This window comes from Leptidea sinapis, chromosome 9 (genome assembly GCF_905404315.1).
Source record: "Leptidea sinapis chromosome 9, ilLepSina1.1, whole genome shotgun sequence".
Classification (NCBI taxonomy): domain Eukaryota; kingdom Metazoa; phylum Arthropoda; class Insecta; order Lepidoptera; family Pieridae; genus Leptidea; species Leptidea sinapis.
The window spans coordinates 6,001,609-6,289,966 of NC_066273.1; the positions used below are offsets into that span (position 1 = coordinate 6,001,609).

General features: G+C 34.8%; 4 protein-coding genes across 10 annotated transcripts; 1 reads left to right on the plus strand and 3 right to left on the minus strand.

Annotated features, from left to right (window-relative positions):
* Window positions 1-5,639: 5,639 nt before the first annotated feature.
* LOC126966030 (protein drumstick) lies at window positions 5,640-54,031 on the minus strand. 4 transcript variants are annotated; one of them, XM_050809906.1, is made up of 4 exons: window positions 53,747-54,031; window positions 23,934-24,194; window positions 10,927-11,000; window positions 5,640-7,895 (listed from the first exon to the last, which is right to left on the minus strand). In XM_050809906.1, the coding sequence occupies exons 2-3, from the start codon at window positions 24,149-24,151 to the stop codon at window positions 10,976-10,978; spliced, it is 243 nt and encodes an 80-aa protein (XP_050665863.1). In that variant the 5' UTR covers window positions 24,152-24,194; window positions 53,747-54,031; the 3' UTR covers window positions 5,640-7,895; window positions 10,927-10,975. The 4 variants fall into 4 exon arrangements, with proteins under 4 accessions (XP_050665863.1, XP_050665866.1, XP_050665864.1 ...); XM_050809909.1 differs by lacking the exon at window positions 53,747-54,031 and adding an exon at window positions 50,784-50,908; XM_050809907.1 differs by lacking the exon at window positions 53,747-54,031 and adding an exon at window positions 50,475-50,684.
* A 44,642-nt stretch (window positions 54,032-98,673) lies between these two features.
* Window positions 98,674-125,280, minus strand: LOC126965937 (piwi-like protein Ago3). The gene is made up of 17 exons (XM_050809745.1): window positions 125,192-125,280; window positions 124,710-124,975; window positions 124,439-124,535; window positions 122,923-123,010; window positions 121,616-121,739; window positions 119,643-119,814; window positions 118,304-118,431; window positions 114,262-114,425; window positions 113,064-113,261; window positions 111,223-111,372; window positions 109,766-109,943; window positions 108,278-108,535; window positions 106,748-106,975; window positions 105,471-105,654; window positions 104,434-104,599; window positions 102,653-102,874; window positions 98,674-102,163 (listed from the first exon to the last, which is right to left on the minus strand). Exons 2-17 carry the CDS (start codon window positions 124,965-124,967, stop codon window positions 101,899-101,901), a joined length of 2,880 nt encoding a protein of 959 aa, XP_050665702.1. The 5' UTR covers window positions 124,968-124,975; window positions 125,192-125,280; the 3' UTR covers window positions 98,674-101,898.
* A 3,343-nt stretch (window positions 125,281-128,623) lies between these two features.
* LOC126966008 (NFU1 iron-sulfur cluster scaffold homolog, mitochondrial-like) lies at window positions 128,624-137,193 on the plus strand. Of its 4 annotated transcripts, none has more exons than XM_050809882.1 (6): window positions 128,858-128,876; window positions 129,032-129,082; window positions 129,166-129,389; window positions 132,799-132,984; window positions 134,707-134,894; window positions 136,209-137,193. In XM_050809882.1, exons 3-6 carry the CDS (start codon window positions 129,263-129,265, stop codon window positions 136,347-136,349), a joined length of 642 nt encoding a protein of 213 aa, XP_050665839.1. In that variant the 5' UTR covers window positions 128,858-128,876; window positions 129,032-129,082; window positions 129,166-129,262; the 3' UTR covers window positions 136,350-137,193. The 4 variants fall into 4 exon arrangements, with proteins under 4 accessions (XP_050665838.1, XP_050665837.1, XP_050665839.1 ...); XM_050809879.1 differs by lacking the exon at window positions 128,858-128,876 and having other exon boundaries at window positions 136,209-136,351; window positions 136,441-137,193; XM_050809881.1 differs by lacking the exons at window positions 128,858-128,876; window positions 129,032-129,082 and adding an exon at window positions 128,624-128,750.
* A 2,511-nt stretch (window positions 137,194-139,704) lies between these two features.
* On the minus strand, window positions 139,705-223,038 carry LOC126966077 (protein spaetzle 3). The gene is made up of 7 exons (XM_050809953.1): window positions 223,035-223,038; window positions 222,582-222,593; window positions 166,048-166,169; window positions 146,759-146,883; window positions 145,581-145,796; window positions 142,984-143,109; window positions 139,705-141,719 (listed from the first exon to the last, which is right to left on the minus strand). The coding sequence occupies exons 1-7, from the start codon at window positions 223,036-223,038 to the stop codon at window positions 141,563-141,565; spliced, it is 762 nt and encodes a 253-aa protein (XP_050665910.1). The 3' UTR covers window positions 139,705-141,562.
* Between the last annotated feature and the right edge of the window lie 65,320 nt (window positions 223,039-288,358).

Below are 288,358 nucleotides of genomic sequence, written 5' to 3' on the forward strand. Positions count from 1 at the left end.
TAGAGTGCAATGATAGAAATTAACTTCCGTGAATGCCCAAAGCGTAATCGCGCAAGTCGTGCCAATGTTTGTTTTATTCGATACAATCGACTTGGGAAGTCCTTTTATTGTATTGTGAACACATTGATATATGTGATTGCAATGCTTATAATATTTATGTATCCGTATTGAATTATTTAAAGGATTTAAACTTTTAAGGATGAATGACTTTTAAGGACCAACATGGAGAAGAACAACTTACGACAGGAAAATGTGGAAAGATCTGGAGGAGGCCTATGTGGACAAGCGAGCAATGATTAACATAAGATATAGTACATATAAGGTTTAATATAATTATAATCATTTAGTATATTAAGTTGTAACATAAGTTAAAAATGTACCTTTTTAGTTTTCTTGCAATAAAGGCTTCATTCAAACAATAGAATTGTATATTTTAAGCCTCTGAAGCTTAATACAAAGAGCGCAAAAAAAAGAATGCTGGGAGATTTTCTTGCGCCGCTTCTTCTCTCTCAGAGCGCCATTTGTTTCCGAAGTGTGTCTAGTATATTAGAAATGACATCAAACAGTAATGGAATCAATTTTGTGAAAATAAATGCCTTTGAAAATTTTTCTTATAATTCGTTATTTTGTTGATTTATAATAAAATTTATTGAATTAGGCGTTACTTTGCGGAAATCCATAATTATACAAATGATTTAAGTTTTCTTTAGTGTTAATTCCGCCAATATTTGATTTTAAAACAATTCGACACGTGTTTCGCCTCTCCAGGAGACCTCAGGACGTGTTGTCTCGCCAAAATCTCGTGCCAGATTTTGGCGAAACCCGTGTCGAATTGTTTTAAAAACAAATATTGGCGGAATTAACACTAAAGAAAACTTAAATCATTTGTTTGATTCATAATATTAAACATTTACCATTGTATTCGTAAACCTAACTGCTGTGCAACTATAAATGATGTACACTTACACACACACAGTTTCCAGACTTGTTTTCATTGTGCGATAATTGTAAAATTTGCTTTTTAACCATTTCTGTTTATTTCTATATTGTTTATTAAATGTTGTATCTACTAAGAAAGTTGCGAGATATTCCCAATACAAGTGTCCTAAGACAACTTACTGGGAAGTCACTGGGAAAATGTAGATGTAATCTTGGAAATTAACGAAATTTATTTATCATTATTTATTAATTAAGATACGTATTTTTCTAAATTTGTCCATGACTTTATAATATTACTATCTTTTACTCGCGATTTCGTGCGCGTGTAATACTTACTTTGGGTAGCATTTTTTATATACCTACTTTGTAAATAATACACTACAAACTGCTGTGGTTCATTTTTATAAGCTACTAACTATAGAACTTTGATCTCCCATTTTTCATCCCACACAGGTCTAAATTCTAAAAACGCTATAACACATATATATATATATATATATATATATATATATATATATATATATATATTTATTTCATATCAAGTACCTAAATACAAAGTTTCATGGTGTTATCTTCGATAATTATGAGATTTTATACAAATTTCCACCCCCTATTTCAACCCCCCGCTAAGCCTTTTATTCGCAATATGTCGCCCTATGTCCTTTCCCAAGCTCTTGTCTATCTCTGTACTAAATTTCATGTAAATCGGTTCAGTGATCTAAATCCATGCCTAAGCATGAAAGCGTAACAAACAAACTTACATTCACATTAATAATATTAGTAAGGATGTTAACTTCTGATAGGTTAAATGTCAAAACAGGGCATTCAACAAAAATGAATACTAACACTTTTCTCTTAATATCTTTGCATGAATTATAATTACGTGAAAGAGCAGTATTGTCAATATTGTGCGCTCACTCACACTTCTGGGCTTTTTTGAGGGAACTGTGATTTTTTTTAGATAACTAAAATAAAACAAATGACATGAGCTTTCTCTCGTCTTTGAAAGATGATTCAGCTGCAATTTATATAACATATTCGAATCGTCCGTAATCATGGTAATAATTAGGTAAGTTATTTTATTTTAACAACTAAAACTGTATTGATCGTAAAAAATTTCATTGAAGGTTATTTTGAATTGATTGTATTACAAATCTTTAAGTTTTTTTATGACAGTAAGGCATGAGACGAGCAGAACGTTCAGCTGATGGTAATTGATACGTCTTGCCTTGAAGAATCAAAAAGTTCTGAGCGTCACTACAATTGCGCTCGTCACCTTGAAACATAAGATGTTAAGTCTAATTTGCCCAGTAATTTCACTAGTTACGGCGCCCTTCAGACCGAAACACAATAATTCTTACACATAACTGCTTCACGGCAGAAATAGGCGCCGTTGTGGTACCCATAATCTAGCCTAGCCTAGCTATTAATCAAACTTTTGTTGGAATATTTAGATGGTTTAATGAGTAATCATACATTAATGATTATACAGAAATTTATATCCGCGTAATATCGTGAGAAACAGGAACATAAGTATGACTTACTCGCTAACAATTTGGCTTTCTACACACAGTTTCCGTCCGCAACGTAATAAGATGTTATCTCAGATGCAGAATGATATGAAAGTATTACAAAACCAAATATTCGGTAGAATAGTTACGAATATCCAAAGAAATAAATTTAGACGTGAAAGTATTTTGGCTTCAAGATAATGAGACGAATGTGAAATTTCGATTTTGGGAAGAGGATAATTGTAGGTTTTAGCAATGATCACAGTTATACAAAGTTTGATAATCATTTTAAATTTAATTCGTATATATTATATAGATTTATTCAGACTCAGAACTTACATTTTCGATAAATGATTCAAAAGGCTTATGGTAACTAAAGTATGATATACTTTGGTCTTAATATAGTCTATTTATGTTTGGAATATTGTTTAATAATAACGTTTTTGATGTTGTTATTGATACAGTGCGACTGCTTCAAATTTTCATATTAAATTTGGCGTCCAAAAACTCAATCATCAGAATCGCTGTATTCGATGCAAAATTTACAATAAGCCTCTAAACTGTATACTGTACTACTACTACTGTACCTATATGAAGCTCTGGTACATGTTGCTAGAATGGATACATGATTTCAACCACTATAAAAGACACTACTATCAAGTATCAACCATATTAATGTCCTCCTCTCTCTTACTCGCGTCATATATTAGACAATCTCTTCTTTAACTATGATCTCCTGGTACCAAAACACTGTATAATGCTCCCTATCTCATTCTCTCGCCGGCTGAAGAAACCTGTTTGTTTCTCTATCATTTCGCTTTTTCGTTTCATCGTGTTTCAAATCACAACGATTCTAAAGAAGTTTCACTTCAATAACAATAATATAATTTGAAGTGATGCTGGAAGATATAAGTTGACTCTTGGCCAAGAACGACTAGATATTTGTAGGTTTTCAAGGCTTAGTACCTTGGCGGACCGAAATTCATTTATTAACTTGTCTACATGCTGTAATTAAATATATGGTACTTACCAGCTGACCCGACAGAATTTATTCTGTACATAATAAATAAAATACTGTTTTTTTATGAATTTGTCAATAACATTTCATAACATCAAGAAGTATTTCGTAAAATATGCTCCCTTTTGTTATAATGAAATTGTTTCACAGCAGAACAGAATTGGACTAAACTGCACTCCGTTAAGTAATTAATTCCCATTAAAATCGGTTCATTAGTTTAGAAGTCCACTGCAAACAAACATCAGGACACTGGACCTTTGACCAACATAGATTTTTTTTAAATAGCTTGTGCTTTTTAATTGCTATAAATTTGCGCTTGGACGTAGTCAGTTAACGTCGCTTTTGCGATGTCACCTTGATGGATATAGTGCATCGGGCATTTGCAATCAGCAACGTGTTAGCTATTCTAGAGCCGAACGATTTCACATGACGTTGGCAATATGCGGAAATCACTGATGTCGGATGAGACCTTAAAAACACATCAAGGACGACAGGTTCCGCTGTGCAGGCACAAAAATGGGGGGAGGCGATGGCCTGGTCCATGCGTCATGCTCGTGAACTACTTTTATCGACAACATGTAGCTAAATTTTAAATTATCTCACATATTTATACGTACGTATCTTCATAATTGATTATATTATAATTATCGTATTATTTTTTTTTAAAGATTTAAACGTTCAAATGATGTTTTCTTTCTCCATAAATTAAGATACTTAACAAAAATTAAAATAAAGATCAATAATACACGCTTCCTTTTAAGAAAACAAAATAAAAGTAGAAAATAATTTTAATATTAAGTAAAAGTGAGTGAGATAAACAATAAAAGTTTTTTTCAGTGTGCATTTTTGATTTTTTTTTTATTTTTTTTTTTAAGTATCTCCATTTATGGAGAAAGAAAACATCAATTGAACGTATAAATCTTAAAAAAAAAATAAATATTAAAATGCTTAACTACAAAATTTTATAAAATGACTGGTAAGATTAATCAGTTTCAATTGTTTTATTCGGCCACAGAGTAAACAATAAACACATTAATATCAATTGAAGTACTGGTATCGGTCGGTTCCGCGAGGTTATGTTGAAACTGGTTCCGCGCGTAACACGGCAGCGCGGCGGTCCGGTGCTAGTCATCGCCTGTCGTAATCTAGATCGGTCATATCACCGACAATACTGCGGTGTATCGTTGGCTTACTACTACAATAAACAGGTATAGCACTGATATTTTTATGTTTGCATCAATAATAATAATAATATTATTATAATATTTCTGAATACCAGTGGGAGGCTCCTTTGCACAGGATGCCGGTTAGATTATGAGTACCTCAACGGCGCCTATTTCTGCCGTGAAGTAGTAATGTGTAAACATTGCTGCTTAACTAAACTTACTTAAAATAAGACTTACCATATTATGTCTCAAGGTGACTAGGTGACAATATTTTATATAATGGTTTGAAAGTGAAAGTACAGGGTATATTATTTAAAAAAAAATGACTCAATATAATACGCAAATGCATTGCCAAGCAGAATTTTGGGTTTTCAAGAATCCGTATATCAATAGTACATTATAATGAACTAATTATCTACTTTTAAGCTTTCAGATTCAGAAAAGTCCTCCAATGGCGACCAAGTTCCGGAAGACGCGGTGTTGGTAGGAAAGATGTTGTCTATGTCTACCTATGTCTTGAATGTCCCCCACAAGATGGATCGACGATTTGGTCAAAATCGTCTGCGTCCGGGCTGCGCAGGACCGATCTTCGTGGAGATCTTTGGGTGAGGCGTTTGTCCAGCAGTGGACGTCTTCCGGTTGATGATTATTACACTTTCAAAATGGCTCCCTCTAAACAACTAAGGATCTTTTATGAAATTTTTTTAGTTCTAGACCTATTTTGTAATGAGTTATCTTAACCTTTTAAGTGTTTGTGTGCCACTTGTCCGCTGCGATATATTTTGAAGACTTGCTTGTGACATCAATCTAGTTCCCGACTATACCGTGGATGCTTCCTGATTGCTGTTTTATCCGCTCTTCTGCGATAACGACAAGCCAGGGATGCGAGTATTCATCCTTAGGAAACTCTAGATTCAATACAGTTTAAGTATAAATTCCGAACGTCTCATTCGAAGAGTCTCGTTTCTTGGTTTTTATTTCTGGGTTGGTAAAGAAAAAAACAAATGAGTTTACAATTATTTATTGTTATAAATCTACAAGAAATACATATAAGTAAATAGTAACATTTGAAATATTATTTTTATACAGCTTAGCCTAGTTATATAAAATATGGCTGGTTGACAACTTCGTCAAATATTGGCACGTTGATTTATACGCCTAACTTAAGGCCCTGTCTGCTAAAGCATAGAAGCAACTACGTACAAAGAGCCCGGATCAAGAGAGTCATAAGCAAAAAAATATAGTAGAATTATGCGTAAGTACATACATTGCGCACGCGTTATGAACGCCGGTTGTACGATAGGTGCGTTCTGCGCATGCTCCCCCCGCGCTTTCCACCAATGAGACCCTGTTTACTATATCTGCGCATAGCGACATCGCTTGCGTACTGAGCATATACTAATAAACATAACCATATTATAATACAGTTAGGCCGGGTTGCATTAACTAACTTTAGCACAAATAAACATTTTAAAATACCGGTTAAGCAAAAAATGAGTTGCACCATTTGACAATTTTTAGATGACGTCATAGCTTTTACTGTTAACCATAACCTTTCAATCTTCGCTAAAGCTTTTGTTAATGTTAAATAGCGACCTGTCAATAGTTTCAAATAAATATTCGATATTGATTTGATATTTCACTTTTTAACTTTAACTATGTCAAGGAATACGATGGTGCAACACAATCCGCAGACTGTGTTAAAGTCAGCGTTACTGCTGATGTTAAATTTGTCTTAAATCTTAACTATAACAGCTAATACGATGCAAGCCAGCCTTAAAGTTTATAAAAATTGTAAAGGTTAATCAAATAATTAGTCTGCAGTTTACAAAGGATGTTTCATACAATATTAAAAAATATTTCATACACAACAAGTTCGCAATGTTAAAACTCTATGTTACTATAAATATGTATATAAAAACATTTGTTCACTGATGTTTTACAAAGAAAAAAAAATATGTTGTTAAAAATATGTAATACAACGTTATTTAGTGATATCTATTATTTAAACACATGCTATATTTACGTACGTAATATTTTAATAAGAATACTGAGGATTGATTTAAAGACTGTTAAAAATAGGTGGTATGATGAATATATGATTGATAATTTATCTACAAAAAAATCCTGTTAATTAATTGTTACTTCATATCAAACGTGGGTTAAAAGCTACTGCTATATTTAGGTAGATAAAACCGGGTCAAAACTAGCAGGCGAGCTTAATAGCAGCTTTATATAATATAATATAAACGATATTTATATATTTATTAAAAACAGCTCTGAACATATCTACTCTGTACTTCGTAAGCGGTACGAAGTATGGTAGCGTTAAATCATAATATTACTATATAAATGATTTAAAAAAAAAGTATCTTTACACTTAGCTCTAATTGCCGTGCAAGTATCATAAAAACTTATTATTTTATTGGATAAATTAACGTAATAACACAAGTTAAAAAAATCTGTGTCATTTAAACCATGAAAAACGTAAAGAATTAATTTTACGTTCATTGAACAAAATGCTAAATACTTAAATTCTGTAGGATTGTTATACTCAAACAGTAAACTTTTCAACTACATTGTATTTTCTTGTAGCAATACATTTAGGAACAACATATATATTTCTGAAGCAAATTTGTTATCGGCTACCATCATAAATATTTTAATATTCCTAACTCCTTCCCGCTCGCTTGATTAGGAACGTTATCCCCAATACCTTTTATAAGATTAAATTCTTAACTCCGTACGTTCTACGTATTAGAGGCTACAAATAACAAAATTAAATATAACATAAATATTATTTTACATAAACATATAGCTAAGCATTTAAGCCGTTTATACGCTACCGTCATTAATCCTAATAAATACTATTTACAAATCACCAAAATACATTTTTTCACTGAATTACAAATCCACAGACGACAGTATGATTTTTTTTTATTAAAAATTAAGTCGATCTTTAAAATATAATAATCATTTGTATGTATTTAATGATTTAGGAAGACTCGTTGTTATGTTAATGTTAAAACTTGATCTAGTCAACGTTAAAAGACAGCTTAAGTCACGGAATGTAAAACTGTTCCCCATAATTTTATCAATGGCGAATAATTTTAAAGGCCGCGTAGAGATGTCTGAAAATTAGTTTATGGTGACGTTTGAATACTGATTCATTCTAATGATAGTTATGATGTCAGTGCACTTCTTTATTTACATCACCACCGTAAAAATGAGGTCTCTTTCTTGTGATTGTAGTGGATTTCTCTGAAACAAAAACAAGATATTAGAACATCAAAATTGTTTCATGAAAACAGCTAAAATTTTACATTTAATCTTTTTATGACATAAGGGACGAGACGAGCAAGACGTTCAGCTGATGGTAATTGTTACGTCCTGCCCCATTACGGTGCACTGCCACTCAGGATTCTTGAAAACCCAACAACTCTTGAGCGGCACTACAACTGCGCTCGTCACGTTGAGACAGCTACGATGTTAAGCCTCATTTTCTCAGTAATTTCACTAGCTACGGCTGCCTTCAGACCGAAACACAATAATGTTTACACATTACTGCTTCATACAGAACGATGTGGTACCCATAATCTAGCCGGCATCCTGTGCAAAGGAGCCTCCCACTGGTGAAATTATGTTACAGCAAGCCTTCCTAAATTTCCGAGCGGAAATACAATTGCGCTATTACTGGGCAAATGAGACTTGACAACTTTTATCTCAAGGTGACTAACGCACCTGTAGTGCCGCTCAGAATTTTTGGGTTTTTCAATCATCTTGAGCGGCACTGCATTGTAATGGGCAGGGCGTTTAAATTACCATCAGCTGAAGGTCCTGCTCGTCGTCCCTGATTTTCATAAAAAAAATGATGTGGTGTCGTGGGACACCAGTTGGGAACGAAGTTCCTTCGGCTAATGTAGAATCGACACAAATTGCAAAAAAAATCGTTCTAATATTGCTATAATCGTTATCATATATTAATATAATAATATTGATAATATATACACTACTCGCTTGTGTATGCGACTGTCGCGCCTGCGCACGTCTCATTTAACGGTTTTATTCCACGCACTTTTTTCCACGGATTTTTTCTTACGGTTTTACTATCACATTTTTTTCAGTTCGATCGCGCAGCAAAATCCCTATCCCCTCCAAGCCTGCCGTAAGGAACTTCGTTCCAAAAATATGAATTATTAGTTTAGTTAATAAGTTCAAAAAAGTGAGCATCTCATATTATAATAGCTTATTCGATTTCATGTTACGTCTAGAAAAATATAAGGAGGTATTCTGACAGTATTCATAGAATTATCCACGGACTAGTAAAAAAAGAAGGACTCCGCGCCGTGATATTAGCAAGTGAAGCACCGTTATGCTAGTGTGTGTGCGGTTACGGGGTATACCAGTGACACAATTTTTTCTCCCTTAAATAATCATATATCCACAAATACTTTTATATTATTGTTTTTACAGTTTTTTACAACGCACGACGGCATTTTTAAAATATTTTATTGAGACGCAAACTGATCTGTCACAGACGATCACAATAATTATCATAGTGGCCGCCTATCGGCCTGTAGTAGTGTAAGTGTGTGCGCGGGGCTACGTATTTACACGTTAATCGGCTTGTTTTGGTGCTACACTGTTATGTAAGGTGACACGGAGTTCTTATTTTTTTACTAGTCCGTGATAATTATCATCCTTTCATGTTAAATAAGTTTCATATATTTTTATAGATTATTCGATTCGGTGTGACGTCTAGAAAAAATTAACTCGAGGATATCTTTTGACGATATATCTATTATATTCATATAATAGATTATCATTATATTTTGATTCAGACCGTCAAAAGAAATTTTCAAACTTTTACCACAAAGTAAATGACAGGGTTGAATTCTCCGAGTATTTATATGATGATCATTCTAACGTCAACAATTAACATTATTTGGCACGGCCAAGACTTTTCTCATAAAAATCTTTATTTTTCAAGTACCTCACAGGAGTATGAATCTCATATAATATATTATTTGAACCTTAGATTAAGGATTGGTATCCGCTGTGCTCCAACTAGATACAGAACTACCTAAGATTAATAGTTTTTTACTACGGTAACTATTAGATGCTTGTGTGCACTTGACACTCAATGACATTTTTCAAATGTTGTAACACACATGTTACTTTACATTGAAATTAATATAATACAAAATACTTACTGATGATATGCGGTTTCAGTGTTTTTCTTATTTTTTGTACTATTATTTTTACAAAGTTTCACCGCAACCCGGCAATTTAGTTTCGATTATTAGCAAAGTTTAACTCATTTATTTAATTCAGATTCATAATTCAAGCATCGTTGAAATTATACTACTATTTGCACCAGTGTGTATTGTTTGTGTATCAACACACCCGTTCTCAACATCACGTACAAATTAAAACCAAAAAAATACCTACACAAAAGTGTGGATATGGTGATGAAAATTTACATTATCATTAAGTGGGAGGCTACTTTGCACAGGATGCCGACCAGATTATGGGTACCACAACGAAGCCTATTTCTGCCGTGAAACAGTAATGAGTAAACATTATTGTGTTTCGGTCTGAAGGGCGCCGTAATGTAAAATAACACGAAGCGTATGTTACAAAATTTGAAAGATGTCATTGAGTGTCAAGATATCACGCACACAAGCAACTAATAGTTGCCGTAATAAAAATGCTATTGTTCTTAGGTAGTGCGGTATCTAGTTGGAGATTAATCCTTAATCTATGATCTGAATATTCTCTTCGAAGCGTTCAACTTTGATGGATTGAAAAGACCTTTTATACCACAATATAAATAGATTGCATTTAAATTGTTCACAGATTGTTGAAAATAAATTTCGATACTATAACTATTTTCAATCATGCGGTCTCTATAAGTTACATCTAATATATAAAATTCTCGTGTCATGGTGTTAAACTTTGAACTCCTCCGAAACGGCTTGATCATGAAATTTTAAGTGCATATTGGGTAGGTCTGAGAATCGGACAACATCTATTTTTCATCCCCCTAAATGTTGAGGGTGGTCCACACGAAGTTTTTTTTTTTAATTTTTTTGACATTTTTTTTAATTTGTTTGATTATGAGTCAGCATTAAAAAATACATACAACTTCACCCATCTACGATCAACAGTTACTTTTGTATCGCGATTTTAATACCGGCAATACAACGTTTGCTGAGTCAGCTAGAATTATGTAAATTTCGCATATGGTGCATAAATCTGAAAGTAAATTTATTAGTATCATGAAGCTTACTCTATTCTGTAAGAGACCGCTGTAGTTGGATCGTGCTACCTCCTCACCTTCACCGCCACAAGCATTGACTACATCTACAACAATCGAGAAAAATATTTTTTAAAACATTATTAAATGTTAAAAATAATTTCGTTCTCTGCTGCATCCAAGTGTTATAGTGAAAACAATAAAAAGTGCAGAAAAGTTGTTAATTGTATTAGAAGACACAAACCAGTTAATTATTTAAGTCGAAACAACCGTTATTGTGTTAAAAAATAAACAGTTAAATCTTAAAATAAGATTTCGTTGATCTCTGAAACAAACTAAGGGAGTGTCCCACACCATCTTAATCTTCTAAACCACAACAATGAAACATTTTAAAAGGATTAGTCCTCAATACATCAAGAATGTGTAAAGAAAGTTGGGGTAATTTTTTTACTTAAAATATTAACAATTAGCTTAAAATATTGAATACAACATAACCAGATTTAAGAGTATCACAACAATGTCTTTCTTTGATTTAACATTTCATTGAGTTATATGAATTTGAAGATAATTTACTAAAATATTATATAATAACAAAATACTAGTAAAATAGGGAAGTAAATATGATAATGTTATTATATCTGTGTAAGGGTCATCATATACAAAAAGATATCAGTGGGAGGCTCCTTTGCACAGGACAGATTATGGGTACCAAAATGGCACCTATTTCTATCGTGAAGCAATGATAATATGTAAACATTATTGTGTTTCTGTCTGAAGGGTGCCGTAGCTAGTGAAATTACAGGGCAAATAAGACTCAACATCTTATGTCTCAAGATGACGAACGCAATTGTAGTGCCGCTTAGAAGTTTTGGGTTTTTCAAGAATCCTGAGCGGCAATGCATTATAATGTGCAGGGCCTATCAAATGCAATCAAAAGCAGAACGTTTAGAAATATTATTTTAAAATCACATCAATGTAACAGATATATATAAGAAAAAGCGATACTGTTTGTAATTAAGCTAGTTATATGACCACAAATCTAACAACGTTAAAATTCGTCATCATATTTTCTCCAAATGATTTCTTTAGAATAATAGTCTTTTTGACTGAATGGCAGCCTAGCTCTAAAGAAAAAGCGAATCAAACGATTGTATGAAACGTGCAGTCATTCATAGATTTACAAATGACAGATATAATCCTGTTAAAAACGGAGATAGGTGAAAACCGCTACGTTTTAATCAACTGTTCGCTTTCAAACTTAGCCGGATTATGCTTCGTCGCCAAACGCCATCCAAACTAAACTAAATTTAAATTTTTACATAGGCAGTACCGCCTCATTACATAGTATTCACATTCTCATTGCTGAATTGCTTTACTTGTGTGCAAATAAAAACTAACGAATTAAAAACAAGTACCCAACAATCGTGGAGCAAAGACAATAGACTTGCTCTTTAAGCAATAGATCGCGATGGCTTTACGTAATCAGTGCAGAAATCGCTTACAATAGGAATCTCGACACGGCGAGTAAAGGGCGCGGGTGACAGCGTTTATACTTCCGCGCGATACAACATCGGGTTACTTCGTGAACACCCTGTATGTGCGACTGTGGGAATCTAATGGTTCGCCGGTCTACAGGCTGCTACAAAATGTACTTACCTAGTGATAATAATAAAATAAATACTTTTTTTCAACATATTTTCCTTGTATCTTACTCACACACAAAATATTCAAATCTGTGTATTTTTTATACATTTTACGGAATAAAAGAAGAATTTAAAGGAATATAATCTTGTTGATAAATTAAGTAAGTTTAATGTTATATTTTATACATGAAAAACTATGAGAAAACACCAATTATGAAAAAGTGGACAGTTTTAGCAGCACTCATATAAAAATGAAATAAGAATTAAACAAATTAAATATGAAATAATAATTATTTTTTATGACAATAAGGGACGAGACGGGCAGGACGTTCAGCTGATGGTAATTGATACGCCCTGCCATTACAATGTAGTGCCGCTCAGAATTCTTGAAAAACCCAAAAATTCTGAGCGGCACTAAGTGTAAGTCTCATTTGCCCAATAATTTCACTAGCTACGGCGCCCTTCAGACTGAAACACAAATAATAAATTAACCAGTCTTACGGAAAGAAGTATAATTTGTAGTCAATGTTGTAATAAGAAAAAAAGGAACATCCTGTATAAGCACTAGATTTCTAAAAGTCAACTAATTAACCGCATTTGCCACCTATGTCGAGAACGATTGTGTACCAACACCCATTGTGTCCTGAACCACTTCTAAATACCCAATTAACAGCATTTACAAGGAAATACATTTACGGCGAATATTATCGTATCGATTAAATTGAACTCGATTGTTTTTCTTATTAGATAATTAGTTACTAAATTAGTATGGTTTCCAAAATTCTTAATACTTAATCGCTAATGCATCGATTTAATAAATGCGTTTGATATCATATCAAAATATTTTTGTCTTAGATAAAGGACTGGTCTCCGCTGCGTTTCAACTAGATACCGCACTACCTAAGAACAATAGCTTTTTTATTACGGCAACTATTAGATGCTTGTGTGCGTGACATCTTGACACTCAATGGCATCTTTCATATTCATACACTTCGTATTAATTTTACATTGAAACTAATAAAATACAAAATACTTACTGAAGATATGTTCTATGATATCCTAATGTCTTTCTTATTTACTGTAGTATTATTTTCACACTTTTACAACGCAACCTGGCATTTTAGTTTCAATTATTAGCAAAATTTAACAGAACATATTGTGGCACGTCAACGTCACACATTGTTCAAGACTGGCTCGAGTACGCTCACTAGTAGTATTAGCTGCCGCACTTGCGACTATGACTGCGGTAACGAGTTGGAGCGCAGCTGAGACCAATACTTAATCAAAGTTTTTTGTCTGGTTTTTTAGAATTTTCGATAGAAGCTAATGTCATATTTATTTAAAAAAAAGAACCCATGTAAAGCTATTTCCATAATCAGATTCAATTTAATAGAAAATAGTGAGTAAAGATAATTTAGTGAACGTATAAATTATTATCGATAGTTCGATCCGTGAACTGTCGCAGTATCGAGACATCGATGACCCACTGCACTAACTTAGTGGACCATCGCTCGATAATTAAGGCAGGCCCTATGTTATATCGATACGTCAGATTTCTATTAGATAATAAATAACTCAATTATTCAAAAATTCTAAGTAGTAAATCACTAATGCATCGATTTAATAAATGCGTTTTAAATCATATCGATTTTTTTTGTTTTTTATAATTTTCGACAGACTTAATTGTCATATTTATTTAAAAAAGATGTAAAGCTATCGTGGTCCATAATCAGACTCAATATGAATAATATAACAGAAAATAGTGAGTAAAGATATACTCAATCTTATTTCAATTTTAGTTAGATAGTTCGATTCGTGAACTCTCGTAGTATCGAGACATCGATGACCCACTGCACTAACTTAGTGGACCATCGCTCGATAATTAAGGCAGGCCCTATGTTATATCGATACGTCAGATTTCTATTAGATAATAAATAACTCAATTATTCAAAAATTCTAAGTAGTAAATCACTAATGCATCGATTTAATAAATGCGTTTTAAATCATATCGATTTTTTTTGTTTTTTATAATTTTCGACAGACTTAATTGTCATATTTATTTAAAAAAGATGTAAAGCTATCGTGGTCCATAATCAGACTCAATATGAATAATATAACAGAAAATAGTGAGTAAAGATATACTCAATCTTATTTCAATTTTAGTTAGATAGTTCGATTCGTGAACTCTCGTAGTATCGAGACATCGATGACCCACTGCACTAACTTAGTGGACCATCGCTCGATAATTAAGGCAGGCCCTATGTTATATCGATACGTCAGATTTCTATTAGATAATAAATAACTCAATTATTCAAAAATTCTAAGTAGTAAATCACTAATGCATCGATTTAATAAATGCGTTTTAAATCATATCGATTTTTTTTGTTTTTTATAATTTTCGACAGACTTAATTGTCATATTTATTTAAAAAAGATGTAAAGCTATCGTGGTCCATAATCAGACTCAATATGAATAATATAACAGAAAATAGTGAGTAAAGATATACTCAATCTTATTTCAATTTTAGTTAGATAGTTCGATTCGTGAACTCTCGTAGTATCGAGACATCGATGACCCACTGCACTAACTTAGTGGACCATCGCTCGATAATTAAGGCAGGCCCTATGTTATATCGATACGTCAGATTTCTATTAGATAATAAATAACTCAATTATTCAAAAATTCTAAGTAGTAAATCACTTATGCATCGATTTAATAAATGCGTTTTAAATCATATCGATTTTTTTTTTGTTTTTTATAATTTTCGACAGACTTAATTGTCATATTTATTTAAAAAAGAACCCATGTAAAGCTATCGTGGTCCATAATCAGACTCAATATGAATAATATAACAGAAAATAGAGAGTAAAGATATACTCAATCTTATTTCAATTTTAGTTAGATAGTTCGATTCGTGAACTCTCGTAGTATCGAGACATCGATGACCCACTGCACTAACTTAGTGGACCATCGCTCGATAATTAAGGCAGGCCCTATGTTATCGATACGTCAGAGGCTAGGCTTAATTACGATATCTGCGGTACAGCCATGTTTAATTAAGTTCGTATAAATGTCAATTTAAGTTCACACACTATTGGAAATATCCCATTGTTATGTTGTTATGCATATATAGCTTTGAAGCTATTGAATATTTAATTAATATTTTTTTTCATTCAGGTTTTTTACACATAGCTTAATTATTAATACTTAAAATTCTTTACATAAAAATTTAATTAATTACAAATATATAGGTATTATATTATATATATTGGGTCTCTAATGTCTTGCTGCTATACAAGCGATTAAAACAGGCCAGGTTTATTACTTTAGTGTGTTTGACAAGCTACGTCTTACGCACGCGATTTGTATGTAACTTTGTGTTAGTTTCCGTGCATTTGTCAAAATAGAGGTTAACTGTCAACCTCAGTTTTAAAACTACAGCTTTCACAGTCTATCTAGACGTATTAATTATTGTATGACTTATCTGTTGTCAAATTAAAACATAATTACAACCGTAACGAACCGATCGAAGAAAATTTATTGAATTAGGCGTTACTTTGCGGAAATCTATAATTATACAAATGATGTAAGTTTTCTTTAGTGTTAATTCCGCCAATATTTGTTTTTAAAACAATTCGGACACGTGTTTCGCCTCTACACGAGGCATCCTCAGGACGTGTTGTCTCACCAAAATCGCAGTCTCGTGCCATATTTTGGCACTATACTATACACAAATATTGGCGGAATTAACACTAAAGAAAACTTAAATCATTTGTATAATAACCGATCGGTTTATTTTAACTTCAAGCGAATAATAATTGAACTTCACTCTCAATATTAAAATAAAGTATTTCACGTTTAAAGCTAGTTATTTTCACGCCACGATCTCGTTTATGAAAATTGAATAATTGTTTGCTAAACGTTATAACTATTTCCGCGTAAACGTTCAGTGCAGGCCACTTGAGTTTATCAGTAGCGGTACTGATCCGCCGCCGGCGTTCACGTATGGGAAGTTCACACGACGCCTCGCTACCTTTGCCTGCGACTCTGTTCGGCTTAACATCAAAACCATAAAAAAATGGCAGCTGTAGAGACTGTGTGACAGAAGTGAAAATTTAAGTAGCCCTATTCAGGCGAGAAGATAGTACTTTGTACATTCTCCGCGCCTCTGGGCCCCACGGGCCAAGTGTCTCGACACCGAACGGCGCAAAAATTAATGACAATTAATTATTAGTATTAAAATTTAAAATTTCATGTTTCAATATATTTTTAAAGTTTATTTTCAATAATATATGAAGCAAACAGAAACACTATTTAAACAATGCACAATTTACACACATTGAACTTTTCATATCTTATACACAGCACTAATGTTGCACAATACGGCAGCTTTACCCCATCCAAAAAGTATTTAAGTATATAGATATATTTTTTGAGATATATTTTTTTTATTATTTATTTATCGCATACGCCAGTCAAGAGCATGTCGTTGACGCGAACCCATAAGATTTTCTCCTTACAAAAAGTGCCCAACACGGCTTAACACGTTTTCAATTCAAAAATCGGTTAAGAGAACGCATTAAATAGTTTTTCAATAACACAATTTGCACACAAATAAGGATTTGAATTGAATATATTCTGATTGTAATATTTGTGTTTGGTCCATTTCGATTTGTAAATAAAATCCATATTGTAAACGAAATCAATGCCACCGTTTACCAGATTCGAGATAGTATTAAAAGTAGGTATTTCTTTTACAGTACTTTTTTTATAACAAATACATCAGTGAAATTTTAATTAGTTTAGCTATTATTGAGATTTTATGTGTAAAAACAGAGACAATTTTTTTGGAAAACTTAAGTACCTAGAATGCGAATCGATAGTTTTTTTTAAATATATTACGGTCGCGTCGTTTTACGATTATTACACTATGAAATACCGAAATTTTGTTCACTTAAGTTGAGTATGCAAAAGGAGTTTCCAAGAAATATGAATGAATGCATATTAAGAAGTTAACGTAAATTAATTTATTTTTTTCAATTTAATTAAAAAAAGTCAGGATGAAGTACAAAAGTTAAAATAACATTCAAATAAATTTAGAAACATTAATCCCAACTATCTTTATCATTCAAATAATCTTTCACATTAGGCTGTAGATGTTAATTTATTTTTTACGATACATTTAAATAAATTTTTGCTAATATTTTAATATCATTTGGGAGTTTATTATAAAAATATCCGGACGACCGAGCCTTGCTCAGATTTTTAAGAATGGACAAAACTTGAACGAAAAAAAACTGATAGGACATCTGGATTCCAACCCGCATCTTCTGTTTTCCGGATGTCCCATCTGAGCTATTATAGTCTCGTATATAGTGGCGAAATTAACCTTTCTATGTTATTGTAGCAGTTTCTCATTCAAACACGGATAATACTACATTTATTTAAATCTAGTAAGATCGATTTCTCGCCCCCGAAACTACCTGTTTACGAAATTTCATTAAAATCGTTGGATCCGTTTCCGAGATTCAGATTTTATATATACAAGAATTGCTCGTTTAACGATATAAGATGTAACACAATCCACTTTAAAAATTTAGCAATTTTGCGGAGCCTAGCAAATCCTATATGTTAAAGAATATTCCTTATAAGTCGTGATAAAGCATCGGCAAGCGATTACCCTGGTTACCGTTAACGTCTAAATACACGATCAGAACCGCATCAGATAGGGTTACCCACTCGTGTAGGGTCAGGGTAAATTGCTGGAGGATGTGTGGTGAGGTGGGCTACCGCGTTCGCACAGTTTCGGAAGCATTAGGGGCTATTAAGAACCGTTAACAGCAGTCGCGTCACGAGCAATGCTCACGACTTCACTACTATCCACAATCTCGCCGTATGCTTCACATGGCCTTATTTCACGCATATTCAGTGCTTTGTCGTAAATTATCTTCTTTTTTTTTAAATAAGGGACGAGACGAGCAGGACGTTCAGCTGATGGTTATTAATACGCCCTGCCCATTACAATGCAGGGCCACTCAAGATTATTGAAAATCCCAAAAATTCTGAGCGGCACTACAAATGTGCTCGTCACCTTGAGACATAGTCAATGTCAAGTCTCATTTACCCAGTAATTTCACTAGCTACGGCGCCCTTCAGACCGAAACACAGTAATGCTTACACATTGCTGCTTCACGGCAGAATAGGCGCCGTTATGGTACCCATAATCTAGCCGGCATCCGGTCCAAAGGAGCCTCCCACTGGTATCTGTCCAAATAGCATATAGAGGTAAATTTATCAGGTTGTAAGGGGGTAATATTTGGATCTACTGGACTGATTTTGGAAATTCTGTTACCAATATAAAGCCACATTATTTGTTATTGTCATTTGCCATTTATTTAACCGAAAATTGTCAGATTTTCAAAGTAAGTCAGAGAAAAAAATACGGGTTACAATCAGGAAGTGCCGGTAGAAGTGAAAACTTGAACATAAACGTTGTGCATATTTAAATATTTTGTAATGTCAAAATGTTTTGCACGAGACCTAAGTCTCGTGCCAGATTTTGACGAGTTAGTATGTCCTGAGGATGCCTCGTGTAGAGGCGAAACACGAGACAAATATTGGCGGAATTAACACTAAAGAAAACTCAAACCATTTGGATAATTATGGATTTCCGCAAACTTCTCTAAAATCTACTTCAATAAAATTTGTTTTGGAATGGTTAGGGAATAATTTCGCACGAATTGCTTTATTCATCAGTATAAAAGCACTATCATTTATAAACTAGGCTTCATGCAACATATGCTTCCCTACCAACAGAGCAAATTGGAACTCTGACTGCCATGGAGGCGATTGATTGGAGATGTAGGCTATATTTATAACTAGCTGACCCGGCAAACGTTGTTTTGCCATATAAAGTATAATTCACGCGATAGTTTTATAAGTAATAAAATATTGCCTATATTATAGCCTGTACATCATTTTGTTCTATTGTCAATAGTTTTTGCAGCGCACGCAAAAATAGGTTTTCGATTTTACACCTTGTGTTACAAAATAGCAATTTTATTACGGATCCCTAATTTTGAAAAAAAACATAGCCTATAGCCTTCCTCGATAAATGGACTACCCAACACTGAAAGAATCATTCAAATCGGACCAGTAGTACCAGAGAAAATTTTATGAACGATGCGGGATTCGAACCCACGACCTCCGGCGTTCCGTGCCGGTGCTCTAACCAATTGAGCTAACCGTTCGAGTACCGCCGCGTTATAAAATTCTGTTTGCTTTGTTCAACTCTCAGGTTGTGGCTTCATCTACAGGATCTACTTTACAGTTGATAACTTTAAAAACATAACATATTGTTTAGTTTTACAAGAGCGACATCTCAAGTCAATTTCCTAATATGCAAATATTGGGGTTGAGCAGGTTATCAACTCACTTCTAGGATTATTTTTAATTTGAAAACAAAATTTTATGAACGATGCGGTACTCCAACCCACGACCTCTGGCGTTTTGAGCCAGCGCTCTGCCAACTGAGCTAACCGTACGAGTAACGTATCGTTATAAAATCTTGTATGCTTTGTTCAAATCTCAGTTTGAGAACAACCTAATAACAACTAATTTCTCCAACAGGACTTTCTCTTATGATTCTGTCAAGTCGCTAATAAGGTGTAATTTATGTGCCACATTGAGCTGGTGACATTCCAGCTTGAGTTTAATTACCATACAATGCGCTGGTAGCAACAGTTTGACATGACGGCGACTCTAAGCGAATCCGTTGTCAACTGTCTAAATGCTCGTATCTCACTGAACGACTAGTAAAGTTGTCACCTTTTGTTAATTACGTACGCCTCCCTTAGGTAGTCTTCATAATATTTTTAGCTGTTTATGATTTTATTTTTGAAGTGAATTGAATGAGACTAGTGTGTTACGCTCGGTTATAACCACATCCATATTTATCAGAGTAATTCCATTTTATTAATTTCAATGTAAAATAACACGAAGCGTATGTTTTAAAATTTATTGAAAGATGCCACGCACACAAGCATCTAATAGTTGTCGTAATAAAATTGTTCCTAGATAGTGTAGTATCTAGTTGGAGTGCAGCGGAGACCAATCCTTAATCTAAGATTATATATTATATTTTAGTCATTATATTGAAGTGACATTGTAAATTGTAATTATTTGTGAAATTAATTTATCTTTTTATATTGTTTTGGCATTTTGCCGTTTCAACTTCAATTTACTTGTATATAATTATGAACTAAATTGTTTGTATGCCTAGATAATTTATACATCTAGATAGACAGATAGATGACAGCTGTGAAAATGTCGAAAAAAATTGAGCTCGGAACTAACCTCTATTTTGAGCAATTCACGCACACTTACACAAAGAGTCATACAAATCGCGAGTGTAAGACGTAGCTTGTCACGCACACTAAACTAATATTCCTGGCCTGTTTTTATAGTTTGAATAACAGCAAGAGACTCTATCTAGACATATAAATTATCTAGTGAAATTTCTGGGCAAATGAGACTTGACATCTTATGACTCAAGGTGACGAGCGCAGTTGTAGTGCCGCTCAGAATTTTTCGGTTTTTCAATGGTCTTGAGCGGCACAGCATTGTAACGGGTATCAATTACCATCAGCTGAACGTCCTACTCGTCTCGGCCCTTCGTCCCTTATTTTCATTAAAAAAAATCTAAGTTTGTATGTTTGTGTGCATGATGTAATCACCTGTTATTGCAGGAACACGATTTTTCGACTAAGTGATATAATTTTATGAATTGACCTTAAATAAATAAATAGAATTAAAAGGAAGTCATTTTAGATTACTTGAGTTCAACGACCTCGCGTTACAGTAAGTTCCATTACAATTAAACATCATTTAAATGATTAATTTTATAACAGACCCATTAATATATATTTTAATAGCCCACTTACAATTAATCGAAAGCAAATATTTCTTATAAGCGAATATGTCCTTAATTGCCCTTATTCATAAACGAGGTTTAGTTATCTTAAGGTTGTACGGACGACAAATTTATGATTTAATATTGATTTATTACAGCTTTTAATGACTTGTTACCAATGTTTCGATTAGTTTCATCTGATGTGGGTTTGATAAAACAATAAAATCTTTTAGAAAAGATTTAAAAAGGTTTTATCTTATTTTTGAAATTACAGTGGGTAAATAGAGTTCTCGTTGCTAATTCTTTCAATACACAACCCTAAATGCAAAAACATTTTAACCAAAACACAACCGACTTCAAAAAACACTATTCCAAAACATTAGATATAATATGCACTAAAAAGTATGAAAATAATGGCGTATTTTTATACAATCTAACTAATAAATCTAATTCTAGTAACGGTCATTGTTATTTTTGGAATCGGTGTCCTTCCGCCGCGGCCCCGCTCACGCCTCTCGTCTTCTCACGTCGTGCGTGCGACTCAAGCACATCTCACCTATGCATGTAGTTACAAAACTACCTTGGCTGACACCGACAATAAAAAATATTTGGCCGAGTATCGAATCAAGAGTAATCGGAGTAATGGATCCCATAATCAAACCCTAACCAAACTCTTACCAAACTATCTTTGAAGTATATCCTTTCCAATATAATAATCCTCGAAATTGGTTGGCGCGATATTCAGTTATTCGGAAATTTTGTCGCGCAAATACTTTTAGCAAATTTACAAAGACTTTGTAGTGGAACCAAATGGGAAGCACCAGCTTTCAAATAAAAAAAGAATTATCGAAATCGGTTAACCCAGTAGAAAGTTCAGAGGTAACAAACATAAAAAAACAGACGAATTGAGAACCTCTCTTTCTTGAAGTCGGTTAAAAATCGATTCACAATTAGAAACGGAGTAATCGTGTAAAAGAGACAATATTTAAGAGCCTATTATGAATGTAGTTAGTAATGGAGATAGGTAAGTAGTGAATTAGTACATAAATTCCTTGGCGCGTGCGATGTATTGTTTTGTAACAGTAGTCGAAGGAACGGCATTCCACTTGGCTTGATCTCTGATGCACTAAACCCTAATATAAATGGAGACGGCAAGCCACGGCCTTGTGTACCGTATCATTGGTAACCGCTAACATGCCCGGGAAACTAGGCCAGTCTGTGTTACATAAAATATGTGATGATGTTTTTTTTTTATTTCTAAGCAGGCAAACGGCAAGATCTCGACATCTACAATACTAAAAGTATTAAAATGTATTATTGCCATCAGCGTTTAATTTTTTTTTTTTAAATAATGAATGAGATTAGGAGGGCATTATAGTGCAGTGCCGCTCAGGATTTTAAAAAACCCCAAAAATTCTGAGCGACACTACAATTGCTCTCGTTACCTTGAGACATAAGATGTTGTGTCATTTGCCGAGTAATTTCACTAGCTATGGCGCCCTACAAACACAATAATGCCTACAGTTTACACTTTACTGCTTCACGGCAGAAATACTCGCCGTTGTGGTACCCGTAATCCTGTGCAAATAGCCTCCCACTGGTGATATAAGTATAGGTACTCTAAGTTCGAAGGTCTTCAAGTGCTATCGTAAATGTACTGGACAAGAAGCGAACAGTTGTCAAACAAACTTATGTACTTTTTTTCCAATGTCATGGAGGTATCTAATACGTATTACCGAAAGCAGTTTTTGATAAAAGCGTAAATAGTTAATTAATAAGACAGGCCTTAGGGGCCCACCAACTAACGGTCTGCCTCTGGCGCTTGTGAAATTCACATTTGAAGTGTCCGTTAGTAAAATTTGACTAATAAAACTTCCCGAGGTATATATTATGTGGTGACAGCTCTAGGTACATGTGCCTATTCTAGTGTTAAAAGAGACTTTTAGAGAGAGTTTGTTATTTTCAATTCTAAATATCACTTTATATATCATCAACAAAATTGGCAAAGTTTTATACAGTAGTTTTCAACAGAATTTAATTATTACATTAAATATTATTAGTCATTCCCACCCGCGGAATATTGACAATCGCGGGTGGCAATATCCTTCTTTCTTACGTGGTGCGTATACGATTTTTTTCCCACCTTGATGACAAGCTCGCTTTTAGTCCCTGGTACGAAGTCAAACATTGTCTTGCCGGGAGAGAACCGGCCACTTTTCTCCCTCGTACCAGTGACTTAAAGTGAACTTTTCATCGAGGTGGAAAAAACAAGAATGTACGTCCCTATCTAAAATATAAATTTAATAGAAAACCATAACTATCCATATGTTTGTAACTTTTGCAACTGTAAATTCGATATTTTGTTGTAATACAAACTACGCTATATTGCCTTTATTGACTGATAATTTGAATTTAAAACAATTGTTGTGATACTTTTAATATAACAGAAATTTATATCTAATATAAACAGTAATAAATTCACTCACCTGTGCTGACGAAGGTTGTCCTGCCTTTTGAAACTCTTCCCGCAGACCTCGCAGCTGAAGGACAGCTCCGGACTCTTGTGGGTTCTCTCGTGTATCATCAGGTTGTAGGACTTAGTGAACCGACGTTGGCAATACTTGCAGACGAACTCGCATTTTGGGCGCAGTTTACGCCTGAAATCTCTGGTGTGATCTTCGTCGATTTGCATCACGGCGAACATTTTGTCTGTGCTATGGTGCTTGTAACGGGCGGGGCTTGGGCGCCTGTTGACAATGATAACTTATCAGTAACAAATGTCTGTGCAATTGTAAACCTTACACAACATTAATAGAAAATATACTCCACTGTCGCATGTATTTATAGCTTTAATACCTATTTGTTTAAACGCTACGCTTATACAAGTGTTATGAGGTCGTATGTTTTGTTTAATACGAGTAACATTCCATTTATGCGTCTAATTACGACATAAGTCAACACATTTGAAGGTAATTATCCTGTCTTGCTAGTTTTTTATACTAAAACATCAAAAAACAAAATGTTTATAAGTCGTAAATCTTCAAATATATACGCACCTTAACGGCTATAGATCGTAATATAACCTATTAACACTTTCACTGAATGATAAACACTAAGAAAGCGTGATTTTAATCGAGCGATTGTACCAGGGTCGTATAAGTACAAGGAGTTAAGTTAATAGAAGGGACACTTTAGACGTGCGATGGTTAGCCGATGCGTTTGGCAACTGCGCTGGCGAGAGGGTGCTGAAACTACTGATAACGTTACGCGGAAGACGCATAGCCCCCACCACGTGATCAACTCAATGAACAGGTAGCGGGTCGGTAGGCTGATGGCTCATACAGGCGAAATGACGGACCGATCGATCGGCACGCGACTTTGCACTTAGTGAGCAAGACTTCTTAGAAACCCATTCATAACAAAATAGTACAGGCACCGACGATTCAAAGTAAATTGATGATTTATTAATGCTTATTATTTCTTTGATCAAAATCCGCCATTAAGTAACAGACACAAAAATCAATCGACAAATATTTTTTGTTACGCAATATTAATGACATTTAGTAGTACTAATTAAAAAAATACTAAATTATCTAGTACACATTTATTCTTGTGAATATCTTCTTGAATAAAAAAAAAGTGTGTGTGGACTTTATGTATGCACGCAAGAAGTTGTACTTCTTTGGCGTAACAAAGCAAAAAAAACAATATTGTAAAAATCTTGCAAAGATGGCTTTGCCAATGGATTATTAAATAACGAATACGGCTGTATGGGCTTGAACTCTGTGCCTGTCCTAATAATGGACGAAGAAACCAAAAAAAAAAACGAATATCGCAAACGTCAGAAAATTTTAGGAACTTCACCCTGTTACTTTTGTAATACAGTGACACGCGCGCATCTTAAAATTTCACTCTCATAATTTTTAGAAGTATAACTTCAAAAATGTTTAGTCAAAACTACCTATTATTTTTAGAGACAGTAAAAGTCACATAAAGAAAATAGCTGCTTGCAGACTAATAGTAGAATGAATAACATGAAAGGTACCAGGGAAACATGATGATTTAAGAAAATTACAAAGCGATAAGACAGTGATTACTTATGACAGTCACTGTGGGAAAACTGTGCATCGCTCGAGGCGCTACCGGGCGTGCTCACTGATCACGATACACACTTGTTTTGGTACAGATTATTAATAGTTATTAACATTGTATTTATATGACAGTCTCTCAAGGAACAATTTAAAGAAATAAATATTATGACGGTTCATTGTCAGTACATTTATAAAAAAATTATAAACGTTCAGAAAAATCGTCACCTTTTTGCTGTTGATAGTGATTTTCATTATTATAACACTAAAAATAAGGGATTGCTTGTAACTTAGTCTAGTAAACTTCATAAGTAAATGTATACACTTTTATAATAAAGTCCCGGCCACTTTTCAGGCATTATCTATATAATGCCTGAAATAAATTTAAATGTTATTATGTTATTATAAAATGGCTCTGTCGTAAATCCTACAACACCACAACTGAGTATCTAAGTGATCGGACAGCCTGGGACTAGATTATGATTTATTTATAGCAATAGCAATAATAATACAATTTTGTATATTTAATTAAAAAGAGCGCAAAAAAAGAATGCTGGGAGAGTTTCTTGCGCCGTTGCTTCTCTCTCAGAGCGCCATTTGTTTCCGAAGCGTTAGTAGTATCTAGTATATTAGAAATGACATCAAAAAGAAATCTAAAGCAATCAATTTTGAGAAATAAATGCCTTTTATCCAATACTATGTCTAGTTATTTTTGTCTGGGTTATTTAATTACCCTGGTGGTTACTGATACATGATAAGCACTTATTTTGACAAAGATTATTAATAGTTATAAACATTGTATTTATATGCAATAACCTGTCTAGTTATTTCTGTCTGTGTTATTTTATTACCCTGGTAGTTACGATCATGATCCGCACTTATTTTGACACAGATTATTAATATGTAGTTATAAACATTGTAGGTATTTATATTCAATACTCTGTCTAGTTATTTTTGTCTGTATATTTGTGTATTTAATTACCCTGGTGGTTATTAATCATGATACGCACTTATTTTGACACAGATTATTAATATGTAGTTATAAACATTATGGTAATAGTTATTCTGATTTATTAAATTTGAACATTGTTAACTACAGTACTTAGATATATCGTACAGACATAAAGATAAACAAATGCCTGAGCAATTATATGCCATATCTTAAAATCATGTTTCACGCTTTGACGCCGCCTCACAATTAGTAAGCTGTTAAAGCTATAACCAACGTTTTAACAGACACATCGTTAAGCCATTGAAAGCATAACTATTAGATAGTAATGATAACTAAATAAATATTAAAATTCTACTTATTATATGACGACCCATATAGCCGAATGGATAGTGACCCAGACTACTAGAGGCTAAGCTAGAGGTCCCGGGTTCGAATCCCGGTAGGTGCAATCATTTATATGATGAATATGGATGTTTGTTTCCGAGTCATGGATGTTTATATCTATTTATGTATGTTTAAGTAAGTATATTGTATTAAATATATCGTTGTCTTGTACCCATAGTACAGGCTATGCCTAGTATGGGGCAAGATAATTTGTGTAAAAGTGTGTCAATATTAATATTATTATTAAATATAGTTATACTAATGTAGTTATGTAGGTACCTAATGCATAAATTATTCTATTGCGTGAAATTCCTAATCATAAAAATAACGCCACTGATGTTAATTAAATTTGTAAACAAAATTTAAGAACGATGCAGGACTTGAACCCGCGACCTCTCGCGTTTCGTCCGAGCGCTCTTCCACTGAGTCAAACGGTTGGCTATTAGGTGGTTGGTTAATTAATCCCAGAAGTTAGGGATATCCACTTTAAAAAAAAAACATTTTTTTTATGGTTTTAAGACTTAAAAAAAAACTATTCAAGAAGCAAAATAGCTGTTTCCGAAATAGCCATCATGCAGATTTGAATTTTTTTTTATTTAATAAATTATATGAGTTGCGGTCTTTTCGTATGTGTGATAGACTCGCAATTTACCCAGAGTTTTATTCTCAAAACAACAAAAGAAGATCGTATGTGTATTGGTACAATGTATTATTCCATTGATGATCGCGACGCGAATTATCCTCATGATGCAGGTAAGGATAAAAGGCAAAAGTTATATTGTATTTTCATTGGTCCTTCACATATATACAAATTATGAAACGTCCATTGTCTTGAAGGCTGTAAGAATCAAGATCAAAGATTTCGTACAGAGAAATAAATCAAATGAATATAGAGCGTATAAAAATAAGGAAGATTATTGAAATGATCTCAGAGAACAACAAAAATGAAAGTTTAGCATACGCAAATAAAATTTGGGCTTCATATACCAGAATTAGCCTAGCACGGTGTCAGAAACCGGAAGCTGCTGCAGAATGTCAAACGAAGTAAACTAGCATAATATCTGAGTCATGTCTTACAACAAGAGGGATACGACCTTTTACAACTCCTGATGATTAGCAAAATAGAAGCGTTTCGTTAAGGATCCAGGAATGGAGAACCATCAATAAAGTAAAAGGATTTTTTGAACGGTGAGAGGCCAATGGAGAGGGCTATGCTCGAAGTTTCCCTGTGAGATCGAATCAACAATGAGGAGATCCGTAGGAGAATCAAAGTTACCGACATAGTCCAACGATTGCGAAACTGAACTAGCAGTGGGCAGGGCACATATTTCGACGGACAGATGGCCGTTGGGGCAATAAAGTCGTCGAATGGCGACCACGTACCGAAAGACGCAGTGTTGGTAGGCCCCCCACAAGATGGACCGACGATCTAGTCAAGATCACTGGAATACTTTGGATGAGGGCAGCGCAGGACCGATTGTCATGGAAATCCTTGAGGTAGGCCTTTGTCCAGCAGTGGACGTCTTCCGGCTGATGATGATGAAAAGAATTGTTTGACATCACACAAAAAAGAATGGAATTTACTCAGCTAAAGCCTATCCTTTTATAGTGTATTGGAGCATGGTGCGAAAGCGGCCCGCAGACACGTCATGTAAATTATATTCTCGCATGGGAACAAAAATCAGCAATCTTATTTTATCTAAGTTTCGACAGACAAAGCTTCCATGTACGGAGGATGTCTCCCGTGCGCCTTTAGATAATTATCTCGCAGTCACGATGTGCTCGTTTTAGTAGCAATATCATCTGTTATGGTATTAAAGATGCTTCGTGATTTATCTCGCGTTTTCTTTTCATCTAACGGTAAATCAAACTGAGGACTGGCTGGTATGTTGGCTTCAGGTTGGTTCAAATTTCAATTTCAAATATTTTTATTCAAAATAGGATGTGACATCACTTATTGAAATTCAAAAACTACTACCAATTCCAAAAAGTGTGCCTCAGACCTGAGAAGAACGGGTGCAACAAATTCTTCTTTTTTTTTCATAAAAAATATGGTTACAAAATAAGATCGTACAGTTAAACTAATTATCTAATAGCCTAAGGCGGTCGCTTCATTCCCAATCTATGGTATCATTATGAAACTCATTTATGTTATATTAACTTTCAGCTCACAAACGTTTTTTAACAATTCTTTTGAATTTCGTAATACATTTTTTTTTTTAATTTTTCTGGAATATTGTCGTAAAACATATACAACGCCCCACAAATGCTCCGATGTTCGAAGACATTTGTACTAAAATATTACAATCCAAAAAGAATGAATAAGTAATTGAGACAATCTAGAAGTGCCAGGTCACTCCCGCTCATAAAATCTTGATATAACAAAGTTGCTATGAAATTATTCGTTATACCCTTCTCATTTGTATTTTTATGTATCAATTTTTGTCAATAAATATATTTTCTTTCTTTCTTTTCTTTCACCCTGTAAGTTTCATTATTACCTATTCGTTTAAGCAATCTGAAAAACATTGCACATCTAGTAATATCGTTACTATATCATTGATAAGTTTAAATTCTTGGATTGGTTTACGAAATAATATGTATTAAATATCCAAAGATTTAAGATTGACATTAGCAAATTGAAAAATTGTTCAAAAGATATTTTCACAAAAGTTATTCGTAATGTTGATGTACATTTTATAGTAACTTTAAATTACATAGCTGTATTAAGATTTTTTGAACTAAGCTTTTCACTATAATGCGTAGCCGATTGAAATAAATTTCTGTTTTTAGGAATTTATACACAAACGAAAGGGGTTAAGCAGCAAGAATATGCACTACAGCCATAAATTTGTGATCTGTAGTTCATTTCCCGGTCTGAATTTTTCAATAGAATTTTACTACCACCCGTAATGTATATGAATATAGCCACATCCACTCAGATGTGGAAAAGTATGCAAAATTCCAAACTCAAGTCAAACCCGATTACTTACCACTAAATAGTTGATCAAAGCGAAGTTTAACAAAACCTAATAAAACAAATCCTCAAAGTTTCAAATTACATAATAATGACTTTACTCAATAACAATTTATTAGCCCGCAGCAAAAAAATATGAAATCCCGCAGTGAGTCATCGCCTTAATGCTTATGTCAAAATTAAAGTGATTCACGCGCTTTGAACTGTTGACCCGCTGACTTAGTGAGTTTACTCTGTGGTATGTTACTTCGGAAACATACTTCGCAATAAGCTGTTGACATGCTTAATAATTATACAACTATCACACATGTCTCCGGTGATTGACTTCCATTTGTCACGGTCCTACACGCTCTGTGATTTGACGATGAGCTTGTTAATAATATAAATATTTAGAAGTACTTAGTATTGGTATGTAAATATAATATTATGTCTTTCATTATTATGTTTAAATCTGCATACGCTTTAAGTTTTTTTTTATGATAATAAGGGACGAGACGAGCAGGACGTTCAGCTGATAGTAATTGATCCCTGCCCATTACAATTCAGTGAGAGAGTTAAGTCATAATTTGCCCAGTAATTTCACTAGCTACGGCGCCCTTCAGACCGAAACATAGTAATGGTTAGTCATTACTGCTTCACGGCAGAAATAGGTGCCGTTATGGTACCCATAATCTAGCCGGCATCCTGTGCAAAGGAGCTTCCCACAGGTAATAATCTTATTATTATCTATTATTTATATACAATCATAAAATGTACATATTATTAATAAATAGATATAAAATTTGAGTATCTTATTGAAATATATATTTTAATAACATCCAAAAACTTGTAAATTTCTTTTGCAGACTAACTGAAAAATCTTGTCGATGGTTCTTTAAAGTTAAGTGGATAGGTAGAATTGCCAGATTATATAAAAGCGCAACTTACATTAAGAAGGATTAACACGGGTGATTAAAGCATAATTTTTACCGTCCGGAGAAAGACAAAAGCTATTTAAGAGCTTGAACGAGTCTACTTCTCAAACCAACAACTGTATTCTATCAATACAGACGATTTCATTTTTGTTTATGGAATAGGAGGACAAACGAGTGTACGGGTCATCTGGTGTTAAGTGATCTCAAGTGATGACAATCTCTTGCAACACCAGAGGGACCATAGGAGCGCTGCCGGCCCTTAAGGAAGTAATAATTTAGTGATAAAATATTATCAAATTTTCTTTCATAATCTTGAATTCAACAGTTTTTTCTTCTAAAATCCTAATAGTTAATAAGTCAAACTTTTAATTGACCTCCAGTGGCTAACTATGTCATTTATTTTAGTTATTCGTTTATAGTATTGTTAAGGTGTTCAAAAATGACTTTCCAAATATATAAATTGTAAATTTTTATACATTTCATAACTTTATTATTATTTTACTAACATGTCAATAAAAATTTTGTTAAAAATAACACATTGCTGAAATGGAAGAGCGGAGACATCTGGTACTGGTATTATTTGCTTAAAAGGTGACTCCGGCCACTGGCTGCTTTTAACCTTTGTTTTTAAGAGAAATAACTTATTATATTATATTCCATGTGATCACTTGCCGCACGCTCTCAGTGAATTGACACTAACGGCCGTTCCCAATATACTATCAACAGATAGAGGTAAATTACTACCTTCTATCAGTTATTAGCTGTCAATAATCTGATGCTGTCCCAATATACCCGATAAGTCATTCTTATCGCCTTATATTGACTTCCATCGATGGTAAGCTATACGTAGTCCCATTGACATACAGCGTGTACGGCTAAGCTGAGTTACCGTCGATAAGTTTATTGGGACAGAAAAGTCAACGATAATTACGATTTTTATCTCAAGTAAGAGATAGACTGAATATTGGGAACGGCCGTTAGACATTCGATATTTGCCGTGCGACGATTATCGTGCGGCATACGTCGTCTGTGTATGTGCCTCCTTATTATGGTATGGTTTATAAACTCTCGAGCGATCATAATTAATTACACACATAGTGAAAGGGAATCTCTGTTGCGTTATGTGTCTATTACATAAAATTATGTTTTGCCTCGATAATTTCGTGATTGCCATTTCGTTGTTCACTGAATAGTTCAAATTGGCTTAATGTGTTAGTACCTGGAGTTCAGCTTAAATTATTTTTTCTTCGGCTTTTTTCATAGACAAATTCCTGAATCTATTTTTCTGGCTTAGATAACAAACAATTGTTCTCGAAAGTACTTAAAACATCATAAAGTGCTGGTGATTGCATACTTCAAGCATTTTTTATATCATTTAGACTATGACAGCTGTGAATACTTCGAAAAAATAGAGTTTAGAACTAACCTGTATTTTAAGCAATTCACGCACTCCCACACAAAGTGTCATACAAATCGCTAGTGTAAAAAATATTCCTGGCCTGTTTTTATCGGTTGTCTAACAGCAAGAGACTGTATCTAGAAGTGTATATTATCTAAGATTGCATACATAATTGCGTAGATGCTTGAATAATAAAAGATTTATCGTATTTTTGCCAAAACACTCTTACAATAAAACCGCCAATAAAAAAATACTTCCTGAATTACATACAATGGACTATAAAAACCATACCAGCTGATATCTTGCAAATGCAGACTGGAAAATGAATGAGAGACTCTTTGCTTAAAAGTTACAATCCTTAGCAAGTACCAGGAAAAGTTGCAATAATTTTCTTCCAATAAATAAACAATAACACTCCAACAGCAACTAATGATGCACGCAAACTGGTACTTAACATATAATTACGCTAAATTCCACATATAAATAAAAATGCATTTAAATCTTGAAACGATTCTGCTATTGTATGCAACATAGTTAACGCTGTTAAGTATTAACGTTCCCTCAAACATAACTACTAAACGTTTTGCATTATAAATTAATGTAATGATTCACGGACGAGAAAAAAATAAGGACTCCGTGGCACCTTACATAACAGTGAGGCACCAAAACAAGCCGTTAAACGTGTAAATACATAGCATACACTTACAATAATACAAGCCGATCGGCCGCCATTAGGAGATTTGCCATCGTCTGTGACAGATCAGAAAATGCCGTCGTGCGTTGTGAAAAAGTGTAAAAACAATAATATAAAAGTATTTGTGGATATATGATTATTTAAGGGAGAAAAAATTGTGTAACTGGTATACCCCGTAACCGCACACACACTAGCATAAACGTGCTTCACTTGGTAATATCACGGCGCGAATTCCTTCCTTTTTTTTACTAGTCCGTGGATTATTATAATTAGAAACTGGCAATATATTATATTACCTATAGCCTAAGGATATATTATATATTATAGTAAATTACTGTGAATTTTGAAGAAGATATGTGGATGGGTGATGGTCTTTCAAGTTATGGCTGAGGTTAAGGATAAAAAAGAAGACATATAGGCCCCATTGAAAGAATTCAGAAATACCAAATCAACACTTGGAAGACTTAAACGACGAGGTGTTGTTTCTTTTCATGATTTCCTGATTCGGGAGCTTCATGTTGGTTACCTACTGGTGGAACGGAACATCACATTAATTTCCTGATCACAACAGCCTAGCGAAACTCTGTTAAAAAGAAGTGATTCACTCGATTGTATGAAACGTGCAGTCATTGATAGATTGACAGATGACGGCTACAATCTTGTCAAAAAAACAGATAAAGCCGAAATCCACTACGTTTTTAGCAACTGTTCGCTTTCAAACCGGAATACAATTCGTCGCGAAATTGTAATTCAAACTTATGTCAAATCTCACTGCACGTTTCATACTAAACTAATTTCAATATTTACTTAGACAGTCCCGCATGTTGTTACGTAGTATTTACATTCTCTTTTGATCAACTATATGACATGTGAAAGCCCGAAAATCAAAAACAAGTCAGTAGTTTTTCAAAATTAATTCCTTGATAATTCTTTTTAGGGTGAATTAAATCTGTACCATCCTTTTGCGCTTAAATAATTGGAAAATTGGTCTTTTAAAAAGAACACTGTTAATATTATGCAGTACATAAGTTTTTGCAAAAGAGAGACACAATTTAGTACCAGATTTCTCGATCATTTAATCACAAACGTTCGCGTGACACCCATTTGTAAATTAGTCTTAAATCGTGATCTTTCCAACATTTATGTTTATCATTCTACTTGACATTTATAACAATGAACTACACTCGTCTCTTTCTATCTCTACGATATTGATCTGCTAGAGGGGGATGGAATCCAATTGTTGGGCTGTTGTTAAATTTTTAGTAGAAGGTCAAGTATTGAGCTGAATCACGCTTTCAGCATTTCTTTATCCTATACTTTTAAACAAGCAATATTTGATTGTCTTTTGTGGGAGGCAGTGAGAGGCTCCTTTGCACAGGATGCTTGCTAGATTATGGGTACCACAACGGCGCCTATTTCTGCCGTGAAGCAGTAATGTGTAAGCATTATTGTGTTTCAGTCCGAAAAGCGCCGTAGTTAGTGAAATTACTGGGCAAATGCGACAACATATAATGTGTGAAGGTGCCGAGCGCAATTGTAATGCTTAGAAATTGTGGGTTTTTCAAAAATCCTTAGCGGCACTGCACTGTTATGCGCAGGGCGTATCAATTACCATCAACTGAACGTCCTGCTCGTCTCATCCCTTATTTTCATTTATAAAACACTTCACAGCTCTAGCGATAAGTCTAGTCAAGACATGAAAAGTAGGTATTTATATTTTCAAAATAGATTCCTTTCGAATACTTATTGATGTTAGTTGAAGCACTACCTTCGCTAAAGAAACAAATCGCGAGAGAGTACAAAGGGTATTAAAATCTAATCTCATATTCGGTTGCCGAAAGGGAATCAACAAATTTAAACTTTTGATTATTACTGTCACAATGTTTTTATGGAAAAGGAGGACAGCCGAGCTTGATGTTAAGTGATCACCTCACTCTCTTGCAACACCAGAGTGCTTTCTAATTAATATAATGACAAATAAAAAAAACTCATAGATTTATTCTTAACATACAAAAAAAATCTTATATGAAACATTGCCATTAACATTTTATTTTATTTTGAAGTTTAAACAGCCGTCTTATAAATACGATGGTATTATAATAATAGGATTAATTCCTCGCCAAATATAAAAGTTATGAGAAAAAGATAATGAGTATATTATTTAAAGTTAAAGCACTAAGCCGGGACCAAAATATAATTATATACAAATGAGCGAGTCAGCAAAATAACGAACGGTTTGTCCCGCGAGTTCTCACAGGAACGGTATGCAGTTACCGTGAACAGAGAAACCTGTGCAGTCGGTCTACCCTTTAATTATAACACATTATATTTTGTATAAAAAGCAAAAGAGATTTAACTGATCGAAGATCAATGATATGATTACTACATGATAGATCAGGTAAGAAGGGTAAGAATAACATTATTATCCATATAATCCTATCCTATTTAAAGCTTTAAGTTGTATTTTTATAGTTATCTTTTTCGATAAAAATCTATATTACTAATTAAAATAAAAAAGTTTATTATTTATATTTGTAATTAAATAGTAGACACATAAAAATGTTTAATAACTATTAATTTTATTTTTATAACACAATCATGGTTAACTTAAATCAAGGAAACTTGATGGTATTATGACCAAATAACTGATATTTTATTTCCGTTATAATAATACTCAAATATTTTAAACTTTAAAATAAATCTATTCGAAAAATTATTCCTCAGAGCTGAAAAGATAGTCTTAATCTTTTAAGATACATTTTATTTATACATGGTTATAATTAACGTTGTTGTTATTACAAAAGATTAATATTTACTTTTTTAATATAAATTAAAATTGGTACTGCAAGAAGACAAATATTCATAATGTAAAATAATATGTAATGGCGACTCTATTCATGGCCCTGTCGTCTGATCAACGTATCTGTCTGATATATTGGCCGCTCGGATACCCTCGGGCGACGCGCCCTCCCTGCACTCCTGCTTGTAATCTTCGGATTTAACACTTGGATATATGGAAGCATACTGTGTATGTACGAACAACGAAGGCATGTAATAAAACTATAAATTACACAGCTTTAATTTGTTTGAGTAGTTTAAAAGCTTTAAAAGTAAATTGGAAAAACCTTCATTTCTCTAATCACTATGTAGTTTTACGTCAAAGTAGGTATCTGATCTTTTAAATAATCACTAAATAATTAGAAAGTCGTGATTTTATGCGTTAAAAAAGAAAAAAAGAAAAAGTTAAGAATGATTGAATGTGATATTGTAAGGTTTTTTGTATTGCTTCAGAAAACTTTAAAGTTTATGCAAAAATTGCACAGAATAAGTTTCTATAAAAAAAAATATGATAATAAGGGCCGAGACGAGCAGGACGTTCAGCTAGTAATATGCAGCAGATAGTAATTGCCCTGCCCATTACAATGCAGTGCCGCTCAGGACTCTCGAAAAAACCAAAAATTCTGAGCGGCACTACAATTGCGCTCGTCACCTTGAGACATACGATGTTAAGTCTCATTTTTCACTAGCTACGGCGCCCTTCATACCGAAACAGTAATGTTAATAATATTCCCGAACTAAAATTATTCATTGTAAAATACTTTATTATAAAAATATAATCAGTGTGTAAAACTGATTTATAATTTGCAAACCCTTGGAAATTTTATTTTATTCCGATACCTAAGTCGTATACCTAATGACTTAACAAAAAAAAAATATTTTTGGTATAATCTACAATCAATGGCTAAGCCAGGGTTTCGTTTTATGGATTCTCAATTGAATTATGTAACTATTTATTATTAACAGTAGCTTGCCATTATATCTAAATACTCTAATATCTCTATACTTATATTTACAATGTACAGGCGGGAATCGTATCTGTTACTCCATAAGAGTTGCCCGTGCAACCACTGGGCTTGTCATAAGTAATAACTCGATTTTAATAAGTATTTTTATGAAACTTAAAATGCTTAGTTTAACTGTTGTAGGACGTATTTGTTAGTGCCAAGCTACATAATTTTAATACTAATAATCACTATCTAGTCAAATATCGAACTAATAAAATCTTATGATCATTAAAAATAATGCTAACTATAAGTTTTAACTGTATAAAATTCTAACTACAGTAAAATCAAAATGTAACAATAAATTCCATCGAATATCGTAACCAGACGAAAATTTGTTTCAAAAAATGTATTTTTCCGAAACAATCATTCACATGCAACTCTCCTTATATGCTTCACAGTACGGTAGCAACATACATAAGAACTCACACTGACGTAAGTAGATTGCTACTGGCCTACGCCGCGGCCAATCAAAGCCGCGATCACTTTATACCGACCACTTATTGAATTACGTTAATCACAATACCATTAAACCAATGCCAATGTTACTGACGTTGAAAATTATCGCTTTTTCCAGCTGTCAAAATATTTAACATGTTGTTCGAAGTAAATCCATCGAACAGCATTATATTACAAATATTGCTAAGTAGATAAAATAAATTGTAATAAAACCATGTGTTGCCTTTAGTAAGGCATTACGCGGGTAACCATTGGGCCGGTCCTAGTTACCATTAACCATTACAGGACCGTCCCGAGTAACCATTATTATTTATTACCAATGCATAGTAGAGATGCAGTACCCGAGTAACCATTGATCGGTCCGGTCCTAGTTACCATTAACCATTTGCCTATAACCATTACAGGACTGGTCCGAGTAACCATTTTAACCAATTAATAGTAGAGATCCGCGTACTCACAAGTAGAACCAATAATTATAGTTAATATCCGGACGACCGAGCCTTGCTCGGATTTTCAAGAATGTACAAAACTTGAACAAAATAAAAACTAATATGACTTCTGGATTCGAACCGGGGTCTTCTGCTTTCCGGATCACCCAATGTCCCATCTGAGCTATAATAGTCTTGTATATAGTGGCGAAATTTACCTTTGTATTCTAATGTTATTGTAGCTGTTTCTCATTCAAACATGGATAAAACCATTTTTTTTAAATTGAAACCTAGCTAGATCGATTTATCACCCCCGAAATCCCCTGCATACTTAATTTTATGAAAATCGTTGGAGCCGTTTCCGAGATTCAGATTATATATATATATATATATATATATATATATATATATATATATATATATATATATATATATATATATATATATATATATATATATATATACAAGAATTGCTCGTTTAAAGATATAAGATTTAGCAAGTGTCATAGATTAATTTAGTATCTTAAGTAAATAAATACTTTTACCATAAAACCAATATATATATCTACACCTAAGTGGACTCCTTTGTGGTAGTGCTCAAAAGCCAGCCGGGGTATGACCCCCTAAGTGCACTTAAGTGTACCTTTTCACATGTGAAAGCGATTTTATTTGTACATAAACAATAAATCCTTAGATTAAGTACATTAATTGCATTGCAATTTTGCATTGCTTAATAATTGCTACATTGCATTGACTATTTAACGTTTGATATATCACTTTACATATTATATTGTAAATCGATGAAAATGTAAGTCTTGATAATATAAAAGAGTGGTAATGAGTTTCTTGCTACTTCTTCTCATTAGCTCAACCCTTTCGAAGTAGCGGTAAATTCAATAAGAAAAATAAGTGTCATTTCCGTGACCTACATGAATAAAGTGATTTTGATTTGATTTGATTTTGGTTTTAACATTTTCAGTATATTAATCTACACATATTTATAAATAATGTGAATTTTCTTTAAGTTAAGAAGATTCTTAGGGCAAAACTTAAAAGCAATTTCGTTTCATTTAGATCGCACAGAACTGAGCAATGGAGTGCAGTCATATGGCGAATTTTTATAGTTCTTGTTTGTTTAAATATTATTAGTTGTTTTTTTTTTGTTACACAATGACGTAAATATTAATTGCATAAAAATTATCTATTATTTTTAATATAGGTATCTATTATTACTAGCCGTTCCCGCCCGCTTTGTTGGGCGAATTTTAAAAAGAAATAAACTAAATTTTATTCGTCTTATTACAAATATAATAAAAAATAGGTAGCAAAAAACCATCTAGGATTAATTTCACTTCTAACTGTGGTAGTTTATTGTGGGTACGATCAGTTGGAAATTGAGAATCTAAACCAATCTCATTTTCACTGGAACACACAAAAAAAGCCGTTTAGGAGGTAGTCCAATTGTGAATCTAAACCATTCTCAAATCCACCTGAAGACATACAGAAAGTTTAATTAAAATCGGTCTAGCCGTTAGGAGGAGTTCACTTACAACAGACGCACAAAAGATTTTTTTTATGGAATAGGAGGACAAACGAGCGTACGGGTCACCTGTTGTTAAGTGATCACCGCCGCCCACAATCTCTTGCAACACCAGAGGAATCACAGGAGCGTTGCCGGCCTTTAAAGAAGGTGTACGCGCTTTTTTTGAAGGTACCCATGCCGTATCGTACCGGGAACACCGCACAAGGAAGTTCATTGCACAGCTTTGTAGTACGTGGAAGAAAGCTCCTTGAAACGCACTGTGGAAGACCGCCACACATCCAGATGGTGGGGATGATATCCTAACTATCAAAAGAAATATATATATGTTATGATAGATATAGTTGGAATACTAACTATAAGAATGTCCAACAAGTAAAAGTGCAATAAAACACAACATGCAAACCAGACTAAATAACTTTCACAGTCGTGATCCAGAACAAATCGTAATATAATTGCTGATCACGAAAAGGCCTGAAGTCTCAATCAAATAAGACTCAATAAAATAAATAATATGTTAGTTACTGTTGTGCATTCATTCATTTAATAGTTCATTTAGTTGTTTATCTATTGCGAGAGGTTTTAATTCAGTTCTCTGTTTTAGTAACGAATAGTAACCTTTAAGGGTAAATGTATACACCTCTATAATAAAGTCCCAGCCAATGTTAAGGCATTATCTATAAATAAATTTAAATGTTTCATAAAAAAATGGCTCTGTCGTAAATCCTATTACTCCACTGCTGAATATCTAAATGATCGGACAGCCTGGGACTAGATTGTTATTATTATATAGCGATAGAAATGACTGTACAATATTGTATATTTTTATTGAAAAGAGCGCAAAAAAAGAATGCTGGGAGAGTTTCTTGCGCCGCTTCTTATGTCTCAGAGCGCCATTTGTTTCCGAAGCGGTAGTAGTATCTAGTAGTTATTAGAAATGACATCAAAAAGAATTCTAAAGAAATCAATTTTGAGAAAATAAATGCCTTTTATGCCTTTTAATAATGGTATGTAAATAAATAAATATAAATGAATACCTGAATAGCCGAGTGGTTAGCGATCCTACCTACTAAGCTAAAGTCCCGGGTTTGAATACCGGTAGGTGCAAGCATTTATATGATGAATACGGATGTTTGTTTCCGAGTCATGGATGTTTTAATGTATTTATGTATGTTTAAGTAAGTATATTGTATTAAATATATCGTTGTCTTGCAACCCATAACACAGGCTATATATGCTTAATTTGGCGCAAGATAATTTGTGTAAAAAGTGTGTCAATGATGTATTATAGGGATCATATAAATTTATAAGAAAGCTTAAAATTACATTGATTCAAGTCAAAAAATTAGTCCATAGTCATTTAAAAATTTGTTAAAGGCTACCTACGCGGATATTTTAAACGCCTGCCGCTTTGGTGCACTTGGATGCTGTGTACTATGACGTCATTGACATAAACAATTATACGTTGAGAGGTTACGTGGGAAAGAGACTCTGAACTATGGCGTTGCTTTTTAAGCGTTTGAATTTAAACTTAATTGCACTATGTTTAAAACGTTTTTTATATAATATTTCGCTCTTATTTAAATTATATTATTATGGATAACACTAGTATATATCAAATATAGCCTTAATATCAGATTTTTAGGAAAAAGAAGCTTGAATATCACATGATTCATATCATGATCTCTAGCAAACAAATTACTAGACAGCATTTGGGGACACGCTGTTTTACCAATTTCAAAAAGAGGAGATTATCATGTCGCGTTATTTCTGCTCTAAGTTGTGACAATGGAAACTATGAGTATTTAGTTGAGGGAACTTTATATTTTTTTTTAATACCTATATTTTATACTGATATAACCGATGAAAACAGGCCAGGTTTATTAAGGCTGCGTAACAAGCTACGTCTTTTACTCGCGATTTGTATGTCATTTTGATTGAATTGCATTGATCAAAATAGAGGTTAACAGTCAACCTCAATTTTTTCGACATTGCACAGCTACGTTTTACAGCTGTCACAGTCTGTCTAGACGTATAAATGATGTAATATCTTATAAATATATTTTTAAAAAATAACATTAATTTGTTAGATATAAAGAATTATTTTAGAAAGTGAAACTTGAATAGATAATTTTACCTAAAAACCTTATTGAAATTATTATATATTCGTAACTAAAGTCATATTATTTTAATAATATTTTTTTTTAATATCAACTTCTAACATATATCTGTACAATCATATGAAGTTGGTGCCAATTTAAATATAAAGATTACAACGATCATCTCACCGAACAATTACAGTGTTAATGTTCATTTATCCCTTTTTTCGTCTTATAAAATGCGAATACCCCAAATGAAATGAAGCTACTGTTCACCAATGAAACAGTAGGGGCGTGGTGCGTACGTAACACGGCAGTCAAGGATTTGAATTTAAAAAAGGAATTTATACTTTTTAAACAGTTTGGGGGCGTGGGATTATCTTTGTGCCCGCAGGATGTTTCTCGTGGGACGCTGAGCATATGGAGTATACGACTATAGAGGTTTTATGTAAATATTAAACTATGTTTTATGTTATTTTATAAGTTATGTGTTTATACAATATATAGATTCATCATGATATCTCTGGGACTTTATTCCTCCTGCAATATTGTAATTAATAATATATTAAATATAACCAATGAAATTATTATGATACCGCATAATTTTGTTAGATAATTATTTATCAATGAATTATTTTTATGCAATGAGATAGGTAGGGGAGCGGGGGGCACGTTGTCACAATTTTTGTTAACATAACAAAAGCTATCAAAAAAATTTTAGATTTGATTACTTGTAATGTTAGTATGTCTATTTAGCTATTAAAATATGACTGAAAAATTATTAAAATTTATGTAATTTTTTCACAATGGAGAATTTAACTAAACAAGTAGATTGTAACATCTTACCCCGGAATTGGGGCTAGTTGTTACATCATCGGGGCACGATGTTACGGTAAATAAATAAACAAAATCATTAGTGATACTTACCTACATCTTTTTTTATTAGTATTTCAAAACGATATAAACAATAGAGATCACTTTTTACAGTCTTCTAGCATTTATGAGTAATTATAATATCTATTATGGTAATTATTTCAGTTTTTATTTTGTAGAAAATCACTTTGGCAGGAGCATTTTTAAATCTAATATACCTACCTACAATTTTTTATTTTTATTTAACAACTTATACTACTTATTAAAATTTATTTAAACCTCGTCCATTGGTTGTGGTTCAGTAGACAAATGAGTTACGAGATACTTATGGTAAGTACCATTGATACAAATGGTCTAGTTGACCAAAATATAGGGTGTCGAATTTCGGTATCGGTTCGCGCGCATCGTAAAAAAAATTACCCTGATTTTGATCCTATTTTTCCCTTACGCGCCAAAAGAAGTACAGCTTCAAAAAAGTTAAGTTGATCATTGTTTAAAAATCCTCAAGATATATTTTATACAGCGGATAAAAAATGGTATTATGCATTTTAAACATTTGAATGCAAGATTTAATAATAACTTCAAAAGTAAAGTAATAAACAAACATGGCTTAGATCTCCCAAAATCAAGTAAATCTCATTAGATCTCAAGTGTTAAACACTTTATCGCGATAACTAACATCAAATAGAAAAAATTATGAATTCCCAAACACATATTTGACCGCAAAGCAGCAAAAAAAAGCAGGTATATATCACCTGTGGCGCTTCTCAAACATTATTTGGTCGAAATAGCGCCGGTGTGAACTGGACTTGATAAACATTGGACAATGGTTACTCAATGGACGGAAATGAATGAACGTGCTAAGTACGTCCGTATAATAAACTGAATTATGTTTGACTAAATTGTTGCAGGTGTGGTCAATATTTTTAATGATAATTCATACGACAAGTTTTATAACGTTTATATATAAAATAACTGTTTCCAAATTGATAAAAAACTGCATGATAACAAAGTAGAAAAGCATGAAAAGATAATCTAAAATGAAAGAAATTCTGACGACTAACGACCCCTTCAGAACATACGTCCATACGCCGTATAGGTCTTTGTTTTTAAAATATCAATAGTTTTTTTTTTTTAAGAAAATAAGGGACGAGACAAGCAGGACGTTCATCTGATGGTAATTGATACGCTCTGCCCATTACAATGCAGTGCCGATCAGGATTCTTCTTCTTCTTCCCATAAATTCTGAGCAACACTACAATTGCGCTCTTCACCTTGAGACATAAGATGTTATGTCTCATTTGCCCAGTAATTTCCCTAGCTACGGCGCCCTTCAGACCAAAACACAGTAATGCTTACACATTACTGCTTCACGGCAGGAATAGGCTTAACTAAGTTAAAATAGTTTACAAATAAAATAACTAACCAACTTGTTTCCCAATTGATAAAAAACTACATGAAAACCTAGTAGAAAAACATTAAAAGATTATGTCAAATGAAAGAAATTCTGACTACTAACGACCACCTTAGTACCTACATACGCCGTTTAGGTCATTGTTTTTAAAATATCAACAGTAGATACTGTTACCTCCTCTAAATTAATATTGTAATTTAAAAATAATACTCATGAATGAAGTGATCTTATAGATGACCTAAAATCAATTGAATTGGTATCTGAACTAAATAAACAAGGAGCTAAAATTTTAGAAGCAAGCATTCGATTTTCAATTTTGCTACTACCTATAAAATAATCGGCTTTCCAAACCAACAATTCCATCTTATAAGAACTGAAGATATAACAAAGGCTATTGTCGACTGTGCAACTACGAATTCTGAAGATCTTTCGTCACATCTCCAGGAATGAGGGATCGATTAAGTGGTTGATTGTGCAGGGCCAGGTGGAGAGGAAACGAATGAGAGGACGCTCACCCACGCGATGGATGGCTCTTATAATAATAATATAAAAAGCAGTGACCCAGAAACTGTGGTAGAGCGCTCCCGCCATGATACAAACCACCAAAAGTGGAGGAGCATCGCGAGGGAAGCAGTGCGACTCAAAACTAAAGAGACCAACGGCGACTAATGTTGCATCATCTTAGCGACCACGACCACCATGACAAGAGTGACCAGTTGAGAAGAAGATAAAATAATCATGAAAGTAATGAAAAGGAATCAGCCACGATATAAAATAAAAAGCAATAATTGATTACATTGTAACTCTTCCGACTAAATCTGCTCAGGTGCAAAACCTTCCTAGGTAGTACATAACTAAACCTTCTTCAACAATAAACTGATAAAGTTATCAAACACTATAAAGATATATGAGTGTGTAGATATTATTAAATTATAGATAACTACCAATGGTGATAACATCGAAGCCTTAAGCTTGGATCTGTATGCCAATGCGAGGTTTTATTATTCGTAAATGTTATCGCTAAATAAAGTTATCAGGTATGTCGGCTGTTCAAAGGATAAGCCATTGAGTCCGATCCATTTGCAAACAAAGCCTTGCGATAAGCTATCGATAGAATGAGATTAACTTGTTAAGCATAAGCCTTAAGAGAATTGTACAATTGTTTATTGTGTAGGAAAATTGCGTAACTTCGAGTAATTAGCACATTTTTGTAATAGTAAAATGGTATTACAAACACTTAATTTTTAGACTTACTTGTTAAATACTTATTTAAAATTTAGTGTAGTTTATTGACTTTTATTTTAGTTTCTAATTTTAAAATTATTTGTTAATAGAAAATATTAATAAACTAGGAATTGTCTCAAATCTATTCGTATCATCTCAATCTTGATACCTACTTCTATGTAAATTTAAAAAAAGTCTTTTGAAGTAATCACACTTACTACCTCCTTATTCCTATAATGTATTATTTTACTAAAAGTACAAAAATATGACACAATTTGAAAACGTAGCTTTTTTGAAGAAATAATTCTTAAAATGAGTTTTTTTTATTGCCTGTATAATACATATTGGAATTAATAGTAACTTTTCTATTTAAATACTAAACGTAATAATCTTTATTATACGTTTGCACTTGGTTTCGTTTATTGTTAACTTAAGGCATATTTAATTTCCCGAAGTAAAGTTTGTTGACCAAAGGTTTGGTCCACCTGTACGGTCCGGTACACAAACTATATTTGTTAATATTTAACACATCCCAGAAAAGGAATTCGTTTATCTATTGTCGCTGGTTAGATAAGCTAAGACGAAAACCTTTGTTTTATCTCGAACAAACAAAAGTTTCCTGTCATTTCTTTACATGGCGGCGTGTTCACAAATTACCTAATATGTTAACAGGACGCTATGTGAACTTTGGTAAATAAGTACCTAATTTGATATATAAGGAGGTATACAAAATACCTCCTTACAAACGGTATATATAAGAAGTATACCGTATACTACCTAAATAAAAGAAAATTGCTAAGAAAGATCTTCTCTGGCAGGAGATCATTTGAAATAATATAGAACGTAGAATATATTTATAAATTATTTTAACAGCGGTGTTTAGGCATTAGTGAATTTGCTAGAAACTCGATTAAATTGAGTTAGTTAGACTTTTAATGGACGATTTATATGGTTATACAACATGATCCCAGCAAATGTACAAAACAAATGTGTTACGAAATTCAAAAGAAATTGTAACAGAACGTTTTGAGTGGTAAAGGTGCAGCATGACTTTCTTAATAATACCACAGATTGGGATTGGAGTGATAGTCCTCAGGCTATTAAATAATTTAATTTATTGCACGACATTATATTGTAACAAAATTTTATTAAGAAAAAAAGACCGCTGAGATTCTTGCGTTTTTTTTTTCCGATCTGAGGCATACTTTTTCGAATGGGTCCAATAAAGTAGTGGTAGTAAAGTAATGCATTCATGAAAATATATGTTATTATGGGTTATTATTATTAGTCACTGGTCACTTAATGGTAGGTGATCACTGCCACCACTCTCTCGATAGTCGCCTTTGTGGTTCATGCACGCGATCGTTTTCTAAGTACCAATGTCAAGGAAGCGAATTGAACAGTTTGGTGCTGGTAGAAATTTCCTTGGAAATTGCACTGTCGAGGAACCCCAAGAGGTGCAATCTTGGAATGGATTAAAATTAAGCAATTCATTTCGTTTAGTGGGACAAACATCATGATGACACAGTCTATTAGACCGTAAAGTTGGCCTCATTTGAGAATCATAAAATTGAGAAACATATTGGCAATTATACAGAAAAATATATTTAGAAATATTTAAGAATTTATAATTTCAAAATTTATTCCTTAAGAATTATTTTTGATGTCATTTCTAATATACTAGATACTACTACTGCTTAGAGAGAAGATTGGGCGCAAGGAACTCTACCAGCATAATTTTTGCGCTCTTTTTAATAAAATATACCATATTGTACTGTCATTGTTATTGCTATAAAATAATCATAATCTAGACCCAGGCTGTCGGATCACTTAGATATTCAGCTATGGAGTAGTAGGATTTACGACAGAACCATTGTTTAATAAAACATTTAAATTTATTTATAGATAATGCCTGAACAGTGGCTGGGACATTATTATAAAAGTGTATACATTTACCCTTAAAACTATTATGTATCTTATGAAGCCTACTAGAATTAGTTACAAGCAATCTATTATTTCTAGTGTTATAATAATGAAAATCACTATTCAGAGTATGGACGTATATTAAATTTTCATAAATGTACTGACAATGAACAGTCTTTAAAGAATATAAATGATAAAAATTTGCACAACACCATTTTACAAAACGCTTTCGTCTTATCTACACAAGTAACTCGTGCCTATAACAAAAACATTTCACAGAACAAAGCATGCAACGTTTAATATTCAAGAATAATCAATTTCTTATCCCCATTCGATATTATAAATGGATACATGAGCGGTCGGCCGCGGCGTTATGACAAAAGCGATTCTGACAATAAATAATCATTGTCTTTTAATATTATTCCACCCTGAACATGGCTATGAACATCCACCTATGTGTTAATACGTGCACCATGAGACAGTTCATGTTTTTTGTTCACTTCGGTGAATTAAAAGAAAGTGTTGTTTGCACCCCGTCGAGACTCTTCAGCATTCCAAATGTTTGGAATGATTGTCAACTATACTTTTTATCGCTCACACGATACGGTTCAGATTTTAATCTAGAATACGAAAGCTTTGTTTTAGAGTGCCTAAGTTATTTGATCGAGACTTTGAATCTTACAATTTTACGCATTTAGCTTCTTAAGTCTTAAAATTTAACATTTTGTTAAACTACTCTTGGATATTGCTAATCAAGATCCGTTTGTTACCACGGTAGTCTTTTTCATAATTAGGAGTGTCGAGACTTGCTTAAACAACATCAGCATATATAGCTGGATTCTAACTAAGTATCATATCTATCATTAAGCTTTGTTTAAGAATAATCGAGAAAGTATTGTGTATACTACGTGCACTTAACTTTTACCTTAAGCCTAAGCTGAGCATAATCTCAGCTGATAAATGATTTTAAATACCAAATCAAAGATTGTTCAAATTTCTCTTAGACTTTACTCACGTAAAACTTAGCTGAGTGTAAGCTGAGCATAATTTTTGACTTCATTTTTAGTCATTTGACAGTTGAAACTGTCTCGTGCCAGATTTTGGCGAGCAACACGTCCTGAGGATGCCTAGTGTAGAGGCGAAACACGTGTGGAATTGTTTTAAAGACAAATATTGGCGGAATTAACACTAGAGAAAACTTAAATCATTTGACAGTTGAAACTGTCTTTAAAATAACCTGAGCTTACACTAATATAGCCCAATGCAAAGGTCAAGTTTGCGTGTTATCGCACTCAGCTAAGTTTCACGTAGGTAAAGTCTGAGCAGTCTATGTACGCTCGATAGATCTAATGCTATGTATCTATAGAGCGTACTTAGACTCTGCTCAGACTTTACTTACAAACACTTAGCTGAGTGTAAGCTTAGCATAATCTTTGACTTCGTTTTTATAGTCATTTGACAGCTGAAACTGTCTCAACTGTCTTTAAACTGAACTGATCTTAAGCTAAGACACACTCAGGTTAGTTTTACGTAAGTAAAATTTGACGAAAGTCTAAGTCCGGTTTAATATCTCAGGCTCAGGCTCATAAGCTAAGCCTACGGCATCCTTTAAATCATAACACAAATGCTCTAGCTCTTTTACACGACTGCTTTGGGCAAGAAAATAAGACGCCGCTTTGGTATTCATCTTGCCAGCACCTGCTAAGGAGCCTTTTTTATAAAATAAGGGATGAGATGAGCAGGACGTTCAGCTGATGGTAATTGAAAAGCCCGACGCATTACAGTGCAGTGCCGCTCAGGATTCTTGAAAAACCCAAAAATTCTGAGCGGCACTACAATTGCGCTCGTCACCTTGAGACATAAGATGTTAAGTCTCATATCCCCAGTAATTTCACTAGCTACGGCGCCCTTCAGACCGAAACACAGTAATATTTACACATTACTGCTTCACGGCAGAAATAGGCGCCGTTATGGTACCCATAATCTAGCGGGCTTCCTGTCCAAAGGAGCCTCCCACTGGCAGCCTCTTAATAATATAACTAATGCTTATAATTAACACTAGTGTGTCTTAATTATCTGTATTTATAAATGTTAATAAAGTATGAATTACTAAGTGATTCCTTCAATTTGTTGACTATTGATTATCCCATGGGAACTCAAGGGGGTCGCTAATGATCCGTGAATCAAAAAACTTTGACCAACAAAAGTAATATTAAACGATTCTTGTACGTGAATAGTCTCTTAAAGGACAACCTTTTCGGGCCATTATTCTTTTATTGTTGAAATAAACCATAAATCGTTATAAAATGGACACTATTCGACATTGAATGGATTTGAAGTCGGATGCTTTTGTAAAAAAATGTTGTAGGAATTAATATTATGAGTTCTTGAGAGCGCCGAGAGGCGCTAAACCTTAATATAGTAGCAATGTTATTTTTGTACAACTATATCTTTAATAGGTTATTGTTTTTTTTTATGTATTACGTTTTTGTAGAATCTATTATTTTATTTAATGCTCTGTACTCAGATCATTTTTACCTCTAGATAGACTATGACAGCTGTGAGAACGTCGAAAAAATAGAATTTAGAACTAACCTCGATTTTGAGAAATTCTCGCACACTAAAGTGTCATACAAATCGCGAGTATTAGACTCACACTAAACTAATATTCCTGGCCTGTTTTCATCGGTTATATCAGTATAAAAAAATAGACCTTATTCAAAAAATATAGAGTTCTCTCAACTAAATTACTCATAGTTTCCATTGTCATAACTTGGACCAAAAACAACGTGATATATATAATAATCTAATATTCCTGGCCTGTTTTTATCGGTTATCTAACAGCAAGATACGAATTATTAAGGCTCTATATTAAGTGAATTTTAAAATTTTGATAATTCTTTATCGACATATCGTAAAACACTGTCTGTAAAAATCTTGGTTAAACTATCTTCCTTCATCCAATGAATTTGTGAGTATTCAAAAGTGGCTAACTATAATAGCCAACAATTAAGATCTTAATAATTAATTAGATTACAGTTATGTGCATGTACAACAGGACAAAGCTGGTATAACTGGACAAAACTGGTCACCAATTGGTCTGGACCACGAGGCAAGAGAGCCAGAAGATGAAAAAGCGATGGGTTGATGAGATCATAAAAATTGCTGGGGAAAACTGGACCCAGAAAGCAAAGTCAAGAACAATCTGGAAATTGTTGGAGGATGCCGGTATCAGGGGCCTTAACTATATTAAATGAATATTATGTAAATTTTAGATAAGGAAATAAAGGGATTTATTTTTATTATTATTATGATGTGCATGTTTTATTTTAAATTATTTTCATACTAATTGAGTAGTTAGCTAATAGGTACCTACTCGATTTTATTGATCTAAATTTCATTTATAATTTTGATAATAATTAACTCATCATTTAGAAGTTGCGGACAATTCGTAATTTTTCATATTTTAATAAGTATCTATTGATACTATATTAGCATAAAAATAGAATTGTCAATTTATCACGTTAAATGATACATCAATATGTTTCATTAAAACCAATAAGAATTTGAACGAAACAAAAATTAAAACACATTCACAAGTGCTCAAAAATAAAATCCATTCGATATCATCACTCAGAAATTATATGAAATATGAAATGGAAAATTAATAAATATTTTAAGAATATTAGCAACAGTGTTCGTAACAATAAATTAATTGAACTTATCAATGTTTATCTGTTAGTAATATTAAGTTAGGTCTTCTGAAATCAATAATAAAATAATGCAATTGTTAACTAGTAAAGTGTTAAGTACTTACTGTGATATGCGCTGGTTTTATAACTGATTGATGGTTATTTTTACGTATAAATTAGTCGAGAGCGCGCCGTAGACTGTTCCAAGTGCGGTAAAAACAGTAATTTATTAGTGGCGACTTCTCGTGTTAGCACGGGCTTAACGAGTGTACGTCGAGACGGAAAAAACTAGCTTGCTTGGTACAGAGCTCGAGCAGCAGTGGCCTGAGGAAGAATAACCCCAGGAGTCGATGGGAGCTGCCACCGCTTCCGAACGGACCCCGCGACCCCGCGCCCCTCACAGCCCCGATACAGATCACGCATTCTACGAATACCTTTAACAACGGTGCTGTCGGACGCCTTGCATCTTTTTCACTCCTTCGTCGAGGCGAGACCACAGCCGCGCAGGGCGAGGGGGGTAATGAATGTTTTACAGCCAAAATGCTTCCTTAGTTCAGCAAGAAGGTCACACGGGCTAAGAAACAGCGTGGAACTCAATCGCGGCAAGTTGCGCGTGCGCAACACCAGAAGCGCCCACATCGCCGCTCGTTTAACTGACGGAACTCGCGGATATATAGCCGTCCTTGTCGCACGCGAGCGCATTTACCTATCTCGTTCCTTCAAGGCGACGTGGAAAAATGTACCTATCTAGTTCTGTGTGCGACGCACCGCGTAGTGCGGTAGCAGTTGGTTTTTTTCGTTTTAATAAATTTGTGATTGTGCGTCTCGCTCGCACGTAGCACCGCAGGCTTTTAGGAGTGAGACGCAAGATTGCCACCGGGTTACGCCTTCGCGTTCTCGTTATTATGTAGGTTGCCCGCGTGTTAGAAGCTCCGTATAGAGTGCATGTATAAAATATAATAATGTAGTAAATGCTCTCTGTTTGCGGTGTAGCTGGTTATTTACGATCGCCCCCGGCTACTGTGATACGCGCCGCCCCCAAAGCCTTCTTACTTACACTCTGGATTACATAAACCGATGCGATATATAGCTAACCTTCGGGATATATCCATCAGAATTTTGGACCATACAATTTTTAACATTACCTTTATAATACTTGTACAAAGAGAGTATTAATATTCACACTGTTTTTATTTATAGTGATTTAAAAAAGTTTATTAAGTTAGTTACGAGTGGTAGACTTAGTGGTTAGTTATTATTTATAAGTCATTTTCTGAATAGATAATGACAATTAGTAATGCTATTATTAATGTAGGTATACTTAATTATGAATATCCTTAAGTCTTTACATTTCTATATAAAGGAGAAATCTTTAATTTTTTGGTAAATTCTGGGTGCTGTAATTTTTACTTTAATACCTACCAACAGTAATTGCAATAAATAAATAAGTACCTACGTATCTTTAACAATTATGTGAATATAAATATAAATGATTAACAAAATTAATATTAACCGTTAATCTTGAAGACTGTCAGTAGTAAAAAAAACCTGTACAGTTATCTACAAAATCCACATCAACAAATAATTAATTTTAATAACGGAACTACACGCGACTAGGTGGGTACGTCATATCTGATTCCATTGGCGTATTGTTACAAACAATGTGTCAATTTTGAAAAAGGAATTCTCGAATACCATTCAAACGCCGTCACGCTTGTTCGAATCCAATCGATGCAAACGGCGACAATGGCCAAAAATATCAAAACATATTACGGATGACTTTGTTTAACGAATTGGGCTTCATTATGTGAAACTACGGGGAGCTTATAGAGTTATTGTCACGCCATAGACAACGAAGTGTCACGCTAACGGCTAAACAATGCGTGACATAAACCGAATGTTTGCTCACAATGCGTTTAGACAATCGGCGTTTATGACGTTACAAAGACGTCAATCGATTAAGCTCTTTTGTTGACAGGATGAAAAACTCCGAGCTTCGACCACACTGCTCGACATGCGTTGCTAATTTTCTAATTTTGAAACCTCTAAAGATGGAGTTTCAACTTTTGAAATCCATTTAACGATATATTTTAACGGCCTCTTTTATTATTACAAAGAGATAAGTAAAATATTTTCGGCCTTACAAATATACTTGGTATAAAGTTATAACTAAGCATAAACAAAGAATGCATAATGTTTACAATATCGTTGACAACACTATGATAATTCTGAAGTTTGACCGAATGACAAGCTGCCGTGCAAATAAACGCGGGAAACGTTATACGTCCGAATAAACCAATCGTAAGCAAAATGTCTATTTGTAAACATTTTACATTTTCTTGGTTTATGATTAGTTATAACTTTATGTCAATTTTATTTTTAAGGCCGCAAGAGTCAGTCGGCTCTAACACATAATATACAGTTATTAAAACATTGTACGAAAATTAATTATTTTCAGAGAGACATTATCATTTTTAACCAAGCGAAAAATAATTTTAAGCTCTTTGACTTTTGATTTGATGCAATGCTTAGCGTGATTATTTTGATAAGCGATATTAATCTGTGTATCATTCACATAAAGGTTATTTTTCATGTGTAATGTTGCCATCGTCGGACGAATTGTTCGTTGACAACAGAGACATCGATTCTATTCTTTTTTTGAATATCGATTGTAAAGAGCATTCTCATGACGCTGTGAGAACACGGCGGTACAGTCGCGGCTTAAATTCCTCAATCTATTCAAAGTAATCTTCTGTCTTTGTGTTCACAGTGTTAAACGCGGGACTGTCAAATTGTCTTTGTTATTTTTGAGCACGAATGTACACGCGGATCGGTAGACGTAGAGATTATCAGTTATACTTTCCCGTCGGAACGTATGAAAGACTAAAATAGAGTCAATTCCTTATTTGAACATAGCTGTTTACCGTTAATATCTTGTTAAGCTTTGATTTAAAGGATAAACTCGGTCGGACTAAAGCTTGTGCCCATTATTTTCATCTTAAAAACACACAACACATCAATAATACTTATATTAAAAAAATATTAATTTTCATAAATAAACCCAAAACAATCGTAATAATAAAGAAGTCGCTTAAAATTGAATTAAAATTTTGAACCAAACTTAAATTACTCGGATTCCGGTTTCGCGACTCTAAAACAATTCTCGAATATTCTAATCACATTCGAATCAAACAACAAATATTTCAATGCAAATATTTCGGAATGATAAATGTTATTAATCTACAATCTGCCACCGAATTCTTCATTGAATTCTTAACATCTCGCTATGCGTATCGCATGCTGTAAATTACAAGTCATTTTAATCGTTTTAAAATGAAAATATCCGCATTAAATTATCCGTATCTTACATCTATAATACAAATTAAAATTCGCTTACCCATTTGGAATAGTTATAACCGTCAGGCCAGTGAAACCACACAATCGCCGAAGACTCAGAATCAACAAAAAAATATTTTTAAATTAAAATTAGACCGTGCAATATCAGAGCCGCGACACAACTGCCTGTAAAGAAATCAGGAAAGTATAATAGCGAATTTTTTAGCTTTAAATATGTATGTGAATTTGCAGACCGCAGATTCGAGCTGATACCGAAAAAGACATCGTGAGGTGACACTCCGCCGCCGAATAATTGTATTTTACAAACGAAACGTATAATAAATAATTCAATTTAGCGGAGCGCCGATTATATTACAGGCTTTATCCATTCCGTATGATGCAGGCGACAATAAAAATGCAAATGGCGGACGCCGTTGTAATTTACGATGATGAAATTTTTTAAATCGCCCGATATAGAGCGATCGAGTTGGTATTACGTGGTCGGTTTTTACTAGTCGTATCATGAATGGTATGTGTCTTTGATTAGATTTAGACGTTGATCCACTTGACGCTTCTGAACTTAGCACGTTATTGACGATAAAAAACGAAAAAGTCCACTTACATCATTTTTGTATCGGCTTGCGTCATTTGTTTTTTGGCAATGTTACTTTTTTGGCTGTGTTTCTTTTTATATTGATATTAATAATTTCCCCTGACAGATTGTCTGATAGCAGCGAAGTTGAAGAACATCCCTTTTGTGGTATTAAAATAATATTGACAAAAAAAAACAATTATTAGATTTTTTTATTCGCGGCATTCACTACGGTCCCTCGCAATTTTTAATTCTTTTTAAAAATTCTTAATTTTTTTATAAAACTTTAAATATTGGCTGTATTGAATACCTACGAATTATCTATATTGAAGTAGATTATCTGTTGTACCTAATGCATGCCTGTGATTTACCTACAATAGACAAATAGATACATAATTAACTAATTATAATAAAAAATATTACGTACTCTTACGGAAATAAAAAACTCAGAAGATAGTATTGAGTTTCAGATAAAATTTTATATTCTATAATTACTAAAATGTTCGACTAATAGTTATTGTAGATATATACTGGCAAAGCTGAGTGTTACAGCTAATACAGGCAGGGATGGTGTATCTAAAAAATATACTTAAACAAAGAAAAACCTACCTATATCTTTATTACAAATTAATAGTAAGTTGTGTTTGAAACTTGTCAAATTTAAATAAGCGCCTAAAACTTAAAATACAATACATTACATATATTTATAGCACATGAGTAAATAAACAGTACAGAGACTAAGCTTCATAAGAGCGGACAAAATTGATAACTATTTTAGTAGGGTTGTTACAAAAAAGTTAAGAGTAGTTAAACAAAACAAAAAATTAATACTGGCTTTTTTATTGGGTCTTATCATCGATATTAAATAACCCTAGATAAAACATTTCATACAAAAGTTACAGTTATAAGTGCCCGTTATACACACATTACACACATCTAATAATATATTATCACTTTTTATGTTAAAATATTCAAGCTTGCAATGAATAAAGCAATAAGTAACCCTGAGTTTGTCAACTGTTTGTGCGATCGTCAACCGCAGCAAGCGGCCAGTGGACACTCACACATGCCCGGGCATCATTGTAGTAGTGCAACCATTTCGCGTGGTTGTATGAAGCTTTGTCTCTGTACCTTTTATTTTACTCATGTGTCTATAGGTAGGTACCTACTGTAGTGTAAGAATGAGATAGAATAAGATCGTCGAAATTTGTATATTATGTATACTCTCTTCATTATGGTCCTTCTAAGGTGGGTTATTTACTTGCTAAGTAACCGTAATAGAATTAACCAGATCACTATATATATAATACAATGGTTATGTCACCAACATCATAAATTTATCTTAATCTTGTTCTTCCTCATAGATAATGAGGCCAGATGTTTCTATTTCCAAACACCACGTCAGAGGCAGCATAAAAAATCAATTTGCAGGTTATTAAGTATATATTTATTATGCTGATTCAATCGATTGTGTTCTTTGAAAATCGATAAATCTACAAAGTCGAGACAAATAAGTCATAACATTGGAAGTCCCAGTAAGCGCAAGGCCAGACAATTCTTTTTTTAATTTAGGTAGGTAGGTATCGATGCAAAATCGAGTTGCGAAATAAAATGTGACCGATCAACCAGTTTGCCGACTTGTCATAAATGATACTGAAAGCAAATTATTCCTATGGCATTGGTGTTTTTACCTGTCTACAAAGACAAGCTTTATTAGTTAAGTACCTATCTATTATTAAAATGATTACGTACGTAATATTCAGATTTAATAAAGAAAAGGGAGAATTAGTATATTTTTTAAATATATCATAGGGGAATGTGGGGGGACACCGGATAGTTAAGACCAAGACGCTATAAATTAGTATCTATATTATTTATTTATTATTTTAACATCATAAGTCTTTAAGTATATAGTTAACAATACTTTGATGTACAAAAAATTGACATCAATCTTAATGGATAGGAAATACAACAGACTTATAAAAAAATATATTTCCAATTTCACCCCATACCTATGGGTCAAACCGGATAGGTCATTTGTATTAAAGGGGCGAATACAGATACCATCAATAATATAAAATATTTAAATTATTCGCAATTCTTACTACTACTTGTATCAAGATTTACAGCTTAATGACGCTGTAACAATTGTACCTACACATATTTCGATAAAACTCTTAAAACTTATCTATAATAGGTATGGTGAAGAGGACTAAAGGGAGGACTAAATATGGAAGAAATATCAGAATCCGTAAACTTTTAAAGATATTATTATTGTTTGTTACCAGTGTTAGATTTTTTTGCACAGGATGCCGGCTAGATTATGGGTAGGTACCACAACGGCGCCGTGAAGCAGAAACGTGTAAGCATTATTGTGTGTCGATCAGAAGGGCGCCGTATCTAGGGAAATAACTGTGCAAACGGGACTTAGCAGCGTATGTCTGAAGTAGACGAGCGCAATTGTAGTGCCGCTAAGAATCTTTGTATTTTTCAAGAATCCTGAGCGGCACTGCATTGTAATGGTCAGGGCGTATCAATTACCATCAGCTGAACGTCCTGCTCGTCTTGTTTGAAAATTGTCTGCAAAAAATTGCACTAGATTTGCACTTGATTAGATTGCAGTGTAACTTTTTTGGTTAATTGCGGTGACTTAATGCGGATTACATTAAACTGCGTTTGACAAGGTTGAATAACGGCCGTTCCCAATAAACTATCTACAGAAAGAGATAAATCACTACCTTCTACTGTCAGTAATTAGCTGTCAATAATCTGAAGCTGTCCCAATATACCCGATAAGTCATTCATATCGCCTTATATTGGGACGCGTGAATTGCAATTTCGATACAAACTTCGCTGGTAAGCTATACGTCATCCCATTGACAGACAGCGTGTACGGATAAGGTGAGTTACCGTCGATAAGTTTATTGGGACAGAAAAGTCAACAATAGTTACTATTTTTATCTCAAGTAAGAGATAGACTGAATATTGGGAACGGCCGTATGGCATCTTGTAACACATGTTAAAAGCTAATGCAGTTCATGGTAATTTGTTAAGATGGATATCCTCATATCTTGAAACTCGTAGAAAGTAAGTTTCTGCTGAGGGCTTTCTACTACAGCCAGTTAAAGTCACATCGAAAGTTCCCCAAGGATCATAACTGGGACCTGTATTTTAATTTTTTTATCAATAATAAATTTATAAATTATAGTATAATAATTATACAATTTATAATAAATTTGTATGAATCAGTATATACAAACATGCAAAATATTTAGGTTATTATTACTTCAAATATTATAGATTATATCGATTGAATGACTCTACCTTTCGCTAACTATCCTATGTAGGTATATTAATTTGGGAAAGGTAATGCTGCTAATATCAATTCTGTTTTTGTGCCGCAGGAAAGAGCTGTTCGAGCTACATACAGATACGCGAAAAACAGTATAAATACCAGAAATAAAAATAATATGTTAATACCCACTTCTAGGCTTAGCAAAATCGACAAAACATTTAGTGTTTTTGCATTGACGGTAGATTCTATAATAATTTGCTTAATGTATACTGTTAACCTACTATTGGGAATGTCTCTTAACGTATTGAAGCTTGTATAAGCCGAAAACTTATACACTTACCCCCTTATTCATAATAGTCTGCTAACTTAAAGCATTGCTAATTCTCTCTCTGTCTTCTTCTATTGACCTAAGTCAGAATGAGAAAAAACACTCCTAAGCGGCTGTTTAAAGTTAGCGGACCATTATGAATAAGGGGGTTACACAATAGGTAAATAAATAAATAGGAAAGTCTAATCTTGCAGGACTTGCATCATATAATTATAATGTAAAATGCTGAAGCTGTAAAATTGGTTTAAAAAAGAGATTTTTTACCACATCCTATTATATTGTATATATTTATCCTTATATATTTTATCTTGGCATCTGTTGCTCCCTGTCCCCTCCTTCTTAGTATCATATTTATAGCGTTTATTTTCAGTAGTCAGGAGTTAGTTTACAACTTGCTTTATATATAAAACTAGCTGACCCGACAGACATTGTTCTGTATATAATAAATAAAATAATGTTTTTATATGAATTTGTCAATAATAATATCATAACATCAAAAATTACTTCGTAAAATATGCACCCTGCTGTAGTAATGAAATTGTTCCACAGCAGAACTGTCAAACCGTGCATCAATAAATTATGTATAGACACATCAAAGGAAAAACAAATTTGTTGTTTTTTTTTAATTTAGCAGCATTTTCCTATTTATTCACCTTTTAAACCTTCTCTGGACTTCCACAAATAATTCAAGACCTAAATTTGCCGAATCGGTCCAGCCGTTCTCAAGTTTTAGCGAGACTAACGAAAAGTAATTCATTTTTATATATAGAGAAAGAAGAAGACTAGCTGACCCAGCAAATGTACACAAATTAATAAAAAAAAATTAAGGCTATAAAAAATAGATTTTGGCCCATTCTCAAAATTTCATACAAATCGATTAAGAATTTACTTTCAAAATTTATAATTTTCAGTTCAGCACATTTCTAACAACACTTCTAATCTTTTCTTGTATAAGAAGTAATTTAAAAACACAACACCCGACTAAAATAGCATAAGTAATTTGCTTCACAGTTTGTTGGAAATAAAACATTACATATTTGTGCATCGCTTTATATTAATATTCAGTAAAAAGGCTAAATAAAACACAAAATATCGACTCGTATTTTTAAAGCCACTTAGCCGACACATTTCAATGTAGGTATTGGTAATTTGATAGTTATAAATTGCTGTGATCTGATATAAATATTTATCCTTGTTTTGTTAGAATAAAACCATAACTTTTCATATTATTTTATGCAAAATATGTCATATAATCTTATTAACTTGTAAGTTCGCATAACACTTGAAATTCATCCAAATGTTTTAAATTTTCCTTAGTGTTAATTCCGCCAATATTTGTCTTTAAACAATTCGACACGTGTTTCGTCACGAGGCATCTTCAGGATGCTAGAATTAACGAGAATTATCACTTAAGAAAACTTAAAACATTTGGATAACTATGGATTTTCGCAAAGTAACGCCTACTTCAATAAATTTGAAATTCAGCTTAAATTCATTATAAAAGGAAAATTGCAATCTTGTATTTCAAGCTCAGATATTTTTTTTATTCAAGATTGGATTTGGAAATAAATTATAGAATGGAGTCGCAATTCGGAAGGCCTTAGACTTGAGACAAAACATGCATAACAAACACAGCAGGACCTTTTTATTTTTTTTAAGTATTCAATTTGTTGTAAAAATAACTTATTTCATGAATAGCCTGGTCTGCACCTTTTCTAAGAACCAAAATATATGAACGATGCGGGACTCGAACCCGCGACCTCTTGGGTTCCGTCCGAGCGCTCTTACTATCTGAGCCAATCGTTCGAGTGAGGCATGGTTCGTAAGTCTTGGGATGTCTTATTCAAGTCTCCTGGCTCCATCTACAGGATCTAATTTACAGTAATTGATAAGGTGCTCAACCCCAATAATTGGAAATATCAAGAAATTGTCTTGAAATGTTGCTCTTTCAAATCAAAACCAAGATTTACGAACCATACGTCACTCGAACGGTTGGCTCAGTTGATAGGAGCGCTCGGACGGAACCCGAGAGATCGCGGGTTCGAGTCCCGCATCGTTCATTCATTTTGGTTACAAATTCAATTGTATTATTATCAATCCCAGAAATTAGGGATATATCACTTTAACATAACAAATTGTTCCCAATCAAGATGTTTGCCACACATTAAGGTTATAAAAGAATGAAAAGAGAAGAATTAGCATTGGAAATAGGAAAACTAATTGATCATTTTCTTTCTCTAACTCAAAATAAGATAACGACCAGGGGCGTGCATATGATATACGCAATTAGGCAGTGCCTACCTAGTTATTAATCTAAATATATATAGCACTAGTGTTAAAGTCAAGTTAGTTTCATATCGTGTCGTTATTTTATTACCAAACTTCTATTGAACACCCACCCATAACATTTTCCTTGCGTTAGATACTAAACACATACGGTAAGCGATCATTGCTTAGTCCAAAGCTAAATCACGACTAGTTAGATTCACAGTGCCTACCTTGCTAGAAAACCAATGCACGCCCCTGGTAACGACAGTTATAATTATAAGCTCTTCAGAAGGAATTTAAAATTATATTAACAAATTATGCGGAAGAAAATCTAGAACTGAAATCAATTGAAACAAATAATAGATTGAAGAAAATCACGAAATCGCCCACCTTTCTTGTAGTCAAATAACACACCTACATAATGAAATTACTCATTGTGGGTTGAGCATTTATCAAGCTGTATACCTAAATATTCTACACAGAAATGTAAAACTTATCATCTATTGGCAGCATGAGATATCGCAACAGTCGCATGAACTGATAAGTCGAAGTGTACTGTTTCTGATATTTAATACATTGATGTAATAAGAATATATTATTATTTTTTCTTTTTCCAGATTTTGTAGGTAAATAAAATTCAAATTCAAATATTTTATTTTCATAAACATATCTAAATCTAAAACTTTAATTTTCATAATCATATCGCCCGGAAGACATCCACTGCTGGACAAAGGAATCCCCAAAGATCTCCACGTTGATCGGTCCTGCGCTGTAATCAACCAACGTATTGCGTTCTTGACCAGATCGTCGGTCCATCTTGTGGGGAGCCAACCTACACTACGTCTTCCGGTACGTGGTCGCCATTCGAGGACTTTATTGCTTCACCGGCCATTTGTCCCTCGAGCTATGTTTGACATTACAATTGAGCCCGTTAACTTGAGACATAAGATGTTAAGTCTCATTTGCCCAGTAGGTAATTTCACTGCCTACGGCGCGTTTCAGACCGAAACATAGCAATGCTCACACATTACTGCTTCACGGCAGAAATAAGCGCCGTTGTGGTACCCATAATCTAGCCCGCATCCTGTGCAATGGAGGCCCACTCGTAAACAATTATTAAGTAAGTATTAAACAAAGTATTGACTTTGCACTTAGTTTACTTTTCTAACGGATGTATATATAGATATTTACCTTTACCACACAGGATGTCTTTATGTTGCCGACAAACAGAGCTAAAGAACACTCTCGTCAAACTTTCCTGGTAAGCTCCGGAAAAACGATAAGGCGACAATATTGCGGTTGCAGAAACTCTACATATTCTGTGACAAACTATTGTGAATTATATCTACCGGAGATAAACGTTAAAATTTAATTGTTGAGTAATTTTCATGATTCATTATAATATTAGAAGTTAAAATTATTTTCGAATAGAATTTGTTAATATATTCCAATACGAGTTAAAAAGCTATAAAATGTTCCACCTTCGCACGACACGCCACAAGTTAGGATATTATCCCCACCACCTGGATGTGTGGCGGTCCTCCACAGTGCGGTTGTCAAGGAGCTTTCTTCCTCGTACTACGAAGCTGTGGAATGAGCTTCCTTGTGCGGTGTTTCCGGGACGATACGACATGGGTACCTTCAAAAAAAGCGCGTACAACTTCCTTAAAGGCCGGCAACGCTCTTGTGATTCCTCTGGTGTTGCAAGAGAATGTGGGCGGCGGTGATCACTTATCACGTACGCTCGTTTGTCCTCCTATTCCAAAAAAAAATATTATTTTAGATTTTTCAAAGATGTTGTATATTTTTTAATAAAAAAAAGTATATTTTAAATTGTTCAAATATGTCCTAGATATACAAATTAGCAGAAAATTTACAATGAATGTTTAAATTAATTAAATATTGAGTCGAGTTACGAAATCATGCAGAGAAAAAGCAATGTCGTCTTAAAGTGATAGTGATTGGCAAAGAAATTATGTAGTGATTTTGTTTATATAATTCTATATTTATATATTCTGGAATTTTTTTTCTCTGACTGATTATGCTTCTTTAGTCGACTTGACCAATTTTATACGAACCAGTGTAACATAGCCGAGCGTGACAGGTCAGTCTCATTCAATACCCATATAATAAAATGCTCTGTGCACATAATAGCGAGATGTTTAGATCATTAATACGTCTAGAAAGAGTCCCTTGCTGTGCGACGACCGATAAAAACAGACCAGGAATATTATTTTAGTGTGCGTGACAAGCTACGTCTTACACTCCCGATTTGTATGACACTTTGTGTTAGTGTGTGTGAATTGCTCAAAATAGAGGTTAGTTCTAAAGTCTATTTTTTTCGACTTTTTAATAGCTGTCATAGTCTATCTATATGTACAAATGATTTAAGGCTAGATGCGATTATTTAATGAAATTTATATTATAGAGATTTTTCGTTTCTATGAAAATTCATATATTGATTTCAGCACCTTACAAACTATATTGTAAAATACTTTTTGGTTTCAAAGAGTGGTCTGTGAATGGAAGATTTAGTAAACAATATCAAAAAAAATGTCGATTCAAAAGCGCAAAAATTTATAAAGGCCATTGCATAAATTTTATTTGAACCTTACTCGCAAATTGAAAATTTTGTGACACATACATGATATTAAAATACAAAATCTATTGGCGGTACTATTTATTACACAGTTCTTAAGGCATGCCGGTCGCACATATAACTCATGTCGGCCTAAAATACGTCATTTCGAGAGAATAATTTAAGGCTGTGGCCGCAAGGGCCATAACGGAGATCTGACGTTCGGCGTCCACTAATACATGACGTGCCATTGCTTATTTATATTACTTGCTGTGACGACCGAACGCAAAGAGATTGTTCTCATTTTATATGCCATACTTGACAGCAATAAACAGTAACTATTACTATAAAATATATTGAAATTATATTGCGCGATCACCCAAAACATTTCGTCTTCATACATGTAAAAATAAATATTTTAACTAAACTATCGATCATACACCGCCCATCACTAATTACTCCTATAAGGCCCGTAAGTGTAATAGAGACACTGCTCTCTGCGCTAAAAATTACAACGATTTAATCATAAATAGTGATGTATCTACATTAAGTGTAATGCTTATCGATAAACAGTACATAGAATGATATCAAATCATAATTAATGGTTTCTTAATAGCACACAAGATACTGTAAGGGCATATTCCTCTTACAACAACCACCTGAAAACGATATTCAATTTTATCTTTAGTATACATTTTAAAACGTTTGAGCATGTAATTTTGACGGAAATGAATAACCAGCCTGCTTGTCACATGACGGTACCATCATAGCGTTCTTTCAACCCCAGCCAGAAATAGCTCTAACCTTTCTGGCTTTCGAAAATAAGTTTGGCATATAGATAAATACCTAAGAATTATTCTCGAATGATGTCGAATAGTGCATATAGAAATTACAAGAAGTAGTAAACATGTAAACACATTGCTTATGTAACAAAAAGTTATGTTATACTCGACCTTTACGTACGAGACATAAGGTCGAGATTCTATTACGTAGGTCGGCATCTATCGAGAACTATGATTTGCGAATATTCAACGTGACATTCGTATACATAATATCATCAATAAATAAATTGACAGAGTATTTTATGCTAAAAATTAGTATGATGCTTCAGAGCAAAGTCTTAATACAACTAACAAAACTCAACCTTATTTGTACAACATATTATTGATTATTTTACTGTAAATAAACATCTTGAATCACACAGAATTTCATATTTCAACAGATCCTACATTCTCAAAAGTACCTAAAGCTATCTCCATCGAGCTTCAACAAAAGATTAGTGGAAAGATTACATTGTCTCTTAGTCTTTCATATAAAAGCACGCCGCCTATATAATAGGAGGGCAGCAATGCTTTGTAATGCCTTTACATGTATACCTCGAGCATTCATCTCACACCGCCGCGGCCGCTTGAAGAATGAATGTTCATACAATAGTTATAATTCCTACTCGAGATGAGACGAAAAACGAAAATGAATTACCTACCTATTATGTGCGTTTAAACTTATCTCTAGATATGTTGGTTAATCTGTTCTCAAAATCATAACTACATTCATATACAATGAATTGCCAGACATTGAAGAAATCATTTTGAAAGATGAAAACGTGAAAAATTATTCTACATTTACTATTATGAAGTTTTCTATAATAAGGTATATGTATTTGATTTAGAATAAAACTTTTTTGATAAACGTTAAGCTAGATATAAATAACGTTAAAATATTGAAAACAATTCTGGGAAATTCAAGTATTTGGGAAACAATGCCATTGGTCAAAGCGAATTCGACGTAAAATTATGACAACAAACTAAATAAATTCTTTCAAATCTCTCTAGATACAGTTTGTTTGTTATGAACTATGACGTCAAAGTACACAACAACCATCCAACCAAAATGGGAGATGTTTTGTTGGTTGGCTATTTTTCACAAGCATATACCTTTAAAAAACCCTACTAACTCAACTTAGCTGAGTAGTAGGCATCATTGTAACTAATTCTAGTAGGCTTTATAAGAATCATAATAACTATATGGGTAAATGTATACACTTTTATAAAAGTGTCCCATCCACTGTTCAGGCATTATCTATAAATAAATTTAAATGTTTTATTAAAAAATGGCTCTGTTGTAAATCTTACTCCACAGCTGGAAATCTGTTATTCGACAGCCTATCTATGTTATTTTGAAGCAATAAAAATTACAGTAGGTACAAAATTGTATTCTTTATTAAAGAGAGCGCAAAAAATAAATGCTGGGAGAGTTTCTTGCGCCGCTTCATCTCTCTCAGAACGCCATTTGTTTCCGAAGCGGTAATAGTATTTGATATGACATCAAAAAGAATTCTCACGGAATATATTTTGTGAAAATAAATGCCTTTTATGCATTTTACTCACGATTATTTTATTCTATTAATTAGTTTAACTTTGTTACTAGTGTTACCATTATGGTTCTGACACCTTCTTGTATATTCACTTATTTGCTCATGTTCATTACATAACATAACATTATAAATAATATATTGAGACACAAAAGTTAAAATGTTGATTTATTTAATTTTTTATTATTCTTTAGGACCCAGGTTGATAAATAGCGCGAATTCTGCATGAGGTGATCGTCTGACGGCTTCTGTCAGTTTGCTCTATTAGGAAGTAATCTAACCTAGGGGGAAGAAACTACGTTGGAAATTTGAGATAAAACAGGTCATTAGGGCAAAATGGACCCATGTAGTGGACATCGGACATAGCAGACATAGGACCATTATGATAGAAATAAGCTGATAATAAAAAGAATATAGTTCATCATCACTTCCGACGATCTTAACACAAACGGGATAACAATTCTTTAACATTCTTATTCAACTGCATCATCATTCTTCTTTAACATTCTTCTTTAAAATTATTTTTCAACATTCTCATTCTGCTTCTTTAGCATTATAATAATAATAATATTTATAATATAATATACTTTTTACACAAATTATCTTGCCCCAAGTTAAGCATGTATAGCCTGTGTTATATTTAATGATAATTTAATACAATATACTTACTTAAACATACATAAATTCATATAAACATACATAAATTCATATAACCATACATAAATACATTTAAACATCCATGACTCGGAAACAAACATCCATATTCATCATATAAATGCTTGCACCTACCAGGATTCGAACCCGGGACCTCTAGCTTAGTAGGTAGGATCGCTAACCACTCGGCTATACAGGTCGTCAAATTCAAGCATTCATCTTCAACATTCTTCCTCAGCCTCTTCAACATTATTTTTCAACGTCCTTCTTCAATATTCTTCTTCAACATTCTACTTCAGCATTCCTCTTCAACATTCTTCTTCAGCAGGCTTAATTGCGCTGGATGAAGTGATGGTGGGCTCCGCAGTAGCGCCTTTTTCTGCCGTGAAGCAGTAATGTGCAAATACTTGGGTTTGAAAGGCACAACAACATCATATGTCTCAGTCACGAGCGAAATTGCAATATTGCTTACAGTATTGGGTTACATCAATAATCCAGGGCGTGTCATTACCATCAGGTCGTCCGACTCGAAACGTTTTGTTCCAAAAAAACTCTAAAATCCAAAGGAGACCTTCCGTTCTAGGTGCTCATAATATCGTGAAACGTGAGGCATCCTGCAGAGTTCTTATAAATATTTCGCCTCTGTTCGTATCTTTATTTGCATAGGTACCCTGTTGTTTTATTAGCATAATGCATTTTAAATATGCGGCAAATATTTTCGTTGCCTACCAACATAGCTTGTGTTTATCTTTATTGAATACACTTCTTATTATAAATATCGTATTTATTTGACACTTGTGCTCTCCACTCCGTTTGCGCGATAAAAACGGTTGGTATTATAATTGATACGTTAATAATCATGTTTGGGATCCTTGAAGCAAGATTTTTCATTGAAAATGTGCCATTGTAGTTTGCAGAAGTATTTTTCTTTTCGCGTTCGTTTTAGTGTTAGGTACAAAAATAAAAAAAATATTATCATTGCACTGGATTAGGAGTGAATTAGCTTCAATGGTAAATGGTCAACAGACAAAGAGACAGACACACGAGTGGTCCTTTAATACCCTGACATACGAATCCAAGTTAGGCTTACAAAATCTTATTGGTAACATCAAAACCAAAGTTCAGCTTCAGATATTGCATTATTAAGTAGTTAAGTGGTAAAAGAAAAAGGTCTGTTTTGGTATTTCGCTTCTTATAATGTTAATAAAAAATTATAATACATATTATATAAAAAAAAAATGTCAGCAGTTAGGATGGTGGGTTGGGTTCAATTGCCATCAGCTGAACGTCCTGCTCGTCTAGTCCCTTATATTCATAAAAAAAATATTACACCTAATTCGGGGCAATGTACTTCATCTTTACAACCTTTGCCATATAGACTCTCCTAATGGTGAAAATATAAGTTTTGACATTCATAAGTAAATAACCAAAAAAAAAATTAATAACCTAAATTAAAACTATCATTAAGCGTACCAAGAATACTGGCAGCATTTCCGCGTTGGATAGTTAGGCTTATCCGTTGACCGAAATAGCTGCCAGCGCTTGAGTTACCAGTAGCCCTAATTTTACACTTCCCCGTCAAAACTATAATTAAGTTTTAATTTAATGTAATGTATACATAATAGGTAGTATTGTAAATATAATTATAAGATTTGTTTTGTTTGAATAAATTTTACCTTAATGAATAGTGTTACTGATATGATTTGACGTCATTCTAAATACGCGATGACATCGTACGATATTGTTCGATCTATACATATTCTTGATAATGTAATGTATGTACATAGGCACATAAGTGAATTTGCTAGAAACTGTCATAAACATAATGTTAACTTCAGGAACAGACATAAACTTATACTGCCTACTACTCGCCTTAGTCGAATAAGTAAGTCTTTTGTGGGGCGATGTATATGCATCCCTGAAAATGTTCAAAACAAAAGTATTACGTTATTCAAAAGAATTGTTAAGAAACGTTTGTGTGGTAAAGGTTACTATTTATTTATTTGTTGGTCTACCAGCGATTTTACATAAAAATATTTCTTAAACAATTAACAATTTAAATTACATGTGCACGGTATGCAAAATCATTTAAAGGTAAACACTACATGCTAATTTCGCTTATCGATACATTATTACAAATACATATTATTACTGTAACATAAATGACTTTCGTAATGATACCACAGATTGGGAGTGGAGCGACCGCCCGCAGGCTATTAAATAATAAGTTTAATTGTACAAAATCACTTAGGAAACATACTTTTTCGATGAAAAAAAAGCCCGCTGAGTTTGTTGCGCCCGTCTCATCTCACGTCTGCGGCATTCGTTTTGAAATGGGTGGTACTTTTTGACTTTCAATAAGTCATGTCACATCCTATTTTGGATAAAAATATTTGAATTTGATTCGGCAATCGCAATTATTTTTTTAATAAATTGGACATAAGATCGCAGCACCTACAGTAACTATCATTCCATCTCACCATACCAATCATTAATCGTCAAGTTAACAATGTCAGCCATAACCAATGATAGCTGATGATACCTGTAGAATTACAATTCTAACAACACTTATATAATTACGTAAAATATAACTCATCACTATAAAACCTCAGCCATCTTTATATAAACATAATTCGAAATACAAGATGCAAATCACGTCCATTACATAGATCGTTGAAGCTATTAAATCTAAAATCGCGGTTCAAGTTTCAGTGCCCACGTCGGTTTCAGACGGGCCCTGGGGCCCGGCGGCGTGGGAACTGGGCTCAGCTAACTGATCGGTATCATACCTAGTTACGTCGTGCCATAATTTGTGGTGCTCTAGTTCAATTTACACTCCATTTGGTTCTTTTATCTCACTGGACACAGCAGCATTAGGGTCATTTGACGGTGTAATTTTCGTTAACGCCTTATTTTTTTTTTATGGAATAGGAGGACAAACGAGCGTACGGGTCACCTATTGTTAAGTATCACCGCCGCCCACATTATCTTGCAACACCAGAGGAATCACAAAAGTTTGCCGGCCTTTAAGGAAGGTGTACGCGCTTTTTTTGAAGGTATGTCGTATCGTCCCGGAAACCGCACAAGGAAGCTCATTCCACAGCTTCGTAGTACGAGGAAGAAAGCTCCTTGAAAACCGCACTGTGGAGGACCGCCACATATCCAGATGGTGGGGATGATATCCTAATTTGTGGCGTGTCGTGCGAAGGTGGAATTCGGCGGCAGGAATCAGGTTAAATGTTAAATGCCTTATGCATTTAGGCACATAAGAGTACTTTGTTTTTTATAGTTCACTACTCCCTCTAAAATCCTCGCTATCCTTTTAAAATTGTCCTCCCACCTTCTAATCTTTCTACCTTTCCTTCGTTTCCCGTCTCTTGGATACCATTCTGTAACGGTTTTTGTCCATTTCTCTTTCTTTTCCCTCAGAATGTGTCCAGTCCATTTCCACTTTTACTTTTGACAGAGCTTGTGTGCGTTTTTGAATTTTGTCTGACTCTTAATGTTTTCTAACTTAACTTTGTCTCGTCTCCGAACTCCAATTACGCTCCTTTCAATGGAGTTTTGTCACATGCTTTATAAGTAGTATGTAAGTTAAATGTAGTAAGGTCAATGATTAGTGAATAGATGCTTTTATTTTTATTATTATTATTACTCCCCCTCCTCACAATTGGCTTCGGTGATCAAAATAGTCTTTATAACACGCTTTGTAATAGTTTCGCCCTTATCTTTATATACATAAGAATCATTTAAACGTAATTCACTTGTGATTGTGAACTACTTCAGTACTGTTTTACATTTCAATATTTCCGTTACGTAATAGCATCACTTCAGATATAAATATTAAAAGGATCTTAACAACATAAAATATACCTATATAAGTCCACTGTGTCTAATATTGTGCTTCTGTTAAAAATGGAGACTGTCTTAAGATCAAAACTATGGACCCGTCACCCTTATATCGAATATTTAGAACGTATTTGTTGAGAACCTCTTTAAAAGCCTAGCGACAGTTCTAGATGAATTTATCTTCATATTGGTCAGACCTGCTTTGGGAGAGAGGAGAGATTCTAAAGCATTTTAGATTCACAGATGACATTGTAATATTCGCAGAGTTGTCACATAGGCTAAAGAGAATGCTAGAAGAGAATATAAAGTGAAAATATAAGCCTTACCTTAAATGAAGAAAAAATTACTCTTTTAACCAATCACGAGGAAGTAGAGATGGCTGTAAACAATAGGACAATATTATACCAAGAATAATATATATATATATTGGATAGATTGTAGCTACAACAAAAGTAATTGATAGAGAAGTTGACAGTCATAAAGAGAAATACATGGAACCACTGAAGAAATTAATGAAGAAGAAATATTTTAGTATCCAACTTACAGGAAAGCTGTTCACCTTATGAATCTAGCCAGTCCTGACTTATACATGGACCAACGAGCCATGAAAAGGAGCACCCTACACGAAAGAAGAAGAGAAAGAATCAGAAGTTATTATATTTGAATACAACGAAAGCGATTTCTATTTAATAACCTAATAAATTATTGAATGCGGATATTAAAAGATAAGATTAAGGGAGATTTACAGACACAGAAATAGGCCAAAGAAAATAGTAAAATTAAATCAATAACATGTAACATACAGAGGTGACTGAAAAGCCTAGGTATTAATTAGTTGGGTACTATAGAAGTAGGTATAGAAAAAGCTCCACTTTTCCAAAGATGGTTTTCAAGGTTTGATTTAATAAATTTTGAATACTTTCAACTTATTTACTAAATATATAAGTGAATGAATTTATTCTATTTTTTTTGTAGAATTAACTCAATTAGGTTTAATTGGACCGCACGCAATTAATAAAAAGATATGGTAGCGCGTTGATGTCTTACGTATCAACAATACTTTCCAACCCCGTAAAGGCGACTAACCAGCTCGATACATTTAGAAAAATATGCCTTTTATCCAAACATACACTCTCGTTTAATTGGAGTCTCATGGGATATATTAAAACCGCTTTTAGAAATTCTATACTTTTGGAATAAAAAAAGGTGAACGTGTAAAACTTGAACTAGAAAGAGTATGCGCATATCCTAGGAATTTTAATACCGATTTTCTTTACTATTATCATTATCTATTGATTGATAAGATTGGCCGGTGATTTTCTCGTGTGTTCTTCCGCGAGCTCTCCTTTTTCCAAACATATGGTAGATTCAGTAATTTAAAAGAAATATTTACAGTGAATATTCAAAAGCGCTTTGTTTAAGCCTTATTGAATAAATTATATTTAACTTTATGTATCGAGTAAAACCAAAATTACTTTAATTAAATTTTTCGGCTGCATACTACTTCCCAACTCAAGGTATGATGATAAATAATTATGCTGTTTGTTTTCAAGTATTTAAATACGTGAAGATGACATGATTATAAGATGATACGTCACTCGAATGGTTAGCTCAGTTGGAAGAGCACTCACACAGAACGCGAGAGGTCGTTTGTTCGCGACCCGCATAGTTCAACTTTTGTTTTCAAAATTTTATTTGTGTATTAATCCTAGAAGTGAGGGGTATCACTTTAAAAACACAACAAATTGCTTAGACAATGATTACTCATTTCAATATTGACTCAATTCTTAAGAAATCGAATACATTCATTGTTTCTAATTATCACCACATCTTTATTAAGCCGAGCGAAACTCAAAACATTGTCCTTGAAATATGAACCTTATTTGTTCGGGGAGTTTAACTAAAAAGTCGTATCAATCGATGTTTATATGCATTTGTTACGGTCACGCAGACGAGCGGATGTAAAAAAAGTCGACAACTTGTTGTGGGGTCTAATTAAGATATGTTAAAGATATCTTTCACTCTTGAATCTATTTTGAAATAACGATGCTGGACTCACAAAAAGCTACTTATAAGTTTATATAACACTTAGGACGAATAAAACAAGAAAGATTTGTAAATTCTTATTCAAATATTTTTATTCAAAACTGGCTGACCCGACAGACGTTTTTCTGTATATAATAAATAAAATAATGTTTTTTTATGAATTTTAATTTGTGACAAATCTTAAGATTTATCAATCTACATAAAAATAATCTGATAGATAGTTAACAACTGTAGTAAATCTACCAACTATAGTTAGCTAAAATTAAGTTTATTTTTTTACCTCCTGAGAAAGTTAGAAAGATATAAAAATTCTAATTAGTTATTCATTTAGGACTATTCTTTTAATTTGATTTCTGATCGACGGGGGACACATCAAAGGAAAAAGAAAATTGTTGTGTTTTTTTTTAATTCCGAGCATTTTCATACTTATTCACCTTTAAACCTTCTCTGGACTTCGACAAATAATTTAAGACCAAAATTAGCCAAATCAATTCAGCATTCCCGAGTTTTAGCGAGACTAATGAACAGCAATTCATTTTTATATATATAGATAGGATGTGACCTCACTTATTGAAAGTCAAAAACTACCATCCATTCCAAAATGAATGCCTCAGACCTGAGAAGAACGGGCGCAACAATCTCAGCGGGCTTTTTTTTTCATCGATATAAAATGCTTACAAAGTAATATTGTACAATTAAACTTATTATTTAATAGCCTGAGGGCGGTCACTCCATTCCCAATCTGTGGTATCATCTAGAAAGTCATTTATGTATATATATAGTAACCTTTACCACACAAACGTTTTTTAACAATGCTTTTGAATAACGTAATACTTTTGGTTTGAAAATTTTCTGGGATCTTGTTGTAAAAGCATATACACCGCCCCACAAAAGACTTACTAACTCGACTTAGCCGAGTAGTAGGCATTATTAAGATTAGGATGTATGTAGGATTCTTAAGATTCAAAATCAAAGTCAAATAGGCTTAAGGTAAGCGCTTCTGAACTGTAATTATAAATATTTAATTTAAATTACTGAATCTTCTATATATAGAAGTAGAGCTTGTGAACTTACAGAAAGCTTAACGTCCACTCTTCTAAAGCAATAAGTATTTTAAATATTTAATTTAAATTAGTGAATCTACCATATGTTCGGAAAAAGCTGAGTTAGTCACAAGAATTTACAAAAAGCTCAACGAGCAACTCTTTTAAAGCAATAAGTATTTTAAATACTTAATTTAAATTAGTGAATCTACCATATGTTCGGAAAAAGTTTAGCTCATGACAAGAACTTACAAGAAACCCGACGGCCACTCCTAAAGCAATAAGTAGTTTTAAAATAGCTGTTATAAACTTAGACAAAAAATATGTTTGTAAGGGGCTGTATACAATGTATGAATTATGTTCAAAGTTATAAAGTGATTAAAATATAAAACCTTTTGTAAAAAAGTAATAAGAAATAAACTCTTTAAATAAATAATAAAAAAATTAGATACAAAAATGCAAAGAGTAGGGGTTTGACTATAGTGTGATATATTCTGAATATGTAATAGATAAATTTGTTAGATATAGTAAGAATAAATAGTATGATAGATTTTAAAACATAATTATATGAAACTAAGTATCTGTATAATTACAACATTTGAAAGTTTATTTAAAATTTTCTTGGTGATTTATATCTGGTGGACGTGGACTCTAATAGTTCCCTAATAACACCTCAGGGAGGGGGGCGACTGAAAACCAGCGCTGCTTGGAGTAATGTACGCCGAGCAGCAGAAGCTGAGCCGCTACCTTTTGTTTTCATTTTAATTTGTAATCTGTAGCATGTATGTTATTCTGTATTCTTTTTTTCTTTGAAAACAATAAATGTGATTTATTTTTATTTATTTTATTTATTATTTATTAAATGAAATGTTTGTGTAGAAATGCTTCGTCGTGATGATTCTAGTCTTTAACAAGAGCATCACTGAACATATTAGCCTTATTCAGGGGCAGCCATGGCCAATACGCTAGACATTTAACAAAAATTAATAATTAATCTTATGTCTCAAGTTGACGAACGCATTGAAGTGCCGCTCAGAATTTTTGGGTTTGGCAAGGCGTATCAATTACCATCAGCTGAACGTCCTACTTGTCTTGTCCCATAATGTTATAAAAAAATTAAAAAAAACACATAGGTAGGTATATTATTCACGATTGAAGTACGGCGTTTATTTACAAGGAGTTTTATGTAAAAAAATCACGAAATTGTCATTACCTAATTGGCTACAAAGATAGACAGACAGAGAGTCTCCCTTTGTCGTATCACGTAGACGTCTGGCATTCCACAACCGCGCGTTTTCTTCGAAATTTCTTGCCTCGCACAGCCACTTTGTGGAATCAACTACCGGCAGCGGTCTTCCCGAACAGATACGACTTAGGGACCTTCAAGAAAAAAGCATACTCCCACCTTAAAGGCCGGCAACGCATTTCTTGACACACCTGTTGTTGCGGATGTCCATGGGCGGTTGCCTTACCTCTCCCCATCCCGTGAGCCTGTTGCCCGTTTGCCCCCTCTCATATAAAAAAAAAGAGAGACATTTTGACTATTTTTGATTATTCGCACAATTATGTTTTTTTAATATTTCTCGGGTCCCTACGACAAAAAACTCGTTTCTCCGAGATATTGCGTCAAAAGTTTGAAATTATCTGCCTTTATTTTAAAAAAACGTATAATTTTTGCTATACAATGAGAAATGAACTTAAATAATTTAATATTTACTTATTTATTATTACAATGAAATATGCTCAATTCATCATTTTATTTGAAATTTATAGCTATATTCTATTTATTATGAATTCCATTTATAAATTAATAAAATTCCATATAAAAAGGTTTTTATGATCCTATAAAAACCTCTTTCAACCCAAAAATTCTGAGTGGCACTACAATTGTGCTTGTCATTTGCCCAGCAATTTCACTAGCTACGGCGCCCTTCTGACCGAAACACAATAATGTTTACACAATACTTTGAAATCTAGCCGGCATCCTGTGTAAAGGAGCCTCCCACTGTTAATATGTATTTATATATTTAAAATCTAAATGTTTAATATTTTTAAATGGATGTCCAATGAAGTAAATACACATAAATAATCAGGTTTTCTTTAATTGAATGTGTCGAAGACGGTGTGAAGCGTGGGCAGTTGTTACAAATTATTGACCATTGTTAAAGTTGGGCGGGCGTGATATTTTTGCCGACGCAAAATTTAAAGAAATTTAAAAAAACATTACGTCATTGTAACTTAAGTAGCTCATTTAAATACCTACCTCACATAAATTAAAAGCTAATGTCATAATATGCTACATAACGAGCAAGGTAAGGCTAAACATTGATTCTTAAACTAATACCTCAAATCGTTGATTTTTTATGTATATTATATTTCATTTCAATTCTTATACATTCGTTTATTTTTGTTAGGAAGCTCATTGTTGCTCAGCGGGCAATGGAGAGGGCTATGCTCGGAGTTTCCCTGGCAGATCGAATCAGAAATGAGGAGATCCGTAGGAGAAAAAAACAAAGTCACTGACATAGCCCAAATTATTGCGATACTGAAGTGGCAGTGGGCACGGCACTTAGCTCGATGGACAGATGGCCGTTGGGGCAGTAAAGTCCTCAAATGACGAATACCGAAAGAAGCAGTGTTGGTAGGCGCCCCACAAGATGGACCGACGATCTGGTCAAGATCGCCGGAGTAGGTTAGATGAGGGCAGCGCAGGACATGATCGTCATGGCATGATCTTTGGAGGAGGCCTTTATCCAGCAGTGGACGTCTTCCGGCTGAAATGATGATGATATTCGTTTTTTTTTGTCATGTATGTTATGTTTTTTTTAAATGTAATGTAGTAAAATTATAAATGGCATCATACAACAGTTCTGAAGGCGAAGTAATGAATTTTATGCAGAATTAAAGATTTGCGCCACATACTATGGAGTTTTGAACTATATGCTTCCCTTGTGCATTAAATATAACCATTAGAATGATAGCACTCATATAAATAATTTGTTTTTAATGCAAGACCATGCTATTTTTTGTATAAAAATAAGGGACGAGATGAACAGGATGTTCAGCTGATGGTAATTGATAGGCCCTGCCCATTACAATGTAGTGCCGCTCAGGATTCTTGAAAAACCCAACAATTCTGAGCGGCATTACAATTACGGTCGTCACCTTGAGACATCTTTTTTTTATGAAAATAAGGGACAAGACGAGCAGGACGTTCAGCTGATGGTAATTGATACGCCCTGCCCATTACAATGCAGTGCCGCTTAGGACTCTTGAAACCCCCAATAATTATGAGCGGAACTACAACTGCGCCTATCACCTTGAGACAAGATATTAAGTCTCATTTGCCCAGGAATTTGTTCTGCCTTCTGCCTTTGAATTGAGGCAGCGCACCTCTCATGGTGAGAATTCCGAAGAGTACTCTAGCCCCGAGCCTGCCAAAGCAGTTGTGAGGCCTACAATCGCCTATGCCTCCATTGTGTGGTGGAACAAAACCAACCACAAAACAACAGAAGACAGGCTAAACAGCCTGCAGAGACTTGCCTGTATGTTGGTAACCGGAGTCATGACGTCCTCTCCAAGTGCGGCCTTTGAGGCTATGCTTAACCTACCGCCTCTTCCACTGTAAACAGCTGCTTGTAAAAAACTTGCTGTATAAATACAGCAAGAGGCGAAGACCAGCATGCTGTGGGCAATCGCCCAGAGGGAGTCATGTAACTGGATGTCGCAAGCACTTAGGACTCTAGAAGACTCCGTTTTCCAAGACTATATACTAGGCATGATACTCGATCAAATAACTCCACAATTAACAACTGTCGAACATTATACTGTGGAACTACCGTTGGGGCAGTAAAGTCCTCAAATGACGACCACGTACCGAAAGATGCAGTGTTGGTAGGCGCCCCACAAGATGGACCGACGATCTGGTCAAGATCGCCGGAATAGGTTGGATGAGGACATGATCGTCATGGCATGATCTTTCCTTCTAGGGACGACTGGATGAACAACAAAGTCTCGTGGAAGGACGGGAGCCTCTTATGGTTCACCGATGGATCCAAAATGGAAAATGAAGTTGGCTGTGGAGTCTATGGAGAACGCCCAAGGTTTAAATCCAGCATAAATCTGGGATTTGCCTCCATATTTCAACCTGAGGTATACGCCATTTTAGAATGCACAGAAACCAATATCCAAAAAGGGTTTAAATCCAGCATAAATCTGGTATTTGCCTCCATATTTCAACCTGAGGTATACGCCATTTTAGAATGCACGGAAACCAATATCCAAAAAGGCTACTTCAACCAAAACATATACATTCACTCTGACAGTCAGGCAGCACTGTTGGCTTTAGACGGAGACTTGATTGCGTCAAAATTAGTCAAAAACCCCACTGACTGCCTAAACACATTAGGTCTAAAAACAGAGGTCCCAGGGCATGCCGGAATCATAGGCAATGAAATGGCCGATGAGCTTGCAACAGCTGCAGCTAAAGCAGTCCAATACGTTCCGGAACCTATTTGTGGACTGCCTAAGAGCGCCATTCGTAACACCGTCATGTCAACTAGAAGCACTCAAACGCTGGAGCAATTTAACAGGTTTAAACCATTCTAAAGCACTGATAAAGGCTTTCAAAAAAAGAAATGCGAATGAAGCCCTATCATTGAGCAGGAAAAACCTATGCATACTCACCAGGATGCTGACTGGGCACTGTCGCCTAAATAAGCACCTCTGTGTGGTCGGAATAAAAAACGAAAGATCTTGCAGATTTTGCCTTGAGGCCGATGAAACGCCTCTTCATCTCCTCTGCAATTGCGGCCCACTAATGCATAAGCGTAACACCATCCTTGGCGATTATACCCTACTCCTAGATGCTGTTTGCAATACTCGCGTCAAGAAGATACTGCGGTTCATAAACGCGGCAGGGCTTGACGACGAGCTATAAGTATGAGTGGTGAACACAATAGTTCAATTCTGGACCCAAACAGGACTAGGCATATAGCCACTGACCTCCAGTTTAATATATAAATTGTTACAAACTTTAATACCATGGTTAGCATCCGGACTACCATTCCGTGTGTGGTATTTAAGGAACTTTCTTCTCCGTGCTACAATACTTTAGAACGAGCTGCCATAGGTTATATTTGAGGTTCAATTGGATCTCAAAAATCACAATATGGCAAGGTCCTATAGAGGCAGGCCTATGACAAGATGGAAGGACGAACTAAAGAAAATAGCCGGACTTTCTGGATACAAAAAGCTCAGGATAGAGACTGTTCACACACTCAGGGGTTCCTGTACAATAGTAAAAATTTATCTACTAACAAAATCAAACAAATAATAATACTAAGTGTTTATTTATTTTCTATTAAAAATTAAATAGAACTATTACTAAACTTTATAATAAAACTAACTGAGTAACAGATACTGTTTAATTTTTTTATGATAATACGAAACGAGCAGGGCGTTTAGCTGATGGTAATTGATACGCCCTGCCCATTACAATGCAGTGCCCCTCAGGATTCTTGAAAAGCCCCAAAATTCTGAGAGGCACTACAATTGCACTCGTCACCTCTCAAGGTAGTGTCTCAACTTATGTCTCAACATAAGATATTAAGTTTCATTTGCCCAGTATTTTCACTATCTACGGCGCCCTTCAGACCGAAGCACAGTAATGCTTACACATTACTGCTTCACGGCAGACATAGGCGCCGTTGTGGTACCCATAATCTAGCCGATATCCTGTGCAGGAGCCTCCCACTGGTAAAATTAATTATTTTAATTTATTTTAATTATTTTAATCGGGATTACTTCATCTAGTGCTGTTTAGTCTAACTTGAGAGATAGGATAGTATTTATTTCGATTTGGGAGCCATAATTATTTTTATTTCCAATATTTGTATTGTATGGACATATTTTCTATTAGAGAACTTATGAACGCACGGTTTGACAGTTCTGCTGTGAAGCAATTTCATTATAACAACAGGTAGCATATTTTACGAAATAATCCATGATGTTATAAAATCTTATTGACAAATTCATAAAAAACAGTATTTTATTTATTCTGTCGGGTCAGCTAGTAACATATAATAAACTAACTTGACTTTACTAGAGTTCTTTCGTACGTATTGGGTACAAAGTTCCGACCTTATAACACTCAAAATATAGTTGAAGCATATAAATTATAAATGATTTATAATATTATCTCCAAACAGCTTATTAAGTATTCAATGCTGTCATTTAACTATTGACTGTGTCCGCAATATCGCATTTACATTTTAACCGAAGCATGCCGCCGAAAGAAACCTCAACTGATTGCTAAAAAATGTCTAAACATTCGAAAATCAACCAAGCAACCCACGCAAGAGAAACGAAAAATCAATCTTATGTCATAAAGAATAAAGGCGTTTCGCTATCTAGTGATATCTCCATAAGACGCTATAGTTTCTCTATATAGTTGCACGGGGCCGAGATCGGCGCGCGCGCATTCAGTTCTGACCACTACTGTGCATTTCCCACGGGTTGCTTGTGCTGTCCCCCTCACTCGATATAACTGTCTCGTTCCCTCTTGATGAACTACCGCTTTCGTTAAACGAAGCACACCCACACACGGTGTTGGTATTCAGATGGTTCCGACTTTCTGTACCCAAGCATAGATTACTTCGTCTGCTTTGTAGAAGAAATTCTGTTACCGAATACTTTAGTTAGTTTGATCTTTAAATAGGGAAGACTAGGATACGTCATACGTCTGATAGCCATCATAACAAACCTTCCTGATCTTGTTGTAAATGAATTTCGTTAAGTAATTTAACGTAGTCTTAAAGCTATAAAATAAATTTATTTTTTATGACAGCCATGAACCGATGAATTTGTAATCAATTTACTGTAAGTAGGTGATCACCCCATCTATTATAATAATTATGAGGCGACTTTGAAGTTGATTTTAACTTCTAACACCGTGAAGACTCACAAGTCGTTCCTGAAACATTTTATGTTTGATCCGTCCGTCCCTCTGTCAGCTGGCTGTATTTCATAAACCACATCAGTTAGACAACTGAAATTTGGACCGAGTGTGTATTTCTGCTATAACTTATAAATTATACAAAAAAAACAGAAAAGTATTTTCAAAGTGCATACTGTTTAGTTTATTCAGTAGGTACATTCGTACAGAATCCCACCAGTGGAAGGCTCTTTTGCGCAGGATGCCGGCTAGATTATGGGTATCACAACGGCGCCTATTTCTGCCGTGAAGCAGTAATGTGTTAACATTATTGTGTTTCAGTAAAATTACTATGATTAGGGCAAATGAAACTTAACATCGTATGTCTCAAGGTGACGAGCGTAATTGTAGTGCCACTCAGAATTTTTGGGTTTCTCAAAAATCCTGAGCGGCACTGCATTGCAATGGGCAGGGCGTATCAGTTACCATCGGCTAAACACCCAGCTAATCTCGTCCCTTATTGTCATAGAAAAATCCTCCGTGTACCAGTCTGACTCGAACTTGACTTGTTTTTCGGGCAAGATGGGCTCGTGTATCAAACAATAGTCCCTTGGCTTCACTTTTACTACATCTATAAGAAATGCTGATGCCCCACACGCCAGCGCCAACCCTTCTAGATTCCATTGAAAGCGAGGGAATACTATGAGAGAATCCTGGACTTCGTCGATATCAATATCGTCTCATTTTTTTATGGAACAGGAGGACAAATTAAAGATAAACAATTGCTATTTCGCAAAGTCGGAACACCAGAGCACATACTGTCATCTTTTTAGAAGCGAGGACGCACTTTTTAGGGACAACTTTCGTATCAACCTGGACACAACGCGTAAGAAAATTTATTCTGCAGTTGAATTTAGGTGGAAGAAAGTGTAATTAAAACCACAAAATTTACTTTTTTGCGTCTTACTCGTGTAACGGCCGTTTTCAATAACGTATCTCTAGTTGCGGATACATTGCTCTCACCGTTTAATGACAAGAGCTTATCTATCCATAGTTATAGTCCAATGCTTTATGTCGATAGGTTATTGAAATTAGTAATCGTAAAAAAATTGATTTATCTATCTCTAGTAAGTTAAACTTAGGATAGATAGGTTATTGAAAACGGCCGTAAGTAATTTAGTATTTGACGTTTGAGTATTTTTGTTGCATCAATTTGTATATAGGTATTGTATTTGAAATGATTAGTAAATTGCATTAAAAATAAGAACTTGTAATACCAAATCTGTTTTGAAAAGAGCAAGTTTTTTGCTCGTTCTTCTCTAAGGAAATCTGCGTTCCGAATGAGCTGTATGAAAAAAATTACATATTTCAAGTGTAGTATGATTTACCTATGAAATAATAGTATATTACGCACCAAGGGAGAAAAGTAGGTCATTTTCACAATGGCAGTGTCCTACTTATCTCACGTGGTGCGTATACGATATTTTTCCCACCTGGATGAACAGTTAAATTTTAGTCCCTGGTACGAAGAACAAAAGGCATATTTTATTTACATAAAAAAAGGCGTATTGCCGGGAGAGAATCGGCCATTTTTGTCCCTCGTACCAGGCACTAAAAGACAGCTTTTCATTGAGGTGGGAAAAAATATTTTTCATTGATTGAATATGAGAAACTTACTGCATTACGACTTGTTAGTCAAATTTATAGTATGAAATCACATTCATTACGCCAATAGGTACCTACTTACTGTTCCCGGTTATAACATTTTACCCTTTACCTTTTTTACGATTTGTTTCCATATCATTCTGTAACTGTTGAACTTTTCTATGAGAAAAATTGATGAGATGAAGAAACAAGCACCATGTTCACCTGACAGTAAGTGCTACATTGCATTGCAGCGCTGCTTAGGATTCTCGAATAATCCAATATCAAAGCGGCACTGCGATTGCTTTCATAACTTTGAGACATTTATCATCATTTCAGCAAGAAGATATTGCTGGACAAAGGCCTCCCCAAAGATCGCCATAATGATCGGTCCTGCGCTGCCCTCATCCAACCTATTTGAGACATTACACATTAAGAATCATTAGCAGTGTCTCTTCAACTGATATACAAGCAGTGCCTTCACGCAGCTGTCTGACAGCAGAACATGTCATTTTCCACGAAAAACCGCATCGTGGGTTTGACTCGTTGTCTTTTCTGCTGTGAAATCCACTTGGAGATTGATTTAACAGCTTTGTTAACATAATCATCTATATTCCCGCCCATTCAAGTTTTTATTGGTAGAAACTCACGATTCTTTCTTTGTGTATCAGTACATCTTTAACACCACCAAGTATCAACTGAAAATCAATGTAGGAATCTGAAAAAAATATTGAAACACGAATTCCGCGACGGACAAAAGAGTGTTCAGTTACCAAGGTTATAAATACCAAAAAAAAATAGTAACCAAAGAGTGTTAAGTAATCACCACCACCCGCATTTTCCTACGACATCAGAGGAATCGAAGGTGCGTTGCCAGCTCTTATAAAAGTGTACGTGCTTTTTTGATAGTACGCATATCGGACTGGAGCACCGCACAAGGAAGATCATTTCATAGTTTGGTTGCACGTGGAAGGAAGTTTCTGAAAACCGAGTGGGAGGCTCCTTTGTAAACGTTGCCGGCTATATTATGGGTACCACAACGGCGCCTATTTCTGCCGAGAAACAGTAATGTGTAAACATTATTGTGTTTCGGTCTGAAGGGCGCCGGAACAAGTGAAATTATTGGGCAAATGAGACTTAACATCTTATGTCTCAACGTGACAGGGCATATCAATTACCATCAACTGAACGTCCTGCTCGTCGTGTCCCTCCCTAATTTAAAAAAAAAAACGAACTGTGAAGGAACACTAGATATTATCATACACGAAATAAAATAGATTATAAATAAACTTTTGTTTAAAATTATTTTGTCAGTCAATCATCAATCCGTTAATAACATGAAGTTATTTTAAAATATGTTTACGTCTCCGAATCCCGATGCCTCAGGACATAGGTATACAAAATTCCTATCACATTCCTAATTAGGGCAAAAATTCTGTGCAACGGAATGATTAGCTGGAATTCGTATTAGCGATCACCTAATTGGAGCTATTTTTGCGTCAATCTCGCGATCGAATGTGCCGCTTACAGCGTTTAAGTATTATTAAATGTTTTCGATAGATTTTAACTTAAATAGGTGTATTATTATCTGAGAGTGTACTTTGTTACAACGGTTTTTTAAGGAGAAATCTTTATATATTAATTTAATCTAATCTTTATCTTAATCTAAATCTTTATATATTATTATTTATTAAATAACAATCCCGCTTGCCTCCTAAGGTAGAAAGAAAGAAATCATTTATTCAATTCGGTGAAAATGATACTTTTGATTGTCAAAGATAATACCGCCACTTCGGAAAATTTGAGCCTCATTGCCACTCTTTTTAATCTATATTTACTGTTTCAGCATTTTACATTATATTTTGGTAAATTATTATTATTTGTATCATTTTTATCTATTGTTTTAAATTTGAATAGCCTATAAAAAAAACTTCTGATTATTTTTTCAAATTTGTATTGTTTTATTAGAAAGGTTGAACTTTGTTACATTTTCGATTGTTTCGGGTTGAATCTCTTCAATGGCAACTTCGATTTCACTAGTCAACGCTTTAATTGTCTCTGGATAATTTGCGTAATATTTATCGTTAATGGTTCCCAACAGAAAATATTCCAAAAGGCTCAAATCACAGCTTCAAGCTCCTATTCAAAATAGAATATAATATCACTTATTGGAAGTCAAAAACTACCCATTCGAAAAAGTAAAGTAAGTTTTTAATATTTCCCAATTTTGTTAAAGCATATACCTAGTCTTGCCATAAATACTGAAACGGAGAAAATTTCTATTACAAATAATATTTATTACTTTTACCGTGTGTGACGTGTAGTCCCCATCTTAATCCATTGGATTATGATTTATGGTCAGTTTTAGAGAATACGGCTTGCTCTATACGCCATCATAATTTGGAGCCACTAAAACAATCCGTACGATTGGCAGTGAAGAATTTTCCCATGGAAAGAGTGCGTGCGTCTTTTTTTTTTTTTTTTCATTTATTGCAGTAGCCTTTACAAATTTCATGAGTACAGTCTGCCAAACTACGTAAGTAGTTTGTCGGCAGCAGCTCTCGTGCAAAGATAATACTAACAATAATAAATACAATACTAACTATACTACTTACAATAATACTAAATTTACACTATTAACCTAAAACTACTATTAAACCTAATGTACAGCATTAAACTTATTTCTTATTGTTAATTAACACGGCATAGTAAAGTTAAAATTATAAATGAAATATTAAATAAACTTATACTAAATTAATTTCATGGGCACAGTGAGAGATAATGTTTTGTAAGAATTTGTTTAAGGTGATTTTTAGAGGAAACATCTTTTAGCAAATCCTGTGGCAGTTCATTTATGACAGTGGGCACTATCCAGCGTTTTTCTCTTTTCCCATAGTAGTTCTTAATTTTGGGGATAACTAAATTGTCTTTCTTTGACAAACGAGTTGGGTATGTATGCTTAATTTCTATTTTATAATCATTGTCTTGATAGTGTTCAGTCATTATTACTAATTTAACTTTTGATAACTGGCTTCAACGTTTAAAGGACTGTATTGCAGCCAATGGAGACCAATTGGTATAAGGTTTTTACATTTAAAATAGATTTTTGTATTTATGTATTAAGTAAACTAACACACTGTAAAAGTAATAAATGTTATTTGCAATAGATTTTTTTTCTTTGTTTCAGTATTTATGGCAAGACTACAAATATATTTAGTCCTTAATACTATTAGTTTGCTTGTCTTACGGCATAGGCCTCCTCAGGATTTTTGCGTGTTGTCCAAAGCTGTTCTTTTGAACGTTGGTCCAGCCACTTTTTTAAAGTCGTCTAAGTGGAATAGTTAAAGGATGGATAAAAAAAAAGTAACCAGCAGTTCTTTACCTATTGTTTTAGCATTTAATATCACTTCATTCAGCAAAAAGGAACCCATTTTTATGACCTGATATATATAGTCTCGAATGACCTTCTATCAGAGAGAGATGACACCCCAGTATCAGCTCCAATCATTTGACGGCGTGCAGCGTAGAGCTTCTCATTGGCAGGGATCCAATGCTCTGTGAACAACTAGATCACTAGGTGGAGATGTCGCTTCATTGTGGCTTCCACCACATTTATAACGGGAAGTGTTCCGAAGGGCTGTTTGATATGATTCCTACCGCTCGTTTGTCTTCCTCTTCCATAAGAAAGCATTGTGAAGCGATTACATCTGCCCCTATTCTGGTCAACCACGACCACTCTGTCAAGAGGGTATCGACCGAGATGAATATTAGGTAAGTTTGTAAATCCACATCCATCCATCCTCTTAACCTCCTTTACGTATAACAACTTGAACGATGAACCATCTCACGTCAGATCGAGCACGAACAGATTACCCGATCATCAAACAGGTAATCTGTTCGTGGCCAGTGTATTCTTTACAAGAAGTAAAGATTATGGGCCTTGGATATTTACAGGCTGACGCCATAAGGTACATTCACTATTCACATTTTTTCATATCTCAGCAGGTGGCACAATTAATAGCCAACCGCCCATGAACATTGGCAATACTAGGGGTTAAGATGTGCGCCGGTCTTTGAAGTGGCAGAAGGCTTGGTCTTATCTTGATATTTCTTTAGCCGTATGATTTTGGGAATACTGCAGCCGACAAATCATCTCAGCTCCACAAATTGGCTGGGTGAGAACTTCGGCGTGACGTGATTGCCGCTGGTGAACGGCTTCTGGTTTTGTCCTGAACAATTTCGTCGTACACTCCCCATCATAACATTTTTTGGCATAAGATGCAAAGAGACCCATATCTGAATACGAATTTCTTCTCATCACAATACTTAATAATCAAGCTGATTGGAGATAAGTTAGTACAGGGGAGCAGTGACAGTTAAGGGAGTGTTCTCAAATCGAAGAGACAAACCTGTCTTCTAAGGGTTGAACAGGACTAAATTAAGCCGCACCCTACTAAGACATTACATTCCCGTTCGATTTATATTGTTCTCTGTTAATATTTAAAGAAAATACTTTAACATTAAAACGCTTGTACCTAATTGTAATTTTATATTTACATGAGAATTTTGCATAACTGTTTTACGTATAAAAGTTACATTTTTATTATTATTATTTTATTTAATCCGACATTTTCTGACCTAAGCAGAGCACGTAGATATTCAGGGGGAAAATAATATTATAAAATGAAAACTAATGTAAAAATAGTTATAATATTGATTGATGAATTGATGATAAGTTATCACCTTAATGGATTACAACGACGTCTGATCTGATGTTGATTATTTTGAGTTGGAGCACTGCAACGGGGAAATTATACAAATTGTGGGAAATTGCACAAAATTGAGATAAATTCATGAGTCGTTTATAACGTGCACAATTTTGATGTTATGTAACATATTCTCAGAATCACTGAACAAAACTAACCGAAATCAGTCGTTTTGTCAGGACAGCCTTTTAAATCAATTATGTCCAAAATCGCAGCTTTATTGTCAAAGCCGTGATATTACAATTTCACTAGTGATATTAGTTATAATAAAACGGTAGATTGTCAATCGACTTCATATCTTACAATTTAACGGTCAGGTTTTAGTGACATTGTAATTTCACGGGTACACTATAGTGATATTGTAAGGCAATTATTAAATATTTAAAGTATTTTGACTGTAATTTTACTGGTCGTTAGTTTATGAGGCAGTTTCTGATTGGTCTGATTCTTGTGATGTCGAATGAAATCGATTGACAATCTACTGTTTAATTATAACTAAATGAAATGATACTATCACAACTTTGACAATACATATACCTACGACCACTGACCTGTATAAAAACCACTGGACAGGCTGTTCCTTAAGTTTGACAGCAATTTTTTGTGCCTATTTGAAGCGCCACTCGCGAGCGTCCAGAGAACTTATTTTGACGTATAATACAAATAGCTGCGAGAGAAGCTTTCAGTACTCTCAAATATTATTGCATTTTTAGTTAATTTCGGTCGTTTTCCGTGTTATTTATACTTCAGTTATCAACGTAATAAGGTACACAGTTATTTTTTTGTAAGCAGTTTTCCTATCGATGTTTGTTTAGAAAGGTTGTCATCACTAGTTTTAGTGCCAACAGCGCCAAAATGGCGAATATCAACCAGGCACAAAAGCACTTTGACAGCTGCCAGTCAAATGGTAAATAGTAGAGACTAGAGGTCAGTGCCTACGACATATACAAACCTCTGATACAGACGATATTGTAGAAACCCGTGCGGATTTGGAAAAGCAGTGTAACTGTGCCAAGAGCGACGTTCCGGCAAGCGTTCCCTGGGCGAATTTGCGACAAATTATACAATAAAAAAATAAGTAGCCCTAAATCATCTAGGATAAATTTCGCAATCGAATGGTGCAGTTTCATATCGATACGATCAATGGTTTAGGCGTAAAAGAGCCTCAAACAAAGACATATATATATGATGAAAATGATCTATAATATATATCTGTGGCCTGGTGCTAAAAGGGCCAAAGTACGTTTTTGTATGAAACGAGATTGTAATGCCAGTTTATTGTAAAAGTGTGATATCTTTTTGTGCTAAAAGGGCGTTAATGTATTAACAATTTTTCAAAAGTTACTATGTAACAAGGCCAATGTAGTGTGCACTTTTATACAGGCAAGTAAAAAAAAATTATAAAAGGGCTGCATTATATTTCAGCCGCTAAAAATTATTATTGTTCACTTTCCTAGTAATAGAGTAAGAACTAAAACGATCAAAGTTAACCTTTTTTTTTTTTATGGAATAGGAGGACAAACGAGCGTACGGGTCACCTGGTGTTAAGTGATCACCGCCGCCCACATTCTCTTGCAACACCAGAGGAATCACAAGAGCGTTGCCGGCCTTTAAGGAAGGTGTACGCGCTTTTTTTGAAGGTACCCATGTCGTATCGTCCCGGAAACACCGCACAAGGAAGCTCATTCCACAGCTTTGTAGTACGAGGGAGAAAGCTCCTTGAAAACCGCACTGTGGAGGACCGCCACACATCCAGATGGTGGGGATGAAATCCTAACTTGTGGCGTGTCGTGCGAAGGTGGAATTCGGCGGCAGGAATCAGGTTAAACAGCTCTTCGGAACACTCCCCGTGATAAATGCGGTAGAAGACACACAATGAAGCGACGTCTCTACGCAACGCCAAGAGATCCAGCCGTTCACAGAGCACTGAGTCCCCGACAATTCGAGCTGCTCTACGTTGCACGCGGTCAAATGGATCGAGCAGATACTGGGGTGCGCCAGACCAGAGATGACAGCAATACTCCATGTGTGGCCGGACCTGCGCTTTGTAGAGCGCTAGAATGTGGGCCGGCTTGAAGTATTGCCGTGCTCTATTAATGACGCCCAGCTTCGAAGCCAATTTGGCTTTGCCCTCCAGATGGCCACGGAATTGGCAATCGCTCGAGATTTCGAGACCCAGTATTCCGATACTAGGCGCGGCTTTCGCGGTTCTGTGCCCACCCCAGAATACGAAGGGCAGCCCGAGCGAGAGTGCTCGGGGAGGGATTCTCCGGCTCTGGTAGAGCCGGTATCCTCTTGGGGTAATATCTTTTTAAGGACCGCTCACATATTTTGTTGGGGGGGAAGGGATCGCCACCGGTCCTCGACACAAACCTATGCGAAACATAGCGGCACTAGGCCGCTACTTCACGCCCTACATTAGCCCTTTTTGTGATATACTCGTAATTTTAGTTTGCTGCTTTATTTATATATTAAAGCAAAATAGACCAATGCATACATTGATCCATTTTGCACAAAGTCATTAATATTTTACTATAATATCAAAATGTTACTAAGGACTAAATATGACACGTCCACAATCGGAAGATACTGTACCAGTAACACCTCTCATGTCCCTAAATCAGAGACCTATCAAACTCCCTGCACCAAGTCTGTCAGAGAGAGACTTGCAATTTCTGGAGTACCTCCAACCATCCAGCCGTCCATTTTATGAGTCTTTGGAGACTGGCCCCGAAATGAAGGATATTATGTCATGTTCTGATGAAGAAATTTAAAAATATTGTAATCGCTCCATAATAAAATTTCTTAGAAAAACAACATTGGCCTTTTTAATTTTATACATAATTGGAAACTAACATAATAATTATTATCAGTGCTAAAGGGGCTTAAGTGGTTAATATTTTCCAAAATATAATTTTTTTCTTAAATTAGAATTTAATTCATAAATCTGCTTAAAAAATAAAAACATTAATCAAATAAAACTAAAACATTTTTGCCATACTACAATATAACACCTAAATAATAACTTTGTATGGTGATTGCTTGTTATAACGCTCATTACTGAAAATAATGATTATTGATGTTGGCCCTATTAGCACCAGGCCACAGATATATATCTATACTAATATTATAAAGCTGCAGAGTTTGTTTGTTTGTTTGAATGCGCTAATCTCTGGTACTACTGGTCCGATTTGAATGATTCTTTCAGTGTTGGGTAGTCCATTTATCGAGGAAGGCTATAGGCTATGTTTTTTTTTTCAAAATTAGGGATCCGTAATAAAATTGCTATTTTGTAACACAAGGTGTAAAATCGAAAACCTATTTTTGCGTGCGCTGCAAAAACTATTGACAATAGAACAAAATGATGTACAGGCTATAATATAGGCAATATTTTATTACTTATAAAACTATATAAAACTAATTATACTTAATATGGCAAAACAACGTTTGCCGGTTCAGCTAGTATATATATATATATATATATATCACCTTGTTGTTCAAACGCTCTCTATCAGAGGGAGTGGTACGTAAAATTTGGAAAACGGCTTTCATTACTCCGATACACAAAAAAGGCCCTAAAGATATAGTTACAAATTATAGACCTATATCTAAATTATGCTTATTTGCCAAAATTTTAGAGAGAGTTGTTTATAAGCAATTATATGATTGCTTAAAACACACTTTTAGCTCAGAGCAACATGGTTTCTTGAAAGGACGATCCACTGTTTCAAACCTTATTATTTGTAGCGACTATCTGGCTGTCCATATGTCAGAACCTTCACAAGTTGATGTCATATATACGGATTACAGTAAATGTTTCGATAGAATTGACCACTTACTATTACTGCGTAAGTTGCAGTCTGTTGGTTTACGTGGTAATCTGTTCAGATGGTTTACATCATATGTACAAAACAGATGCCAGACCGTCGTACTACAAGGCTACGCATCGTCAACAATCCTGATCCCATCAGGAGTTCCTCAAGGATCACTTCTAGGTCCCCTTCTTTTTAATATATTTATAAACGATATTTCTTCATGCTTTCTTAATTCAAAAATATTATTATATGCTGACGATATGAAGATACTATCTCCTATCAGATCACTTGAATGTGCACAACACCTTCAGGATGATCTCGATAGATTTGAAAATTATTGCTTAGAAAATAAATTAGATTTAAATGTTAATAAATGTTATATAACTTCATATACTAGAAAATCTACTCCCATCACATTCAATTATAGATTAAAATATTCGTTTCTAAAAAGAGTCCACTCGATTCGCGACCTAGGAATTGTATTTGATAATAAATTAATTTTTGACGATCACATTAACTCGATCATATGTAAGGCATCGAAATCCTTAGGTTTTATCTTACGTATGTCTTCAGAATTTAAATCCATTAAAGCCATAAAAATATTATACTGTGCCAGTCACTTAGAATACGCCTCACAAGTGTGGAACCCCGTCTACAATATATACAATAGACGTATTGAAGCGTTACAAAAACGGTTTCTGCGTCATCTTCAATTTAAAATAAAAGCATTTCTTCCGAACTACAATCAGCGCTGTCAAAAATTCCATATTCTGCCATTGGAAGAGAGGAGACGTATAGCCGATCTCATTTACATAATTAATATAGCGAGGGGTTCGGTCGACTGTCCTGAAATGCTCGCGCGCATTGGTCTTCAGGTTCCGTTTGCTTCACTCCGGAGACCATGCTGCCTGCATGTTCCCGGAGCTAGAACTAATTATAGACAAAATAGTTATCTACTGTGGGCTGGTCGGTCCTTCAACGACTTGTCTAAGATATTAGACCTGGATTTGTTCACCACTCCAATTAAGCAGGTAAAACAGCTCTTTACCGAGAACTTTTTCAATCAGGTGTAATTGTAAATTTGAGTTATTTTGTTAATTTATTTTTGTCTCTTTATCATTTTATATAATTTTCGTATTTGTTGTCCACTTAACTCTTACATCATATATCGATTTCTATCTGTGAAAACTTTTAATTGTCCTTCTGTAATTATGTATGTAACTTATATTTTTTAACCTAGCTGTAAGTTTTCCAAAAAATGTAAAATAAAATAAATAAAATAAATATATATATATATATATAGATACAGGATATGTTACGTGAATAATCGGTATCTCCGAATGATTTCGTGTTGTAGATTACAATCAGTACTATCCGACACGATAGCTTGAATTTCAATCCGTCGAGTCACCGACTAACGCCCATGGGAGTGGTCGAAAGTGAAATGAAACTACAAGATGTTGCAAACTACATTTTTATTACGAAAAATTAAAAAAATACTCTGAGAAGTGATTCATAAACGAACCTTAACATACTATATCACTTCGATAATTTCTACATCTAGATAGAGCCTTTAGCTTTTAGGCAAGGCATAACAACGTGCCAGGCTTTTTTTGTTTTAGTTTGCGAATGCTGAAAATAGAGGCTAACAGTTCACCTCTATTTTTTTCGACGTGTTCCCATCAGTCCCAGACATTCTATCTAGATGTATTAATTATCTAAGCTATAACAAATGAACGCTCCAATAAATAGCGATAGACAAAAATTTACCTCAATTATGTCACAGAATTCACAGTCAAAGCTGAAAAAAGCATACACAAACGGACGACGAGGCGTTTTTAAAAGGCCACAGTCGACTATTTGTTTGATTTTGCAAAATAATATTTTATAAGACAGATAAGCCAATATTGGGTTTAACATTAAGCAGTCTCGTGCCAGATTTTGGCGAGACAACACGTCCTGAGGATGCCTCGTGTAGAGGCGAAACACGTGTCGAATTGTTTAAAGAAAAATATTGGCGGAATTAACACTAAAGAAAGCTCAAATCATTTGTATAATTATGGATTTCCGCAAAGTAACGCCTACTTCAATAAATTTTATTAACATATTGATATGATCCGTTAAAGTACATTAATATATTATTACAAATTTTATATTTTATTGATTCAAATTGACATATTTTTATTCAAAATAGGATTTAAAATCACTTACTGAACGTCAAAAAACTGCCACCCATTCGAAAAAGTATGCCTCAGACCTGAGAAGAACGGGCGCAAGAAACTCAGCGGGATTCTTTCATAAAAATATCGTTATTCAATATGTTATACATTATTATGAAAAGTATTTTTCGCCCCTAACTCTAAAACTGTGGTAAAGAAATTCTAAGGAAGGCTTTGCTATAGTATAATTTTACCAGTGGGAGGTTTCTTAGCACTGGATGAAAGCTAGATTACGGCGCCTATTTCTGCCGTGAAGCAGTTATAAGTAAGTATTATTGTGTTTCGGTCTGAAGGGCAAAATTACTTGGCAAATGAGACTTAAAATCTTATATCTCAAGGTAACGAGCGCAATTGTCGTGCCGCTCACAGTTTTTGGGTTTTTGAAGAATCCTGAGCGGGACTGCATTGTAATGGGCAGGGCGTATCAATTACCATCACATGAACGTCCTGCTCGTCTCGTCCCTTATTGTCATAAAATAAACATAAATATGTGTCTTAAATTAATTAATTTTGGTTTTAATATAATTAAATAGACTACGAATAGTCTCATATCACATCTTTCATATAACTAAAGGAATTATTTATATAATACTAGCTGTCCCAGCAAACGTATTGCCGATATTAAAATCGCGATACAAAAGTAACTGTTGATCGTAGATGGGTGAAAATTTGAAGTTGTATGTATTTTTTAATGCTGACTCATAATCAAACAAATTTAGAAAAATAGATGTTGTCCGATTCTGAGATCTACCCAATATGCACTCAAAATTTCATGAGAATCGGTCAAGCCGTTTCGGAGGAGTTCAATGTTTAACACCATAACACGAGAATTTTATATATTAGATATATGACATGCTCAGATTTATACAAGGGCATGAAAAGGGTTGCTATATATTGTTTCTTCAATATGGAACGTGAACTTTTTTCAACTTTGCAACCAATGACTTGTAAATCTTAGTCCTAATGCCTAATAAACAACACTTTCAAAATTCTTAACACATATAAGCTGTTGGTATACAAAAAAACTTACAAGTAATTTTAAAAGTATTCTAAATGGTATCAAATTTAACTCATATTCTTCTTAAACAACATACACTAAGTCTTACTTAATGAGGTAATTTTTGACTTTAATAAAAATTTGATTTAACGATTTATTTTCTGTTTAATATAATACAATGAATCTTCAACAAATTCGGCCTATTACTTCGCAGACCACATGGCGTGAGGTACTTACTTAAATTTTTGTATGAAAAAATCAAGTACCGACGTCGACAAATACAAAAATAGTAATAGGTTTTGCAATCAACCTTTAGTTATATCAAATATTTATATATCTATATAAATCAAAATCTTTTTACTGAAAAGGAGATATCAAAAACACACACTCTTACAATTATGAGATTAATACCAGCGTAGCGAAACTCTATAAAAAAAAGCGATTCACTCGATTGTATCAAACGTGCAGTCATTCATAGATTGACAGATGACGGCTATAGTCTTGTTAAAAACGAAGACAGCCGAAATCCACTACTTTATAAGCAACTGTTCGGTTTCAAACTTTGCCGGATTATACTTCACCGCCAATCGCCATACAGCAATTACTACTATTTCAAACTTATGTCAAATGACTGCACGTTTCATACTAAATTTCAATTTTTATTTAGGCAGTCACTCCTCTTAATACGTAGTATTTACATTATCTTTGATTGATACTGTTTATATTTCTATAACTTAAATAGTACATAAGTGTTTCAATCTCTTAAAACACTTTAGTAAAAAAAAATGTATAATCAAAAGAATAACTATCTTAAACAATTCTATAGTCAATGAAATAACTGGTCAAGCGTGAGTCGTATTAGTATAAAAACTTTTTTAACCAGTGGAAGGCTTCTTCGCCAGATAGGCGGGTGCAAGCATTATGGTGTTTCGGTTAGAAAAAACTAGTGAAATTACTGGGCTAATGAGCCTTATCATGTTTTGGGTTCAATCAATAATAATGTGCGGCTCTGCATCACGGCCATATTGCTTGTATTTTATAATTTTTGAAGTAATACTTCTTTAGACGCGTTATGAAAATATGATGAGAGTGAAATTTTAAGATGCGAGCGCATCATTATAACACAAAAGCAACAGGATGAAGTTGATTTCTAAAATTTTCTGACGTTTGCGATATTCGTTTTTTTTTTGTTTATTCATCCATTATTAGAATAGGCAAAGGGTTCAAGCCCGTACAGCCGTATTCGTTATTTAATAATTGTCAGTCATCTTTGCAAGATTTTTACAATATTGTTCTTTCTACAAACGTAGAATAGCACGAGGAATAAATAATTTTAAGGGTTTTTGCTTTGTAAGCTATATATCAGCTTGGTTATAGACAGTCTCTCAAAGAAAAATTTAAAGAAATAAATATTATGACTGTTTATTGTCAGTACATTTATGAAAATTTAATATATGTTCACAAAAATCGTCACCTTTTTGCTCTTAATAGTCATTTTCATTATTATAACACTAGAAATAAGGGATTGCTTGTAACTAATTCTAGTAGGCTTCATAAGATACATAATAGCTTTAAGGGTAAATGTATACACTTCTACAATAAAGTCCCAGCCACTGTTCAGGCATTATCTATAAATAAATTTAAATGTTTTATAAAAAAATGGCTCTGTCGTAAATCCTATTACTCCACTGCTGAATATCTAAGTGATCGGACAGCCTGGGACTAGATTGTGATTATTTTATAGCGACTGTACAATATTGTATATTTTTATTGAAAAGAGCGCATAAAAAAAGAATGCTGGGAGAGTTTCTTGCGCCGCTTCTTCTCTCTCAGAGCGCCATTTGTTTCCGAAGCGGTAGCAGTATCTAGTAGTATAAGAAATGACATCAAAAAGAATTCTAAAGGAATCAGTTTTGAGAAAATAAATGCCTTTTATGCCTTTTTATGCCTTTTAAGGCCAAAGAAGTATAACTTCTTGCGTGCATACATAAGTACACACACTCTTTTGATAATGCAGCAATAATAGTACAGGGTCAAAGTTTCTGCTGCTGCAAGCTGCCTAGCTATAACGGTTTATGATAGTCAGCTAATAGACAAATGAAAGTAAATAAACTCGAAATGACGCCCCGGTCGACTTGTCAGTAGGCTTCGGATACTTGTATATTAAATGAGTTATTGTCATTATTTTATATTCCTACTCACTTCGTCAGAGAATTTTCGTCATTGCTGCTGCGATATCAAGAACGTGTCGCGTTAATGTGTAAGGCGGCATTACGACGAGCAGCAAAAATAAATTTAAACACTGCCAAGAGTATTTTTAATGTTTTATAATCAAGAACGAAGTTAATGATAATAAAAAAAACGCATATTCAGTAATATATTGCTATACGCAGTAGTATAATGATATCTCAATCTATTAAAAATATATATTTTTGTATTGATGATTTGAACGTTCCTTTACAAGTAAATATATTATTAATGTATTTAGAAGTAGAATATTTTTTTTGTAATCAAACCTATATAGACATATAGCAAAAAACATTGCAGCCAAACTTCAAAAAAATATATCACATTTAATCTCACATTCTTTATGATAGTGTATCAATATTAAATTTTTAGATAATTCCGTGCCTTTGCGATATGTAGCTTATGTTAAAAATAATTATATTGAATTCTTAAGAAATAATTTTGAGCACAAAATATAATGCTAAGTTTTATAATTTTATATTTAAAGCTATTTCATACTTTATAACCTTATTACTATCTGGTGGGTAAGATTGACATATTTTACTAGAATAACTATGTACCTACAGTAGAGTACCCTAGTAAAATGTTACAATAACTTGTAAAAAAAAGCACACGGCTAATTTTAACAAAACAAATTCAATGTACATATTATGTATATACAAAACACAGGCGACGAAAACGATTACATACTAAATGTAATGAGATGAAATTGATGTGACTAGATTAAGACTTGTCAGTCCCTCGCTGAAAATTTGTGTTGACTAACTGAGAGGCGAGTTATTAGTTTTAGAAAAAATAAGGTTATTTTACAATCTTTAACAGTTTTTTTTTTATATAAGAGGGGGCAAACGGGCAAAAGGCTAAAGGGATGGGAGGCAACGGCCTATGGACATCCGCAACAACAGGGCTCTTGAAGAGATGCGTTGCCGGCCTTTAAGGTGGGAAGTATCCTCTTTTCTTGAAGGTCCCTTAGTCATATCGGTTCGGGAAAACCGCAGCCGGTAATTGATTCCACAAAGTGGCTGTGCGAGGCAAGAAATTTCTTGCAAAACGCGCGATTGTGGAATGATTTGTTTGCTACTTTTACTTTGCACGTAATGCCCGGTGGTGGAATTCGGTCGCTGGAATCAACCCGAACAGCTCCTCTGAGCACTCCCCGTGCTAAATGCGGTAGAAGATGCAGAGAAAACCCACATCTCTAGGCAGCGCAAGTTGTTGTTGCTAAAGTGCAAAAGATTCTCTTTAAACACTAATTTCTATTATATTTAGTGAAAAATGACTTCATCATACGATAAGTTTGCCAAGTGTAAATTTTTAAATCACATTCGCGTTACCGTCAATACCGTCTGTGTTCAATAATCTTTTTATAGAGTTGTCAAACAATGACGTTTGTTTGTCCGTGAAAACGAAAGATGAATGTGAATCACGATAACTTGAACCAGATTGAGAATCGAACTAAGTTTCGATATTATAAGATTATTTAAGATAAAAAAGTATGGCAATTCTTTCACATCATACACATCACAACTTTTATATTTTGGCCCACAGATTTCCATCTCCATTAAGTAAAATTTAGCGATTGATAAATCATACATTGTATGACTTATATATGTTACCATAAAACGGGTGTAAAGAAACACTAGATTAGTTAGAAACGAACTGAATGATGATTTAAGATGTAATTAGTATGATTAAGTAAAGGATAATGTTTAACTGAAGGTTAAACTAGTGCAATATTTAATATTTTCATCATATTTTATATAAGTAATTTTATTAATATTTCCTTCTTGCAACATGTATTCTAGTAATATTTGTATAATAAGTTTTTTATCCTAACTATATACAGTATGGAACTAACTTCTATGAAATAAATGGAGGTACATACTTGTTAGCATATTTGCTGACGATATACCAAAAATTAACGAAATCCGTGCATTGGTTTTGTCAAAAAGTAGACTGTTCATTTGCACAAATTTATGCGTACTGTGTAGTATTAGTTAACTGGGTCAATGGTTCAATGAATTTGAATATTTCAATAGTGTCATAAGACGGCCTTGCTGCCAGTGGCGGTTTTCTTTGGCAGCGTACACGTGACGGCAGTGTCTCTTTGAAGGTCGCGGGCGGCGCGATTCAAAGCAAGCTCGAAATTTGTACGGGGTAGTGTAAAGATATCTTCTATCGATTAGCTTTCTTTAAAGGGAGTTGTAATCGATAGATAATAAGTTATTTAAGTTTATTTTAAAATTGTTCTGTAATGATTGTTGTAAAAATACACTACACCCTAGGTATTTAAAACTAAACAGCTTCGTGATTTTGTTTTTATAAATTATAAAGTTGAGAGATAATTATTGTGAATAGGGAAGAACTTAACAATAACGATTTATTACTTGTTTGACATGTTACGTAATTCGAAAGCAACCTATAAAAAATCGTACCAACTTACCTATTTGCTGCTCAAGAAATCACTCAGAAAACAGTAATTTTGTAAGTTGGACTTACGAAAATAATTTCTTTTTTACAAAATTTCCCATTCATTAATTTATTAATAATTGTTATAATTTTTATGCTAGTTTATCTTGTTGGTGTATGTGTAGGAAAGTATCGTAGGTAGGGTAGGTATGCCTTACATCTTACGTAATACAAAGCAAACTAATTGTTAAAAATCGTACCAACTTGCCCGTTCGATACTCAGGATTTTTTATAGAGAAATGAGCATTAGAAATTTGTACCTCCTTTTTTTGACATTTGTCCACGATATACCGCACAAGGACGTTCATTCCACAGCCTGCTAGGTTGTACGTGGGAGAAAGTTCTTTGAAAACTAATAAAAAAAGTTTATCTAATAAATAATTTGTTAAAATTATTAAGATATTCGAAAAACACAAAAAAAGTAGCCATGTTTAGGTATTTGGTGATGGTTGCTAAATAGGTATAAAAAAGTATCGATAAACTATAATTGTGAGGAATTCTCTATTAAGGAATTATTTTTTCGTTATTTTAAGTGAGCACTGAGCACCACTTTAGTTTATCGCGAGTCTTCTGGGCAAATAGGCTAATTTGTATTTCGCAGTGATTTCATACTTTTTGCGCGATTGCCTCAAACGATTGACTATGAAAAATTTATTGAACTTATTAATTGAAGTTCTAGCTAACTAGCGTAGTAAGTAAAAAGTAATTGTATTTGATAATTTAACTTTTAGCTAATAAAATTAATAAATGCAATTAGTGAAATAGACACTTATTAACTAGGTACTTGACTTTGTGTATGTGTAAATAGTGTTTTTAAGTTAGTTATTATTATTACTGTGAATTTGATTTTTTTAGAAGTTAGTTATTATTTATTTTTTGGGACAACATTGTACGGTGTTGTAACTTGTGTATTCATCAAGAATGTGGCGGACATTTAGAAAATTTGTAAATTTTCGTTTCCATTATTATTCTAATGCACAATATTCAATTTAAAGTTCAGTTCAGATAGGTATCCCGAAATAAAAAAGTGTCCGTATAAATGTACATAGTGAATTTAAATTACGTCGCAAATTATCAAACGAATCAAAGGTAAAGCCGACAACTTGCCGCCTTCGCACATCGTTCCGGGGTCAAGGTAAGTTGTCTATATAGACTGTTAAATTTTACTACATTTATTTGAATATTTATTTTGTTTGAAAATTTCACTTTTTCAATTTAAAGTTTTTAATTATATAATTAATTTTGCGATAGTTCTGTGGACTAGTATTACTTATATTTTTATTTATTTCATAGGTATGCAGACCATACCGTATATAGTAGATATCCCCAGAAAAATGTGCAAAAAAATAGCACGAGCTTCTTAAGAAAATAATTTGTTATAGAAGACATTCGTTATGAATAGCTTAAAGTAAACATAGAAGACAATCGTTATGAATAGCTTTTAGTAAACATAGAAGATATTCGTTATGAATAGCTTTTAGTAAACATAGAAGATATTAGTTATGAATAGCTTTTAGTAAACATAGTAGACATTCGTTATGAATAGCTTTTAGTAAACATAGAAAACATTCGTTATGAATAGCTTTTAGTAAACATAGAAGATATTCGTTATGAATAGCTTTTAGTAAACATAGAAGATATTAGTTATGAATAGCTTTTAGTAAACATAGTAGACATTCGTTATGAATAGCTTTTAGTAAACATAGAAGACATTCGTTATGAATAGCTTTTAGTAAACATAGAAGATATTCGTTATGAATAGCTTTTAGTAAACATGGAAGACAATCGTTATGAATAGCTTTAAGTAAACATAGAAGACATTCGTTAGCAAACTCGTTAGTAAACAATATCCTCGAATGCTTTTGCAACACCTTTCACAGTTGTAAACGGCATACGAAACCAATTCAGAAATAATATTTATTAATTAAACATTCCTACAGACTCGTTGTTAAACTACAACACACATTCACCAATGATAACTATTAGTAAAACTCAGAATTACTTAAACTATTTAGACTAAATGTCAGTCTTAATCTTGGTTACAGACAAAGCGATTTCGCTTATACAAATTAAATGCGTTTACGGATATAGAGGTTACATGGCATAATTAATTATAGAATATATCAAATAGCCGTCGAAATTGTTTTAACAAAACCAAAATGTTCATATATGTCGCAGTTATATTGTCAAAGCCGTGATATAAGAATTTCACTAGTGATATTATCATAAAACAGTAGATTGTCCATCGACTTCATTTCTTACAAATTTAAAGGCCTGGTTTAAGTGAAATTGTAATGTCACGAGTACACTATAGTGATATTGTAATAAATCTAGGTATGTCACGAATCAAGTTAGCAGTGTGAGCCGTCGAGCGTATACTCTGTCTTATTAATAAACGCAGTGTAAAGTTACTCCAAATTTAAAATTACTTCTGCCTGTCATGTATTTCTGTAGTGACGAAGGTAAGAAAAAGATATACGGCTTTACAAATAAACGTGGTATAAAGTTGTACCTGAGAATAAACCAAGAATATGCAAAATGTTTACAGACTATATCGCACATGAGTACATAAAACGGTACAGAGATTAAGCTTCATACACCCACGCGAATCGGTTGCACTTCAACAATCATTCTTATAATTATCACTCACACATGCCCCGGATCTGATCCGGGGCATGTGTGAGTGTTTAACGGCGAAACTGGTTTGGTATTGTTTTATTAATTGCAAGCCAAAAAGTTTTAAATTTGGAATATCTTAACTTCGCCTTTATTAATAATACAGAAAACGTGTAATCGGTCCCAATTGTCTTTGATTAATCGTGTCAAGGTAATATCTATATAACTAAATACCGGTGGGGGCCTCATAGGTAACATAGAGTCACCTTTTTCTGTCGCCTAACAGTAATGTGCTTGTTCTGTGTTTTGGAGTAAAGGGCGCCGTAGCTGAGGAAATTACTGCGCTACTAGACGTGGCATCTCGTGTCAACAAACTACTTAAGTTTATAATAACATTACAAACTAAGTAAAGGGCCTGCACTTAATAGATCCGCTTATACACAGTATGTATAAGCAGTACTATTGAACAGATTCATTAAAACAAAATCGTAAATATCTCTAAATAAGATTGAATTGATATGCATCTTATAGATTATTGGAACACAGTTTTAGAAGAAGAATCTATTTCTCTTTCTCAGATTCACCACTTCTGTTCTCGAATTTTTTGTGGAAGAGCACATGCACTTTACTTCAAGCGGCGGAACTTACAGTAAACTGATTTTAAAACTACAAAACCGTTAATTAATATAAACTTACATCGCACATGTAATGCAAAACAAGCATAAATGTATTAATTTACTTTTACTTCGTACTAGTAGAACTAACTATAATAAGTAATGCGGTGTTAAAGGTAATGCTCGGTTCTATTCGATTCTTCCTACTGTGGCTTCTGTGAAAAATTTACGCCACAATTTAGTTAAAGAAGGCTACCAAGCTTTGAATAGTTATGCGTTGTAATCATCATCATCATATCAGCCGAAAGACGTCCGTTGTTGGTCAAATTCCTCCCCAAATGATCTCTATGACGATCGGTCCTGCGCTGTGCTCATCGAACTTATTCCGGCTAACTTGACCAGATCATCGGTCCTTTGACTTGCAGTATTGGACCTTGCGGGGTCCAATACTACGTCATCCGGTACTTGTTCGTATTTCGAGGACTTTACTGCCCGTCTAACTATCCTATGTATGTGTGTTGTGTGTGTGTTGTTGTAAATTTAACGGTAATTATTAATGCTTAGATTAAACATGTCATTGTTAGCCACTGCAAAACCGGATATTAGCAATCGAATGTTAAATGACTATAGTCATACTTTCCATGAATCCCCATGGAGTATATATATTTCATAAAATATTTTTTTTAAACATACTGTAAAACGTAAGGATGTAAAAATTCTTTACAATCTTAACCAAAATATAGTAAAAAGTGTGTGTTCTACTGTCAGCCTGGGCTTATCAAAACTCCATTAGTACATAATATGATTGTTTTGCATTGGATGTGCGACATCGTTACCAATTTTATGAAATCTCTGGTACTAGTCTAAATTACAAGAAGAACAACTTATCAGCTAATATCTCTGACGCCGGCTGCTTAACATTCTGGCCAATGAGGTAAGCTAGTTTGTGCGCGTACTGGCACGGAGCGGGTACTCGTACCGTGCCGGGCCAGTTGTAGTACAGGTGACATAGCTTGTATGTCAGTCGCTGACACTGGTCAGGTGTCAGGCCACTGCTATCGTGGACTACAACGTAGTGAGTGGGAGTCACAGTACCTTGGTTCACTTTTTGGGAAACTATTAAGAAGTCGTACCTGAAAAGGAAATTAAATTATTTGGAATACTTTGAGACATTAGTAACTTTATAAATAAATTAAGTTTCAGCGATAAACACGTCATCACCACCGGATTAGATCGTCAGTGACCTTCTCTCCATCCAACCTTGTAGGCGGTCCGAGGTTCGAGCCTCCTTCCGAGACGCCTCGCGTCTGAGTCCTACATTTTCAGCCTCCAAGGCCCCCGACCGGCTTCGCTGAAAAAGCCTTTAGGGCTATCAGCACCACCCTGTCCACAAATCCGCAGTATGAGACGGGACGTTATCGCGAACCCACTACACTCACCTTGATGTAGGAATGGTCCGATACTAGTCGGTTACCTACACTGATAAACCGTGATTATAGCAGTATTTAATAACTCCAAGCTGAAGCCGTCAAAGAATAGTTTACTAGTGTTTTATTCATAGTCAGGATTAAAAAAAAATTGTTTACATATAGACAGATGAATAAAACCAAATTTATACTCACCAATCCCTCCTTGTAATAGCATGATCAACCACGGTTCCAGGGATTGGGTTGTCGAATCCATTACCAGTTTTCGAGAATATTCTAGTGTTTATTCTCTTCTGCACAACAACATAGGTTAGCGTCGGCTTATAGTCAGTGTCGCCGAGGCTCTTAAAGCATATCTGCAGTTGGGGCACCTCATAATCTCTGAGTAACTTCAGTTGGCCATCACCCACGCCATCTCTGGAAAGTAATTTATTTCAGTTTTAAAAACAAAACTACATAGCCTCCATTGACTATTGTACATGACTGTTTTTGATACACAATTTCTAATTAATGTCTGCACAAAAATACAAGATCATTACTATTTACTCACAACAGGCATTTTCTCTTAATAAAATTAACTTTCTTATTTCTGGTGAAATATTCCAAAAATTACCTACATACTAACGGATCTTCGGATAATCGTAACTAGAATTAGATTAATTAATTAGATTGTATTATAAAATACGCAATTATTTTTATACTTTTTAGTGCATATTATATCTATTGGTTGTTGTTTTCTTGTTATCGGTTGATTTTTTGTTAATTCTTTCTTTATTTTTTGTTTTTTAGTGAATTTGAACACTAACTAACAATTTGTCTAAATATGTGTAGATGTACAAAATTTTTCAATACAGCAATGAACGTAAGCGCTTTGCAATTTGATTACAGACAGTTAGATATTCTGCCACAGATCGCACCGTTACTGTAAGTCGTTAAGTAGTCCCAATGATCATCATATCCGACTACGACAATTATTTGACCATAACTATGTTCTTAAATATCCGGATAGCATAAAAAAGATTCGGCCGAGTATCGTTAATTTGCTCCTAAGAATTAAAGAGTTCCGTTACTTTGTCATGGATTCCGTAATCAGACCCTAACCTATCTTTGAAGTATATCCTTTCCAATAAAAAAAATCATCGTAATCGGTTGGCGCGATATTGAGTTATTCGTAAATTTATCATCCTCTTTGGTATACGTACGTATAGCAAATTTAAGACTTTTATGGTTTTCTCATGCCGTTGTCAGCCATTGTCAGATCTGAACCAAATACAATGGAGCCACACGGCGCACCAGCTTTCAAATAAAAAAAGAATTATCAAAATCGGTTCACCTAGTCGAAAGTTTTGAGGTAAAAAACATAAAAAAAAATATCGGCGAATCGAGAACCTCCTCCTTTTTTGAAGTCGGTTAAAAATATTTATTATACCAATTTAATTAATTTAAAAAATATTTAGAACCCATGATGTATTTTTTATTTATTACTGAACTTATTTTAAGCTCACTGAAGTTGAGCAGCTATGATCCAAAGGCTGTTTGTCATCCAAATAATCGGAGTTTCTTTTTTTTATTTTATGGAAAAGGAGGACAAACGGGTGTTAAGTGATCACCGCCGCCCACATTCTCTTGCAACAGCAGAGGAATCACAGGAGCGTTGCCAGCCTTTACGAAAGTGAACGCGCTTTTTTTTTAATTTACTTCAAATCAGTTAATAATTTGTTGGCTTTATTTTTAGTATAAATTTCCGTTTTTACATTTATTTATTTACAAACATATAAATTGTAATAAATATATTTAAATTTATTTTACCATCATTTTAACAAACTTTATGTCTCACTAAAAGCCCTCCTTTTGAGAGAGTTGCAATATCGCAAATAACAGCTCTAGTAAAATACAAATAAACGTTTTAGCTTCAACGATTTTCACTTTTTTTTTTTTTAATATTTGGCCATGCATTATTATTAGTCTAATCTTACCTGTACATAATTATTCTATCCGGAAGTCGTCCATTGACTCGGAGATAGTGTTTAAGCGCGTCCACCAAACAAGCCTTGAGGCTGTCAATGATCTCTTGACCTTTTTCTTGGAAAACAGCCTTCGAATACCAGGTAGTCATTGATTGATTGTATGAGGCAACGAAAGCTGAAAGAGATATCATTGTGCTAAGCCTTAACAAGTGAATTTAAATAATATGTGAAACCACTTAATATTACTTTGCTTGTAATGACTGACCCGCGTTAATGATGCTGTGGTAGTGTGAAGTTCTTCTATGAAATATTATTTGGTTATAGTTAATTCAAAATTAAATTAACCATAGTTACCGACGTAGTCCAAATGATTGCGAAACTGAAGTAGCAGTGGGCAGGGCACGTAGTTCGGCGGACAGATGGCGATTGGGGCAGTAAAGTCCTCGAATAGCAACCACGTACCGGAAGTCGCAGTGTTGGTAGGCCTCCCCACAAGATGGACCGACGATCTGGTCAAGATCTCCGGAACGTTGGATGAGGGCAGCGCAAGTCTGATCATTGTGGAAATCTTTTTGACCAGTAGTGGACGTCTTCCGGCTGATGATGATGATAGTTCATCAGAGTTCAGCTTAAAATGACCTAACGCTTATAATGGCCTATTTTTAGGAGAATTTTGCTTAGTTACAATGATTGACCATAACAATTTGTTTTTTTTTAAAGTGATATCTCTCACTTCTGGGATTAATTATACAAATTAAGTTTGTCACCAAAGAACGATGCGGGACTCGAATCCGCGACCTATCCGGTTCCGTCCGAGCGCTCTGACCAACTGAGCTCGAACGGTTGGCTCAGGCATCATATATTCATAAATTTTGGTAAGAAATTTAATTTATCATGCAAATTAGAGTTTTTTATTTTTTTTCCACCATCACTAGATACTAGGTTTTTCCTACTCTTCCCATTCTGTCTATGGCTTTGCTATGATTAAATCATTAAATGGATATCTGTAATTAATCTTCGAAATTTGCGGGTAGGATGAAACTTACAGCATACGCTTCGTAGACGCCGCGAGGGGTCGTGGTAGCAATCAATACCAATTACCATTGCTGTCTTGAATGGTATACTAATACCCCACAGAGTACCACCAAGCTTGCAGTTAATTTGCAGGAGGATTTTCTGTGTTATAGACCTCAACTTCTGTTGGTTCATTATCGTCCGAGCGTTTATCACCTACAACCATAATAGGATTATAAAAAATATTCACGTTCTTTGGACGTCACAAACGAAAAGTATTACCGAATAGATTTTAATGCGGTATGTGCCACTTGACGAAGTGCTTTGTGAGACATCTTTTAATATACTACATTTAATTTCTTTGATTAACCCGAGTTTTACACATTTAAATAAAACACTTTTAAAGAATTAAAACGCAGTCCCAGTCCCCCATAAAACGAGATCTGGAAAGGTCTTGAAACGTCGGGTTAACTAAAATAAAAATGTAACTTTTACGCAAACATCTAATGTAAAACCGTTACAATTACACGCGTTTTAATCCTTTAAAAGTGTTTTATTTAAATACTATATTTAATAAAGTAAAAGCTCAAACAAACATTAATTGCAATATGAAAAACGGAAATTCGTTAAATAGATTAGTATTCTGCTACCATGTTTTCATAACAACAACACAACTTTCCTTTTGTAAGTTTGTTATAATACACTTCCAATCGCTTGAAAACTTCTCTAGCGGCGTTGAGGACTTTTCTTGGGACAGGTATAAAGTGTTCTTACTCGTGTAAGAAATTGACTATTTGACGTTTGAGTGTCTGTTGCATCATTTTACATTTTACATATTATATTGTAATTTGAAATGATCTGTAAATCGATGTACTTAAATGTAAATCTTGATATAAAAGAGTGGCAATGAGTTTCTTGTTACTTCTTCTCATTAGCTCAACCCTTTACGAAGTAGCGGTTCAATAAGAATTTGTTTTTTTTGACATTCATAAGTGTCATTTCCGTGACCTACGTGAATAAACTGATTTTGATTTGATTTGTTAAACTCCCATCAGAACATCATTATAAACATAGCATGTCAATATATCTAAGCGCATGAATACGCGAGCGTATAAATCTCGTATAAAGTAAAGAAATAAGGTTGGGACCATGTTAACACCATTATTTTAAAATGACAAACAAAATAGAAGTTATTCAGTTACTGAACACATTATTATTCATGGTTGTTGAATTTTAATATGTATGCCTAGACGTGACGTCACTAAGATGGCGTGAAATCCCTAGTCATCGCACGGACACTTCTATGTACCTGTGAGGGTATTGGATTCTCCGCACAGCATATCTTCTTAATAGACGAGTAACGGTCGTCAGTCTTCGTAGAGCATATCACTACGACGATCTGCAGTTGCGAGTGTATAATCTTCTTGAGCGTCACCGCGCACGTGTCAATGCGATCGTTGGGCAAACGAACTAGAGTTGGTTGACTAATTGTGATGCCCATCGGGTTCCCACATCGTCTTATTGTTTCTATAAAGTTCTGTAACAAGGATTGCTATTTTTATGAAAATTTCTTTACCAGTGGGAGGCTCCTTTGCATAAGTAGCCGGCTAGATTATGGGTACCACAACGGCGCCTATTTCTGCCGTGAAGCAGTAATGTGTAAACATTACTGTGTTTCGGTCTGAAGAGCGGCGTAGCTAGTGAAATTATTGGGCAAATGAGACTTAACATCTCATTTCTCAAGGTGAAGAGCACAATTGTAGTGCCGCTCAGAATTTATGGGTTTTTTCAAGAATCCTGAGCGGCACTGAGTTGTAATGGGTAGGGCGTATCAATTTCATAAAAAAAAGTTGAGCACTATTTTGTGGATATTGAATGAGACTTTGCTGTCATGCTCGGCTATGTAACACTCGTTTTAGCAGAGCCGTCCACAGTCAGCTAACGGACCGCAATCAGACAAAATAATCTATTATACTAAATTAAAACTACCTAATTTTTTATGGACAGGGACCAAACAAGCGTAAGGCCCGGTATCCCCCCAAGCGTCGAGGAGAGGAGACGAGAGGAGATAAGCCGCGAAGCTGTCAGGTTATTTCCACCATAGCGGGGAGGAGATGTGAGCTGTGCGTATAAAAAAGCTTTCGAGTTTGCGAAGCGCGGGGAGAATCCAGCGGGGAAAAAATACATTAACAAATGAGATATCTCCTCTCCGCTTGATCCATTTCCACCGAAGCTAAGCGGAGAGATGTGGAAATAACGAAATCTAATTGGTTATCAAAATACATCTCTTCTCCTCTCCGCTTTGGTGGATACCGGACCTAAGTGTCATCTGATGATAAGTCATCGCCCACACTCTCGTGCAATATAAGGAATCTCGGGAGCGGTGCCGGCCTTTGAGTAAGGAATACGCGCTTTTTTCTGTTTTCCTTTTCTTTCCATAGAGAGCTGTAATATGGGTCTGGTATATCTGCAGATGTAAAATTGTTTTACATAAGCTAGTGCAATTTTAAGATTTTGTTGACATACGGAAAAAATACTTTATTGGTTTATATAACTCTCTCATGATATTTTTCACTTTGGTATATACATATTTACAAAATTATTTTTAGCCTTTTCCATCGTCTGAATATGTATTACGGAACCGATATAAAAATTATTGAATTAAATTGACACTGGGCGCGGCATCTTACTCATTTGACTCATTGCCTTTTGACACATTGTCTCATTTGACTCATTGACTTTTGACACACTGTCTCATTTGACTCATTGACTTTTGACACACTGTCTCATTTGACTCATTGACTTTTGATACATTGACTCATTTGACACCAATACTTACCATTGTGCACTGCTTATCTCTGTCTGTGTACACCACTGCCCAGGACAGTAAATCGACAGCGTGTATTACTGCGTTCTTGCAAGCTTCAAAGCTCCAATCCGCGTTAGGCTTGCCTGGCACTTTAACGTTATTGCCAAACAACACAGGCTCGGGAGCCAAGCCTCTTGCCATTATGTTAATTGTATCCGGCGCTATGCTGAGTCCCCAGTTCTTTAAGCGATTTCGGGCTGATTCGTTCTTCATAACGTTGTCAATGTACTGCGAATTTAATTTACTATTGAAACTAATTTATACATACATTAATTAATCTTGCCGTTAGGAAACAGCCCTGTCTTATTAATAAACTCAGTGTAAAGTTACTCGTAAGTTTAAAATTAATTTTCCCTGTCACGTAATTCTGTAGTGACAAAGGTAAGAAAGAAAAAAAGGTTTCAATTTGAAATAACGTTTATTAATAACACAGTGCATCTATAAGGCGCAGTGTGATGTGATTGATCTCGTATCGCTATGGTTTAGACCATAGGTTCTCAACGTGGGCGATAACGCCCCCTTCTGGGCGTTTGAGACTTTAGGGGGGAGGGGGGGGGGGGGGGGGGGTCAGTAGAAGACCCAGAGAAAATTAGGGGGCATTGAGATGGCGCAGATCGGGCGTGGGTAGATTAAATAATACAGTCTAAAAAGGCAAAAAATACACGAAAATACTCTAGAAAAAAACATATTCTCAAAGTGGGCGGTGAGCAAAATAAGGTTGAGAAACTATGGTTTAGACTTTAGAGCATATTCTATCGCATATCGACTTTGTATTCAGTATTCTCGAATGTTTGGCTACATACATCGCGATATTCAAATCTAAATATTTTTATTTCAAATAGGATTAGAAATCTCATATTGTACGTAAAAAAACTACCAGCCATTCAGCTCATCCACCCAGAAACTCAACAGGCTTGTCTTCTAATTTTTAACAAAATGTCACAGGCCTGGAGGATGTGATTTAGATACAATCAAGAACTCCGATTATGCAAGGAAAAACAATTCTCTAAACTGCCGTGAAGCAATAATGTGTGAACCGTGAACATTATTGTGTTTCCATCTGAAAGGTGCCGTAGCTAGTGAAATTACTAAGCACATGAGACTTAACATCGTATGTCTCAAGGTGACGAGCGCAATTGTAGTGCCAATCAAAATTTTTGGGGCTTTTAATGAATCCTGAGCGAATTTTAAAGAATACTGCATTGTAATGGGCAGGGCGTATAAATTACCATCAGCTGAACGTCCAGCTCGCCTCGTCCCTTATTTTTATAATAAAAAAAAAACACAACGAGCATAGTCATCACTAAGCACATGTAGGGAACGCAATAGATCTACAGATTAAAAGTGCTCATTTCCCTAATATAATAAATCAATAATCAGCTCATCATACTCATAATGGAATGGATGATTCATTTTACCATGAAGTGGAGAGTTTCATACAGCAAGCATATTTCATACCTTTTTGAAAGCAGCATGACGTTGGTTTGGTGTTATCCTGGTGTACGTAGCCACCTCTTTCATGAGTCTAAAGTTGCTTCTCTGATCGTCACTGAGGCCTGTCAACTGACACAGCTCCGGAACCAGACATATCATGTATTCCACTGGTTTCTCCGAACCGGAGATTCGTTTTGTTTCTCTAAAAAATTCATAGTTACATTACAGGCAACATTCTAAGGCATCATGCATGGACATGACGCCGGCTAGCTTATTGGTATCACAACGTTACCTATTTCTGCGTGAAGCAGTAATGTGTAAGCATTACTGCGTTTTGGTCTAAAGGGCGCCGTAGCTAGTGAAATTACTGGGCAAACGAGCTTAACATCTTATGTCTCAAGGTGACGACCGCGATTGTAGTGCCGTTCAGAATTTTTGCGTCTTTCAAGAATCCTGAGCGGCCACTACATTGTAATGGGAAGGGCATCAGCTGCTCGTCTTGCCCCTTATTGTCATATAAAAAATAAAATTTGCAGATAATACATGTAATTGCATACAATGTAAATCTATCGGTATACTTGGCACTTTAAGTAATTATTGGCGGGTCAACAGGTTCAAAAACTTAACTTGTTAATTATTGATAAAAGCTACTAAAGAACACCCACTCGGAGACCTATTTCCAACGTTGAACTAAAATTATATATAACTGATAGATAGTGGCGGAACTTTTTATTGGCAATTTCGTCCACTTTAGTATCTTTTCATAATTTTTATTTAATTCCTTAAATATTGATACACAAATAAAATTTGAAAAACAAAATTTTATGAACGATGCGGGATTCGAACCCACGACCAACAACGGCGTTCCGTGCCGGTGCTCTAACCAACTGAGCTAACCGTTCGTAACTGCCTCGTTATAAAATTCTGTTTGCTTTGTTCAACTCTCAGGTTGTGGCTTCATCTACAGGATCTACTTTACAGTTGATAACCTGCTCAACTCCAATATTTGCATATTAGGAAATTGACATGAGATGTCGCTCCTTCATATTTAAACAATTAATTAATTATTCATTTGACATAAAAGCGCAAAAACTTATATTTTAGTAAAAGGACTTGGCTGTTAATTGAACCGCTTAAGCTAGTTGTTTAAGAGTTGAACGCAATATTCAAAAGAACCACCAATAAATTTATTTTTGAAGATATACTTCTTTGCGTAATTCGTTATTTATTATAAGTACAGGCAAAGGGTTCAAGCACATACAGCCGTATTCATTATTTAATAAATAATTATCAAAGAGATCTTTGAAAGATTTTTACAAAATTGTTCTTTCTCGAGGAATAAATCATTTTAATGATTTTTGCTTCGTTAGGCCAGAGAAGTATAACTTCTTGCGTGCATACATATGTACACACACACACTTTTTTTTAATCTAGACAGTAATGATAGAGTCCTGTCCTCCTTAGCTAATTACGAATCTTACTTTGATATCAACATAGGCTGGTCCCAATCCATTATGTCAATACCATAATTTTTCTTATAGTAGTCAATGTAAGAGATTTTGACTGTTTCTCCGTCCACTTTTTTTTCAAATGTCGATTTTGGTGTCATTGTTAAGTCTATGTGGTCAATCCTGAAAGTAGCAGAAATACTAATTAGATTACCGTAAAATTCATTATGACATCGAGTTTTAAAGGCTGTTGCTCGAAGTTATTAGAAATACTATTCCGATATATGGTGAAAGCAACGTAAAAATTTATTTATTATACTATTAACTAGTGTATTACATACAGCTAGTATACAGACAGCTTGAATGGCGTTGGACGGGACATATGTTACGTGACAGTAAAGAAAAACGGACTGAGTTAATAACAGAATGGTACCCAAGAGATGGCAAAAGAAATAGAGGCAGAAAAAGCAAAAGATGGGAAGATGACCTCAAGAAAGTGGCTGGTCCGGTATGGACCCGTTTAGCAAGAGACAAGCTGTCCTACAAAAACATCCAGTTGCCGATAGTTCAAATAATAGAATAAATTAAATCAATTAAGGGTTTAGTAAGTAGGCATGTATATACTAATTGTAAGGAAAAGCAGCAATAAAGGCTATTTTATTTTATAACTAGTGTATTATAAAAAAAAAATGTTTTCTTAATGAATAAAGCACAACCCTGGGTTTGAACGGAGCCATTTTCCTCCATTCGGAGAACTCCTTCAAGAAGACCTAGATAGAAGCATTTTTATGCCGCAAGTCGCTGACGTGAGTGTATTTATCTACGAGCTTGATGACAAACTTTGGTGACTTCTTTACAATGTAAATACGGGTCGACCAATTCCGAAAAATACTTTAGTTCGGCAATAAAAGAAGCTGTAACCTGAATAACAGAATTTATACTAAATTAAAAAAATACTCGTGTGTATCATGGAGTCCGGTACGACGTCACGCCTATTCAAATTTTTATTTTTAAAATGGGATAAGAAGTCACTCATTGAACGTCATAAACCCATTCGAAAATTTATGCCTCAGACCTGAAAAGAACCAGCGCAAATTCGCAAGACACTCAACGGGCTTAAAAAATTTCGTCTCAATATAATTCCGTACAATAAATTTTATTATTAAATAGCCCGAGGGTGTTATACATAGTAAATAAATCGCACAACAAGTACACATAATTACATAGCAATAACTCAAATGTGACAAAAATAGTAAAGCAAGATAATGAAATATAAACCAAAAATAATAATATATAATAAATAGAAATATAAAAATAAATAGTTGAGGGAAAATTTTGGTGAAATAAATATTATGACAGTACACTGCCAGTACATATACGAGAACCTCCTATACGCTCATAAACATATTAGCCAATTTAAAAAGAATAGTGATGTACACAGTGTCAATACTCGAAACAAACATAAACTCGCAATTCCATCTACTAGGCTCCATAAAATTGCTAAATCTTTTAAAGTGGATTGTGTAATATTTTATAATCAACTCCCAAATGAAATTAAAATATTACCTATTAAAAAATTTAAATGTATCGTTAAAAAATAAATTAACATCTAAGGCCTATTATAATGTGAAAGATGAAGATAGTTGGAATTAATGTTCTAAATTTTGTTAATGAATATTGTTATACTCATTTGAATGCTATTGTAACTTTTGCACTTCATTCTGACTTGCACTAAATAACTTATAAAGTTTTACAGTGAATAAAGATTTTTTTGACTTTGACTTTGAATATATATTGCCAAACTACTAAGACGACTATATCGTAACTAAGATGGCAGCTCATCCCTATATAAATTTGAGGGTATTACAACTTACCGAAACAGGCGTTTATTATAATTAGTCATCACAGAACAACCTAGAAGTTTTTCTGTTACAATACGACCCCAATTAGCGCCAGCACTTGCAAAGTGCTCCTTTATAAATGACAGCACAGTCTCTGTGCGGAGAACTCTATGTGTCGAGTCCAACGTTAACATCAAACCACCCTCATATTCATCCACAGCTGTGACATATCTGTAATCAAATAACAGTTTAAAATATCTTAATATATATAAATTACGTGACACGTTGTTTGTCCGCGATGGACTCCTAAACTAATGAACGGATTTTAATGGGGATTACTTCATCGAGTGCAGTTTAGTCCAACTTGAGAGATAGGATAGTTTTTATTTCGATTTGGGACCCATAATTATTTTTATTGTTTTGTATGGACATATTTTCTATGAGAGAATTTATTGACGCACGGTTTGACAGTTCTGCTGTGAAACAATGTCATTACAGTTAACAACAGGGAGCAATGATGTTCTATACGTCATTGACAGGGATCATAATTTACAAATTATTCTTGGTGTTATGTGAAGTATTATTGACAAATATAGAAAAAAACAGTATTTTTTTATTATGCACAGAACAACGTCTGTCCGGTCAACTAGTATATATATATATGATAGTAGTCTTACCAATCTATTACCCCAGTTGGGTTGCAGTAGCATTTTAGGTAAAGGATTTGGATTTTTAATTATTATTTTTATATACTATTCATCATAAATCTGTTACAACTGTTTGGACCGTTTGTCTGCAGGATCGAGTCTCTTTTAATACATTTTAGCTACATGAACATTGATTTTATCAGAGTGTAATCAACAAACACAGATAATAAAGTAAAATTTAATATAAAAATTTTATGTGTAATAAGCGAGAGAAATATATAAAATGGTAAATATATAATATAAATAAAATACTACATATTTGCCAGAATTGCTCTCTTAAATATATTAATAGTTTAAATAAGTTAAGTTTCTGTCTGAAAGGCGCCGTAACTAGTGAAATTACTGGGCAAATGAGACTTAACATCTTATGTCTCAAGGTGACGAGCGCAATTGTAGTGCCGCTCAGAAGTTTTTGGTTTTTCGAGTATCTTGACTGGCACTGCATTGTAATGGGCAGGGCGTATCAATTACCATTAGCTGAACGTCCTGCTCGTCAAATAGAAAATAGAAAAATGACATCATACCCAGGCCAAACCTCCAGTTTATACTGCGGTATCAGTACAGCTCCTTGTTGACTGAAGTGCTGACGTCCGAATCTCACTAACTCCAAGTCTCGCATTATGTTCATGAACAGCACATTGTATATATGGATCATCTCACTTAGACGGCGCGTACGACGAAATATTATCTATAATGATTATCACACAGTTATATTATTCTTACTTTATATTCATTACATTTATTTAAAAACTAACTGACCCAGCAAACGTTGTATTGCCTATATTAAAATGGCGATACAAAGGTAACTGTTGATCGTAGATGGGTGAAAATTTGAAGTTGTGTGTATTTTTAATGCTGACTCATAATCAAATTTTAAAAAAAATTCGTGTGGACCACCCTTAACATTTAGGGGGATGGAAAATAGATGTTGTCCGATTCTCAGACCTATCCGATATGATGAAAATTTCATGAGAATCGGTCAAGCCGTTTCGGAGGAGTTCAATGTTTAACACCATGACACGAGAATTTTATATATTAGATTTAAGATGTATAATTAATCCCAGACGTGAGGGTTATCACTTTAAAAATAACAAATTGTTTAAATTTAAAAACCCCATTTGTCGTATCACCGCTCTTCGAGAACACTTCTCTTAAAGCCGCGCCTAGTATTGGAATACTGGGTCTCGAAATCTCGAGCGATTGCCAATTCCATGGCCATCTGGAGGGCAAAGCCAAATTGGCTTCGAAGAAGCTGGGCGTCATCAATAGAGCACGGCAATACTTCAAGCCGGCCCACATTCTAGCGCTCTACAAAGCGCAGGTCCGGCCACACATGGAGTATTGCTGTCATCTCTGGTCTGGTGTACCACAGTATCTGCTCGATCCATTTGACCGCGTGCAAACTAGAGAGCAGCTCGAATTGTCTGGGACTCAGTGCTCTGTGAACGGCGGGATCACTTGGCGTTGCGTAGAGATGTCGCTTCATTGTGTGTCTTCTACCGCATTTATCACGGGGAGTGTTCCGAAGAGCTGTTTAACCTGATTCCTGCCCCCGAATTTCACCTTCGCACGACACGCCACAAGTTAGGATATCATCCCCACCATCTGGATGTGTGGCGGTCCTCCACAGTGCGGTTTTCAAGGAGCTTTCTCCCTCGTACTATAAAGCTGTGGATTGAGCTTCCTTGTGCGGTGTTTCCGGGACGAAACGACATGGGTTCCTTCAAAAAAAGCGCTTACAACTTCCTTAAAGGCCGGCAACGCTCTTGTGATTCCTCTGGTCTTGCAAGAGAATGTGGGTGGCGGTGATCACTTAACACCAGGTGACCCGTACGCTCGTTTGTCCTCCTACTCCATAAAAAAAAATTTAAAGAGCGATATCTCAAGTCAATTTCCTAATATGCAATTATTGCGATAGAGCAGGTAGTCAACTTTAAAGTAGATCCTGTAGATGGAGCCACAACTTGAGAGTTGAACAATAATTACCAAGATTTAAGATCCATGCGTCACTCGAACGGTTGGCTCAGTTGGTAAGAGGGCTTGAACAGAACCCGAAAAGCGCGGTTTCGAGTCCCGAATTGTTCATAAATTTTGGTAATAAATTTAATTTGTATACTTATGTAATATATCCAAAACATGGTGAGTGTACTAACCTATATACTAGAAAACTCTCTAGGCTGGCAGCATCTTGTGCCTGATTCGATAATAAAAATATGATGTTCGAGAGTAATTTCACGGACCGAGGATTGTGAGAATGAATATAATAAGTAGTGAAAATGTTAGTATTATATTTGCATTCAATAAATAATGGGTTGGTTGATCATGCAGAGAGGAAGGATAATAATATTGACAATAATATTGACACACTTTTTACACAAATTATCTTGCCCCAAATATAATATAGCCTGTTCGAAGTAAATACATCGAACAGCATTATATTACAAATATTGCTTAGTAGATAAAATTAATTGTAATTAAACCATGTGTTGCCTTTAGTAAGGTAGTACGCGGGTGACCATTGATCGGGCCGGTCCTGGTTACCATTGACCATTACAGGACCGGCCCGAGTAACCATATTAACCATTATTACCAATGCATAGTAGAGATGCAGTACGCGAGTAACCATTGATCGGTCCGGTCCTAGTTACCATTAACCATTTGCCTATAACCATTACAGGACTGGTCCGAGTAACCATTTTAACCAATTAATAGTAGAGATCCGCGTACTCACCAGTAGAACCATTAAATATAGTAATTTAGCAAGTATCATAGATAAGTTTAATACCTTAAGTAAATAAATACTTTTACCATAAAACCAATATATATATCTACCCCTAAGTGCAACCCCTTTTCATAGCCTGTGTTATGGGTTACAAGACAATGATATATTTAATACAATATAGTTACTTACACATAAATTCATATAAACATACATAAATACATTTAAACATCCATGACTCGGAAACAAACATCCATATTCATCATATAAATGCTTGCACCTACCGGGATTCGAACCCTGGATGAAAGTATATTGACTGCAAAAATTTACAGAGCTATTTAAGTACTTTATTGAATTTTTGTCTGTGTATGTCTAGGTAAAACTCAAAAACTACTGAATGTATTAAATCAAATTGTGCATGAATATTAACAAGAGGTCGCGAATAGTGCGCCGATGCCGAAATCTTCGTCGGCGGCGTGGAGGTAAAAATGTGTCGGCGGCAGCGTAGTAAATGGCGGCGTAAACGGCGTCGTAAAAAATTAAGGCCTGAATAAATATAACAAAACAATCAAAGCCCAACCATAATTTTAGTATGTAACATTGTAGTAGGTAAGGTACGTTTTAGAAGCTCAAATTACAGAAAAAAAAAATAATTTTACTAATCTCCCGAACAAAATTCTTCATCATTATTTTGATTGGCAATTTCTAAACAAACAGTACAATAACTTGACCTAGTAGTGCTACCATTCGTTTTTTCCCATCCAACTCAATCACTAATGTGCCAAATTTCTTCCAACAAAAACTACTTTTGATGAAGATTGTAACAAGCTAACAGTAATAAAATTTATTTTGGTATTCATTAACGTAATTCTAGTCGGGAACACATTTCATCTACATATTGTCACGCTAGGTGGAGGCGTAGTATTTTTGCTGCTTTAAAATGTCAACGCGGACAACGTAGCAGTGGCTACATAGAAATAATGTTAAGTACAAGAAGCTGTTAAGATTTATATAACAATTGACACGAAACCAAGGTTCTTAAACTGACTGAACACCTTAAAAGTGCGTACAAGTTACTGTTACGGCAACGCGACATTGCTGCGATCTAACTTGACGCGTGGCGAACCGCTCGCTGTCAGGTTTTTGAGACCGCATCAAAGGAGCTTGTGTCATTCGCACGAACGGTTATAGATTTCGTGACTTGGCTTGCGCGGCGAATACGTCAAAATTGACAATGAAATTGCCTGTTTTAATACTCGAAAAAGCTATTGCTAGTATAGGAGTCTCCGGTAACCTGAAATCTTAAAGTAATAATTGCTAATTTGGTTTTCAACAATAAATTGGTCTTTATTCAATCTGGATCGGCTGTCTACTAATTTTATATCAACATTTTTGACTCGCGAGGCAATTGATCGTCGGCTCGGGTCGAACATGGGTTCGCTGCCGCGCGTAATTTGTTCGCACCATTACAATTTCACCTTAACAATAGGTACTTGATTACTCTTGGTACTTTTATAGATTCATTACTTAGACAACACTATGGCGGGATAACTGCTGACTCTAAGCAATGACGACACCTTAGTAACTAGTAAACGATAACAATTATTAGTGTGGGAAAAGGCGTGTTACAAAAACCCGTCGCGACCGCACGTTTTGCTATATCTTCTATCTCTTCGTATGTAATTACTAAATTTTTGAGTTGAATTAAACAAGTGTTAATTAAAAGTTGTTTTTTTTTTTAAACTCAACTGAGACCGACCCCGTAACAGTACCCATGTAAGCACATACACATAAGAAGGATATTGTAAGCATCTGAAATGTGTCATAATATATTAAAAATTACTCACAGTTATATTAACTTTACTTTCATCATATGGATTTGTTGAGACAAGTTTGTTTATATCTTCAGGCAGTTTGTGTGGCACATACAATGTTGTACCATCGAAAGTCTTCTCCTTGAATAAGTGTTTGTGCTCTAAAAATTAGACAATGGTGTTTAAAAATAACAAATAAAAATCTATACTGACAAAGAGTTCCATATAATTCAGATATATATTAGTTGTGTGATGCACACTATGTTAAGTATCTGGGGGCACAGGAAAATTTGTAAAGAGAATATGTTTTCCCGCGCGTCTAACATTTCCGATCGTGATTGGAGCGATTGCGACTAGTTCGAGAAACAAATTATAAAAATACGCGCGTTTTGCCGTATTTCTCCAAATAAAACGTGCCAAATGAACATTACTTAAAGTACTCTTTTTTTATGACAATAAGGGGCAAGACGAGCAGGACGGTCAGCTGATGGTAATTGACGCGCCCTGCCCATTACTATGCAGTGCCGCTCAGGATTCTTGGCATACTTAAAATTCTGAGGAGCACTACAACTGCGCTCGTCACCCAGAGACATAAGATATTTAGTCTTATTTGCCCAGTAATTTCACTAGCTAGGGCGCCCTTCAGACCGAAACACAGTAATGCTTCCACATTACTGCTTCACGGCAGTAATAGGCGCCGTTGTGCTACCCATAATCTAGCCGGCATCCTGTGCAAAAGGAGCCTCCTATAATAATATTTTTTTCAACACACTTGCTCGTAAAGTGAGCCTGACAGCTGGTGCCCCTTTAAGTGTTATGTGGCAGTCGTTGGACGGATCCAAGCGTTCTCCTTTTGTATGGTTTAGATTCACTAAATCCTTCCATAATTTTGGAACTACTTCTGTCAATCCCAGGGCACATCCGCGCACCACTATCAGTGCATCATGCTCGCTTTTTTGCCCCCTTATACAGAAAAAAGTTAAATTCCATATGCATTGGCTTATGCAAATAAAAAATAATAATATCTTTTTCTTACACACACATATATAACATTGCATAGGTACTAAAATATTAAAATATTTATTGAATTAGGCGTTACTTTGCGGAAATCAATAATTATACAAATGATTTAAGTTTTCTTTGGTGTTAATTCAGTCTCGTGCCAGACTTTGGCGAGACAACACGTCCTGAGGATGCCTCGTGTAGAGGCGAAACACGTGTCGAATTGTTTTTTAAAAAAAACAAATATTGGCGGAATTAACACCAAAGAAAACTTAAATCATCTGTATATTAAAATATTTTCAATTAAATTCAAATATTTTAATTCAAACTAAGATATGTCGTCATGTATTGAAAGCCAAAAACTACTTACCTTGAAGTAATTTAAAACGTAGATGTCTATGGTCTTGATCAGGTTCATATCTGACTTCATACTCAAATACGAAGTTTTCTTCGAAGTTAAGATAGATAAAGTTAGCAGTCACTTCATAGGGTGTCCCACTCACTCCTTTCATAACAACTGGCGGTGTTTCTTTGACTTCCCTCTATAAACATAAAATTTATGATGCTTACTAGTTTCATCAATATAACTAACTGATTAAAATAACAAACAGAATAAAATCTTAGTAATAATAAAAATTTAAAATATTTCTGATAGATAAGACACATTATTATCCAACACGTTTACAAGTGTAGAAGTTTACAAGTACAACGTACAATTTTCTTGCACCGCTTCTTCTCTTTCAGAGCGCCATTTGTTTCTAGTATATTAGAAATTACATCAAAAAGAATTGTAAAAGAATCAATTTTGGGAAAATAAATGCCTTTTTATGCCTTTATACAATCTGTAATTACCTTACGGAAAAATTTTAACTGTTGCATATTGTTTTTTGACATATTACTAGGTTAGACTTTTAGCTGATAGGATTACGAACATTTACTGCAATTTAATGTTGCATGCTGAAATTGAATTGAATTGAATAAAAAGGTAGATGTAACGTAAGATTATGTTTGTCACATAATCTTGATAATTAAAATAGATCTTTGTGTCGATTCCAATTGCAGAAAAAGCAGTAAGAGCTAGTAGAACTATGCTGCTGGTAAAGGTGTGTAGCCAAGGTTACGTATCACTGCGATTAAACAAGAGTTATTCAACCGTCCAAAGAACCTTGACTCGATACCAAGAGATAGGTTTCATTCAGAGAAGGCAAGGTTGTCGAAGAAAACGTTGTACACAAAAACGAGATTGATTCAGGCGCTGATAACCGCAAATGCAGTTACATCATCATCATTAGCCGGAAGACGGCCACTGCTGGACAAAGGCCTCCCCCAAAGATCTCCATGACAATTGGTCCTGCGCTGCCCTCATCGAAAACTTATTCCGGCGATCATGACAACATCATCCCTCATGTGGGGTGCCTACCAACACTGCGTCTTCCAGTAAGTGGTCGCCATTTGAGACTTTTCTGTCCCACCGATCATCTGTCCGTCGAACTATGTGCCCTGCCCATTGCCACTTCAGTTTCGCAATCATTTGGGCTTTGGAGAATACAGTTACACAGATATCAAAACAGATGCAATAAAAAATGAATCATCAAAATGTGACTGCTATGTAAAGCACATAATTATAAATCATGGATTCTCGCAATTATAAAACATTGTTTATTAAGGGTCGTAAATTTAGAAATATCAAACATGTTAACCTTCTTTAAAGGCCGAAACACATAACCATGTTGCGGCGCCGTGCCGCTAAAATCAGCAGTGTCTCCACTGCCAGCGTTATGACGTCACACTCGTTGACAATGATTCAGTTTGTTTCTATCACTCTTGCAAACAACACACGTAACCCGGAAGCAGTGTTAGTCCAAGCCCATCACTTTCAAAGCAGTAACAAGTTTCCTTCCTGACATATTATTTTTCTGAATATATTTTGATAAGCCGCTCAATAGCTCTTCAAATGATGATATACTCATTCTAAAGTAGGCGAAAATTATTTTTCATCCATCTTTAATGCTTTGCATACTCGAGAAAAGTACTTGCCATCGGGATTCATAGCCTTATTAAATGGATGTATCCATTATCTTCTGTGTCGTATATTTAAAACAGAGTATTGTCCTCTTAATAACAAATAAGCAATAAGTTTCTTACGACGATCCATGCCAGAGACACGTCCATGCACAATAAAAAATCACGAAGAACTGTTTACTCTACCATATGATAATAAAACGCTCTTTTTCGCCACGCCGCCACGTTGCAACGCAAACTTCCGATTTCAGCGGCGCGGTGCCGCAACGCGGTTATGTGTTTAGGCCCTAAAAAGTTTAAAAATTTCACAAAAACACTTACAAAGTATTTATTCTTTGGAGTAGAGGTAGTCTCTGATACAATTGAGCTGGCTGCTAGATCCTGAGTGATTTTATCAACAGAACTCTGAGCAGCACCCACAGATTGACTTGACTGTGTCATTTGTCTGAAACATAACATAAAATTATTATTTTTTTATGGAAGAAGAGGACTAACTTCTCTTGCAACACAAGAAGAATCACAGGAGTGTCATCTTCCTTTAGAGAAATGTATCGTCCTGGAAATACCACACAAGGAAGCTCATACCACAGCTTGGTTGTATGGAAGAAAGCTCAATAAAAACCTCAAAGTGGAGGAATTCCACACATCCAGATGGTGGGGATGATATCCTTATTTGTGGCGTGTCGTGCGAAGGTGGAGTTTGGCTAAATGAATCAGGTCAAAGGTCTTCCGGAGCACTTGCCGTGATAAGCAACATCTCTACGCAAGCCAAGTTTCACTGCAACACTAAGGTATATTGCTCAACTAAACCAACTAACAAACACATATAAATCTTTTTTACTTCTGGATATGTTATTTTATTATTAAGGAGGACCAACAGTCTTAAATTTAACCTAAATAATAATAAATTAGAATTTAAAAGACCAATCACAGGTCATTGCTAGTAGAAATAAATTAGAGGAAGACAAATAATATTCAGGTACAGATATCCTGACACTAAATCATATTTATATTAATCTTAAACAGCTAAGTATATAAAAAGGCTTTTCTATGGAAGAGGAGGTCAAACAACCATACGGGTCACCTAATAATATCATTTTATTCATTTTATATCATTTATATATACATTTTATCATCTCTCTTGTAACACAAGAGGAATCCCAAGAGTGTTGCCGACCTTATAAAGCATTGAATAAAATCCATGAATTCGAAAACACATAGGTGAAGATCGAACCAGGGGCTCTATGGTGTGCAGCAATGGAATGCTGAATCAATTGCAAGTCCGGTTGATTTACCAGTGGGAGGCTCCTTTATACAGGCTGCCGGCTAGATTATGGGTACCACAACAGCGCCTATTTCTGAAACTGTGAAGCAGTAATGTATAAGCATTACAGTGTTTCAGTCTGAAGAGTGCCGTAGCTAGTGTTACTGGGCAATTGAGAATTAACATCTTGTCTCAAGGCGACAAGCAAAATTGCAGTGCCACTCAGAAATTTTGGTTTATCAAGAATCCTCAGCACAACTGCATTGTAATGTGCAGGGTGTATCAATGATCCTCAGCTGAAAGTCCTGTTTGTCTCAGCCCTTAGCGTCATAAAAAATATGATAGAAAATATGAAATTAGTTACAAATTTTTAAGCAGACTCATTCCTCTTCCCATTGATGTTGAGGTTGTAGGTCTGACATCAGAAGCAGGGCAAGTCAATGGAGCATCTCCTGCAATTTACAATTATAAAATAAGTTTTCTTCTCAAATTATACTACATCTTACCTATTGAACAACATATTACATTATTATCTCTCGTATTATCAATTACTCCAAAGTTTAAACAACAATGATGAAAGTTCATTCCAAAACTTTCTTGCAAGTAATTAATAAGAGCTGATTTTTCTTTTCCATGATCACACTATACTGTGAGAAAGATTAGAGGGTACACGAATGTTGCGACCGCTAGATTAGTGTACTTCAGTTATTTTCACAGCATCATAATTTACATTGTTTTACTATGGGGTCATGCTGCTGACATTGATATAGTGTTTGCTCTGCAAAAGAGAGCTGTTTGTGCTATATATTAGCTTGGTTATAGACAGTCTCGCAAAGACAAATTTACAGAAATAAATATTATGACTGTTCATTGACAGTACATTTATGAAAATTTAATATACATTCACAAAAATCATCACCTTTTTGCTCTTAATAGTGATATTCATTATTATAACACTAGAAATAAGGGATTGCTTGTAACTAATTCTAGAAGGCTTCATAGGATACAGTTGAATAAATGATTATTATTATTATTATTATATAGCTTTAAGGGTAAATGTATACACTCTAATAATAAAATCCCAGCCACTATTCAGTCATTATCTATAAATTAATTTAAATATTTTATTAAAAAATGGCTCTGTCTTAAATCCTACTACTCCGCAGCAAAATATCTAAGTGATCGGACAGCTAGGGACTAGATTATGATTATTTTATAGCAAAAGCAATGACAGTACAATATTGTACAGTTGTAAGAGGGCAAAAAAAAGATTGCTGGGAGAGTTTCTTGCGCCACTTCTTCTCTCTCAGAGCGCCATTTGTTTCACCATGTTTTCATTTGCGCCATGTCGTTGTAGTATATTAGAAATGACATCAAAAAGGAATTCAAAATTCTTAAGGAATCAATATTGAGAAAATAAATGCCTTTTAAAAAATGCCTACACTTTATAACATTTTTTTTGTGTTTATACCATACATGGATGGGATGAGAAAACACATATATTCTAATTTAGTAATAAATTTTTTTTGTTATCCCTTTCCCTTTGTTTGGGCAAAAAAAAAAGTTCTGTTCCTTCTGAATTCACCACTTACAATTTGTTTAAACACATTCTGCTTTACCCAGTACTGCAGAATAGGGGACACTCTTTAAAGCTGATTAAATGCAGTATAGATCTGATAAGCATTAGATCACTCAGCACAAATAATAAAAAGCATAATATGATGGAAACTTTAAAAAGTAATAAACTTAAATAGTTAGTTAGTTACAGATACACTATGTAGTAACATAGTGTATCTGTAACTAACCATAAGTTTCCCGAACAAATTATTATGTAATGGTTAGTATATTCTACTCTCTTCCTATAAAGGTTCAATTCATACCTGATCCTGGTTTTGGTTCCTTCATTTTAGACATAAGGGCAGCAATCTTGCCTCTACCACCAATACTTATAGTAGACATACAACTTGCAGAGCCAACCTAGAAAAATATATTTAAGATCAGACACTAATTGTAGTTTATGTGATTCTTAGTCTCGCTAAGCTCTCAACAAACCTAACTGAATATTGCAAGATAATCAAAAGCCCAAACTTGCTGCTACATTCTTTGCAGTTGTAACTAACTATAGTCATTGATAGAAGCAAAATATCTTACAACAGTTGGTGCAACACTTGGAGATTCACTTGATGAATAACTTCCAAGTAAACTTGGAACTTCACTTGGTGCATAGCTTCCAACTTCACTTGGTGCATAGCTTCCAACTTCACTTGGTGCATAGCTTCCAACAACACTTGGTGCTGCAGTTGGAGGCTCACTGGATCCAGGGCTTCCCTGTTCATTAGCTGATCTTCGAGCTAAAATTTCTTTAATAAGTGCCAGGCCACGGCCTCGACCCTTTGGTGCGTTATCCATCCCCGAATCTAAAAAAATTGTTTGTATTTGTTATTGACTATCACATTTTAACTTATTGTCCAGGAAACAAAACATTTTAAAAAGTAAAAGTTAGGGGGTATATACAAAAATGAAATATCTTTCGCATTTCGCATGCATTATTAGCAACTTTTGAATATTTTTTTCCTGTACTTTACTTTAACTTCTAATATTAATTTTCATTGATGTAGGCACCAGGCACTGACCAAAAAAAATTCAGTTTTTGCAAACTATTTGTATCAATCTTTCGTAGAAATCAAAATCGTAGTTCGTACAACCTTTATTTCAATCCAGAGATTTTTCAGAATTTTCAATCGTGCAAATAGGTACCCACCAAACAATTTACAAATACAAAGATGAAAGAACTATACTTCTTCGTAGAAAGCTTGATCTCTGTGACAGCTGTCAGTAAAGTCACGACTATAAAATTCTTAATTTCTTTACTACAGCTACAGGGTATGTTCTGATTTGCACTGCGACCACTGTACAGTGTGACGTCCGTGATAAATGCGGTAGAAGACACACAATGAAGCGACGTCTCTACGCAACGCCAAGTGATGCAGTCGTTCACAGAGCGCTAGGTCCCCGACAATTCGAGCTGCTCTGCGTTGCACGCGGTCAAATGGATATAGCTGATACTGAGGTGCGCCAGACCAAAGATGACAGCAATACTCCATGTGTGGCCGAACCTACGCTTTGTAGAGCGCTAGAATGTGGGCCGGCTTGAAGTATTGCCGTGCTCTACTTATGACGCCCAGTTTCTTCGAAGCCAATTTGGCTTTGCCCTCCAGATGGCCACGGAATTGGCAATCGCTCGAAATTTCGAGACCCAGTATTCCGATACTAGGCGAGGCTTTAATAGCAATATATGTTGGCAGTTCACAACATATCATTGATATGCAGAAGAAACAGCGTGGGAGATAGCACACAGCCTTGGAGCACTCCAGCGTTCACGGGCTTCGGGTTCGAGCAATATCCGTCGACAACGACCTGTATGCTGCGCCCAGTGAGGAAGCTGGAGGTCTACTTGCATAAGCTCCCGGGAAGCCCAAATGATGGAAGTTTTTCGAGGAGCACCTTGTGCCATACACGATCTAAGGCCTTCGCTATATCCAGGCCAACTGCCAGGCCTTCCCTCTTGCTTTCTAAAGCCGCCGCCCATCTATGCGTTAGGTATACCAGAAGATCGCCAGTCGACCGACCACGGCGAAAGCCGTACTGCCGGTCGTTGATCAACTGATGACCCTCAAGGTATACCAAAAGCTGGCGGTTAATTATGCTCTCCATGATATTGGAGAGTAGGGAGGTAATAGCAATAGGCCTGTAGTTTGACGTATCCCAACTGTCTCCTTTTTTTTCGATCGGATGGACAAGGGCTGACTTCCATGAGTCAGGGACTACGTTTTTTGAATAAGAGTGCCGGAATAAACGCGTTAGCACCGGCGTCAACTCAGGGGCACACGTTCTAAGCACGATTGGAGAAATGCCATCCGGCCCGCTCGACTTCCTGACGTCCAACGAAAACAGAGCTCGCCGAACAGTATTCTGTCTGAACTGTACTTCCGGCATGGAGCTCTGACACCGCGGGATGGTCGGCGCTGTTTTTCCGTTGTCGTCAAGAGTCGACTCGAGTTGGAGGCAAAAAGAGTGCACAGGAGATCGGCTTTCTCTTTTGCCGTATGGGCCAGGGTGTCATTCCTCATGTGCAACGGCGGCATGGACAGCTGGTTGAAGTTACCTAGAGCAGCTTTCGACAACGACCAGAACTTGCGTGTTCTGGTCGGATAACTGGAAAGCTGCTCGCCAATTTTGACGACGTGCTTCGATTTCGCACGGGCGATTTGCCGCTTAAAAAATCTGGAGGCACGGTTATATTTCCTCTTCAGCACTTTGCAGTTCGGATCCTTTGAGCCCAGCGCTGCAACCCAAGTTCAATACGCTTGTTTTTTGCAGTTAGATGCTGCTTTCACTGACTCATCGAACCAGGAACCATGTGATCTGCTACCGATCGGTACTACAGAGCTTGGTATAAAAATATCCATGCCCTGCAGTATCACATCGGATACTGCAACAACGCAGGCACTAGGATCATCCGAAGGGAAACAAACCCTGCCTCAAGGGTAGGATGCAAAAAAGGAACGCAACCTATCCCAATCTGCTGACTTGTAGTGCCAAACGCGGCGGGTCGCTGGTGGTCTGCGACGTTGGCGTCGGATAGGCACTACACTCCTGACCAGGAAATGGTCAGACGTTCCGAGAGGGGCGTCGACAGAGACCTGATAACGATCGGGATGTGTAGACAGCAGAAGATCTTATAAGGACGGCATGTGGCTATCCACATCCGGGAGGCGCGTTGGTGACTCAACTAATTGGGACAGACCATACGCCAATGCAATATTATGCACAGATCACCCTGCGTAGTCTGTAGTACGTGATCCAATCTATTCGGCATTGTGCCCGTTGAAATCACCCAAGACTACGAGGGGATCTGATCAAGCACGTCATTAAATGCCGCTTGAACGCAGTCCATGAGATGATCCGTTTCTGCGTTACCACTATGTGACCTGTAGACACACGCATAGATGCGAACGCGGTCCTTTAAATCTACGCGGAGCTAGAGAATAGACAAGTCCCTACCCTCAAAATTGCCGAGACGGCGACAGCAGATATCCTCCCTAACGTACACACATACCCCGACATGAGGCATAAAATTATGCTCAATTTTGTACTCGGGGTACGTTAAATATGACGTATCGCTAGGTCGAGATATCTGCGTCTCCGTAAGGAAACACAAGGCCGGCTGCACCGTCTCAAGGTGGTGGTGAACGGCGTTTAAATTGAAGTAAATTGCCCTGATATTACAGAAGTCCACATTAAGCGTGGAGCGGGGTGCCGTGGTGTTGCTGCCTTGTTTCTCCTTAGATATGCGCGGTACTGTGCCCTCCCCACAATACGAGGGGCAGCCCGAGCTAGAATGCTTGCGGAGGGATTCTCCGGCTCTGGTAGAGCCGGTACCCTCCTGGGGTAATATCTTTTGAAGGATCGCTCTCATATTTTTGTTGGGGGGTGATGGGGAGGGGGGAGGGGGGGAATGGATGGCCTACGGTAACCTATGCGAAACATAGCGGCACTAGGCCGCTACTTCACGCCGGTATTCTGTGCGAGTGTGGTAAGTAACCCGGACGAGTCTGGCCCGATTGTGATGACGTCATAAGACGGTAGCGTGACTCTCCTACTTTCAAAAAGCCTGTAGTCGCCTCTTACGACACCCTTGGACCTGGGACTACCCTATTCTTTTTACACCCCGGGGCAGCACAGGGCAAACTGTAATGTTGACACATTGACGTTGACATCTTGATACTTGTAAATAGTTTTAGAATATAATGTTTTCCTATTCCGTCTTAATAAATTTTATAGGATGATCCATATAAAAGTCATAATCTTAGTTCCATTTTTTGCCACGACGCGACGGTTCTCTTTCCATACAGACTTTACCTTACCTCGAAAACGCCAGTGCTCACAGTAGAATATGGCGGCAATTTATGACGTCATATATTTCCCTAGGGTACTGAGACAGTATACTGGCAGTCCATAACGGAACGAATTTTTCTACAGTGATAGCACTGTGCAGTAGTCGCAGTGCATATCGTAACATACCCTGTAATGAAATTAAACCCAAAGTCCTAACAACCCTAGAAATGCCAGTTTGACATGTAGTCGCAGAGATCAAGCTGCTGTCATGATGGTACCTATTTATTGTTTTAGGTATGATTCTAACATAAGGTTATACCTATCACTTAATTGTTATGACATAAGATTGATAATTGATTGTCATTATTGAACTGGAGAATAAATTCATGCATTATTTATTCCTCTGATTCTTGTAGAGTTGTAAGTTGTAACTAATATAACTTGTTATTTGTTATGTTGTTTGTTTACCAGTTAAATCAATAAGTTGTACAGTAGCATAGGGATCCAAATAGATAAATAAGGTTAAGTATACATAAGTGCCATTAAACTACTAAAATGCTCCGGCATTCTCTTAGGTTTATTAAATCGAGACATCATTGCGGGCCTGTATTATGCATATTAAATGGGTAAGCTGTAGGTTTTGCCAGATTTCGTGATTTACGTTTTAATGCTGTTCTAATAGATAACTGTAGTTTGAATTGTTTTTCAGGTGCTCTGGTACTAAAACTTATAGTACTCTGGGATCTCAATTAGTCAAGTTAAAAGCAAAACAGCAACCAATATTAAATGGCTTTAATTACCGCACAATGTTTATTCAAACACAGGACACACCCAATCCAAATAGCATGAAATTTCTTCCTGGTCAACAAGTGCTTGAATCTGGACAGACCATGGATTTTCCAAATATTGGAGCAGCACAGTGCAGTCCATTGGGTAAGAGCCACAATTATGGTCTTACACAGGAACAAGTGATTGGAATATAAGCAAAATCCACACACCCTGCCCATTTCAATCCAGTGTCACTTTTGATTTTTTGATTGACTACAAAATCTGAGAGGTGCTCATCACTTTGTGTGTCTAATTAGCCCACTCATGCTATTTTTTTTTTTTTTTTGGAAAACTTACATCTAGGGCATTAACTAGTAGATACATAATTAAGTTCAGAACTGTAATTATTGATTTTCACTAATAGTATACTAATGAGATAAAACAAAAGAATTAAATTAAAGTTGCCAGGAAAGAAACAAGCTGTAAAGCTAAAATAAACTAGTTGATTACATATGTACAATAATAATAAAATAGTGAATTTATCACATGTTATTAAATAATTTATAGTTTGGAAAAAAAGTATTTGAGTGGCTTGGTTATTCTCACATGTTAAAAAAAAGTGTCATTTGGAAGTTTCTTAAGCAGGTGTACTGGCATATTTATAAAGTTGACATCTATTTCATTATTTAAATACCTAGGGCATGTGGTTACCTTTGACCTAAAGGATGATGCAGATATTGAGAGGGAGTGTTCGGCGTTGTCTGTTAGGGCAAATATGATCATCTGCAGATATGCTCGCTGTACCATGCCAGTATAAATAACACTCTTTAAACGACCTTTGACGACCGATATAGCCGAATGGTTAGTGACCCTGACTACTAAGCTAGAGGTCCCGGGTTCGAATCCCGGTAGGTGCAATCATTTATATGATGAATATAGATGTTTGTTTCCGAGTCATGGATGTTTATATGTATTTATGTATGTTTAAGTAAGTATATTGTATTAAATATATCGTTGTCTTGTACCCATAGTACAGGCTATGCCTAGTTTGGGACAAGATAATTTGTGTAACAGTGTGTCAATATTATTATTATTATTATTACTCTTTAAAGCTTACAACACCTCATTTTTCACGAGCAGTTTGTGGGTTGACTCTGCGCAGAAGCAGTACAATGCCCTGCATGTTCAGTATAATAATGCGTTCAGAATATTATTGGGGCTGCCACGATACTGCAGCGTGTCGGGGATGTTTGCTGAGGCACACATAGATTGTTTTCACTTGACTATGTGTAAGCATTGTACGTCCCTGTTGCGTAGCGTCTGGGCTAGCCCCAATGGTATTCTAAGGGCATTTTCTCACAGGTTCGATTGTCAGTACCTGAACCACTGCTGTGTGATATGTCATGTGCTGATAAGTTGGTCCTGTTTTTAAGTTAGAAAGGTTTAGATTTTAAGATATCTAACTACTCTTTACTTACACTAGGTTTTAAGTTACTTTGTTACTAACACATTCTGATCCTTTATTGGTCGAACGATTGACACTGGAAGTCCGTAGTCCAATCTAACCTAATAGTTCCGAACAGTCAACCATGATATTTGCTTTACTGATCAAATAGAGTAGATGTATGATATGTCTTCGATCATATATAGTGGTAACACATGTGTTTTATTACAACATTCTATACAGTATGTATTTTGCATTTATGAATTAAATGTGGGCACATACTTGTAATAGCATTTGCTGACGATATACAAAACATGAATGAAATTGGTGCACTAATCAGGTTAAAATGTAGACTTCTAATTTTTGAGCGTATATTAACGTGCTGTACATTGTGCAATCGAGTCACGGGGTCACTGGGTCAATACTAAATGAACTTTAATCCTTGCACATCAAAATGCGATGTTGCCATCCCGTGCGCTACAAGTTCAAAGATGCTGGTCGTTTGTCGGATAGAACAGAAGCGATGTTGCCCTTTTGCTTCTCGTGGTGACTTCAAACGCGAACGGGCCTAGGGTAAGGCACAATCTATCGATAAATAGCTTCTTTTAGAAATATCTTTAAAAAAAAACTTAAAACAATACGCACTAACCCCCTTATTCATAATAGTCTGCTAACTTAAAGCATTGCTAATTCTCACTCTGTCTTCTTGCGGGAGGATAAGGTTGTTCGGAAAACTCCCAGCAACGCCTAGCCGTTCACAGAGCACTGGATCCCCGACAATTCAAGCAAATATGCGTTGCACGCGGTCCATAGGTTCTAGAATCTAGCTGATACTGGGGTGCGTCCGACCAGAGATGACAACAATACTGAGAGCGCTAGAAGCTAGGCCAGCTTACCGTGATCTATTAATGACCCCCAGCTTCTTTGAAGCCAATTTAGTTTCCTTGACACCTTCCAGATGACCTGACGCGATCGTCAAAATCTACTCGCAGCCGAGTGTACACCCTACCCTGGAAATTTCCGAAACGTTGACAGCAGATATCCTCCCCAACGAACACACATACCCATATTATTATTCACGCCGGTTATTGTGCGAGTGAAGAACTTATCTGAACGAGCCTGTCCGATCGTACTGTCGTCATAGGACGACAGCATGATTCTGCCATATCAAAAAACCCTTTTAGTCACTCACAACTAATAAAACAGTAGTTTCGTAAGTTTAATCGTTAAAAATACTTCGTAAAAGTTCATTAAATTTATAATTTGTTAAAATTATAATAACATTAGAATAACACAAAAATAGTTGTATCCTAGGTATTTGGTAATGGTTGCTAAATAATTATAAAAAAGTATCGATAAACTATAATTGTGAGGTATTCCCTTATTTGAATGTTCACCTCTTCAGTCATCAGTGACCAGTGTATCACGAGTCTTCTGGGCGAATATATTATGTGTTTGCCTTTTGAAGGAATCAAGCTGAAATGGACACTTACTACTACTGTATGTGTGTACACATTTACACATTGTAAATTGTGTTTTTAAGTTTGTTAATTGTAATTGCTTTTTACGGTGAATTTGACATTTATTTTATCTTTTACGTTTTCGTATACGGGTGAGTTTTTTTTTAAACATAAAACAGGATGCACAATATTGAATTTAAAGTTCAGTTCAGTTATACCGAAATAAAAAAGTGTTCGTAAGAATGAGCATACTGAATTTTTATTTCGTCGCAAATAATCAAACAAATCAAAGGTGAAGCCGACGATCCAGAGGTCAATGTACGTCGTCTGTACAGTACTGTTCACTCTTAGTATATTTATTTTGTTTAAAAGTTTTACTTTTTCAATTTAAAGTTTTTTAATTAAATAATTCATTTTGCGATAGTTCTGTGAACTAGTATTACTTATATTTTTATTTATTTCATAGGTATGCAGAACACACATCCAGATAAATAAGTTTTACTGCAAAACTGAACAGCCATACTCAAATAGACTTTTACATATCCACAGTACAGATTTTTAAAAATTTATCCCATTTGATTTGGATCCTTAATAATGTCAATAGCTGGGCAAAGAGGCAAAACCTTGCATCACCTTTGTAAATAATTATATTTCTGTTTATAATTTTTAGCAAAAATGATCTTCCGCATTGATGGAGTAAAAGCAGTGTTCTTCGGTTCAGATTTTATAACAGTTACGAAACAAGATGATGATGTTGAGTGGAAATTATTGAAGCCAGATATTTTTGCTACTATAATGGACTTCTTTGCTAGTGGGTTGCCAGTAATTAAGGATGTACAGCCATCAGGGGATACTCGTAAGTGATTTAACAATGTGTTTGTTTATTTTCTCAGCTTCACCATCAATGCCATTTTTTATTTTTATTTATGGAATAGCAGGACAAACGCACCGCCGCCCACATTCTCTTGCAACTTGCCCATTGAAGTCTGTTTGCAACTTTCATGTTGACATTAGCCACAGGGAAAATCTAGGCGCGATTAATTTCTAGAGTTCATGTACGGCCGCCAAATAATTTTCACAATAATGCCAAAATGTATCCTATTCGCGGAGTGTTCTATTTTCAAATAATTATATTACAAAGGCCAGTCTAGAAACTTTTATTATAGCCCATGTGTGTTCACCAATGACGTTCTATACACAAATAAGGACATACCATTCACAGTCTGATAGCGGAACGGCAAAAGTGTGCGTGACAAACCTTAATTGAATAAATGTTTTATCTACACCCGTGCTTTAAATCCTCTATTAAAGATTCTGTAACAGTTAGCTTATTGCCAACATTAAAACACCCAATGTTCTAATAACCATTACACCATCCAAACGAGTGTTGTAATGTTGTACTGAATTTCATAACAACACTCCAATTTCTTTTTCAATCCCATCATGCTGAAAGAGTTTTAACAGACAGCCACATTCTCATTGCTCGATGCGTGGTATCTGTATGAATTTCCGCTCGTTCCACACGTCGCGCGCCGTAAAAAAAAGTAGGTTATTCGAATCCCCGCCATTTTTCTTCGATATTTTTATTGTTTTGTTTACAAAAAATGAGTGATTCATTTTAAACGCTGCAAAAGAACATAATATTCAAGTGAATTTTAATTATTGCACTATACAAAATGTAAATTACTACTAAAATAAATAATTCTTTTATTAATACTTAGTTTATATGTATATAATCAGTAATGGATGATATTATTAGGTTACTACTAGGACTGGCTGTTTTAATGTTAGCAGTAAGCTAACTGTTTCAGAATCTTTTAGAGGATTCATATTCTGGGTGTAGATAAAGTCTTGTATGCAACTGTTGATAATTAGGTATTAAACACTCATGTGATATTATTATCACACTCGGCTTCGCCTCGTGAGATAAATCCACATTCGTGTTTTAATACTCCTTATTACACAACAGTTGCATAAATAACTATTACGATGCTGCTTAATGGCCAAGAAAATTCTAAATAAAGGGAATAAATGCAACAGTGTATAGATATACCAGTCAAAGCTTAGTGTGATTTGGGACATGTTCATTGTTTCGGCTTTGTTTTATTACGACGTGATTTGTCTATAGCAGAGATTATCAGACTTATTGCTTTAACCGCCCCCTTTGAGAATCAATTATATATAAACATATTCCTAGTTTTATACCATCATACAGGGCAGAGATATAAACTAATTAGAGTGTCTGTGCACTCATACGTTTTAAATTCATGTCATTTGTTCATTTGTATTTCAATTGACAATTCATTTGTATTTTTTTCATGGATCCGTAAAATCACGAATGAGTGCACAAACCCCCTTATTCGAAATATTAAATATTAAAGAATCTAAATAACATTACGAATCAACCATGGCTTCCCTAAACCACGCGAACGCCCCCCTCTAGTTCAGTAACGCCCACAAGGGGGCGTTGAGAAAGACTGATCTATCGATATAGAACGTTATTGGTTCGTACCGTTTTTTTTAATACATAAAAGCTAGTAAAATACGCATTTATGCACATAGAATATATCAATTGCAGAAATTAATGAAGATGATGATGAAATAGTGCAGATGATTAAAGAGCTGTTAGATACAAGGATTAGGCCTACTGTACAAGAAGATGGCGGTGATGTATTGTTTGTAGACTTTAAGGATGGAGTGCTCAGGCTTAAGATGCAAGGATCGTGTTCTTCTTGTCCCAGCTCAATTGTAACTCTGAAGAACGGGGTAAGATTTTTCTTTTATGATTCTTGGGGAAAAAGAAACTTTGTACAGTTGCCCGGCAGTATTGTCATTTCTGTTTGCTATGGACCTTTTCTTAGGTAGGATTTACGCGGCGTTAGAAAGCAAGAAGGATAGGTATCCTTAGGTATCCTAGGTAGGCAGTTGGTTGGAATATAGCTAATTTACCTGATCGCTTCTGGCTCATGCAATTGGGTTTTAGATAGATTCTGCATGTATTCTATCGAATCTTAGCCGAATTAAAACTTATTAGAGCTTATAACATTTAGAGTTGGATGCGTCCAACATGTCATTGATATGCGGAAGAAACAATGTTGGAGATTGCATACTGTCTCTTCTGATTCGAGCAATAACCGTTGACAACGACCTGTATGCTGGGCATAGTGAGGAAGCTGGAGGTCCACTTGTATAAGCAATCGAAAGCCTTCGCCATGTCTAGACTAACTGCGAAGCTTTCTCCCTTGCTTTCGAGTAGTTTCCATAGCCGCCGTCCATCCATAGATGCGGTTCATCTCAATACATAATTATATTAGGTACAAAAGAAAAACGCCAGCCGAACGACCATGGCGAAAGCCGCACTGTTGTTCGATAATCAACTGGTGACCTTCAAGGTATACCTGGCAGTTAATTACGCTTTCTATGATTTTGAAGGTTATAGCAATGTTTAACGAAATTTAAAAGAATAGTTGAAAATGTTTATGTGGAAAAGGTTACTATAACATAAATGACTTTCTTAATGATAACTCTGATTGGGAATGGAGCGACCAGCCTCAGGCTATTTTTTGTGTTTTTTTATGGAATAGGAGGACAAGCGAGCGTACGGGTCACCTGGTGATAAGTGATCACCGCCGCCCACATTATCTTGCAACACCAGAGGAATCACAAGAGCATTGCCGGCCTTTAAGGAAGGTGTACGCGCTTTTTTTGAAGGTACCCATGTCGTATCGTCCCGGAAACACCGCACAAGGAAGCTCATTCCACAGCTTTGTAGTACGAGGAAGAAAGCTCCTTGAAAACCGCACTGTGGAGGACCGCCACACATCCAGATGGTGAGGATGATATCCTAACTTGTGGCGTGTCGTGCGAAGGTGGAAGGTGTGAAGTATTTAATAATAATTTTTAAAACACAGCACTATGAATTTTGTAGCGCCCGTTCTTCTCATGTCTGAGGCATATATTTTCAATGTAATATCAATAAATTTCAATAAGTGATTCTAAATGCTACTTCGAATAAAAATATTTAAAATTCGAATATGCGGACCTTATTAAAGGGTTTTAAACATATAATTAATTTCGCAGGTTCAAAATATGATGCAGTTCTATATTCCCGAAGTGCTATCTGTTGAGCAAATTGATGACGAGGGTGAGAAGATGAGTGAGAAAATATTTAAAGAGTTCGAGCAGCTGAAACAAAAGGAGCAAAGCAAGAAGTCTGACTGAAGGCAAATATTTTTTTTTAACCTTTTAAACCTCATAAATCTCCATATTTTCCCCATACTTTACGTTTCAAATATATTTATTTTACTCGTAGGACACTAAGTGCCTTGGCTATGTCAATAACAAAGAAAAATCGAAACTTTAACTTATACGTAGATGGAGTCTCTTGCTGTTAGACAACCGATAAAAACAGGCCAGGAATATTAGCTTAGAACAGCGCTGTCGCTAGTGAAATTATTGGGAAAATGAGACTTAACATCTTATGTCGCGAGGTGACGAGCGCTAGTATTGTAGTGCCGCTCAGATTGTTTGGCGCCGCATTGTAATGAAGAGGGCGTATCAATTATCATCAGCCGAACTTCCTGCTCGTCTCGCGCCTTATTGTCATAAAAAAACATAATTTTTGATTTTTGTATGTTTTTTTTTATTTGTTCCCGCTTAACTCCGAGATGGTTTAACCCAGGATATTTCTCACCACCTTGGGGTCTAGTTTAGAAGTCCATGCAGACAAAGTTCCTGGCTTAACTACATACATAATATAATTGTATTTCCTTTTCTCAATACACTAGGTATGTGTATATAATATACCGGGTACTTACTAATCCAAATGAAAAACTTTAATTCTAGATTTTGCAATTTGTTCATTATAAACAAGTTTGAAATAGTAATATAAGTTTTCATGTCAGAATATATAAATAATGTGACAGCGCTGATATTAATATGGCTTCCTTTCAAAACAAGATTTGTAAATAGTATAGATACTTTTGTGATGAAAGTATAGCTATTATTGTTGTGTAAAAAATATGTAAACTATTGTTCTAGTGTAAATAAAGATGAATTGTTTTTGGTTACTTGTTTTATTTATACTAGCATGAATAATTTAATAAGTATTTTACTCAAAGGATTCCTTATCGTCGTACTAGATAGGTATAACCTGAGAGATGAACATACCAAGATTTACGAACCATATGTCACGTCATGGGTTCGAGTCCCGCATCGTTCATAAATTTTGATTACATATTTAATTCAAGATACGCAATAGCTATAGATAGCAAATAGGCAATACTATATAGGCACCTTATTTTAAATAATTTGCAAATAAAATATTTTTATTTACAAAGCGGCCATTCTTAGATTTAAAAATGGCCTCAGTTAATGGCTATGTCTTTATTGCTTGGTAGTTAAGTCAAAACACGTCATGGTCAATAGACATTACTGCACGGCACCTACCCTTCTCTTTTGGAACAGATGGACAAACGAGCGTACGGGTCATCTGAAGGGAAGTGATCATCGCGACCACTGGTCTGTATAAATAGCACTGGACAAGCTGTTCCTTCCATATGTTTGACAGCAAATTTTTGTGCCTATTTGAAGCGCCACTCGCGAGTGTCCAGAGAACTAATTTTGACGTATAATACAAATGGCTGCGAAGGAACGTACAATACTCTGAAGTATTTTTGCATTTTGAATTAATTTCGTTTGTTTTCCGTGTTACTTATACTTCAAGAATCAACGTTATAAAGCACACATTTTTTTGTAAATAGTTTCCACCATCTATCAATGTTTGCTGAGGTTGCCATCACTAGTTTTAGTACCGCACACTCTCGCTACATGGCCAACAGCGCCAAATTATCAAACAGGCACAAAACGACTTTGACAGCCGCCAGTCCAGTGGTATATAGTAGAGGTCAGTGATCGCGACCCACACTCTTTTGTAACACCAATGTACAGTACAGTATGCCGGCCGTTCAGGGGGCCTACTCCTAAAATCGATATTCGATAAATCGTGGCATTAGTCGTGTCGAATCCTACTCTTAGTTACATCGTTATCAATCTCGAAACGATGATTGAACGAACGAAACATTATTCGATATTATCGGTCCTAACCCTACTCTAAGTTGAAATTGTCAGAGACGAATATTCTAATTTCACAAATAATCAAACGTCACTTTTACGATAATCTCAACTACACCTTCTATGCTGTCGATGATATTATCGTTTCAAGTTGTATAGATATATTTGCCATACAATATACATACTTAATAAATATTATTGAAATAATTATATGTGATTTACTATTCAACAGGATTTTTTTAATACTAAGACATTTAAGTCATTTTGTTGATCGTTTATTCGTAGAAATAAAGCAAATGGCCGCCTGAGAAATAGGAAATCGACGAGAAGGGTAGAGTTACTTTTTTTTACAATTTGTTATCCGCAAGGTTTGTATTATTTATTAAATTTTAAATGTTCATATTATATTCATTACATATTTTTTTAACATTTACATTATGTGTAAATGATACCAAATTGGTCCTTAGCGCCTAAGCTATGTTTTGATTTTTGACACTTAACAGCGACATAGCACAGATAATGTTTAGGTTTGAACATATTTCATTCACACTAACATCGTAAAAAAAAATCAAAATATTAGTCTATGGTAACGATAAACGATAAGGAATTCGAACATTTGTTAGAGTAGGATAGTTGCGATATATTCGGAGTATTATCGTATCGTTCCGAATGTATCGTTGTCGATTTTGCGAGTAGACCTCCAGGTGTGCCTGCTCTTTTTGAAGGTACCCGAGAATAGTATTTGCTTTGAAGAACGCGAGTGTTACACATTTAAATATCCTACTCATATCTTCCCTTTCTTGGCGTGCGTCCGTGCAGAATGAGATGTCGCTATGCCAACTTAATGGCTGACAGGCAGTATTGAGATGAAACCTTTAGTTGCGAACGGGCAACTACTAGTTTATAGATATATTGTCAGATACATATACCACTTCCGAGGTAATAAATGGAACTAAACTTCATAATGACAACTACAGTCCCCCTGAAAAAGGTCTCAAAACGTCGGGTTAACTAAATTAAAAATAAAAATGTATCTGTGACGCAAAAATCTAATGTAAAACCAAAGTTAAAATTACACGCGTTATAATCCTTTAAAATGTGTTTTATTTCAAAAATACCCGAGAAATCTCCAACAATAAGGAATCTACATATATCTATATATATATCAATGAAATAGACAATCCCGTCCCCAAATGAGTATTTTTTTATGGTAGAGAGGACACGAGCGTACGGGTCTCATTCTCTTGCATTACCGGACGAATCACAAGAGCTTTGCCGGCCCTTTAAAAAAGTATACGCGCTTTTTTTGAAGTTATCCATGTCGTTCTCATTCCACAGCTTGGTGGTACGTGGAAGAAAGTTTGTTGAAATGCGCACTGTCCAGAATCCATATGGTGGGGATAACATCCTAATTTGTGGCATGTCGTGCGAAGGTGATATTCCAATTATTTTCTTTGTGTACCAGAATATCATTTTTAGGTATAGTAAATAATATAAATTGCAGTTGGTCTTATCATTCTTTATTCAATGACAGATACAATAATAATAACATTTTTTGAGTAGGTAAAGCCTAATGCAACGCGAAAGCTATGACTAGGAATACATAACGTATACATAGCGGTCGCCATCTTGAAACACTTATAAGTATTGTTAAAACTTAAATTAATAAAGGTACTCGAATAGACTGTACAATATATAACTATTCATAGCAATTAAGGTGTATGAAAATAGTTTATAGCTATACAATAGGTTTTAATTAAATAAAATATTTAAAAAATACAAAATATTCTAAATGTATCGTAAAGCAATGTCTCTATAATAGGGAAGATTACTTTCATTTGATAAGACATCTATCTATTACTGTTTATAGTATCTACTATAAACACGCGATATAGATTGCGATAAATAAAAGACCAGCCTAGCGAAACCCTCAAAGAAAAAAGCGATTCACTCGATTGTATGAAACATGTAGCCATTGATAGATTGACAGCTGATGACGGCTGTAATCTTGTAAAAACCGGAGATAGCCAAAATCCACTACGTTTTAAGCAACTGTTCGCTTTCATAATACGTATGTTCGCCGGATAATACTTCATCGCCAATCGCCATACTGTAATTACTACTATTTCAAACTTATGTCAAATAACTGCATGTTTCAAACTTAACTTAATTTCAATTTTTACGTAGGCAGTCCCACCTCTTATTACGAAGTATTTACATTCTCTTTAATCTACAACATAAAAAAGATTAACCTCAATAATGGCTGAATGCGCATACTGTGTGCAGTGGCAAAGAAAAAAAAACTCAATAAAGACATTGACAGATGTCAATATAGGTACTTTGAGCACCCTCTTTCGAATATGTTTTCGAATCTTTCCCATTCTTGAAGAATTGTAGAAATAGACGTAGGTTACAGGACATACAATGACAACATTAGCCTCATAAAACTATATAAGGAACGTTTAATATATTTATCAAAATCTAGGTACAAATTATTATTACAATAAGCTAGGGTTGCCAATTTTCATTTGAAGAAATAGAGTTTATATATGATTTCAAAGGAGGTAAATAAAGAATACGGACTTCCAGAAAAGACTAAAGAGAACTAGGATGCCGCAGTCGCTCGACGTACGCTTCGCTGCGGTGTACAAAAGCTGGTGCTTATAGAATTTTTAAATAAATATAAATAGTGCGTGCTAATTTAGAATAATTTGTAAATCATGTTTGTTTTTAATTATAATAATTGAATCAAGCCGAAATTTATTTATTTATTTATTATTTTTCTATGAGTTATTAAACATTTTAAAATCGGTCCAGATATGGCCGAGAAACAATTTAACACAGAAATCAATTGGAGTCACCCGGTGGAAATTCCGCTCAGCTTCGCTTAATCATTTATTTTATATTTTAAAAAGGATATTTTTTGTTAACAGAACACTAAATAGTCGACTTTGTTGGTTATGAAAATGGATTTGCATAATATTACATAACTGGTACTAGTATAGTAAACATTGTGTAAAAAAGAGTATTTTATCATACCTACTCTATTTTAGATTAAGGTTGGCAACCCGACAATAAACCCATAATAAGAATAACAAGGTGTGAGAGACGTTAGTCGTAGCCTCATTTCGTATTAAGCCTTAGGTACTAGTATGAATAACTATTGAAAAACAAGATCTTCAGAATATTATGGATTTGCAGTCGCAATATTATTATTATTTTATGGAATAGAATAGTTCGATTACGAACGAGCCGGTCATAAAAATCACTGTTTCATGCTCTCTTGAATGCACGGAAATACAAGAGCATTGTCTGACCTTGAGCAAGGAGTATACACCTTTTTTTAGTATGCTTAGGATAATCTATGGCTTGCAACGACACACACAACACGAAGGAAACAAGAACCAGTCCATAAATATTCCCGCGCAGTCGTCGTTGGGGTCATAAGCTAAGAGCCGATGCCATTTGTATTTTTGTTCGCACCCGCAGTCACCCGTACATCTTGCCGTTGACTTTTTGCTGGAAATTGAATTGATTAGGGTTATAGCTTGTAAAATCGATAAATTGGCTAATACTAGTGACAATTTTTTTAAATCCAGCTGGATTATGGGTACCACAACGGCGCCTTTTTCTGCCGTGAATCAGTAATGTGTTAACATTATTGTGATTCGGTCTGAAGGGCGCCGTAGCTAGTGAAGTTACTGGGCAAATGAGACATCTTATGTCTCGGTGACGTGCGCAAATGTGGTGCCGCTCAGGATTTTTGAGTTTTTCAAGAATCCTGAGCGGCACTGCATTGTAATGGGCACGGCGTATTAATTACCATCAGCTGAACGTACTGTTCGTCTCATCACTAATTGTCATAAAAAATATTATTTTCATCTGGATTAAATCAAATATTGTATATTTTTCGTTGAAAGTAGCTGTGACTGAACTACTGAAGTAACTTAGATTGTCCATTTTTTTTTACTATTTGATATTTGGTCGATACTGACGAATATTAAATTGTATAACGAGTGGTCCTGAAGCAGAGAGAATATACGAGAGCAACCTTTCATCATCTATCTTTCTGGTCCTATCGTATAGCTCTGTTTCCATCTCTTTTGCAAGGTTTTTCACCAGCCATATTGTGTTAGACACGATTGTGTCATTGTTCTGAACTCTGCTTCGCCACAATATATTGATTACACAAATAAAACTGAACACAATATTTTATGAACGACGCGGGACTCTCGAACCTCCCGCTTTCCGTGCGAGCGGTCTTTCGTGTCGTTCGAAGGTGGAATTCGGCGGCAGCAATCACGTTTACCAGTTCTTCGGAACACTTCCCGTGATAAATGCAGAAGAAGACACACAATGAAGCGACGTCTCTACACAACGCCAAGTGATCCAGTCGTAAACAGAGCACTACGTCCCCGACAGCTCAAACTGCTCTGCGTTGCACGCGGTCAAATGGGTTGAGCTGATGTGCGCCAGACCACAGATGACAGCAATATTTCTTATGTGGCCGGACCTGCGCTTTGTAGAGCGCTAGAATGGGCCGGCTTGAAGTATTGCCGTGCTGTATTTATGACGCCCAGTTTCTTCGAAGCCAATTTGGCTTTGCCGACACCGGAATTGCAACCGCTCGAGATTCTAAGACCCAGTTTCCGATACTAAGAGAGGCTGTAAGGTAAGTAAGTGTTGTCGACGAGCGGTGATACGACAAATTTTTTGTGGTAAACACGCAAACTTGAGTCTTCCGGGGATTAAATTGGACTAGGTATGTGTTTTTAATAAATACCTGCAAACTTCTTGATGGATGGCTTGCTCGAAGTGCATTGTGTTGACTATAGCTCGGAGCTTCCTTGCGGAATTAAGCGCCCAGTAAGGTGTCATTATTTCAGTTTTACTTTCACATGCGTCAATCCTGTAAGAGAATTATTAAGTTTGTGTTAAAACATATTATTATATAGTGTTTATTTATTTATTGATTCCCAAATAACATACATGTATTAATAATTACAAAATAACGCTAGTTTAAGTAAACCATGATTAACATATACGTCAATTAAATGGATCACTAATGATGACGTGATATTTTACTAAAATAAATGTAGAGTTATATAATACAATAGATAATTTTATGTTACTATCACGACTTATGCAAATACATGTAAACTTGTTAACTAGTAATAAAAAAACATACAAGCTAAAATTATATCCTAAATATTATATGTATAACATACAATAAGGCAAAACTGATAGAAATTTCAAAAAACATAAATATGAAGCACGTAAAGACAAGCTAAGGCTCTAACAGGCGCACAGTGTCGTAAACTACAGACTATTAGAAAAAATATCTATACAGTGATTGATATTTGCTAAGTCATTATATGAACTAGATAATCTATTAACAGGTGCATTATATGATGTTCACAACCAAGAAGTTGGAACAAAGAAAGTCCATACATTTCTAGTCCTACAAGAATTACAGTATAGAGAAAACCTGGATAAAAACCTTAAAGGTAAATAAAACTTTAATAATTTATTAAGCTACTTCTAATATATATGAATATCAAGGTAACTGTCAGCAGGTAAGCTGCTCGGTTTCCTCTCGGTATGGCCAAACGTATCCTAATGAAGTGTACCTACTTAACACTGAGTTAGTGAGACATAAAAGGCATTTATTTCCTCAAAATTTATTACTTTAGAATTCTTTTTGATGTCATTTCTAATATACTAGATACTACTACAGCTTCGGAAACCATTTGCGCTATGAGAGAGAAGAAGCAGCGCAAGAAACTCTCCCAGCATTCTTATTAATAAATTATATGATATTTTCATTGTTATTGTTATAAAATAATCACAATCTAGTCCCAGGCTCTCCGATTACTTAGATACTCAGCTGTGGAGTAGTAGGATTAACGACACAGCCATTTTTTAATAAAACATTTAAATTAATTTATAGATAATGCCTGAATAATAGCTGGGACTTTATAATAAAAGTGTATAATAACATTTACCCTTTAAGTTATTAATACATAAATATTCATTTTAATCCAAGTTGGTTTGTGGGTAACATTAATGAAACTTCCGGTCTAATTGTTTCAACATCCATACCAAAAAGTGCTCAAGGAAATCGGCATGTTACTGTTGTGGCTGTAATTCAAATTCAAATTCAAATTCAAATATTTTTATTCAAAATAGGATTTATAATCACTTATTGAAACTCAAAATCTACCACCCATTCAAAAGAGACTGCCTCAGACCTGACAAGAATGGGCGCAAGAAACTCAGCGGGCTTTTTTTTTATATAATATATGGATTACAATGTAATATCGTGCAATAAACAATAATAATTAAGGAGCCTGAGGGTGTTCGCTTTAATCCCAGTCCGTGGTGTCATTAAGAAAATCGTTTATGCTATAATAACCTTTCCCACACAAACGTTTTTTTAACAATTCTTTTAAATTTCGTAACACATTTGTTTTGTACATTTTCTGGGATCATATTGTAGAAGCATATACATCGCCCAACAAAAGCCTTACTAACTCGACCCAACCGAGTAGTAGGCATAACAAGTTTATGTTTGTTCCTCGTGTTAACATTATGAATGTCACAGTTTCTAGAAAATTCCTCAATGTGCTTATGAACATACAAAACATTATCAAAAATGTATTGAGAAGCAACAGTCAAAATGTTTATTTCTTTAAATTTTTCTCTTAATGATTCTTTAGGACCTAGGTTATAAATCGCGCGAATAGCCCTCTTCTGCAGCACAAAGATAGTATTAATATCGGCCGCACTGCCCCATAACAATATACCATAGGACATAATACTATGAAAATAACTAAAGTATACTAATCTCGCCGTATCTATGTCAGTTAACCGTCTGATTTTCTTAACCGCATATGCTGCAGAACTGTAAGGCACACTAGTGCTGATCAATGGAGATGGATCATCATTCGGGTATGTTTATAAAAATGTTTAAAAAACACTACAAATGCATAAACAAACCTAGCAAGTTGAATTGGTTATTTTAAGCAGCCTAGCGAAACTCAATAAGAAAAAAGCGATTCACACCCACGATTGTGTGAAACGTGCAATCATTGACAGATTAACAGATGACGGCTATAATCTTGTAAACAAAGGAAATCCACTACGTTTTAAGCAACTGTTCGCTTTCAAACTTAGCCGGATTATACTTCGTCGCCTATCGTCATGCAGTAAATACAACTAATTCAAACTTATGTCAAAACACTGCAGGTTTGATACTAAACGAAATTTCAATTTAAACTTTGCACTACCGCCTGTTATTACGTAGTATTTACATCCTCTTTGATTTGAAGTCCAATGATTGGAACATCTTTGAAATGCGTAGTTTTTGTAAATATTCACCTGCCAGTGCTGTTGACGGAGGGTGGTTCAGGCAGCGGTGGCTTGGCCTGCCTCACATGCCTGAAGTAGGAATCCCCAGAATGCTCCGGGAAATCCCCGTGAAGGTCCGGTACCCCCGGCGCCCGCCGCACACGGCTGCCCGCCGGCGTGCTAAATGACCCGTACATCCGTTTGATCAAGGCTTTGTTCTCGTCTATGAACGTTTCGATCTTGTCTCTGGAAAAATAAGTGATAATTTAAATATCAAATAGCACCAAGAAAGCATCAAGTCTTTATGTTGAATGGACCTTATTGCGTAGCTTTAATTTTTATTTATTATACCATGTATTTTGCAAATGGCCCAACGATTTTTATATAATTTACTGCACGTGGATTTTGAGACCGAGATATTTTTAGATCTAGCCAGATCCCATCTCTGCGAAAACGAAGTTTTAAAGATTTCACACCTTTTTCCTGGTATCTGACTCTTCCTTCACGCTTCATGTCTTACTATTTTGGATCAAATATTTTTCCTGTCTGCATTGGCTGCATTTGGCTCTACCGAATCTTATAAATGCGGATAAAGCAGGCTTTCGGCATTCGTACTTGGCGATCAGTTAACTCAAAAACTCTTAAATTAAATGCCAAAAATAGTATTATAAATACCAAGTTTTTTACACTTTATTAAAGAAAATACTACGCTGTATCTATGACAGGTACATAGGTTATTGCACAGACAATAGGCAGAGTTGTTGTGTGGCAACATTACTTGTCCTGCCGGACATCAGGCTTCTCGTCGTGCACACCGCTCTCTATTTTGTCGGGTTTTTTTAACGCGAGTCTAAGGCACGAAGCGTCGCATATAATTGCGCGAATGTAGCAGAATTTGGACAGAGACGGAGACATTGCGGTAGGGTGAAGACAATAGCAATGAGCATCGCAAGAAGCATAGTGTGGCTGGCCCATAATAATTATAATCTTGTCGAATGTTGTGGCAGTCATGGACAGCAAATAGTAGGTTAAATAAGTTAAATTTATAAAGTAGATTAATACATGACATTAGTAGATTAAAAGAATGCGCTCTTAAATAGAAAGAATTCATCTTAATAGACGAATCAATGTTAAATTAATAATCATCCTAAAGTTAGCTAAATTTAAAGTTAGTTAGTTAAATAAGATAAATGGAAACCCCCACTTACAATGGATAAGTATTGCCAGCGGTAGGACAATACAGTTGATAGTTCCGTTTGACGCACGGCACTCCCCTGATAATTTGGCCTTGGAGCTCGTAGCCAAGAGCAAGTGACAGAGCAGTCCATAATATCTGAAACAAACAATAATAATTTATAAATAGAGTGAGGTCGCATTAAATTGACGAGTAAGGAATGCGGGCAAAGGTACCTTAAGTAATCAGCCATGTGTTGGAAGTGCACAAAACTTAATTATTAAACTTTCCGCGATGCGGTGTGCGCGAGCTACCTTGCAAAATCTGCCATTTAGGTTATACATTTGCTATTGAATTCGGTCGAAAGCTGGTAATCACCAAGTAAGGACTATACTTATTAAAGATTCAATTTCATTACACCATCAGCATACATAAATAATAATATTCATTGTAAAACTTACAGTAAAATAGTGACTCATATCCGCAAAGACTACCGAATTGAATTTTTAATTAACACGTCTCTCGGTTTTAAACCGCGCTAATTATCTGAACGAATCTAAATCCATTCTAAAACAAGTCACCTGTGAGACTACCGAACAAATAACGATTAAAAAACGTATAGTCTAAGAGGCGACTGACGATTTGAATGCGTGGCACGTAATTGTAGAAAATGGCATTCAACAAGCCAACTCAATTTAGCGATTCAACACGAAACATCACGTTATAAAATTATATTAGCTTCTTTATTATATTATGGTATGTATTTTATATTTTTAGTGCATTGTATGATCTTAATATAATTCCCGCATAGTATAAGTTCTATTCATCAATAGTCGAATTTATTTTTAATTCGAGAATTGTTGTGTTTAGCGGCTTATGAGTCAAGCAAGTTATTTTTTGTCGGTTTAGAAATTAATTTATTATCTTAGCGTATTAATTAAATTATTAATAGGCTAAGAAAAGCCGTCATATTTGAAAACTATTGATGAAAGAATAACAATGTACTATTACTTTGCAGTACACATCATTATTTACAAAAAGTGTCGCAACAGCATATGTCATAAGTGGTCTTTTATTATAAAGTTTAATTGAATTGTCGCTACTGCAATAAAGCCGAACACGTCAGGATAAATCAGCTATTGTAAAATAAAGTAGGTTATTAATAATTATTATTCGTCTCTTAGCCTAAACTCAATGGAAGCAAGAAAGATTCACGCGCCTAATTGAGTTACTGCTCTGCGATCCTACATAAAATAACGTTTTATCAGATATGTAGCAGCAGTAGGTATAATACTCCACATGCATTGGCACTACTTTAATGGCGCCTCTTCACAATCGGCGATTAAAGGCGAATACACGCGAGCACGATCGTGTGGAGGGCTTATTCCCTTCTAGTCGCCGATGATCGTCTATAGTCGTCATAGTGATAGCGGCGATAGGTAACTCGGTCGGTCGGTCTGGTCGGTTTTATGGGCACGCATCAAAGGGAATTCGCGTGTAATTGCGTGCACGTGACCACACGATTGCCGGTCATTAATTCACTGAAGGACACTGGAGGCTGGACAGTGAGCGAAGCCGTACGTACTTCGCATCGTCGCCGCGGCGTTGTTTTGTTTACCATTTATTTCCATAGCGTGAGTACGATACAATCATTACTGGGTGGAACACAACTTTTCGTTCAACTAAATTGACAAAATGATTGTATACTGAAATTAAATGATCGATAGCAGCAGCCATAAACTCCACGTCCATCTTGAAGGACTGCCGCTCAATAAATGATCACGGACGATGGCTTACACGATGATTAACGATTAACTTACTCGCCGATAGTGGAGAGGAGGCATTATGCTTTAGTTCGTAGCAATAGCTACTTTCTAAAGTACCTTGAATCTCAGCATGTTGTGTTAATCGGTACCAACTAAATCAGTTTTGCCATGAAAGAGTAAAGCAACAAAAAATAATATCAATCTTATAAACATTTATAATATTAGAATGAAAAAACCTCCTGTACCTAATATTATAATTTCCAATAAATTGAATAAATATATTAAATTATTCCAATACATGCATACAAATAGTCTCAACTCTCGTATGAATACAAAACATTCTTAATCTATCAAAGAGAGACATAAATTGAAATACAAATGAAATAACAAACTTGCGTGGAATTTAATGAGAGGCATTCTTCGTATTCCTGCAATAGAAACTTGTAGTTCGTACATTCTCAGCCAATCATGTTTTATTGAAGTTTATATGGAGACAGATGGCTTGCACTTTGCTAATTACATGCAAAAAATAATCTGAAGGAAAATTCTTGTCCTCGTCTTTAATTATCAGCGTTCGGAACTCAAAAATGTTTCACTGTTCTCACACCAAATAAGATTGACACACTCCAAACATTGAATAATTTTCTGTTTGTTGCTAGATGAAGGTTTTTGACTTTCATTACTTCTCATGGTGTCTATACCCCAATAACTTTTCCAACTCTTTGCTATTCTTCTTCTTCATTACATATATTTATACTTATTGAAACCCAGATGGGTTCAAATGGCATGATCTTACGAGGCTTCAATTTTAATCAAGGTCGTTCAAGCCATCTTGAGTTACAAGGACGGACAGACAGACGAAAATTTCAAAAATCGGAAAATCAGTGTTTATATTTAACCGTAAATAGTTTATTTATCACAAAATTTCAGAAAAATATGTTATTACAGATAGATCCTACAGATATTTAAATGTACTCAAGGCATTTGTTCCCGAAAATCTCAATCCCAAAAACAAAACGTAGATAGTTATTCAATCGCTTTCTCAGTGCAAAGATTATGACGTGTATTATTTCGCCAAGTCTGGGATAGCCTTGACTGACGGCGGTCCTGATCTAAATGTTGGGCTTCTTTTACAGGCTTTACAGGCTGGTCTTACCTTAATCGGAATTGATTTTGCCTTTATCGGAATAGAGATGCTTAAGATACTTTATATGTGTAGATAGAGTTACTTGCTGTTAGACAACCGACAACCGGGTCTTCTTGTGTTAGTGTGCGTGAGTTGCTCAAAATGGAGGAGTTCTAAAATCTATTTTTTTTTTCGACGTTTTCACAGCTGTCACTAGATGTATAACTGTCTATAGTCTATCTAGATGTATACATGATCTAAGGGAGATGCATTATGGATGCCCTCTATTCCAAGTGTCTATCATACTTAATTTCATGTATCCCTACCTCGGCAACTAAACTTAAGTCAAGTGTTGCGTTACATGGCGTACTTCCAGATGCTATAACTATGATTCGAAAATTAAGTCTTTCATAGTGGCTTCATTCTTTATTCATTCATTACAAGCACGATCATTACTTTTATAGTTTAGTTTTAAAATTACAAGTCAACTTAAAAAGTTTGTTGCAAGGAGTTTTAAATCCTTCATAATTAAAAAATTGTTAAAAATAAAATCGGATAGATTTTACACGAAGAAAAATGAAGGAGTACGTACATCTTGAATGCATTGAATTCTCAAAATTCTTTTAAATGGTTGTTTTATTTACAACCAGTTCTAATTCAATTATTTTATTCCACGTCAGCATTTGTCAAAAATCGAATAGGCTGTACGCTTACGATTGATAAAAACATCCAGTTGCAAAAACGCGCTTTCTGAAAGTATGGTCAAATAAACACATTTAATTCCTTGATTTGTTTTTTACTATTTCGGGTGTGGTAGTTATTGCAACATTATAAATCCTCACCGAAAGCGAGAACTTGTTAATAACAACTTGTTTGCATTAGCCTACTTTCCACCCTTGTATCACAATGTACGTAATGTCAAACAGCCACTAATTGTTTGTGTACTTTACAGGATATTTTTGCTATGGAAATCACGACTAGTCTTAGTACATACTGATTGTTTATGCTGCGGGTTACGAGTAATTGATATTATCAGATTGTTTTTACATTGGGTAAGTATTTTTTGACACATAAAAACCTACGTTTCAAGCATAACTCATCAAATAATAAGTTGCATATAATTATTGTTATTATTATTGTTGTTATATATATACATATTATATTATAACATATTACCCTTGCCAATTTATTACAAATTAATGATTGCTTAATACTAAGCCAAAAATTTTGAATATATTAGTAAACATAGAATAATAACGCTCAGAACGATAGTTTCATTCATAGTTCCTGTCAATATAGAAGTAACATTATCGTATCCGAGGTTCTCGAGGGTGCAGGGAACGAATTGAGGATCATTTTTGAAATCCAAGATGGCCGCCGTGCAAAATTATGATTTCAAAAATGTGGATATCGCATCTGAAGTTCTCGAGGGTGCAGAGAACGAATTTGGGATAATTTTTTAAATCCAAGATGGCATCGGTGAAAATTGTTGTGCATGGAACTAAAATCGTTGAAATCATAGATCCGTGTGTATGCGGTTACGAGGGATACCATATACACAATTTTTTCTCCCTAGAATAATCATATATGGCCACAAATACTTTTATAGTTAGTTAAGTTAAAAAAGTTTAAAAGTTAGTTTTTTAGTATCGTTTTTACACTTTTTCACAACGCACAACGCCATTTTAAAAATATTTTATTGCGACGCAAACTGATCTGTCAGACGATGGCAAATCTCATAATGGCGGCCGATCAGCTTGTATTAGTGTAAGTGTGTGCGTGGGGCTATGTATTTACTCGTTTATCGACTTGTTTTGGTGCTTCACTGTTCTTCTTACTTTATGCCATTCACCTTTCATAAAGATTCTTTACAAATTTATTTCCCGCAATAATATTGAATATTATTAAATTGTAATTTCTATCCTCCATACTTTCTACGCTTCTATTAGGCACATATTCCCGCTTACATTCACACATTTCTCCCTTAAACTTAGATTAGATACTAACAAGGTAGTTAATATTATGGTTGTTTATTACTAACCGTACTAACTCTTGTTGCTTATTCTTCAGTTCACAAAAAAAACCACAGCTATTTCAACCGATCATTTCCTTTTAAATCAGCTCTTTACATACTTCAATCAGCTAAATTAAAATAAAAAATCTCTCCACTTTGACGTTGGCCGAATCGTCGACATTCAGTCGACGGAGCCAGTTAATTGAAAAAAAAAAAAGAAACTGCTTCATTTCGCTTGGGCCTACTAAGCGTCCTAAGCGTCATTATTCTAAGTTAGTAAACAAGTGTTACCTACCTCTCAAAGGTACACATATCTAAAATGTATTAAATTTAAGATTGTTATTTCTTTGACTGAGTCAATTGATGTACTTTCTATATATCATTTTACTTAAATAAAGAACTTTTAAAACGAATGAATGAATAAGTTGCATAATATTTAATAAAGTATCTAGATTATACTATTTAGCAATTCAAAATCAATAATTTAGTCGCAACTGTGTCAATAACCTTGCGGGCTCCATTATTTTACATAAGCATTCTGAATGTTCGTAAAAAACGGCAAGTATAATTTCCTGGCGCCTAAAGCTTCTTAGAAATCTGATACTAGAATTATATACTCGATTTGTTACATATTTATTATATTTTGTCTATATGTATTTCGTAATATTTCGCGAAATGCTCTAATTCAACTTGTAGGTTTGGTATTTGTTCTGCCATTTTGAAGTTATACTTCTTTAGTTATGAAAAAATGATGAGAGTGAAATTTTAAGATGCGCGCGCATCACTGTAACACGTCATGTTCCTAAAATTTTCTGACGTAAGCGTCATTCATTATTTTTCTTTTGGTTTCTTCGTCCATTATTAAGAAAGGCAAAGGATTCAAGCCCCTACAGCCGTATTCATTATTTAATAATTAACTGTTAAAGCCATCTTTGCAAGATTTTTACAAAATTATTCTATATAAAAAGGTAGAATAGCACAAGCAATAAATAATTTTAAGGATTTTTGCTTAGTTAGGCCAAATAAGTAGAACTTCTTGCGTGAATGCATAACTACACACACACTTTCTTTAACACAATTTCTTGGTTAATAAAAATAGACAATAATAATATGTAGAGGTGAAAGCACTACTTCAAAAGCACAGAATATATGCTATTCTGTTCTTGCTTTTATGGCTTTTGTTGAGGAATTACCACAATTTAAACAATGTCTCATTCAGGGAGTACTATTGAGATTTTTAGGAAGTAGTCGGTTTTAAGAGGTTCAAACTTAAAGTTTAAAGTCAAAGACTGATTAAACTAGCAAGTTATTAGTTTTATTATATTTTTTTTCTAAAAAGAGTCCTTTCACGTCAATACATCGCTGCATCCGAAGGAACCACTGAGAAAAGCACTTTGCACACTCGTCCTGAGGTTCGGGTTGCCATCCGTTCGAGTTTCCCCGGATTTGTCCTTTGTTTAGAAGGCGTCCGGGCGGGGTTTCAATTGTAGTGTGGGTTTAAAATTATAAAGTCACAGCCGCGCTGGAACGCAATTTCCGAATCACACACACTCCACAAAACAGTGGACTAATGAAATAAATATTTTATTGAAGTCAGAAACACTCTCGTCAGTTATTAAAAAAATCCATTTCTGATAAGATATAATATGGCAGAGATTTACACCAACTAACACAGTTTTTATTTTACGGAATAACTTTAAAAAAACAGTTGACGTGTCCGGGTTTTAAGCTCCTCCTGCCTAAGCCAGACTTCAGAGCTGGCAACCCTTCTATAGTTTTTTGAAATGAAGCCACACCTGCCTCGGCGTCTATAAAACATTTTCCTCGAAGATTTCTTTTATTTTTGGGAATAAATTAAAATCACGAGGTGCGCGGTCCGGAATATACGACGGGTGACTAAGCAAATCAACGAGTGACATCGCCAAATATTTGATCATTCACCTACAAGGTGCTGTTGTGGTGAAGAAGAATATTAGAGCGAGGTCATTTCTCCCGAAATTTTTCCAAGACAAGTCACAAGAGGCAAACTCTTGTTAGTGTACTCTGCAGTAATTGATTTCGATTCTCTAAAATAATTTTCGCGTCCTTCTGACGCCGCCATCTATTTTCTCACGCTAAATGGCGACTCCTCGGAAGGAAATACCCACTAAGCAGAGCGGCTGTTTTGCACAGGATGTCGGCTAGGTTGTGGGTACCACAACGGCGCCTATTTCTGCAGTGAAGCAGAATATATTAGCATTACTGTGTTTCGCCGTGGAATTACTGGGCAAATGAGATTTAACATTTTATGTCTCAAGGTGACGAGCGCAATTGTAGTGCCGCTCAGAATATTTTCAATAATTCTGAGCGACACTGCATTGTAATGGGCAGGGCGTATTAATTACCATCAGGTGAACGTCCTGTTCGCCTCGTCCCTTAATGTCATAAAAAAATCCAGCTTTCGTTCACCGCCGTAATGTCGCATTCACACCCACAAGCACACAGCCGGTCTGAGGTTCGAGTCTCCTTAGGAGACGCCCCGCGACTGTTGTTGCGTAGTCTTTGCGGCCTCCACGGCCCACGTCCTACTTCGCTGTGAAAGCCAGGGCTGCTAACAGCACAGAGGAGGTTTTAGTCGGTATGGGGCGTCCGCTTACGCGGACACTCGAGTCCGACATATTACGCCCCGTTCCGGGGCGTAAATACGTAACAGTATTTCCTCCTCTCAAAACAAAAAAAAAAAAAAAAAAAAGTCGCATTCACATTTGAGTCACCTTCGTTAAATCTGTATAATTAACTAGGTTTGTTTGTTCCAGCTGATCTTCAAAATGGCATACTTTGGTACGACTGGCTTTTCGCAGTATTCTGAATTAAATCTTGGCGTGCAAAGTCACGGGCGGCCACTTTATAAAAATCGCTCACGTAGAGATCATGAACCCACGCGCCTGCGAGTGACTAATCCGAGCGCTCGTGGAATAGATCTCACATTTCCTGCGGTCCTACGTTGTCGCAATTCTAATAAGACGTCTGTTCGAGGTACAGATTTATATACAGAGCAACGCCCGCTTTGATACACTGTTCTCGTCTATATCACTATATATATGCATTCATTGATACTGTGTTCGCTCTGCAAAAGACGGTTATAGATATAAACTTGGTTATAGATAGTCTCCCAAAGAAAAATTTAAATAAATAAACATCACGACTGTTCATTGTCACTACATTTATGAAAATTTTATATACGTTCACAAAAATCGTCACCTTTTTGCTCTCAATAGTGATTTTCATTATTATTGTAACGCTAGAAATAAGGGATGTGACTTATTCTAGTAGGCTTCATGAGATACATAATAGCTGTAAGGGTAAATGTATACATACTTTTATAATAAAGTCCCAGCCATTGTTCACGCATTATCTATTAATAAATTCAAATGTTTTGTTAGAAAAATGGCCCTGTCGTAAATCCTACTACTCCACGGCTGAATATCTAAGTGATCGGACAGCCTGGGTACAATATTGTAGACAGTACAATATTGTTAATTTGAGAAAAAAAAAGAATGCCGCGAGAGTTTCTTGCACCTCTTCTTCTCTCTTAGAGCGCCATTTGTTACCGAAGCGGTAGTAGTATCTAGTATATTAGAAATGACATCAAAAAGAATTGTAATGGAATCAATTTTAAGAAAATAAATGCCTTTTAGGCTCAAGGTAGTAAGTGTAGCAAGAGCAAAATTTAAAGAAATAAACATCTTGAATGTCGCTTCTCAATATATTCCTGATAATGTTATGTATGTATGCACATAAACTGTGACAACCATAATATTAACACCAGGAACCACTTGGCCAGGATGAACTAGTAAGTCTTTTGTGGGGCGACTGTGTGTGGAGCTTTAACAACAAGATCCCATATAAAGGTTCTAAACAAAAGTATTGCGATATTCAAAAGAATTGTTAAAAAACGTTTGTGTGGTAAAGGTTAGGTACTATAACATAAATTAAATTAAATGAAGCTGGGTTTTCTTAATGATAACACAGATTGGAAATGGAGCGACCACCTTTGGGCTATTAAATAATAAGTTTAATTGTACGATATTACTTTTGTTAGTACATTTTTTTATGAAAAAAATGCCGCTGAGTTTGTTGCGCCCATTCTTCTTAGGTCTGAGGCATTATTTTTGGAATGGGTGGTAGTTTTTGATTTTCAATAAGTGGTGACACATCCTATTTTGAATAAAAATATTTGAATTTGAATTTGTGTTTTCTGTATAGCGAAAGTTTACATATCGAAATAGTGCAGAAAGTTAAAACGATTTAAACCTTCAAGAGATGCGTTGCCGCCTTTTAAGGTTCTTCTACGGTTAAAATTATCCAAGTCGTGTCGGTTTGCGAAAAGTGCAGCGGATAATTGGTTTTACAAAGTGGCTGTGCGAGGCAAGAATTTCCTCGCGAAAAATGTGCGGTGATGAAAATGATCTGTTGGTTATATAAAGACTTGATACCAACTTGGTATCAACCCCAACAAGTGCTCGATAAAATGCTCACAGAATACCTTTATTTATTTATGGTGTGTGTGGATGATGCAGCTACTGTACTCAATAACTTTTGTATTAATTTCCATTTACTTTTTTGACTTACTTGTGTAAGGCATTGAATATTTGACGTTTGAGTATGTTTGTTGCATCATTTTACATATTATATTGTAATTGAAATGATTTATAAATAGATGGAAATGTAATGTTGATATAAAAGAGTGGCAATGAGTTTCTTGCTACTTCTTCTTGCTAGCTCAACCCTTTACGAAGTAGCGGTAGATTCAATAAGAAAATTATGTTTTTGACATTCACAAGTGTCATTTCCGTGACCTACATAAATAAAGTGATTTTGATTTGATTTGAACATCTACTCTGAACACTCCCCGTGATATAAAAGGGAGAAGACACAGAAAGATCCAAAGCTATATGCAACGCCAAAGAATGTCAAGTCAAATAAAGTTCATTCAAATAGGCTTTAAGTAAGCGCTTTTAAATCGTCACTACAAATATTGCTTTTAAATTACTGAATTTACCATATGTTAGAAAAAAGTTGAGCTCGTGAGAAGAACATACAAGAAACTCAACCTTTCAATCAAATAGAGTCTTTTACAATTGCTGTAATATATCAAATTAGTTTGTGAGGTGCTGCATCTAATATATCAGTCGTGTTTAAATAATATAAATTATTTCATAAAAGGTTATAAAGAATTAACTTTGTAAATAGAAATTTTCCTATATTGGATTCATAAATATTTAGAGCTTGAACTCATTGTTTATGTAAGGATGCTTCGTGAACTTGATGGTCGTGATTACTGTCACAATCAGTAATTGCATCCAACAAATACAATGATTTATGAACTATAACACCTCGACAGGTCGACCTGGCACCACAAGCAGCGCCCGTTCACGAGTTAACGCCTGTACCAGCCATCGTTCACTATCACTTCGCACATATTTGAGGGAAGGAGACCCGTCTCACGACGTCGCCGCAAGCAATGCCGTTTAGTGAGCATAACGAACCATGTTATAGCATACCTACACATGGTAACTAAAAAATACAAAATTAATGCTCACAAAGCAAACCCACAAATAATTCTTTAAAATGCAATTACAGTGGATTCTATATTGTTCCTCGCCTAATTAATCAACTACCCTCTATCTCCCCTCTACCTACCCTCATCTCTGTCCAATGGAGTGACCCATAAAAATATAAAACAAAAACTCAAGGAATATTTCCTAGGTAATCTTTGATCGCATTTGTAATTAATAAGATGGTCATGGGATGCCTGGGAAATGTTTGAAATATCTGTTTTTTGGTTGCTTCGTGTTGAAATAAATATTAGTGTGGTACATATTATCTGTAGTTGATTTCTTTTAGGTATTAGTATGTAAGTAATGTACTTGTAGCCCATTGTTACTTTCTATAGATATTAATAATTGTATATAGGTATAGAATTTAATGTTAAGATTATATTTATTTTGTAAAAAACTGAAATAAGGCGTAAACTAAGATAAGGCATTGAGGTCAAACCTCTGTGGTTTTTTTAAGTTATTACATTCTTAAGATTACACAATCTTCATATTAATAAAAGTCGATGATTCGAGTCGCTCTTCGTTTTATGTGGTCAAAAGGAAGAAGAGAAGAGGTGAGAACAGTAAGTATCCATGTGAGGATGAATTTTTTAACCTATATAGCCAAGCGATACCTTGAACTGAAGTACTGTCTCGCCTTTTTTTTATGGAATAGGAGGACAAACGAGCGTACGGGTCACCTGGTGTAAAGTGATCACCGCGGCCCACAATTTCTTGCAACACCAGAGGAATCACAGGAGCGTTGCCGGCCTTTAAGGTAGGAGGACGCGCTTTTTTTGAAGGTACCCATGGCGTATCGTCCCGGAAACACCGCTCAAGGAAGCTCATTCCACAGCTTTGTAGTACGTGGAAGAAAGCTCCTTGAAAACCGCACTGTGGAGGACCACCACACATCCAGATGGTGGGGATGATATCCCAACTTGTGGCGTGTCGTGCGAAGGTGGAATTCGGCGGCAGGTATCAGGTTAAACAGCTCTTCGGAACACTCCCCGTGATAAATGCGGTAGAAGACACACAATGAAGCGCCATCTCAACGCAACGTCAAGTACGCCTTACAGAGAATACCATACTTTTAGAGGCAAATTTGGCCTTCTCTTTCAAGTGACCACGGAAATGAACGTCGCTCGACATAGTATAACGATGTATACTTACTCGGGGCAACGCTCTCCAAGTACTTTGCTTTAACATTTAATCTACAACATAATTATATTATGCTACTACTCACTAAGTTCACAAAAATCGTCACCTTTTTGCTCTTAATAGTGATTTTGAGAATTATAACACTAGAAATAAGGGATTGCTTGTAACTAATTCTAGGAGGCTTCATAAGATACATAATAGCTTGAAGGGTAAATGTATACACTTCTATAATAAAGTCCCAGCCACTGTTCAGGCATTATCTATAAATAAATTAAAATGTTTTATAAAAAAATGGCTCTGTCGTAAATCCTATTACTCCACTGCTGAATATCTAAATGATCGGACAGCCTGGGACTAGATTGTGATTATTTTATAGCGATAGAAATGACTGTACAATATTGTATATTTTTATTGAAAAGAGCGCAAAAAAAATGCTGGGAGAGTTTCTTGCGCCGCTTCTTCTCTCTCAGAGCGCCATTTGTTTCCGAAGCGGTAGTAGTATCTAGTATCTAGTAGTTATTAGAAATGGCATCAAAAAGAATTCTAAAGGAATCAATTTTGAGAAAATAAATGCCTTTTATGCCTTGATGCCTTTTTACTAGCTGATACCTTTTAATAACTTTATGTGAAATGAAGATATTGCAATAGTTTTTTTTTAGATAAGGACCAAGTGTCTATGGTATAAAACTTAAAAGACTTAATTGGAGTATATCCAGTTGATTTTCCGTGACGCGCGCACACCAGCTGCAGACCTCTATTATTTTAATTGTATAGATTAGCTGACCCAGCAAACGTTGTAGTGTCGATATTAAAATCGCGATACATAAGTAACTGTTGATCTTAGGATGGGTGAAAATTTGAAGTTGCATGTATTTTTTAATGTTGACTCATAATCAAGAATTTAAAAAAAAATGTCAAAAAAATAAAAAAAAAGATGTCGTGTGGACCACCCTTAACATTTTGGGGGATGAAAAATAGATGTTGTCCGATTCTCAGACCTACCCAATATGCACTCAAAATATCATGAGAATCGGTAAGCCGTTTCGGAGGAGTTCAAAGTTTAACACCATGACACGAGAATTTTATATATTAGAGAAATATAGTGTAGTAATATCGTAAACGTGCTGTGCAAAACAACAATTCCTACATGTTGTACCAGTGGGAGGCTTTGCACAGGAAGCCGGCTAGATTATGGGTACCACAACGGCGCCTATTTCCGCCGTGAAGCAGTTATGTGTAAACATTACTGTGTTTCGGTCTGAAGGACGCCGTAGCTAGTGAAATCACTGGGCAAATGAGACTTAACATCTTATCAAGGTGACGAGCGCAATTGTAGTGCCGCTCAGAATATTTGGGTTTTTCAAGAATCCTGAGCGGCACTGTATTGTAATGGGTAGGGCGTATCAATTACCATCAGCTGAACGTCCTGCTCGTCTCGTCCCTTATTTTCATAAAAAAAAATGTTGTACAAATATAAATTAAAATAGAAATAACTGTCTGTATGTTGGTTTGTCTGTTTGCTATGTGCACGCCAATCTGAGCTAGCTCCCTGTTTTATTTAGCGTTTGTTTCGTTCGAATCGGTTTTGAAACAAAAAAAAACGTGCGCAATTCAAATGTGCTAGAAGTGAAATCATCAAGATAATGAGACGACTGTAAATTTTCGGGGAGAAGATGATTGTAGGTTTAAGTACTGATATAGTGATACAATGTTAATTGATATTTTTTTACATTTTATTCGTATATTTTACATTTTCGATAAATGATACAAGAGGCTTATGGTAACTAAAGTATTAAATAAATAATTTGGTCTTAATATGCTCAATATATCTTTGAAATACTGCGTCTTCAAATTAAATTTGGCGTCCAAAAACTCAATCAACGGTATCGCTCTATCCGATACAAAATTTACATTGAACCTCTAAATTGCATATGAAGTCCTGGTACATGTTGCTAGTATGACACATGATTTCAACCGCTATGAAAGACATTACTATCACCGCTACCATACTTTTGTTCTCCTGGTGTCTATCTAGTAATACGTCGTGGGCATGACGTAAGAATATATTAAGGTATACTCACCACATACATAAGACAATCTCTTCTTCAACTATGATCGCCTAGTACCAAAACACTGTATGATGCTTATCTCATTACCCCGCCGGCTGATTCCTATACTTATTAGTGTCTATATCGTCTCGTACTTATCTTCTCCTGGTGCATGACGTGGGAATATATTAAGGTATAATCTCTTCTTTAATTATGATCACCTGGTACCAAAACACTATAATGCTTCATATCTCATTTTCTCCCACGAAATCTTATGAATTTATATGTCTGTCTCTTTTTTATTGTCTCGCTTTTTCGTTTCATCGACTTTGAAATAACAACGATGCTAAAGAAGTTTTCACTTTAAAAAGCAATTTAACAAAATTTAGCAAGGGCAAGATACGGGCGCCCGCTATTATAAATTACTCGTATATTTCAAAGTTTTAACCTCTTAATTCTGTTGTCTTATTATCATTAAGGTGTATGCTAATTGTGTTGTCTAACCAGTATTCATTAGAAGTTGCTCTGGTTTCCATAAACACCCACACCTTTCATTCATCAGTCACGTAGGTATAGAATTCGTTTCCTGCTGGGCCCAGTTCTTGCTTAGTCATCGTAGACCTTTTACGACAAGTCATAAGGCTTAAATAACAAGCAATTATTATACTTTGATATAGTAGTTTAATTGGATGTTTTTTCGCGATTAAATTGACGGCCGCATTCTATGTATTTATCGACAAAGGTCGTGACATCCCGTCCTTAAATTCTTTAAACAGGTTTAGTAAGTATATAGACCATCTAATTTTTAACTTCTTCAGGACGTTCAGCTGTACAAGGTTCAATGCAGTGCCGCAGGATTCTTGAAAACCCAAAAATTCTGAGCAACACCACAATTGCGCTCGTCACCCTGAGACATTAGATGTTAAGTCTCATTTGCCCAGTAATTTCACTAGCCACGGCGCCCTTCAGACCGAAACACAGTAATGTTTACACATTACTGCTTCACGGCAGGAATAGGCGCCGTTGTGGTACCCATAATCTAGCCGGCTTCCTGTGCAAAGGAGCCTCCCACTGGTAAAATCGTGTTCAATATATGCATCATATCATGCATGTGCATCATCGTGAAAACCTACACAGCTTAAAGCCCAGATATTGTTAAATATTATTAAATAATAAATCTCCATGTATTCTTACGAGATTCTTGTACTTAGTCATTATATCATGAGGACACTGCATAATTGACATGTCAATAACTGCTTTGAGAACAAGGCCTGACGATAGAATGTTGTTTAACAAAATGATTAGAATTTTAATAGCATTACATTGATTGATGACTTTAATCACACTTTTTACGTACACAAATCTACACGGCCTTGTCTGTGGCTTAGAATGTATTTAAAAGTTTCGTACCCGGTGCGGAGTCAGCAGAAACCCTATTTCTCGGATTCCACTGTTTTTCCTTCTGTCTGTCAGCGGACTGTGCCGCTATAACTTTGCAAGCAATTTTTTAGTGGCTCGATCGACTGTCCTAGTCTACTGTGAGCCTTTCCACTAAGCGCTCAATCTTTAAGATCGCGTCACACGCGCTTTTCTCGTTGTTCCCAAATCTAATACAAATTATGCCCAAAATTCCATAATTGCGCGTCTGTCACTAACCTATAACAAACAGTACGCTGAGTTTGATGTATTTCACTTATCAAAACAGAAGTAAAAAAAAACTACGTTTAAAAAACGACATCAAAAACTGAAAAGTATCAAATAACTAAAAATGTAATATAATACACCTCTTATGCAAACCTTTACCTTTAATATTAATAACATACAATTATTAATATGTGAAAAATTACGTAAATCGGATCATAAATCTCCGAGTAATCGTTGTACATACATAAAAAAAACCGGATCGAATTGAGAACCTCCTCATTTTTGAAGTCGGTTAAAAACGGAAATAATAAAGCATCATCATACAAAAAAAAAATAGGTAACGCGTAAAAACGCAGTACTCACACACTCCAACTCTCTCTCTCTCACACACACACACGCTCTTGTAATCTTTTATTTATTAGTTTATTATATTATTTTTAAGTCTATTCTGTTAATATATGATTTCTTTTTATAATTTAAAATTTAGGTAATCTTTTGTGGATTTATGTAAAACCTAGATTATTATTGTAAAAATAATCATTGTGTACGCTGTCGATTACGTCATTTAATAATTAAATAAAATATGAATAAATTGCTTTACAAAGCATTTAAAAAATACACACCTACAAATAAGACTTAACAGTATGTATAACAGGATAAAATAGTGTTCATAGCTCCAAATGCTATATTTTCACTACAAAACTTGCCTAAAAACACCATGTTTACGTGTTTTCTGCCTACCCTTCGCCTTAACCTAGCCCACGCCTAAATCGAACTTTTCTAACACTTCCGAATTTGTCCACGATAACGGCACACTTATGGTTGTCTAGCGCCGTCAGTAATGGGCAAGCATTATTATGGTCTTACGTACTGTTTTTGAAATTACTGGACTAATGAGAGTTAACATCTTATGTCTCAAAGTGCCGAGCGTTATTGCAGTGCCGCTCAGAATCTAGCAACCTAAAACTTAAACGGTATGTTATTTTCCATAGTACATGACAACGTATGTCCAGTATTTCATAATAATTGGTTGAAATGTTTGGGCGTGAAAGCGTAACAATCAAATGAACACATTTTCAATTATCTAATTCTCAGTAAGGATTACAACACATAATATTTGTCATTTGCTAAAGACTTAAACTTTATGACTCAATCTTATTCCTATATAAGTATAGACTACATGCCTTATTTGATTGTAATTAAGATATATTTAATGTGAAGCAAATGATTTAAAATAGGTAATCAGTTAATGATTGCAAGGTCTTTTTGAATTATGTCGCACATCCTTTAGAAAATTACAGGAAATGGCCGTATTCTGTTTAAATTTGGAATTGTCTTGTTTGTGTCCAAGTTCGTGGACTAAGGTATTGGCAAATGCTGTGTTCTCCTATATTTCTTATTTTTAGGAAGATAAGGACAAATCAGCCTTCGGGTCACCTGATATTAAGTGATCACTACCGACCACATTATCTTGCAACAGAGGAGTAACAGAAGCATTCCCGGCCTTTTAGAAAGGTGTACGTACTTTTTTGAAGGTATATATACCGTATCGTCCTGGAAACATCGCACAAGAAAGCTCATTCCATACTTTGGTTGAACGTGGAAGAAAGTTCTTTGAAAAAAAGGAAAGGAAAGAAAAAGAACGCCAGACGTAATGATGGTAGGGAAGGTATCCTAATTTATGGCATGTCATACGTCTTCTTAAGATCAGTCTTAGATCTTAAATTACTCGTAAGTATTATTTCAAACATTTTTCATACAAAGATAATTAAATAACCAGGAAGCGAAATTATTACCAAAGAGGTTTTGTATACTATAGAATTTGGTATTGAAAAATCTATGAATGAAGTCTTAATTAGATTTGAAAGTGAAATGAAGTCTCATTCCTGTTTAATATTTATTTATTTTTTTAAATATCTCACCGCTGTGTTGCAGTCTGTGGTCGTGCTCCCTACTAATATTATAAATGTGAATGTAAGTTGCACTGAACCGATTTTGATGAAGCTTGAGAAAGAACAAAGGCTTCCTTTTATCGCGAATAAAAGGCTTGGCGGATTTGAAATAGGTGGTGGAAGTTTGTATAAAAGTTCGTCATATCGAAGATAACACATATAGACACACAATAAATAAATATTTGTTCTAGCGTTTTTAAATTTTAGACCTGTGTGGGGATGAGAGTTATATAGTTGTTAGCTTATAAAAATGTATTAACAATAGCAGTGTTGTGTATTATTTGCAAAGTGAGTATATAAAAAAAATAAAAAATGCTGCCCAAAGTAACTATTGCACACGCACGAAGTCGCGGGTAAAAGCTAGTATCCCTATATCTGAAGATACACAGAAGTACAGTTACTTAGAGAAAACATCTGACTTTATTATAAAAGAGGAAACATTTTCCCTTACAACTATTGTGTATTTCAGAGTACGCTGAGTATATTTCGTACACATTGTTATTGCGAGATATTCGTAAAATAATTATTGAGTTTGTTTTATGACTGTAAATGTTTGTCAGTTTGTTTGACCTAACTTGCTCATTTACTTTGCAATTGTGTGAACTAGCTTGTAGCGGCTACAATATGATAAATAGTAAACACGGATTTAACTAGGTTACGTCTGTCTATTTAAGTCTAATGTTTGTTATTATATTTCGTTTATATCTTACTTCGTCTTGCTTACTTAATAGCCTAAATACGGCCATTGCTGGACAAAGGCCTCCCCATAGCTCTCCACGACGCGACGGTCGGTCCTGCGCTGCCCTCATCCAACCTATTCCGGCGATCTTGACCAGATCGTCAGTCTATTTTGTGGAGGCCTACCATCACTACGTCTTCCGGTACGTGGTCGCCATTTAGTGCCCCAACAACGCAACTGTTTGCAATTGTTCGGGCCATTTCGGTGACTTTGGTTCTCGTACGGATCTCATTTCTGATTAGATCTCGCAGAGTACGTGCTTTCATATAAGGCCCATAATTAGCGACCACGTCTGCGTTCAGAATATCTTCACTGGCAATACACGCTGGTTAATAATAACCTTAGTCTTCAGACACTGTGGTTGTAGAGAAGATTTTACAGAGCCTCTCGAACGCTGCCCATCCGAGTTGGATTCGACGAGTGACCTGTTTCGCGAAATTAGACCTGTCTAACTGGATTGTTTGTCCAAAGTACTACTCGTCAAAAATTTTGAGACTATTGTATATATTGTATATTATATTGTAACTATTACGAAAGTAGGTACGAACAATATTATGTTTATCTACATGCAGTGTTTGCTCTTCTCATAAACTTCTTCCATTAGGCCAGTAGACGAATTTTACCACCGTACATCACGTTTAAATTTAACAGGCGCCACGTTGAAGTCCGGTGTCTCAAAACCACTCGTAACATTACAAATTACTTGATACAGGAAGATATTCCACAAAGAGGGCCTATCTCTTCCCGAACCGACGAACGAACGACTTTCAAGCTTAGAAAATACCCTCACTTCGAAAACCGACACATGGTCTCTTGATATGTGGTATCGCAGATGTTTTTGGGCGGCTGTTTTTTGCTTTCCATGAGGTGCCACTTGTCCGTCACACCCTCTAATACAATAAAAAGAAATGGGAAAGCCTCGCAAAACCCAATGTCAAACGATCTCCGACCGCGTTATTTCTGCCACTTACAGTTGTACTTATTAAGAAAACAATAATTAAAAATTGGACTAAATTATGTTGCTTCATATTTATTCCAGCCATTTTCTACAGAAAACCAGCAAGCCCGCCTGCATAGGAGGCGTGGTTCAGGCCTCGTGTCACTAACGATACAGGTAACCAATTCGTCTCCGTAAATTGTTTGAAGTTTTCTCTAAAACTAATTTGGAGTACTCTTTTGGAGAGAAGTACTCAACACAGGCTTGCCATTCTAGAACCATTTTACAATTTAGGCTTGTTATGCGCACTTTCAAAGAAGGCATATGTTTAATAAAAAACGAAAAAATAAAACTTACGGGTATTTGATAGAAGGAACCATTGTTGACCGTGGGATATGAAGTCAGGGGAACCACTGGAACTGACCCATTTCGCAGCAGAATAGGTCCCTGAAGTGGTGTTACAGATGGGTTGCCCGCACCTGAAATTTACAATAATCGCCAAATAAAAGTACCGTTTGCAAACTTCAACATTCCCTATACATATAACTGAAACACAAATTTATTTTTCATCAAACCCATACGTGTGGGGTATTTATGAATAGGACTTCAATAATGATAATGAGGTTTCTAATATAATTTTTTTCTAAACTGAATACTTTGCTCAAGAGACACTTCCAAAGTGGTAAAATGTATCCCTCCCCCCTCTGTTACTTCTAAATTAAGGGAATGACAAAACTAAAAAAATATATGATGTACATTACCATGCGAACATTCACCTAAAATTGGTTTGAACGAGATCCAATAAAGCAGTTTTTTTAATACGTCATAAATCGTAAACCCCAATTTACCTTTCATTCAATCAACATATGAATATTATTATTATTGTTAAAAAAAAATTGTATTATTTTACTTGCTGCTACGGAACCCTTCATGGGTGAGTCCGACTTGCAATTGACCGCTTTTTTAGTTTGTTATGATGAGTTTAGTTTATAATAGTTCAAGAAAGACCTAATAGAATAAGTAAAACTCGGGATAGAGATCCAGCATATATACAATTCTGCCTCATCTCTGGGAGTACTCCAAAGATGAGAGGAGTATAGTCGTTTTGTTTTTCAGACAAGGATTTATGGACCTATTGAAGAACTTATTGATCCTTTCCGCTACTGAGTGATGCGTGAGCTGTTTCAAAGAGTCATTACGAATTGTCTCCCTCGAAGACTCGATGAATTAACCTTCTGGATTTCGCCACATCCACATCCACCATAATGCAGATTATCTATACAAAAGTCCGAAGAATATATGATATAGTCAGTTCCTGTGTTTATTTGAGGACCATGTAAAAGTTAACTCTATCGAGATCTGGCGTGATTTAGAGTGTGTGCAACGGTGCCCAGTTGACGGGCGATATTTCCAAGTGCTGAGATGTCTTTATGACGCTGAGTCAATGAATGTATAGAATCGGCAGACTGACCTTAACCAGTTGCGTCAAGGTGTGAGCCAGATGCTGAACAGCCTGGCTGATTCTCCTCCACTTATCGCTCTCTGGCGGAACTTGGACATAACCTTGATTATGTTTAAAGAACAGTTTAGCCCAGAAGTGGCTGATCACGGAGTTACCCTCACGAAGTTGTTCCGCAATATGCTTACTGAGGGCCGAAGCTCCAATTAAGCAAGACACCAATAACTTCGAAAAAGAAGCCAAATGATGAATAAAGCTGGGCCGTACAGCATTTAGGTGAATTCGTGGAGTCTTCCCATCATAATTCCCAAAAAACAAAAGTCTAGTGACCAGTGACCAGTGAGCCCTATCCGTCATGACCTACGTCACATACACAAAATCATAAAAGCGTAAAGTTTAAATATAAAAAAAAGTTGGATAATATATTCCCCATATAGCATATGAGAATTGATCCCCATTTTCTCCCCTTTGGGGTAGTGTTCTTGCTTACACTTCAAATAAATAATCATAATTATTATATTGCCTGAGAATGTTTGGTTCTTCTTATATTCGTATGAGTGTCAAAATTGTTTTAGTTATCCTGGTTTGGATACAAGGTCAAAATATGAAACGCGTGCAAATTTTTGTTCGTAGTATAAAATGGGTGAAAATTAAGTTTGAATTCCGTTACAAACACCATTTCTATAGACCAAGCTAAAATAAGGCGCATGGTAAAAAATACAGAACTTACTGTATCATACTTAAATTCAAATCTAGCTTTACGTAATACAAATAAGTTCAAGGTCATTCGTGTTACATAGACGAACGTTAGATGACTTTCATTTTCATTTAAAAGCATTCGAGATATTCACAAATTGATGCAACGGTACGTGTTCCTAGCTAGTATTTGGTTATATTTTGTACTATACACCGTTTGAGCGGTTTTTTATAGAATAAAGTATCCTCGCGTATTTATACTGGGACAGGAATTCATCTCAGTGATGTCAGTAGAAGTGTGAGCAACGATGTGGTCATTAAGGTGTAGTAATGAATCCCTTTCCTGCCCGATCTGTTTGCAGTGCTACCATGAATCGTTCCACTGCAAATCTTATCATTTTATTTATGAATGAGATGGACAAACGAGCATACGTGTCACCTCACGTTAAGTGATCACCACTATCCACTTTTTTGATTTATTTTATCATTTATTACTTGCACAAATAAAACTGAAAACAAAATTTTATGAACGATGCGGGACTCGAACCCGCGACCTCTCGCGTTCCGTGCGAGCGCTCTTTCCAACTGAGCCAGCCGTTCGAGTGACGTATCGTTTATAGAATCTTGTATGCTTTGTTCAACTCTCAGGTTGTGGCTTCATCTACAAGATCTAGTTTACAGTTGATAACCTGTTCAACCCCAATATTTGCATATTAGGAAATTGACTCTTTCAAATCTAAACAATTTGTTATGTTTTTAAAGTGATTTTCCTCACTTCTGGGATTAATTACACAAATAAAACTGACCTGAAGAGAAACCTGAGAATTACACAAAGCATACAAGATTTTATAATAATTTCTAAAGATGTCCAACGTTCTTATGATCCAAGTAAACTTAAAGACGCAGATTTCAAAACAAATGTCTGTGTTACAAAATTTTATAGGTTTTATTCAAGGAGTCTTAAAACTAGATCAACAAATCGACTAATTTAATTGGTTTGACTAAGTTTATGCAATTTACAGCAGTTGAACAGGTGTAGTCAAAATTCAAATGAGCGCAACTAAGATGCAAATATTACGAAATACTTTGGCTTTGGAAAAGTTGAAGTTGCTTCATTGATTTTACGTAATGCATATACAACAAAAATGTCGTTTGGAATCAATCTGTGAGTCTAGTGAATACTTAATGGATTGGGAAATTAATTGATTTAGTCGCTTGATTTATTTGAAGATTGAAGAGACCTCAGATTTGTTATCAATAATAATGGTCTTAAACGGACAGATAAAGATACGCGATTAGTTTACTTTAGTTATTTTCATAGTATTATGTCCTATGGTATATTGCTATGGGGCGATGCTGCCGATATCAATACCATATTTGTGCTGCAGAAAAGGGCAATATGCGCTATTTATAACATAGGTCTTAAAAATCATTGAGAGCAAAATTTAATGAAATAAACGTTTTGACTATTGCTTCTCAATATATTCTTGATAATGTTCTATAATATGTTACTCGTAATAAGCAAATTAAAAACATTGCTAGAAACTGTTAGAATCACAATTTTACACCTAGAACAAACATAAACTTTTACGGCCTTACAAATTAAATTGGCATAAAGTTATAACTAAGCATATACCAAGAATATGTTAAATGTTTACAAATAGACATTTTGCTTACGAATGGTTTGTTCGGACGTATAACGTTTCCCGCGTTTATTTGCAATGCAGCTTGTCATTAGGAAAACTTCAGAATTATCATTGGATTGACAGTATTGTCAACGATATTGTAAACATTTTGTATTTTCTTTGTTTATCATCAGTTATAACTTTATACCAAGTTTATTTGTAAGGCCGATAATGTCTACTACTCGGTTAAGTAGAGTTATTAAGTCTTTTATTGGGCGAAGTATATGCTATTACAATTTAATCCCAGAAAATTATTTACAAAACAAATGTGTTACGAAATTTAAAAGATTTGTTAAAAACTTTGTATGGTAAACTACTAGTTACTATAACATATATGACTTTCTTAATGATACCACATATTGGTAACAGAGCAACCGCCCTCAGGCTATTAAATAATAAATTTTATTGTACGAGTTTACGTTGTAACCATATTTTTATAAAAAGTCTGAGGCATACCGTTTCGAATGTTTGGTAGTTTTTGACTTTCAATAAGTGATTATATCCTACTTTTAAATAGAAATATTTGAAAAGATGGATGGAATGTAAATAATTTTATAAGGTTTGATTTTTTTGGGTACCCAAAGATTAATCAACGAAAATCCAATTACTACGCCCCATTGACCACCTTTCTTTGTGTCTGTCAACAACAAATAATTAACAATGGTTAATCCCATAAGACTTAGAATCCCACGAATATCTTCCCTTTCTTGGCGTGCGTCCGAGCAGAATGGGATATCGCCATGCCAATTTAATGGCTGACAGGCTTGCCCTGCATGTTTCAGTATGACAACTCTCTCTGTTATCCCTACTTATTTTTTTTATGGAATAGGAGGACAAGCGAGCGTCACCTGGTGTTAAGTGATCACCGCCGCCCACATTCTCTTTCAACACAAGATGAATCACAGGGGCGTTTCCGGCCTTTAAGGAAGGTGGTTGTTTTGAAGGTCAACCCATGTCGTATCGTTCCGGAAACACCGCATAGCTTTGTAGTACGTGGAAGAAAGCAATATTAAACATATTATTGAGATAAAACCTTTAGTGCGAATGCAACTGGCAACCACTAGTATAGTATATTAGTAGTATACTACTATAGATGATCTGACAGCCCGATAATTCGTGACCTAGTTTGATTTGTCAATATGTGTGTTAGCTAGTGGTTTAATATACAAAATACTAAGGACCAAATGCCAAACGTGGCTAAGGGTTTACGACTTGCCGATCAAAATCGATTACAGTCTTAGATAATATATAAATCTAGATAGAGTCTCGTGCTCTTAGACAACCGACAAAAACAGGCCAGGAATATTTGTTCCGAGTGCGTGATAAGTTAAGTCTTACTACACTCGCGATATGTATGACACTTTGTGTAAGTGTGCGTGAATTGCTCAAAATAGAGGCTTGTTCTTAACTCAATTTTTATCGACGTTTTCACAGCTGTCATTTTCTATTTAGACGTATAAATAAACTAAGATTACAGTAACTACAGATTCGCTTTCCATTTCTATCTAGATGTTCATCTATCTCGCGATCTTTGTATGTTTATACCTAGAGTTTCTTGCGCCGCTTCTTCGCTCTCAGAGCGCCATTTGTTTCCGAAGCGGTAGTAGTATCTAGTATATTAGAAATGACATCAAAAAGAATTCTAAAGGAATCAATTTTGAGAAAATAAATGCCTTTTATGCCTAGTATATTGTAAATCTATGGTAAATTCCGATTTTTCTTACGTGTTGCTATGGGGACCTCTCTTGTTTCTTTTAAAAACCAAGATCCAAAAAGTAGATCCTGTAGATGAAGCCACAACCTGAGAGTTGAACAAAGCATACAAGATTTTATAACGATACGCCACTCGAACGGTTAGCTCAGTTGGTTAGAGCACTGGCACGGAACGTCAGAGGTCGTGGGTTCTAGTCCCGCATCGTTCATAAAATTATGTTTTCAAATTTAATTTGTGTATTAATCCTAGAAGTGAGGGTTATCACATTAAAAACATAACAAATTGTTTAGATTTACAAGAGCGACATCTCTAGTCAATTTCCTAATATGCAATTATTGGGGCTGAGCAGGTTATCAACTGTAAAATAGATCCTGTAGATGAAGCCACAACCTGAGAGTTGAACAAAGCATACAAGATTTTATAACGATACGTCACTCGAATGGCACTCAGATGGCAGAGCACTGGCACGGAACGCCAGAGGTCGTGGGTTCGAGTCCCGCATCGGTCATAAAATTTTGTTTTCAAATTTTAATTGTGTAAAAACCAAGATGTGGAAGGCTTGAGATCTATAGAGGCAACTTAGACTATGCTCGGACCTTATTCACGTAAAACTCAGTCGAGTTTAAGCTTAGAGCAAACTTTGATTTGGCATTAATAGTCTTGACAGCTGAGATTATGCTGAGCCTAATCTAAGACATACCAATAGAAAGGTCAAGCGCGCGTTTCATTATACACAGTACATTGACTATAATTATTATTATACAAATTTTTACAATAGAAGGTATACTAAATTATAACAGTATCCAAAACCTATTTGATTATTAGTTTTATTGAAATAAGTGGAAATCGATGAATGATTTATTATGCGAAATTCGGATTTGTTAACTTATTTCTGGCCACAACACTGCGTTGCGGCGTCGCATCGTAAAAATCTACGACGCCAACGGCGGAAACAATAGTATTACGTTATTCAAAAGAATTGTTAAAAAACGTTTGTGTGGTAAAGGTTACTATAACATAAATTACTTTCTTAATGATACCACAGATTGGGAATGGAGCAACCGCCTATCAGGCTATTAATTAATAAGTTTAATTGTACAATATTACTTTGTAAACATATTTTTTTGACGATAAAAAATGCCCGCTGAGTTTGTTGCGTCCGTTCTCCTCAGGTCTGAGGCATTCGTTTTGGAATGGGTGGTAGTTGTTGACTTTCAATGAGTGATTTCACGTCCAATTTTGAATAAATATATTTGAATTTGAATGTGTAAGATGGTACGGAATTTCGTGTACAAGTCCGATTCGAACTTGATTGCTTTCCGTTTAAAGGTCTCCTTCCTGTGTTAAACTAAACTGCTTGATATTTGTAAATTTGCATGTTAACTGATTTCGATAAAATCAAATCGCTTTGACAATTAAAATAATGTGAATGCAAATCGGCCAGTCTAGCAACCGTTGACAAAGAAACCAGTTTAGGTAAAGCACTAAAAGGTCGGTATTTGAAAGGATTAGATTTGGAGCAAATATAATATAGGCTTTCGGGCTACTTGGTTGTACTGGAGAACATTCAAATTGTTAGCTTGATAGGTTTGATACCTAATATTTCATACACTAAAAGCGACTTACAACAGCCATTGCTGAGTAACTAACAAGTAATGTATTTGGACTTCCAAATACATTATTTCATAGACTTTTTGTCGAAACGCCACAACTTCCATCAAATTTTACAATTCAAATATAATTTTAAACCTTTGCGGCAAACCGATATTGACTATAAATATGCAAATGTTTAAAAATATAATTTTTTATAAAAAAAAAAATATAAAAATCGACAGCGCCATCTGTTGGTACTTCGTGGGATATAGTTTAGATGGTCCCTCTATTACCGTAATGCTTCATTATTTCAGTATAAACATTTGAGATTTTTTTATAGTAGTAAAAATGCGTTAATTATATTATAATTATGTATTAAATCTTAATTTAGATTTAGACTAACTAAAATTACATTTTTACTAAATTTTCTTATTTTTACTTCATTGTGTTACGTAACTTAATAAAAATTTTGACACACCTACACAAAATATCTCTCCTTAGATTCATTTTTGCTGTGCTTTTGACTAGATAGTTCGCTTTAAACAAATTACATGAATCTCATTGAAATTACTCGAATGAAAATATGTGTCACAGTGCTAGAATGTGTGCACAAAGAAACAATATCAAACCTGTTATAGCAACAATTACATTATGAAGCATCTGTAAGAGTAGATAATTGCGTAACTAAAATGCCTCGGCGTGTACGCAAGTTAACTATGAGATTTATTTCATTCGTATTACCCCGACTTCCTGCCCAAATATTTTTATTTATGGAAAAGGAGGACAAACGTGGTGTTAAGTGATCACCGCCGCCCACATTCTCTTACAACACCAGAGGGATCACAAGAGCGTTGCCGGCCTTTAAAGAGGTGTATGCGCTTTTTTTGAAGGTACCCATGTCGTATCGTCCCGAAGACACCGCACAAGGAAACTCTTCTACAGCTTTGTAGGAAGAAAGCTCCTTGAAAATCGCACTGTGGAGGACTGCCACACATCCAGATGGTGGGGATGATATCCTAATTTTTGGCGTGTCGTGCGAAGGTGGAATTCGGTGGCAGGAATTAGGTGAAATAGCTCTTCGGAACACTCTTGCAACACCAGAGGAATCACAAGAGCATTGCCGGCCTTTAAGGAAGGTGTACGCGCTTTTCTTGAAGGTACCCATGTCGTATCGTCCCGGAAACACCGCACAGGCAAGCTCATTCCACAGCTTCGTAGTACGAGGAAGAAGCTCCTTGAAAACCGCACTGTGGAGGACCGCCACACATCCAGATGGTGGGGATGATATCGTAACTTGTGGCGTGTCGTGCAAAGGTGAAATTCGGCGGCAGGAATCAGGTTGAACAACTCTTCGGAACACTCCACGTGATAAATGTAGTAGAAGACACACAATGAAGTGATGTCTCTACGCAACGCCAAGTGATCCAGACGTTCACAGAGTACTGGGTCCCCGACAATTCGAGCTGCTCTGCGTTGCACGCGGTCAAATGGATCGAGCTGATACTGGGAGAATATAATTAAATGCTATAATAACCTTCCTGAAAAGTACCTCTTTAATGATTTGAAATGAGCCTAAACTACAATACAGTAATAGAATACTTCAACTTCATACTAGAGAGCACGAATCACGCTCACACGCACACATACACACGATTGATAGGGCAGCCAAGCAATCTTGGGAAAACAAAACTATTGAGAGCCACGCCGTACGCTACCGAGACTATTCGCTATTCGAGTTAAATTAGCTGCGCTGCGCCTCCCGCATCAATCCGTAATTTACTAAATAATAAAATACTATTATTTGTATGTGCTACATATTGATAGCAATGAAGTCGGTGCCAAGCCAAATGTAATAGGTAGGTAGTACCTACACTCGCCACGCGTGACTTTGAGCGCGATAGCGTCGTCTTGAAAAAAACAACTCAAGCGGACAGACACGCGTGGCCAGACGACCTTAATAATTACAATAAGTAAGCTGTTTATAAAATTAAGTTTTATTTTGTTTAGGGCTTGGCACCGACTTAAAACCTATCAATAGGTATCATAGAAATAAAAGTATTTTATTAATATTAAAGGTAAAGGTTTGCATAAGAGGTCTATTAAGTAAAATTTTTACTTATTTGATACTTTTCAGTTTTTGAAGTCGGTTCTCTTAAACGTAGTTTTATTTTGTATGTGCCAACCCTAACACTCTGCCCAGACGTAGCTGTAGGTAAAATATTTTAGATGACAGCTGCGTTTTATTTTGTATCTTATCTATATAATATTAATAGTAATATAATAAGTTTAAAAAATTATTTCCATGTATCACTGTGCTATTTTGACTTTCCTAAGCTGACTCCTATTCAATGCCCACGTCTGACAGCCATACGTTAGGGACGGGATTATACATCTATTGTAAGCGTTATTTATTACCTACGTACAAAACCAACATAATAGTAGTATGAAAATCTAAGACCTTGTTTAGTGGGCAAATAATTGGGCAACACTATTATTTTCTTCTGGTGTTCAATATAAAACTGAGATAGTCTTTAAAATGAATGTATTTCACCGTATACCTATTTTCTTACTGTTTGTAAAATTTATACTTGCAATCGCTAATATTCTCCGCACGAATAATGTAGATACTGTTTACAATTAGTACTCCTAGTTTAAATGAATAAGTATAAACATTATTCAACATTACCGAGCTAATAAGTGCAAGTTTAATGGAGACTTGAAATAATTCTAAAGTCTTATTATATTACCTATACCTGGTACTGTGATAAAAAAAGCATACAATAGTTCAACTAACATGGAAGGTAAAGCCAATTTGGCTTGGAAGAAGCGTCATAAATAGAGAACGGCAATTCTTCAAGCCGGCCCACATTCCAGCGCTCTATAAAATGAGTTAATAAATATTAATCTCAACTCTGGCGCACCTCAGTATCCAGTGAAATTTCAAGTTTAAAAAAAAATTCAAGTATTGGTATGGTAGTCAGGTAAATCTAGTTGTATGGGCGGAAGAGTTTTCTGAGCCTTACAGTATGGAGTGTGGAGTAAGGCAGGGGAGATTGACCTCACCTAATCTCTTCAGCGTGTACATGAATTAATTCATCGAGGGGCTCAGTAGCATGTATTTCGATTGTCACGTTGATAACTTATGCGTCAATAACATCAGCTACGCGGATGACATGATGCTGCTGTCCCCCACGGTAGAGCACGCTCAAAAAACTGTAAGTCTCATGCGGTTCTACATTGTCTCCTATTCAATGGAACGAAAAGTGAGGTCCATGGTATTTAAGGCTGGTAACAAGTGTTCAAGAGTCGTACAACAAATAAAACTTACCGATGAACCTCTAAAAAGAGTAGACCAGTTTAAATATCTTGGGCATTTTGTAACCGAAGACTTAAAAGATGATGTAGATATGGAGAGGGAACGCAGGGCGCTGTCGGTTAGGACGAATATGATAGCACGCATATTCGCGTGTTGCTTGACAGCAGTTAAAATAACTCTTTTTAAGGCGTACTGCACATCGCTCTGCTCGAGTAGCCTGTGGGCGTACTACATTAAAAAATGATACAGTCCTGCGAGTTCAGTACGAGTATAACAACGCCTTCAGACACTATTGGAGCTGCCAAGTTTTTGTAGCGCGTCAGCTATGTTTGCACACGCAGAGGTCGATAGATTTAGCGCCATTCTACGCAAAAAAGCGGCTTCTCCCTTCCGCCTAATATGAAGTAGCAGCAACAGTTATTTGAAGGCGATAACTGATAGTGGGGCCTGTCCGTATGTTGGCCATATGATAAAAATTAATATTTCCCTTCGTAGTTACAATTACTAACACAATTAGATTATAAGTTTACTCACAATGGATCTTAGTTATCTGAAAATAAACTGTTTTATTGTTTGTTATTTTTCCATAAAACAAACGTTTCCCAATAACTCAAAGTTAAACAACCGACATTGAAAAGTGAAACCAAGGATAGAACGCACGTTATACAATTACGTGAATGTGTTATGTAGATGCAAAGGTTAAGATAACAAACCACACACTTATAAAGGTTTTGACCAATCCTTAGACTAACTGGTTTGTGAAGCAATGATGAATGAAACGCACCATTTTTACATAAACTCTTCAAATACTTAATATACTTAAACTTAATATGTTATAGTTGCATTTGTAAAGAATGAACATGATACATTGGCTGCCCTAAAAGTATCGGGAATGGAATATTTCCACTATTCCTGTCATATTAAAATCTTTTTAATTAAAAACTCCTTGGTTTTAAAAATCGAATACCATTTATTTTAAAAAAAGATTCTCGGTCTTGTCACAAGGTATTGTCAAACTTATTTAGTCGTTGAGAAAATGAAATTGACTCGAGAAAATTCTAGAGCGATGATTTGTTATGACTTTCGAAGTGGTTTAACACAAAAACAGTATATTGACCGGATGATTTCTGCATTGGGTGATGAAGTCCCATCCCAAACCACAATTTATCGCTGGTTTGCTGAATTTCAACGTGGACGTGTCAAGCTCAGTGATGATCCCCGTCAAGGTCGTCCAAAAACTGCAGTCACCAAAGAAAACGTTGATGCTGTGCGTAAGTTGATTGAGGAAGATCAACATGTGACATACCGCGAATTTCAGGCAACCTTAGACATTGGCATGAGTCAAATACAAATAATCTTGCATGAACAATTAGGTGTAAAAAAGTTGTTTTCCCGATGATAACCGCATTTGCTGCGAACCCGAAACAGAAAACCAGTCACGAGTTTGGGTGTTCGAAAATGAGTTAAAGCCAACAAAAATTGTTCGTTCACGGAGTGTTGCAAAAAATATTGTGGCTACGTTTGTCTCCAAAACCGGCCATGTTGCGAATATTCCTCTGGAGGGATAAAGAACGGTTAATGCAGAATGGTATGCTAGCATTTGTTTGCCACAGGTCGTTTCTGAACACCGTAAAGAGAACTGCAACCGCCGCATCATCCTCCATCACGACAATGCGAGTTCTCACACCGCGCACAGAACAAAAGAGTTTTTAGAGCAATAAAACATAGAATTATTAGACCATCCGCCGTACAGCCCCGACCTAAGCCCTAATGATTTCTATACTTTCCCTAAAATAAAGAATAAATTGGGTGGTCAGAGATTTTCATCACCTGAAGAAGCTGTGGACATGACCTACAAAACGACCATTTCGGAGACCCCAACTTCCGAATGGAATGGTTGCTTCAATGATTGGTTCCATCGTATGGAAAAATGTGTGGAGTGAAAAATTTCGCAGAGAATACTTCGAAAAGCAATAAATACATTTTTAAATAGTAATGTTGTGTCACTTCCTTGATTCCCGAAATTTTTACTCGTATAATATAACATTTGGGATTTTCTATATTGAAATCTTCTTTAGCATCGTTGTGATTTATGGAACTTACGGATGAAAACACTGCGAGGCTAGTCTACTTCAGCTTTTTTCATAGTCTGATGACATACGGCATTTTACTTTGGGGACATGCTGCCGATGTTAACATCATTTTTACACTGCAGAAGCGAGCTATTCGTGCCATCTATAAATTAGGATCAAGAGTGTCACTAAGGAAAAAAATTAAGGCAACCATAAATATGGTAGCGGTGGTAGTAATGTCTTTCATAGCGGTTGAAATCATATGTCATCCTAGCAACATGTATCCGAACTTCATATGCAGTTTAGAGGTTTAATGTAAAATTTGCGTCGGATACAGCGATTCCGTTGAATGAGTTTTTGGACGCCAAATTAAATTTGAAAATGCACAGCAGTTGCACTGTGTCAACAACAAGATCAAAAATAGTAATTGACGTAGTATTCCCAAAGTATTCCAAAGACATAATATAGACCATATTAACAGAAAAGTTTTTATTTCATACCTCATACCATAAACCTCTTGAATCATTTATCGAAAATGTAAGCTCTGAGTCTGAATATAAAGAATTATCAAACTTTGTATCACTATGATCATTACTAAAACCTACAATTATCCTCTTCTTGAAATTTTACATTCATCTCATTATCTTGGAGCCAAAATTTTAGAAGGTTTCACTTCTACCTCGTGTAAATTGCATGTTATTTAAAGCGTAGCAGGATAGAATCTCGATGACATTGCATACTGAAATCATACTACCTATATTTCAATAGTAGCAATAACTCATAGGGACTTTGACTTTGAAGGTATTACTATAGTGATATTATTAAAGACAACTTGAACATTAAAGTTGTGCATTTTTTAAATTCTTGGAATGGTTAGGGAACGCACGATTTGCATTATTTATCAGTATTAAAGTCAACAGTTATCAGTATAAAAACCATTTATGTGATTAATTAAAATATTAATTTATGACTCTTTCATACACAAAAATTACAATTATTTTATATTAAAAAGTTTACCTCTCACAAAGATAAACTTTCATCCGTAATTTCAACGCTTGTCTTAGGAATTATCGATCAGGTCACGCGTCCTGACGCGAGTTTAACGTTTTGTAGCCGTCCCAAGAAAAGTGCTCAAATTCGCGAAAGAAGTTTTCACTTCAAACATATTTTAATTTAAGCAAATGTATAGCTAGTATTAATTTTGCGAACTGAACGAAGGAAGCTAATTGAAAACTCTTTAGAAGGAGGATTTCTAGAACTGCACATAGTTTGTGATAAATTTATGTGAACAGTAATTATTGCGTAACGTTTTCAGCCAAAATTAATTGACAAACAATAATATAAATGAAAAAATAGTCGAAAATGATTATCATGCATTTATTCTTCCCCTTAACTATGTTAGAATGTATTTTCATACGACATTTTGACCGAAATTTGTACGAAATTTGTACGAAATAAATGACACAGATTCACATCAATTGTCACATGAGTACGAATGCAATTTTGGATAACGTGTAATATAAAAACAGGTTTTTTTAATGACAATAAGGGACGAGATATGCCCTGCCGCAGTGTCGCTCAGGATTCTTGAAAAACCCAAAAACTCTGAGCGGCACTACAATTGCGCTCGTCACCTTGAGACATAATAAGTTAAGTTTCATTTGCCCAGTAATTTCACTAGCTACGGTGCCCTTTAGACCGAAACACAGTAATGCTTACACATAAGTAAAATTTCAGAAATTGGCGCCGTTGTGGTACCCATAATCTAGCCGGCATCCTTTGCAAAGAAGCCGGTCCCGCTGGTGAGGTTTTTCAGAAATAGCAATTAAACTGTATCACTCTGCCTTTTTAAGCTATCTTTATTTCATATAAGCGTGTCATTTAATATGTTTGATATATCTGATGTCAGTTAATGATTTACATCAGCGAGCCTCAATGTTGTGTTACCTGCATTTATGATTACCTAGTCTTGCCATAAATATTGTAACAAGGATAAGATGTTTTTTATTTCTCATACTCGAAATGTAATGTTTGTTTGACCCGTATAGAAAAAGATAGTCATTATTTCTATCTCTCTAGGGCGGCAATGAATTTTAAGAAGAAACTAATTTTAGTTAGGAAAGCCGCTTTAAAAAAGAGATTGAAATAAAATGAAATTCTACAGCCTTATTAGTCTTACAGAGCCAGTGTGAAATAACAAAACAAATATAGTCCAAATTGTTCCATATTTGAAATCATAAGTTTATAGTAACTGCCGGGATATCTACTCTGTATACTGTGCTGAAATTTAAATACTTAAGTATATTTAACAAAAAATGTAATCAAAATCTCTCATTTTATTTACACTTTACAGACGTCCAGTACAAAAAAAATGGGGTAATATATCGTAAATACATAGCGTAAATACTTTGTTCTAACTTATCAATCAATCATAAATGGGTAGGTACTTACTACTCATATTGTTACTATAAGAATATTTTAGAAAAACGACTATTATTGTAGGTACTTTCCAAAATGACGAGTAGTATTTCATATATGAATAAGAATAATTTATTTAAATCGATCTTTTTACACATGCATTGTCATTAAATTCCAATAAGTTTTAATATTTTTAACCGACTTCAAAAAGCAGGAGGTTATCAATTCGATCGGTATTTTTTTATGTATGTACACCGATTTCTCTGAGATTTATGATTTATTTCTTTAGTTCGATGTAGAATAGATGCCATTTGGTCCCATAAAAAATTTACATACTTTGGCCCAGTAGTTTTCATTTTATGAACATTTAGTATGAAAATTTGTTTTTTGTGTACGGATTTTTAGGATTTTCATTCAGGTTGATTATATATTATAATAATTACCTGACAATTTAGAGTAAAAAACAAAACTATGTTTAAAAAGCCGACTTCAAAAACTGAAAAGTATCAAAAAACTAAAAATTTAATTTAATACACCTTTAACTTTAATATTAATAAAATACTATTATTTGTTTGTGCTACATATTGATAGCTTTGAAGTCGGTGCCAAGCCAAATGTAATAGTAAGTACCTACACTCGCCACGCGTGACATTGAGCGGGATAGCTCTAGAACAAAACAGCGGACAGACACGAGTAGCTAGACAACCTTAATAATTACAGGAAGGAAGCTGTTTATAATATTAAGTTTTATTTTGTTTAAGGCTTGGCACCGACTTAAAACCTGATTCTTTTCAGTTTTTGAAGTCGGTTTTTTTAAACGTAGTTTTTTTTACAAGCTTATATGTACGACTTCATTGTGATTGTCAATACATCGCCACACTAGTCTGAGAATGTACCGTGGGATGAACTAAAGCTATGATTAACGATAAACTATTTAACTTGGCAGTCATCATTGGACATTGCTATGGCAAATTTTGAAGATGTTCTACGTGGATCATGTTGTCTATTCCTACACGGATTAGTCGAAAATATTGAAATAGTAGTCGTTTAGTGGTAACTTTCAACACAAACACATCGTTTGGATACTTTCTCTATTCTAATATAGCTAATAAATCTAATAAGCTTTAAGCCAAATTCGCTTAAAAGAAACCGGGCGTCATAAATAGAGCACGGCAATACTTCAAGCCGGCCCACATTCTAGCGCTTTACAAAGCGCAGGTCCGGCCACACATGGAGTATTGCTGTCATCTCTGGTCTGGCGCACCCTAGTATCAGCGACCCATTTGCCTGCGTGCAACGCAGAGCAGCTCGAATTGTCTTGAAATGAACGACTCGATCGTTGCGTATAGAAATCGCTTCATTATGTGTTTTCTGCCACATTTATCACGGCAAGTGTTCCGAAGAGCTGTTTCAAATGATTCCTGCCGCTGAATTCCACCTTCGTTCGACACGCCATAAGTTAGGATATCATCCCCACCATCTGGATGTGTGGCAGTCCTCCACAGTGCGATTTTCAAGGAGCTTTCTTCCACGTACTACAAAGCTGTGGAATGAACTTCCTTGTGCGGTGTTTTACGGTACGATACGACATGGGTACCTGTAAATAAAGCGCGTACACCTTCCTTAAAGGCCAGCAAGGCTCCTGTGATTCCTCTGGTGTTGTAAGAGAATGTGGGCGGCGGTGATCACTTAACACCAGGTACGCTCGTTTGTCCTCCTTTTGCATTAAAAAAAATATAAATGTTAATTTCCTAAAACACTTTGGACCCCTATTCCGACATTATCTTGTCTATAAGCTAATCACGTTTAACTTATTGTATTATTAGCAGGTGATCTTGTTACCTCACGGAGATTGAGCCAATGTCTTTGAAGTAGTTAACTAATATTTAATTTGGCAATTGTTTGTTTAGCCGTGGACATTCGGTCATTACTAATGATTCAAGGCTCCGGTCCAAGTATTTAACATTAAATAATAAATTACTTTTTGCGAATGTACTATGATTGTATTCTCTCACTTGACTTCACTATATCACGAAATGTGAATTCAAAGAACCGTATTGATATTGTTCAAATATTTTTTTAGTTTATTTAGATATTTGATTTCTTGTAGACAATGTTATGTTATGACTTTGACATTCCACTAGCGAGCCAAAAACTAGAAAGAGTGCGCAAATACAAATGTTTAGGTGGTTAAATGAGAACTGGAATAGAGAACAGGAAATTTAAGAACAGAATTGAAGTGGCTCGGAGTACCTTTAGTAAAATAAAAAAGTATTCAGATTTCCTTGCGCACTCATTTACTGAGCTGTTACATCTGGCCCACACTTCTATACTGGTGTGAGGCGTGGTCTATTAAATAAGACCCCAGGAAACGTATAGAAGCTTTTGAAAAGTGGGCATTTAGACGTATGTTGGGCATTAGTAGGACTCACTCACTCACAAATGTGGATGTTAAAAAAAGTTAAAATTACAAAGCTGACTGCCAACCTTCATTAGTCGGAGAGGTACGTGAAGAAGAAGACAATGTTATCGGCTTATGTACGTAACATAAATATTGGTCTCACCGCACAAATATGTTCAGCTAGAACATAATTGAATCTTTCACACAGCTAACTACAATCGTCGAACACTCGTTGTCTTCGAAAAAATGCGTTAACTTTGCATTTCTTGTTTGACTAGCGTTTTTTATTTCAAAAGGGAGTCAACGAAAAATCAGAATTTAGCACGAGTATCGATACTTCGGGGACTAGGTATTACGCGGCTATTATCTCCAATACAACAATAATGCCTTTGGTGCAAGAACGGTGCAAGAATAATGCCTTTTTCTACCGTTAAGCTGTAATGTGCAAGTATTATTGTGTGTTCTAGTGGGACCTTAACATATTATGTATAAAAATGAAGACCTATTATAATGCCTGCTCAGAGTTTTGGGTTCAATCAAGAATCAGGTGATTGAGATCATTTGCTCGTCGCGTCACTTTTTCTTTTTAAAAAATGTAATACATTGCCTGTGTTTGCATTTAAAAAAACGGAACCTCTTAATATTTAGGACATTTCAGTAACTTTGCGTAGAGTTAACTAATGAAATAAGTGATAATATTTCTGATATTCATATCGCTATCACCTGTGTTTTGAACCAAGTCTCAAGGTCGAAAACGCCTATTATTGACCGATACTGGAAGTAATTGGATCGATCGTGCTACTGCCTCAATGTCTTGCAAGTATTAATGTTTTATAGATACCAATCTATTTGCTTTGTACTTTAAGCGTGTCGCTTATTTAGTCAGTAATAACTAGTCCGTGTAATTAGCAGATATATTACGATATTTATTTTTCGATTTAACTTTTTTGTGACAACAGTTCTGCTAGAGACAAATATTAATTATATACACGATGAGATATTATAGATATATTTGCATGTCAAATAAAAAAGTCGTCGCTTAGAAAGAATAGTAGTTGCAAAACCTTTGGTTCCCTACATTTTACACCCTACCTTTTAGGTAGATTTTAGATTACGAAATACCTAATTCCACAGTGGCACTCCATTACTAGATGAGGCTGATTATGTTCTTGAAGAATACTATTTTGATTTTATAAGACTTTTCAAGAGCTTTCGACGCAATAAACCATTAACTACTCTTATCAATACTCTCCTTTTATCGATTCGACCCTGCGACTATCTGCTGGTTTAAAGCTTTATTTGTAGTCGTTCACAAGTAGTTATCACACGGTGTGAAATGCTCCCAGCACGAACTTCACGTTGCGCTCATGTTTGTACAGGAGTGTTGCAAGGTTCAATTTTAGGGCCACTTTTGCGTAAATTTTACACAGCAATGTTACAATTTACAAAAATAATACAAATATCAAATCTATGCTAACGGCATACACATTTCTTTTAAAGCTTCTGCTCTTCCAAAACTACAGCAAGAGCGTTTACATTTCTCTATGGTTAAGCCTAACTGCCTTTAATTAAACGCTTAAAATCTAAATACCCAATATTAGAAAGTACCTACCAACTATATTAACATAAAATAAAAAAAATCTGGGATTTTTACAAAAGGAAAGATTTTCGGAACACCTTAATTTAGGAGTTTCATTTGACGACATCCTTGCGTTTTAAGCGCGAATTTTCTGGTGTCACTAAAAATATTTTTTAGATAAGATATTCGGTAAGCGTTTGCGTTGGCAATAATTATAATGGATCAATAATAGAATCAGTATGAATCATTGATTCTATTTAAATTTAACTACGCAAATACAAAATTTGCCCCAAGTTGTTTGTGTTTTAAGAAAACCTTATATAGCCAAATAAACAAAATGCCTGCACAATATTTTGTAACAAAATCCCATACTACGCACACATTTTTAACATGTTTTTATTAGCGTGGTATAGATGTAGATGTGTAACGGAAAATTGAACATGATTTTCAAATCTTCAGTAACTTCGGATTAATTTGAAACTTTCCTCACTTGCCAAGGACCAATTTCAATGCAATTGATTCATTTAAAAAAGTCTGTTCCTTACCAGGATCTTTAAGATTACCCTCTAATATAATGTTGGCAAATATCAAGGTACTGGGACATGAGAACACCAAAAATCAATTACTCAATGCTACGCAATTTTATCGTTTTAAGAAAGAAAAATAATAGTTAAAAAAACTAAAAGCTTTAACTGAAAACCAAACTAAAAAGAAAAAATAATTTTTAATCAGTTTAAATTAAAAATTCCCAGTGGTGTTTTTTCTGATACTTTCAAAATTACCCTAATTTTTCCAAAATCTGTCAATAAAATATTTATAACAATACTTGACATCAAGCATATCAACATTAATTCTTTACAAATGTAACAAAATAATTATTTGAGCACAAATAAAATTTGAAAAACAAAATTTTATGAATGATGCGTGATTCGAACCCACGACCTCCGGCGTTCCGTGCCGGTGCTCTAACCAATTGAGCTAACCGTTTGAATACCGCCTCGTTATAAAATTCTGCTTGCTTTGTTAAACTCTAATTTTAATTTTATTTGTGTATTATTATTATTTGTGTATTGTTGTATTATTTCATTACCTTTTCCAATATCATCCTCGTCGTAGTATTCGTCATCATCGTAATCCAAAATAGCATGTAACTGCGTCTTGCCACCACTAGAATTTTCAACTTTGGTAAATCCTCTAGGTGTATCAGGAGGCGCCTGATTGATTCCTTTACTATCACTAACTTTACCTTCAGCCTCATTTTGCATTCGTGGCGTTGGCCGCAGAGTTGTAACAGGACCATAGTTAAAATTATTTATATTTCTATTTGAGTTACCCTCAAATGTTTGACTAGATTGCTGGGTTGGTATTTGAGACGGTTGATAAGCTACGTCCGCATACCCTGGATATGGCGCTGTTGGGATATTTTTGTCGATTCTTCTCTGTTCATAATCATAATCACCAGTTGGATCATGGACGTATTGCCCATTGCTATCATACTGTGGAATTTCTTGGACTCTCTGGTTTTGCATTTGTATATTAAGTCTCGGGTTTTGTTGATATACTTGTGCATGAAGTGGATTATTGAATGGATTTTGCATTATGTTATTTGGTGGATATTGAGTGTACTGGTTCGGAGGTGGAAGATACGCTGTCCCAGCACGTTTTCGGACCTTAGGACGTTTAATTTGTGGTTGATTTGCTGGAGGGATGAAAGGTTCATTATCTGATAGCTTAGTTGCATATTTTGGTTGGTGTTCTTCAGGAGAATATAGGAGATCGTCAAAGTCAACTTTTAAGGGTAGAGTTGATGCGTTGGTAACAATTGGTGTTGCAGCTGGTACTGATGTCAACGTATAATTTGCCAACGCCATTTTTACTCAGTTTTACTCATTGCATTTCAAATGTCATATACCACACCTTATTTGATTAGCAGTGACACTTATTTTGTCATTACTAAAAATTGACCATCTTCGAATTATAAAAACGCTTTCACTTCTCACACTACACTTTGTTGTGTTGAAACCTGTAAAAAGAAAGTGAATCGTTAGGTTTTTTAAAATTATTTAGGATTTAACTTAACGAAACAAAAACTTTCGAGGAAGATTATGAAGCCAAAGCTAGAGATATATAGATCGAATATAAGAATTGTTGCTTAATGGATCGGGCAATAAATCTTCACTAATGTCGCTTCAACGCTTGTTTATTCATTTAGTAATAAAATTGGATGTGGCTATTGAACTGATTCACAACTACAAAAGCTTTACGACTGGATTTTCCTAGTTTCGTGATATCCTTGCCTTTAACAAATGGTATTCGAATTGAAAGGCTTGAGTCGTGATCGTTGAATGCCGAAGTTGATGTTTTGGGACTGTGCTGAGGGAAGCCCAAATACAAATTTCTGCCTTTCATTCTTTGTCCTTGTATATATAACCTTAGCGATAAATTATTATATTCTACTTTTGTTTAACTCAAATTTGAAATCTTATAGGAGAATACTATCAATACCTGTCTACTAATTAATAAAAAAAATGATGAAGATAGGGTAACATTCTACAAATAATATATATATATATATAGAATGATTATGACATAATTTTTGATAAGTTAGAATTATAGTTTTAGTGCGATTGTGCAATTATAACTTATTACGTATTCTCGTGAAAATATGGCAACTAAAACTAAGCGATTCGTTGACGATCGACGGCAATGCAAGTGCATTTCTTATGGAAGAAGAGGTCAAACGAACGATTTACTTGTTCACAATCACCACCACCAACATTCTCTTGCAGCACCAGGGGAATAACACTAGTGTTATCATCCTGTTTTTTGTTTTTGGTTTCACTTGGAAGAAAGTTTATTGAAAACCACATCCAGATGTTGAAGATGGTATTTATGTTTATGGTGGAATACGGTGACAGCTCTTTTAAACATGGAGATAGTTTAACTGTCAGTCAGCGGATTATTACCGGAGCGCGCGAGGGGACGACATGCGTAGATATTTTCAGGAAGTCATTTTATTAGTGGTCGTTTTTCAATGTCAAGTTTAAAAGTCAGAGTAAAAGACATATTAAGTCGACAATACTCGTATAATATATTATTATTATGTCCACTTGTTGTTGCTTGTGAAACTTGAGCTTATTTATTTATAGTTGTTTTTCTTTAATGAGATTATTAATTTTAACTGAAATTGCGACAAAAATTACGTAGTATCTTTACATAATCAGTGATATTCACGCTGAAAAGGTTGATTCTGCGACTAAGCGATAATTTATATATTTACATTTTTTTTTGTTTTTGAATTTGATTCACATATGGAATGTAGCACATTTTTTGTAATTCTAGAAATAATTCTGTTGCAGTAGAGATCACAACTCATTTATCATCAGGTGATCTGTTCGTTTCAACCCATTGAATAGGGATAGTAACTCTACGGGTTATTTGAGTGTAAGTTTCTTTGGGGTTTTTCAAGAATCCTGAGCGGCACTGCATTGTAATTGGTAGGGCATATCAATTACCATCAGCCGTCCTGCTTGTCTAGTCCCTTATGTTCATAAAACAGGTTTAATTTTTGGAAAAGTTTTATTTTATTCAAAGTTATCTCAAATATAATGCGTTAACATTTCCTTAAAATCTTCTCAAACATTTTGGCGCGTCTTGAACTTTTGTCCTCGCATTAGACGACCTGCGATTTAATCTACGAATAACTTCTAAATCACGACTAAAACGAATTGCGAGAAATACAATGGAAGAACCACTATGTGTATGGTTTGTGATGACAGGCAAGCCTGAACCACAGAAATAAATCAAGATAGAATGGTTACGCTTTAATTTTGCGCGTGCGCACTATACAAGCAAATAGTTAAAAAAAAATTATAGGTAAATAAAGTAAAGTGTGATAATTTAGTTGTAACGTGCAATAATTTAACTAAGAATAAGTTTATTATTAACTGCCGAAGACAACAAGCGTCGCAAATATGTCGATCTCAGTGAGTCATACATACATCTTTGTGCCGTTTTGTGTCGAGACACTTGGCCCGTTCAAAGTACTATCTTCGCGCCTCAATAAGGCCACTGGAAACCCAAGCGCTGGCAGCTATTTCAGTCAACGGATCAGCCTAGCTATCCAACGCTGCAAGTATTATTGGTACGCTTCCACGTAATGATAGTTTTAATTTTATGTAGTCATAGTATTCTAAATATAGTTATAAGAATTGTTTTATTTGAATAAATTATTACACTAAGAAAAATAAATCTAGGTAAATGAGCACTGCAGTCTGAAAATCAATTTGTCGATGAGTGGTTATGACGTAGGAAATCTCTAGCAAATCCAACTCACGAACCAATCACAACCTAGCCAAGATGGAACGATTCAAATGAGTCTTGGTCATTTGTTTTTAATATAATTTTTTGAACGTTTCGGTTTGTGTGATATTCATTGCGTGTGTTGTATTCTATTAGGTAGACAGTATTCATCACGGCAATACCAGCTAAATCAAAGAGAGACATATCGTCAGTTTTTTTAAATGAAAATAAGGGACGAGAGCAGCCGCACGTTCAGATGATAAATTAATACGCCCTGCCTATTACAATGCAGTGCCGCTCAGGATTGTTGGTTCAATAATTCTGAGCGGTGCACCTGCGCTCATCACTTTTAGACATAAAATGTTAAGTCTCATTTGCCCAGTAATTACACTAGTTACGGTGCCCTTCAGACCGAAACACAGTAATGCTTACACATTAATGCTTCACGGCAGAAATAGGCGCCGTTTTGGTACCCATAATAAAGCCGACATCCTGTGCAAAGGGGCCTCTCTCTGGTAGATTTTTATTCTACTATTTTATAAAAAATACTAGCTGACCCAGCAAACGTTGTATTTCCGATATTAAAATCGCGATACAAAAGTAACTGTTGATCCGTAGATGGGTGAAAATTTGAAGTTGTATGTTCTTTTTAATGTTGACTCATAATCAAACAAATTTAAAATAAAAGTAAAAAAAACTAAAAATCTAATTTTAAAAAATCGTGTGGATCATCAACATTTAGGGGGATGAAAAATGGATGTTGTCCGATTCTCAGACCTAGCACTCAAAATTTCATGAGAATCGGTCAAGCCGTTTCGGAGGAGTTCAAAGCTTAACACCATGACACGAGAATTTTATATATTAGATAAGTATTAACAGAAAGTTCTCTTCGTTCTTAAGACAACTAGAACATTTTAAGCGCAAGCCTAAAAACATTGTGCACAGCCTCGTGATATAACGCTATTGTGTTAGGTTACATAATGGAACCCTACTTCTCACATGATGTCGATTGAAATATCTGATGCGATATATAGGTACATGTGGTATTCTTGGCAGCAATATGGCAATGATACTTATATAATAGAAAACCATTATTTATCAATGGGAAGCTCCTTTGCACAGGATGCCGGCTAGATTATGGGACCAACCACAAGGGCGCCTATTTCTGTTATGAAGCAGTTATGTGTGAGCATTACTGTATTTCAGCAGCTATTGAAATTACTTGGCAAATGAGTCTTTACATCTTATGTCTCAAAGTGACGAGCGAAGTTGTAGTGCTGCTCAGAATTTTTGGGTTTTTCAAGAGTCGTGAGCGGCACTGCATTGTAATGGGCTGGGCGATACAACTACCATCAGCTGAACGGCCTGTTCGTCTTGTCCCTTATTGTCAGAAAAAATGGAAAAGTTTTTTGGTGTAGGTGTGGGTGAAGTGCTTTGGCCAAGCAAGAAGGGACAGTGGAATTCTCACCTTCTACCGCATAAATTACAGGGAGTGCTGAGTGTTTTTAGGGTTGACACCAGCAGCGGAATTCCACCAACGGACATTACAGATGTTGACTGGCAATATAAGGTATTACTATGCCAAATTTTACTTTATTACAATAATAATAATAAACTTTATTAGCAACATAATTACACTGCAGGACATATAAGGCCCAAATTTATATAATTAAAAATGGAACCCTAAACAAAATAAGTCATTTCAACATAATGTGTAATAAAGAATAATTAATACAGACCTAGTGGAATTTAAAAAAGGAATATGAAAACAATAACATTGAGGAGCAGTGCAATCACTTTAGTGTTGCCAATCGGAGGCCCACTCAGTATAGGCTACTGTGGTTAGGAGTTAGAGCTCAGCCACGAACTAGTAGATTGTTGACATAATAAAAAAAAAATTGAATTAGGCGTTACTTTGCGGAAATCCATAATTATACAAATTATTTAAGTTTTCTTTAGTGTTAATTCCGCCAATATTGAAGTCACTGACTCAGTCTCGTGCCAGATTTTGGAGAGACAACACGTCCTAAGGATGCCTCGTGTAGAGGCGAAACACGTGTCGAATTGTTTTAAAAACAAATATTGGCGGAATTAACACTAAAGAAAACTTAAATAATTTGTATGTTGACATAATGTAAACTACATACCTAATCTCCAGCAAAATAGATATTTTGTGGAAAAAGGCACAAGCTTTTATGTCTGTTTTAAGAAGTACAAGCAGTAGCAACTACTTGTCTAGATTCATTTACCAAACTTAAGTACCTATGTAAACTTCTTCTTAATGTATGTACCTAATGGTTTTGATGTATTACGTTGTGTTGTAGGTATTATCAGTATGTAACTTTGTAGTAACTTGTACATGGCTTTCTGTATAATACGTTTTATTTTGAGACAAAATAAAATATTTGTATATATTTGTGGTATAGGTAAATCCCACTGAAAATCAGTGTCGAGGCACCGTGTTTCGCAGCACGGACAGCGACCACAACACATATGTACATAGCTTAAAATACTTACATAAATTTAGTATACTAAAGGTAAACTAATAAAATATAATGTGTAACACTATTATGCACACACCCTACTATTAGGTGCATAAGTTGTTGTGCATTAAGCTATATAAGATACTATAGTTTTTTTACTATCCCATGGGAACTCTTTAATTTTCTGGGATGAAAATTTCTGGACTGTTAACCGGCAATATAAGATATCGACTTGTCAAAATGCTAAAATCCATCCGGATCATCTTGGCGTCTGATACGCAATAACCGAGCTTTTTGCGAGGATCTTCTCGTCTCACGCAGCCATTTTGTATAATCAAGTACCAGCTATAGTTTTGCCGAGCCGATACGACTCATGGGCCTTCAAGCATAAAGCATGGACCTTAAAGGCCGGCAACGCATTTCTTGACCCCTGGTGCTGATGTCCATGGCGGACTAACCACCTCCCATCACTGTGAGACTTTTGCCCTTTTGCCCCCTCTGTAAAATGTAGATAACTGAAAAATATAATAGAAAGAAGAATTATGTGAAAATTATGAGAAAGAATATTCCCCCTAATATTACAGAGTAGGCTATATGTTTACGTATAATCAATTTTTTTTTTATATGAGAGGGGGCAAACGGGCAAGAGGCTCACGGGATGGGGAGAGGTGAGGCAACCGCCCATGGACATCCGCAACAACAGGTGTGTCAAGAAATGCGTTGCCGGCCTTTAAGGGAGTATGCTTTTTTTCTTGAAGGTCCCTAAGTCGTATTTGTTCGGGAAGACCGCCGCCGGTATTCCACAAAGTGTATAGTATACTATAAATGTACATATATATAATTTTTTATATTATTTAGGTAAGTATATGTATAGCCAAGTGGTTAGCGATCCTACCTACTAAGCTAGAGGTCCCGATTTCGAATCCCGGTAGGTGCAAGCATTTATATCATGAATATGAATGTCTATTTCTGAGTCATGGATGTTTATATGTATTTATGTATGTTTAAGTAAGTATATTGTATTAAATATATCGTTGTCTTGCAACCCATAACACAGGCTATATGCCTAATTTGGGACAAGATAATTTGTATGAAAGTGTGTCAATATTATATCATTATTATTATTATATATGTAATATTAATAATTACAAATTTAAGCAGAATCTAAATCTAAAAACCTTAAAAAATATAATGTGATGGCTAAAATATATTATTAATAGTCTCTTTAGGCAAGGTTCCGAACATACTGGCAGCGGGGAACGCTGAACGCTAGACTAATTCTTTGTCCGAGGAAGCTGCCAGCTCTTCGGTCTCCTGTGATGCGACTAACCTTTTTGCTATTTCCTTAAAAGCCTTACAGCGGTAGTACCCCACGGACCAAGGGTCTCGACGCAGAATGGGACAAAATCATATTCGGAGCCTATTCCCTGTATTTACATGCTTTAGCTTTGTCAGCCCCTTTAATACAAATTATTATAAAATAATAATATCAATCGTGTATTAGTAATAGAATAATATTGTTTAAATAAACTGTATGTTTTGAGCCGTTTGCATACTTAATTAGAAACTACATTGTTTCTCTCTGACGGAAATGACGTAGCAATTAACAACTTGTTGAAAGATATCTATTATCTATGACAATCTATTTTCATCTTCCTGTATTGATATTGATATAAAAAATTTAATTATATAACATATTAATTCTTTTATTCAATTCGCTGAATCTACAGTTTATTCAAAAATAACTGATATATAAATATATATATATATATCATCTCGCTAAAACTCGAGAACGGCTGGACCGATTTGGCAAATTTAGGTCTTGAATTATTTGTGGAAGTCCAGAGAAGTTTTAAAAGGTGAATAAATCGGAAAATGCTGCTAAATTAAATAAAAACAACAAATTTGTTTTTCCTTTGATGTGTCCATACATAATTTCTATGAGAGAATTTTTTGACGCACGGTTTGACAGTTCTGCTGTGAAACAATTTCATTACGACATCAGGGTTCATATTTTACGAAGTAATTTTTGATGTTAAGATATATTATTGACAAAATTCATATACAAACATTATTTTATTTATTATATATACAGACCAAACGTCTGTCGGGTCAACTAGTAATATATATAAATACAGTGTCCTGATGGTTGTTCCCAGTGGACTGCGAATATTTTTGGAACACTTCAAAGTAGTGATCATAAAGATTATATGAAGATATATTTATATTAAGAATATAATAAGTATAGTATTAATAATAATTATTTTACCATACTTAAAACTGTAAATTATTAAATTATAATTCTTAAGTTGTATTTATAGAGTGTGGAACGGATAATAATAATAAAACTGCTGGGAAGCAAAAGTCAGTTTAATGTTACGCAAAGTTAAGCACGAAATTTATACAGAAAATTCCAAAATTATAAAATCAGAACTCGACGTGTGAAAAAATGATTTATCTTTACGAATAGTTAACATATTATGATGAAAACCAGTATCTTCTTGTTCTAGATATAATTCAAACATTCGTTTTTATAAAAATTAACGAAATACAAAATAATTTCATCGATTTGTTAACCGATACTGTTTGTACAAAAATATTTTTTTTAAGTAAAAACTTCTTTATCGGCGTTGAGCATTTTTCTTGATATGGGTATAAAAAGATAAAATCGCGTCAGGACACGTGGTCTGATCGAAAATTCGTAAGACAGTCGTTGAAATTGTGGCTGAAAGATTTATACTTCTAACTTTTATAGTTCGGCTATTTCAACTTAATGATCATACGGTCATTGGACCAGTGGTAGAATCATTGTGATTGCGAAGTTGAAATACCGCGAGGTCGGGGGATCTTATCTCAGCCGTGAAATATGGTCTGTACCAATGACCGTATGATCGTTAAGTTGAAAAAGCCCAACTATAATTAGTTAGAAGTATTATATACCATCAATATATCATCCATAATTTCAACGACCTGCCTATCGAATTTTCGATCAGGCCACGTGTCCTGACGCGAGTTTAACATTTTATACCCATCCCAAGAAAAGTGCTCAACGCCGCTAAAGAAAATTTCACTTCAAAAATTAAAAATATAACAGAACAAACTATTCTATTGTCTTAAAAAATATTAACGGCCTGTTTAATTATTTAACTATAACAATTCCACGAACGACAATAGATCAAGCTGCCAGATTATATCTATATATCAACGCAAGACATTTACGTGTGACAACGTAGAACATGAAAAACAAAGCATTAAAAATGATTTCACGCTGGCAAGGTTACCACGGGTGCTCCATTAAAAGGTCACTATTTTGAGGCATGACCTAGGCATTCAAAGCAACGTGATCTAGCTAAAAGTTGTGATATTCACAAGCGAGATTACCAAATACAGCTATGAAAACATTACAAAGTTGCTATAAAAAGTATTTTGCCAGCGGCCTTGCGTTTCCCGAGCAGTTCAATGCGATGAAGCCGTGATAGTCAAATTTAATGTTTTACATAGTTCATACACGTAAACTCATTTAAAATTGAGTTTATTTATATTCATTAATGTTTATTTGGGCTTAATTTTTCTTATGCCTTAACTACATATTTTTTATGAGAATAACGAGACGAGCAGGACGTTCAGCTAGTGGTAATTGATACGCTCTCCCATTGCAATGCAGTGCCGCTCAGGATTCTTGAAAAACCTCAAAACTTCTGAGCTTCACTACAATTATTGCGCTCGTCACCTTGAGACATAAGTTGTTAAATTTCATTTGTCCAGTAATTTCACTAGCAGCGGGTTCAGGTACTACAAGGCAGGGCTACTAGGTACTTCAGACCGAAACACAGTAATGCTTACACACTACTGCTTCACGGCAGAAATAGGTGCCGTTGTAGTACCTTTAATCTAGCCGGCATCCTGTGCAAAGGATCCTGCTAAATTAGGGAAGGCAAATGGAAGCAAATAAATGAAAAAGAAAGAGTGACTTCACTGAATACGTTTTCTGCTGTCTTTCTATGTGGGTTTGGCCTTAGATACCAAATATTGGTATATCGTGATGCGCTACAAAAATTACCAAAATAAGAATTGACGTATATATATTTTAAGCCAGGTAACTAAACAGTAACCCCCTTATTCATAATAGTCTGCTAACTTAAAGCATTGCAAATTCTCACTCTGTCTTCTTCTATTGACCTGAGTCAGAATGAGGAAAAACACTCCTAAGCGGCTGTCTAAAGTTAGCGGACCATTATGAGTAAGGGGGTAAAACATTATCCTAATTTATGTAAGAGTATGTTAATGTTTAAATGCTTTTAGGCAATATGCCTCCTTTAAAGTCTTAAGCCGCGTTTTCACTAGGGAACATTTGTCCCGCGACTCTGTCGCTCGACACGAAATTCACGTTTCACGCGACAGTCGCCGGACAGGCTTTGACTGTTGAGAACGTGTGTCGCTTTAGCTGAGTGAACAATATACTCGCTATATATCCCGCAACTTTTGCAGTGACATCTACGTGAATGTCGAGCGATATGTCTCTGCGACGTGTCCCCTAGTGAAAACGCGGCTTTAAGATCTTAAAAGCTAACAATAAAGGACATACATAATTGTTTGAAGAGCGAAGAGATAATTATTTTTATTTTACAGTTTAAAATAAATATTTACTTAAGTGTTTCGTACTTAGCCTTATTGTTACGAAAACCTGTAAGGTTTCTCTCAAATATATTTATTTTAATGTGAATACCTAATCTTACTTTTATGATTAACTAATAAACATATTATAAATTTATATATTATTTTGTGTCTGTATTTAAAATTATAATATTTTAAAATTATATGAGAACGGTAAGACTGTATATATTATATATGTGTTAAGTCCACATAAACATGTTTAAAAGTTAATCACAGCGTCCCAATTATTAAATATCACTTAAAATTCAATTCCGTGACTAGAAGGAGCAACGATGGGTTGATATATGATGGAGAGCGGCAACCCCTCCTACCCGCCACATACCGATTCATTCGCATGCGTACCGGTACTCGTAGACATGTCAAAAATATGAAATTGCACATTTTTGCAATTATACTTCTTTAGGCGCGATATGAACAAATGATGAGAGTGAAATTTTAAGATGCGCGCGCATCACTGTAACACAAAAGTTACAGGGTGAAGTTGGTTCCTAAAATTTTCTGACGTTTGCGACATTCGCTTTTTTTTGGTTTCTTTGTACATTATTAGGACGGGCATATAGTTCAATCACATACAGCTGTATTTGTTACAAATAATTTTAAGGATTTTTGCTTTGTTACACCAAAGAAGTATAACACCAGTGGGAGGCTCCTTTGCACAGGAAGCCGGCTAGACTATGGGTACCACAACGCAGCCTATTTCTGCCGTGAATCAGTAATGTGTAAACATTACTGTGTTTCATCATAATTGTAGTGTTGCTAAGAATTTTTGGGTTTTTCTAGAATTCTGAGCGGCACTGCATTGTAATGGGTAGGGCGTATCAATTACCATCAGCTGTACGTCCTGCTAGTCTCGTCCCTTATTTTCATGGAAAAACATTTACATAAATATACACACACTTTTTTGTGTTTTAATGCCATAACACGATTTCGCTAACCTTCTTATTCTTTTTTTTAACAAATTAGAATTTTCTAGTTGAATAATGCGAACTACCTGTGCTAAAATAGTTTGCAAAACTTATATAATGATTTTGTGACAACTCTTGCATATTTTAGCGGTTAAAACTCGAGACCTTTGTAGATTTTTGGTGGCAGAATAAAGGTATTATTATTATACTCGTACATATGGATGAAGCTTCCTAAACTAGGGTTTGACTATCGACCGTTAAACGTTGAAGTTTTGGCTATCAAAATCGGTCTATTCTTGGATAAGACATTAAATCGTTAAGTAATGATTTATGCTCGCCATCGATGCGGCACTCAAAACCGCGACCTCTCGTATTCTGTTTTCTGTGCAAGCGCTCTTCCACTGAGCCAACCGTTCGAGTGACGTCACGTTCATAAATCTTGATACGTATTCGCTCGGACCGCGAGAGGTCGCAGGTTCGAGCCCCGCACTGTTCATAAATTTTGTATTCAAATTTAATTTGTGTAATTAATCCCAGAAGTGAGGGTTACCACTTTAAAATATAATAAATGGTCCAAATAGGTCTATTCTTTTTTTAGACTTAAATGTTTACTCCTGTGAGTAAATTTTATGCATTTGGTCTTTACCAAAGCACGCTATTGGTTTGGACTATGAAGCTCCTCGTCAGACCTGAGATTTAACTAGCCAAATCTAAAAGCGACGGAACTTCGAAGTTTGACTGTAACATAAACACTTGAGCGATGCATATTGAGACACGCCGACCCAATTCTGTCAATTGAAAATTGCACAACAATATTGATGGTACCATTAAGATAATTAAAATAATATCAATATGTGATAGCACTGAATACATAAGCACTGCGCATTTTAAGTTGACATTTATTTACTTTTAAGTGCCATTACGAGATTTTTATTATAATAATTTCCTGCACACGCAATTGATAATTATTATTGCTGCAGAGAAATAATATATAAGTTAGTGCCTTCTTGGTACAAATCATGTCTCTTATCTTTATATATATATAATATAAATAGCGTGACACGTTCTTTGTCCGCGATGGACTCCTAAACTAATGAACGGATATTTACAGGGATTACTTCATGGAGTGCAGTTTGGTCCAACTTGAGAGATAGGATAGTTTGTTTTTCGATTTGGGACCAATAATTATTTTTATTTTCAATTTTTGTTTTGTATGGACATATTTTCTATGAGAGAATTTAGTGACGCACGGTTTGACAGTTCGCTGCTGTGAAACAATTTCACTAAAACAACAGGGAGCATATTTTACGAAATAATTCTTGATGTTATCAAATGTTATTGACGAATTAAAGAGAACAGTATTTTATTTATTATGTACAGAACAACGTCTGTCGAGTCAGCAAGTATATAATAAGTTTGAATGTTTTTATTTAACAAGATACTTAAACACCCTGTAAGTCTTCTGTTGATAAATGATCACTGCCATGTACCCCATCAACACTAGAGGAAAAACATGAGCGTATCCCTTTTCCAAAAGATGTCTAGTTCGATGAATTTTCATCTTTATTCGCAACATTTATGAGTTTAACTATTCAATTCTGAAATAGTGCGTATTGAGTTTTGAATGAATGTATTGAAAAGCATGTGGGAGGCTCCTTTGAACAGGATAGATTATGGATATGATTATGTATTTGGTACATAATGGAAGCCTACTTTCTTTTTTTTTATGGAAAGGAGGACAAACGAGCGTACGGGTCACCTGTTATTAAGTGATCACCGCCGCCCAAAATCTCTTGCAACACCAGAGGAATCACAAGAGCGTTGCCGGCCTTCAAGGAAGGTGTACACGCTTTTTTTGAAGGTACCCATGTCGTATTGTCCCAGAAACACCGCACAAGGAAGCTCATTTCACAGCATTGTAGTACGTGGAAGAAAGCTCCTTGTAAACCGCACTGTGGAGGACCGCCACACATCCAGACGGTGGGGATGATATCCTAACTTGTGGCGTGTCGTGCGAAGGTGGGATTCGGCGGCAGGAATCATGTTAAACAGCTCTTCGGAACACTGTCCATTGAAATATATATGCGATATATAGATGTGGTATTCTTGGCAGCAATAGAAAACCATTATTTATCAGGATGCCGTCTAGATAATGGGTACCAACCACAACGGCGCCTATTTCTGCCGTGTAGCATTATGTGTAAGCATTATTGTGTTTCGGTCTGAAGGGCGTCGTAGCTAGTGAAATTACTGGGCAATCCAATCGAATGAGGCCGATCAGAATTTATAGGATTTTCAAGAATCCAGAGTGGCACTACATTGTAACGGTCAGGGCGTATCAATAACCATCAGCTGCGCGTGTCGACCCTCATTGTCATAAAAATAAATGTATGACAGGTTTGATGCTATTGGCTCAGGGCTTGGCAATTGAAGATTGTTGATCTACACTGGCCTGCAAAAGTAAGTATCACACTTTTCAAATAAATTTTTTTTCTTAACTATTGAAGGTAGAGATTTAAGATTAAAAATGTTTTGTTGCAAATTTTATAGGCTTTAATTCTTAGAAACTAAAATTATACATTAGTAACATTTTTAACGTAAAAAAATTCAACTAAAATGTATTACATGTTATTTAATTTTTAATAACTGGTATTGCCTCCTCGAGCTCTGATTACAGCTTCGAGCCGGTTTGGCATACTGAACACTAGGTTTCGGAGCCGATGTTGGGGAATATTCTACCATTCTTCTACCAGGGCCTGCTTTAGTGCCCTGAGGGTAGTAGGTGGTGGTCTGCGATTTCTGACAAGCCTCACAAGCTCATCACAACTCAGGCGTGTTCAATCGGGTTGAGATCAGGACTTCTTGATGGCCAAGCCATCACGCTGATACCGACCTCCTGAATATACTCTTGTACGATATGAGCCGTGTGTGGCCGGGCATTATCATGCATCAGCATCGATCCATCACCCATATTTGCTAAATACGGCCCTGCATACTCATTGAGAATCTCTTGAGCATATTTTTGCCCAGTGAGGGTGCCATTTTCTATGGCTACTAGCTCTGTGCGACCTTCTGAAGATATGCCAGCCCATACATGTACACTGCCTCCACCGTATTGGACTCTTTCTGAGATGCAGGCTTGAAGGTATCGCTCACCAGGTCGCCTGTAAACACTTCGCCTTCCATCAGAAGTGTAAAGGGAGAATCGAGACTCATCTGCAAACAAAATTCTTGACCATTCTTCTTCATCCCACTGCATGTGTTCACGGGCGTATCGCAGTGTTGCCACTCGATACTGTCTCTTGAGTTTTGGGCCACTCGCTGGTCTTCGGGGTTTCAAATTTGCTTCAGCAAGTCTTCTTCTCACTGTACTGTCACTAATGTAGTCCCTCCGGGTCTGAAGTAGCTGTTGCTGGACTTCAACTGCATTTTGGTGGCGATTTCTTAACACAGTGGAAATAATATAACGATCTTCTCGGGCACTGGTACACCTGGGTCTGCCATTACAAGGTCTCCTCAGATGGTGTCCAGTCTCTTCCTACCTTCGCTTTACCTTCTGGACCGTTCGTACCGTCACACCCACCATTCTTGCAGTGCAACGCATACGCCTAGTTCCAGAAAAGCCATGATCCTAGCACATTCTTCAACTGAAAGAGGCATGATAAATATATGTTATGTGCTTTTTAGCATAAATTTTTAAAAAAGACCCATCGATCTTGAAAAAAATTTAAAACAGAAAGAAAAATGTGAATGGTAAAATTGTAATTCGCAAAACGTCCACTTTGAAAAAGGAACGGTTTTGTTTTTGAAGTTTTTTTTTCAGCCAATTCTTAAAAGAAGGTTACCAACTATAAAGTTTTTATGTACAAAATTAAATTCTCTTTGGAGTCCTTTTTATTTCGAAAGTATATCTTGTGAACTTAAAACGTTATCCCAATTTTAAAAGTGTGATACTTAGTTTTGAAGGCCAGTGTATGTCTTTTCTAGTCAACCCGCAAACATATACTTGTAACAGCGCCGTTATAGCGGGACAGTACCAAAATAAACTGGTGTATCGCTACTTATATTGTAAATGTGAATGTAAGTTTGTTTGTTACGTTTTAACGCCAGAGCTACTAAACCGATTTGAAAAAAATTTGGTACAGCGATAGACTAGAGCTTGGGAAAGGACATAGGCTACATTTAATCCCGGAATAATCCATGGCTCCCGCGGTATTTGTGAAAAATACAAAATTCACGTCGATGAGCTGTATCTATACAAATAATAGATTTAGTGCTATAGCAATCTTCCTCGAAATAAGATTCATATTATATGTTAAGAACGGGAGCGAAAACGGGAATCGGAACTGGAATAGGACGTGAGATAATCTTCAATTCCAAACTTGCTTATTATTTTTTAAGAACCGTTGATCTACGCGGACGAAGTCGCGGGCTTTAGCAAATCTAAAATAATTCTTTTTACATACTATAACGTCATAATATCTTGAGAAAAAAAGCCTGTAGTTATATAACAAGTTGAATACACACCGCATGTCTAATGGTTAAAACGAAATTAAGTAAGTAATTACCAAAAGTTTGCATTGATATATTGTAACTGAAGTAAATGAATGCGAAATTCACTGCCATTATTCGTTCTAGAAAGTAGAATATTATATAACCTTGTACGAACGAATATAAATTATAGTGTTCAATTTAAACGCACATTATTTACTTTTGAGTAATTACTTACTGCAAACGTAAAATATATTAATAAAGTCAAACAATCGAATGACCTATGTTAAGTGAGATCAATAACTCGGTAAAGGCTATGCGGAAACTGTGCCACGAATCGGGAGGATAATTATATTAACATATCAAGTTTCCCAATTACTTTCGCTTTTCACGTACAAAAGACTTCAACGACAACATTCAAGACAATTCCACATTTTAAAACGACTTCAAAAACGGAGGAGGTTCTCAATTCGTCGGCAAGTGAAAACTTCTTTAGCGGTGTTGAGCACTTTTTTTGGGATTTTTCTGAGAGTTTTTTTTTTATAAATAGATATTTTTGATATAAATGAATATTGTATTTAAAAACTTTTTATATAATCTTACCATTTTTTTTATACTGGTAAAAAAGCAATTCGTAAGAAATTATTCCCTAACCATTCCAAATATTCAAAAATCCACAACATTAATGTTCAAGTTTTCACTTCTGCTGGCACTTTTTTTATGATGTTTCTTCAGAACTTTCGACTGTGTGAACCGATACCTAACCTAAACCGAACCGACTGGGTTATTGATAATTATTTTTTTATTTGAATTCTGGTGCTTCCCGTGTGGTCGGTGTGACCAAATTGGTGTCAATGTCAGCCAAGGTAGGTTTGTAACATTCATAGTTATAGGTGAGATGTGCTTGTGTCGCACGCGCAACGTGACGAGAGTAGTAGGGATTCGCCGGTTCTGGCTCACAGTAGTAGGGATTCGCCGGTTCTGGCTCCTCGATTCTGGCTCACTTGCTCGTGATGCCTACTAAAAAAAAAAAAAAAGAAGTTTGGTGTCAAACTGGTGGTTTTGATGTATTTCCGAGCGATTGCGCTGATCCGTTTTTCGATATCTCTTATAGTTTCAAAGTTAGCATTTTAAATTAAACAGATCCATAATCATTAATAATCACTGGTCATTTAGCTAATGATTGGTGAGCGACTCAATGTCTAAATTTCCATGAACATGATACAGGTAATTTACTAATTACCTCTATCACATTCGTTACTACGATTAAAAAGACAGTTTCTGTATTTATTATTTATTTTTAAAACATGATTTAAATAAAGTATATAATAAAACATCATTGCAGATTGTATCATTTTCAAAATATTTGATGAAATCATTCAAACTCTTCTTATTAAACTTAAAGTATAGATACATTATGCAGTACTCGCCACACACTGCGGTATATTCATTCTGTACTCTTGCAGTATTGTAGTTATACATTCTGCAATTCCTTTGTAAAAACATCAGCTGGAATCCCTGAGGTGGACGACCATATGAATCGAAGTATTGTCCAATACCCTGCTCATCAATGTGTATTGCAACCCAGTGAGTGCCTGGCTTATTATCACTATCTAAATTGCTGACAATATAACAGGGCGTTACAACATATATCGGCAATCGGTTTGCCGCGTAAACATTATTTTTAATACTGGGATCGATTTTGTTCAAATAATTCTGTATCTCGATTGTATTCATATTAGTTGAGAACAGGGTCTTGTCAGTTGCGAGGATTGAATAGTTATGTGGATCATAATAACATAAGCACTCAATAAATAAGGCTTTAATGTATCTTATTCATGTATTTAAAACTTATATGGTTACAATAAAACAAAATATCATTACAAGCGATTCAAATATAAATCTATGAACATTTGATGAAATTATATTTTCATCAATTTTATTATAATATAAAAGCTGATTGAAAACGAACTTTGTACCTACATACTTACGTAGTCATTAGTACAATCTGGAAATGTTGACTCCATTAAACTATCAATAATTGAACTTATCATTTAAGTGCCATTATGTTTCACCATAATAAAACAAAATATCATTTTATATACATATTTTTATTATATAAATTTATAAGGTAATCTAGTATTTAATCAACATAAAAATACACAAGGATACAAACGATTCAAACATTAATTATTATATTCTAACTGCTGTAATCTACAGAAATATTACGATTTTTATCAATTTCAATAACATTATCGAATTCCGCATAAACAATACAGTTAATTGTTTGTGTAAGAGCTGATTCAAAACGAACTTCTAATCTTACACTACCATGTTTTATAAGATTCCAATGACTTGAAGAATTTGCTGATAAATCGGGTGTTAAGTCGAAGGCTAGCAAGCAAAACCCTTTGGCATATTGCTCTCTTGATACTCCATTGCCTTCATTTAGGAAATGTATACCTGTTCCTGAGAATAACGTATGATAGACCGTAGTAAAAATATTACTGTCAAACGATGGCTGTAATGCTTTTGAAGGTATCTGTTGTCCATCTATGTATAAACAAAATGTATTAATATCATAATTTTCGAAATTGAATGGGTTTTTTGTGAGACTACCATTAAAGGATGCATTATTCACAAAACCGACTATACACCTTTTGGGTATTTGACCAAGGAATATGTTATCAAGGGTTTTCCCCTGAATGCCTGATGGTATAGTTAAAACTTTGACTTCTGCTCGCGTGATTGGATATTTTGCTGTGGTAGATGATAAAACTTTTTGATGTGCAAGTAACACAGTTGGGTTGATTCGTGCTCTTCGAATAATAAGAGTTGCATCTGTAATAGACACTTTAAATTTATGGTCAGTTGATGAAGCCATGAGATTGAAATTTTCTCTAGAACGAACTAACTTTACGCACATGTCAACGCCATTAATCAAAAATTTTTCTTGGTTGAATAAATCTCCATGTAAATGTCCTATCATTTCTATTTCTTTGCTTTCACTAGCCAATTCTTGTCTTTTAATAAATCCTTTATTTTGTTCATCAGTTGCATCCATTTTTCCAGCTGTATCTTCATACCATAGACCACAAGTGAGATGAGATTCTTTTGCAGCAGGTGCATAATTCAATAGAGTTTCAATATAAGCTCGATATGCATATGTATTATTCGGTGGCGATACAAGTTTTTGATTTAAATATACATCAAGTTGACTGAAAAGTGTATGTAACCAATTATTAACTGGGGCCACAACTGTCGGTACTGTCAGTTTTGTATAATCTTGATTCAAAACTTTAGCTTTTATATGGAGTAAAGTATGGGATAAATCCACATAGTCATCACCTGCCCCAGGTACTTGAAATTCTATTGGCCCATCATCAGCAAGTGATGAAATGGGCTTATAATGAATCCATAGTCCACTTTCAATGCTAGTTTGAGTTGATGGTAATGCAAATAAATCCAATTCGGACTTAATGCATTCACAAGACTGACTATGTAAAAATGACATATTTAATCAGTAAATATATCTTTGATTTGTTTTTGATTCAATTTTAATTTCTTAATAGCTTTCGCTTTCGCAGTCAATGATGGAATGATCGCAGAACGACGTTTTCGTTTTGTTATATACCCAGATCCAAACATGTTGATATTATCTATTTTAGCATCAGCTTTTCGTTTCAAATTTGAGCTGACTTCTTTTAGACGAGTTTTTATTGAATCTTCCATGGGGCGTGCATTAACCATATCTGATAATATACCTACACCGGTACTTAATGCTTCTTTACCAATAGTTCGAACACCACTAGACAGTAGTGGTAAAATAGATCTAAACAGCCCCCCAAGAAAACTTCCGATTCCATGACCTCTTTGATACGGTGCTCCTTTATAAATAACTCCGATACCCGATCCGGCCTGGTGAGTATAATAGTGTTCATATGGACATGAAATATTATCACGTTTGTCGTACATTATAATTTTTGAAAGTGAAGTTTAATGCACACTGTTCCAAATTGGAATGGTATCTTTTGACCGGTGCTTGTTCTTATATCTATTTCAATTGTATCAAATTCTCTACGCATCACAGGTAGGTAATGGGGAGGAGAGAAAACGTGCATTTTGTACGCTCCATATATGTATTTTGAGGGATCCAATGGTATTATTCGTAAAAGGGGTGTCATAACATCTCCAACGATTTGAGGCTCCACTATGTCACAATAAACAAATAATTGAGAGGGTAAACCCAAATGCAAATTAGCTGGACACTTTCCAAAATTTTTTTCAACGAGATTCCTGTTTGGTTCGAACCCTAGTTGAAGACATAATTTAGGTGATAGAGTTACAGATTTTATGGATTCATCCGTTATCGTAGCAACTACAATCCTTGAAACCTCATCGCACTTAAATTTAATTTTTTCTCGAGTGTTATTCAGTGCTATCAAAATATGATTTATGTTATCGTAATTTGTGGCTGGAATATGTGTCTTGTAATAAACATATGACGGTTTACTTTCATTGGGTACTTGCATCAACTTTGTTATATAAATAATGTTTTCATGTTCTTGAACGGTGAACATAGTGCATGGGTACTGAAATTCTACTACTCCAACCCTCCATTCACCTTCTAGTATTGTTGGTTTTGGCAGTTTCGTAGAAAATAATGTTGTTGTATTATCAGGAAAATAATCCATAGAACTATTGCTTAGTAAAGTTAAATAAAAACTATCTTTATTCATATTTTTTTCAAAGTAGAAGCTAATATCCAGCTATTAAATTTATTTGGATAACCTCTCCACTTCACCAACAATTCTTTTCTGTTACCGGTATATCGAGAGCGTATTATTTTATCTATTTTGTATTTAGTAGTGGGGTCGAATATGATTTTTTGTAACTCTTTTTCATAAAAAGTACCAACTATCTCTTCGCCTTCTAAATCCTTTAAAGTAAATACTACAAACGGAGATCGGTGTATTATGGTAGATACGATGAATATTTCGTCACTCCAATTTGATTCATATCCTTTTTGGAAAATATGTTTATGTTTTGTTATTCTAACATAATCTCCAACGTGAATTCTTGGATTCACCATACTAATTGATGTTTTTATCTTACTTTCTCTATCATATAAATTTTGCCATACACTCATTATATTTGTATTATTAACATCACATGGAGACATTTTTATACTAGAATGAAAACTATGATTATATGAATGCACTAGATCTTGTAAAACATCAATGTATTTATGAGTATTTTTGTGTGTAAAATAGCGCCACATTTTCGTTTTAAGAGTTCTCTGAAATCTTTCGACAATACTTGCTTTAATATCTGGATTATTGGTTGTATAATAATTTATGTTTTTTAATTTAAAATATTTTTGTACATATTTGGAAACAAATTCAGTTCCTTTGTCAGACTGTATATGTGTAGGTGTAGTATTAGCTTCAGCAAAAATACTTTCAAAGCATTCCTTAACTGTTTCAGAGTTTTTCTTTTTCATTGCTCGAACATACGCATATTTACTAAAGACATCAATAACACAAAGTATGTATTTGAAACCATCATTATATTCAGAATAAGATCTCATATCACTTAAATCGGCCTGCCATAACTCATTAATATTAGACAAAATATATCTGTTACGAGAAAATTTTCTTTGAACAGGTTTATGTAATGTATATGTTTCTTGTGATTGTAACCACTTTAAGACACTATTTCTGTCCATTTTACCCTTCATTGCTTTTGACAATTTATCAATAGTGCTGTAGCCAGCAGGATGTGATGCATCATAATAAATTTTATTTATTTCTAATATGGGGTCCATTTTTCCCAGTCCAATCTTTTTTTTAGTTTCCCTGTGTACTTATTACTTGTTGGTGTAGAAAATTCTTCGTCAGGTACTGATTTAGATTCAACCTCTTTTAATTGCAAATGGTTTATAAAATCCACTCGCTTTGGGTTCCCGATATAAGTGAGTGGTACTTTTATTTCCTTTAAAGTTGTTGCGAATTTTTCCCAACCTATAGGTTCACTTTTCTGAAGAGCTCTCAAGGTATCACTCACCAAGTCCACAATATTACTCCCAGGTATTTTTTCATTATCTATAATCACGGTACCAGATTCATCCCAGCTTATTTTATTTTTATTCAAGGAAATCAAATTTAGTAAAAGTTCACCTTTTTTAGCATATGTTTTCGGTATTAGTTTCAGTATTTCAGAGCTCGTGTATATTTCCCCAATATTTTTGTTAACCTCCACTGATGTTTGAGAAGGAACTACATTTATTTTATTCACATCATGATTTATATAATCAGTATCGATTTCATTATGACCTTGATTAAAACCAATATATGAATCATTATCATTTATAAGTGGTATGTGGTATGGTTGTCGATCCTCTTTGACGAAGTTTAGATATCTTTGAAGGGTTTGCAAATATAAAATACATTTCTTTCGATCTTCTATGTCACTGCTTAAGATATTTTGCATATCAGTATCTAATCGAGATCTTGGCGTATCATTTTCTTTGTGTTGTTTTAACTTCTCCAATAATGATGGTTCAATAAGTAACATTTTTTTAGCATTGTCCATTTTCTTAAATAAATGAATTAATCAACCCACTTAGAATAGAACCCAATATTATCGGTAGAAATGAACCTCCTTTTTGTACAATTATATTTTTTCTAATTTTATTCGTACCTTTTCTTACCAATTTTCGAAGAATATTTTTATATTTCTTTAATTTAGATTTTTCTTTCTCGGCCAATTCAACGTTACCCCGCAGTACGTTATGAATACATTCACAAATGTAATTTATTTCTGTTTTGTTACATGATTTTAATAAAGCTTTTTGATATTTTGGCTTCAGTTTATGTAGAGCAATTAACAAATCTTTATGCGTCTTTAAACGTCTATGCATCATTTATAAATGATCGAAATTTCTTGATTCTTACCATATTTAAACCCTTTTGTGGGTACATAAACAGTGCAATATCCATCGGATGGAAATATCTTTGTCTTAACGCGACACAATTCATTTGTTTCTTGTTTCAAATCAATCATTAAATAACCATGAGCTTCATTGGTAGCATCTCTGTAAGAATCTTCCAAATATTTCGGATTTTCAGGGAATACTTGACGAGATAAGTATCGAATTTGGGTTTTATCTCGAGGATTTTTGAAATATATTATATAACTTGAGTTGAGTGATATATCTCTTTGTCCTTTACCTTGATGAAACAAATTTTGAGATAAATAAAACACACTTAAGTTTCTATGATGACTTCCTTTCGTGAATATATCAACAATACGACCATCTGATTCCCTCATCAGGTCATCAATTATTACAAGTTGAGGATTTTTTCCGTCAAACATAGATAAATCAGGTAAACCTTGAAGATAATTAATGTGGTTGAGATTATATAAAGGCTGCATTTCATCAAAGCACCAAGTGATTTGAGTAAAATTTGCATCACAGATATCATTCAAAAATTTTATAAAATTATTTACGAAAACTGATTTTCCACATCCACTTGGACCAGCAACTATTGCAGTGAATGGATGATTGAAATGATGCATTATCTACTACGTCTATGTGTGTTAAGGTTTAGTATAGTAATGAAACAATCTGTTATTAAACCACCATTTATTTAAACAGAAAAATCTATAATTGAAACAATATACAGTACATCATGTTTTACTCCGCAACTTATACATCTAAATACAATAATCTCTCATTTGGTTTTTTAAAACTATAATAATTTATTCTTAAAATTTAATATAATATTTATTCTATTTTATGATGACCCCATGCTAAGGTATCAATATTATTTGGTAAAATGTACCGTTTGGTATCATTAAATGACAGACTAGATTTATTTATTCTTTGAGTAAAAATATTATGCTTTATTGACTTAAATCTAAGCATTGAACAATATTCGTTCTTATTTTCAAATAAGCAAGTCTTATAATTTTCCATTTTCATATTCTTAGTAACACTTTTATTAACCCCCTTAGCTTTAGCTGTGAATTTTCCCTCAACATCTAATGCATACATTTTAGATCTAAGTCCTACAAATTCATTAAATATGTTACCATTGTTTTCATCTTTAAAGTAGCCTAACTTCTTTTTATTGAGTTTTGGATAGCCAAATATATTTTTTTCTGTATAGTCAGAGGTATCGAAACGCAAATGTAAATCAGGTTTTATATCTCTGTAAAAATCATCTGTAAAAATTTGATATATTAAACTATCAGTATCTGTGTACAATAATTTTAATTTATTTTGAAACTTTTTAAACATATAGTTATAGTGAAAGTCGTACATTAGAGTTTTAGAAATATCCAATATACAAAATCCCAAATAAATAGGTTTATTATGGAACAATTTCGTCTTTCGTAATTGAACTGCAACCAAATTTTCATTAAAAATAGATAAACTATGGAATTCTGGCTTAGCAATTAAATCTTGTGCGCCTAGAATTTTACCCTGATTTTCCCAATGACTCAATAATTTTACATTTACTCTTTTTTCGATATTTTCCATTGTTTTTCCAAACACTGAGTTATTCATTAATTTATAAAAATCTTTTTCGAAATCAGATGTGGCTAGTTTACGCATGCTTGTATTTAAATCTATATAATATTGTAACCATGCGCATTGTTTGAATTTTAAAATTCTATGAATTTTTTGTAATTTTAAACCCATTGTCAGACATTGCTTTAAATTTCTGTAGTGAATCACATATTTAATTTTATTACGAAGGTTTGGAACTAATTTTATGTCTTTTGTATTACCAATACATATATTCTCGGGACATAAGGGTAGGTCAGAATGTAAATCATGCAGTTCAATAGGATATTCTAGATCTACTTCCAAAATAAAACCATATTCATAATCATCAGGGACATCAAAATTAGTTGTGACATCTACCCACTCAAAACCTCCTGTAGGAAGGAATTGAGACATGGCCCATCCGTAAAGGTTATTAGCATCAAGATAAGTTAAAAATGAGTTTGGTGTGTCTTTATCATATTCTCGCATATATTTGTTATTAGCTTTGGCATAACGATTGCTACATTGAGATACACCTCCTCGAATGCCCGATCTAATAAAAGCTATTTGTTCAAAGTCTTGAAGTAATTCTAATTTAATTTTTGTGCATTTTAACATAGCATCCCAACTTAACCCAGGTGCTGTATAATAATGAGCTGGATCTAGACCATATGTTTGCAAACATAAGGCTCGGAAATTTTCAAACACATCTGTTAAAAGTAAAACATCGGTTTTAAGATATAAATCAGAATAATCTGACATATTTTGACAATGAAAGTGTTGCCAAACATCCTTGGCATGTTCATAATCTTCATCGGAAATATGTGTGTCAGTTAATGTATTGTAAAATTTATCGCGACTAGGGAGTGCTGAAAGTTTTAAGGAATCATGTGATGACATAAATTCATATGGATAAATTCCTTTTTTTCTAAGACGTAAAAAATCATTATTATTTGGAAAATTATATTTTAATGTTTGAAATTGTTCTTCCTTCAAATTTTGAACAAGTTTGTCTAAACTACAAGGTAAAAATTTAAACGAATCAACGAATCTCAATTGAATTTTATGATTATTTAATTTTATCGTTTTTGTGAAAGAAATGTACTTTTCTTTCGTTTGTGGAATAATATCAATTTCCCCTTCTATAGAATTTAATGCATGAACAATAAAATGAGAGTCATATTGACTAAGATTGTGTAAAAAAACTGGAATGTGATAGGGAATTCTAAACTTTGTCTTACATACTTCGTGTGCAACTCCTCTAAAATTTCCTGTATGCGAGTCAAAGTATAATGCACATTCACCATTTAAATTAGATTGACATATAAAGCAGTCTTTACATTGTGAAATAATTTCATTATCATTGGAAGTCAAAGGTTTTGGACTTATGACAAAATAATTTTTTGTGCAAATCACTTCTAAATCTTTATACAACTGATTCATAAAGACATGAGTACAATGAGGACCACTATATGTTTCATATTTTGATAAACTATCATCATATGAACATTTAATATAGTACCCAAAACTATAAACTTCGTGTTTGTGAACATTAGTTGTATAAGGTTTTGATGGATCGTTAAAGCATGTCTGAATTGGATTAAGGAAAGCTTCAAAATCCGCGTATATAACAAAGGGTATTTGTAACATCTTATTAAATTTATCAAATTTTAAGACATTGTTTGAAATTGGTTGTTCAAACCAATCTTTTAAAGTTTTTTCTGTATTAGGCAATTCCACTTTAATATGACAACAATCATTCAATTGATGAGCTGATAACTTATCATTTGTTGAGAAGTGTAAAAGACAACCGTCACAGATGTAGATTGCATGTTCATGGTTTGAAATTTGACCACTTACTAAACGCGATAGGTTTTTAATGTAGCAAAAATGATTAATTGTTCCGTGCGAAATAAATAATAAATTGATATGAACAATTTTCCGTGATTTTGTTAAATACAATGGACCAACTAATTCATGTACTTTCTTTTTACAATTGTATTCAAGACCAAAAACATTTACACTTAAATTATTTAACCTTTCTACTTTCTGTATATCTGTCATTTTAACAGGAAACGTAACTCCGTCAAAATTTAATTTATTTGAATATTTACTGTAAGATGAAACTCTCTGAGAGTTCTTAGTAACTGGATATAATGCAGAAAGCAAAGCCCATTTAAAGCATAAATCATCCGAGTTTTGTACATTTATAACACTTTTTTTTAATTTGATTTCTTTAGGTAATTCAATATATGATTTTCCACGTAATGGATTGAATTTGTTTATATTCATGTCTAATGCATTTATTTTCTTAAGACTCCAACCACTATCTTTTTTCTCAAATGTGCTAATTTTAGTCATCAACATATCACATAAGGACGAAAAGAAAAAATTTAAATCCTCACCCTGCATTATAGTATAACTACATGTTTGAAATTCAAATTCATTAGAAATATTTTTTGTTTCTTGAACAAAATTAGCGTGCAGAATAAAATTAACTTTAAAAATTGTAAGCAATCGAACAGATTCCTCAAATAGTGAAATAATTTCATTTTTAATAGAATTCAAAAACATTTCTGGTGTTTCGAATGTTTGTAATTGGTTGGATTTACTCTTTATTTTATATGAGATAATTCTATTACCAAAAGCCGATTCGTGTACTGTGACATTTTTTAAAGTACTATGTAATTGCATTACGTTATTCTTATGGAGGTTACTTCTAAGATGATTTGCATAATATCTTTTCCGTATTAAGATTTGACATAAAGAACAGTTCACCATTTCATCGTTCACACTGGTGAGCCCCGATGATGTGGATGGTTCCCCTTGTCTTCCTCTCTTTGTACTTGTATCATTGTCTTCACTGCCTTGTAATACTACACTTCTTCTCTTAAAACCTCCTCCACTTTGTAGAACAGGTTGACTACAACATAAGTGAATGATATTAGCCACATTTCATCAATAATATAATACTAAATAATTTACAAAGAAAATAACTCACTTGATCATTTTTTCAACCTCATTACATACAAAGCAGAGTTCCATATCGTTATGTTTAATTTTCCAAATGATGAAAATATAATAATATTATTTGTATAAGAGAATAAATAAACTAATAACTAAACTGAACTAATATTTATGTATTTCTTCATAGCTACCTACTTATTGTTAAAATTATATTTCTTATAATTTTCTGTTTCTATAATTTTCTTCGTAACATTGTATAAAATCTTTTTTATGTCCTTATAACTTTCATTATTGTCGATTGTATAATATTTTAATCTATAATCAGCGTATTTCCATTGTTCTTGTGCAGGCGTGTTTTTTATTTTATTGAGATCATAGATTTCTATTTTAACCAAATGTGATGCATTTCTTCCGTCATCTGCATTAGTTGTAATGTAAATACTTCCATTCTCATGTGCTCTGGATATTGATGATGATATTTTCTTTTGTTTTGTTTTTTTCACTTCGAATAATGCATCTATATTTTCATTTGAGCTGGCCCTCTTCAAGGATTTAAGTTGAGGAACTTTTAATGAATCCTGACTATCTTCAGATAATGGATAGTAAAATGTTTTATATGTAGTTTCTTCCATTGTTGGGTTGAATGCATTCTACAACAACAATAAGACTGCTTTAGAATAGTATTATACATACATATCTCTTAATAATCAATATAACAAATGATATTACTTTTTAATTTCAAAGTGAATAATAGATAAAACTTACCTCCATTGCAGCAAATCACTCAACAATTACAGAACACACAAAATATATAATAATTTGACTGAATACGCCACTTCAATGATTATTTTTCTGAACAGTTCTAGCATTTTATACTAAAATATCGTAAAAGTAAATTTGTTTATGATTAGTACTGGTTTTTAAATATTGTGGTGAAACATAATGGCACTTAAATGATAAGTTCAATTATTGATAGTTTAATGGAGTCAACATTTCCAGATTGTACTAATGACTACGTAAGTATGTAGGTACAAAGTTCGTTTTCAATCAGCTTTTATATTATAATAAAATTGATGAAAATATAATTTCATCAAATGTTCATAGATTTATATTTGAATCGCTTGTAATGATATTTTGTTTTATTGTAACCATATAAGTTTTAAATACATGAATAAGATACATTAAAGCCTTATTTATTGAGTGCTTATGTTATTATGATCCACATAACTATTCAATCCTCGCAACTGACAAGACCCTGTTCTCAACTAATATGAATACAATCGAGATACAGAATTATTTGAACAAAATCGATCCCAGTATTAAAAATAATGTTTACGCGGCAAACCGATTGCCGATATATGTTGTAACGCCCTGTTATATTGTCAGCAATTTAGATAGTGATAATAAGCCAGGCACTCACTGGGTTGCAATACACATTGATGAGCAGGGTATTGGACAATACTTCGATTCATATGGTCGTCCACCTCAGGGATTCCAGCTGATGTTTTTACAAAGGAATTGCAGAATGTATAACTACAATACTGCAAGAGTACAGAATGAATATACCGCAGTGTGTGGCGAGTACTGCATAATGTATCTATACTTTAAGTTTAATAAGAAGAGTTTGAATGATTTCATCAAATATTTTGAAAATGATACAATCTGCAATGATGTTTTATTATATACTTTATTTAAATCATGTTTTAAAAATAAATAATAAATACAGAAACTGTCTTTTTAATCGTAGTAACGAATGTGATAGAGGTAATTAGTAAATTACCTGTATCATGTTCATGGAAATTTAGACATTGAGTCGCTCACCAATCATTAGCTAAATGACCAGTGATTATTAATGATTATGGATCTGTTTAATTTAAAATGCTAACTTTGAAACTATAAGAGATATCGAAAAACGGATCAGCGCAATCGCTCGGAAATACATCAAAACCACCAGTTTGACACCAAACTTCTTTTTTTTTTTTTTTAGTAGGCATCACGAGCAAGTGAGCCAGAATCGAGGAGCCAGAACCGGCGAATCCCTACTACTGTGAGCCAGAACCGGCGAATCCCTACTACTGTGAGCCAGAACCGGCGAATCCCTACTACTGACGAGGCGAAAGGGGAGCGCGGAGCCACGACGGGAGGACACCGATCCAAATATAATAATAATTTGATTGACTTTTAGTAGTCTAGTAATATTACTTAAGAGAAGAAAATAAGTTCAATTATTAAGTTGTAGAAAGTGTTCCTATCCAGCCATTGCAAGCTGAATGGGCACCTAGCCAGAATGGGTGTCAGTGAATCAAACCTGTGCAGATTCTGCTGTGAAGCCGCTGAAGACCCCATACACATCCTTCTGGAATGCGAAGCAATTGCCAGAATCAGGCTGGGGTGTCTCAAAATACCTTCACTTAACGCATGTACGTGCCCTGTCTGGACCCTCTGAGGATCCTACGCCTTTTAAAAGTAATAGGTCTCGAGGATATAATTTAAATCTCAGCACAGTAACACGTATCCTAGTGAGTAGCTACTCTTCCTTAACTTTTGAGTCGAGGGTAGGCGCGTTAGCGCAAGCAGGTGGCACAATAGAACCTAGGATTTAAGTGCATTAAAATCCCCAAATCATAATAAAAAAAATAAGTTTTAGAAAAAACGTAATATTTTTCTTTATTTTTAGTGCATATTATTTGGAATAGATATTTTTTAAGTCGGTTGATTTTTCTTAATTTTTTTTAAATATTGCTATGGAGTGAAGAGAGCTGTTCGTTCGATGTAGCTTACTTCGCGATAGGTGGAACAGTTGACTATCACCACTGAGCGAACGGTTTGATCCTCGCCTGCCACGTACCTATGTGTCTTCGGTTTTCAAATTCATTAAATTATACATTTATTCCATTTATATAAATATGCGTGGTCGTGTGGCCGCGGTATTGACATATCATCACATAGGTTCTGACTTACACATATCTCGCAGAAATTTATACGATTTATTAAAAAATATATTATTTTCACGAGATTTTTTTTAAATATTATGTAAGACATTATATTTAAAAAAAAACTTGTAAAGAGGCAAAACATCTAGCTATCAGAGATAATATCAGATCTAAATTGTCACAGATTCTTAATCAGTTACTCAATCGCTTTAGAAGCAAATCCTCACCAGTGGGAGGCTCCTTTGCACAGGATGCCGGCTAGATTATGGGTAACACAACGGCACCTATTTCTGCCGTGAAGCAGTAGTGTGTAAGCATTACTTTGTTTCGGTCTGAAAGGCACCGTAGCTAATGAAATTACTGGGCAAATGACACGAAACATCTTATGTCTCTAGGTGACGAGCGCAGTTGTAGTGCCGCTCAGAATTCAAGAATCCAGAGCGGCTCGTCATAAAAGAATAATTCACTATTTGATAAGAAGTATATCAAGAAAACTACAATTTTTTTACCACAATTTTACATACTGTGTGCGACTGAGTATAGAAATCTGTGACATAATGAAAGGGCGTACGATAAGGTCAAATGGTAAATTCGGTTCCAATTAATATCAGTTTTATTTATGTAATAACTTAACATGTTGACACTTTAAGAGTTATTACATAAATCCGAGTTTAAAACATGTTTATTCCTGTCATGCAGCAAGGGCATTAATACCTTCACAACTATATTTACCTTAATATATATATGTACGTATACTTGAGACGGTCATTAGGCTAAGGCTGAGCATACACAGCATACTAAGACTTTACTTACGTACAACTTAGATGATTGTGATAAAACCAACTTGACTTTTGTCTGTTGACTATATAATATTAATAGACTTTATTTGCAATCAACAATTATGTGCAATGATTCCTTACCTAACTAATCTAATCTAACCTATATTTAAATTTTATTTATTTTTGTTTTTGTTTTCATTTGTAGGTAATTACTATTTACACCGGTAATTATTGGATATCTTGCCTTTCGGCATAGGTCTCCCGCAAACTTTTCCATAATGAAAGGTCTCTTGCTTTTCTCGACCAGGTTGCATCTGCTACGTTTTTATGTCATCTCATATTAGATGGGATCTAATTCGTGGTCTGCCTTTTTTCCTTTTATGTTATCTAGGATACCAATCTGTAATGTTTTTTGACTATGAGTCTATTTTGTTTCTGATCATATGGCCTGTCCATCTCCATTTGAGATTTTTAGGTTTAGATGACTATACAAACGAAATAAAAAATTATGCTGATCTTACACTAAGCTATGTTACACGTGAGTAAAGTCTTAACAGAGTCTAAGTACCTACGCTCTATAGATGTCAGAGATCTATAGAGTGTATATTGACTTTGCTAACGTAAAACTTAGCCGTGTGAAAACGCGAACTTGACTTTTGTATTGGGTTGTCTTACCTTAAGCTGGGCATAATTTCAGCTGTCAAATGTCTACAAAAACGAAATCAAAGAAGCTTACACTCAGCTTAGTTTAACGTTAGCAAAGACAAAGTAGGCTCTATAGATCTCTGACATATATAGAGCGTAGGTATTAAGACTCTGCTAAGACTTTACTCCCGTAAAACATAGCTAAGGTTAAGATTAGCATAATCTCTTATTTCGTTTTATTGTTTTATTGTCAATTAACGTGTGGAATCATACTGAGGTTATGCTAAGGCAGTCGAATACAAAAGTCAAGTTTGTTTTATCACAATCATTAGCCGTTCCCGCCCGCTTCGTTGGGCGAATTTTAAATGGAAGGAACATTGGATTTCAAAAAATAAGTAGCCATAAACCATCAAGGATAAATTTCGAATCGAATGGTGGTAGTTTCATGTCGATACGATCAGTGGTTTAGGCGTGAAAGAGCCTCAAACAGAGAAGATTTTATAGATATATAGAGATCTAGGTTGTACGTAAGTAAAGTCTGAGCAAAGTCTAAGTACTCTCTATAGATCTCAGCCTACGTAACCATAAAAGCAGCAGAGTTAATATAATATTATTTTTTAGCACTTACACTAATTCCACCTAAACATTTTCTAGTGACCTTCTCAACTGCTATTCGGCCATGCAGTTAGTAATTAAAATCCAAGATAAGAAATATTTCAACATCGGAAGTTTCAAAAGTAGCAGCTGAATTATATGAAGCTGACCCGACAGACGTTGTTCTGTATATAATAAATAAAATACTTTTTTTTTATGAATTTGTCAATAATATTTCATAACATCAAGAATTTATTATGAAAGCGGCATTTGTTGATTGTAAATTTACTTTTATAACTATACGAGTATTTACATGACTACATAAAATTATATAAAATTATTACTACTATAATATATAAAACTATCATTACGTGAAAGCGTACCAAGAATACTGGCAGCATTTCCGCTTTGGATAGCTAGGCTGATCCGTTGACCGAGATAGCTGCCAGCGCTTGGGTTTCCAGTAGCCTGATTGAGGCGCGAAGATAGTACTTTGAACATTCTCCGCGCCTCTCTGTTGTTATAATGAAATTGTTTCGTGCGTCGAATAATTCTCTCATAGAAAATATGTCCATACAAAACAAATATTGGAAATAAAAAAAAATATGGGTCCCGAAACGAAATAAAACTATCCTAACGGAGAGGAGAGGTGACGAGAGGAGATAAAATAACGATATCTGATTGGTTATTAAATTACATCTCGTCTCCTCTCCGCTTTGGTGGATATACCGGGCCTAATTACAGCTTGACGGTAGAACAGGCGCCCCTGTGGTCCCAATCTTTTTTATCCAAATGATTTGAGTTTTCTTTAGTGTTTATTCCGCCAATATTTGTCTTTAAACAATTCGACACGTGTTTCGCCTCTACACGAGGCATCCTCAGGACGTGTTGTCTCGCCAAAATCTGACATTTTTTTTATTGTATAGTGGGGTGGGTGAGGGTTATTGAGGTCCAATATTTGTCTATAGAAAATTCGACACGTGTTTCGCCTTGAGTCTCGTGAAAAATTATGTTATTTGTAGTTATATTAACCGAACTTTAAAAACTTTAAACTGAATAATACGAGTTCAATTTATGATTTTTTAGTTACAACATATAAATATATATTTAAGATATAAATAAATAAAAATGGAAACCACTATCCGACTTATCAATGACTATCAATCAAATCATATCAAAAAAATATCAACGACTATCAATGTCAAATAATGTTTATTTAATTATTAAACTAAGCGCTTTTGAATCGTCACTATGAATATTTATATTAAATTACTGAATTTTCCATATGTTCGTAAAATTTGAGCTCGTGAGAGGAACATACTAAAAACTCAACGGGTACTCTTTTCAAACAAATAGAGTATTTTATAATGGCTGTAATACACATTAATAAATTCGTTTGTAAGGTGCTTCATCCAATATATGAGTCGTGTTTAAACAATATTATATTATTTCATAAAAAGTAATTCAAGTATATTAATCCTAACTATCGTTGACTTTTCTGTCCCAATAAACTTATCGACGGTAACTCACCTTATCCGCACACGCTGTCTGTCAATAGGTTGATCTAGCTTACCAGCGATAAAAGTTTGTATGGAAATTGCAATTCACTCGTCAATATAAGGCGATAAGAATGACATATCGGGTATATTGGGACAGCCTCAGATTATTGACAGTTAATTACTGACAGTAGAAGGCAGTAATTTATCTCTATCTGTAGACAGTATATAGGGAAAGGCCATAAGTAAATTCATCCTTATTCTAACCCTTAAATTTACCATACAAATACTACCTACGTAGAGCTCTCATTTTCACCACAGTCTCATCTTCTATCAGCATTCACCCCCCACACTACCACTACCAAAAGTGGGGGAATCAACATGCCTCAATAAACACGCAGACATTCCATATCGGAATCATTCTGTCAATCAAATTCAAATTCAAATATTTTTATTTAAAAAATAATATGAAAACACTTATTGAAAGTCAAAACCCCTTCGAAATTGAATGGTCAGACCTGAGAAGAACGGGTGCTAGAAACTCAGCGAACATTTTTTTTTAATTTCGATATAATCCAATATCTAATTTAACTAGCTGACCCGACAGACATTGTTTTGTACATAATAAATAAAAAAAAGTTTTTTTTTTATTATCAATGATATTTCGTAAAATAGCTCCCTGTTGTTTTACGGCTGTTTTCAATAACGTTACGGATATATTGCTATCACCGTTTAATGACAAGATCTCATCTATCCATAGTTATTTCCAATATGGTTATAGTCCAATGCTATCTGTCGATAGGTTATTGAAATGTAAGTAAGCGTAAAAGGATTGATTTGTCTACCTCTAGTAAGTTAAAATAATGATAGATAGTTTATTGAAAACGACCGTTAATGAAATTGTTTCACACCAGAACTGTCAACCCGTGCGTCAATAAATTCTCTCATAGAAAATATGTCCGTAAATAACAATTAATATTGGAAATAAAAATAATTATAGGTCCTAAATCGAAATAAAAACTATCCTATCTCTCAAGTTGAACTAAACTGCACTCCATGAAGTAATCCCCCTTAAAATCCATTGGTTTAGGAGTTGACTGGAAACAAACATCAGGATACTCGATCTATATATATGTATTATATTAAGACTAGCCTAACAGCGGTCGCTCCATTCCCAAACTGTGGTATCACTAAGAAAGTAATTTATGTTATAGTAATTAACTTTAGTTACTTTTGAATTTCGTAATACATTTCAGAACATTCACATCGCCTCAAAAAAGATTTAATAACTCGAAAACTATTTAAAATAACCATTTATTGAATGGAACTTGAAATAACCATTTATGAAATGGAATGATTGGAACTTGTGGACGCTACGGTCTTCTTGGGTGTCATGTTAGATAAAAAGCTTCAGTGGGGTCCACATATTGCCCAACTAGCAGATAGACTCAGCTCTGCGGCATATGCTGTTAGAAAGATTAGAGAATACACGAATGTTGCGACTGCTAGATTAGTGTACTTCAGTTATTTTCACAGCATCATGACGTACGATATTTTACTGTGGGGTCATGCTGCTGACATTGATATAGTGTTTGCTCTGCAAAAGAGAGCTGTTCGTGCTATATCAGCTTGGTTATAGACAGTCTCTCAAAGAAAAATTTAAAGAAATAAATATTATGACTGTTCATTGTCAGTACATTTATGAAAATTTAATATATGTTCATAAAAATCGTCACCTTTTTGCTCTTTATAGTGATTTTCATTATTATAACACTAGAAATAAGGGATTACTTGTAACTAATTCTAGTAGGCTTCATAAGATACATAATAGCTTTAAGGGTAAATGTATACACTTTTATAATAAAGTCCCAGCCACTGTTCAGGCATTACCTATAAATAAATTTAAATGTTTTATAAAAAATGGCTGTTTCGTAAAGCCTATTACTCCACAGCTAAATATCTAACTGATCAGACAACCTGGGACTAGATTATGATTATTTTATAGCGATAGAAATGACTTTACAATATTGTATATTTTTATTGAAAAGAGCGCAAAAAAAGAATGCTGGGAGAGTTTCTTGCGCCGCTTCTTCTCTCTCAGAGCGCCATTTGTTTCCGAAGGGGTAGTAATATCTAGTATATTAGAAATGACATCAAAAAGAATTCTAAAGGAATCAATTTTGAGAAAATAAATGCCTTTTATGCCATTATTTTTCGTACAATCAATTTCGCAATTTTGGTTTATTGCTTCAAAATTTTAACACTATGCGCTAATCATATCATATTACTTTTATGTTTAATCAACCAATTAACCTTTAAAATAGTAGACGATAGAAAACATGTAGCGAGCTTAGTGGCGAAATGTATTCAATTTTGACACACTCATCCAACGAGACTGAAGTTTGCGAAATGTTTTGATTTTTATACAGTCGTTTGAGATCGCTGTCCTTGATACGACAACATCGCAAACAATTTTATCCCAATACTCTAACACTTCGTTATTGCCTCATATCAAATTATTTGACGTAAGGATACATAGGTATATTGTTTCTCACATTTAACAAATAAATCCTCCAGGACAATGTTAGTATTGTTAATCTCCCAGGATTTACCTAGTTGCTGATGAATACCTACCTACCAACGAGATTTCCCTGCACATTCAGGTCAAGTTATTTTGTTTTAATCGCTAAAATAAACTCTAATTATGAAACTATTGTCGAACACATTGTTCATTACTAACTTAGGTTTGTATATTGATAAGAATCAAATAAACAATTTAAAAATTAAATAGAAGAATAAGTATACAAAAATATATGATTCAATCGACTTCTTACCACATCAACAAAACATAATTTTTTGGACACATTTAAGTTCGGTTTGGTAACAGCAAATAATAAAAATTAAACTTTAATATAAGTACAACGAATAATGAATTCAATAGTTATAGAATTAAAAAATGTCACATCTAAATATTCGAGTAAAGCCTTTCTTTCCACAGCCTCTACGTGACGTAAAAGTATATTTGCGTAAATTTGTCACCTTGAGACGCGAAATATAAATATCACACGCCATGAACCTACTTATGAAGCCAAATAAAACAACAACTTATTATGTAAAGAAACCACACTTCACCTGCGTATCGTCCTGTTATCGCATGTCACAGGTTACACGAGATATTTCGTCACACACGAGCAGTTATTACACACGTGCAATCGATGCAAAGTTTACGCGGTAACTGACTGTCATGTCAAGTGTGAACGGAATCTACCTCTCACCTCCACATTACCTAGACTCACAGTTCACTTGTTACAGATATTTTACAATAAGTTCCGATAATTCCGGTTGTAGCCGCGGACTCGGAATCTTTAAGGGATTTACTCTGACTCGATACGTCATTCACACTATTTCGTCAAATTCTTTATTTAAATTAGCATCCGTTATGGTCTGATAGTTTATTAATTTGTTTCTATGGAAAAGGAGGACAAACGATCGTACTGGTCATCTGGTGTTAAAAGATCACTGCCGCCCACATTCTCTTGGGGAGGAAGTTTGGGAGGAGGGTGTACGCGCTTTTTTTGAAGTTACCCATATCGAATCGACCCAGAAACACCGCACAAGTAAGCTGATTGCACAGCTCATTCTACAGCTGTGGTAGAAAGTTGACTGAAGAAAATCCGCACTGTGGAGGACCACCACACATCCAGATAGTGGGATGATATCCTAATTTATAGCATGTTGTGCGAAGGTGGAATTCGGCGGCAGGAATCACGTGAAACAGCTTTTCGAAACACTGTCCGCGATAAAAGCGATAAACACACTATGAAGCGTATGTAGAGCGCTAGAATGTGGGCCGGCTTGAAGTAGTGCCGTGCTCTATTTATTACGCCCAGCTTCTTCAAAGCCAATTTGGATTTGCCCTTCAAATAACCGCGGAATTGGTAATCGCTCGAGATTTCGAGACCCAGTTTTGACAGGTGCCGAGGTGCTGTTGAAGAAAGGTGATACGACAAATGGGGGTTTCTTAGTGGTAAACGAACAAACTTGAGTCTTGTGGGATTGGACATGGTTCATTTTAATCCCATTCCGCGACCCTCTCAACTGTCAATCAGATGAGCCATCAAATAATGCTTTTTTTTAAGGAAAAGGAGGACAATGAATGAAAGGAGGATCTAAAGAAAATTATTATATAAAATAAATAACAGTTATAACACGCGTTTGAATACTTTAAAAGCTATATTTTTGCAATGTGTTAAACTCGCGATAATCAAAGAAATTGCTGTACTTCATTTTGTATCATGTTTTTGATTAATTAATATAATCATTAAAGTAATATTGGACCTCATTATATTAATTGGCAGAACTATACGACAGAATACTAACAAACCGCAAATGTTAACGGCATGCCTTTATCAAAGCCAATACTCTTCGATTCGATCTAATGATCTTTTAAATTAGTTCATTCACTACGTTTAGAAGAAAATTATCTTCTATATAAATATGTATATACTGAAAATGATCCTTGTTTTAGGTTTGAGGCTCAATCACGTATAAACCACTGATCGTATCGACATGAAACTACCACCATTCGATGTGAAATTTATCCTAGATCGTTTATGGCTACTTATTTTTCGAATTCCAACATTCATTTGACGTTTGTTTGAATGCACTAACTCACGAATAGTATAGATAGGCTATCTAGGATTAGACTTATCTAACTTTAAATATTAATATTTGTGATGTAAGTAGCAAGAAAATGCCCTCCCGAACTGCTTTCTCCGCGTTAGTGGTAATGGATAAATCTAGAATATTTGTCAAATGCATTCCTAAAGTGTTTATAATTGTTTTTTGCTTGGCCGTTATGTTGAACAGAACAAATGTTATATAATAATAAATTGTAATTATATTTTTCATAATAAAAACAAAAAAAAAAAAAACAAAAACTGAAAAATTTAAATTTATAAAATATGTGCCACCTCATTCTCAAAAAAGGGATTTTTTTAATCTGTTAAAAATAGCTGTCGAATGACTTTACAAATTTCTCTGCGTTCAATTTGTAATATTGGCAATTGCTTCTTATTCGCTAAACAATAAAAATTTGCTTTCATTTTCTTTGTAGGTAATAAAGTAATATATTTTACTGGAGAGAGTGCAATTTATCTACTCGGGTGTATTGATACCCTCGCCTTAGCGCTCATGTTTCCAAAGGTATACTTGCAGGAATCGCTAAGATTTTCCCCTTGTTAATTTATTAGATGTCTATTTTATTTCTTTATTTTTATAAAAATATTTCATGAGACGAGCAAGACGTTAAGCTGATGTAGTTGATATGCCCTGCCCATTACAATGCAGTGTCGCTCAGGATTCTTGAAAAGCCCAAAAACTCGGAGCGGCACTTCAATTGCGCTCGTCACCTTGAGACATAAGAAGTTAAGTCTCATTTGTATATAATTATATTATTATTATAAACATATCATTTCCTAGAAATTTTAAATTTATTTACATTTATACTCTGCAACGAAATGGTGAGACTAATAAACATATTCTTGGTTAAAATAAAAGGTGCTAATTTGCGAATAGCATTTAAATAACATTTAAATGTTCTGGTTGTCTATTGTCTGACAAGTTTATATTCACAGAAATTCTTTTGCAACACGTTCATATGTGTTGTAACGCTAATTATAAATTCACTAATTAACGAATAAATGTCACCATTAGCAAAAGACTCCAACGCGTTTGAATTATTACACAATTTGTTTTATTTAATGTAACGGCCGATGAATGACAGTTGTGTAGAAATTTTGATTGGATTTTAAAAAAGAAAATATATATTATGATGGAGCAAGGTTGTCACATGGTCAGGATTTTCGTGGTTGTCCATTTAACACGACAAGTAAATTACAAAAACGTTTCACTTCAAAAAGCCTTTACTTTATATTAGTAACAAACCTTAGAATAGTAATGGTAGGTACAGTTCACAAGGTCTTATGATTAATAAGAATATGGTGTTCCCAGCAGGCTTGAGACACAACCGCCTCGCTCGATAGTTCTTCCCTGACTGCCCGCTCGGCGCTTGCCCGGCGCTTGTTTTCGATCGCACTTGCACCGCATTCCGATCACACCCGAGCCAAGACGAATACCCAAAAAAAATAAGTTGTTTTACAAAATTACATAATTAACACACAGTTTCAAAGCACGTTTCTGCCAACGCTTTCGAGTTTTCCCTGTCTTTGCTTTTGGTCATCCAGTCCGATCACAACCGTCTAATGAATAGGTCTACCCATCTTTTTCTTTGGCAACCTCTTGAATTTACTTTACGTAATGGGATCCATTCCATGATTTTCTTTATCCATCAAGAATAAATATTTCTCATAGCGTGAAACTTTAAAGACAATAAGATAAATTTTCAAGTTTCAGTAAATAAAAAATGTTTTGATTATGCATTGCAATACCTACTCCAACTACTTACTTCTTTCTTATTTAATAAACTAATAATTTTTAACCGACTTCAAAAAGAAGGAGGTTCAAAATTCAATCGGTATTTTTTATGTATGTACACCGATTACGCTGAGATTTATGATCCGATTTACGTAATTCTTTAGTTCGATGTGGAATAGATGCCATTTGGTCCCATAAAAAATACCATTTTACATAGTTTGGCCCAGTAGTTTTCATTTTATGAAAATGTTTGTCTACGTGGATGATATAATTGTTTTTTGTGTAGTAGTTTTCATTCAGGTTGATTATATATTATTATAAACTGACACTAAAAACTAAAAAAAGAACTACGTTTAAAAAAACTGACTTCAAAAACTTACAAGTATAAAAAGTTAATATTATTAAAGGTAATTTTTTATTTATTTTGTACTTTTTAGTTTTTGAAGTCTTTTTTTTAGATGTAGTTTTTTTTGTGAGGATCGATACCTTTCTGTGATTTTCTTATATGTATACAATTATGTATCTGTTGAAACCTTTAAAAATTAATTCATCGTATCATGACAACTGATACGGTACAAGAATAAGTAGCTAATAAGCTAATTAAGTGTTTAAATAGGAAACAATTGAGCGTAATAAAGTTAACGCATAAATTATACACGCAATTACAAGGTCCACAGAGTAACACAGTTCAGTCTATAGACGTATAGTATGAAATGTCCAACTGAAGGTTACGTCGAAGTTTCGTTTGTCTGTGGTCCATTGTCATTTATAGTGACAAATTATAATTATGCATGGTTGGGATTTCCTTACTTCCGCAATAGACACGGGGTTTTCTAGCTATGGAGGTGTCGAGACTCGCGCGTTTTTGTAGCGGCCGCATTGAGCCGGAGGCTCTTTTTTAATCGAATTCTAGGTTTATCGTTGAGTAATAACTGCGGATTAATGACGTTAATATGAATTTAGTTTGATGTGATTTCATTTCGATGACGTAATTTCAGTTACTAAATAAATGATGAAAGAATTCTGCAGTGATAGATAGATACATCTAGGTCTTTAGCTGAAATGTTGGTAGTGTGTGTATAAGAGATAGACATAGACATATTTTTCATTCACATTACACAGATATGTTTATACCAAGCTCTGAAGTACCGATCGGTGGCAGATCACAGCACTGGTTCGATGCGTCAGTTAAAGTAGCATCTGACTGCAAAAAACAGACGTATCGTACTTGGGTTGCGGCGCTGGCCTCAAAGGATCCGAACTGCAAAGTTCTAAAGAGGAAATATAAGCGTGCCTCCAGATTCTTTAAACGGCAAATCGCCCGAGTGTAATCGAAGCATGTTGTCAAAATCGGCGAGGAGCTTTCCAGTTACCCGACTGGAACACACAAGTTCTGGTCGTTGTCAAAAGCTTGTAAGTTAGTTGTAGTGCTCTTGGTAACTTCAACCAGCTGTCCCTGCTGCCGTTGCACATGAGGAATGCCACCCTGGCCCATACGGCAAAAGAGAGAGACGACCTTTTGTACGGTCTTTTTGCCTCCAACTCGACTCTTAATGACAACGGAAAAACACCACCGACCATCCCGTGGTGTCAGGGCTCTATGCCTGAAGTACAGTTCAGACAGAAAACTGTTAGGCGTTTGTTTAGTTCTGTTTTCGTTAACGTCAGGAAGTCGGGCGGGCCGAATGGCATTTCTCCAATCGTGCTTAAAACGTGTGCCCTTGAGTTGACGCCGGTGCTAACGTGTTTATTCCACTTTTATTCAAAAGGCGTAGTCCCTGACTCATGGAAATAGGCCCTTGTCCATCCGAACCCAAAAAAAAGGAGACAGTTCTTATCCGGCAAACTACAGGCCTATAGCTATTACCTCCAAAATTATGGAGAACATAATTAACCGCCAGCTCTTGGTATACCTAGAGGGTCACCAGTTGATCAACGACCGACGGTACTGCTTTCGCCATGGTCGGCAGGCGATCTGCTGGTAGGTATACCGAACAGATAGATGGGCGGCGGCTATCGAAAGAAAGAGTTCGCCTGGATATAACGAAAGCGCTCCTCTCAAAACTTCCATCATTTGGGCTTCCCGAGAGCTTATGCTAGTGGTCCTCCAGCTTCCTCACTGGGTGCAGCACACAGGTCGTTATCGACGGTTATTGCTCGAACCCGAAGCCCGTGAATGCTAGAGTGCCCCAAGACTGTGTGCTATCTCCCACGCTGTTTCTTCTGCATATCAATGATATGTTGGACACCTCCAACATACATTGTTATGCAGACGATAGCACTGGTGATGCCGTATACACGGGCCATACAGGTCTCTCTCGGGAAATCGTCGACCAGTTCCGGGTGAAACTTGTGTCTTCTGTCGAGTCCTCTCTCGAGAAGGTCGTGGAATGGGGTAAATTGAACCTTGTCCAAGATTGCGCGTTTACCACTACAAAAACCCAGTTGTCGTTCCGAAGACCTGTTTCACCTGATTCCTGCCGCCGAATCCCACCTTCGCACGACAAGCCGCAAGTTAGGATATCATCCTCACCATCTCAATGTGTAGCGGTCCTCCATAATGCGGTTCTCAAGGAGCTTTCTTCGAAGTACTACAAAGCTGTGGAATGAGCTTCCTTGTACGGTATCTCCGGGACGATAAGACATGGGTACCTTCAAAAAAAGCGTACACCTTCCTTAAAGGCCGGCAATACTCCTGTGATTCCTCTGGTGTTGCAAGTGAATGTATTATTATTTTTATACATCTTTTGTTTCCGGGTTAGTTTGGAAAAACCGTCAGCTCTTTATTGAAAAAAATTATAATGTAAATTGCAACCTCTATAGGTATGAACTATGAATCGCAGTTTTTACTAGCGGTAGAACTTTTGTCGATAGGTTTGATTGTCAGGAAAATAATCTCATAGGAAATAAGAAATTATACGCGGACGAAGTCGCCGGCAACTGAAAGTATATAAGGTACCTACTTCAAATATTATTTCATATGAATAACGCATTTAAATGAAATACTTCTTAAAGGATTTTAACTTTTAAAGTATTAAAACGTGTAATTGCTATTGAATTCATAGACTTAGACTAGGATATTCGAAATTAAAGCCGGTTCACATGGAACGAATTTAACTAACTATTGTTGCTTTAAAAATTAAAATGAATCCCCACGAACACATTCTGCCAATATATTTATTTGTTTCGTTTAAAGCCTGTAAAGGCGTTTACAGGCTGTAACTTCAAGACAGCTGATTAGGTATATGATTTTGAATACATAGTCAGGGGTATAAAAAGGATACAGATTTTTTCGAAAATTAAATATAAATATTTCCGAGGGATCACGTTACGAATTAAAAGCGAACGATGTCGTGGACAGAACCTGATGATTCCTTATATTTGTGATGTTTTATGAAAAATTTAATTAGAGTAACATTATCGAGTATATATATAGTAAGCGTAAACAAATAATCAAACACATGAAATAAGCAAATAATGTTAAAGCGTAAATAAATAGAAATCGATTATTTCCGACGTGTTGAATATCATTCAACAAAAGCATTGAAGCGACAAAAGTTGGTGTGAAAATTTTCGCTTCTAATTCATTGGTAGTATGACAATTAGGGACGAGATGAGTAGGACGCTCAGCTGATGGTAATCGATAGGCCCTGCCCATTATTCAGGATTCAAGAAATACTTAATAATTCTGAGCGGCACTACAATTGCGCGCGTCACCTTGAGACATAAGATGTTAAGTCTCATTTTCCCAGTAATTTCACTAGCTACAGCGCCCTTCAGAGCGACAGTAATCAGAAAGTAAGTAAGCAGAAATAGGTGCCCTTGTGGTACCCATAATCTAGCCGGAATCCAGTACAAAAGAGCCCTGGTAAAAGTGCCCAATTCAGACATTTTCGGCTTTGTATTTCGGTTTTTACTTAATAAATTTCGTTCAGATATATAATTTAATCTTAATAGTGAACCATCCCTAACAAAAGTTCTGATTTTGTATTAGAGCAATTTTGACTATGTTATCGATTATCGATAGTAAATATGACAATAATTTTAAATACTTTATTACGACAAAATATATCCTGCTTTATTATACACTAGCTTACCCGGCAAACGTTGTATCACCACAAAAATAAATAAAAAAATGCAAAAAAATGTCCTTCCCGCAATTTTTAAATCTGTAATATATTTTATGCTGTAAAGGGCCATATAGATCTATAATAAATAAACAAGGTATTTAAGGTATTTAATTAGATATGGATTAATGTTGTATTGGTTAAAATCGCTTCATAAATTAGCCATTATTTGTCGTAAAAAGTAAATGACAAAAAAATATTATTGTGGGATATCCATAAGAGATAAGCATATACCATAGCAGAGTTTTCTGTAGACCTTTTCAATGTGTACAATACTTAGTACATTATTTTGATAAATCTCGTAGGGTTCAGCCTGCGTTTGCAATGTAAGCGGAAAAAATGTAATTATTTAGGACATCACATTAGAAACCTCAAAAATAACAGTATTTCTCCACTATTTAATGAATGTTATTAACCATATGTACCGTCCTCTTCGATCACTCTATCTATTAAAAAAAACTGCATCAAAATCCGTTGCGTAGTTTTATAAGTTGCGTAGATTAAGCATACATAGGGATATAGGGATAGAGAAAGCAACTTTGTTTTATACTATGTAGTGATTACGCATAATTACAATTAAATAACCTTATGCAAAATATTATTGTTGCTATAGACTATAATTACAGTTACTACAAGCTACGAGAAAACTATTTCATAGAACAGGAAAGTTGTTGAACCGGTCTTCAAAGATCAGGTTACTAATTGACCTGTGCTTCATTGTTAGTGAGAGTACATAAATACTTTTTGTTGCGTTCTTTGAAATGTTGTATTACAAGTGTAATGCAATTTGAAAATTATGTGGTGCATCTAATAATTGTTTGTATGTATGTGTATTTATATTTTTTTATAGAATAGGAGGACAAACGAGCGTACGGGTCACCTGGTGTTAAGTGATCACCATCTTGCAACACTAGAGGAATCACATGAGCGTTTCCGGCCTTTAAGGAAGGTGTACGCGCTTATTTTGAAGGTATCCATGTCGTATCGTCCCGGAAACACCGCACAAGGAAGTTCATTCCACAGCTTTGGAGTACGTGGAAGAAAGCTTGAAAACTGAACTGTGGAGGACTGCACACATCCAGGTGGTGGGAATGATATTCTAATTAGTGGCGTGTCGTGCCAAGGTGGAATTCGGCGGCAGGAATCAGGTGAAACAGCTCATCGGAACACTCCCCGTGATAAATGCGGTAAAATATATATATATATATATGCCGAATTATCTGTCGGTTTTACTGTAAACTTAAGTACTTTCTAACTTAGAGCATACACCCACCGCAAAGGCTGTGACTAAGCTCAATAGCTTGCCGAAATAGTGTTGATAATTTATATATTTTTGAAGTGAAAGTTTATTTGACAGGAATTTAAAAGTAATACATAACTAAAGTAGTACTTAAATGGCTTGTTCTTTGTCACACGCAGCCATAGGTATACTAAACAAGCTGCATGTGTTCATTTTATTATCATTTCATGACACATGTCTACATGATGTACTAACTGCATAATATGCGAGAGGCATTAATCATTTCGTATGATGTAGGTAGGCCTTTACACTCGATTTATGTCAGTATTTACAACGACTAATTGCTTCGCTCGATATCAATTTATGTTCAATGTTAAGACCATAAAGTATGATTAATGCAAGTCCGCCACTATTTTCGAATATTAAAATACGTTTTTATTAATAAAAAGGCGGTAAGTTTTAAAAAGTTCTGATTTTGTACATGGGTGACACTGTAAGTTTTTGAACTGGCCAGTTAGAAACATTGCTAATGAAAACTTTTTTCGATTTCAATTTTAGAACACATTGGTAACCTAATGTAGTATATTGCATTCATTTGTCATTTGTTAATGTTAAGACCATAAAGTATGATAAATGCAAGTCCGCCATTATTTTTGAATATTAAAATACGTTCTTATTAAGAAAACGGCGGTAAGCGCGTCTGATAAAATAAAAAAACAACGTTATTAATAAAACGTTTTATATTTCGAGTTATTTATTTTAAATTCCACATTTTTCAAGCGAGACATTTCCATTGATATAAACGTATATGACTACTCTGTTACAGGCTAGCGAAGCTCTCTATAATTCACTCGATTGTATGAAACGTGCAGTCATTGATAGATTGACAGATGACTGCTATAATCTTGTAAAAAACCTATTCACAAGATTGCTGTTTTTTTCTTCAGATTGAAAATTCATGGCTAAGACAGGGATACAACAATAAACAAGGGATAAAACTTGAAACGTTTCAAAGTCTCATAGAATTTTTTTACCGATTTGATTCTTTGATTTTGTTAACAGTCTTTTGAGACGGTTCAAATCTCAAGCGATTGAGCAGTTGGTCAAGTAACTTCTATGCATATGAACAGATTATTAACTCGTGCTGTTTTAACCATGTGTGTTTTGTATGTGTTTGTAAAAGAATTGGCTGTAATGATGATGAAGAGAGTGTCACTTCTTAGAAGTTTACCATTGAATTGTGCTATTTAATAACATTTATTTAAAGTAGCATTTTGCCTACTAGGATTCTAAACACATCCTTCTGGAATGTGAGGCCATCGCCGCAATGAGGGCAGGTTTTTTTATGTAAATAAGGAACGAGACGAGCAGGACGTTGAGCTGATGGTAATTGATACGCCCTGCCCATGACAATGCAGAGCCACTCACGATTTTTTAAAAACCCAAAAATTGAGACAACCTTGAGACATAAGATGTTAAGTCTCATTTGCCCAGTAATTTCACTAGATGTGGCGCCCTTCAGACTGAAACACAGTTTGCACATTACTGATTCACAGCAGAAATAGGCGCCGTTGTGGTACCCATAATCTAGCCGGCATCCTGTGCGCAGGAGCCTCCCACTGGTTGCTTCAAGGCCTTCAATATCCAGGCAGAGGAACCTACCCCACCTGTGACTACTGAGGATACTGCGCCTCTTAAGAATTGAAAAAATTGCCTGGAGGGTGTAATTAAGATATAAATTGAATTCTGAATATATAGATAATAAGAAAAAAAACGTGGGCAACGTTTAGAGAATTTTTCCCTAACTGCCTCATCATAATAGCATAGTCATCGCTAGGGCGTGCGACCAAGTACACGTAGGGGTACAATTATAGATCAACAGATTTAAGTACTTATTTCCCCAACAATAATAATAATAATGTAGCACTGGAATCTTGATGTAAAAATAATAGTTTAAAGAGTATAATGGTTGTTCTCATCAGTTTTCACTCTATTAAAATCTAACCGTTCGATTACTCCGACAGGCATCAGAGTTCATTACCAATGACCCATATTGTTGAGTAGTCTAATAAAAAAAAACAACCGTCTTCAAAAACACTATTTCTAAACAATAGACATAATATGCACTAAAAAGTATAAAAATAATTGCATACTTTTATACAATCTAATTCTAGTTACGATTATTGTAATTTTTGGAATTTGCTATTTGTATAGCAAATTTAAGACTTTTATGATTTTTCTCATGAACGCCATTGTCAGATCTGGACCAAAGGACCACATGGGAAGCAGCAGCTTTCAAATAAAAAAAGAATTATAAAAAATCGGTTCACCCAGTCGAAAGTTTTGAGGTAACAAACATAAAAAAAAAATACAGACGTATTGAGAACCTCCTCTTTTTTGAAGTCGGTAAATAATATTTGTAGGACAAGAACATACAAAATAAGTTTAGCTAGACTTAAAATTATTCTGTGTTATTTAAAAGGCTTACAACTTTTAAGTTTTTTAAGAGATTGGAGAGTTCGTAATACGTCTTCGTGAATAACGATGGGCCGAAACACATAACCGCGTAGCAGCACCGCGCCGTTGAGATCGGCAGTGGCGCCACTGCCGTTTTTAGTTTATTTGTTTTTGTATGAAAGTTTGTAATATATTCACACAAAATCTACTGGACCGATTTCAAAAATTCTTTCACCATTAGAAAGCTGCTTCTTCACTGAGTGACATAGGCTATATTACATTTTCAAAAAAAAAAAATAGGGAGCCCTGATAAAAATGATATAACCCAATTAGTCATCAAAAAATTTATCATCGCGTGCGCTGCGGAAACTATTGATGATAAAACAAAAAAAAGGTTTACAGAATTAAAGAGCGTATCAATAACTCCAAAAAGTTCTCAATACTAATATGTCCAACTACTGTAGTTATGCCACTATAACTACTTTTTTACATTTTAAAAGTTGATAAAAATGCCGACAATAATCAATAAAATTCATTAAATATTATTCATACCTCTGTATTAATCCTTATCCCATTTAATGATATTTACTAAAGACTATTTTAATACCTGTAAAATACTTTTTAAATTATTAAAATCGGATATTCCATTCAAAAGATATAACGAACTTTAAAATGTCAATCTTAAGAAAATAATGCAATAATAACAACGCGAATAAAACTTTAATGCACGGAATATTTAAAAAATAAGGACTCCGTGTCACCTTACATAATATTGTAGCACCAAAACAAGCAGATTAACGTGTATAAATAAATAGTAAATACATAGCCGCACGCACACACTTACACTACTACAGGCCGATAAGCGGCCATTATGAGAATTGTCATCGTCTGTGACAGATCAGTTTGCGTCTCAATAAAATAATTTAATTTGCCGTGCTGTGCGTTGTGAAAAAGTGTAAAAACGATACTATATAAGTATTTGTGGCCATACACTCGTATGATTATTTAAGGGAGAAAAAATTGTGTAAGTATCCCCCGTAACCGCACACACACTAGCATAACGGTGCTTCACTTGCTAATATCACGGCGCGGAGTCCTTCTTTGTTTACTCGTCCGTGCTTTAATGTTAACAAAAATAAATCTACAGTCCGACTTGATAGTAGACTTTCCTTTAGCACGAGATCGGTAAGTACGCAAGTTAAACCGCGGGACATTGCTAGTATTATATAAAATATATAATAATATAACTATATAAAAAATATAACACGATAGTATATAATATCTATAACAAAAAGTGTTGATAATGAACAGAATAATAGATAATTATTCATAACACGAGATATGGCTTGTGTTCCGCGTCGAGTTATGAATTATTTAATCCGTAAACCGGCCGTTCGACTTGAGGAACCTTTTCATATTAAGCGATACAACTACAATATAGCGGCATTTTCAGCACAAATAGCTTTAGCTTATTATGACACGGTTCTATATAACACAACTCGAATTGGTCACCTGTATGTAATGCCAACACGATAAATGTATGAATCCGGTAGCCGGATTAATTGATCAACCAAGAAATTCATACCATTCTTTGTCATACAACCTTGTATGCATAAATTATACTTTATTGTGTATCAGTCTTTAAGTCTGCGAATTCGATGTCGCTTTATGCCGTTCACTTGGAAACAATTTCCGTTATTAACAAGCCGAGTAACCTTTCAATTTTAATAGAAAGGACAGGATTAACAATTATTGCTTCATGTTTATTTGATAATTAGGTACTTGAGAATGAGTGGTTTAATAATTGACTAGTGTCTAACTGTGACTAATAAATACTAGACCAGTGCTGAAGCCTTTGAAAATGATAAAAAATTTAAAAAAAATAGTAGGATGTAACCTATTGGAAACAGAAGAGAATATAACAAAAATGAAAGGAAAAATAATTTACGGGCGATCTAAAGGGGTCGGGAAATCGATTTCCGCCAAAACCACGAGTCCTCTGGAAAAAAGTTAAATGGCAAAGTTGTAGGTAATTAATAGATCTACAAACTTTTTTATCACTTTTTTCACATAACCTCAAACAATCTATCTTTTACATTAAAACAATCACGAAATTTGATAAAACTTACCTTTTTATGTCCCATATATCTTATTATAATTTTTTCGACCCTGGACTATACGATCAAGGAGTGATTGTTGTTCTCGCCATAGGCTGGGTTCACATACAACTAACGATGGCCAAAGACTAACGAAAGTAAGTAAAAGAGTGTATAGCGAAGAGAAGAAAAGGTAAGTCGCGTTGGCTTGCTATCACTGTCGTTCGTCATATGTGAACACAGCCTTATAGATCGCCACTGTCTGAAGATTATTTTAACGTGAAGAGGGGATGGATGAAGTATTGGCACTAATAAAAGAATTATATACTATGAGTTGTTATTTCCGAGTTGCCAGATATTTCAATGATATATAAAGGAGCTAATAACACGAGAACAGACTTGAATTTGCATTGACTCCACACTCACATCAGCCTAACGAAACTCTCTAAGAAAAATGCGATTCACTCGATTGTATGAAAGTACAGTGATTGATAGATTGACAGATGACGGCTATAATCTTGTAAAAAAATGGAGATAGCCGAAATTCACTACGTTTAGAGCAACTGATCGCTTTCAAAACTTAGCCGGATTATACTTCGTCGCCCTATTGCAATTACTCGTACTATTTCAAACTTATGTGAAATCTCATTGCACGTTTTATATTAAACTAAATTTCAATTTTTATTTAGGAAGTCCCGCCTCATTATATTACATAGTATTTACATCCTCTTTGACTCACATATTTCTGTTTTGCGTGGTATTTACTGAGCATTAATATGAAACGGATTTGGACGACCGAACTAGAAGAGACATGTCTGGAATATTTTCAATCGAACCGATAAGTAAAGTCCTGGAATGGTGACCAAGTCGTGGTGTTGATAGGCCCCCCAATGGATTGACCGACGATCTGGGCAATATTGCCGGAGTAGGTTGGTTGATGAGGGCAGCGGCAACGGAGGAGGCAACTCCAGCAGTATACGACTTCCGACTGAAAACGAGAGTTCGTATTTCATTTCTCCAGGCAAATCCTAACGTGTTAATTTGCATTCAGAGCCAAGCGAAGAAATCTATGCTAGAATACTGATTGTAGCAAGGAATTCAATATACGTCGTCCGACAATAAAATATAATGGTCTTTACACTATCATTAATTCACCTATGAATGAGACGAATAAAAATAATAGTTTTAAAAAAACTTAAAAACACGCTTTATATGAAATTCAAATAAAAAATAGAAAATAAATTTTAATAAATTTAAATTGAAAATAGTGTAAAAAAATATATTTCATTATAAACAAAAGCGTGGGGTGTAGAAGAATTATTATTTTAATAATATCAAAGCACCCCACGCTTTTTTTACATAGTTTTTTTTTATTATTAATTAGATACTATAATTTTGTGGAACTGTCTTGACATGTCGCGCGGTTCCTTTGTAGTTTAGAATAAATTACTAGATGGTGCTTATTAGTGATTTATTTATTCTAAAATTATATAAATTGGCAAAAATCTTATTTTGCATACTGAATAATGGAATAATAATATATATGGATATAATAGGTACTAAGAGCCAGGATGTGCATGCTTGGAAGTTGTCTTTACTCTTTGGTATCCTTCCCTACTCTGTGGTAAAAAAGACAAATGGAGCAAGAGAGTTACGATTTATCTATGGAGGGTAGAGGCAAGAAGAATCATTTGTGTAAATGAATAATAAAAGTAGTTTAAAATACTATAAAACACGCTTTGGTAGAAATTTAAAATGAACATCAATTCCTGCCTTAACGACGATAAATGAAAAAAATATATAAATTAACAAAAATCTTATTTTGCATATTGAATAATGGAATAATCTTGTCAAATTAGTGTAATGTCATCGCTCCTCGATAAATCTACAAAGTTTGAACGAAATCTAGCCGTTTAAAGTGGGTCAAAATCGCGCCCAATGAAGTCGGTTACAAAAAGCGTGTAAAAAGTAATATTAAATTTTTTTCCATCAAAGGAACTTTTCGAAATCTAATATATATTTTACAATATTTGTGGTATAAATGAGACTAAGAAGAAATAATTAGAAGTATGTATAGATATTATATTGAAGATTGAAATAAAACAATTACTTGAAATAATATTAATGAGATTAATTTAGACAATTCGTGAATGATTTTTCTATTGTTCCATCAGACGAGTTTATCGAATTATTTTAAATATTTTACTATTTTTGTGGCAATTATTAATGTTAATACCTCATAAACTACAGCTAACTATTCAGCATGTTTTCAAGGGCAATAACATACTAACTGGAAAACATTATAATGTGTGGATATTTCTATCAAAAAGAAGAAAGATGTTTTTTTAGGGCGCATTATGCGTTCAAACTTTTTGGTGAGCTTGTAACACATACTAAATGAAGGACAAACGTGGACCAATCAGAATAGAGAATGTACAAACGTCCATTAGAACAAAATGTCAATTGTTCCCGCTATCCTTCAATTTTCGTTTTACGATTAGGCAAAAAATAACGATTTTCAGCACCATACTGTACCCAATACCAATTATATTGATGATACAACTTTTCATAACATTATCATAGATTGGGTTTTGGGATTGATAAATTGTTTATTAGTCTTGAGAACTAATATTATTCAAATACATGAGATAATATCATTAATAACTTATGTCGGCGAATTGCTTTGTTCACAGCTATAATTACAAACAGTGCTTGCACATGTTAACTGGCGGGCGCGGTCATAAATCGCGGGCGCTAAATCTAATATATAAAATTCTTATGTCGCGGTGTTTGTAGGTAAACTCCTTCGAAACAGCTTGACCGATTCTCATGAAATTTTGAGTGCAGATTGGGTAGGTCTGAGAATCGGGCAACATGTATTTTTCATCCAACTAAATGTTTATGTTCCACGCCAAATTTTTTTTTTATTTTTTTATTTTGCTTTATTATGAGTCAGCATTAAAAAATACATACAACTTAAAATTTTCACCCATCTACGATCAACAGTTACTTTTGTATCGCGATTTTAATATCGGCAATACAACGTTTGCTCGGTCAGCTAGTTATTATATAGTATTTTGGAATGAGTGGGTGTAACTTCAACTGCGTTTATTTCATACACATTATCTTGCTATTAAAATATCTTGCCATTGATTAGAAAATATTGACACGCTCATTAAAATCTAAACAATTTGTTATTTATTTATGCAAATTGAGCATTTAGAGTTATCCAACTGTTAAGTTTATCCTGTAGATGAAGCCACAACCTGAGAGTTGAACATAGAACATAGATTTATCAATGATACGTCACTCGAACGGTTGGCTCAATTGGAAGAGCGCTCGCACGGTATGCTAGAGTTTGCGGGTTCGAGTCCCTCATCGTTCATAAATTTTGTTTTCAAATTTAATTTATGTAATCTAAGAAGTTATAGTTAAATAACAAATTGTTTGTTATTCTATTGTGAAAAAACCAGATAGTCATAATGATCATTGAATTTTATTAATAGTCGGTGTGGTGGTGGAATGAGTGTGTGTCCTCACGACAAACGAGCAGAGACGCATAATTCTCTTGATTCACTTCATTTATTTCGAATTATAACCTTCAGTTATTTCGAATATGTTTTAATTAACTAGTCTCAAGATTTAGCTCTTTATGTAAGTGTTACAAGAATTAGCTATATTATTCTATTTGTCATGAAAATAATAGTTCAGCTGATGGTAATTGATATTTTTACAACAAGATCCCAAAAAATGTTTAAAACAAAGGTGTTACGTTATTCAAAAGAATAATTAAAAAACGTTTGTGTGGTAAAGGTTACTATAGCATAAATGACTTTCTTAATGATACCACAGATTGGGAATGGAGCGACCGCCCTCAGGCTATTAAATAATAAGTTTAATTGTACAATGTTACTTTAATTGTAAAACATATTTTTGATGAAAAAAAAAGCCCGCTGAGTTTGTTGCGCCCATTCTTCTCAGGCCTGAGGCATTCACTTTGGAATGGGTGGTAGTTTTTTTTGACTTTCAATAAGTGATTTCACATCCTATTTTGAATAAAAATATTTGAATTTGAATACGCCTTGCCCACTCAGGATGATTGAAAAACCCAAAAATTCCGAGTGGCACTATAATTGCGCTAGTCATCTTAAGACATAAGATGTTAAGTCTGCCCAGTAATTTCACTAGCTAAGGCGCCCTTCAGACCGAAACACAGTAATAAAACACATTACTGCTACACGGCAGAAATAGACGCCTTTGTGTATCCACAATCTAGCCGGCATCTTGTGCAAAGGAGCCTCCCACTGGTAAAATTAATAATAATTTTAATAATAAATAATTTTCTCCTAAAAATAAATGTATTAGTTGTCTATGTTTACAGTGACCGTGATTAAACCGCCCACGCCTCGCAGCCTATTTAATCGACAATTACTGGCGAAGACAATCGCGTCCGCTTCCGCGCCCGCTTACTCGAGCTCACGTGAACGAACACTTAGTGGAATCATAACCCTACATTACAGCTATGACTGATTTGTATTGTATTGTTTTCTATTACAACATCTTCAGTGGGAATCATTGACAACTCATTTCTTTGCTATTAGTTGCACAATATTGTATGGATTAATAAATAATAAAAAATATATCAACCTTAAGCGTATATTCCCTACCCAGATCGGAGAAACATCAAAAGTGCCATGCCAATAGATTCTGGGAAATATGTCGGCGCAGTGGGAAATGTAATATTACAATTTTGACTTGCCCCACCGAGAAACAGCTGTGATTTTATGTACCTATAGAAAAATATGACAGCTGATAACATTGTAGTAAGTAGCTGGACAAAGGTCAAGGTAAAATTTGTTACATTTATAGGTAGGTACTAAGAGCCAGGATGTGCATGTTTGGAAGTTGTCTTTATTCTTTGGTATCCTTCCCTACTCTGTGGTAAAACAGACAAATGGAGCAAGATAGTTACTATTTGGTTATCGAGGGTAGAGGCAAGGAGAATCATCTCATAAGGGAGAAAAGTTGAAAATGTGTCCAGCTTATGTACTAAATAACAGTTCAAAAAGCTTCCACAATGGCGCTAGTGCAGGCACAGGGTATGGTATGAAGTACGAAAGTATGCCGAATTAAAAAAATGAATATTATTTTCGATAAAAGTAGTTAATTATTGAAAATTTCAACAACTTACGTTGCACAAAATAATGTAGTAAACATAACAATGTACAAACTCTTATTTAGTACATAAGCTGGACACTTTTTCAACTTTTCTCCCATATGAGATGATTCTCCTTGCCTCTCCCCACGTAGATTTGGTATCCAATTAACACGTTCGAAGCGGCACTGATTTATCTGTACTTTCCATTACTGCGTTACGAGATGTTTGAAACCTCGTTCTGAACCAGAGGTTATAGCGGCACGAGGCTTAGTAAACCCACCGCCCACAGGAGACAAAAATCCTTTTTTTGGCGCCAAATAAGGCGAATTGTACGGTTTTTGTCGCGATTATTATTATAAATGAGTTGATTAACCTAATTTGCCGCCGCCTTTGGGAAGTTTTTTTTTAGGGAATCCCAGAACTTGGGTTTAAATTTTTTCTTTTTATTTATATTCTGTTTTACCATTGACCGGTATAAGAAAAAATAATACCTCCATCATGCCTCCTCCAATCAACTCATCATTGTCAAAGTGGGTGGCGCTAGTTGTCAAAAACGACTGATTTCACTGGTTTTATCCAGCAAAAATTAAATCTCTAGAAGTTCTTTATACTTTATAAAGGTTTTTATTTAAATGTGTGATCAAAGTAAATAATACTAGAACTGTTCTATGTAATAATGACAAAACAAGCCTTATAAAGAATGTCAGTAATGTCTCCAAGAAATCGTGACCGAGTCATAATCAAGGGCAGGCTACATTCATTTTGTCCTAATAACCGCCCACTCGCATATTTGGTCACGTTCAAAAAGTATTATACTGTCATTAATACAGGTGTTCGACCTTTTGTTTTTGAAAATAAGGGACGAGACGAGCAGGACGTTCCGCTGATGGTACTACGCCCTGCCCATTACACTACCATTACATTTTACCAGTGCGGCTTCTTTTCACAGGAAGCCGGCTATATTATGGCTACCACAACGGTGCTTATTTCTGACATGAAGCAGAAATGTGTGTGTTTCGGTCTGAAGGGCGTCGTAGCTTGTGAAATTATTGGCAAATGAGACTTAACATCTTATGTCTCAAGGTGACAAGCCCAAGTGTAGTGCCGCTTAGAATTTTTGGGTTTTTTAAGCATTCTGAGTGGCACTGCATTGTTAAAGGTAGGGCGTATCAATTACCATCAGCTTAACGTCCTGCTCGTCTCGTCCCTTATTTTCATAAAAAAATACAATGCAATGCCGCTCAGGATTCTTGAGAAACCCCAAAAATTCGAAGCGACACTACAATTGGGCTCATCACCTTGAGACATAAGATGTTAAGTCTCATTTGCCCAGTAATTTCACTAGCTACGGCACCCTCCACACCGAAACACAATAATGTTTACACAGTACTGCTGCATAGCAGAGATAAGAGCCGTTGTGGTACCCATAATCTAGCCGGCATCCTGTGCAAAGGAGCCTCCCTCCTAAATTGCTGTCGCTAAATTTCACCATATGGATGTATGGCGTCCGTCTATAGAGTAGTTCTATATGCAAATGCTTCTTTGTCGATGAAAAAATATAAACTCTATAATAACTAACCATAATCTTAATATATATAAATTACATGACACGTTGTTTGTCCGCGATGGACTCCTAAATTAATGAACGGATTTAAATGGGGATTACTTCATGGAGTGCTGTTAGGTCCAACTTGAGAGATAGGAATATTTTTTTGTATGGAAATATTTTCTGTCAGAGAATTTATTGACGCACGGTTTCACAGTTCTGCTGTGAAACAATTTCATTATTACAGCAAGAACATATTAACATATTATATATATAATTCGGATGCGTATGAAATTTGAAAATGTTCTCTCAATAACACAGATATTATCATCACTTCTAAATTTCTTAATATTCGATACATACCGGAGATATGAGATAACAAACATACAATTTAAAGTGAGAGGCTCCTTTGCACAGGATGCCGGCTAGTTTATGGGTGCCACAACGGCGCCTATTTCTGCCGTGATGTATATAGTAATTTATATAGTCTTTTTTTCCTTACTTGTCTTAAATAGTGAACAAAGACAAATTTGAATGTTATTCACTTATTTTAAAACAATCACACATTTTAGATTTGTCTTCATCATTTATAACTATTTCAGGAACACAAACGCAATGAATTACACAAATAAAAGCTGTTAATTAATGATTTAAATGCACTATTTTCGCTAAAATTGAAAAAATACAGAATAAACTTATTTACAAACATTACTGTGATTCAGTCAGGGCGCCGTAGCTAGTGAAACTACTGGGCAAACAAGAATAACATCTTATAATATGTAAAATTAACATTATTTTCAAGAATCCTAAGCGGCACTGCATTGTAATGGGCAGAGCGTATCAATTACCATCAGCTGAACGTCCTGCTTGTCTCGTCCCTTAATTTCATAAAAAAAAAACAGATTATATTTATTGGAATTCTATACGGTCTCCTTCTTGGAGTCTGTCGAAAATGCAACAGTAAACTCGAAATGTCCAGTGACCTTTATCACGTTAAATGACCAGGAAATTGGTGAAATGATCGATGAAGTCGAGAGTTATGACCTCGCACTAGTAAGTAGTCTTTATTTCCACAGCTTGTTTCCTACGCCTTCTACACGTGGTATAAAATTAATCATGCTTTATTAAATACTAGCTGATGCCCGCGACTATGTCCTCGTAGATATTTTTCTTTTAAATATAATAAGTAAGTTTGAATTTGAAGAATATCTCATGTCGTAGTTCCGATACCCGTTTTCGCTCCCGTTCCTAACATATTATATGAATCTTATTTCGAGGAAGGTTGCGATGGCAAACTTAACATACTATTGTTATAATATTTATAGCACAACCGACGTGACTTTCAGTTTTTCAAACAAATCCTGCGGGAACACGTAGCCTATGTCCTTTCTCAAGCTCTAGTCTATTGCTGTACCAAATTTTATCATAATCGGTTCAGTAGCTTGGCGTAAAAGCGTAACAAACCAACATACATTCACATTAATAATATTAGTAGAGATTATTAACCATGAAGTACTCTGTGTTCCCAACGCATAAAAATGATTTTTAAAGGTTGTTTTTCTAAATTTTGTATATATGTCTGGTATTTATATTTCAATGCCTCATGAAACGACTAATTTTATAAATATATCAAGGCATAAGCAATGGATTTAGCACACGTACAGAAAATATGAAAAAGTTTTTCTGTTCTTAATATTTGCTACAATGGTTATCAGTTTCATACTGTCCCATTTTTTGGTAAGTAACCAACATTGAATTAAGTTTTAATACATTACGTGTTTTTGTATTGTGATAATTTAGTCTAGTAAAAAATCTTTTTCTATTTGTGTTGTTTCATCATCATCATCACCATCAGCCGGAAGACGTCCACAGCTAGACAAAGGCCTCCCCCAAACATCTCCACAACGAACGGTAATGCGCTGCCCTCATCCAAAGTATTCCGGCGATCTTGACCTGAGATAATTTTTAATTCCAAACTTGCTTATTATTGTTAAAAACCCTTTATCTACGCGGATGAAGACGCGGGCATCAGCTAGTACACTATAAACCAGAGATAGAGTACTTTTAGTTGTACTTGAAAATGGTTAAATGAATTGTTATAATAATATTTTTGATAATATACAAAAGCGTTCTTTTCAACGCCATCTGTTAGTATTCATAAGCACTTGCTTTTAAACGGCAGCTCTAAATACATTATGACGTTTACAGAATTATTCTGTGTACATTTAATTTCTCGACTTTGAAATAGATGGCAGTGATGGCATTGATTCATTGTCCAATCTCTCTCTCTCACTCTCCAAGTGATAATTAATTAATATTATAAATAATACTACTTAATTAATTGAATTAAATGAACTTCGCACCTGATGGTAAAAACAGGCCCGAGTTCGTCAACTGATCTTTTGTGACACTCAGGTACTTCTTGCAATTTCATGTAATTTTATTTTTATCATTGAAATTAAAAATTTGACGTTTTTAAAAGAATGCGGGTGCGAGTGGAAAAATCAAAGTCGATGGAAATACTACGTAATAAGAGGTGGGACTCCCTAAGTAAAAATTGAAATTTAGTTTAGTATGAAACGTGAAGTGATTGGAAATTAGTTTGAAATAGTAGTAATTACAGTTTCGCGATTGGCCACGAAGTAAAATCCGGCTTAGTTTGAAAGTGAACATGTTCATAAGTGGATTTCGGCTATCTCCGTTTTTACAAGATTATCTGCTGTCATCTGTCAATCTATCAATGACTGCACGTTTCATACAATCGAGTGAATCGCTTTTTTTAGAGAGTTTTGCTAGCCTGGGAAAAATAGATATAAAATACCTTCATTACGTGTAATATTGTGAACCTGTAACTAATAATTCTTAACACTACGAAATGAGACATTGATATCTACAAATGGTTAGGCACTATGATATTATATTATATAGATGACGAGGGAAAATTTTACATTATACAATTTTCCAGTAACGTGTTTTAAAACACGGCTATTTCATGCTTTAACCTAATAATACACATAATAGCTTTAAGGGTATATGTATACACTTTTATAATAAAGTCCCAGCAACTGTTCAGGCATTATATATAAATAAATTTAAATGTTTTATTAAAAACTGGCTCTGCCATAAATCCAACTGAATATCTCAGTGATCCAACAACCTGGGACTAGAAAATGATTAGTTTATAGCAATAACAATGACAATGACAAAAAGGATGCTGGGAGTGTTACTTGCGTCGCTTCTTCTCTCTCAGAGCACCATTTGTTTACGAAGCAGTAGTAGTATCTAGTATATTAGAAAAGACAACAAAAAGAATTCTAAAAGAATGAATTTTGAGAAAATAAATGCCTTTTATTCCTTTAAGTGAATTCATGAAAGCAAAAAGTAAATCGTAAACGACAATATATTATTATTATCCTTGAACAACTCATTAAAAGAACGAAACAAGGTTATGGAAGGAGACCGTAGGAACATCGACCTACATTCACAGGATGATTGGCGCCGGCTCTCCTGTAAACTTCATTTATAGGGAACCCATAACAAATATAATCTGAATATTATCCAGTATTGGATACAACAAAAATGTAAATAAAAGTGCCCTATTTTACGTATGTTGAAACAATAATATTATATTAAAGAAGGTTTTAAACACAAACAAAGAAAATATTTTTATAACATATAATTTAGTTATCTTAATAAAGGTTTGTGTGATAATAAATAATATATTAAACCAATGAAAATATTATTGTACCGTATAATTTTGTTAAATAACGTTTTTTTTTTAAAAAAGACAAATTATTCTTATACAATTTGAAAGAAATGATTATATTTAATTAAAAACTTATACGTATTCTTTTATGGAAAAGGAGGGCAAACGAGCGTACGGATCGCCACATTCTCTTGCAACACCAGAGGAATCACGGGAGCGTTGCCGGCCTTTAAGGAAGTTTATACGCGTTTTTTTTTATATTCCCATGTCTATCGTTCAAATATATATAAATACTTAAATCTATTTGAGATGTTGTTGAAATATTCGCTATCTAACTTGAAGTAGTGATTAAGATTTCCGTTTAAAATTTAAAAAAATCACAGCTTTTTGGTTCATAGCCGACTTCAAAAAGGGGGAGGTTCTCAATTCGATTGGTATTTTAAGTAAGTATGTACATCGATTACACTGAGATTTATGAACCAATTTACGTGATTCTACTTAAGTTTTTATCTTATGAATATTTTTGTTTACGTGGACGTTACAATATTAATATCAGATCTCTAAATAGGTATAATAAAGTCTAGTCTAGTTTATTATAATTTACTTTAAAGCTAGAAGTCATTCTGTATATGCATAGTATTCGATTATTAAAATTTCTATTGCATCAAAAATATTAGATAGAGTATATATATATATATAAATGTATATAAATAAGTATATAAGAGATTTTCATCATATTGAATCAACACGATATCTCTTCTCAACACGATATTCTGAGGAATATTCCTTTCGCCGAGTAGAGGTCAGCGGATTTTACAAAATTCCACTTGCAAAAGATTTCTTTATTATGAACCGAATAACGTCTGTATATATATATAACCGTGCGCCAATAAATAAATATTGGAAATAAAAATATATATGAGTCCCAAATTGAAATAAAAAGTATCCTATCTCTCAAGTTGGACTAAACTGCACTCCATGAAGTAATCCCCATTTAAATCCGTTCATTAGTTTAGTAGTCCATCGCGGACAAACAACGTGTCACGTAATTTATATATATTAAAATATAAGAGATTTATACTTATATATTGACACGCTAGTAATTATTAACGGCAAGAAATCGCTTAAATGGCATTGCTTGTGGCGGAAAAATTAAAAAAACTGATACCTACTTATGACTACTAGAAACGGATACTTATAATTAAATTTTAAAATTCCTTTCAAATTCAGAATGAATTAAAAATGAAAGTATTATGAATGAACAATCCCAACAATAAATCTGGCAATAAATATCCAACTACCCTCAAAACATATTTCAAATATATCCTGCGTAGGAACCATGAGCCATAAACATTCGGCGACCGAATTAATGAATAAGAAACAAATGATTTACGATAGTTTTAGATTTATTGCACACGAAAAGCACTCCTGTTATTTTGTTTTTCTTACTCTTACTACAAAGTTTGCTGTGTTAATCTTGATTCTACCAATGTTTTTTTGTAACGAATGTCTGTTTAATAAATCAAATAGGATGTTTGACCGAAGCCTTATAAAAGTAGATGATATACATCTACGGAAGCAACAAAATTTATTTAGTGAATGAAGATTTTTTTGTGTTTGTTTTGTTTGCATTTTTTTATAAATATTTTTTTTAACAAATTTGCATATTGTTATTTTTGGAATCGGTGTCCTCCCGCCGTCTCTCATCTCACCTCGCGCGGGCGACTCAAGCACATGTCACCTATAACTATGTAGTCACAAACCTACCTTGGCTAGCATCGACTAGCGCTCTACAAAGCACAGGTCCGCCACATATGGTGTATTGCTGTCATATATCAGGTCTGTCGCACCGCCCAGAATCAGCTCGAACCATTTGACTGCGTGAAACGCAGATCAGCTCGAATTGTCGGGGACCCAGTCCTCTGTGAACGGCTGGATCACTTGGCGTTGCGTAGAGACGTCGCTTCATTGTGCGTCTTCTACCGCATTTATCACGGGGAGTGTTCCGAAGAGCTGTTTCACCTGATTCCTGTCGCCGAATTTCACCTTGGCACGACACGCCATAAATTAGGATATTATCCACACCAGCTGTGTGTGGATACTCCACAGTGCGGTTTTCAAGGACCTTACATCCACGTACTACAAAGCTGTGGAATGAGCTTCCTTGTGCAGTTTTTCTGGGACGATACATACAGGACCACATGGGCACTTCCAAAAAAAGCGCGTTCACTTTCCTTAAATGCCGGCAATTCTCCTGTGATTCCTCTGGTGTTGCAAGAGAATGTCGGCGGCGGTGATCACTAAACATTAGGAGACCTGTACGCTCGTTTGTCATCTTCTTCCAGAAAAAAAGCTCCAGTGATCTTTTTTACGGAAGAGTACTGTTTGCGCCACAATTGTCTATTCTCTTTGTTGTAATTATTTGCTATGGCAAACTATAGTGAATATAGACTATAGACAATAGACGCAGATTGGTACGCATTTCGCACTAGAAATGCACCACCTTCAACTATGTAAGACCTCAGAAATTCGACCTCTCACAGTACTATTCTCACCTGTTTGGGGTTTACCCTGATTCAGCTTCTTCCATTAGACCGCAAACGCGGAAAAGTGGCTAGATTATGCTTATCAATCGACTTTTGTTGACGTTTCATAGGGTGTGGGGTCGGTCTCTTATACTGGGATCATGGGTTACCCGATGGCTACTTTACTAGCACGAGAATAACATCCACATCACATGTCTGGTATTCCGGAACCACGTGTTTTGCAAACAATTTTGCCTTTCACAGCCACTTTATTGAATCATCTGCTGGCTGCTCAATACCTTAATCTTCAACGTATTTCTTAACCTCTAATACTGTCGTGCGTTGGATTATATTTAACTAGAGCGAATCACTTCATGATTTATTACAATTTTCGTCTCGGTCTTAATTGATAACTATGTTATGATAAACTTCGATGGGCACAACCTCCATCAATTTATATCTTGTTTAATGAGGCTGAATGTTGTGGAAGCACTTTTTTAATGGATAAGGATGATAATGGAGCGTACGGGTCACCTGGTGTTAAGTGATCACCGCCACCCAAATTCTTTTGCGACACAACATTAATCACAGGAGGTTTGCCGGCCTTTAAGGAAGGTGTCGTATATAAAACACCGCAGAAGGAAGCTCCTTCCACAACTTTGTAGTGAAAGAAAGATCCTTGAAAACCGCTCTGTGGAGGACGGCCACACATCCAGATGGTGTAGATGATATCCTTATTTGTGTCATGTTGTGCCAAGTTGGAATTTGGTGGCAGGAATCAGGTGAAATAGCTCTTCGGAACACCTTGCGTGATAAATCCGGATGAAGCCACACAATGAAGCAACGTCTGGCACTGGGTCCCTGACAATTCGAGCTAATATGCGATGCACGCAGTCAAACGGATCGAGCTGATACTGGGGTGCGCCAGACCAGAGATGACAGCAATACTTCATAGTATTATGTAGTCGGACCTTCACTTTTTAGAGCGCATGCATGTGATACCGGCTTGAAGTATTGCCGTGCTCTATTAATGACACCCAGCTTCTTCGAAGCCAATTTGGCTTTGCCCCGGAATGGTGACCCCGTAATTGGCAATAGATCGAGATTTCGAGACCCATTATTCCGATAATAGGCGAGGTTTTAAGGGACGTGTTGTCGAAGAGCGGTGACACAACAAATGGGGTTATTTTAGTGGTGAACACGCAAACTTGAGTCTTCTGGGGCTTAAATTGGACAAGGTTCAAATTACCAAATTCCGCAACATTCTCAAAAGAGGACTCAATAGAAGTCACAAGTTCCTCCCGATACTGGTCGACAATTTTGCGAGAGACCTGCATGGCCCGTGTATACGGCATCACCAGTGCTGACGTCTGCATAGCAATGTAAATGTAATCTCACTGGTATTTTGCTTACAAGACATCCTTATAGGATGACCACTGAAGACAACATGTACATCATCATACTGGAAGGTTCTGGATTCTCATTAATAAGCCACATGAAGTATACTTTTTACAGACATCTGCATTCTTTGGAACGAAATCATCGCTCTTCACGGCTTGCAAATCGTATACCTCTCAGCTGATTTTTTATTTCCAGATTTTTTTTTTGAAAAGTTCAATAATCTGGATCTATATTTGAGGGCTGCAGCAGTAACTATTCTTTCGTTTTCATATGGAACTGCATGGTCGTTGCTGAAAAAAGAAGTAACCATTTTTTAACAATGCTTCGAATTTTCTTCAATTTCGAAGGCAAATCTTTAAGAAGAAAGGCACAGTTCTCCGATTGGCTTTTCTTTTAGGTCAAAAGCAATATACCCATTATACAAGCAAAGCAATATTCGATAGGTAAGTAACAAATGCAGATGTATATTAAAAAAGACAAAAAAACACAAAATCTTAAAAAAAATTGTTGTACATATAAAAATCCAACATCCGACCTACCAGTGGTTAGAGAAGCTGACTACTATATTAGAAGACCCGAGTTCGCATCCCGTATATTTGTAGAGTATGAGCATATGTGTAGCTAGAACAGCGAGTTTGTATATTGTATTAAATACATCATAGTCGAGCTCCCGTAGTACCAACAGAATTTGCCCAGTTTTGGCCTAGATGATTTGGCTGAAAGTGCGTCAGTTAGACTAAGAGCTAATAATAAGCTCTTACTCTAACTCGCCAAAACAAATGTGATGACGTCAAACATACTTTGGACTAACGGCAAAAAGTTTGTAATACATTGTTATAATTTATCTTCCAGTCCTTATCGATAAGTAGAGCAACTTTCAACGTAAGACTATTACATAGTTAATGGTTCGAACTAGGTCAGCTTAATTACTGCTATATTAGGCCGCCGCCATGTAACTTCTCGGGTGACGTAAAATATTAAATACCACAAACTTTAGATATTTTTGCATACCATAATATTTTTGATAAATTGTTAATAGTACTCTGTGATATATATTGGATTGAAGAAGAGTTATTGGTATGGTTTATCTTAATAGTTTTTTACCCCATACTTTTATCTGTTAATATTGATCTTATTATTGTAAGTAAACATTCGTTTTTTTTATGAAAATAAGGCACGAGCTGAGCAGGACGTTCAGCTGATGGTAATTGATACGCCCTGCCCATTACAATGCAGTACAATCCACTCAGAAATCTTGCATAACCCCAAAAAGTGTGTAGTGTCTGAGCGGCACTACAATTATGCTCGTCAGCTTGAGATATAAGATGTTAAGTCTCATTTGCCCAGTAATATCACTAGCTACGGCGCTCTTCAGACCGAAACACAATAATGTCTATACATTATTACTCTACGGGAGAAATAGGCGCCGTTGCGGTACCCATAATCTAGACGTCTTTATAAAAAATAATATAATAATAATAATAATAGCCTTTATTCACGAATCTTACTACATTTAAATATCAACCAATTTGTTGATCAGGTTATCTTTCGACATAAGCCTCCCCTAGTTTCTTCGAGCAAGATTAACAAATTTGTTTACGCTCTTCGGGAAATAAATAGCTATATGTTTACAAACAACATTATTAGTTTATCAAGCTTCCTTTGAATCTGTGTTACGTTACGGACTGCTCTTGTGGGGTAATTGTACAAATATTTCTAGAGTTTTTGTATCGCAAAAAAAAAGTGTGTGAGAGCTATTTGCAACGTGCCACCTGATGAGTCTTGCAGACCCCTGTTCGGAAAACTTAGACTATTACCACTTGCTTGTCTTTATATCTATGAACTGTGTGTATTTGTGAAGTTCAATAGTGATTTATTCAAGAATGTTTGTGACAGTAACCCTCAAAGAAACCGCCAGGATCCAAATAGACTAATTTTCGACGAAATCCCACTGACCTTTCTGTATGACAAGAGCTGTCTTGTTATGAGTGTCAGAATATACAATAAACTGCCCATTAATTTAAAATGATTAAATAACAGACTTTTTAAGAAAAAACTTAAGCACTGGTTAAGTGAGCGATTGTTTTATACGACTAATGAATTTCTGAATGCGAGTAATGTGGATGACATGAAATGTGAAACTTTTTATTAACAATAAATTAAGAACTATTTATTAATTATTTTATTATTATGTTAGTCTGTAATTTTTATTTTTTTATTATTATTAAAATTTTATTCCTCCTGATGCAGATATAGTTCATCATCTAATTTTGTTATGTGTTAAATAACTTATACCATACGCAAATAAAGAATTTGATTGATTGATTCCACTAATCTCTATCTCGAGCTAACCTTCCCCATCGCGTTGGTAAATCGTCCTCCATCATTTAATATGACGTCCTATTTGTCTGTTCCCATTTCTCACCTAGAAATTGACTATATCCTTCATCCAACCTCATTATATATCCAGTCCAATTCTGTTTGAGTTTTCTTATTTTTTTCTAATACATCACTGTTTCTCCCTGTCTCATCTCTGTCTCCTTTTTTGTTATAGGAGAGTGGGGCCTTTTCCTACAGGCCCCAGGAGACTGCAAAACTATGTTGTATGTTTTTGTCTGTATTGTGGTAAAATATATTATTAAAATATAATGAGACTTCACGGAATGTAACTTTCGGCTTAACGTAAAAAGACAGCCATTTATTTTGAAGAGAGAAACTACATGTTCACCTGGTGGTAACATCTTCTATCGATTACAACACGATATCCCTTGAGATTTTTCTAATAAAAAATGAAAACTATATGCCTACCTTGGAAATTGAAACAAACTTTGGAGTATGCTTCCTTCCGCGGTGTTTCCAGGTTTGACAATTTGGCAAATTATAAAGAAAACAATAAAAACTTTTAACAATATATACTTATATGCATAACAACATAACACTTTACAACAACCTGACCAAAAAGTAAAAGAATAATTATAAATAAGTAGAAAAGTAAAATAAGTGTCTACTTAACTTGGGGATTAAATATTTATTTTAATTAATAGATATATAATTCTTGAAGTCTGTGTCTCGGTGTCTATAGGCCGATCGTTTATCTGAGTCCCCTTTGTCGTCATACCCCCGCGCCCCTTCTCCGCGCAGGCGAGGACTCAGATAAACGGTCGGCCTATAGAGAATACCAGCGTGGAGAAGTAAAATTTCCAACATAATGCTGACTAGACACCATTTTGATTCTTTGATGTCCATATTGTTGTTAGTTATAAAATTTCTATAAAACTTAATTAACGTTTTAATTACATTACATACCGATTTCAAACATGAATATAGGCATAAAACAAGCTCATCAAAAACAAAAAAAAATATGATTTTAGCAGCAAAATCAAAGTCAAATAAACTTTATTCAGTTAGGCTTAAACTAAGCACTTTTGAATCGTCACTATAAATATCAAACTACCCTCAATCTGCCATAATATGTGTCGGAAAGAGTTAAGGCCAAGAGAGTATTCTCTTATGTATATACTGTATATATTTTACAATCGCTAATTAAATATATCATTATTTAGACAAACTCTACCACCCAAAAAATACTAAAACATGAGAAGAAATGCCACAAAAAACTGAGCTGTCTACTTATAATAGCCAAACTGTATTACAATTTGCTAATAAAGAATAACTCATAATAAAATATAGTTAAGTTATTACGTTATACAAGTAATTTACTTTGTATTTAATTTTTTTAAATGTAATATTATAATAAACTAGCTGACCCGACAGACTTTGTTTTATGTATAATAAATAGAATACTGTTTCTTTTTATGAATTTGTGTATAATATTTCAATATCTGGACGACCGAGCCTTGCTCGGATTTTTAAGAATGTACAAAACTTGAAAAAAAAATACTATAGGACATCTGGATTCGAACCAGGGTCTTCTGCTTTCCAGATCACCCAATGTCCCATCTGAGCTATTATAGTCTTGTGTATATAATATATATATATATATATATATATAAAACACGGATAAATTACATTTTTTAATATTGAAACCTAGCTAGGTCGAATTCTCGCCCCCGAAACTACCTGTATACTAAATTTTATTAAAATCGTTGGAGCCGTTTCCGAGATTCAGAATATATATACAAGAATTGCTCATTTAAAGATATTAGATAACATCAATAATTATTTCATAAAATATGCTTCCTGTTGTTATAATGAAATTGTTTCACAGCAGAACTGTCAAACCGTGCGTCAATAAATTCTCTCATAGAAAATAATATGTCCATACAAAACAAATATTGGAAATAATTATGGGCCCAAATCGAAATAAAAACTATCCTCTCTCTCAAGTTGAACTAAATAATAAATATATGATCAGGCTATTGTCATAGCAACTCTAAAACTTTTTTTTTATGAAAATAAGAGTTGAGACGAGCTGGACGTTCAGCTGATGGTAATTGATACGCTCTGCCCATTACAATGCCGTCCCGCTCAGGATTCTTGAAAGAAACAATAATTCTGAGCGGCACTACAATTGCGCTCGTCACCTTGAGACATAAGATGTTAAGTCTCATTTACCCAGTAATTTCGCTAGCTTCGACGCCCTTCAGACCGGAACACAGTAAGGTTTACACATTACTGCTGCCGTTGTGGTACCCATTATCTAGCCGGATTCCTGTGCAAAGGAGCCTCCCACTGGTGAACTGGACCAAAGTTTAGTAATTGTTTTGTTTAGTTTGTTTGATCAAGGAGCTGGTTACGGAAGAGTTTCTGTAATTAGATATTCACGGCCGCTGTTTCGATAAATACTACATCACGTGCAGACTGGTTTGTGGTCTATAAGTCGACTTTTAAGCGACATTTTAACGCAACTATTGAGCTCTAGTACCTCCTTGCTTAGATGTCTTTGATGGATTTTTTCTATTTTTTTTTTTGTTATATGAAAATAAGGGACAAGACGATTCAAAACGTTTATGTAGTTTATTGTAAAGTGCTATAAATATTGATTGAACAGAGTGGCATGAGTTTCTTGCCACTTCTCACCCAAATCTCAACATTTCCGACGTGGTGGGCCATGGTAAAACATTTATCATTAGTTCACCGAAGTGAATAAATGATTTTTGGTTTTTTTGTTTTGATTCAAGGTGATGACCGCAAACGTAACTTTGAGCTTTTTTAATAAACATAAGGGACGAGACGGCAATTGTAATTGATACGTCCTGCCCATTACAATTCAGTGCCACTCAGGATTCTTGAAAAACCCCAAAAATTCTGAATGGCACTACAACTGCGCTCGTAACCTTGAGACATAAGATGTTAAGTCTCATTTGCCCACTAATTTCATTAGCTACGTCGCCCTTCAGACCGAAACACAGTAATGCTTACACATTACTGCATCACAGCAGAAATAGGCGCCGTTGTGGTACCCATAATCTAGCCGCATTCTGCGCAAAGGAGCCTCCCACTGGTGATGCATATTTTACGAAAACATGATCATTAAACTATGAGTCAGTGCTATATAAGGCACGCAAGATGTATTTATTTATAAAAGCTTACCAACTACATAATACACAATTATTACCATGACTTCTAAGTTTAGCACAAGTAGTAACTACTAATGTAAGTTAATACATCCAAATTATAAGGGTTCAAAAGCCTATTTCTAAAAATTGCAAAATGTATTAAAATCGATTAATATACTTTTATTATTATTATTATGAAATAAGTTGGATAGGTGAATTTGAGCCTGACTACTGGTACTTCGTACCAGTGGGAGGCTCCTGTACACAGGATGCAGGCTAGATTATGGGTACCACAACGGCGCCTATTTCTACCGTGAAGTATACTATGTAAGCTATACTATGTTTCGGTCTGAAGGGCGACGTAGCTAGTTAAAATTACTGGGCAAATGAGACAACATCTTATTTCCGCTTCAAATTTTTGGGTTTTTAAGAATCCTGAGCGGCACTGCATTGAAATGATCAGGGCGAATCAACTACCATCAGCTGAACGTCCTGCTCGTCTCATCCCTTATTATCATATAAAAAATAACTTTATTATGCAAACATTTATTATACGTGATCAAATCCGCGCGGTGCAGAAGTATAATTGTGTAACTAAAATACTTATGCCATACGCAAGTTAACTATGACACTTATTTCATTAGATATGCAAAACAAATTTTGCCGTAGCCTCGAATGTTCACAACAATCCCATATCCGATACAACCATGGCTGAAGTAATCAGGGCAAGAGTGTAAATGCGTTTGCCGGCGACGCGTTGGCGGAAAGCTATTCTTGTGTTCAACTATTCAGTCTCTCTGCCACCTTCCAACAGTTCGCTGGTATATCAAGCATCATGGCTTACTCCGGAGTTACCATCAGTATCGCACTTTTAGCGCTCTTCGATTTAGGTATGTGGAATTACTTTATTTACTCATTTGAATTATAGATACCAATTAAAATGAAATTGTGTTGGTTTTTCGCTTAAATAGTTAGGTAAACTTTGAAATTTGATTTATTTACTTTAGTTAAATATAAAAATCATTAAGTTAAGTTATACAATAAATCTTTTTTTGTTTTTTAACTATAAATGTGTTGAAAATGATCTTTGTTTGAGGCTCTTTAAAGCCTAAACCACTAATCGTATCGACATGAAACTACCACCATTCGTTGCGAAATTTATCCTAGTTTATAGCTATTTATATTTCGAATTCCAACGTTCCTTCCTTTTAAAATTTGACCAGGGAAGCGGGCGGGAACGGCTAGTTTAATGATATATCGTTTTGAAACTTGATGATTAAAATATTCAAGATTAATAACCCATAAGTTATTGATATTATTTTATTAAGCATTTTCTTTGTGTCAGTGATTCACTATTATACATTCACGATTCACTATTACACACACTATTATATGTATCAATACCAATTTTTTAACTGAATCTTAACTTTACTAATTTGTATAGTAGTCTAGTCAACAAGTTGAAAATGGTACAAAATACAGATACTGCTCTGCTGCGTTAAATTAAAATTATAAATAATGGAGATAGAGTTCCGGGAGTTCGGAGTTTTTTAATGAAAATTTCCTCCTCTTTCGGTATCTTTTTTGAAATTTCTTAAATATTAATAGTTTATGAAATATTGGCAAAAAACGAAATGCCATTTTTTTTCATCTTCAATTGTTTATAACTTTTGCAATTTTTTATGGCGTCATTCCGGATCCAATGAGCTGTCCGCGCATAATTTTAAGAGCAGTATCTCTATTTTGTAGCATTTTCAACTTGTCGACTAGACTATAGTACATACCAATATAAGATAAATAGTTAGGTAAACTTTTAAATTTAAATTAATTATTTTAGTTAAATATGAAAGCCAATAGTTTTCCAGAGTTATACAATTAATCTGTTTTTAACCGTTTGGCATAAACCGATTAGAAACTTATTATTTTTAACATTAATTGATAATTAACGTATTAAAAATTAAGAACTGTAAGGTACTAGCTTTTACCCGTGACTCCGTCCGCGTGGAATAGTAGGTTTAGTTGCTCACATATAACTTCTGTGGTAAATAGATTTTAAAGTAAATAGATAAAAAATTTCAAAAACGCTAGAGGCAAATATTTATTTATTTCTTATCAAGTGTCTAAATACAAACTTTCATGGTGTAATTTTTGATTATGATGATATTCCATACAAACTTTCACTCTCTATTACAACCCTTTAAAACCTCTTATTCATGATTAAAGGTAGCCTATGTCCTTAACCAAGTTCTAATCTATATTTGTACTAAATTTCATCAAAATCCTTTCAGAGGTTTAGGAGTAAAATCTATCTATCTAGGCATATTTTCACAATAATATTTAGGTTTTAAGGTGACAGCTGTGAAAACGTCAAAAAAAAGGCTTTAGAACTAACCTCTATTTTGAGCAATTCACGCACACTACCACAAAGTGTCATACAAATCGCGAGTGTAAGACGTAGCTTGTCACGCACACTAAACTAATATTCCTGGCCTGTTTTTATCGGTTGTCTAACAGCAAGAGACTTTATCAAGAAGTAGAATAATAGAGTGGAAAAATCATTCACCTAATACCGCCATACAGTTAAAAATACAATCTGTTCATATACTTCACGTTGCCGAGGTATTTCTATACCTAACAATGATATGTTTCTCTTTATTACGATTGTCGGAAAACAGTTAAAAAACAAATTGAATCTTATTCAAATGAACAAAAGTTTCCATTAGCGAAGGTCACGCTATAGCTTTAACAATGCTCGTAAACTTGAATTTGCTTCAAACGAAATGCATAATAAAATAAAAATGAAGTGGGTATGTTGCCAAATCAGGATGGTGAATGGAGGCGTATGAAATACTGCCTAGTTTAACTAATGCATTTTATATTGATACAGTGAATATCCGGATGATTGCGCAGCTTGGGTTCCGTACACTGAAGCTTTTATTGAAATATGACTTACAATTTATTATTTTTAAAGTGATATCCTCACTTTTGGGATTAATTATATAAATTATATTTGTATACCAAAAGGAGACGGATACCCTTTCATACATTATTGGGCCAAGATGTAAAAGGATGAAATTAGTATCAATAAATAGCTTATAAATAAAAAAAGCATCACTGAGAATTTGAGGATTTTTGGCAATCTGAAAGCTGAGATAAAGTAGGTTTTGTAAAATTGAGGTTATGCAATATATGGGCAACAATCTATATTGAAACAGCTGATTTTTGTAATGCGATTGTTTTTTTGTTGTGCGATAATGATCGTACAAGTTTAGCAATATCAGAAGTCAAATAGAAGGAACGAAAATATCAATAACACAACGGAAAACACTCAAATGACAAATCGTGTAGGTACAAGCGATACTACGAAACGAGTGATTGACAACTGACATTGTTGACAAGTGGCTGTCACTGTCAGCACAGATCAAAAATACAGAACGAGATTCAAAATCGACTTTTTCTTCGATCGATTTCTTTATAATATAAAGTAGATATTTTTTTTTTAAGTAAAGACATTATGTTATGTTAATAATAATGTATTTTTTTAGGTACTTTTATTGAATCAATCATCTGGTGAATGTGGTTTTGGATTGAATTGTATTATCACATTCACATTAATCGAATATAGTAATCGATATCCGATTTTAAGATAACGAAAACTTAACTTGAAGATTTCTCGTTTTCTAGATTGTGAATTAGGGTAATTTTCTATATATTGAACTAGAAAAATATGACAATTTTTTTAAACCATATCTCAACTTATTACATTTTGGCCCAGGAATCCCCGTCTCCTTTATGAATGATGTGGTGCTCGGACGGAACCCGAATGGCAGCCGCCATGCTGACGCATGGATCGTAAATTTTGGAATTTCTTCCTCAACTCTTAGATTGTAGCTTCATTTACAGGATATACTTTACAGTTGATAACCTACCTGCTCAACCCCGATATTTTCATATTAGGAAATTGATTTGAGATGTCGCTCTTTCAATTCCAAAGTTCTCAACGGTTGGTTCAGTTGGTAAGAGCGCTCGGACGGAAACCGAGAGGTCACGGGTTCTAGTCCCGCATCGTTCATAAATTTCGGTTACAAATTGAATTTATATAAATATAACTTGAATATACATTCAGTAGACCACTATAGGAATCTTAGCAATTTTTCAACTGAATCTTAACACCGTAACCCATCCAAGTTAGCTCAAATATTGTATTCACGTTTAGTTTGGATTACAAAATATAATATATAAGTATATTAAGTGTATACTTAGTGATGTCTTTATATTTATTTGTCTTTATGGCGGACTCCGAAAAGATTTGAATTATTTATTTTATTTTAAATACATACGATACATTTTATTTCAAATACATACGACGAATTGAGAACCTTCACCTTTTTTGGAGTCCGTTTAATAGTTTTATTCAAAATAGGATATGAAATCACTTATTGAAAGTCAAAAACTACTTACTAGATATTCGGAAATCAATGCCTTAATATTCTTTTTTTCAATATAATCAAATGTTTAATTTAAATAGCATGACGGCAGTCGCTTCATTCCCAATCTGTGGTATTATTAAGAAAATCATTTATGTTCTAGTAACCTTTACCACAAACACGTCTTTTTACAATTCTTTTGAATTCCGTTATACATTTGTTGTGAACAGTTTCTGGGATCTTTTTGTAAAAGTATATACATCGCCTCACAAAAGACTCACTAACTCAATTTTCTCTTCGCGATCTGATCCCAGAAAGCTTTAATCGGAGCTTCAAATCGGTTGATTACCTAACGATTTTCGCGCGAGAATTGCCCATTACAATGTAGCACTCAGGATTCTTGAAAATCCACAAAAATTCTGAGTGGCACTACACCTGCGCTCGTCACCTTGAGACATAAGATGCTAAGTCACATTTGCCCAGTAATTTCCCTATCCACGGCGCCCTTCAGACTGAAACACAGCAATGCTAACACATTACTGCTTAACGGCAGAAATAGGAGCCGTTGTGGTATCCATAATCTAGCCGGCATCCCGTGCAAAGATATCAATTAATGTATCTGAAAGCTATCGAAACAAGCTATAAGACTGTGTCTTGAAAATATAGTCTAGGTGTATTATAAAAATAGCAAAAAACCAAATATTGGGTAAAACTTCGAAAAAAATAAATTCTGCGTACTTCACTATCACCTGTAACGTCGGCGGCCGATGAAGACTGAAGTCCTCGCACCCTTTTTCCGATAACTTTTGTATGCCTTTTTTTATGAAATAGGAGGACAAACGAGCGTACGGGTCACCTGTTGTTAAGTGATCACCGCCGCCCACAATCTCTTGCAACACCAGAGGAATCACAGGAGCGTTGCCGGCCTTTAAGGAAGGTGTACGCGCTTTTTTTTAAGGTACCCATGTCGTATCGTCCCGGAAACACCGCACAAGGAAGCTCATTCCACAGCTTTGTAGTACGAGGGAGAGATATCCTAACTTGTGGCGTGTCGTGCGAAGGTGGAATTCGGCGGCAGGAATCAGGTTAAACAGCTCTTCGGAACACTCCACGTGATAAATGTGGTAGAAGACACACAATGAAGCGACGGCTCTACGCAACGCCAATTGATCCAGCCGTTCACAGAGCACTGGGTCCCCAACAATTCGAGCTGCTCTGCTTCATTGTCTTTGTTTTAATTTGTACAGACTTTTATTTTATTATAAGTACAAAGTAAAAAAGCTATTTCTACTAATAAATAAGGCAAGAAATCGAATGAGGTCGTGTGGATTTCGTCGTTGTTCCATGCGGTGGTGTCATGTGTAATATAGTGTATATAAAACCTACATTGTGCATGAACCTCCAAACTGCATACGAGGGCGGCACTGAAAATTTCGGGAATCAAGAAGTGACTCAACATTACTATTTAAAAATGTATTTATCGCTTTTTGAAGTATTCTCCGCGAAATTTGACACATTTTTCCATACGATGGAACCAATCATTGAAGCAACCATTCCATTCGGAAGTTAGGGTCTCCAAAATGGCCGTTTTGTAGGCGTCCATAGCTTCTTCAGGTGATGAAAATCTCTGACCACGCAATTTATTCTTTATTTTAGGGAAAGTATAGAAATCATTAGGGCTTAGGGCTGGATGGTCTAATAATTCTATGTTTTCTTGCTCTAAAAACTCTTTTGTTCTGTGCGCGGTGTGAGAACTCGTATTGTCGTGATGGAGGATGATGCGGCGGTTGCAGTTCTCTTTACGGAGTTCAGAAACGATCTGTGGCAAACAAATGCTAGCATACCATTTTGCATTAACCGCTCTTTGTCCCTCAAGAGGAATAGTCGCAACATGGCCGGTTTTGGAGACAAACGTGGCCCCCATTAGTTTTGCAACTCTCCATGAACGAACAATTTTTGTTTGCTTTAACTCATTTTCGAACACCCAAACTCGAGACTCGTTTTTTGTCTCGGGTTCGTACGCATATATCCAGGATTCGTCACGTGATACGATGTTGTATACAGCATTTGAGGATCCTGCGTGGAATCTTTCGAGAGTTCTGACCCACCAAGTAACGCGAGCCGCTTTATGCTTTTCACAGAGCAAATGCGGTATCCATCGGTAAAACAACTTTTTTACACATAATTGTTCATACAAGATTATTTGTATTTGACTCATGCCAATGTCTAAAGTTGCTTGAATTTCTCGGTATGTCACATGTCGATCTTCCTCAATCAGCTTACGCACAGCATCAACGTTTTCTTTGGTGACTTCAGTTTTTGGACGACCTTGACGGGGATCATCACTGAGCTTGACACGTCCACGTTGAAATTCAGCAAACCAGCGATAAATTGTGGTTTTGGATGGGGCTTCATCACCAAATGCTGAAATGAACCGGTCAACACACTGTTTTTGTTTAAACCACTTCGAAAGTCATAATAAATCATCGCTCGAGAATTTTCTCGAGTCAATTCCATTTTCTCAACGACTAAACAAGTTTGACAAGACCTTGTGAAAAGACCGAGAATCTTTTTTTAAATAAATAAATGGTATTCGATTTTTAAAACCAGGGATTTTTCAATTAAAAAGATTTTAATGTGACAGGAACAGTGGAAATATTCCATTCCCGATACTTTTAGTGCAGCCTATGCAATATGAAGTCTTGGTACATGTATGACACATGATTTCAACCGCTATGAAAGACATTAGTATCACCGCTACGATATTTATGTTCTCCTAGTATATTATGCATATATACATAGCGGGCATGACGTCAGAATATATTAAGGTATACTCGCGTCATACATGAGACGATCTCTACTTCAACTATGATCACCTGGTACCAAAACACTCTATAATGCTTCTTATCTCATTTTCTCCCACGTTAAATCTTGTGAATTTATGTGTCTCTTTTTACTGTCTCGCCTTTTCGTTCATCGACTTTCAAATCACAACGATGCTATTTGCATAAATGCCTTTTCACTACGGAACCCAAAACTGTGACCTTTGAATATTGAGAGTAGTTGTTTATAGGATAATCACAATTCAACATAAATAACTTAGTTAGCCTTGACAGTACAGCATTGTTACGAAGATGGAAAAAGATTACTCATCTCGACGTCATGTCGTAATAACATGCAAACGATTGTTTCAGTTGTAAAGAAGTACGTAATTAAAAAAGTCATCAACTTTAATCAACTCTACAAAGGATTAGTCATTAGTTAAGTACAATTATAAATACACTAGCTGACCCGACAGACGTTGTTCTGTACATAATAAATGAAATACTGTTTTTATGAATTTGTCAGTAATATTTCATAACATCAAGAATTATTTCGTAAAACGTGCTCCCTGTTGTTATAATGAAATTGTTTCATAGCAGAACTGTCAAAACGTGCGCCAATAAATTCTATCATAGAAAATATGCAGATATAAAACAAATATTGAAAAAAAAAATATTGGGTCCGAAATCGAAATACAAACTATCCTATGTCTCAAGTTGGACTAAACTGCACTCGATGGTGTAATCCCTATTAAAATCCATTAGCTTACACTGGATTATGTATACTAAGATTATTAATATGAGTATACATATTATAATATTTATACTTACACTTACACTTATTATTGTTTTTACACTTTTTCACAACCCACGACGGCATTTTAAAAAATTTTAATTGCGACGCTTATTGATCTGTCACAGACGATGGCAAATCTCATAATGGCGGCCGATCGGCTTGTATTAGTGTAAATGTATGCGAGGGGCTATGTATTTACACATTTGCCGGCTTGTTTTGGTGCCTCACTGTTATGTAAGGTGACACGGACTCCATATTTTTGTACTCGTCCGTGTGTAAAACGATATTAATACCATCTTTGTGCATCAGAAAAGCTCTTATGATAACCTAGGTCTCAAGAAAAATTAAGATAAATATAGAATTTAACATATTAACTGTTGCCTCTCAATATATTTTTGGTAATATTATATATGGACATAGGTAGGTACATTAGCTTTTCCTATAAAATTTCCTATAAAATTTTATAATCATAATGAAGAACAAATATAAACCTGTTTTGCCCACTACTCCCTTCAGTAAATCAAATCAAAACGTTTATTTAACTCATAATATTGATTAACAATAGCTTAAGTTCAGTTATACACTTAGGCTTAGTAATTAAGTCGATTCAGTAATTCTATTGTGGGACCATGTACTATGTGCTTTTACAAGTTTTTTTACACTTGTTCAATGAGTGATTTAAATCCTATGTGTTTTGAACGAAAATATTAAAATTTGAATTTAATTTCATACTCATTCGCCTATTTATTTACTTATTCACCATCACAGGATACATATATCAATTTATAAAATTATACACCACCTTAATATTTTATACTAAAAGATAATTGAAGTCTTATACGATAAAATATAACAATATACTCGTAAAAAGATAAATAATTAATTTCACAAGTTACTAAAAACTAATTGTAATTTTTATGTTGATATTGATAAATCCTACATAATAACTACTCCTACTCCCACAATTCAAATCAAATCAAATCATAATCATGTAGGTCACGGTAATGAAATTTATGAATGACAAAAAAAAAAAATTTTTCGTATTGAATTTACCGTTTTATGTTAACATTTAACATAATAGGTGTCTTTATTTTGCGACACATAAAAAAATATAAAGAGATAAGGAAAAATATGGTTTATTTTTAGCTGAGAGATTTCCGGTAGTTACTGGAGTATATTTCTTAGTTCTTATGTCGTTTCTATTCATGTTTTTGTACTAAATACAATCAGTCGTAGTGTTGTTTAAAATGCGCCAAAGACAGATTATTAGACATATATATATATCAAACATGCATAAATCACGGACTAGTAAAAAAATAAGGACTCCGTGTCACCTAATATAACAGTGTAGCACCGAAACAAGCCGATTAACGTGTAAATACATAGCCCCACGCACACACTTACACTACTACAGGCCGATAGGCGCCCATTATGAGTTTGCGTCTCAATAAAATATTTAAAAAATGCCTTCATGCGTTGTGAAAAAGTGTAAAAACAATAATATAAAAGTATTTGTGGACATATATGATAAAGGGAGAAAAAATTGTGTAACTAGTATACCCCGTAACCGCACACACACTAGCATAAAGGTGCTTCACTTGCTAATATCACGGCGCTGAGTCCTTCTTTTTTTACTAGTCCGTGGCATAAATGTGCTTTAGGAAGTATGTTAATATTCAATATATTTATTGCATTCTGAAATGGTATTATAATAATTATAGTGACCAGTGGAACGCTCCTTTGCACAGGATGCAGGTTAGATTATGGGTACCACAACGGCCCCTTTTTTGCAGTGAAGCAGTAATGTGTAAGCATTATTGTGTTCGGTCTGAAGGGCGACATATCATTACTGGACAAATAACACTTAACATCTTATGTCTCAAGGAGACAAGCGCAATTGTGGTGCCGATCAGAATATTTGGGATTTTCAAGAATCCTGAGCGGTACACATTTTTGATATTTAAATATCTATGTTGTGAGTGATGTACATTTTAAAATTTTCTAGCAAGTAAGAACAATACATAAAATCATAATTTTATTGTGACACCTATGTGATATTCCCTGAGCGCTATATGCCAAACATAACACTTCTCTTGGAGTTTTCATAATTTTGCCACGCAATAAGTATACTTTGGATAAATGCCAAAAAGTCTGAAAAAGTAATGTATTAGTCATAAATTAAGCTTAATGTGCCCTTGGACGATTAAGCAGTGAGGACTGTTTTGTTCAATATTTGTGTCTCTTGTTTTTTTTTTTTTTTGTTATTGTAATTTCTGTGGTGTACGAATATATTACAATATTTTATGGTGTAATTTGTTTATCTGACGAAAATAAATTTACTGTTATGGAAGGTAATAAAATTAGGTAAGTATTTCGTACAGATTTTATCTTATATTACTTCGTGGTAGGGATCTACAGACTTTACTACAGGTTTTAGGAATAACCCTAAACTGTAACCTATAATATTATACAATATTTTATGTTTTTAAAGTGATAACCCTTACTTCTAGGATTAATACACAAATAAAATTTGAAAAACAAAATTTTATGAATGATGCGGGACTCGAACCCACCACCTCCGGCGTTCCGTGCCGGTGCTCTAACCAACTGAGCCAACCGTTCGAGTAACGCCTCGTTATAAAATCTTGTTTGCTTTGATCAACTCTGAGGTTGTGGCTTCATCTACAGGATCTACTTTACAGTTGATAAACTGCTCAACCCCAATATTTGCATATTAGGAAATTGACTTGGAACGCCGGAGGTAGTGGGTTCGAGTCCCGCATCGTTCATAAAATTTTGTTTTTCAAATTTTATTTGTGTATTATATTATACTTAAACTAGCCGAACCAGCAAACGATATATTGCTTCAATGATTCTTTAGGATTATGATCTCACTGTATATGGGAATCTTATTATATATGGGATTCCCATATATAATGAGATCATAATAATATATTAAATAAGGAAATGACTCAGTGAAATTTTTTTTTCAATATTTATACATAATTAAAAGAGGGTAATACAATATTAAAGGAAAAGGACGAATTTTAAGTAAAAAAATTGCAAGGTGACGAACGGAGTTATAGTGCCGCTCAAACTTTTTGGGATTTTCATTAATCCTGAACGGCACTGAATTGTAATGGGCAGGGCGTATCAATTACCATCAGCTGATCGTCCTGCTCGTCTCGTCCCTGATATTCATAACAAAAAACATAGATAAATTAATAAGGATTTCTCAATTGGAAAGCTCATCTCGCATAATATAATTGTTGTATGTCTGTATAAATATGCAAAAACACGACTTGACCCGCTGAACATAAGGTCCTATATGCCATATACAAAAACATGTCAAATATAAGCCAAATTCAAGTCAACACACATAAGACAAGCTATTCATTAGAATTATGTTTGTAATACGATTTATGACCCGGCTTAGTGTAAAACCATAATTCAGCAAGTCCTAGTCTATAATCTTAAGCACTTAGATTAAGGATTGGTCTCCGCTGCACTCCAAATAGATAGTCGCAAAGTGCTCGAGCCAGTCTCGAACAATGTGTGAAGTTCACGTGCCAGAATATGTTCTGTTAAAATTTGCCTATAATTGAATATAAAATGGCGGTTCGCGTAGCAAAACTTTGTAAAAATAATACTACAAGAAATAAAAAGGACACTGGGATCACATAATATCATCAGTAAGTATTTTGTATTTTATTAATTTCTATTTAAAAGCATCTAATAGTTGCAGTAATAAGAAACCTTTTGTTCTTAGGTAGTGCGGTATCTAGTTAGAGCGCAGCGGAGGCAAATCCTTAACATTATTATAAAATTTTACCAATTTTAAAAAATTGTTACCTATATTTTGTTAGCTTCTTAGAGAAGAGTATAAAGAAATTATATCATGTAGTGATTTACATTTTTAAGTTAGAACAAAAATAATGTGAGAAATTTAATGTTTTTTGCTTTCACAAAAATTAATACAATTTACCACCTGTTTCGTACGAACACTACGTGAACGGCCATTTTTTTTTCTGTCACAAACAGAGGTCTCATTGTACATATTAAAAGCCCGATTCACAAACATTTTACTAATACCAAGCGTATTATCATCGTCATCGACATCGCCTTCCCCAAAGATTTCCACATAGTAATGTGGAAATCTTAAAACGTATAGTGTAAAACGCTTAGTAAAGCGTATGCAGAGTTTAAAAATTGCATTTATCTCCATACCTACTTTGTGTAAAGAAATAACAGCGATTCGGTTCCCTTTATCACCCCACTCCATTTTAATACCGCAAAATATTGTACAATGTATTGGCGCCAAAATGAGAAAACTCAATGAAATTTAAAAATGACGTATTCCAAATTCAAATGTAATATTTTGTTTATTTTTAATTGTAACAGTATTTATGGCCAGACTTAGTATATGCGCGATATGTTAGTGAAATGTGCGCCTAGATTTACCTTTCAGACATTTCCAACCAGATTTAGTTACATATTTACATCCACACTGTATGACCAATGCTCTTATTTAACCATACTAATTCTTAATTCAGTCTAATTTGATCTCTGATCATTAATGTAACAGAGCATCAAGATAATTTCATTAAATTTAGCTCGAGGAGAATGAGCTGTAACTTTTCCAGCAATAACTATTCGCTTTTTGGAGTCAAATCAAATTAACGGTTAGTTAAAAGAGTCACGAACCATTCCACAATATAAAATGGCTGCACTGTACTTGGCATACAAATGGTTAATACGTTGTCAATCATGACGAGGAACGTGTTTGCTTCTACTGTCGAAGGTGACGCAATTCATCGGGCTGAATATAAATTTATAAGATGACATCACTCGTACACCTAAGAGCTCTACAAGACAGACGGTCACGCGTTCCGTTCCACGGTCGCGTTTTGCTTAAGCGTGCATGTAGTTGCTCAGAACTGTGCTATTAGCCGACTCGATCCAAATGCATATTTCGCAAGCGGCCTTTAATATTTTAGTTATTATTATTATTTTAGGATCATACTTTTAACCTACTCCAAGTCTTCTGTTACATCACAATGCAAAGAATATCTACATCTACAAATATATTTTTATGCTGCAAACATTAAATTCGGAATTGGCAATAAGTTTATTGACACATTATAGTGCTGAAGGGCAAAAAGTAGATTTGGGATATACTGAAGTTTTTTTCTTATTATCCAAATAGTTTGAGTTTTTGAGATGTCTGTTGAAAGTAAATTATATTTAATGAACACCGTACTCAATCGCGGAAAGTTTGATAACGTGACCGCTTTCTGTCTCCTAAAACCCTTAGGCGTATCATCGAAGTTACGACATACCTATGACAAAAAAACAAAGTGAGTATTTACTACTGCGAAGGTCTTTTTCTAAGTCGTGAAAAGAGGTTAATGCTCCAGAACTTCGAAAACAACATGTTATTAATGGACATGTTTTGATGCGAGCTCTGTCATAAATATCCGATAACGGTTTACCAAAGTTTTTATAGGTAAAAAGTTACATCATAGCTTATTTGATATACAATTTGAATTTCTTTCGCCAGTTCTTCTCAGTGCTGAAGTATTTTTCATCTGTATCACTACAGGTTGGTTGTTTCTCATTTGTTATTCCAAATGGAATTGCATATTCACTTTTCTGTCCATTCTTTTGTTCGTTGTTTGTAACAATCCAGTGTGTGCCAGTATTAGCTTGAAATAATTGAACCGTTTCCTGTCTTTTGTGATTTCTCGACGGTGCGTACAGAATGAAACGTCATGTCGCATTTTGTGCGTCTTATACAGTATATTTCATGGGCGATGTTTCGACGAAATGTTGTGTTCTTTACAAGATGAATTACTTTCATTCCATGAATTCTTCGTGCAGGCAATGGATCCATCTTGCAGCAAAATGAGCAACTCAGTGCCTGAGACTAGTGTATCGGGCAGGCTTATAGTGCCTCCATACAATGTATAGGTATCACTCACGTGGTATTATAATAAATAATAATTAAAAAGCCTTATATTTCTTATTTCTTAAATATTAACATATTATATACAAAATAAACTTACAGAAATAACTTTTAATTCAAAAATATTTTTTTATAGCAAGAACCCCTCGTTCTCAAAGGTCTGGCCTCCTCTAGAGATTTCCAACTATCCCTGTTCCTTGCAGTGTCCATCCACTGTTCACCGGCTACTTGTATGATATCATCAGACCACCGGGTTGATGGTCGACCTCTACTTCTACTGCCTTGTGGCCCTTTCCAACGTGATATCTTGTGACTCCATCTATTGTCTGCAAGTCTAGCTACGTGACCACGTGGTATTATCGAATTGTATAATAATTTTTCAAGAAACTCAGTGAGACTTTTTTTCAAAATTCAAATCGTACAAATAAATCTCATGAGATCCCAAATTATCCCAAAAGCCTCGAGAATCATCCGAGGCTATTTCATATCACATCTTGAGAATCGTCTCAAGATGTGATATCGTTTATAAAGAAATTCGTACGAAATATTTTTTTCCACACAAAGGTTCTAAATAATTATTTCGAATGTCGAATCACTAGCATAGTGTTCATTTTTCTGAGATCCTGTTATAGAGTATAGAAATTATTCTGACACAGCGAGAGTGTTAGTAATTCGACCTAACCTTTAATTGCTTTAACAGTAAGTTAGCTGCTGGTCAGTTTGCCTTTTCTCAACAGGAGGACAAACGAACCTATAGGTCAATGATTGAGATGACCTTTCTTAACCTCCAAGAAGAGAGTAATCTTTATGTTGTAACTTCAAAAATATAATAATAATAAAGCCACATTTATTCCATAACTCTTTTTTTTATGAGAATAAGGGACGTGAAAAGCAGGACGTTCAGCTGATTCTTAAAAAAACACAAAAATTCTGAACGGCACTACAAATGCGCTCGTCTCCTTGAGACATAAGATGTTGTCTCATTTGCCCAGTAATTTCACTAGCTACGGCGCCCTTCAGACCGAAAAACAGTATTGTTTACACATTATTGCTACACTTTTTAGTAGTGTTAGTAGGTAAGTTAAAATTCTAGTTGTTTAGTGTTACTAAGATTAAGTAGTTGCTTAAGCTTCTATTTCCTAGAGTTGTGGATCTTGTGTTTAGTTATTTATTTGTGTTTGTTAGAGTAAAGGCCTCCTTCAGTTTTTTCCAAAGTATTCTATTTTTGCTTTTATACATCCAGTCTTTTCCTGCAATCTCTATTATGTCATCAGTCCACCGTTTGGTTGGTCTGCCGACTCTTCGTTTGCCTTATGTTGGTCCATTCCATCTTGTGGTTGGGAGTGTCATCAGTGTATCGTGAAATATGTCCTGCCCATTGCCACTAAAGCTTCAGGGGTCGTGTCAGCATCTGAAACTTTTGTTTTTTGTCGACTTCAAAAATATACAATTGTCAAATATAAGCTTCAGCATTGAAATATTTTGGTAGTGAGATTGAAAGGGAGTGATCACCTAGTGAATAGGATATAAGATAATAAAACAATAGAACAAGTCAATTTGCTAATATGCAAATATTGGGGTTGAGCAGGTTATCAACTGTAAAGTAGATCCTGTAGACGAAACCTGAGAGTTGAACAAAGTATACAAGATTTTATGACGATACGTCACTCGAACGGTTAACTCAGCTGGTTAGAGCACTGGCACGGAACGCCAGAGGTCGTGGGTTCGAGTCCCGCATCGTTCATAAAATTTTGTTTTTCAAATTTTATTTGTGAAAGGAACATATTATGTTTATGTATATTAATATAGGATTAAGAAAAATAGCATTCCAACTCAAGGTGTTATTTTGGTTTTTATCCTTAGTTTAGACTTATGGGAGTCAGCCGGCCGAAGTATTTTGAAGTTATTATCCCGCATCACGTTGACGTCTGGCATTTAACAACCGCGCGTTTTGAAGGAAATTTCTTGCCTCTCACAGACACTTTGTGGTGTCAATTACTGGCTGTTGTTTTCCCGAACCTAGCGTACTCCCACCACGCATCTCTTGACACCTGTTGTTGCGGATTTCCATGGTCGGTTGCCTCACCACTCCCCATCCCATTTCACACAAAAACGGAACGTTTTTCCCATCTCATAAATAAAGAGCATGTTAGTCCTAGATTCTGTCAAAATTGATTGGGTTTCTTATAACAGGCAGATAGAGATTCATATAAATTTCTAATATTTTTATGAATAATTTGTTTTTCGAGTCATTGCCACAAGTTTTTTTCATTCAGTAAAGAACAAATTGCTATGCAGTAGGTGTAAGAAGCGGTTGCAGGTGTGTTTTATTACTTCCAACGTAACGTTTTATTGCTTCGTGTAACAAAGTAAACTCTATGTTATAATTGGTCACATGAGTAAAAATAAGATTCAGAGACCAATCGTTTTCATAGCGTTGAATGTTGTTGACGTATTTTTACTACGTTCTATGGATTACAATTATTTTATGTTATGTTGTTGTTAATTGTTTATCTCTTTTCAACTTTTAGTAATGATGCTTTGGGGCTAAAGTGTATTCAAATTAAAAAAAAAATCTATTCAATTAAGTCCCAACAACACTTATGAATGTCAATGTTTTACCATAAATGGTACCATAACCCACCATTCCGGAAAGACAATGCTTTAATGAGAAATGGCAAAAAAATGAGTACCACTTATTCAGAATATTTATAAATACATAGATCTTACATTATATTTATAGAATGTAAATTTATGTCGACATAATTTTTTTTTTTTCAATTAGGGAACATAATAATTTGTTATTATAATGTTGCCCCACTTGCATTACAATATAGCCTTAACTTAGGCCAATAAGTAATTCTACGTTAACTTACACTTAACATTAAACTAAGAATGCGTCCATTAACACATTTCTTAATGTCTCTATTAAGGGGAAGTCACTTTGTTCATGCCCCTTTTATACATCAAATGATGTCATTACTTCCAAGTTTAAAGACTTTGAATAATAAATATATTTTAATCCCAATGTAACCAATACAAGGCAATTAAAAAAACTCACTTAAAATAATAAGAAGCATTACGAAACCAATTTTTAGTCACACTTAATTACCCTCATAACATGACTAAACTAAGAAATGAATGATATTGCTTGTGAAATAGTTTTTCCTCTGTAGATAACATACTCAATGGAAGGCCTCTCGGAGGTCAATTTAGCATCATGACACAAATTTACTAATTATGTCATGAACCACTCCTTTTAGAATCCTCGTTTGTTTTCATCTTCAAAATATATATATATATAAACTTTTATAGTTTTCGCCTTCGTATGTATGTACAAACCGAAAAAAAATTGAACCGGTTAAGATTTGAGTACCAACATAGAGGACTATTTAATCTATCTTTCATGACAATTTTACGGTTTTTAATGAATTAAGTTATGTGTAAAGGTATCATTAAGTAAACCGATTTCGATCGGATTTTCCTGCTTCCTTCATCGCCTCATCGCCATCGCTTCATTTTATAAAGTAAAGTTTCAATATCAGAGTTATTTACTCATCACAGGACTACATGAGACGATTGTACGATAAGGTTGTACTCGAGGAATGAACCAGGTCATAAGGGTTAATATAATACAGGGTGTATTATATTGTTCCATTAATAAACGCGAAGTAAAGTTATTCCAAATATAAAACTTTATTTTACTTTTGTCACTACAGAACAGTGGCATAGCGTGCCGTGGCGGGGCCCCGTTTAAAATTTTGTTTGGGGGCCCTTATGAAGGGTAAAGATTTCTCACAAAAGAAAAAAAAAGTTTGCTTATCTATCTATCTGTCACTTTTCCCATTTTTTTTTCAAACACTTCAAATTAAATATACATATTATATCTCCTTGCCTTTTTTGGGCAAACTGATTTATTAGATCATGTAGAGCTGATTATGACTAGTTTGTTTTTCTTTTTTTTACTGATATTATTGATACGGCGGTAGGCAATGCCCCTGCTGCAGAAGTACATGACAGAGAGAAGTAATTTTAAAGTTAGAGAAACTTTATATTTCATTTATTAATAAGATAGTTAACTTTTACAGTCAAATCGCATATAATAGACATAAACCGGTTTAAACCACTTTATCGGTAAACAACGTATAGGTACCAATTCAAACCGTTAGTTTCAACTTTTTTCGTATTTTGTAAACGCTATATAGCATTTTTGATAAAATAAATTATAAAATGATAAACTTTTTTTTAATACAGAGCAAACCAAACATTTTAATTTGAATTTATTTCAATTCTTTGCAAGGTAAACAATACTCGGGTAATTTTTGACAATTGAGGAAAGATATTTCATTGGTCTTTCAGTTCTTGTTTTTTTTTATTAAATATTGAAAAATAGTGTAACAAAAACCGGAGACAGACAGACAGACCGAGGCTTTTTGAAGGTTTTAATAATTTTTCATATTTTATTCCCCCAATTTATTCTTTACTACTTATATCAAATTCTAAAATTCCAAAACAGACGATCTAATTAAACTTTAGAACAGGTTACTTTTTAAAGTTTTAGTACTTATTTAATATATTAAAGATGTAACGTGGGAGGTAGTTTCATCTATAAACCCTTAAAACAAACGCGCTAAAGGAAAATAATGAATGACAGCAAGTTACGATATTATTTTAACAAAAGCCTTTAACATATTGGTTAATGATCTTTTAATTTGCATTCAAAATTTTAACTTAGGTCAAAACTATTTAAATGATGCAATAGAATAAGAAAATAATGGTAGTATCTGATACTATTTATTTTTGCTTTTTTCTTAAGATAATCATTGTTTTAAGTATAGTATAATTATGATACGTACCTACATAGTATGGTATAGAATTAGCACTCGCCATAGTCTTTTGCAGAATTGATAAATTTATACCATTTCATGACCCATGCAATGCTTAAAAGTTTTGAAGGCGTTGAAAATTATGTTCAAAGATTCCATTAAAATAGACAGTCTAATTTATTGTATTGTAAAGAACTTGTTATTTATATTAAAGCCACTTCTGGGATTAATTACACAAATAAAATTTAAAATTACAACTCGAACCGCGACCTTATGTGCAAATATTGGGGTTGGGCAGGTTATCAACTGTAAAGTAGATCCTGTAGATGAAGCCACAACCAGACACTTGAACAAAGCACACAAAATATATTGAGGATCCCTCCCTCGAACAGTTGGCTCAGTTGGAAGAGTGCTCGCACGGAACGCGAGAGGTCGCGGGTTCGAGCCCGCATCGTTCATAATTTTATTTGAGTTATTGTATTGATATCGGACCTTGATTAGTGTGCAAAGTTTCAATTCAATCCAACATTTTATATTGGGTGAAAATAATGTTCAAATATTCCGTTACATATACTGGTATGATGCTTAAAATTATGAAATGATGATAAAATGAAAACGCAATTAAGACGTATCGACACATAATATGAGTTACTTTAAATCACATAATATTAAGTTACATATATAAGCGAGAACTATAACAATGGAATAATAAAAAAATAATAGTCCTTTGTTTACGAACATTAATTTCGATTTGTGATTTTAATCGTCAGCTATTGACTAAGCAAACAAATCCCACACGTAATTTCATTATGAATCCATCCAAATAATATAACAGTTTTTTTGTTACGCTTTCACGCCTAAACCACTCAACATATTTCGATGAAGTTGAATACATAGAATAGAGCCGTGAAAAGGACATAGGTTACCTTTTGTTGTGAAAAAAATAAATGGAGGGTTTGGAATAGGGGATGAAAGTTTGTATGGAAGTTCGTCACTATCGAAGATGACACCATAAAACTTTGTATTTAGGCACTTGATCAGAAGTAATTTATAAACATTTGTTCGAGCATTTTTGAAACCTAGACCTAAGTACTTGGGGATGAAATAGAAGATAAGAGTTCTTTTTTTTATGGAATAGGAGGACAAACGAGCGTCACGGGTCACCTGTTGTTAAGTGATCACCGCCGCCCACAATCTTTTGCAACACCAGAGGAATCACAGGAGCGTTGCTGGCCTTTAAGGAAGGTGTACGCGCTTTTTTTGAAGGTTCCCATGTCGTATCGTCCCGGAAATACCCCACAAGGAAGTTCATTCCACAGCAGCTTGAAAACCGCATTGTGGAGGACCGCCACACATCCAGATGGTGGGGATGATATCCTTACTTGTGGCATGTCGTGCGAAAGTGGAATTTGGTAGCAGGAATCAGGTTGAACAGCTCTTCGGAACACTCCCCGTGTTAAATGCGGTAGAAGACACACAATGAAGCGACATCTGAACACCAGCCAAGTGATCCAGCCGTTCATAGAGCACTGGGTCCCCGATAATTCGAGCTGCTCTACGTTGCACGCGGTAAAATGTATCGAGCTGATACTGGGATGCGCCAGACCAGAGATGACAGCAATACTCCATGTGTGGCCGGACCTGCGCTTTGTAGAGCGCTAGAATGTGGGCCGGCTTGAAGTATTGCCGTGCTCTATTAATGACGCCCAGTTTCTTCGAAGCCAATTTGGCTTTGCCCTCCAGATGGCCACGAAATTGGGAATCGCTCGAGATTTCAAGACCCAGTATTCCGATACTAGGCGAGGCTTTAAGGGAAGCGTTGTCGAGGAGCGGTGATACGACAAATGGGTTTTTTTTTGTGGTAAACGCTCAAATTTGAGTCTTCTGGGGTCGGAATGGGGTAAATTGGACAAGGTTCAATTTACCCCATTCAGCGACCTTCGCTTCACAGGGAAATACTATTAAAGAGACTGTCCACATTGACAAGGGGTAAAGTTTGTGTATTTGTTACTTGCAAAGTATCCTAACAATTAAAAAATGCTCCCCAAAGTTTCACCTTAGTTTCTAAACATAGAAATTATCTAAGTTTCAGACAATCAAGGCTTTCATCCAGAATCTGGTATATACAAAAAATATTTATTAAAATCCGACAAACAAAAACTTAAGTTATCTTATAATAGTTTCATCAAGTTATCTAAAGACAGACAAAAGTTTCTTCAATAGTACAAGTTTAATAAGTTATCCATACACAGTTCATTTAGTCTCCGAGTTATTAATAGTTGCTCGAAAAGATTCACTAAGATATAAATGAACAAGAAAAACATAACTGTATAAGTTACTTTAAACGATAAAACTTATTAATAGTATTGGTGACTTCTCATTTCTATTACTCATAATATTTTTCGTTGGTTTAATGTGCGCAGATATTCTTTCTATCAAGATTTAACAACAGAACAATCATTCATGCTCCATTTTTATTACATGAGATAAAAGTTATTTATAGTACTAGTTTGGTAATTGGTTTTTTCTTTTGAACATGGTAAACATTCTACAACTAGTTTGTAAGTACCAATTTCCGCGTGTATGTCCTACATAAATGTACGATTTTGGTCATGAAACAAACTTTTTGAATTTAAATAACAGTCGTAACATTGCAACGATTTTTGACGTTTCTAATTTAATTAAAATAGCGCACAAAATGTTTTGTTTAAGTAGTACTATCAAAGAGTGTTTAAATACTACTTGTCTCTACACAGACAAAGGAGTTAGGAGGCTCAGGCTTCGACACAAAAAAAAAAACAGATTAATATCGAATTCACACACAAAGACTTCAAACCAATAAATATGTACCATGTAAATAAACTCTTATTTATTGTAACGGCAAAATAAAGCACACTCCATCAAAATGTTAGCTAGTGCGGTATATGAGATACCCGATAACACGAACGGATAGCAGAAGGTTAATAATATCTAGAGAGAGATTTCTTTTAGTTCCCCTACAAGTACAGAAACCCAAAAAAGAATAAAACGCACAAGCATTATTTCCACAATATATTTAACAATATTAAAAGAAAAATTGAACCCGGATGGGCAGCGTTCGGGAAATTCCGTAGGATCCGCAGTGTCTGATGACGAAGGTTTTCAACCAGTGTGTGTTGCCAGTGATGACTTACGGTACGCAGACGTGGTCGCTAAATATGGGTCTGATGAGGATGCTCATGGCCGCATAGAGGGCAATGCTATGCTTGGAATTTCCCTGCGAGATCGAATCAGAAATAAGGAGATACGTAGGAGAACCAAAGTCACCAACATAGCCCCAATCATTGACCAGACAGCCAGACGAAACTGAAGTGGCAGTTAGCAGGGCACATAGTTCGACGGACAGATGACCGTTGGGGCAGTAAAGTCCTCGAATGGCGACCACGCACCGGAAGATGCAGTGTTGGTAGGCCCCCCACAAGATAACCCGATTATCTGGTAAAGATCGCCGGAATACGTTGGATGAGGGCAGCACACGACCGATCATCATGGCGATCTTTAGGGGAGGCCTTTGTCCAGCAGTGGTCGTCTTCCGGCTAATATGATGATGTTTGAGATAATCAAAAGGAAAATTTAACATGATCCAAAGATTTTATACCTGAATAAAAACTGTTAAAAAAATTAAATTTAAATTTAAATAAATCTTGTTCATATAACAAAAAAACTCGAGAGTACTCACCATAAAATACCGTCCAACTATTCAAATAGAAACTCATAATATGTAAGCGTAGTAGTTCACATCTAAAAGACTTGTCCCGTTTTTCTATGGAGTCACGGACGAGTAAAAAAGAAAGACTCCTCGCTGTGATATTAGAAAGTGAAGTACCTTTATGCTAGTGTGTGTGCGGTTACGGGGGATACCAGTTACACAATTACATATAATATCCACAAATACTTTTATAGTATTGTTTTTACACTTTTTCACAACGCACGACGGCATTTTCAAAATATTTTATTGCGACGCAAACTGATCTGTCAAAGAAGATGGCAAATCTCATAATGGCGGCCGATCGGCTTGTATTAGTGTAAGTGTGTACGCGGGGCTATGTTTTTACACGTTTACCGGCTTGTTTTGGTGCCTCACTGTTATGTAAGGTGACACGGAGTCCTTGTTTTTTTACTCGTCCGTGTATGGAGTGTGTTTTTTATCAATTTTGCGGTCACTAAATAAAACCAAACTACGATGCCCTATAAATTATTAAATTAAATAATCTATTATAGCTACTTCAATAATTTTAAACACCTGCGTTTATTGTTAAATTAAATATTAAAGCTGCTACCATTGTATTTAATATAGCAACATTACAAATCATAATTATTAACCCCCTTATTCATAATGGTCCGCTAGCTTTAAACAGCCGCTTAGGAGTGTTTTTTCTCATTCTGACTTAGGTCAATAGAAGAAGACAGAGTGAGAATTAGCAATGTTTTAAGTTAGCAGACTATTATGAATAAGGGGGTTAATAACTAGCATTGTGTCAACATAGTATCTCTGTTATCTGCCATCAACTGTCAACGCCAAAATGTTTGTATATGTTTAGCATTTTTTTTTTTTGGATTTTATGGCCTGGTAACGAAACCTTCAAGCCATGTATATGTTTAGCAAAAAGTCCAAGAATATGAAAGCTTGTTATAACATTATGGATCCTTATTCCTTGCTGTGTCATAAACAGGCACTGGTCACAATGACCAAAGACTTGTGAATTAATCCAATTTGTGTAATAGTGTTACTTATGAGTACGGACCGTCGTTAGTCAATTACCGCTTACGTACTCACCAACTCTATTTGTTTTAATTAACACGTCATATTATGTAAGGACTGTTATTGTATGGACTGTATAAGGCTAGTGTAACTTATAATATTATGATTGTTCAAGCTTACATAAGTGCCTGGTTGTTATTGTAATGTTAATCAGTTAAACCTTGTTGTGAAAATAGCTTAGATTACAAAAGTTGGATTCTAATGCAAAGGCAAGTAAAACGCTCTACACATGGAGTATTGCTGCCATCTCTGGTCTGGCGCACCCCAGTATCAGATCGATCCATTTGACAACGTGCAACGTAGAGCAGCTCGAATTGTCGGGGACCCAGTGCTCTGTGAACGGCTGGATCACTTGGCGTTGCGTAGAGATGTCGCTTCATTGTGTGTCTTCTACCGCATTTATCACGGGGAGTGTTCCTAAGAGCTGTTCAACCAGATTCCTGCCTCCGAATTCCACCATCGCACGACACGCCACAAGTTAGGATATCATCCCCACCATCTGGATGTGCGGCGGTCTTCCACAGTGCGGTTTTCAAGGAGCTTTGTTCCACGTACTACAAAGCTGTGTAATGAACTTCCTTGTGCGATGTTTCCGGGACGATACGACATGGGTACCTTCAAAATAAGCGCGTAGAACTTCCTTAAAGGCCGGCAACGTTCCTGTGATTCCTCTGGTGTTGCAAGAGATTGTGGGCGGCGGTGATCACTTAACAACAGGTGATCCGTACGCTCGTTTGTCCTCCTATTCCATACGAAAAAAAAGTTTTTTTACACGCTTTTAACCTGTTTTATCGGTTGTTTAACAGCAAGAGACTATCTAGACGTATAAATTATAAGACTTAGGTACCTAAAATAAATACCTGACTACATTATCTCCCGTTACGGTCTCTGACTTCGTTGAGGATGAATTTGATACCTACATATAAGAAGCATAAAATGTAACAATTTGCTCATTAAAACAGCCGAGCGTTGCAAACCAACATTACAAGCTATCTTTAGTTTTATCCATATACAGTCCACTTTATAGCTGTTAACGTATGGATTTCTGTTTTTATTTGAAATAAGTAGGTACTACCCGAGTTTCTCGGTAATTTCTACTGGTGAAAGTAGTTTTAAATTACACACAAAGAAAAAATCTTTCACATTTTCACAAATAAAATTTGAAAAACTAAATTTTATGACCGATGCGGGACTCGAACCCACGACCTTCGGCGTTCCGTGCCGGTGCTCTAACCAACTGAGCTAACCGTTCGAGTGACGTATTGTCATAAAATCTTATATGCTTTGTTCAACTCTCAGGTTGTGGCTTCATCTACAGGATCTACTTTACAGTTGATAACCTGCTTAACCCCAATATTTGCAAATTAGGAAATTAACTTGAGATGTCGCTTTTGTAAATCTAAAAAATTTGTTATGTTTTTAAAGTGATAACCCTCACTTCTAGGATTAATACACAAATAAAATTTAAAAAACAAAAACATAACCAATAAACGGAGAGCCGGGTTTGTTCGGTTATACTGCGAAAATATATAGCGAAAATATCGGAATAATACATATACCATAAGATACAGCGTGTTTCAGAGAAGGTTTAATAATATGGTAATATGTTGGTGATTACTTATCTGGAACCAATATTTTACCTTCTAAAACAGTGCCTTTTTCTTCTGTGAAATAGTATGTAAAGCAAGCAAGTGTAGTATTTTGGTTTGAAGAGCGAGATAACTAACCACAATGCATTGTAATGGGCATTGCATCATCACTATCTTTATACATAAAAATATTATCAGAGATTTCCACATACTGACTCATCATTAGGCCCAGGAAACATTGGGCCCAGATACTTCAAACTTCGTAGGAATAGGTATTCCTTTCGTCGAGTAGAGTTCAGCTAATCCGCATTTATCACGGGGAGTGTTCCGAAGAGCTGTTTAACCTGATCCCTGCCGCCGAATTCCAACTTCGCACGACACGCCACAAGTTAGGATATCATCCTCACCATCTGGATGTGTGGCGGTCCTCCACAGTGCGGTTTTCAAGGAGCTTTCTTCCACGTACTACAAAGCTGTGGAATGAGCTTCCTTGTGCGGTGTTTTCGGGACGATACGACATGGGTACTTTCAAAAAAAGCGCGTACACATTCCTTAAAGGCCGGCAACGCTCCTGTGATTCCTTTGGTGTTGCAAGAGAATGTGGACGGCGGTGATACTTAACAACAGGTGACCCGTACGCTCGTTTGTCCTCCTATTCCATAAAAAAAAGCTAAGAACGAATTTTACCGTCAAGAGCAGTTGCGGGGGCATTAATTACAAATATCACATTTAAAAACTATAATACCACATAAATGTATAAACTTGTCCAGGTAGACTACCTATATTAGGTATAATCACGCCATATGCAGGCATAGTTTTTTTGCTGCTTATAACATCTACGTGATCAAAATTACTTATAAAAAAATACCAAGCTACCAGACTTAATACTCGTAGTTTAACTTTCCGCTTTTAATCTATTTTAAAATTGTTTACATGTATTCTAAGCTTAATAAATCACCGTTTGTATTCCAGGATCCTGCCTTCAATGCTACCAATGCAATTCGCAGTCGGACCCGACATGTAAGGACCCCTTTGGCAGCAAGAATTTAGTTGTAAGTACTTACAAATTACAAATGAAAAATGTATGTCGCGCTGGGAATTTAATATCGCATGAAATGTAACATAGATTCTGAGAATGTGATCTAAACCCCTCGGGCAGATTGCCAAAGCGTTCCAGAGAATAATAATGGATTCGAAATGTTTACAAACAGATCCACTATTAATATCTCTGATGATTTCAGTTTGGTGTCCATATGTATCACCTTATAAATATTTTTTAATGGGAACATATATGTAACAGAACCGCAGTTTAACTAACTAACTATCTCTTAGGCTGGGATGCACCAACTAACTTTAGCAATAACAAGCATGTTAAAGTACCGGTTAAGAAAAATAAAGTGTGTGTGTACTTATGTATGCAAGGAAGAAGTTATACTTCGTTGGCCTAACCAAGCAAAAATCCTTAAAATGATTTATTCCTCGTGCTATTCTACGTTTGTAGAAAGAACAATATTGTAAAAATCTTGCAACTAAGGCTTTCACAATTAATTATTAAACAACGAATATGGCTGTACGCACTTGAACCCTTTGCCTATCCTAATAATGGACAATGAATATGACTAATGAAATCAAAAAACAATAACGAATGTCGCAAACGTCAGAAAATTTTAGGAACCAACTTCACCTGTTCCTTTGTGTTAAGGTGATGCGCGCGCATCTTAAAATTTCACTCTCATCATATTTTCATAACGCGCCTAAAGAAGTATAACTTCAAAAATGTGTTGCACCATTTGACAATTTTTAGATGACGTCATAACATTAACAGTAACCGTCCAATCTTCGTCGGTCAAAGTTAATGTTAAATAGCTAAATAGCGACCTGTCAAAAGTTTCAAATAAATATTCGATATTACATTTTTTTACTTCAACTATGCCAAGGAATACTATACACATTCCGCAGTCTATGTTAAAGTCAGCGTTACTGTTAACGTTAAATTTGACTTAAACCTTAACTATAACAGCTAATATGATGCAAGCCAGTCTTAGCATTAGATGGAGTTCGTTTCGTCTATAATGCTGAGCACGCACTGCGTTTAAACCGCGGAAAATGAAAAAGTTGGCTTTCTATTAAAGTATACGCATATCGCATAATGGAATTCTTAGTGGTTGCTTTTAATTTTGATAATAACGTTATATGCTACTTTTGGGCGGGGGCTCAAAATCTCAACCTCTTTGTATCCCATAGTGATAGTATCTTTACTTTCGGGGGCCTACTCCTAAAATCGATATTCGATATATATTAGTCATTACGAATCCTACTCTTAGTTACATCGTATTCAATGTCGAAACGATCATTGAACGAACGAAACATTTTTCGATATTATGGATCCTAACCTTACTCTTAGTTGAAAATGTCAGAAACGAATATTCTAATTTGACAAATAATCAACAGTCACTTTTACTATATTCTCAACGACACCTTCTAGGCTGTCGTTGCTATTATCGTTTCAAGTTGTATAGATATATTTGCCATACAATAAACATAGTTAATAAATATTATTAAAATAATTATATATTATTTACTATTCTACAGGATTTTTTTACTACCAAGTAATTTAACTCATTTTGTTGATCGTTTATGTGTAGAAAGTAATGCAAATGGCCGCCTGAGAAATAGGAAGTCGAAGAGAAGGGTCAGTTACTTTATTTTAACATTTCATCATCCGCAAGTTTTGTACTATTTATTCAATTTTAAATGGTCATATTATTTTCATTACATAATTTTTGAATATTTACAATTTGTGAAAAAGATACCTACCAAATTGGTGGTGCAGAGTCTGGCGTGGTCCTTAGCGCCTAAGCTATGTTTTGATTTTTGACACTTAACAGCGACATAGCACAGATAATATTTAGTTTTTCAAGGTTTGCGCAGAATTTATTCACTCGATATCGTAAAAAAATCAAAATATTAGTCTATGGTAAGTAAGTATATTGTATTAAATATATCATTGTCTTGTAACCCATAACACAGGCTATATATGCTTAACTTGGGGCAAGATAATTTGTGTAAAAAGTGTGTCAATATTATTATTATTATTATGGTAACGATGTTGTTACGATAAACGATATGGAATACGAACATTTTTAGAGTAGGGTAGGTGCGATATATTCGGAGGATTATCGTATCGTTCCGAATATATCATTGTCGATTTTGCGAGTAGACCTCCAATACTGGATACCCAAAATAATTTGATTATTATTTAAAATCGAATATAAATTAGAATTTAAAATAGTATAGCTTAGATCAGTTAGTGGATGTACCGAGTATCTATGATGGAGGCGTCGTTTACGATTTCTATTTTTTTTAATTCATAGCCACAAAATACGACGCTTACCAGAAATTCACGGCCAAATAAAATCTAGTAAATGCCAGCCGTAGTGTGTTTTTGTGAGCGGATTTGCTGCGATTTTGCCTATTTATAACCGAGTGCGTTTTATAGAATTTTCATATAAATTCATATAAAAAACGTTATATGATTATCCGCATGTGCTGCAGAACTTAGTCTTTTAGGGGCCCATTGTATTATGGAATCAAGAGTAATTCCTAGAAATATAGCAGATTCCATCGGTTTTACTTAACAAAACACTGTCATATCTAAATTTTGAAATCTGGTGCGGTAAATTTTATATCCTTAGGTTTCATGGTATTTAACAATAGGCTATGAGCGCTAAACCAGTGCACAATTCTTTACTTCGTCATACATACTTGGCTTGTATTTACTTTAAATATAAGTGAAGTGTCTACCATTACTATAACTGATAATAAACCAAGAATATGCGAAATCTTTACTTATGAACTAAAAATAATATTTAATATTTTTTTTATGTTTTTATATTTAATATTTTTATTCTTTTTATATTTTATATTGTTTTATTTTTTTTCGACGACCTACTAGAGGTCCCGGGTTCAACTCCCGGTAGGTGCAAGCATTTATATGAAGAATATTGATGTTTGTTTTCGAGTCATGGATGTTTATATGTATTTATGTATGTTTTAGTAAGTATATTGTATTAAATATATCGTTGTCTTGTAACCTATATCACAGGCTAAATGCTTAATTTGGGGCAAGATAATTTGTGTGAAAGTGTGTCAATATTATTATTATATGATGTATGTTTTCGCTGACAATACTGCCAAAACAATGGTTATTCTGAAGTTTTCCTAATGTCAATCAGCCTTGGGTATAAACGCGGATAACCGTACACTTAGCAAAATATCTAATAATAAAGTATGAAAAATTTATACCTAGTATTTCGCTGGGCGATGATATATCTGCCCCATTGACGTACAATAAACAACTAGAATCACAATCACGCTCAAAAATTGTCCGAAGCTAAACTCTGCCTACCCACCTATTAGGCAGAGTTTTCATAGACTTACTACTGCAACGACATAAGATGTTAATTTTAATGAATTATCAAATGTTATTTCTATATTCTTCTGTAGTTATTCAATTTCTCTTGTCTAAAGCCTTAAAGACAAATATAGTGTGCCCTAGATTCAAGTGCCTGGTAAGGAACTGCGTAGGTGTGGAGCATACAAGTTTCCATTCGTAAACAACTCAACTACAGCTGAAGTATAAATTGTCCTTGAATAAACTATGAGATCAGTGTTAATAAAACACATATTATTGTGCAAACTATAATAAACTGTTTGGCACTTCACTTTGAACTGCTTAGTAAATATGATATCCCTATAAGTTATAACTGCGAAGAATTTATCATATCAATTGTTTTATAAATTACTAGACGACGTTTAATTGCCGATATTAAAATCGCGATACAAAAGTAACTTTTGATCGTAGATGGGTGGAAATTTGAAGTTGTATGTATTTTTTAATGCTGACTCATAATCAAACAAATTAAAAAAAATGTAGAAAAAATTAAAAAAAAAAATCGTACACCCTTAAAATTTAGGGGGATTAAAAATAGATGTTGTCCGATTCTCAGACCTACCCAATATGCACTCAAAATTTCATGAGAATCGGTCAAGCCGTTTCGGAGGAGTTACTTTCAAAGATTGGGTTGTGTGTCCCAACTTAAAAGTATTGTTGTTTGCTTCCGAAAAATTTATAGTTCAAACTCCTCCATCCATCTTGTAACACTTTAATTATTATACAGAAAATTAATAGCGAAGATATAAATTTTAACCCAATTTTTTTAATGTAAGTAATATAAGTTACACTATTAACTTATCATTAATTAATTATTCTAAACATTACTTGCTGAAAAGTTTAATTAAAAAAATAACATATAGCTGAGAAGATACATGAATGTTTAACATAAGTAATTATCAATGAATTAACAACCATTTTGGCAATGCTGATCATAGTGATAATTATCTATAAAATTTAAGATGGGCATTCAACATTCAATTAGTTTTTTTTTATATAAACGGTTTTGTCTAACATCATGCTTAAAGGGCTATGTCAAAGACTGGCAACGCTCCTACGATTTCTCTGACGTTGCAAATAAGTAAGCTAGTAAGGTGGTGATTATTTAACACCTTACCTATACGCTCAAATGTTCTATACCTCGAAATAAACGTAGTACTCTTTTTACCGCAATTCAAATAAAATCACTTATTGAAAGTCAAAAACTACCACCCATTCCAAAAGGCATGCCTCAGACCTAACAAGAACGGTTGCAACAAAATCAGCGGGCTTCTTTTTCTATTTAAAAATATGGTAATATGACCGATCGTCGTGGAAATCTTAGGGGGAGGCCTTTGTCCAGCAGTGGTCGTCTTCGGGCTGATGATGATGATACCTTGAAACTATCCCCATATTATGGGCTACAAAACTTGTCGTACATAATTATTACATTGCAATGCTTCGTCTGATTGGGTCTACCTTTTCCGAACATAAGTAATACGAGTACAATAATAATTAAGAAACGCTTAGCTTTTGCCAGATAAAATAAATACAAATTTCATTTGTTCTTTTCCAGGACTGCTCAACCCAGGATTCTCTGAACTACAACCGAGCTTACTTGAGGGAGATCCTACCACGAGACCTGGTTGACGGGGTTACTGGAGCCCCGCGATACTGCCACAAGATTGTTTTCCGTACGTTTGCTATTACAAGTTTAAATTTCTTTAATTTTCGGGCATTGTTATGGCCAGGCTTCCAGAAGGTGTCCCAAATTGTATTGCGTGATCAAGTGCGCTTTGTCCCTGTTTTTATAACTGTGCATAAAAGACACCAATACTTGAACACATATTAAGTATTAAAACGCTGTCTGAAATCGGACTGAAGGCTCCCGCTCGAAATCGTCAAAATAGCGCAAACTTAAAACCTTTTCTTGACGGTTTATATAAAGCTTATATTTTTCCAAAAAAATCATTCTTCACATTTCTATTTTTTAAAGATAGTGCGTAAACTTCCCAAAACTACCCCTAACTCTTACAGTTGGAGCCATGCTCATTACTCAACCTAGATAAAAATTGTACGATTGTACACCAATACTATCTAGCATGACACAGTTTTGTTAGTTTTGTAAAGATAATTGTATTATGTTTGTAATAAATAAAAAATGCTTCTAATTCTGAATTAAGACTATGGCGATCTTGTACGAGAGAGGTAACGTAGCTCCGCTCGATTCCTCAAGGCCACTGGCTCGGTCCCCAGACTTAAGAGCGCCTATATCACAAGGGCTACTGCCATTGCCTCTCATTGCGCACCTTCTCTGGAGTCTCTTCTACGCCCACACGTGGGTACTAATGTGTTTTCAATTTTCCAATTCGTATTGTTTACATTAATTTGGCACTTATAAGTACGGCAACGCTCTGTGATCTCATACCAACGGGTGACCCGTACGAATGGTCCTTTATCCCAAATGTGCAACTCAATAAAAAAAAACATAATAAATATAATATGATTTCAGAAAATGGTGCTACCGTACGTACCTGTTTGGACGCCAACCCAACCGAATTAAACCAAACCTGCCGTCTTCTTATGAATGCTGCCAAGCTGACACCAATAGAAGCGAGCAAACAAATAACACACTGCAGTGTCTGCGACAAGGACAAATGTAACGGCGCCGGATCCATTGCTGCGTCCGCACCGCTCGCTATCCTAGCTCTAATTGCAACTTACCTTTACACCAAGCAATAAACAGTAAGCAATTCTATATGTGTGCTTTTGCTAAGGATAATAATTCAAATTCATGTTACCCGCAAGTGCCAAATTGAACATTCCAGTTCAATTTTTGAATTCGCATTGCCTTTGAATTGTACACCGTCCAGAAAAATGCTTGTTACGTATATGTGTAACTATTTAATAAATAAGTGTTTCCGTTCTAATTTTAATAATATATTTTTAAATCGGTAATATAATTTGATTATTGTACCTGTTTGATGTTGTAGTAGATATAATTATTCTATAGTTTTTGTAATGTATGTACGTAAAGTTTA

Excerpts from the sequence above, each read along its gene's own strand:
- LOC126966030 (XM_050809906.1), bottom strand. The coding sequence starts at position 24,151 with ATGTTCGCCGTGATGCAAATCGACGAAGATCACACCAGAGATTTCAGG. Across the intron at positions 11,001-23,933 it reads GACAACCTTCGTCAGCACAG|ATGTAGTCAATGCTTGTGGC; the intron begins GTGAGTGAATTT and ends CGATTGTTGTAG.
- LOC126965937 (XM_050809745.1), bottom strand. The coding sequence starts at position 124,967 with ATGGATAACGCACCAAAGGGTCGAGGCCGTGGCCTGGCACTTATTAAA. Across the intron at positions 121,740-122,922 it reads ATGAGTCTGCTTAAAAATTT|ACAAATGACACAGTCAAGTC; the intron begins GTAACTAATTTC and ends GTTATGTTTCAG. Across the intron at positions 109,944-111,222 it reads CAGCCTATGTTGATATCAAA|AGAAACAAAACGAATCTCCG; the intron begins GTAAGATTCGTA and ends TGAATTTTTTAG.
- LOC126966008 (XM_050809880.1), top strand. The coding sequence starts at position 129,012 with ATGCTCCGGCATTCTCTTAGGTTTATTAAATCGAGACATCATTGCGGG. Across the intron at positions 129,083-129,165 it reads GTATTATGCATATTAAATGG|GTGCTCTGGTACTAAAACTT; the intron begins GTAAGCTGTAGG and ends ATTGTTTTTCAG. Across the intron at positions 132,985-134,706 it reads ACAGCCATCAGGGGATACTC|AAATTAATGAAGATGATGAT; the intron begins GTAAGTGATTTA and ends TATCAATTGCAG.
- LOC126966077 (XM_050809953.1), bottom strand. Across the intron at positions 145,797-146,758 it reads GCTGGCAATACTTATCCATT|AGACAAGATCGAAACGTTCA; the intron begins GTAAGTGGGGGT and ends TTATTTTTCCAG. Across the intron at positions 143,110-145,580 it reads TCCGTCAACAGCACTGGCAG|GATTGACGCATGTGAAAGTA; the intron begins GTGAATATTTAC and ends ATTCTCTTACAG.